Raw genomic sequence first — 207133 nt, 5'->3', positions numbered from 1 at the left:
AGGGGTGAAAAGGAACAGCTCTCCTTCCACTTGTGTCGCGGCAGCATTATGGTACTAACGGGGCTGGTTAAAAAACATCAGTAAAATAGCGCGCGCCTCAGCAACAAGTGTTTCACAACAAACACTTGTTGCTCCGCGCTCGCCAAGCGGGCTCCTTGTCTCCCCTTTCTATCCGAAAAGCTCACAAGGTGGCTGTGAGCTTTTCAATGCAAAATTCCGCTCAGTCAGAAACCGTAAAAACGACCAAATGGATTTGTGTTTCCAGTCGTGTCCCGACAAAATAAAGGCTGATGTTATTCACACATATTTACGTGAAGCCAGCCGAGTCACTATGACTCAGAGGTAAATACACTTCTGAGCATGCGCTGTTCTCTCCGTCACGCAGCTGACCGGCATTTCCATTTACTGATGGGGGATTTTTTCACGCTGCTTTTAACGATTGCTTTTAACTTGAAAGCTTTATCATATTGTAGCGGCGATCAAGTGCACGTTGGGTCTAATGGCACCAAAGGATTCTGGGATGCGGCCGGGCATGCGTGTTTCTTTTTGTTGAACCATGACTGAAGTGTCTAAGACCTGAAGTGACATCCATGCTGTTTGGCTGCTCAGAGGTGTGTTAAAAAAATGACTTGTGCTCGGTGGTGGATGGCGCATACAAAACCATTCACCGAGCCCGATTGTTCGTACATGGCGGCCGCCAATCAAATCAATAAATTAGCCGCGTCACAGAATAAGCCGCAGGGCTGTGAGCGCAGGAAAAAAGTAGCGGCTTGTAGTCCGGAAATTACGGTATATATATATATATATATATATATATATATATATATATATATATATATATATATATATATATATAATATAGCCACAGGGGTTGCAAGCCAGTTGCCTCTGTGCCGGTCCCAAGCCCGGATAAATAGAGAGAGTTGCGTCAGGAAGGGCATCCGGCGTAAAAATTGCCAAAATAACCATGCGAATCATCCACAACACTTTTGACATACCGGATCGGTCGAGGCCCGGGTTAACAACGACCACCACCGATGCTGTTAACCTACAGGGTGTCGGTGGAAATTTGACTACTGTTGGTCGAAGAAAGAGGGGAGGCAGAAGGGTCCGTGGCCAGAGAGAGAAGGGAAAAGGCAGGAACATAAGTTTGAGAATAGGGACTCTTAACGTTGGCACAATGACAGGGAAAGGCAGAGAGCTGGCAGACATGATGGAGAGAAGGAAGGTAGATGTACTGTGTGTGCAGGAGACAAGGTGGAAGGGCAGCAAGGCACGTAGTATTGGAGGAGGATACAAACTGTTCTATCATGGTGTTGATAGGAAGAGAAACGGGGTAGGAGTGATTCTGAAGGGGGAGTTTGTAAACAGTGTTCTAGAGGTGAAAAGAGTCTCAGACAGGATGATGAGCCTAAAGTTAGAAATTGAAGGGGTGATGGTGAATGTAGTCAGTGGGTATGCGCCACAGGTTGGCTGTGAGTTAGAAGTGAAGGAGAGATTCTGGAGTGAGTTGGATGAGGTCATAGAGGGTATCCCCAGAGGAGAGAGAGTTGTTATTGGAGCAGACTTTAATGGCCATGTTGGTGAGGGCAATAGAGGTGATGAGGAGGTGATGGGCAGGTTTGGTGTGAAGGAAAGGAATCTGGAGGGACAGATGGTGGTGGACTTTGCGAAGAGGATGGAAATGGCTGTAGTCAACACTTACTTCCAGAAGAGAGAGGAACATAGAGTGACATACAGAAGTGGAGGTAAGAGTACTCAGGTGGACTACATCCTGTGTAGACGAGGTCATTTGAGAGAGGTTAATGACTGCAAAGTGGTGGTAGGAGAGAGTGTAGCCAAACAGCACCGCATGTTGGTGTGTAAGATGACTCTGGAGGTCAGGAAGAAGAAGAGAGGGAAAACAGAAAAGAAGACCAAGTGGTGGAAGCTACAGAATGAAGAAACTTGTGAGGAATTTAGGCAGAAGTTGAGACAGGTCCTGGGTGGTCAGGATGAGCTTCCAGATGACTGGGAAACTACAGCAGAGATTATCAGGGAAACAGGTAGGAAAGTGCTAGGTGTGTCATCTGGAAAGAGGAAAGACGGTAAAGAGACTTGGTGGTGGAATGAGGAAGTACAGGAATGCGTCCAGAGGAAGAGGTTGGCTAAAAGGAAGTGGGATGTAGAAAGGACTGAGGAAGGTAGACAGGAGTACAAGGAAGCGCAGCGTAGAGTGAAGAGAGAGGTGGCAAAGGCCAAACAGAAAGCTTACGATGAGCTATATGACAGGTTAGACACAAAGGAAGGAGAAAAGGACTTGTTCAGGCTAGCCAGACAGAGAGACAGAGATGGGAAGGACGTGCAACAGATAAGGGTGATTAAGGACAGAGACGGAAAGGTGCTAACAACCCAGGAGAGTGTACAGAAAAGATGGAAGGAGTATTTTGAGGAGCTGATGAACGTGGAAAATGACAGGGAAAGAAGGGAGGAAGATGTGGTTGTTGTGGAGCAGGAAGTAGCAGAGATTGGAAAGGAGGAGGTTAGGAAGGCTCTGAAAAGGATGAAGAGCGGAAAGGCCGTTGGTCCTGATGACGTACCTGTGGAGGTATGGAAGTGCTTAGGAGAGACAGCAGTGGAATTTCTAACGAGTTTTTTCAATAGTATTCTAGAGAGTGAGAAGATGCCTGAGGAATGGAGGAGAAGCGTTCTGGTTCCGATCTTTAAGAACAAGGGTGACACGCAGAACTGCAGCAACTATAGAGGAATAAAGTTGATGAGCCACACAATGAAGCTGTGGGAAAGAGTAGTGGAAGCCAGGCTTAGGAAAGAGGTGGAGATTTGTGAGCAGCAGTATGGTTTCATGCCCCGTAAGAGCACCACTGATGCCATTTTTGCTTTGAGAATGTTGATGGAAAAGTACAGAGAAGGTCAGAAGGAGCTGCATTGTGTGTTCGTAGATTTAGAGAAGGCGTATGACAGGGTGCCGAGGGAGGAGCTGTGGTACTGTATGAGGTCGTCTGGAGTGGCAGAGAAGTATGTCAGAGTAGTTCAGGACATGTATGAGAGAAGTATGACGGTGGTGAGATGTGCTGTAGGTCAGACAGAGGAGTTCAAGGTGGAGGTGGGACTACACCAAGGATCAGCTTTGAGTCCTTTTTTGTTTGCTATGCTGATGGACAGGATGACAGACGAGGTAAGACAGGAATCTCCCTGGACAATGATGTTTGCGGATGACATTGTAAATTGCAGTGAGAGTAGAGAGCAGGTGGAGGAACAGCTAGAGAGGTGGAGGTTTGCTCTGGAAAGAAGAGGCATGAAGGTCAGTCGTAGTAAGACAGAATACATGTGTCTGAACGAGAGGGATCAAGGTAGAAGCGTTAGGTTACAGGGGGCTGAGGTGAAGAAGGTGCAGGAGTTTAAGTACTTGGGGTCAACAGTTCAGTGTGATGGGGAGTGTGGAAAAGAGGTGAAGAGGCGAGTGCAGGCAGGTTGGAGTGGGTGGAGGAAAGTGTCAGGAGTGTTGTGTGACAGAAGAGTGTCAGCAAGACTCAAAGGAAAGGTGTACAAGACAGTGGTGAGACCAGCTCTGCTCTATGGGTTAGAGACGGTAGCAGTGAGACAGAGACAAGGGGCTGAGATGGAGGTAGCAGAGATGAAGATGTTGAGGTTCTCCTTAGGAGTGACCAGGTTAGACAGGATAAGGAACGAGTACATCAGAGGGACGGCTCATGTTGCCTGTGTTAGCGACAAAGTCAGAGAAGCCAGACTGAGATGGTTTGGACACGTTCAGAGGAGGGATAGTGGATATATTGGTAGAAGGATGTTGGAGATGGAGCTGCCTGGCAGGAGGGCAAGAGGACGGCCAAAGAGGAGATACATGGATGTCTTAACAGAGGACATGAAGTTGGCTAATGTTAGGGTAGAAGATGTTCATGATAGAGCGAGGTGGAAAAGGATGATTCGCTGTGGCGACCCCTGATGGGAAAAGCCGAAAGAGAAAGAAGAAGATTCATTCATTCATTCATTCATTCATCTTCTTAACCGTTTTTCCCTTTTGGGGTCACGGGGTTGCCGGAGCCTATCCCGGCTACTTGGGCGTAGGCAAGGGATACCCTGGACTGGTCGCCAGTCTGTCGCAGGGTAGAATATCCTCAATCACACATCCATTCACTCTCACACTCACACCTATGGACAATTTCGAGTTGCCAATCAACCTATGAAGCATGTTTTTGGATGGTGGGAGGAAGCCGGAGATCCCGGAGAAAACCCACGCATGCACGGGGAGAACATGCAAACTCCACACAGAAAGGTCCCCCCACTGATGTTGTGTTTTTCACGTCCCCCAGCCGGGACTTGAACCGGGGGCCTTCTTGCTGTGAGGCAAGAGCGCTAACCACTGCGCCACCGTGCAGCCCAAGAAGAAGATATATATATATATATATATATATAAGAAGAAGATATATATATATATATATATATATATATATATATATATATATATATATATATATATATATATATATATAGTATAATATATTATGTATATATATACGCACTCACACACACTACATGTATATATATATATATATATATATATATATATATATATATATATATATATATATATATATATTTTATATATATATTTATATATACATATATGTATGTATATTTATATATACATATATGTATGTATGTATGTATGTATATATATATATATGTATATTTATATATACATATATGTATGTATATTTATATATACATATATGTATGTATGTATGTATGTATATATATATATATATATATGTATGTATATTTATATATACATATATGTATGTATATTTATATATACACTCACACACACTACATATATATATATATATATATATATATATATATATATATATATATATATATATATATATATATATATATATATATATGTATGTATATTTATATATACATATATGTATGTATATTTATATATACATATATGTATGTATATTTATATATACACTCACACACACTACATATATATATGTTTTGGCTTTTCCATAGTTCTTGGGTTTAGATATTTCTCAGTTATTTGACTTTCTGTTCCTATCCTGCTTTGCTGCTGTCACACCTGGGGTTAAGCTCCCAATCTTCCACAGCTGTTTTTGGTTTAGCTAATTGTTCCTAGGTGTATTAAAGACACTTTTTTTAATGCATGGTCTGTTTGTCTCAGCTTAGTTTTTTTTACTTGTGCAACACAATATATCATAAAAATGCTCCTGGTCTTCCAAAACTCAGTTCTGTTATTTGGACAAATTTCTTTTCAAACCTGTGTGTCTTTTTAAATGATTTAAACTTTTCATTTCACTTTTTATTTTGCTACATTTTTGTTCAACTATTGCCTCAGTATGTTATTTGAGGTTGTTGATTTAGCAGTTTAGGGGGCCCAAGCGAACAATAACATGGGGCCCTCTGGAGGAGTTATTATATTATTTTTTTTTTATAAAAAATATCCTTACCTATGGGGTTAAATGTCAAATAACTTCCATACTGGTCAATTTTTAGACAGTCAATAATCTTAAAGAATGTGAAAACTGAAATACATAAATTATTTTTACTTGGAAAAACATTGTGTGATAAATTCAATAATTTGTTAATCCCTCACTACCTAGTAGGAAAAAATGTGTTTTTCAGTTTTTTTTTTCTTTAATTTGTCAGGTTTACTAAAGACAAGGCTTTTTATTTTGTTTATTCTCTTCTTGTTTTCCCCATTTTTTTTTTTCTGTCTTTCAGCACTTTTGGAAGTATGGCAAAAAATATCTTGCTTTCTCAATAATGCACAAAGTTTTATAAAGAGCTGAAAGTTCCCCTAATTATTTCCATAGCAAAAACCCCATTTTGCCTATTATTATGTCAACTAAAAACCTCACTCCCAAGGGTACAAGTGTCCTCCTGATAGAGTATAATATTTTGATACGGCATTGGCTGATTTGGCTTGAAGTAAAACTCATTCAAATGGGACCAAAAGTGAACAGAGGTAGAAACAGAATCAAGATTCTTTGAATTATGGGCACTATTAATTTCCACTTATGCTAGATGAACAATTTAACAACGAAAAAAGGAAAAATTACCAGTTACTATACATGTATGTATGTATATATATATATATATATATATTTTTTTATTATTATTATTATTATTATTATTATTATTATTTTTATTTATTTATTTTTTTACAATATGCTTCATTTTTTAACAACCTCTGATTTAAAAATAAAAAGTAGGTCATCTCTTATTTTTTAGTCTAGCTTCAGGAATTTATTTTTTTGACCTAATTATAGGTACCAAATCATCAGCAAAACAATGTTGCTTTTAATTGTTCAACGCTAAAAGAATGATTTCATTATCAAGGATTGCCAGAAAGCCAAAAGATTTTTCCTTTGTTGTAGTTTTACTTGATTAGACGTAAAGTCCGTGCTCAGAGGAATAACTGCCTTTCACAATGAGAGCTCTATCAATTTTTCCCTGTCAGATAAACAGTATTCTGCTTTGAAGGACAATCAAGTCCAACCTAGAGTCTTCATGTCTGTCAAGCTGTTACTCACACAACAGCTGGCAGCATTCCATTATCAGCAGGTCTTTCTTTGGTCCATAACTTCTGGAAAATGCATCCTCCTCTTATTGAACTTCACTGCTGTTTTATCCTTCTGTCACATGCTCAATTAGTTTGCACCTGGAAATTACTACAGCTTTCCTTTTTTTTATTTTTTTATTTAATACAATAGCAAAGTCGACTTTATCCCATAAATATACAGCCAGACTCTTTCTGAAAGATCCAAATTTGTCCAGCATTATCTGTTTGTCCTTTTGCAGTAGGCTGCAGAAAAACACCCAAAATTTCCCAGAGGAGTTGACAGTATGCAAATGAGGGGTCAAGGTTGTACAAGTCAACGTTGTTTTGTATCTTGGCAGCTCTACTAGAAGATGAGTCACGTTTGTGTTTTCCTCTGGCTTCTGCCTTCTAGGAGATTGGTGAAACAAGCAAAAACACTTTTAGCTCATGTTCATACTTTTGCTCTTTTTTTCTGTTTGCATGGCAAAAAATTCAGTCGGCACAAATTTGACCAAGATTAAATGAAATGTATTTTACCTCAAGGCAGAAAGAACTCTAGAACTCTAGAAATATGATAGGAAACTAGTTAGAGTATCTTTACTAGTCCCATAAAGAGTATTTTTTTGTCTTTTTTTTTTTTTTAAATTAAATGTCATTGCCATAGTGTGAACAAGTGTGTTTGTCTTTGAACTATGAATTTGAAAATACTACTTTTGTTAATTTTAAGATACTGTTGACAGTTTTTGATTCTTTAGTTGTATTTTTTTAATGATAATGAAAATGCAAACATGCCTTAGATGTCTGTTGTCCATCAGTAAATTGAAAAAAGTACCACAGGAAATAACAGCAGCCTTATGTGCATGAATAGTGAAATGCATTACTGACACTTAAACTCTGTTGTGTGTTGTTGCAGCCCTAAAAGCGGTATTTTAATAATAGCTAGCACAAGAGAGAATAATCCCACTTGACTATTTATTAATGGGAAACCCATTCCTCAAGATAACAAATTCCTGGATTTAAAAATGAATTGTGACATTTGCCTGTTTGAGTTCTGTTTGATGTAGTTTTACTCGTTCGTGATCAGATGTTACCAATTCAAATACAGGAAGTTTTCCCCCCAAAGAGATCCGGAGAAGAAGCATTACCTTTTGTTAATGACCTGATTAGATAAACTATGTAGCCTTTAAGCAAGAAAAGAGTGTCTTTTAGACTGTTCCTCCATCTACTTTAGGACAGAAGAAGAGGCAGTAATCTGTCTCAATTGCAGTTACTGTAGGAAATCAAACACATATTCCTTTGATGTACGCATGAGAGTTATGTAGTTCTACAGATGGCCTATATAAAAAAGGCATAAAGGTGACATGTTATTTTGTCCCGCAGACATGCAAAACCTATTGTGGGTGTGGAAATACTGAGAGTAAGTAGAGCATAACTGATTTGAAAACACTCATCTCACGCATCATGAATCACAGAAAATGAAAAAACAAAAAGGCAGCCCTTCATACTCAGTTTAAAGGATTACAGTCTCTTTTAAAGAATTTTTACTGAGGGATCTAGACCTGTTCGGTTTGTAGAAATATGCAAGTAGTTTGGATGGAGATTTTTACCTCTACCTAGGAAATTCTATAAATATTTAAATACAACAGCAAACGTTGTCTCTGTTTTCACTTATACACTATCTTGTTACCTTCTGAGAGATGCCTTTGTTGTTTTTAACCAAGAACAAACTTGCTGGAGTCCCAATTAGCAATGAAGAATGGATGATTTTGGTGTTGCCTGTACATGTTATGCTATGTTTACACAGCCCTCGGCAATGTGCATTCAAGTGACTACTTCCGATAAGAAGTCTTTGTCAACGTGCATTTCGCGCTACCGTGTTCACGGGTCACTACGCAGGTTTCTACAACTGTTTTCGGGCTCTGTGTACAAACAACCATCCATTGAACGTGCGTTGAAAGTTACCCCAGCTCAAACTTTGAGCTATCAGGGACTCGGATTTGATAATGACGTATGGATGGTTTCAATTTCAATTTGTGGAAATACCACCCATTTTAAAATTGATCATGGAGGAAAGGTTAATAATTCCGGTTTGTGTCCAGCTTCTTTCATATGACACCAAATCTTTCATATATCGGTAAAGAGCTGAGAAAGAAAAAGCCTGTAGCAAGATCTGTGAGATTTGCACCACTTTGACATTTCGCACCAAGCCTCTTCCAACTTCAGTTGTCGGACCTGTGCTAATATAGGGTAGTGACAGTCCAGTGTGAACACCATATGCTAAACCGCGTTCATTATTGAACACGCATCACATGCCTGGTGTGAATGCAGTATTGGACATCCAGCTGATTCTGCTGGTATTCTTAACAATTTTTGGGGGGCATTGTCAATAATTTAACCAAAAAAGGGCCAAATCTCTAATGATTTTAAACCTTATTTAAGTTCCCTAAACGAACTTAACCCTTGTGCTATCCTAGGCACTTTAACATTGGGAGTGGGGTCATCTAGACCCCACAAGACGGTGCGCTGAACCTTTTTTCTTCAATGATTTGTGATCTTCACTGGTGTCCATGGATTACATGAAATCCTCTTCACCTTTATCCACCTTTGTCATGGTAGGGATAAAACATCAATGTAAGGGTGGGATCATAGGATAGCACAAGGGTTAAACTCAACATATTGATTAAAAAAAGATAATAAATCATCAGTTCTGACAGGACAACTGCTCAAATTGACTCAGATTTTTAACACGTTAACATACTTTATGCACATAGAAGAAAAGTAGACTTTTATACAATATCTCACTATATTTACATGACATACAATTCGCCATCAGTGCAATACATAGGAATGTTGCATATTTACTGAATGTTAAACTCTTTCCTTAATGAAAAAAAATATTTCCATAGATGAAGCTGGTAGAACTCATGTACAAATGAATATGTGCAACTTTTATATCAATAACAGCTTCACAGGAAATAAAAAATAAAAATCTCAGTAGATCCTTCTGGACAATCAAACACATTTGTGAGATTGTTTGTCTGAGTTTGTGATACTGTCTGTGTTTGAAAGAACTTTGGCAGTTTATCGGGAACAAAGTAATCAGAAAATATGAAAACAAAGTTTCAAACTGTCATGTTCACAGTGGTCATTCAGAAAGGCTGGAAGCTGAGAGAAGAAAGAAAAGAACATAACACAACGAAGACAAAACGCTCTGCTTTTTCTGCTAACATTGTTAGCACAGAACGCTGTTGTTGTTTTTGTAATGATTATAAAATTACAAAGACCTATGAAGGTTTACATAGCAGTCATCGCCATTTCAAAAAACATGGTCTATTTTCAGGTCGACTCGAAATACAAACGGTCTGAAGGCAAGGGGACAGGACCCTGCTCGGCGGTCATCATGGGAGAGACATGACACAGAGGACATGCACAACAGTGCAGAGAGGAAGAACACGAAGCCAGAAAAAACGGGTGCAAAATGAACGACTTTGCAACGATCAAAACGCCACACGATCAGAAAATGACTAACACCGGACAAAATAATCAAGCAAATTTCAAACATACAAACGTCACCATAATTCTTATTTGTTTAGTTCTTTTTTTTCCACTGGTTTGGCACTTTATTGGAACAAATCTCTGTTCAAAAAGACTAAATGTTGTACAAAAAGTATCATGTCTCATAAACATAACTGGTAGAATATAGTACTTAATAGTAAGCATACGGTAAGTAAACACTTGTACATACTGTAGTTTTAAAATGAACATTCCAACAGATGTTTTACGCACATGCACAAAAACAAACACAACTCTCACTCTTGCTGCTTCACCACTGTTGGGGTTCCTTTGCTTCTCTTTGGACAATCATTCTGCTCCTTCCAGCAAAACAGCTGCTGCTACTCTCAGCCCCATCATTTCTTCCAGACCCCATTTCAAAGACCATTCCTAAAACAGCCTTTCTGCTCCGTTTTTTGCTTATGACACCTCCTCTGCTGAGCGTGTGTCTGTCTTGAGGCGCACAAACTCTTTGGCCACTTCGTCGTGGGTCCTTTGAGAGAGTATCCTCATGATTGTGAGGCCCGTTTCATCCATAGAAATGCTCCTTACAAGAGGGTAGTCGGCCGAGCAGCTGCCTTTGTCCGCAAGCTCCTTGAGCTGGATGACCGTCATGCCAATGATGCGGTCTTCCCTGGCAAAGCAGTAGTCCTTTACCGAAACGTGTAGCTCGTAGACCTCTGGACCATGTTCGTTACTCAGAACACTGTGAAAAGATACATTAAGAAATAAGATGACACATTTGACACATTTATAATTTTAGGCTAGTACTTTTCAAGAAAAACACAACAGATACAGACACTCGCAAAAATGTATGCCCAACGGACTTTATTGCTCTTTGTTGTATAAGTCAGAGGAAAATCATTAGACGTTTATATCATAGAACACAGATTGCTCTTGGAGCCTGCCATTAGCTGTATTTGCCTCTGAATACAACCTGTCAGTAAATGAGTTCAGCTTGATAGCATTTCCCCAAAGGGAAGTCTCATCAATGTGTAAGGCTGTGATGAGGAAATGCAGTCATGTTCTGTAAAGGAGATGAATGTCATCTCTCCAAAGAGCCATTATTCTCACAGAAATGTTTCTTGGTTGTTTTCTAATTGTTTCCAGCAATATAATACCATCCTACAGTCAAAATGGGTTTGCACTTAAAGGACAACACTGCCTCTGGTTTGTGGCTTAGCTAAATTGACTTAACTCTATGAAAACAAAAATGAGGGGGATCAAAAGGTCAAGGCAGATGCTTGATTGTCTTTTTCCCCATAAAGACAGATTGTGCTTTTTAACAAGGAGCCATCCAGTTCCTGCTGGAGCAACATCCATATATTTTTTCTTCACTGCAGTTATTAGAAGATACATGATACTTACTACTGGAATAGCTCATTATACTTTGGTGACCAGTTGTTGTTCTTGGTCTTGGTGCTAAATTTGCGCTTCTTGTCCGCCAAGTGTGGACCAATGGCATTGACTTCAACAAAGGGACGGAACATGGCGTTGGTCTGCCAGCTGAGGTTGTTCACCCCGATCACTGTGAAATTCAGAAGACAAAAGGAAAAGTTAAGACCATAGAAAACAAAAACAAACGCCATCTGCTGGAATGCATTATTTATATTTACAATTATTGTTGAATTGTTTCAAATGGGAAACTATTAAGGCATCTGTAATAAAAACAAAGCATTGCATTCTTTAAAGAAAATTATTTTTTCATCAATGACAGAAAATGCCACAAACTCTTTGAAATACCATAACCCTTTGACGGTTTACACAATCAACATAATTCCAACAGATTATGAGGCTGAGAAAAGCAGTATTGTGAATTCGTTGGCATTATAATTGCATAAACGTTCAATGAGTTCCGATAATGCAAGCTAAAGCTCTGATTCAAAAGGGGTAATAGATTGGACTGCAATTAAAAACTTACCAGTATGTGAATTATTATTGATGATCACAAAGGAATGTGCTTCAGTGCATCCACAAATCAATTGATTTTATAGATATTGAACATTCGTATAAAAGCTACAAACAACAAAATCGAACTAAATTCTCAATTCTCTGTAATAATTGATTTTCCTTTAATAAAAACTATGCAAATAAGATTGCCATGGCAACCTAATTTCCAATCCCACAGTCTTGTTAGAGCGGGCACTGATTATAGATGTTTGCAGCTGTAATGCATATGGTGCTTCTCAGGGGAGGCGTAATAGATGTCATTACAGCTTCTGTGTGGGTGAAGAGATGAATCTATGCCATTAAAGATTAGAAGTTGTGCTCATCTAAATGAATATAACTCCAACATTTTCTTAAAGAAGTGAACTTTTATAAAAGCAAAAATTTGGTTTCAAAAACCCAATTAGTTGAAGCGGCACTCTTTTGTTGAGTTGTTTTAGTGTGAATGTTTGAGTTGAACATTAATATTTGATTTTAAAAAAGTGAATGTGGTTAATTTTCTGATTTAAAAAAAATTTGATTAATTATCTGAACCGGAAATGGTTGAAGTATATTGTGTGTTCCTGAGCCTATAAGGCGACACCTTGACTTTGACAAATTGGAAACTAAAGGCGACGGAGAATGCCAAATTTAATTGCACCACATCCAACAGTTAATTTGATATTTCAGTGCAGTCCATAAATTAACTCCTGGGATCTGTCTCCAATTTACAAATACAGCTGATCCATACTTTCTGTGTGAAGGACTTATACACACAAATGCTGCTGATTATGAGTTCAGCAGTTTTTCCAAACCTGGCTGTGTCTTTGCAGGGGAGCGATATGAGTAAAAGGAGGTCTGACTTTGGGAAAAAGCTCACCTTTCACGCTGACTTTGTGCTCTCCGGTGCCAGGGTGAGAGATGAGATTCACTTGCATTGACAACTCCCCCACTGATCCACTGGATGATTGAGCTGGACACACACCAAAACAGCAACAGGAGAATTGGAGAGGCATAATAAAAATCACAGAGAGCCCATGGAGAGGAAGCCAAGGAGAGACGCAGTGAAAATAAGAGGATGTAAGGAAACGATCCAAAATGTAGAAGCTTCACTTTATTTTTCTTTTACTGGAGTGATCCAAAAATGGATCCAAAAAGCTGTGTATGAATACATCTTTGTGTAACAGCAATAGAAGAGCACCTAGGACAAAACGAAGGCTGGTATTGTTGAATACGTGCCCATAGCTGTCGAGTAGTAGGCACAGTCTGGTTTTCTCTTCACCGTGACAACAAAAGAAAGAAAACATAATCTGTCTAGTTCGAAGGCTGTGAAAGAAGCAGATGGTAAGGCGGCTACACAAATAAAATAAAAAAAGCTGTGCTATGATGAAATGATCAAATTGATCATTTCAACAACACTGTGTAGCACTGAAACTAACTGCGGTTTTTCTTTGCAGTCATTCCACTTTAATCTTACTAGTAGAAAATTATACTAAAGCATTGCTGACCATGTGTCTCTGCTCCCTCTTATAGAAGTCCTGCCTGTTTCATCCAGCCAGTGAAGCTGGAACACTGAAAGGCAAGTGTCGGTGTGGTTGATGAAAAGACGTGTTGATCTGATAGCAAATCGATACCTGCCAAAAAAGCAGTGCCCAGTATGGCTGGTAATGAAGAAACAAGGGTGGAGATTTATTACAGTGGTACTCTTGGAAGGCTTGGACAGGGCAAAAATTCACTGCACCGCTAAGGCCTGCTCTAGTGGGAAATCAAGGGAGCAATCCCTACCGCATGTTTACCATAGCTATTATCTGATATAATATTATGGGTTAATGGGTTCTGCTTGGTTTCTGATGGGTCTCAGAAATGCAGATAAACAAACAGGCGGGCACAGTAAGATAAACAGTGTGCATCAGATGGAAAGGAGAACAAAGCACAGGTAGCAACGGTTGCTTTATGCTGAATAAGAGGACAGATAATGTAATAAAAAAAACCTAAGAGATAAGAAATCTGAGCAGTTGATATGAAATACTGTTGACTCCTGTTCGACTGTTAAAATATCATATTAGACTGAATTCATTCTAAGCTGATAATGGACAGAGCCTGCAGAGTATTTAGGCTCCACGGCTGCATAAAATACCTAACCAACCCATTAAGCACATATACGCTTCTGAGAGATTAAACTGGTGCAATCGGTGGTGTAAATATGCTGCTGTCAAAGCTCCTGGCTGAACGATTGATGAAAAAGCGTCCACTGTGCTACGACGAGCATCAGCACTTCAAGTACCTTTCCATTTCTAGATACTACATTAGTCCGGCTCCCATAAAGAGCAAGAAGATGGTGTGAAATTGGGGATGAGGATGGGGATGGGATGAGAGATGAAGAGTGGGAGGGACACACAGAGCAATCTGAAAATAGCACATAGAGAAATGCTGCATGTCTATGCCCATCTGCCAGTTAGTGACAGCGGCATGGCTGGTTGGCCTGCTGGCTGCCTGGCTGATGAGCTTTCTCCTGCAGCTTTTCTACTTTCCTGCTGCCTGCCTCTGTAGCGTTCTGCTAGACTGAGCACAGTAAAGCAACGAAGAGCTTTGAGCCTCGATGCCCCGCTGGCTGAATTCTCTCTTGGGTGTCTTTGGACACCTTAGGGTATTTCTGCCTTGTTACAGAGAAACAAGGGGGAGGAGGAAAAATGTTCTATATGAGACAGATGAACGAGACAACATGTCAAAGTGGGTCAGTGATGACAGAAAGAATGGGATGGAAGTGTCCGACAAAAAGTCCATAGATGTGTACGGTTGAGGACACAAAAGCAACAAACATTTAAGCCCTTAAGGGGATGTGGAAAAAGGTAATGTTAAATGTCTGATTTCATTTCTTTACAGTAAACGAGTCAAACCATCTAAGCTCTAAATGGGTTGCATACAACAGTAAAACATTTTTACGTAATTGCAACTAAGAATGGTAGGAATTAAAAAGAACTTGAATTGTTGCCAAAAAGTGAAACTTTGAAGGCTTGAAGATCTTCCAGAAAAGCTGCTGATGTGTTTTAGACAAACAGTCCAGTCGAAACATTGACAGTCAGTCAGTCCCAGTTTTTTCATTGTAGCTGGGGCCTTAAACACCACAACAGTAAGACTGTTTGTCCCTCCTGAAGATTTTACACACACACCGATGGCAGTGTGTACTCTGTTATTGGTTTACCATTCACTCAAAAGACAAAACACTGAATATGTGTTCGTTTGCATCACCAGAATGCAACATTTTCTCAGAATAAAAGTAGTCTGTCTCATAGAGAAAAATATAAATGTGGATTTTTGTTTCAACTATACCTTCTGCTTATTCACTTGGAAAAAGCTTGCGCCCAGCAAGAGATGTTGCATAATTTAAATCACAGCTTTGGAACGAGCACATTTAACGTGCAAGACAGAACAAATTAACTAGCTTAATGAATTGGATGATAAGGGTCAAATGAGCTTTAGCGCAGCATGGATTTCCTTGTGTAAGAAAACTCCAAGAAAAAGATGCCAAAATGACCAACTATTCAAACATTAGCTGCTATAAAGATTTTTTTGGTCAATTTTTTTTTTATTCTGAAAAATTGGTCTTTTTCTTGGCTCTCAAATTTAAATTATAACTACTCTTCCTAATGTTTCAAACCGTTTGTTACCCACAGCAGACAGCAGTTGAAATACAAACTCCTTAATCAAAAGCACAAAAAAAACACAGGGGCACATTAAACTGCTTTGTATTACGCAACTTATCTGAAAGTGACTGAATCGCTTCTTACCTTGAGAGGTTTGGGTGCATATATATTTCTTGATCAAGGCATCTGTAGGTTGAGTGTAAAGGCTGAGCGCATATTTGAGGGATTTCATATCAGGGCTCTTTTCAAGGAAGGTTTTCTTCAGCCCGTTTCCTCCAGCATGGAAGTATTGCTACACAAACAAGATATGATCAAATCAGTCAAGATGATCACAGCAAAATTCCAAAGTAAGTTATAGGCTGAAAATAAACTTGATGTGCACAGTTGGGTTTTATAGAAGCAGGAGGCCAGCAGTAGACAGCTGTAATAGCTACTGCTGACTCAAAATTACCATGCATTTGAATCTAAACCTACTGCATGGACGGTTAATGCTTGGGCCTACTAGCTGAGGACAGACGAGGCTTTGCCTTTTCTTTAAATGTTGTCACCACCCCCATGCACGGGAGGTGGGCGGCCACAAACGCAACTTATTAAGAGAAGAAGTAAACTGGGAAGCACTGTATGTGGTGACTTGGAGAGGAAGCCAATGCCTAAGTGTCGGAACACTTGCGGTGTTAGCATGTTCCAGGTTTAAAAGTCTGCCCACAACAGTCTTATACCTACAGGTACATGGTAGATTAAAAGACAGATTTGTTCTGTGCAAGCGTCAGGTTTCGTTGGGGCACATCCTCATCAGGCAGGTTGATGTAATCCATTAGAAAGTGTTTGCAAATATGTTTATACTGGTGTAAGGTCTGCACTATGCAGAGGCTCAACAAAGGAGGTTTCTCTGAAAATGACAGGGGCCTTCCTGAAATAAATACCCTACAGTCAGTTATAAATACACATCATAATCAAAGGTTTGCACTTTTTGCATCAAACAAGTTTTTCTTTAAACTATAGGGTTTAACTTTTTTTTTTTACAAAAGATTTTGTTTACACTAAATAAATACATATTATCTATTTTTTAAACTAATTGCATTGAAATCCTGTTTTAAATGTTTTATTTAGAATGCCAGATGGATAATGATCAAGGGGGTCAGTATATACAGCATGCATATTGGAGTATCTCCAACTGTTTTTTGATATTTTACTTAGGGGCCTTTTTAATTGTTCATGTGCTATAATGAATATTTTGTTTGTATTTTTTTTTCAAAGATGTCCTGGCATTTTAAATGATATAGAGATGAGAGTAATGTTTCATGCAGGAATTTTGTAATATCAGATCACTAAACTAAGCAGCAGATCTACCTCTAGCTATGAAACCCAATTCAAGCGTGTTTAGAATATCAGCCTGCTTCTAGTTGAATTTACAGCCACATGTATATCACAGCTCATCACATTCTCTATGGTTATGTCCTGTTTTTATTTGCACTCTTTACAATTAAAAACCTTTTTTTCTTCCTTGCTTATTTCTTGAATCTTCTTAGTAGTATGACATCATTTTAAAATGCTGGTCAGCTGGTCAAAAGCTACAGCGGACAAAACAGTTTTAACACTTGATCACGTATATATTCAGAAACTCATGTGTGTGGACACTCAGTTCTATAACTCCTTTGGGTCTGTGCATTTACCCCACTACCTTAAGTGCCCACTCAGATTAAAATTGTGTTTTTAGTGTTTTTAACATGCTATTGTGATGATGAATGAAAATTTAGAAAAAAATATTTTTCTAAAGAAAATTAAGCCTGAAATTGCATTTCTGCGGATTTCTTCGCTCAATTTGTTGTTAATCAGGAGCAGACAAAAAATAAAGATTGAAGTATAACTTCTTTTTGATGCAGAAAATAAGTTGGGTTGGCCTGAAGCTTGCTCTGCTCCATTCTGATGCATCCACTTCTAGACGACTAGATCCATTTACATTTTCGTTTTCCTTGTCTAAGCTGACATCTGGCTCAAAACTCTATGACTGGATATATAGCTCCAATATTGATCACTATTTTGGTTGTACTGGTAATATTAAATTGGGGTTGTGAGTGGCTGTAAGCTACAGGGACTGCGTGTAAATGGACAGCTCAGTTAGAGCTGATGGAACGAGGCGGTGGGGTTGCTCTGTGCCAACGGTCCCGCTCACAACCCAGGCGTATTTGTAATGAACTACTGTTGCTCTGCAGAAACTATGTTCCAGAAAACAACAGGTTTTTTCATTCGGGTTAAAAACGGATAAACAATGATCAGACCACCAGGAACACTTTTCAAACAAAAGATGATCTGAGTGGAACATAAAAGACTTTAGTCCAGCTACAACATATGTCCTTATGTGATCACTATTTACATTTCAGTATGTCTACAGTGTAAGTTTTTTCATTTTGATCATAAATCTAAAATACAAGCAGCATTTTTTCCTATTTTAAATAAAACTTCTTTCTGGTTTTAAGGACATGTGGCTTTTTAGATGTTGTATGATGCAGGTAACCTTTCTGTTTTTTATCACATATGTAAAAGCAGTATAACAATAGGTGAATGTTCTCATTTAAATAAAAAAAGAAAACTTTTCTTTTTTTTACCTGTCCAGTCCAACTGCTGAGCACACAGATGAGAGCTGAAAGCCTCTTGTGTTGGGCATATTTTACTGTTACAATAGGGGTTATGAAATGTTTGACACACTTTGTGTATATTTAAATAAACCCCTTTTGTAAGTTAGGCTAAACTTTATTGATCTTACTCATATCTGTAACAGTCTTTAGTTGGACCGGATGGAAAAGAAAAGAAGGGAAGAAGAGAGAGGGATACCGGCGGTGCTTAAAGAGGAGGGGGGATAGAACCGTGAAGCATCATAAAGCAACAAGTTGCTGGATGTTTACAATCATTAGAGAAATCATTACATAAAACTGACATTTTAGATGTCTGCCTGCCAACAGTTTCCACAGTGACGGTAAATCAATTAGTTTTTCTCGGCACTTCACAAAGCAAAGTCTCTTCTTAACTTTGCTGCAGAACTGAAGCTCATCCTCCATACTTTTATACATCAGTGACATTCAGCATCTAATGAATTCCTCAGATGTGGGATTGGCAAGAATCTGTTTTTTGTGCATTTTCCTTCACCTGTGCTGCTTTTCCAAAGTTGAATTTGTTTGTACCTTGATAGTGGGAAGCACTAGATCCATCGCGGCACACTGGCGTGGAGTCAGGCTTCTGGCTTCCTCTCGAATTACATGCTCCTAAAGGGTAATCAGAGAGTGAATCACTGCAAAGTAAAACAAAAATTCTCACAAGTAACTTTCCTATATTCTGAATCTAGAATGTTCTATAAGACTTGTGCTCTAAACCTAGAAATGCTGCGATCTTTAAATTCTGACTAAGCTGTGAAATTAATTTTAATCATAAAAATACATTCTTGTGACTTTCAAATTACGCTTTTCTGATCTCTTAATTTAGTTTAGTAAAGATCTGACTTTGCTGTTTTTCCAAGGCACTCCTCCTGCATGGTGCAGCAAAACACAAAGAATGTTTCATGATGTGGGATGCTGAAGGAACTCTGATTTTGTTTCTACTTTTTGTAGTCTGCAAAGTTCTGCAGGAGCTGAGCGTTGAGATTAAACTGAAGCAGAAGCTGTTATAATGGAGATGCAAACACTACTTATTATTTACAGGAAATACAATCAAAAGGTATTAATTTGCAAGTATTGTCGAAATTGTTCTTTTTTTTATTTATTTATTTTGTACGGGATGTTGTGAGTTGAAATTTGATACATTTATGAACGAGTATCACAAAATTTAGAATGCAGCAAACCTTTTTCCCATGACAATAAAAGTCATAAAAATATGTGAGTTCAGATTGATTTAATTATAATTATGAATTATAAATGGATGAAAAAGCTCCAAGCAACAAAGACAGGAACACGCCCATGTGCAAGCTGATAAACTGTACACAGATGTTGCCTTAAAGGACATCCGGCAGAGCAGCACACACAACACAGAGAGGTGAAACTCTTGTCCGTGTTTGTGCTGCAGAATTGTTGGAGCTCCGTTTGCACTCTCCCTATATGACTCATAGCTAAAATACCTCTCCAAGGTGCTGTAGCGTTAGTGAAACCATAATGTTGCCAATGAATCACTCCAGTGCCTCATTGCACAGAGCTCAGAGGATCAGCCTTCCTCTGCTCTCATCAGCAGTTTAAAACCTGGCCTGTCGGGTTTTACTGATTTATGATATACACTAAAAACCTAACATTATCTGATTTACATTATGTGTCTGAATGAAATGCTCTTCTTCTTCTTTATATTTTTTATTTTCAATATTCCATCATTGCTCCTAGCTTTATGTTGAATTGTAATTTCATTTAAGAGTTAAAAAGTGCAGCTTAATGATCTGATATGGATCTTCATTGTAATTTTTACACAAAGATAATCATTAATCTAAAAAAATATATATTTTAAAATGGAATTTTCAAATAGTGTCTTGTATAAGACCAAATGACTGTTAAAGCTGTGTTTGTAATTAAATTGACCCCACCCACATTCATTAATAGTCACCAACAGCTGACATTTAAATAGAACTAAGACTTTAGTCCAGGTTTAGCCCATTGTGCATACAGTGTGAGGTTTTTCCATTTTGATCATGAATCTAAAATCAGGCAGCATTATGATATCAATTTTTTATATAAGGGAGGGGGTGGGGGAGGCAGAAGACTTTGAAAGGGTGGCAAAATACCAGAGAGGAGAGGATGAAAAATATTTGTTTTTAATAGTTTCATTGGTATCATTGTTTGTTTTTTATTTAAAAATGTTTCCTTTGTTATTTTTGCAATTCTTTTTGATAAATTCTTAATCTTTGTCAATCTTGATAATAATATAAACTCAAAAATCGAGGGGGGGGCAGGTATGGGGCACAGTTTTTTGGTGAAGGGGGTGGCTGCCCCACCTTGCTCCCCTGTAGCTTCGCCCCTGGTCACCAAGACCTCAGCAAATTAATTGAAGCCTAAATACAGTCGTTATTTCAAAACCCTTTTCCAAAAGAAATGTTTTTTTCTGAATCAATTTAAATAGATCATTTTATAGGCTCAGATTAGTAAAGAATAGTTTCCTAAATCATTCAGCACTGTTCTAATCATTGTAGGTTTCTTTAAATATTTCTACAAATATGTCAAACTTTTTGAACAAATTAATATAAATGAAAAGTTTATGTAAAATGTTTAATATCATTTTACAACGAAAGCTAAGAACTGGAAAGCGCTAAAAGAAAGAAAGAAAAACCAGATCAGGGAAATGCTGAACTTTGTGCTGAAGAGCTGCATTTTAAAGCATATCTCATGTATCTCACAAATGATTGATAGTCCATGTAGCAGAGACTGCGAATCACACCTTCAGTTTGGACAGCTGACCCAGGTCCTTTGCAGCACTGAAGATCATCTGAGCTCCCTGTTGCTGTAAAAACAACATTTTTCTGTCAGCACAGAGAGTGAATATGACAAAGTTAAAGTACAAAGATTACAATTTTGAAATGGGAGTCCATGTGTCCTTAGAAGTAGAGATGCCATCCTGCTTCACTTCATGAGCAGTAATTAGTGTGTTAGGAGGGTGGGAGAGAAGGCTGAACAGATGCTGGGAACGATAGGAAGACAGGTGGACAAAAACAAGGAGGTGGAAGCCAAGCTGTCAAATGAGATGCATTTTTGGACGAGAGGAGGAATCGCAGTGTATAAAACTCACGCTCTGGTCGCTCAGTGGAGGCAGAACGATAGTTCTCTCGATGGTGTTGAGCACTATTTTCCACAGTTCTTTGAGAACTCGTTTCAGCACGGTCTTCTCACAGATCTTGGCAAATAACATCAAGCTGTGAAGCGGCAGAGAGGAGCAAGTGTGAGGTCAGAACTTGCAGCACACGTCTTAGACTCAGCAAACGCAGCTGAGGGCTTCATGCACTGACATCTCGATCGATAGAAAACAAAGGTGAAAACACCTGTGACTGGCTGCACGAATGCAGCAGCTTTATGCTTTAATCTAACCCCATTGTGCAACCAAGGTCTGAGATAGGAGGAAGGATTTTAAATTTCCATATCATTAAGAGGATTTCCTGTAATACCACAGTGGCCTAAATATAGCTTTGGCAAAAAGCTTCAAAACGAGATCAGCAAAAGCAAAACACTTTTAAGAATACTGTTCATAAAAACATAAATAAATATACTCTAAGGTTCCCTATGACGTTTATCATAAGACAGTAATTCACAAAAAAATTCACAAAAAACGTATTTTGGTTTCAGTGTTCCCCACTTTCTTTAGCTATTTTGTTAATAAATCGCTTAACTTAATCAGGTTTGTCTCGCTTATCCTTGAGTTAATTTGCCTTCCCCCACCCCTTCCTGTACTTTTCTTATGTTCATCTTTTTTTTACCCCTGAGTCTCATTGGGGCTTTTTTTGCTTCAGGTCACTTTGATTGTTTGTGCAGAATGCAACTACTGAATGAAGTCGGGCTGCTCGTGCCTGCAGTCCATGGCTGCACATGCCCCGCTTATACATGTAAACACTCTCTACATTGATCCTAAGAAAATTATTTCTTCTCTCTGCACTTCTTCTATTTCTGCAACATGAAGTTGCACAATGGATTTTTGGGAGAGAAATGTCCTCAGCCAACTGCCTTTAGACAGAACCTGCTGTTTTCCAGCATTATGCAGATACACACTTTTTATCGAGAAGATCCATAAGAGGCCGAAGGACCGACTCTGCATCCAAGGCGGCGTTGCTCCCTTTGGCTGTTCCTTTCATTTGAATGAGCTCCTGGTTCATCTGTTTCACGCAGTCCTCAATCACTGGTTTGAAACTGTATAATCCAACAAGAAGAATTTGAGTCCTGAGCACTGGAGCCTTGTTTAAAATGTGTCATATATGTCACTGTCAAATTATAATTGAAGCCACTGAACTGATAATAATACCTAAATGCAGTTCTAGACATCAAAACTCACCTGGAGCCAAACACTCCGCTGAGTTCATCCAGCACAGTGTTGAGTTTGTTCTGCAGCTCCTTCAGAAGATCGCTTGCCTCTGCATCCAGCTGCAAAAGACCACAAGCTCTTTGAATGTTTGCACTAACTGTGGAGAACTCTGTGTCTCTGAAGGATGCCTCAACTGCGGTGGCTATGCTGCTGGGGAGCACCAGGTACAGAAGAGCAGCAACGTGCTGTACAGGTGGCCTCCCCCTCATTCTGCTGCCCATCTGTGCCGAGCAACACTCTGAATACCAACGGACAGCTCACCTCAGAGCGCTGCAGTGATGACTGCATGCCGTGTCATTAGACATGGTGTCAGCAAAGTAGCAGACTGCCACAGGGATACTTGTGTGCACTTGCTGCAAAAGTAACAGTGAAGACAGAATGCTATCAGCCTAGGGTGCCTCTGAGAGTTAGCCTCACTTTTACCCCCTGTGTGTAGCAAAGTGGATTATAAGTGTACTGATCAACACTTTTGCAACTACATATATTCCTTGTTTGCTCTTCAACTAGATCTAATGGAATACTTCCCTAAACATGTCAGAAGGATTTGCTAAATTGGTGCATGACACGCATGTGTTTATGCATGTCAAAAAGTCTTTGTCTAGGGGTTTGCATGTGATGGATGTGCAGAAAGGTTTGTGTCTATTAAGCTTTTTAGGGAATACTCAGAAGATGTGTGGATGCAGTTGCAGCTGCATCTTTGTGTGCTGTGATGGTTGTGTGAGAAGAGGCACACATGCATGACGGACCACCACATTGGACCCGATAAGCTCAGCCATGACGCCGCTTGACTCACATTGGAATGGCGGATGGCTCAGCTGGCATGTGATGTGTGAACTGAACTTTTTATAGACACTGTTATTCTGCACACATGCCCCTGTCTGCAGCATGTTTTCAAAGTCAGGCATGTTTGAGTGCACATGCTCACATTTCTGTCATCTCTTTGGAAGCGATTGCCCACAGAGTTTTGAGTCGTTTTTCATAAAATTAAAGCAAACGGATAACAATTTTTTTAAGGTAATGATTAAGTCTGACCTCTTATCCTCAGGTTGGTCTCATGGACTGAGATTCTCATTATTTCTTTCCTCCCAAGACTACTATGACTTAATAGGAAATCTGGCAAATTCTATCAAACTCTGTTTAGCAAACCAAGCCACCTGTCATCTCCTGGGATGAGAAAATTGTACTCTATTGATTGCCAGCTCAGTTGCAATCCAGATCCGAATGTCTTCATTTAAATTCAAAGACACTGTTTTGGGTTGATAAATAACAGAGAATTTTGTGTCAGATTGAAGATAAAGTTTTGTGCCTCGGAATCTGTAACACAATGTCCTACATAAAGTGATGAGTCACCCCCTCCCTCATTTGCAGACCCTTATATGGAAGAACTGACAAAAGTCTACTAATTAAGCTTTGTACAGGAAATAAAACACAGTGTTTGGAATTCATGGAGCACCTGGCTCCTCCATGGTATCTGGTTTCACTCCGCTCTGACTGGCATCCAGAGTCCTCCAGAGTGTACACACTCTCCCCTGACAGCCTATCAGCTGGAGCCCAACTTTACTTCACTTTCCCTGTTTCAACAATTCAATATCTACTGGCTGGCAGGTTGTTTTGCCACAGGACAGTTGATCCAGAATGACTCACAGCACCCAGTAGGACATATTTCACAAAGAGGCATCGCTGATATGAAATGAGCAAACACGGTAAAATAGTTTGGTGGGGATTTAGGGAAAAAAGCTCAACAATACGTCCAGAAATTGGACTTTTATGAGGTTATTAACCATTTAAATTGACAATATCAAGATAACAACTTACAGTAAGTAGATTGGCTTTATTTGAGCCTATTGTTGCTAAAGAAAAATTGCCAAACATTCAGGAGGGAAACCACAGTAGTCCTGCACCCCAATTACCTTTATAAAAGACTTGGAATAATACCTCAAAATTTGCTGACAGTGAAAATTCTGAATGGGATTTTGAGGCAGGAAGCTGAAGAACCACACTGTCATTTTACCTCAGGAAACAATGGCTTGCAAATGATCTAGGTTTAGATACGCAAACATATAGGCAGCAGTGATGCATTAGCTGAGGTTACAGTTGGAGAGATGTGTAAGTGTTTGAGAAGCTCAGTAAACACGGTCTGAAAAATCCTGTCCGAAGTATTTGTGCGTGCAGCTTTGGGGATTGAGAGGGACGTGTAGTGGGCTGAATGAGCACACAACAGCCTGGATTATTGTTATATAAATACTAATTTAGTCATGGGTTGGAGGTAAAAATAAAGGTGTGATCCAGTAATTTTGAGGCTAACCCCCATTTAGAGCAGGGAAGCTGGAGTAGCCTGTCCAGAGGGCTGATGATAATTCATTTTCTGTATGCTCTGCGGCACATGCTGTTGGAAGGGGCGTGGGGTGAAAAGCAGGAGGGCATGAGGGGTGGTGAGCTGGCACAGTGAGGGAGGGGGGGCGTGCTTAGTTTTATCATTCAGGAATGGGTAAAAACGGGTGTTGCACACACCTTACAGAAGGACACAACCCCCTCCTCCTGGAAACAGAGAGAAAGACAACAGAAAAGAAAATGGGAGGGAGACAGAGGACAGCAACAAGAAGCAAATCACAAGACGACACAGGTGTTAGAAACCAGAGAGAAACATGCACCAAAGTTCAAAAAGCTGTGGGGAATTTATTTCATGTTAGACTGACAGAAAAAAAAAAAAGGTAAGGTTAACACTAACAAACACATTGGGAACAATAAAGAGGTGGGGGTAGAGGAGGTTGTGACAGAGAGGTAGGCTGAGCCAAACAGATTGAAATAATACAGAAAGTCTGCATTGGATCAATTCCCTTTCAAAGAGCCTTGAGGTAGCATATTTACCAGATTCAGAGCTTATTGTAGCATCTGTTGATAAAACACTTTGGCTTCATTCACACCAAGGCACAATCAGCCAATCTGGTCCAGCTAAAATGGAAGGTTTCAATTTGCTTCAAAGTAAACGTTGGTGGGATTCGCTACAGTAAAAATGAAGATTATCCAGTCAACAAAAGATAGAAACACATTAGGACTTTGTGTTCCAGGAAGAGGAAAAAAAAAAAAAAACACAACACGATTCCAGAGAACACAATCTTTAGATAAAAAAAAATAAAAAAATCAGTGAAAAATGTGCTGCAGTTAAGAGATCTGTATTTTCTATTTATAAGATGTGCAGAGACCAGCAAGTTGAATTTATCTTGCTACTTTTTTTCTTTCTGCAGGCAACAGTAGCAATCTTCTTCAATTAAGAGGGTGTGAGTGACTGGCCTTTCTTGTTGTTTAGCCTGATCAAAAAGAACAGAAATAAAACTTTGGCATTTTCTTCTCATTTGATTTGAGTTTGCTGGACTAACGTAGTGTGAAAACTCACTTAAGCTGCGTTCACACCGAATGTGATTTGTGAGTCATGAGCGTCCAGTTTTAATGTCAAGTCAATGTACAGATGCCATCAGATGTTCTGCGGTGCATTTTTGGTGTCGTGGTGCAATGTGCTGAGTTAGTTAAAAAAAACAAAGAACTTTGGAAACTAAAACCACACAGTAATTTGTCAAACTGGGTCATAGAGAGACGGAGGTATTGCTGAAAGCGGCGGTCATTCAGACGCAGCTTCTCCAGCCGGCATGAAGCGCACCATACGGGGCGAGTCCTGAATCCAGACATGAGACGTGTTTGCCAATGCTTTGGTAAAACTCTTCAAAATACATAAACCTGATCTCCCAACATCACCCATGTCTTCCATGCATTGTCAAGAAGATATAAAGTATATGCTTCCATGCATGTAATGAGGCGAAAGCTTTTGGAGGTAGCTCCTCCCACACACGTCTGGATTGTATTTTATTGAACACATTTTTGGATAAGTGTCCAGCAAAAAATTTGACGTGTGTCAAAAGAGAGGTGTTCGACACTAATCTGGTGTGAAAGCAGCATTATTGTGACCACAAATGGGCTATAATGTGCCAAGGAGAGAAAGTACACCAAAGTCAGAGAACAAACTGTTTTCCACTATGTGGGTCTAAATCCACCCACATTTTCTCACTTTGCTGTTCCAGTGGAAGAGAGCAGATTGATGCAATAGATCAAAAACACAGTACACTCAACACACACTAAATATATACACAAAACATGCACAAACCTGCTTGCCCCCCATTGATTCAAACATCTTTTCCAGCTGCACACGGAGCTGCTGAATGTTGTTAAGGATGATGCAGGGCTGTAAAAACAACAAGAAAAGAATACAACTTTACACTTCAGTGTGGCTGAAATGTGTTTATTATTTAATGGCAGCCTTTAAAAACCCAACACATCAGGCTTCCTGACAATATCTGGCAGGAGTTTGTGAGCTTCCATCAAACAGAGCACGAGACAAAACGTCAGAAAAATCGCAAGGATAACAACCACAAAACCCATCAGTTTTGACTTCCTGACACATCATTTATACAAAGAGAAGTCTCTGAGCAGCAGACGGCAGGGAGATGCCATGCACAACACAAGAGAGACGTGTCTGCATTGAATGTGGCAGCAGGCGTTATTGATTCTCAGTCCTGCAACAAATTTAAGTGGCAACAGACATTTATCACTAATTTTTTTTTGGAAGCTGTGGATCCTTTTCTCAAACATAATATGTGCATTATTTCCTTAAAGAACAGAAGAACACAACATCTGCCCATTCTTTCAACGGTCACAAATAAAACTACAGGCAGGATTGTGCACCTCAGAGATGGATGGTGTCTTTTCATTACCCAGAAAGGCAGCTTTGTCTTAGTCTGAATACGTTGCAGCATTCCTCTAGAATATGGAAGAGTGTTGTGCCTGATATTGGTGACAGATTGGTTTCATTCTCCAAAGCGTTTAAACCATAAATAATATTTATTAAAAGAGCTTGGAGAGTGTTAACTCCTACACCAATGAACATCTCACTCGTCCTGCACCACTGTGTAATAAAATCTTGAGGGCGTAATTCCGTGCTACCTACAGCCTTGGCATGTTAGATGCCCTTCTATTAGTCCATACATGTGCATAGGAATGTTTGTATCCAGAATCAATTAAGTGTTTGAAATCTGAGAAACATTAAAGCATCCCCCCAGGTATACAATTCTGAAACATAAAAACGTTAAGGAACATGGCTAAGTCTTTGGTCCACTATCATTTGTACTTAATTTTGATGCTTGGAGCCGCAGTAGATCCTTCCGATCGATCTTTTTCCTATGCTGATGGAATTTTAAAGCATGGAAGACTGTTTCTTTTTCTATTTGTGGAAGTTTATCAAGAGTGCAAGGTGCAGGATTTTTTGTGTCAATACATGAGAGGGTAAAACGTTTCCAAAAGCTTTTCATCAATTATTCAAGCAGCCCATCAGAAAACTACACCTTTGTTGGCACTTTAACTGGAATACCATCTGCATATTAGCTCCCACTTATCTGAGGTTAAGTCAAACATCTCCACAAAAACTGTTGAGTAAGAACTGCCCCTTTTCCTGGCTATTCCAGAAGGACACAGCTGTGCTCCCAGAGCAACTAAAATATATATTCCCCCAGTGTGTTTGCAGTCTGCCAATAGGGGCCTCCTACTAGGTAGGCATGTAACACTTCACTTGGTGACATTCTTACCAAATGTCTAACCTGCTCTGTGGCTCTATCCTTTTGAGAAGCTGCTCTGTTCAAACCTTCTCCTGGGTAACTGACCTATAAATTCCATCTCCAAGGAAACCCCCAGCCAATGACCTGTGAGGGAAGCTCATGTTTGTTGTATGTCTCTGAGATCTTATCCATTTGGTAATGGTAAATGGTAAATGGCGTATACTTGTATAGCGCCTTTCTTCCTACAAGGACAAAGCGCTTTACAGTCACAGACCCATTCACCCAGTCACTCACACATTCACACACTGGTGGCGGTTCCGCTGCCAAACACAGGCGCCCGCCTACCACCAGAGGCAAGGTGGGGTTCAGTGTCTTGCCCAAGGACACTTCGACTCATGGGCGTGCAAGGCGGGAATCGAACCTGCAATATTATGATCATGGGTCGACCGCCCTACCGCTGCACCACGGCCGCCCCAAATTTGTTTAGAACCCGCAGCTCATGACTGTGGGAGAGGGCCGGAACTGACAGTTAAATTGAAAGCCTCACTTTTAAACTCAGCTTCTCCATGACACACGGGTACAAAGTCCACATCACTGTAGATACTGCCCCGGTCCTTCACTTTTACCCTCCTTCCAGTGCTCTTTTTAAAAGAGAGATCACATAAATCTCTTCACTTAAAGCCTAAGTCATGTATCCTTATGGTGCTGCAAGTTTTTGGGTTGTCTAGGCTCGCAGAGGGATGTAGAGAGGAGCTGCAACATCTTACGGGAGCGCAGGTGTGTCTTGCAGTTCCCTTGAGGCTCATGTGTCGACCTCAAGGGACAACATGAGAATAGAAAGTTTAATTGTCCTGTGTGTGGTAAGTGTACCATGAAGTATTGTAAGGATAATATAAGTTTCATGAACTTAGGACAAATGAGTGACGCTGTTGTATGGTGCCCTTAGCCCCTTACTAGCAGTGTGTGAATGACGCCTACACAAACAAAGCTCTGATTGTCTAATTTCCTAATTTCTAACAGTCAAGCTGCACACAAGGAGTGCACACTTATCATTAGGGCTGAGTATTATTACCAATGATATCCAGAACTGATTTGATTCAATTCACCAGATCCTTGATTAATTCGATTCAATTCAAATTTGAACTTACACCGTTTATACATTTAGAGCTATTTGCATAGAAATACATTAATAATCTGAATGTGTTTGAAATTATTCTGTAAGTATATAAAGCTGTTCATTTAGTCAGTAATTTATGTTTAGGTCATGTTAAGAGCGTTCCTGTAGGAAATTCTATTATACGTTAGCTAGCTTGATACTTTACTGCTGTTAGTGTTAGGTCACCAGAAAAGAAAATACATAAAAGATCGATCTTTACAACTAGGGATCAATTATTGATCCATTAAGCTTGGATCGATTCAGATTGATTAATCGATTTTATCAACCCAGCCCTACTTATCATATGAACACCACTAACGGGCTCCAAGAAGCAGGATTTGGGGGGGTTGAAAAATTCTACTCCATACGACACACCTGCGTCTAACATGTTTCACCCTTGCCTATCCTTACGTGTTGTCTAAAAGGTTGCTGCGACCTGTCACCCGTAGCACGGTCGTTGAAAAATGTGCATGAAGATTTTTGCTCTCTGAATAAAACGCACCATCCCCTTTCTGTTTTGGAAGAAAATGGGTAAGATCACTTTTGTCTTTTGGTTAAATTATAAAAAGAGAATAAAGTGTTTGATCCCTTTTTAATGTTGATGGGAAAACTAAACAAGAAATACAATGCTGCAGCAAAAATGTGATTTGGGAGCAAGTGGGATCATGGAGGTTTTCACAGAGAAGCCAAAATATATAAGTGCGTCTGGGAAAATGGAAACATCTCATGTTCTCCCTGGATTATATGTAATGAGCCTGTCGATGCTATAAAGAAACATCTGCCTTCTCTGCTTCAACACTGTTATCTCTCACTTCAGCCATTATGACTACACTGGATAATTAGGCCACTCACAAAGCTGTAGGTTTAGACACTAAACAGCCCACAGAGAAAATATCAACGACTTGTCCCCATCCACTTGAACTATGGGAAAAATTATTGCATCTTTTTTAATGGAGACACTGCTCCGTGTTGCTGCAGAGTAGAGATTAAAAATGTGTCGAAAGTTTCTTCACTGTCTCCATGCCAACTGCTTCTGGAGGTGCTAATCAAAGTCAAAGTTTTTATCTGACAACTTCATTTAGGATTTGCATTATTGCAAAAAAAAAAAAAAAAGCACAACGTAACTTTTAAATTAAAATAATTTTAGGGGGCACTTACCACATTTTCCTTATTTAAATGCAAGGGAAAGTCCTTGGAAATGATTGCTGCGTACTGCAGAAGAACTTTATTGATAGTCTGTAAGGATTAAAAGACACTGTTATTGATGGCTCATTTATTAAGGATTATATTTGGTATTTTCAGTTAATTGGCAAAGAATCTAAACAGAATGGATGCACTTAGCAGTCAGTTCTGATCAACAGCAATCAGTTTAACTGTGAGTTATTACTGGAAACAGGAATTTTTGGGGTTCACTGGGCGGCTATCTCACAGAGCCTGACCTTTGCAAAGCGGCACATGAAGTGAGCCAGAGCCTGTGGGTTCGGGCACTCCAGCTTTTTGATGATCTCAAAGCTCTGGTTTAGCTGAGTGAACACATCCACTACTGAACAGGAGAAGAGGGCGTGCTCCGAGGTTTGCTGGAACTGTGAGAGAGGGAAATGGGTGAACAGATTTAGATGGAAGCAGACAGACGAGCAGAGAAGAAAAACAGACCGAAAAGCTCAGACATGAAGAGCTTTCTTATGGTTAGAACTGAACATTTGATCTGTTACAACTTCAATCACACACCACTGCTCTAGACCCCTCAAGCATGATGATCGGTTGGCTTATGTGGACACTCAGTGATGGCTGAGATGAACTAATAAACTGATGTGGAAGTCAGTCTGAATTGAATTCTCATCTGTGTGAGTGGCTACCCCCTTTAGGGGAGATTTGTCTGAGATGAAATCTCAAGGTAGCTGTTGGAGGTCTTTACTTTTTGCAACTTTAAGAATGAATGTTTCTTTTGCTTTGGAAAAAGCTCATTAAGTTAGCAGATAAATTACATTTCTATTTGGCTGTCTCCACTATAATCAAATAAAATGAAAGTGAATAAAATAAAAGCTAATAATGAATCATTGGTACTGAATGCTGCTAAAAGTATAGTGTAGAGATAACTTTGCAAACCTTTTACATAAAAGATTTATCAACTAGATAGTGCTGACTAACTGTTGGTGTTTCTTTGGGTTACAGGTTGTTCTGGTACATTGACACAACTAGTAATATTAGCAAAATGGTAATTCTAAAAGAGGAGTATGGTAAATTAAAATATGCATTAATGTAAAGCTATTTCTGCTAGCAGCTTCCATTCACTAAGTTTTTAACATTTAAAATTGTACTAAAACAGTCTAAATGGCTTTCAAATATGTTAACTAAATAATTCAGTAGTAGGACTTGTTAGCTATGTAGAAAATACATTTAATTGATTTTGTGTATTTAGCTTTCTCTCTAGATGCTTCAAGAATTACGGTTTTGTAATTCCACCTTGCTTTTTGGTTTGGTTGGACAGAAGTTGTGTAGGACTTATGGAACATTTATGAAAATGTCATGTAATTTTAGGGCTGTAATAAATGCTCAATAAAAATGTTTAATAAATAGCTAATTAAGGAAAAAAATGAAATATGCTTAGGAATCTTTATTTTCCACATAATTGAACTGAAGAAAAATGCTAAAAGTTTACACTTGAAAAATAATGAGGGCACCAAACAAGTGCAGGAACATGGAAATAAAAGGATGACAAAAAGCAAAAAGAAATGTGTTGAAATTTACAACTTTTAACAGGAGACAAAACTAGTAGAATTCTCCCGACCAATATTTTTTAGCTAAAATGTTTCAACTCCTACAAGAAAGAACAAGGAGTGAGGTCCACTGATGGCCAAATGAACTCATAGAAGTCCTCCCAAAAGTTCAACTGAAGCACTGACACTGTGGCAATTTCATAGCAGAAGTTAATATAGCATAGTTAGAATCTGATATTGTTTTTGTTCATTTATACTAATTATTTTAAGCACTTCCGCATATTAGAAAAGGACATTACATACTTGATAGTAGACTTCAGCTGTAGGAAACAGTAAAAAAAACAAACACTAACAATATATATATATTTTTATATTGTTTTTTATGCTATTGGAAGAAACCCCAGTAAAAACAAGTATAGTGCTTTGACAGATGGCTTTTAGAATACCTGAAGAAACAAATACAGAAAAAAATGTTTTAAAAAAGTGTTTAATTGGATTACATCTTCCTTAAGATGGTAATTTTGTGTTCCCCTGCATGGGACATTTTCCAAATAGAATAAATCTTTCCTCCCACTGGTTCATAAAGAACTCTGTGAACCACTGCTTTCAAACAGAGCATATAAATTGTTTATGACATGTTCAATCTGTCTTCACTTGTTTTAAAACCACAGCTCGGGGCAAATAAGGTGAACTTATAAAAAGCTTTCATTATTCCACTTAAACAGAAGGAGATTTAAGCTTTAGAAAAAACAAAAACCAGACACTTAGCGTTGGTTGAAAGGAGTAAGAACTATTCTTCAATAACAGGACAAAAAAGTATATATGTATGTATAAAATATGTTATGTAAATTAGATAGAGTGCTCCAGTGTGAAAATGGTGGTAAAACACATAAATTTATTTTTAGTTTTGTAAGCTTTTTTTTCCACAGCCCCTTCAGCTTTTTAGGCTCCAAAAATCCTGTTTTCTGTTTATGTTTCACATCAATTTTTTATTGAAACTGTAATTTGAATTCATGTCGTGTCATTTCTCAAGGTGAGAGTTGTTTTCTACTGAGCAAAATATTGTTCTCCTCTAGGACTAAATTGACTCTCAGCAGGCCAATCCCCTCTAGTAAGATGCTTCAAATGTGTGAACTAATATAAAATTGAATGCAATACTCACTCCATCTTTCTTGTCCCTTTCAAGAGCTCCATTGAGGAAGTCCATGGCAACGTCTTCATTCTCATCAAGCCACTGGATGACAAAAGGCTCAAACCATCTAAGGAATAGAAAAAAACATTTATGTACAGTTTTCTTGACATAATTTACAAAAATGAACAAAGTCAAAGGCCAGGGAGTTTGCTACTTAAACTAGGATTAGTTAGAGTTGGTGTTTTTTAAAGTTTAAATCCTGATTAAAGTAGGGGATAGAAGGAGAAGCAGGTGTCTACCTGGGAGTGGACAAAGTGCAAAAGTCTATTTGCTGTTGGACTAACAATTGTGTCCTTCAGTCTCTTATTTCATTGTTTATTTTAATGTCTGACTTTGTCCTCAATGAATGTCCCCTTAAAACTTGCTGACTACTCTCACTAAGGACATCCACCACATGAGGAAAGACCAATAAAGAAAAACATGGCGACTGGAAGGGTGAGACTGCACATGCGAGTGAGGGATCAGTGGAGCTGGAAACGGTGTTTGAGTGACAGCATTGAAGACGTGGAGGTCAAGTCATTACATTGATGGCCTGCTTGGGTGGTAAAGGGCACAGTGTTCCCTGATTGCTGTACATGTGTTTACATCACAGCTAAGTGTGACTTTGCATGCAACAAGATTTGTACTGTAAATGTGTCCCTTCATCAAACACACGCTCTTTTAAAAGCTCACTTTGAACACAGAGGAAGAGGAGTTTTACAGATTCAGTTTTTTTTCTCCTAGTTTATCAATACTTTGAAAACAGTTTATCAATGAGTGGTTTATGCTCATTTGAGCTTATTTTAGTTAATTTCCACCGTAAAAATGTTCAGAATTCACTCAGATTAGGAAACAATGGATATTTCATTCCTAATAATGATGTGCAATAACTCACAGACAGTTGAAATGCTCTTAAACAATGAGAAAAATAGAAAAATTATAGTGCTCATTAAATTAAATAAGAACAAAATACATGAAACTTTAGACAGGAGCAATTTGACTTTTTTCAAATTTCACACAATTGCATATATTTTCCTGATAAAGATACAGATGGAAGGCAAAAAAAAAAAAAAGAAAAAATGTATATTTGTGTTCCGGAACAACAATTTGCATGAATCCTTTATGTAAATCTGTGTTTAAATCTTTAAATCTCAGTGTTTTAGTGGGATGGCAGCGAGAAAAAACAAGAATCTTCCAGCTTTTTGCAAGTGCACAACTCAAACCGCTGCCTCAGCATTGTGCCACACTGGTATTTTTGTGATGTGCCATAGGTGACTTAGCCATCTGTTAAGCCACCATTAATGCTCAACATTATATAGAACGTTTGAAATAACATATGGTGCCATCCAGATGAGGACAACACAACTTACTGCTGCCAGCGCTTTCTACTGCTTAGATCGGTATCTAAATTAGGCTTGTCCTCCTTCCACTTGCTTTAATCTGCTTGTTTTCAGACATTAAATTCCTGTTTTAATCACCTACGTTACAACACTTTTTCTAATAAGCCAAGTCTCTACTATATTTATAATTTGGTTATGTGTCTGTGTGTACAAACTTACAAAGAATACTCAGGAGGAACCCCCTTGAAGGCCGGTAGGTCACGAACGTACTCGTTATGAAACCATTTGACCTTGAAGTGAAGATTCATGTATTCGGTGCTTTTGCATAGGCGGTGCTTGTCGTGCTCTGGAATGCAGATGACAGATATTAAGACAAAAATGCTCTGCTAAGGAGGTCACATTTACAGAAAAATTACTTTGAATAAAAAAACTCCAAGACAGGTTGGTTAATCATAAAAATGTTTTTTTTTCTATGAAACAGACAGCCTTTTAAATGACTCACAAGAACAAAAACAGACTTTAACTTGCTATAATAAGTAATAAGTGAACATAAAATATGGAACAGCAGTGTTGCCTCTAATACAGCCTTTTTGAAAATAAAAAATAAATTCAAAAAATGAAAAAGCAGTCTGCAACCAGTAAGGGTTGAAAAACACATCAATAAAACAAAATACCTTCATCCCTTTGTGCTATGTAGGTACTGACACACATTTATGTTTTCAGCAGCAAAATTACGCGCTCTAAATGTGTTATATTATATATTAAATCACATTGCCTAGTGCCGGAAAATCCCCAGCTCCACTCAGAACTGTTTCTTGGCTCAGAAAAAAAAACCTCAGGAACATTAAAAAGAGCTCAATAAGTCAAACTGTGGTTACTTTAGTGAAACTGATTTAAATCTAAATATGTCTCTATCTGCTTAAAGACAGGAAATGACTGCATTTTAAAACGACGATTAAAATTTGCAAAGTGTTATAAGAGAAAAATTCCGTATTGACACAGTAACAGGGAAAAAGAAATAAAGTGAATAATACGTAAATGTTGAAAAAAGAGGAACTGATATGAGAGAATGTTCAGCTGAAGTGCTGATGTAATGGCTACACCCTCATCAGGAGGCAATTTCAACAACAAAAAATCAAATAAAGAAGAGGGAGCCATGTCACAATATCACAGAGGATCTTTGGAAACTTTGTTTTAGCATGCAAGGGAAACGCTGCAATTTATCAGTGCAGCACAGAAAGAACAGGAAGCAGAGCAAAGACCACTGAGTAAGTTAGAACTAAATACACAGGAGACCAAATGCTCACAAAGGGGAGGGGCAAATGCTGTGATGGTCATGCTAACCGTGGCTGAACAGCCGTAAATGCATGTCCTGTGGGAGCTTAAGTAATAATTACAACGATTCCCATGAGTGACACAATAAAGAGAGCAGCTGCCCACCGAGTGACTCCGACTGGATTCTTTTTCGACCACATTTTAATCAGCTTATAAAAACCAAATGCTTCTGTGTGATGTTGTTCAAACAGAATGACAGGTTTGCAAAGGTGCTGCAGACTAATCAATGAATCAAAAACGAAAAACTCAAACTGATGGCGGTCAATAAATATTTAGCTGGACAGCATGTGTGTTCTGTCGTTCACTGGTTTGTATTTGGTTGATTTAAAGTCAAATTTTACTCTTCCATGCCCTTCATAGCATCCTAGTTGAAAAGGGTATAGCTAAATCTTCATTTTGCTGAAAATGGTCAAACAGGTGGAGAAAGCAAATGTGTCAGATGTTACACAACAGCCAATGAGACTGTTTTAGAGCTGGGTGTGAGGATTGTGCTCTTTCTCAGTTTCATCTCCTTGCTTAAGTTTACCCACTTCATATGATCTGTGCCATTATATCTTGTAATGTATGTAGCCTGTTCTTTTTTATCAATAGGTATTTTAATTTTCACTGTCTTATAATTGTATTTTTCTTGTCTATCCTTTTAATAGATATTTTCAATTATTGTTTTAATTGTTCTTTTTAGCTTTAAAGGTAGACAATTTTAACATCTGTCCAGGGACAACAAATGACAAATCGCGGCTGGGGTAATTCTGGCTCATTGCAGTGATGCTTTTAATGTGCACTGTCCCTGAGGAAAAAGAAAAAAAAAAAAGACAATTTAGTTAATTTACAAAGGGAACTATAAAACACATAACCACACGATTTGTAATGCCTTTACTTATGAGTTCCCTTTGTTGTAGAAATGCAAATGTTTGTCTGGTGTTTAGCATTACAACCACAAACATAAAAGAATCAAGTGTTTCAAAGTAAAATAATTTCTATTGATATTGTAATCTCTTTGATGTCGATTTCAATTACTATTTGTTTGAAAAAAAATGTATAAAAAGAAACCTAGTTCATTATTTCATCAATGAATCACTATTTGCAGAAATTGTTACAAAATACACAGTTTGCCTTCACTGAGGGCCAGCCGTTTCTGTTCTGCGTCACTAGAACTGTCAGAACTCAGTTTCCCACAATGCATTGTTTTTGAATTGTTATTTTTGAGTTTTGTTTTTTTTTTTTCAAATAAAAAGCAACCAGTTGTGCAAAAACTTTGGATGCTGTACATGTTCCAAAACATTTTTAATGCAATGTTACAAATCACCTTTTGACCATGTTTCTTGTGCTTTATTTTTTTTTTAAAAAAGCACTGAAAAAGTATTAAAAATGATATGTTCCTCCCTTCATTTCAGTTGCACTGGTCGAAATTGGATTTATAGAGCAATAACAGCAAATATTCGTTTTGACCTCGGAAAAAAAAGAGTTTCACTTATAAAATTATATGATGCTGTTTTTAAAGCCTGACTGGCCCATGGCAGCATCACGAAATGCAGCTGCCAGACTTTCCTCCTGCAGACCTGAGTCTAAAATCAGGCTGGCATTTTTGGTGCGGGCCATTTGGAATTTTATTTTACGCTTTGTGCAGGTAAAAAGGGGTTAGTACTTACAAAACAATATACGTCTGTTAGGTTTTTTTTGGCTTTCCCCCAGGAGGCTGGCAGCTGTTTTGTTTTTTTATAATTACTTTGCCAGCTTTAGATGACATACTCAGTTAGGGGAAGAAAAACATCACTGCCACATTCATTTGTTTTCTAAACTCTCTCCATCCTGCTGAAAGGGTTCTGAAAGAGCCTTTTAACCGCTGCTGTTGGTGAGAGTCAAGGCACACCACTGTAGGCAATGTGAAATCACTAACTAGACATTTTCTGGACTGTTCACCTAATGAGGCAACCTGTGGGCACGATGGCTGCATGTGGCTGTAAAAACACATGATGGCTTCCAAAATAGGATCTGAAAAGAGATTCAGTTTGTCTTTTTTTAACGTCTGCCGGTAATTGTGCATCCACCCATTTTGTTTAGGCTGCATTTGATCCAGCATACAACTAACCATGAAATCCATTTCTCTTTGGCCTACATCTAATTTTGGTTCAGCAGATGTTGCAGTTTTACGCAAATTAAACGTTGATAATGGAGAGGCCACATCCAAATAATTATCTAAACCACTTCACAGAAAATCTATGAAAGACAAGAACATTTTCCAACCCGTTTCCAACGTCCAGTACGTTTGCACATACATTCAAAGATTGCACATTCATCCATCCACAACGTTAAAGACGGTCTGAATCCACATAGCCTGGTTCCCTGGATGCTGTTCTTAATCCTGATAAGAGCCCTGGCCTAAACACTGATGAATAGCATAAAACCTGCTGCTCCACACTTCTATCAAGACTCAGGGAGAGATATTTACATGAACTCAATTTACAAAGTACCTGCATGATGCCTTCAAACACATTGTCACTTTCAGAAAAAAAGAGATTTCTGAGCCAACTTTGTTGTTGACTACAGCTTTTGTATAAAAAAGCTGCAAAGGAAATAATTAAATACATTAGAAGTACCTTCAGCACTTTGTTTATTCCATGAATTCTGGGATAAAAAAATTACAAACATGAAACGGTTACCTCATGGCTTCCAGCCCTGAACTATAAAACATCTGTTTTTAAGAGACCATAACTTTCAAGGCAGAGGTGTTCTCGATGACTGAAACTGCAAAGGTCTTACCTGAATTCATCTTTTCAGTTTATAACACAGAAGGACCTGGTTGTGTGCCTGCTATGAATGCTGATTCCACGTGGTTTCACAGGAGACATGCATCTGCAGCTGCTGCAGAGGATGTGCATGTCGGCACAGTGGAATCTACTGTGACAGTGCCGCCCTAATAAGTCAGTTGACATCTCAAAGCAGCTTCACATGAATGAAATGGACACACACAAACAGATTAACAATCTCATCATTCCCTTAGCAGGCGCCAGCTGCACAAACCCCATGAAAGTTTCCAAGAAAGTAAATGGAGCGAAAAAGGAAAAGTTTCTTTACTGTGTATATTCAGGTAATGTTTACATGTTTTCCTTCACAGAAAAATAAATAAAATGAAATCTTAAAACATAAGTGTTGTGTAGCTGCCTTTGCTTGATAAGGAGAAAGCTATCTTTTTAGCCCAGCTTTGTTTAGGAATGTGCACAACAGATTTTTCACTTCTTAAAAAATGAAGGAAAATGGGACAAAGCAATTGTTTATGTCTTGAAATAGGTCAGTATCGCTGGAAAGATGAATAAATGTCTGCATAATCAGAGCATATCTTATACTTAACATTTCCAGCAAAATATTAAATACAAAACTTAATCATATCATTCAAACTATGAAGGTGAGATCTTTTAGAGGATATTGTTCTTAGCTTAGCAGCTGTGCTTAAATTATTCAAATAACAATTTTACAAAATTCCCCCAAACTCTCCAACGCACATCTTTCTTAACTGCATGTCCTGCAGAGCTGTATAGAAATAGCTGATTTTTCATTTGCTAAATGTTAACTTAGTATTTTGTTTTAAACTGTAACAAATTACCTAAAACATATGCGTTAAACAGCATGGCAAAGGGAAACTTGATCACAAGGGGAAAAAGTTAATGAGGGCTGATCTGAAACGATATATTTTGATTTTCTGTAACCCTTGTGCTATCCTAGGCACTTCAACGTTGGGAATTGGGTCATCTAGACCCACTAGACAGTGCGCTGAACATTTTTTCTTCAATGATTTGTGAACCTCACTGGTGTCCATAGATTACATGAAATCTTTCCCCCTTTATCCACTTTTGTCATGGTGGGGAGAACACGTCAATGTAAGGGTGGGGTCATCTAAGATAGCACAAGGGTTAAAGTTACGAATTCATAAGTAAATATGATCAGAAGAAGCTAGCAATAAGTAGTTCCCAGATTTACACACAAAAACAAAGCATTTGACATCGTAAAGCTTGTGTTTCAAAAGTGCAATACAAATAAAGTTTGATTTGATTTCAAAAACAAAAAAAAGTCCATTGAGAAAGAAGAAAGAAACAAGAATTTCACCAGTTGAGGCTATAGAAAAAAAGATTTCCTTGTCTATCGGCTGCTCCCTTTTGGGGTTCTCCACAGAGAATCTTCTGTCTCCATCTAATTGTGCCCTCTGCATCCTCCTGACTTACACCAACCACCCTCATGTCCTCCATTACCAAATCATGAACCTCCTCTTTCATCTTTTTCATAGTCCTCTTTCCTGGCAGCTCCAACCTCAACATGCTTTTACCAACAAACACAATGACAGTTAAACTAATACGAGAAATTGAAAAACAGCAAAACGCAAGCATGCCAATAAAAGGGTAATGTACCAGACAAAATCACAACAACAAAAGACACAAAAGCATGAATGGGGGTGAAAACAGTGTTTTGCTTCTTAAAATCATACTTGTGCTTTTTAAAATAAAGATTTATCATGTGGTGTCAAGCTTATCGTCTGCATTTGAGTCTTACAGCCACCTTTCCTGATATGATCAGTTAAAAACACAAATGCGATCTTTCATGATCTGAGCAGATTGGATCACATGGCTGCCAGAGCCTATCCCTGCCACTTGTGGGCGAAGGCAGGGGACATCCTGGACAGGTCGCCAGTCTGTGGCAGGGTCACAAATCACACACCCCTACACACTCACATTCAATTTAGAGTAACCAATAACCTATGAAGCATGTTTTTGGACGGTGGGAGGAAGCTGGAGTCCCCGGAGAAAGCCCATGCATGCGCAGGGATTTTGATTTATGCAATTTTAACGTCCACAGAACTGCTGTTGGTGTCACATGAATCCCATCCCCCCTCTTCACAACTGCCACACACAAAAATCCAGAAGGGCTTAACGTACCATATAAGTATGTCTTAATGTGTGCATCTCTTGTAAACTTGCAGCACCACCGCTGACACTGAAATACGCTTTTTCTTTTCACATGTTTTTTTTATGCTCCACACATGATGAATTATGTAAAATATTGCAGAGAAGCAAAGCCGTGAAGTCAGCATGCAAATGAGAGCCCATCTCAACATGATGAAGTTCAGTAAAGGTGTTTAATCTTCAAATTTTTACCTGCCATAGATGGTACAGGACTTCTCCCCACGGTTTCCAGCTATACCCTCAGCATCTGTGCACCATTACCATCTTTAAATCATATTAAACTGATACATTTTAAGTGTGATGCATTGGTCTGACAGCCAAAACTATCTATCAGGTCTCCATTTAGTAACACCATATTTGAAAGGTAGTGATATGATTGATGCAACTGTTTAACAAATAAAGCGATTGGCTGAGAGGGCATTGATCAACCACTCTGCACATACTAATGATGTCTTGCTCATTGAATACCAAGCATGATAATTCTGTGGGATTTTCATCATTTATGTGAATCTGCTTGCACAAATAAGTCTTTTAAAAGTAGCGTGTTCTGTGATTAGTAGTGGGTGTGTCGTACACTTGCACTGGCTGAGCTCTTTTGTCATTCCCTGTTGGGTATGTACACGTTTTTGTCTTGTGCATGCTGTGAACTCTGTGGGCCGTCCTGAGGGAGGAGTCGGCTCAAGATCCCCGTTGAGAACATCATATTGTGTAAGCATCCCACAGGGATGGACAAAATTCACCAGAGACCTGCTGTCTGCCTCACTAACCTAAATACTGTGAAGAATACGATAAACTTTTGCTGCTGGCCACACCTTTTGCCTGCTACAGCAAGAATTCTGTGGATATTCCTTGAGCGGTCGAAGGTTAGAGGGATTTATTCATGATCGAGGACATTGGAGGACTGGAATGGCAGCCAAGGCCAGTATTGTGTTCTTAGTGACATAATCCATTCATCTTGGTTTCTGACCCAGTTCTGTCTCTTGTTTCTTCTAAGCTGAATCACAGAGGCCCACTGACACAGCTCTACTAGAGCACAGGAGCCTGCAGAGGCACCCGCTGCTGCTAATTTGACTCCAGGAAAACAAATATTTAAAATCAGACCACAACCAAAGGAAAAAAGTACCACTATTCTCCACGTCAGCTTTACAGTTTTTGCTTATAAAAGTGTTATTTTTGCATTAATGTGGTTAATGAAAAGTTACACCAAGATGAACTTTGACCAATTGACTTGGATTTGGTAGAGACGTATGGGTAGGGTCCTTTTCAATTCCCAGAAGTGCCAATAATTCAAAAATTGATCATGGAGAAGATATTATAGTTGCGATTTGTGCCCAGCTGGAGTCATATGAAACCAAGTCCGTCATTTATCAGAATAGAGCTGTGAAATAAAAAGCCTGAAGCAAGATTCGCTAGATTGGCACTGCTTCAACGTTTTGTACCAAGCCTCTTCCAACTGTAGGTACATAGGGTAGTGACAGTCCAGTGTGAACACAAAATTCTAAGAACACGTTCAAGAACACACGTTTAGTGTTTAGCGTGTCAAATGCCCAGTGTGTACATAACTTTACCCACACTCCACACATTAGGAATTTTTTTAATGAACACAGACCTCTCCCGAAACTTTTGAATGGCAGTTTATACAGTATTAAATAAATACGGTTCATTGTACCATCACATGGTTTCCATGGCCGATTCTTTTGTTGACATCCCACGAGAGAGCATAACCAAACGGTTAACAAACAAACATCCGATACCTGAATTAGAATTAGTCAGTGTCCCTCTCAGCAATTCTTCCTCCTATGTTTATTCAGATGTTCAACTTAAGTAACGTTAAGATCTTATTTGGGACAGAGATCACTCAAAAAGTTTTACCATCAATACAATCTTTTCTTGTAGTGAGACAAAAGATAGTCATAGCCACTGCTTCACTTGGTAAATATCCACATGATGTCTGAAAGAAATTACGGAAAAATATGAATGGCGGGGTGGATCTAGGTAAAGATGACTGGCCCTATAGGCTTGTTTGTGAAACCATTTTATAGATGTAGATTTTGTTTTTTGCTGTGTGATGTATTTCTACCACAAGGTAAACCATATTGTTTATGAGGCCTTGTTTGAGCCCTGCAGGCAGTGCAGATATGTCAGACATTGTTATCTAATAAATGCTTCATAAATTCCTCCTGTAAATTTTATATTCTCTGTCACTCCTAACAATTATCTTCTTTCATGGCTTTCTCTCTAGTTAAAAAAAAATCACACAAGGCTTAAAGCAGCATACTTGCAGAGCCCCTCTTTGTAGAAACTACAAATCTATAGAAGAGTGTGTCCTACAGCTGTGTTATATTAAAATGCATTCAAAGCATGCTGTGGAGTGCTCTTTTAACAGTCTGAATTTGAGTTAATAGACTGCTGAAGCACTGCTTCTTTAACGACATGCACTGCCAGTGAATTATATATGCCCTGTCATATGAAACAATGGTTTTAGAGCGTGCCAGCTTCCACACCTTTTGCAATGTTTAATTTCACACTATCTAGGAAAAATGACGTTTATTGTATATCTCTAAAGTACATTAACAAAGAAAATATTCAAAATAGGGAGTGTGTTGCCTACTCTTTAGCCATTAAAGCTCCTATGTGATTTCATCTGGATATATCCAGCATCCTGCACAGGATGGTAAAAGACCTAAGATACATTTTATCTCCTACAAAGTTCTTAACTTTTTATATTCTCTGAAAAGCAAAACACTCAATGACAGCAATGAGGATTCATAGAAAAGGGAATTTACTTTGAAGGTGTTCAAAGAAAAACTCGATAAATAATGAAAGGATTCCCTCTCTGCAGACTGACTCGTTGAAATGCAATGAAGTTCTGATTAAATGGCTCCAACCGCTGGATGACAAATACATTTTCTTCTCTAGAAGATGTTTGGTTTTGAATTGATTGTGTTCTTTCAAGTCATTTTTTTGTTTTCTTTTTTATGAATAAATGTGGAAAAATGTGATTACAACTGATATGATGCTGAGTTTTGTTCTTTCACAGACTTTGAGAGAAATCCAGGCTATGTGCTTTTGTGATCTCAGAAGCACTTTAGTGCTTGATGATGATGGTTTTACACAACATTTAACCTTTAATTAAAACTGTAGGTTAAGTGTTTATTGGGCTGAATAGAATTGATAGAATAATTTTATGGAACAACCATTGACTGTATATGAAAACTGGTGAGTGTTATCACCCTTAGAAAATGGCTTACTTCTGGCTACAACGAAATGATCACAATGTTGGTACATGATTAACCCTCGTGCTATCTTAGATGACCCCACCCAACCATTGACGTGTTCTCCCTACCATGACAAAGGTGGATAAAGGTGGAAAGATTTCATGTAATCCATGGACACCAGTGAAGATCACAAATCATTGTAAAAAAGGTTCAGAGCACTGTCTACTGGGTCTAGATGACCCAACTCCCAATGTTAAAGTGCCTAGGATAGCACAAGGGTTAAAAAGCAGTGATTGATCCAAGTGGGTCTAAGTCAATGTTTCTATGGCAACCCGTCTTGCCAATCGAAAGTGAGCTTGTTGAAAGTCCACTTTCAGGCTCAGGAGAATCTCTCATTCAAACATTTTGAAAGTTTAAGGTGGGGGCCAGCAGGCACACAGGCTTTTACTGGGGCATTTGAGTGGTAGTTCATGACTTAGATAATTAGCAATAAAGACTAAAAACATCATGAAAAAATAGGTTTATCAAGAACATGTTGAAAGCAAAAAAGGTTATTCTTGAGCCAGTGGGTACTTAAAATTTAGAATGCAAGGGAGGAAGGATCACTTAGTTCAGTTCTTCTACACAGTCAATGGGAACAATTTGAAAACGTATTGAAATACTGCATGAAATACACAATTTTACTTTGAGTTTTAACCTCTTTTTCACCAGGTTATTCATAAATTATCCGATTTTTGATGCTCAAACTTTCTTCAATTTACACTTCAAGGATTACAGAACATGTTTCTTCACAGAAGTAACTGATTGGTTGGCATTTCTTAGAAACACAGATACATGAAACACAGTTCACATCACATTACTGAAGGCTCATAAGGCTGAAGGCTCAGAATAACAGAGGAAATAACAAAAACAAATTTCTTCTTTTCTTTCAAAGTGGTTTAATATTTTTTAGAGGGAAACTAAAATCAGTCTTTAGTACAAGTGTTCACCACTGATGGGCTGAAAGACAAGGCCATCTCTTATTTTAAAAGCCACACACTGACTGCTCATCAGTTCTTGTATTTTTTTTTCTTTTTTATGCTTTTCATATTATTAATCAAAGTTTGTTTTTTTTGTTTTCTTCCTAGTCAGTCACTTATTGTTATATTAAGTATTCTATTTAAGTAGTTTTGATTTGATTTTAGTTTTTCTTCTCCTAAGGTAAGTAAAGTTTTAGGTCAAGACATCCTTTATTCCCATTGTGAATCTATATTTGAACTAATTTTGAAGCTCATCATGTTCCTTATTTTGATTTCTGTACCTAATAAAATGCACAACCTTTTGGACTGAATGCAGGATGTCTTTAAATGCATCACACTTCTCCAGCGACAATCTTGCGTTTGGCTGCATAACCCCTGCTGACCAACTCACTTCAGCTTCCCCTGGTCGTGAGGACCACAGGGGACTTCGACCTTCCTCCCACATCCCTGAGCCAAAGCTCCTGCTCTTTGCGTGAGATCTACACAGATCCTGCTTCTTCAATATCAACTACCTTAGCAGAAAAAGCAGATGCACTTTAGGTCTGTGGAGCCCGACATCACAGTTCAATCCAAGCCGAACTGTAATCCACTTTAGTGGGGAGACTCTCACCACACATGATTCTGACAACCAGAATTATTTATCCTAAATCCAAATGTGTTTGGATTTAGCCATTCAGTTTTATTAATGTTCTTTAGTCAAAACATTTTTCTGTTAAAACTTTTGAGACATTATTTTGCTAATTTAAAAAAAAAATCACCTATTTACTCACGAACACACTAATCTGCTCACAATGTTAATTAATTTTCCAATTTATAACTGCTGCTCTTTTAACCCTTGTGCTATCCTATGGGGTCACGATGACCATTGACGTGTTCTCCCTACCATGACAACGGTGGATAAAGGTGGAAAGAGTTCATGTAATCCATGGACACCAGTGAAGATCACAAATCATTGAAGAAAAAAGGTTCAGCGCACTGTCTAGTGGGTCTAGATGACCCAACTCCCAATGTTAAAGTGCCTAGGATAGCACAAGGGTTACTCTGGCAATCAATATATCATCAATAAATCTGATAACTCTGCATTGTTTTTTTAAGGTCCAATTAATCAATTATCATCACTGAGTCATTTTCCTTTCAGTTAGGAAAGTAATGCCAGTTCTAGACGAGTGTTTGAGATTAAGCAGATTACATTTAATAACATCTATCATTAATATTCTAGTAAACTGTGAGTTAATTTGACACATTTAAAAGCTTCTAGTCTGACTAATGATCCACTTGTTGAAGCAGCGATTTTACGTCCACAGAGATATTTTAGCTGATCTTAATGAACACTATCACCCCCTCAGTTTATCTCGGATTGAGATTTGATGAGCTAGCTCCATATCCACCGATGGCGGACACTTACTTTGACTCAAATGTAATTGTAAAGGTTATTTGCTGCTTCTAAGAAACACATTAGCTTCATTTGACAATGGTTGATAGTTTTTAGTTGTACTTTATACAGTTCTTTTTGAGCACATGTTTTTTTATGGCTATCGATGGGTCAATTATAAATGGAGTCCATCAGTTTATAAATGCCTCACTGTTCCTCATTCATTTCTCTCTTTGACTCCAACCTCTGCCTTTTCTGCCTTCCTTTCTCAGTTACAAGTTTCTTTGCTTCTTGCACACTCTGAGATCCCAACAAAAATGCTAAATTTTGCATCATCCATGCCAGCACCAGCACTGGCACCAAAGGCCTTGGAGCAGAGGCTTCATCAAAGACACGATTAAGTAATGCGTAAGCGCATGCGTTCACACAAATATTCAGACATGCACAAACACATTTCTCATGGCTTGCTTCTAGAACTTGAATTGTATAGTGCAGACAAACGTGCCTGCACGCACAGACACATATGGAGGAACACAGAGTGACAAACTAGGGCATTCTGGACCACCTCCTTCAGGGTGTCTCTGTCAGCCACTCTCCCAGTTTTGTGTGGCCTCTTATGTAAACAGGTCACTTTGAGTTACTTCCATTTGTCTGAATGGGAAAGACAAGAAGCACCCAGAACTGGCTTAGTATATCCTACATTGCCTCACCGCTCTACCTACATTCAAAATCACAAAAAACGGTCCATGACCCTCATGTGTATTACAAATGCAGCAATGGCTATATATGGTTTAATGTTTTGTTTTTTTAGCTTTTTCAGTTGTACTTTTATGTTCTAGTTTTCTCAATGAATACTCATTGTGTTTTGTGTTTTTGTAAATATGTCAGCCTGCACGTGTTCATTGCTGATGGCAAAATGCACAAGCCCAAGTCACCACCAGTTCATTAACAAGCTCCACTGTGGAGGCTGATCTGATCTTTCCATTTTCACAATCTGTTGGTTAGTTGAATTGAAAGCTTGCAAACATAGGGATGCTCTTTTTGTAGACATGTTTTGCTATTAATCCTTCCACACAGAAAACACTTTTGTTCTAGAACTTTAACATTTATTTTTATTGAAAAGATGTATTGCATTTGACAAAGAATTCTGTGTAGATTCTCTGGTATGTGTTTCGAAATAACTTACTTAACAGAATTATTGTTGTCCAGCATGTTTTTCCACTTATGTACAATGAAAAAAGATATAAAGTTGATCTAATTCTACTTTTAAACAACAACAAAAATATTATGAGGGTATACTTTCATTTTCAAATGACTGAAGCAGGTGTCTCGAAGACTTAAACAACTGAGGGGTTATGCAGAGCTGACTGCCCCCACTAACCAAACCTCAAAATCTGACAGCCAGTAAAACCGGTAAGAAAGGAGCAGCAGCTCAAAGAGCACCTCAGAGGAGCGAGGCAGCCATGTCCTCCTGCAGACACGCAAGAGGAGACAAAGCAGGCGAAGAGGGTTCAAGCCCGCAGAGCAAGGGAGAGTGAATGTGACCGAGTGCATTCATGATTCTTATTTCCTTTTGTAACACAGACACCCCTTGGGCGAATCACATAAGCATGCGTACACACATTACTTAAACTTACATTGACAGCAGTCAGTGACACCCTAGGTGGTCACATGCACTGCTGCTGCCCCGGCATACATATGCACAAACAGCAACAACTGCTGCTACGGTCTTCTTCATAACCCATTTGCCTCATGTATGTATTTAAGGAAATCAGAGAGAGAGAGCACTGAAGATTGGGCCAGGTTAGCTTTCATTGGTGTTTCCTCTTTACCCCCATGTCTAAGTCAAAGCCAGGAAATTCACGTCCTCCAATAAAGTTCACATTTTTATCTCCACCTACAGCTTGGCAAGTAGGAGTTTTAAAGCTGAAATAACATGAAATGCACATCAGCTACCCTGGAGCAGGAAGAACCTTGCTAGACTAGAAATTTGACAACTTGAGGCATCTTACGTGATTGTTTCCCAAGTTCAAATGCAATAAAAAATGGACAGACTCTATAGAAATGTTGTGGATTTTTCCCTTTTACCAAAGTTAAATATGAGAAAACAAATGTTCCTCTTCTTAGGCAAAATCTTATTGGATCAGTATCATCATTACAAAAAGGTAGACATTGTAATATTTCAACTATTTTGTGCATTTTGCTGCTTGAATGAACTTGGATTAAATGTTTTACAATCATCACAGAAGAATTGTGCAATCTTAAACTTGGAATCTTAAATATTAAAGAAATGTTTGCATAAGAAATTCACGGATGGTTAACAAATGAAGAGTCTTAAACCCAACATGAAGCTCATTTTACCTTTATCTTTTAGTTCCTGATAGTATAAAAGTTAAAAGAAATGAAACACGTCAGAGACTGTGGCACAAATGTAAATGCAAATGGCATTTCACTTTTTCACCAGTCCAGTTTTTTATTTTTGCAAACTAAATTAACATGACTTGCAGGAAAATTGTTTATTTTCTTCAGTATTTGTCTCCAATATTAGTCATAAGCGGCTGTAGTATCTACAAAGGAATAAAATGATGACCCTCAAAGAGGAAGCATTTTTGGCAGTCTAGAACTTGCTGTCTGCACCACGGCTGTCAAGTAAGGCTATAAAAGGTTCTCTACACAGACTGTAATTTTTATTCTATTTTATTTATTTTTTTGTGCGGCTGGGTAGCTCGGTTGGTAAGGTGAAACAATACCATGTAGGAATCCATGGTTTGATTCCCAGAGAGGAATCAACAATGGTACTGGGGGCAGTTACCATATCAATGGCGAGCAATTAACATCACCCAGTGAGGGCCTTTGGGCAAGACCTGTTGTCACTGGTAGGCACTCTACTGCCTACCAGCATGAGTGTGCGTGAATGATCCCGGTGATGGTCAGAGGGACCGTAGCTGCGAACTGGCAGCCACGCCTCTACCATCACCAAGTATGAATGAGGGGTGAATGAGTAATGGACACAATGGAAGCGCTTTGAGCGTCTTGAAAAGTGCAGATAAATCCAATCCATTATTATTATTATTTAAATTGTGTCAATATTTAATGAAACACACATCCGATATAATCATTTAATTGCAATGTTGCATTTGTGCAAATAAAACAGGAAACCTTTTTCTTTATGGTTATGATCTAATGGATTATAACAGTGAGTGGTAATGAATCCAGTTCAGTTGGATGTCTCTTGCCTGTTGTGTTGCTCCTTGAGACAACCTTGATTGTGACCTAGTGCGTAATAAAAACAACACAAACTGAATTTAAATGAAAGTGTCATTTAGGTAAACCATCACAGTGGTGTTTTAGCAACAGCGTGAAAAACACAGTGAATGTGTGGCTGGTAGGACAGCACAAGATCCAAAGAGCCATATTGTACTGCAGAGTTGATACATATGTGATGAATGTGTAACATGTTAGAGAGCACAGTATGTCTGTGAAAGGCTAAAAATAAAAACTGCTATTTTCTAGCACTTGATCCGTGAAACTCCAGAGAAGAAGCTCACGCCCAAGGCTGATGTCCTGCCGGGTCCTTGAGTACAAACAAACACAAACACATCGACACGGAGCAACTTTAACATCCATTTACCAAGCTAAGTCCCATTAACTCTGTTTTGCATTCCACCTCCGCTTCATATATCCTGCAGAGAATGATCCACAAGCTGCCAATCTCACAAACAGCCTGCAGGGGGCCGCCAATGCAGGCTGGGAGAACGCTGGACTGAAGTCAAGCCCCATGACACAAACAAAAACATCTGTCTCCTTGCCAGGAAAGTCAATCTAGGATTAAGGATTTAAGTCTCTGTTGCTTTTTTGGAAAAAATAGTCACTCACGTTGAACAAATAAATGCCATCAATAATCATCTTTCAGTTGAGGGACAACAAGATAAAGGAAAACAAACAAAGGGGTTTTGATATTTTACATTCAGTTTGAGGCTGGTTATCCTCAACAAATCACCATTTCTAGGATGATTGAAGAAAATCAAATAAAAGGAGACAAGTAACGTTCCATGAAAATGCTGTGGATCAACAAGCATAACTCATTTTCTAAGCAGCACTGCTCCCCTGTTGTCATGGCTTTCTGTTAGAAGCTGTTGAACGTCTCTGCATTGTTTCCAAATCACATGCTGAACTGCAAACTACTGCAAACTGCAAACTGTTCCCTCAGCAGACTCTTCATTGCAGATTTATTTTTCTGTTTTTCAAATTGCTTTTGAGAACCCTTGGACCACTGAGGCAATAAAATACGAAGCCAGGAAAATCAGAGCATCTCATCTGCTTACTACCATGCCTTTGATGAAGCTATTATCCTGATTAAAAGAAAGTCCTTCTCCTTTGCAGGCGCTGATGGAGCGAAGGCAGGAAATCTAGACAAGCAGTAGAGCTGACCACAGGCAGACAGAGCCAAGTAGCAGAGTACGCATACTCTGCAGAATCACACACTACTACTTTGAACTTGTTGCTCTGAAGTTTGAGATAAAAGAAAGGAAACTTATCCAGAATTTCTAATCAACATTCAGTCAGCTTAGATCATTTATCTTGCTCAATCCTTCCCAGCAGGATCACTCACCTTCCATTGCATACTTCATATCCTGGGCAAAGAGGTTCCACATGATCTCAGCGCTGATCTTGCCCACATTCACCTCCTGTGGAAACCTGGTGGGGTTGAAATGGATTCCAGTCAGACTCATTTCCGCATAATGATACACATGAGTGGACGGCGTGATGGCTGAGCCCAGCCTGGAACTCAACCAAATGACTTAAAAGATGTGGAATGAGATAAGGCCAGAGGAATCTTATAATCAATCTCCCTCACTACTCCGTAATCTGAACTGAAGTAAGATGCGAGCTTGAGGAGGAGAAAAATGTGGGAGGAAATGACAAAGTGGAGCACAAACATGAGAGGGAGGCAACTCATTTAGTGAGCAAACTGTTGTTTTGAACGCTGATAGATTTTCAGTCAGGGCTCGGACACGACTTGTCAGTGGTTTAATTATCCATATCTTCCATGGTGATAGGAGGACATTTATAAAAGACCTGCATCATTTAAACAGAAAGTTCTTTGTCTTTCATTGGAATTTGTTTGACCATTTCTATTTATTGTGCAATCAACCTTACTTTGGAAAGTTGTGCATGTCTTTGTCATTCATAAACCATATTTGCAAAAAATACAAACATCTTGGAGTAAACTGTTTTAGAGCTTTCGTATAATTTTGAAATAACTAACTATGGAAAGCTAAACCTCCCTACCCTGTTTTTATCTGTTTTGGCAGTTTTCTCATGATAAAGACATCTACTATTTCATAATCATGAAAAAACAGGTCTTTTCCCATGACAACAGACCAAGTCCCACATAGAAATTCAAGAAACAACCTAAAAGAAAAAAAAAAACTATTGTGGAGAGTTTGTGGTAACGTTTGTTGTTGAGAGTTGTTGGCCATGTTGCCTGGCATTAATTACAGCCTACAGTACAAAATAAAAGATCTCAACCAGATTATGTAACAGAGTAAAAAATGAAATTTGTTTTCTCATGATGACCAGATGGTAGATATCGTTATCCCGTGAAAATGGGCACAAAAAAGGCAACGTAGGCCATTTTTGGATTTTGTAATTTAAAAAAAGGCCGTGACTAGTTTTATTTTTGCTAACATTGAATTGGTTTAGTTTATTGTCAGGAATTTCCTGAGGCTTGAATCCCATGTTTATTTTCTCCCCAGAGAGCAGCAGATTGACAGCTCATTCCCTCAGGCTGTGCACCTGCTATTTAAAGGCAATGAGTCCAGTCATGGGTTTATTGTCAGAACACGAGGATTGTCGTCAATCTCAAACTTGACCAGGAGAAGGTAGAGACGTTGCGCATTAATATTGCAAATCCATCATTAGTCGGTGTTGGAGAGACAGCTGCAGGCATAATCTGAGTTTTAGTAAGCATCGTAAATCAACAGGAAAACGGTGAGAAGGAAAACAGGGAAAGTATTATGGGGAGACAGAAAAGGAAAAACACCATTCGTCTTGTGTCTTTAATGGTACTCTATTTACTTTCAGGTCCTGATTTTTGTCTCTAAAACTAATCATTACTAAGCTGAGTCCTTTTCCCCTGCCACATCATTTCAACATGCAGCCCTCATCTTATCTGTCTATAATTCAGCAGTCCCGCGTTGCCTTTTTATCAGACCACAATCTGGCTCAGCATGCTTAGCATTTGTCACTCCTCTGGCTGCTTCACGGCCTCTTTACACAACCTCATTCAACTTTCAGTCAACAAAGGTGCTTACTTAACTTTCCTTAATCAGACGATGCAATTTTCAATTTGTCAGAAGCTCAATAAAGTGAAACTCAACAAAGAGGTTTCTTTTTTTTCTTATCACAAAGACAACTCTGGCCTCTGTGGAATGCTGTTTCAACACCTATTTATGCAGATGTGTTTAATTAAAAAAAAAAGAAAAGATTTAGTTAAGTGAAGGATTACATACTGGTTAACGACTGGAGTGTAGGCTGTGCGGTCCTCATCGATTACTGACACCATGAGAGTGATGAGTTTTGGCCAGAAGTCCAAGTTTTTGATGGATGGGCCTTGCTCCTCTCTGGGAAGGTCTTGCTTTCGGCTCTGTGGGGACAGAAATTCAGGCGATGGAGTCAACGAAAATGTAGCTTTTGTTGGCGCATCTCCAAAAAAAAAAAAAAGATAACTTTAGGCATGTTTTAAAAGTTTTCATTTTTTGAAAAACATATGGATTTTAGGGTGTCACCTGATCTGTTTTGTATGGTGGCCGACAGGGCTCACACTTAAGAAAAACGCAACGGCATTATCTGAAGCACCAGATTACCCGCAACAAGACATAACCGCAGGAATAGTATTAACCTCAGCACAACGAAAAAGAGGACTTTTTTTTCCTAATAGCGGAAAAAAAAAATTAAGTTTCAAACTATTCGGTGCAACAGAGTTTTAGAATTCTGAGAAAAAAGCCAGATTTTTCTATGCCCTTTTTTTTCTTGCTCCATGGCCCTAATCCTCTTCCGTAAGCAAGTGTACGGGAAAAAAACTCGTAATTTTACGAGATTAAAGTAGAGGTGAGCATACAGTGCAGCAGCAAGTGAACGCCTTGCAGCAGCAGAGCAGACTGACTAAACTTAGTTGAACAGGTGAGCTGAATGATTATTGATAACGTTCCAAATGTTTGGAAGCTCATTTGTTTGATTTACGATTTATTAATGTTTTATTTATTGATGGGTGGTTTGCAGGATCTCTGCAGCCTGATGAAGCCATCGGTATCCCTGCAGCTGTCCACTTCAATCCTTTCTTCCTCCATTAAAGACAAGATCTCTACGTCTGTGTGATACCTTCGTCTGAGGAGCAGCACTTTTTGGGATTGTCAATGTTCTAATGTTAATATTACAGACCATTTTCATTCGTCTTTATTGTTTTATGTTGAAACGGAACGTTTCATCTGGAGGAGGGGGCGTATGTAACACTGTTTACTTCCGCATTGGTGTTCGGATGACGGGTTCATGACGTAAGGTGACAAATGACCTTCAGGTTATGTGAATGAAAAGGAAAATAAAGGCTGCAGCGGTTCTCTATACCCAAACGTGTCTCTGAGCTCCTTATTTTACATATGAAACTCTGCTTTACCGACACTGAAACCTGGAAAGACGGCTCCACTGATAATAATCTGCTTTTGAGTCGCCAAAAGGTTCAGAATCTCTGTTTTTTAAACCTATCTGGAAATAAAGTTTCACAAAAGGCTCCGCATATTTCATCTTCTAGCTTGGCTCAGATAAACGGAAAACTTTGGTGTTTTCAAGAGTTTGAAACAGAATTTTTTTTTCCGCCGGTAGGAAAAAAAAAAGTCCCCATTTCCGTTGTGCTGATGTTAATGCTATTGCTGTGGTTATGTCGTAGTGTTGCGGGTAATTTCGTTGTGCTTCGGGTAATGCCGTTGCGTTTTTTCTTTTGTATGTAGTGTGAGCCCTGTCGGTCACCGTAGTTTTGTGCTTATAAAACCAAATATGGTGGATATTTTGCATGTAACACAAACCACATGTACTGGCAGCCTGATGGAAAAAATACAGACTAGAGAATGAAATAACGGTTTGATGTAAATAAATGATCCCTGAAACGCAAAAAACATGTTTTATGCAATTTTGTAACAGACATACAAGTCCATGTATTTCATTTGAAATAGATGGTATTAATATTTACAGAGTGAGTGAAAAAAAAACACTGCTGTAACACTTAGAGTTGTTGTATAAGTCCTTGATTGTGTACCAAAGTACTGTATTGAAATTTTGAAATTAATCCATAAACCTCCAAATTGTCTTCCACACGATATACAAAATAATTTAAAAAACGAGAAAGTATTTCTAGTTTAAATGTTAGATTTTCTAAGTGTTTCTCTTCAAGAAATCAAGATATGGAAAAATCTAAAACAATCAAGTAAAGAAACCAATCACAAATCACCTTAAAAAATGGTTAGAAATAGAGATTACAACAAAAATCCAATCAGTAAACTTTGTTGCTTCATTCTAGCTACCCAATTTTAGAAATGAGACAAACCTGGCAGTGTCTGTGTTATTCTGAACTGAATGCTTCAATGTAAACAACAAGCACATATATATGCTATATTGCAGATATATGTACATGTTTAAATATACTTTTTTCATTTTAGTACTTTTTTATTGCTTTCTTCTAGGTACATAAAATGGGCAGAAAAATATGGGTTTTTTTGGTCCCTTTGTTCCCTTTCATTTTTCAGTTTCCCATTCAGTACAATGACTTGTTTTGTAGCTTGTGTAGGTTCTTTCATGTTGTTATATGGAAATGAAAATACGGTGGCACAGTGGTTAGCGCTTTTGCCTCACAGCAAGAAGGCCTCCGGTTCAAGTCCTGGCTGGGGGACGTGAAAAACTACATCAATGGGAAACCTTTCTGTGTGGAGTTTGCATGTTCTCCCCGTGCATGCGTGGGTTCTCTCCGGGGTCTCCGGCTTCCTCCCACTGTCCAAAAACATGCTTCATAGGTTAATTGAGTGTGTGAGTGAATGGGTGTTTGATTGTGGACATTCTACCCTGCGACAGACTGGCGATCTGTTCAGGGCGTCCCCTGCCTTCGCCAACAAGTGGCCGGGATAGGCTCCGGCAGCCCCGTGACCCCGAAAGGGAGAAACGGTTTGTGTTTTAAAAGTGCGCTTCATTTTTTTCAGGGAAAATCATTGGAAAAGGTGTTGAATCTAAAAGCTCTCACTCACACACAAAGCCGACAAACCAAGTTATTAGGCTTTGCTACACAGTTTATCTAGTTGTATACATTTTTATCAATTATATATTTTACTTTATCTGGCTGCTATTTTAAACAAAGGTTGTTGTTTTTTTCTTAATGGGTCTTGCTCATTGTTTTTTTTATTGTTGCTTTATAATGAATTCATGTTGTTTATTTGCAGTAAGCCGCAATAATTTATGAAGAAAAACCATCATTTATGCAGAATGAAGACTCTGTATATTGATGATCTCTCCTGATCTCATCTTTAGGTCAAGTATTTATGTTTAAGTAAAAAAAGAAAACCAGGCCATGAACCTTGTATGGTCATCCTCTTTATAATCTGTAGCACGTGGTAAATCCCTGCTATGATCAACCCGAACCAAATTGTTAAAGATCCAGAGGCAGAGGGCGTGCTCTGCTGCAGTATGTCCTGATGACTTGGCTTTGGAAAAGTGCTTCTGAAGTTAATCTCTCAAGAACAAGAAACACAGATGGGGTTTACAGCTGATTTTGCGATAGCAGATTATGTCAACACAAGGCTCTCCACTCACTAATCATTTGGGGTCTGGGGTTACAAAGGTTAAGTCTGTCATGTTGTTCGTAGACCTGAAAAGAGATTACTATGCATTTCATTGCACCGGCTCTAATGATTGAAGTCTCATAAATCCTAAATTGGCAACTTTTAAATTTTTTCATTATCCTCTGTTTTTCTCTCTTCAGTGTAGTGGAATATCCTGTGAGCATGATAACCTATTTTCATATGTACATCAAACCTCTCATTCAGATTTACAAAAATTGAAGAATGATGATTTAAGATTGACATTACCTGCTTTATATATACTTCAAGTTCCACTCCAAAAAAATGTGTTTTTGGCGTGTGTTTTTAACATGCTCTTATCGCATTTTTCTTATAATTAAGAACATAAATAAAGAATATTAAGAATAAAATTGCATTTTTAAATATTCAAATCTTGGTGAATCAGGAGCAGATGAAAAAATGTCGTTAGAAAAAGGTTGTAGTTGTGACCTAGGTGCTATGATTGGCGGGCCACAAGCTCCCTCCTCCACTCCATTCTGATGGATCCGCTTGCAGACAAATAGATCCATGTACGTCTTTGTCTACCTTGTCCAAACTGGCATCTAGCAAGCAGCGAGCTCGCCATTTTTGTTGTACCTGTAATGTTGTGAGGGGCTGTAAGTTTGTGGGACAGTGTGTAAACAAAGGCATGATAGGAAATGAGCACAGGCTTACTCCTCGCCAAAAGCCCACAACTCGGAGGCAAATTTCTGATGACCTTCATCATAATTCATCTGAATTATGTCCTAGAAAATGATTATGCCTAAAAACATAATAATCATAATTAAAAGACCACTGGAACACTTTTACAATAGATTAATATGATCGGAGTGGGACTTTAAAAGGTATAGGGTTTTGGTCAAAACTGTATAAGTTGGCCTAAAGGGACTTATGGCTTGTAGAAATAAAATAGTAACGTAACTCCACCCTCTGTGGAAAAATCAAGGGATTCTCACATTTGCCCTTACATGCACAAAGAAGCATTTTCAGTTAAAGTGAAGTCATGAATAATAAAGAGAATGTCTCTGCAGGAGGTGAGTATGCAAAGCTAGTGTGCATGTTTCTTAGTGCGTGTGCATAACCACATGCACACATGAAGGACACTGAAGGTTGCATCATCCTTAACTAATTAAATACAGCCTGCATCCCACTAAAAGGTAAGAGTTTCTTCACTCATTGGTATTCAGCTCAATGCAGCACAGATACATTGTCAAAGGTGATTGAGTAGCCTGTTGTGTTTATTAGCCAACAACACACCCGTGGGCTTCCTTTTCACTTGTTGCAGATATGCAGCACTGTGCAACGGTTCTGTCTAAATTTATTATCTGGTTGGGGTGGAGGGGGCAGCAATCTTTACGGTTGCACACAAACACTCAAGATGGTAGCCAGGGCTTTCTGTTTATTGTAGCACATTCAGTTCCAGCATGGGAGTCATCAGCATTAACATTGGAACTTCTCATCAATTTTCACAATGTGCCACATATTACTGACTATGATTGAAGGATGTTTCCAGGGAATATAATCAAATTCCCAGGAGTCTGAGGTGTGAGCTGTAGGCGGAACTGAAATGGCTTCAATGCATTTTAAATCACAGTCAATACAGGCTGGGTCTGCAGACAGTGTAAGGGTGCTTAAAAGTTTGTGAACCATTTGTGCCTATGTGGCGTTTATGCAGGCTGATACTTTGTGTCTCCCTTACTCAGACCATGAATGCACATTCAGAACAGCAGTCTGAATCAAACACATTAATTAAATGTCTTTATACAGTTAATCTGAAATTAAATGAATATTTTACTGAACATCCAAAGTTCCAGGAATGTAATTTCTTCTTTTTCTTTACATCAGATTTTCCTTTGGCACCAGATATCTGCTGTTGCTTTATGAAACGAATAAAAAGTGATTGTTTTTGTGAACACAAGAGAAAAATTCAGTTTTTATCTTATTATTACAAGATAAATATCATACGCTTACAAGAACTCCTGAACCAAGGAACTCACAAAATGAGCAGTTTAAAAGTACAGTAAATATTATTCTTATCTTGTGCACACAACAAAAGTGAGTAAAAGATTTTATCTTTGGTGGATATGATGAATGACGGAAAATGTTGTTTTTTTTTTGGTTGCACAAAGTAAACAATTTATGCATGCAATATAAAATAAAAATCCGAGGTACAATAAATGTATTATGAAACTATTATAGTTTTTAAATTTACGCAAAACATTTTTTGTTATATATTTAAAGATATTCTCACTTTTTTGAATAAACTGGGTTCTTTCTTTTTTTTTATTCTGAATTTTGTCATTAAATTTAAATTCCACAAATTATATAAACTTTAATCTATTATTGCATAGTTGCTAATTGCCCTGGATCATAATACTTCCACATCCCAGCTTTACAGTTGAGGTAATATGAGATTCCATGTTGTTGGAATACAGTATTTTCCTGTTTTTCATCTAACGCACATTTACATCACCAGAGTGGCCTTCTGGCTAATCCATAATTTCTTCAGCTTTACATCAAAATGCACATTGCTTAAAGTCATATTTCTGCAAATATGTCAAACATTTCAGAAGAGTTCACATCATTTTTTTTTTTTTGCCTACCTTAATGTTTTTAGTGAAAATTAAATTAAACGCATATTTGAAAAACAAAGGACATGTTATTTTGCAGGGAAAAGAGAAACTCCTTTGGGTTTTGGTTTCATTTTTCCCTCAAAACACTCCTGCATTTATATACATGTCAGGGCTTCCACTTCTGTTTTTTAAAGCCTTTAAAGTAGATAAACCAAAGAAAATTTTGGCTTGTTGTTTTTGCTCTCTTTTTTTCTGCTCTCTCCTTCCATCTTTCATGTTTGCCTTTATCTTGCTTTTCACAGTCCTCCCTTCGCTGCCAGGATTTAAGAAACAGTTAAGCTAAATTCCCCTTGCCGTGCACCCCCCCACACACACATTACGCCCAGGCAGAGAGCTTTGCTGTTATGCAATATGCCTCTTTGTGGCCGCGTTGCCTCCCTGGCCACTGTGTCAGCTCCTGTGTCACCACACTCAATCTCAGTTAAAGGCTGGAGAATTGGGGTCTGAGATGTATTCTGTGTGCTGCGGCACAAGCGACCTGCTGTGTGTAGGATTAAGACGTAGAGTCACAGTGAGGTTTGTTTGGAGGTTGACGTCTTCTTCCTCAGCATCCGTGCAGGAAACACTGATGAAGAGGCTGTCTGCTGTGAAACTGTGGTGAACGAGGATGTAATTAGCACAAGTGTCTATCGCACGGGTTTGGTAATTGCTTACAACCCCTCCGGCTGTTTAAACAAAGCAAGCCTTTTATTCAACTTTTGAGGAGATTGCACCCCATTACGACCCAAAAAGAAATTATCTGTTCCGTGTGGAAGGCATTCTCTTCGGGAAGCAAACCGGAATATTATCGCTTGAAGATTCCTGTTGAATGATTATTTACTCCGATGAGGCCAAAGGAAAGAAAAGTCCAGCACATAAAAATCTTTATGCACTTGGAGAAACTTAACAATGCTTTTAAAATATGTAAATGGCCTCTAACTGAGTTCTAAATAATAAAACAGTTCCTTCTGTCATCGCAGTAGTTTTAATAACCTTTTATAAGTAAGTAGCGAGCTGTAGGGAGTGTGAATTTGTATTTTGAAAGCCTCAATGTTTTTTGTCTCCGTAACTTTGAACAAATATCTGAAAAGGCCTGAAAGCAACTGATGATTTACGTAAATGTCAACTGAAATAGCCTCTCCTTCTTACAAGGTTGAAGTCTTTCACACGTTTCCAACATACACTTTGCACATTTTGTTGTCAGGTAAATGTCTGTCATAAAGTATATTATATATAGGCTATTGATTTCCAGCCATGCCAGAGATGCTTTATGTTTTCCCTGCATTGTGGGGAATAAATAAAGTGTACACTGCTGCTGAAAGAGAAGACGCGCTGTCAGCTCCATGTCAGGCTGGAGGTGTTGCAGGGCTCTCGTGCATCAAACTGTCATTGAACCAGTTTGGGGGCTCCCTGCTATGCCCCCTCATGCAGACAGCATACGGTAAAAGGCACTTGAATGCAGCACAAGGATGACTTACAAGGGCTAAACGGGATGACAGAAAAGAGTTTTGAAAGACACTTAATTAAGTTTTTATTCAGTTATTTCTTATGAAGTGTTTTTATTTTTCATCGAAAATGTCCATCCCAATAAGGCTTTTTGGATGCTTTGACAAAAAAAGTTAATTGATGCTTTAATTAAGCATCTAAAATGACTTGGGTGATGTCCCTGTTAATGCAAAGGGATAATTTACTGCGCTGAAAGGTCGCACTGACCTCAGCAAGAACGAACATTAATTTAAAATGCAGGATCTGATGAAAACATCAGTGACAGAGTGTGACACCACTGACAGCACGTCACTCACGGAAAAGACCAGAGAGACGTTTCTGACGGATGACTGCCAGCATCAAATGAAAAGGTCTGTAAAGTGCTTATAGAATAAATATGATGGTTTAAGTCTGCAAACTTACTTCTGATCCCAATAAACACATTTTCAATCTTGTTCTTATATTGCTTTCAATTACTTTATGGAAAATCTGAAGATGTGTCTTTTAATAAAGTATGAAAAAAATAATGTAAACTATTTACACAGTAATAAAAGTCAAAATAAATGTAATTTGAAATCATTTTTCATATTTTCACTAAAGTTATACAGTCCTTTTTATTGTTTTTGGAAAGAATCTTCATTTGAAGGAGCCAGCAGTTGGTTTTATTTATAGTTTTTCAAGCAAAGTAAGACACAAAAAGAGCCAACATGATGAAACAACAAACTAAAAATTAATATATGAGGAGACACAGTGTAGCATTGAGCTGAATTCTCTCAAATTTGTCCAATTTTCCTTTACCTTTTTCACACTTGCAGCTTGTTTCTTAGTTCATACTCTGCAGTATTTATAAGGTGAGGTGAGGCAAGTATTTGATCCTCATTTGCAAATGCAAACTTACATCATAGTCATTCTTCCTTAATTTATGCATGATTTCATTTAATTAAATTGTTAAAAGACACCTGTAAACCAGTTTAATTTTTCTGAAAAACACATCACTTTAGTTTTAACCTCCTTTTATTGACCATCCTTTAAAATAGTTTTGTTTTTTAGTTGATCATTTGAATTTTTTTTTTGGTCTTCGACATTCGTCCCTGATATTTCTTTTTCTTTGTGTTATGCGAGCAGCTTCATTTTGGGTACATACAAAGTTTGAACATCATAGGGCCTAAATTAGAGACTGGGCAACTTTAGCCTTGGAACACTTAGAGAAATTCTTCGGTTATCCATTGTTTTAAGTTTTTCATTTCCTATTGTAACCCTTGTGCTATCCTAGGGACTTTAACATTAGGAGTTGGGTCATCTAGACCCACTAAACGGTGCGCTGAACCTTTTTTCTTCAATGATATGTGATCACTGGTGTTCATGGATTACATGAAAGCTTTCCACCTTTATCCACCTTTGTCATGGTAGGGAGAACACGTCAATGCAAGGGTGGGGTCATCTAAGATAGCACAAGGGTTAATGGAACCTTGGCAAGCACGTATTCTTTTTAAATAACTTTGTACTTGAATGTATGATTGATTGATGAAATAGAACGAGTGCCCTGCTTGGATGCATCCACAGATCTGGGAAGTGAAATGACTGCATAAACTTGTAGAACTCTGTAAGCAACTCACATTCTACAAAATGTTGGAGTCAGTTACCTGATCGAGGAGCTGGTTGTACAGTTCATGACAGTTGTCAAAAATGTATCTGTATGTAGAGTCCAGACACGCTTTGACGCAGTCCTTCACCACCATGCTGGCTCTCGGTGGGCTCTGCAGCTCTTGAACCTGAAAATGAAAATTGCGTTATTAAATGTGTCAGCGTGCCTACAGGGTCACACTTTGTTCTTCTCCTCTCGAAGGTTTATCAAGGATAAAAATCATCGAGATAGTGCAAAGGGGAAAGAAATTCCATCCTAGATTGAATGGGATCAATTCATCGTTTTACATCGACTTTTTATTGTTCAGGTTTGCCCTCTTGGAACTTTTGCCCATTAGAAATATTCGAGAAGGGGGTTAATAGCTGCTGTGTGGTTGGATGCAGCAGACTACATACAGAAACCAGGACTTCTTTTTAATGAGCTGCTAAACTACAAAACCGTGCTCCAAAAATAGATACAGCACCAGCAAGAGGAAAGGGAAACTCTGAAACATATAAACATGCAGCATCCAGCAATGATTATGCAACAACATCAGTTTTAAAGTTTAAAATATTTACAAAAAGATGTCAAATTATTGTAGTAAAGAGGGCAGTCCGCTTACATGTATTATAAATTGATCTTAACTGAAGTGTAACCCAGTCTGACGTGTAGGTGCATGTGCAGGTCATCATACATGAACGCTGAAGCAGCAGCGTTTGAACGGCAGCGCATAATGTACACAAAGTAGAGCTCGGCATGAGTGCGGCACAGAGTGAAGGCTTTGGTGACTTAAAGTGACAGTTTTTCAATCCTTAGCTCAAAGCTGCCGTCTTAGTTATGGCTCACTGCTCACGCACACACATACACACACCCCATACAAAGCTTTTTTATAGCCAGAAACGAGTCAGCGTACTGTAAATGCTGTGAGGGGAGGAAAGGAGAGGAGACAGCAGTGGCAGTTTTTTCAACATCAGGATGTATCACAGAACATGGACCAACATGAGAAAACATCTACGCTTGATTTACACAAATGTGTAACAAGAAATTACCAGTTTACGCCAGAAAAGGGCTTTTTGAAACGCTCTGGTTTAGTCTTTAAATGCACAAAGCTTTATTGACAGTGACCAGCACTGACAGAGTATGAGTCACTCTCAAGAGAGTACGATACTGCTAACATGCAAACGCTCATCTGCCATGTTTCTCTGGAACAAAGTTTCACATGGTTTTGTTCAGGGGGGTTCGGTCGGTACATCACTGTACCTTCATCCTGAAGAAGGTGATGCTTGTCAGCAGATCAACAGTGGACTTGAGATCTTGGAGTCTTTCTGGGTTTCCTGCAGGGAAGTTATCCTGCAGCAAGAGAGAGAGAGAAGAAGAGAGCAAGATGAGGAGAGAGGACATCTCTTCATTTGTAGCCTTGAAACATCTCACATCTCTTTATTCCACGGCACATCACTCAAACCGAAACATGAAAACTGATTACTGAGCCGGCAATCATACCAAAATGATGCTCCGTCTAATCGTTTAGTGAACAAGGGAGGTCTGAGCTGATGAAAACCTCTATTTCAGGGCCATGAAGTCATCAGGCGAAGCAAAGCGGCGTGACGGAGAGCATATAAACCCCTGACAGTTCTGAGGAAAAGCATCACTACTCCATGTGCTCCTCCTGCCTCACTCTAATAAAATTTTGCTTGTTTTCGTTCTCTCCTTGATCCTCTAAATAAATGCAGTTGGAGGATTTAGGGACTGAGCCAAATCTGATAAGAAGCCTCCCCCAATCTTAATAACACAACAATGCAGAGATGTGAGCCTGCCATCTTTGGGAAGCGAGCTGCGTGGATGCTGTTACTAGGTTCATAAAAAAGATGAAACAAAAGATGTGAAACAGGAAAATGACGAGCCTGGTGCAAAAACAAAGAAATCCAGCGTTCTTGGCCTTCTAAAATCTCAGAGGCAGTGGGCAGTCTGCTGAGAAATTACACATTACTGCCTTTTTGCTCATGATTAATAGAAGAAGTCAAGCTTAAGGTGAAATGGAAACAAACCATGTTTGGCAGTGGATGTACAAAGGAGGAAATTTAGAATGAACTTTTTTTGCTTTAAACAAAAACATCCGTTTGCATCATTTCAGAGTTTCATCACAGCTGAAGAACCGTGCAGGACTTAACATTCTGAAGCCACTAAAGAGGCCAGAGCGTCTCCCCTCATCCGGTCTTTTCACAGTAACGGGAAAAGACAGAGAATTGAAATGCAACTCCAGGCTGCCTCCACTCTCCTCATCTGCCCACAATTGAATTTCACTCACGACTATTTCTCCATCAGCCGAGGGAGGAATTTATCCCACAACAGCCTCTCATGTATGAATCCTTCATTCACGACAGTTAGCATGTGCTTCCCCACATCCTTAAGTATTGCTGCCTGCTCGTTACCTCAAACCTGTTCATAAAGATTTGTCATTTTCTTCTCATTTAACGTTTAATTTGCTGATGATTAAAACAAATGTTTGACATTAAAAATCTCAATCAGCAACAGTTTTAGGAGGAAAGAATGAGCTGGAAACACTGAAACACAATTTCCAAAGAAAAAAAAGAGGGTAAAGTCTAAATGGCATAATACATCATCATAGTCATTATAAGTCCAAATGGAGGAAATAATAGTCAATCATAGCATTTGGGGCCAGATGTGTGAGCCTCTAAGTCATTTATAATTTCTTGGATTCGTTTAGAGGCAGCAGCAAGTCACTAACGTTCAGACTGCTCTGCAGCTGAACATTTTAACTTCTTCTGTTACATGTAAAAAATGAATTCAAGTAGAAAACCTTTGAAGCAAAGAAGAAATAATGTTCTCTTCTTATTATATTTAGATTAGTATTTCAAGTATGCCTGCATGTGGAGGAACTTAAATGCAAAACCAAAGACAGAAACTGAAAGGAAATGCATCACTTTTTCATTAAACATATATAATATATACTTCCTCTTCTAATTTCTCATCTTCTATATGTAACTGAATAACATTTCCATAAGCTTAAAGAAGGAAATATATATTTCAGGCAGGCATTCAACAAATTAAACAAAAAATCATATATGGTGAACTGAAACTCCTTTCATTCTGAGGTTTAAAAAATGTGGGTAATCATCGGAGGGTCTGGTAGTCCTTGAGTGACGTCATACTAATCAGCAAATTTATGCTTCTCTAGAAAAGACATTTCTAGTAGATTTATCTGAGAAAGACGAAACCACTGCAGAAACAGCTAAAACCACATTGACAGGATGTAGCTTTCATAATTGCATCACTGTTTCTCATTGATGGCTTAACTCACCGCTTAGCTGTAAAAATATTTGAGTTATAGTTTACACATGAAAACAGATAAATCTTTAAAAGTTTGCACTTCAACTTGTGTTTTCACAAGTCGGACGTAATGAGAAAGGCCCTACCCCTCCCTCATATTTACCCTTTTAATGTTGATTTGGTGGGAAATTTCTGCATGCACAGTCAGAGCCCCAACGCTGAATATTAAAAACAGACAGTAATTGAGAGCTAGTGAAGTATTGGTCATGAAATCCACAGTAAATATGATTGCAGGCTGATTCTGTAGCTGACAAACTCATAACTATGACTCATCTGAAGTTCAGCTTAAGTATTACTTAAATGTTTACTATTTTTGTGTTCTCCCAAGGGGCCAAAATAATGGAGATTAGAACTGAAAAAATCTGTCCTAAAAAAAATGCTCTGTCTTCATCAACAGAAAGGGACAGGTAAGACAAGTGTGGAAAAAGAAATTCCCACAAGCAGAGAAGAAAGCTCAGAAAATAAGGCATCTGTTTAGGGGCAGCTTCAGCGTTTCCTGGGAGAAATGACAAAAAAAGTCGGCTGGGAAACAAAGAGTGACGCTAATGAATTGTGAGCTCTTTGTTTTCTTAATTAAAAACACACTGAGTGTTAGGGGCCGCCCACAATGAAAGGATTTTAAAGTACTGACTGTTCATCATCAAAATATGAAAGTTACCATATTATAAGTACAATATTTAGTTCATACATGTTAAATACAACTGACCATAAACAATAGACACTCAATGGACACTTTATTAGGCACACCTGTCCAACTGCTCGTTAACACAAATTTCTAATCAGCCAATCATTTGGCAGTAACTGAATGAATTAATACATCTAGACATGGTCAAGACGATCTGCTACAGTTAAACTGAGCATCAGAATGGGGAAAAAGGGTGATTTAAAAGTGACTTTTAATGTGGCATGGCTATTGGTGCCAGACGGTCTGGTCTGAGTATTTCAGAAACTGCTGATCTACTGGGATTTTCACCCACAACCATCTCTAGGGTTTCCAGAGAATGGTCCAAACAACAGAAAATATCCAATGAGCGGCAGTTCGGTGGGTAGAAAAGTCTTGTTGAAGCCAGAGGTCAGAGAAGAATGGCCAGATTGGTTCCAGCTCACAGAAAGGCAACAGTAACACAAAAAACCTGTCGTTACAACCGTGGTCTGCACAGGAGCGTCTCTGAATGCACTTCACGTCCAACCTTGAGGCAGATGGGCTACAGCAGCAGAAGAACATCGGGTGCCACTCATATTAGCTAAGAACAGGAAAGTGAGGCTACAATTCACACAGGATCACTACAACTGGACAATAAGGGACAATGCCACGGCCTACCTGAGTATTGTTGCTGACCATGTCCATCCTTTTATGACTAGTGTACCAATATCCACTTCCAGCAGAATAAAATAGCACTGTGTCATAAAGCTGGAATCATCTCCGACTGGTTTCTTGAACATGACAATGAGTTCACTGGACAACAACGGCCTCCACAGTCGCCCAATCTCAACCCATTAGAGAACCTTTGGGATGTGGTGGATAGGAGATTGGCATCAAGTGGAGCCGGAAAATCTGCAGCAACTGCGTTAGGCTGTCATATCAATATGGACCAAACTCTCTGAGGAATATTTCCAGCACCTTGTTTATTCTATGCCACCAAGGATTAAGGCAGTTCTGAAGGCAAAAGGGGGTCTAACCCGTTACCAGCAAGGTGTACCTATATAAAGCGGCAGGTGAGTGTATTTTGTGTTTGACTGTTTTTCGATTTGTTTCTGAGGCAAACTGTTTCTTTTTTATTGATCTGTACAGGCTAAAAAAGGCAGAATTATGGCTGAAAAGGTGAGGGTCAAGCAGTGAGCGAGAGCAGCTAATCATGTGGAAAACAGGACATCAAAGCGGTCACACATTGACAGATGCTGAACCACCGACTGTTACAGGGTCTGCCTCTCGTCACACTGCAGCCGCCTTCTGCTAATTGGATAACTTTCAGTCTCTTCTGCTGGGTTCAGTGATCATTCGTTTCACAACAAACTGCATTAATGATTTCACATTTAGGTTTTTTAGGGAAAATCTAGCAAAAGCAATAAGTCTACTTTTATAGTTTCATTTTAGATGCAATCAAAAGATGCCAAGAGATTTCCCAAGAGAAGCAGAAGTATCTCTGTAGAAAGCAAAATCTCACAGACACAAACACATTTCTCCAAATCACAATACCTACCTGTGATTTTTCTTCTCCAATGACATTTCGTCATCTGCAGGATGTTGTTTTCACATTTTGAAGGACTAATAATGGAAGCGGTACATGATTGTGTCATTTTTGGGGGGTTTAATTGTTCTTTCTGTGTTGTTTTTTCCCCTTGTGTTTAGTGTTTGGTGTCAGGTTATGTATCATTGTTTGTCTTGTTGTTCTGTCCCCATCTGTAATCACAGCAGGATTTAGTTTTTGTCTACTCAGCTGTTTCTTGTTGCTTTGATTACCCTCAGTGTGTGTATAAACCCAGGTTCTCAGTTTCTCCAGGCCTGACCCTCTGCCAGGTCACACTATTGGGTCTTTGTTTAACCGGCAAAGTTTCCCTGAGATTAAATACCTCTTTCGTAAAAGAGTCAAACAGCAAACCCCAAACACCAAATACAGGAAAATACGAACTTGTAGAACAAATTTTGTATATCATGGACTCAAAAGCTTTCAAAGAAATTAACTTAGCTAATTTCCAGTCTGAGGAACAGCGAGCAATAAATGATAGTTTGAACAAAGAGAATAAAAGTCAGCCTTTCTCTGTGATAGTTAGGGAGGCAAAAGTCCAAGCCTTAAAAGGAAAATGTACCAATGATTCCTCCTTTAAATGACTGGGACAAGCCATCCCATCCCACAATGCATCTCACAGTGGTGTGTCACTGCTTTACAGTTACTGATGAAAGCCATGATAAATGGTGTCAACCGTCTGAATACATTGAGCTGAAGCAGTCACATGTCTATAATCCAGTACAGATAGAAAAGTTGCAGCGGCAAGATGCCTTTTGACTTTATATAAAAAATAAAAAAAATTGTTTATTTAAAAAAAAAAAAAAAAGGAATTTTAATCAGTCTCTTCACATGAAAGTCAGAGTCATCAATCAAACCATCTCTATGTTTTTGACCTCAAAGCTGGACTCTTATAAATTTAAGCCTTGGACGCCTGAATTAATTTCTAATTGTGAAAAGAATCACTTATGTTTTTATTTGAAAGAAATGCTCATTTTGGAGCAGTAAGTGGTTTGTTGCACATTTGCATCAATCAGCTTCAAGGAATTAAACCTGTTTTTGTCTTTTAGTTTTGCCAAATGTAGGTTTTGTGCTATTTTTTTAAGATCTGTTTCAGTTCCCATCATAAGGTCTTTTCCAACTGGTTCAAATACAAATACAGGTATGAGAAATATATATTTAAAAAGGCAGATTCTGTAAGAGTATTATTACATTTTGTATTCTTCATAGTGGAGCCAACTTTTAAAATAATCATGCAATTTGTTGTACAAGCTGCAAATTTGGTATGGATGTACCTTAGGATTCCCCTTATTTTAAAGCATGCTTCCTAAGAAAATCCAAGCTTTTAAATATATTTATATTACACATATAATGGTACTCTATAGGCACCCCAAGTTAAGACTCGATTTTGGGCATCAACAGCCCATTTTTGTCATAGCTAATATGTTTTTCTGAAAGAGAAGATCTTAAGGAACATTCATGCCGAATCTGCAGCTGAAATATCAATCTAACCGGCTCCACTATCAAGAATAAAATGTTCTTCACAGATGTAATGATTGGGTTCCAATAGATTCTGTGTTCTTTTCAGTCAGAGCAAAATTTTAATAAACCTCACTGGTTGAGATTTTATCCCTGTACTAAACGTTTTCCCGATGAAAATATTAAACAGAAGATGCTAGCTCTTGCCCATGACTGTATTTGGGATTGAAAATGTTCTTTTAGTAGTGTGGTGCAAAAATGTGCATTTTACCACAGTGCTTATATTTTATGCCAGTTTGTGTGTCTGTGAGATGCTTCATTGGCTGCATTGGGGGCTTGTGTTTCCAAACAGGAAAAAACTGTAATGTACTGCTGTGAGTACAGTATTGACAACAGCTATTCTTCATATACATTCTACTTCCACTGTTAAGGCAGACTGAGCGAGCACTGAAAACAACGAACTGCCCACTCTAACGCTAGTAAGTCCAATTTTAAGAACAAGGCCCACAACTCCCAGAGGTCCCTCCTGGACTGACATAAAACTGCTCAAACTAAACCAGTGGTCCGAATCCCTCGCAGCGGGCTCTGAATGCAAAGATTTCATGTTTGACCTCGAAAAACTCCCAAACCTCAGCAGGGACAGCCTTGCTCTACAAGGTGTCACCGTGTATCAGTGCTGCCGGAGAAAAGCTGAAAGAGAAGAAATGCACAAGAAGCAAAATGTGGAGCGGCAGGTGTGGGCCGGCTCGCTCTCTGCTGATTTAAGTCCCCTGTTTTACAAAAGCAAACTCGATCTCCCTCAGAATGTCATTGTGAGGAAATCCATACAGTGAGCAGGCGGAGCAGCCAGATCTGAATCTTATTAAGCTGAAATAGTGGCAGCTCTTCACTGTGGTTCTCCCTACAGAAGGGGGAATAGCTTAGACTGTGTGTGGAAGTGTGCATGAGCCACGGCTTTGACAGGAGAGCAGCAGGGCAGCGCTGGCAGGTGAAGCCAGTGTGATATTCTGAGTTTTCTAAGTGAACGTGTCACTGCCAGACAGCCAGGATCACCTTCACTTAACCCTTTCTCCTTCTCTGTCGACCACATGTACCTTTCATTCCTCCTCCTTACTTTTGTTAAACCTTTCCCCGTTTTATGCAAATCTCTTCTCTCTACATCTCTATTCACAAATCCCCCCTTATCACATTAATATTTGCCATTTTTTCCTGTCTCAAACTAATTTCCGTCTATCAACCATGCTATAAGCTCTCCTTTCTTTATCCCTTCTTGGGTCCATAGCTGCTTTGGGAGTCTGAAATCACTAGTGGCTTCACACATAGAGATGTGCCAAACAGGGTGGGAATAAAAGCAACTCTCCATCCTCTCAGCAACATGTTGTCTTTGGTGTCACGTCACAGGTGAGTGGGTCATCTTTCAGCTCGTGCTCACTGTGTCATGCCAAAAAAAGAAAGAGAGGAGCGGATATTTGTGCAGTCCTGTCTGTGCACCACTATGACGATCTGCACACTTTGTGCATGTATATGTGCACGCAACTGAAGGAAAGTATAGATCATACATCTCGCATGTGCATTTGAGTCAAGTTTCTGTGTATGTGTGTGTAGTTTCTAATAGGATTATCTTAGGAACAGGAAACTAAAATCTTACATTTCTTAATCCTGCATTGAATTAAAACATTGGTCCAATTTTCTTTTTGTTTCCTTTTTATTTACTTATATAAAGTTGTATTGTGTTGTGGTTTAAAAAGTTGTTTAAAGTCACACTCTTTTTTACTATGATTATGTCATTTTTAGCCTAAATCAAAAATCTGTGTCAATTTCTAGGACATTATTTCTGCTACAGCAGTAGTTCATTAGAAATTCACCTCTGAATTGTGGGCAGAACTTTAGGCGCAGAGTGCGTCCATCCCCATTTCCCATAATCCCTTATACTCTATACTCTCCCCTGTGAGGGGCTCTAGCTCATAGCCCCTCACAACCCCAACTTAACGTTGTTGGTGCAACAAAAATCGTAAGCAATATCGATGTTATCCAACCGTACAGTTTTGAGCCAGATGCAAGCTCAGACCAGAAAAAAATAAAGACGTACTTGGATCCATTTGTCTGCAAAGTGGATGTAGCTGAATGGAGCAGAGCATGGAGCTCCTTTAATAAAAAGTGCTATATAAATAAAGTGGATGGGGTTTTGTCCATGCATACTTTGAACAGGCAGCATGAGAAGCAGCTGGAACTGGAAGCAGTCCAGTGTGAAGCTGGATGACCCGAGTGCAGCCACAGCAGCAGCTCACGCGTTCATGTTTGGGCTGACCTGGATACTGTTTCACCTCAGCATTTTATGTGTCGGTGCACATAACATCAGAAAGCGCATGTCCTAGAAGGGACATGAACACATGCCACACAGACTCAGTTTACTGCAATAATATACGAAGATGGCAGCCGTGTGCATTCAAACAACATTCACAGCTCTGCAGTTACAATGTCGAGCACAAACTTCTTCATAAAACATAAGCAAGCGGGTAGAGAGGACGCCTACAACCGCCATTCAGTTACAATTACCAAATAAATATATGAGCCCGGGGCAAATATTCTGATCTAAATGGAGTGCCTTCTCATTGGAGTGTCAGACTGACTATTGGCCAGATATGGGAACCACGACTCAAACTATAACCCAATTAAACTTCTCCACCACAACAATCTCCCATAATAATATCAAAGAACTGGATCGATAGTGCTCTGCCTCTGAATGCTGAATCAATAACATTAAGAATGGCACTTATATCCCCGTTTTACTGCACTGGATTAACCAGTTGAGGTAACAATAAACACACAGTGCACTGTTTTTATTTTGACCTCCTGATAAAAGGTTTTGCCCTCCATTGCTAGTCTATGTGCACCATTGCATTTGTACATTGTTTCTTCTTTTAAAAGACGTTTCCTGCAAACATATTTAAAAGTTTTTCCTTACTGCGAAGTAGGGTCTAAGGGCAGGGATGCCCAGTTTAGTTTAGCCTGTTTATTTCAGTTTAGTATTTTCCTATAAAATTCTGTGTATTCAAGATCCTTTTGATTTTATTTTTACTTTATTTTATTACTGGTACGAAGTCCATTGAGATGACTGTTGTGTGATTTTAAAATTGAATTGAATTAAAAATCCATAAATCTTTTTTATAATTATATTTTGTATTCAAAATAAAAAAGAAACTTACAGCATAAATGAAAACAATTTAAAAATCAGCAGCATGCCTTTACTGTAAAAACTGAACATAAATTGTCCTCATTAATTTTTAAGAGTCGGTGCATTTAGTTGGGGGTAAAAATCCATGTCCAACTCTACAATGGTTTAAATATAAAATAACAATTATATTGCATATTCTTGGATCAAGAACAAAAAAATTGGTGGGAAACTTTTATTTCTAAGGCACCCTCCCAAGGCTGGTTTATTAGCTTTTATTTATATTTTATATTATGCTATTTTGAATCATAATTTGACGTCCTGGGTAAACGTAATGGTCGCAATCTCCTAAAAAAGAGCAGAAACATGTATTTAAACAGTTTATATTTTCTTTTTACTGAAAATTTAGTGTAGTTCAACGCTTTCTGTGTTTAAAAAGATAGCAAAACCAAAATTTAGTGTAGTTCAACGCTTTCTGTGTTTAAAAAGATAGCAAAACCACAATGTGCTTTTCTACTGTTGTATGCATTTTATTTTATAATCAAATGCTTTGGTCTCCCTTCACTGTCATCTCCAAAGACAAGAGAGACATACTCTTTCAGTTGTGAATACTACAAAAGACACCTGAATACAAATGTGTTATCTCATCACACATTGTCATTTTGGGGCATTTAATGCACCTTCTCTTAATCTGATGTCAAGAAAAATAAATACATTCTAGGGATCTAGTTTGTTTCCAACATACAGCACACATTCTATTTTGAAGTGTGGAGCATGCAGTCAAGAACAATATGTGAAGAGCAGCAAGCACGCACTAGGAGTGCAAGTCTATTACTGCCTCATGCTAGACGGAGTATAAGACTGCATGATATAAGCGGTGGTGAATCCACCTGGAGGCTTGCCTGTAATGAAAATCTGGCATGTAACACGCAACGAGTAAAGTGCAACTCCATAAAGAGATCAATAGTTACCTTTTGGGGATGCAAAATGTTCCGTAGAATGCTTTCTTTGTAGAAATATTTTCAAAAACCTTGCAAATTTTACTGATTTCTTTTTTAACTTGCTTCATGACAGAAGGGTAATGTGTAGTTGCAACAATGTTTTTATTTATACCAGTCAAAGTCCAAATGACCCATTATATAAACATACATCGCCTATAGTATTTTGCATAACTTCTATAATTTTAAGTACAACAACAATTCTAGGGGTGCCTCTGGAATGAGCGAGAACTGCTTCATTCAGGGCCTAAATCCTGGATTAGAAGTATGCTCAGCTTGGCTTTTTCAGATTTTTACATACCTTCAATTGAATTCATATCAGAAATCACACTTGGGAACCCAAACTCTCTCTGTCATAGTCTCTTCCTGCTCTTCTTCAGAGGTAGTGACTGTTTATTTGAGATCATGGGATAACAAAACATAAAGTCTAACAGCCAAAAGAGAAGATATTCTGTTTTCTTAAAGATAACCCCCCAGTCATTCCCTCCAAACTGTGGAAAAAGAGGGCTAAAATATGAATTACCAATCAACAGACATATTTTTTCTTAAAAAATCACTCTTTATTCTAAGCACTGAAGTAAAAGTGACCACATGCTAAGATGGTTGATGTGTTACGAATGAAGCAGGCAAAAATGGTCTTATTCATCACAAAATAAAGATAGTGTTTTTATGCACACACATTTATTTTGAAAAATTAAAAATTGAACAATTTTTTGCTGAATTATAAAATCAAGCCAAGAAAAATAAAAATAAAATGCATTAACAACTGTTGTTATTGTTATTGTTGTAATAACATATCTTATCACAACTATGCAGATGATACTCAGATCTATGTGTCACTGACAACAGGTGAATATGGGCCGGTGGATTCTCTCAACCACTGCCTCCAACAGATCAGCGCGTGGATGCAGAACAACTTTCTCCAGATAAACTCAAACAAGACCGAAGTTATTGTTTTTGGCCCACAGAAACAAAGAGAAATTGGCAGCAGCTACCTTCATTCTCTGTCTCTTAAACCCTCAAATCAAGTTAGAAATCTAGGGGTAATCATGGACTCTGACCTGAACTTTAACAGCCATATCAAGTCAGTAACATCAGCGGCATTTTACCACCTGAAAAACATTGCCAAAATCAAAAACATAATCTCAAAGCGAGACCTGGAGATACTTATCCATGCATTTGTCTCCAGTAGGTTAGACTACTGTAACGGCCTGCTCACCGGCCTGTCCAAACGAGCTGTAAAACAGCTTCAGTACATCCAGAATGCTGCTGCTCGAGTCCTGACCAAAACCAGGAAGTATGATCACATTAGTCCTGTGCTCAGGTCTTTGCACTGGCTCCCTGTACCTGAAAGAATAGACTTCAAAGCAGCTCTGCTTGTGTACAAGTCTCTCCATGGCCACGCACCAAAGTACATCTCTGACATGTTAGTGCCATATGAACCATCTCGTACTCTGAGGACCTCAGGGGCCGGCCTCCTGTTGATTCCCAGAGTCAGAACTAAACAAGGGGAATCAGCGTTTCAATATTCTGCAGCTAAAATCTGGAACAGCCTCCCTGAAGGCGTAAGACAGGCCTCTTCTGTGTTCATGTTCAAATCTAGACTTAAAACATTTCTGTTTAGCTGTGTATATGACTGAAAGGTCCTATCTGCACCTTTCTTTCCTTCCTTTCTTTTTAAATCTTTTTTTTTCTTCCTTTTCTTTTAAAGTAAATTTTATGTTGATTATTTCTATGATGTATTGTGATTTTAATGCATTTTTCTGCTTTGTGAAGCACCTTGAACTACTTTGTGTACGAATTGTGCTATACAAATAAACTTGCCTTGCCTTGCCTTGCCTTGTTCTGATGTTGCGCTATCACAATCTGAAACAGCACTAGAACCATGCTGAATTTTGCTGGATGAAACAACATCCTGTCTAAAAGAAAATCATGCATTTACCCATCAAAATAGAGGCGAAGGGAGAATGGCAGTAGCTAAACAACAGAAACACTGCTTCAAGGAGCCTCCTGATTAACCATAGATTGCATCTTTCCACATTGGCAGCACACATTTTTCTCTATACTACTCGCCTCTGTAACACAGTATCAGATCCCCCAAAAACTGCTTAACTTCATCAAATACCACCAGAATCCAGTTTTAAAAGTCTTGAACTTTTTTAGCTCCAAACCCTATAAAGTTTGAAAGCATCTTCTCCATGATCTGGACTTGAACTTGCAATGGGAACTTTGTCTCCTATTGTGGATCATCTAAACATCTATTTTAAACAAAACCAAAAAAAGATTCCCTTTATATATCTATTTTACGTCCAAAACTAGGCTTTACCTCCAGAGACTTTATATTGTAACAGCCTATACAGTATTCTGGGTTTGCGCATTTACCATTGCAATTATGGTAGTGGGACTGCAGGGAGCCTGTGTTTGACAATGCAAGAGAGACTCTCAATTAAGAGACCTTATAAGTAAACAGACGTTTGTCTCGGAGCGGCATTAATTCACTCAAGCCTTTTGACACCACCCGACACTAAACCCTGGGAGTCCGGCAACATTATATATTTTTTTGTTTTTTTGCAACAAGAGCTAGTTGGAAATAAGAACAACACAATGTTTTTCGGTGCATTTTGCAGTATATTGGCACTGTTGTTGGTTCAGAAAGAAAAATCAGTGTTTTCCATCAAAGTTCTTGAGGTATTTCTATTTCCCAGCGCATTTGTAATTTGAAAGAAAAACCCTTTTATTTATTTTTTTCTCAGTGACAGGCGCCACAGGGATATGTGATTTCACATACACTCACTCAAGCAACATGTAAACATACATACCCGATACTTGGAAAGGTCAATCCTCAGTGAGTTATGCAGCTGGTCCAGCAGCTTGACAAATTTTTCCCTCTGTTAAGATCAAAACGTAATAATTCAGTTTACAGTCAAAGCACTGCACCAAATAATTTATAACACCGTGTGGGTCTGTGGCAGTGCTTATGCTACAGTGAATAATTTCCACCTCCTGCAACAAACTTTAGCTTCATGGCTTCATTGCCAAACTCAAGTAGCTGTCTGAAAATATATGAGACCTGCAACATTAGCTTATTAAAAGTTTAAATTGAAAGCACTGGCAAACGTGTCTGATGGTTTTGATTTATTGTGCATGACTTTCTTCTGAAAAATATATTTCAGTGAGAGAGGTAGTGTTAAATCATGCACTTTCAGACCTAAAATAAGTCACAGATTCTCTCCAGCAGGATATGAATGTATATATATCACACCTTCAAACATTGTATTCCTCAGGTAAGAGCTGGTGGACTTACCCCAAAGTTGGAGGCAGCAAACCGGTCGGAGGCAGAGGCCGTGGTTGTTGTGCTTGTTGTCGTGTGAGCAAAGTAGGCGTTGATATTCGCAAGCAGGTTACTCATCACTGCTGGCACACTCGGACACATGTATTTGGCAGAGAGACAAGAGAAATGCCTGCAAAAGAGAGGAAAAGAGTGTTATCTAAGCTAACAAGAAATAGAGGACATCAGACTATTAGCAGACCCACATCAGATAAAGTCCAAAGGCATTCGGTTGAAAAAAATTACATTGCCAAAAGTAACTCTCTAAATCAACAGGTTTCTTGTGTAAATGATAAAGACGTGGTATTTCTTAATCTAAATCTCAAGACTGTCACTTTCTTAATCATTTACCTTCAGGCTCCAATAGGGGTTAAGACCTCAGCCTCGTTTAAGAAGTGAAAAAGTGTCTTCAATGGTTATAAATTATATCATAAATCAAAGCTGACCATCCAGCACTGCTGCTTCTGACATGTGGAAGTTTTTAAAGACCCATTACGATAAAAATCCCGTTTTATGTTTTTTTATCATGTTTTTGTGACAGCTTTCTGACGGAAGAGGACATGTATAAAGGAAATTAAATGTAAAATTGCAGTTTTGAGTTTTCCTTTATTTAAAGCATTTTTAATCAGTAGCAGACGAAAAAATGCTGTTGGAGAAGACGCAGGAAATATGCTGGGTGGGTCACAAGGTCCCTGCCCTGAGCTCTCAGCAACAGGGAAGGGAAAGAGGTGCAGAATTGCTCTACCCAAATGGTCCCGCCCACAACTCAGTGGCAAATTTGCAATGAACTACTGCCGCTCTGTAGAAACGGTGTCCAAGAAAACAACACAGCTTTTTTTTAATTTTAGCTAAAAACGGCATAATCATAATTAAAAGGCATCTGGGAATGCTTTAAAAATGGCTCAAAAGATGATTGGAATGGGACTTTAAGAGATGGAATGAGATTTTAATTCAAAGTATACTGCAGTGAAGGCTTTGAGTTAAAATCTCATCCCTTTCAGGAGAGAAACTTCACAGCACAGCTACTGGAAAAAAATGTTTCAATTTTTTTTTTTGGCCGTAACCCTTGTGCTATCCTAGGCACTTTAACGTTGGGAGTTGGGTCATCTAGACCCACTAGACAATGCTCTGAACAATTTTTCTTCAATGATTTGTGAACCTCACTGTTGTCCGTGGATTACATGAAACCTTTCCACCTTTATCCACCTTTGTCATGGTAGGGAGAACACGTCAATGTAAGGGTGGGGTCATCTAAGATAGCACAAGGGTCTGTTAAACTTTACTGGTCATCTTGGTCACAGCATGTCCGAGTGGGAACATTTCTGTGTGAAATGCTTGTTCAGCTAACAGTCATTAAGATTCCCAGGTATCAAACCTCCTGTGTGCTGATGAGCAGGTTGAAGTCCAGTTGGGGCTATTAAAGTGGCATGATGATGTCTGTATGAAGGAACTTTGACCACTAAAATGTCAGACTTGAAGACACTTTTTTTAAAGAGTAAAAAAAAAAAAGACTTTAGTAAGCATTGAGATACACGTAGTGCCATTTTAATTTACCCAAAGAGGATAACTCTGGCTCTCTTTGCATATCTGCAACAGTTCAGCCCTGCAATAATTAAGTCCTGAAGCCTGGGAGCTTTGGTTTAAACAGGAATCTCTGTGTAAGTAAAGAGCAGATCCCATTTACACTCTTCATCCCATGGCTTCCCAGCAGCACTTGAGGTTTACATAAAGTCTGGATGTCTCTTGCATTCACATTCCCAGAAGGATTGCCATGTAAACAGTACATAGCGTATAAAATTCGCAAATCTGTGTAATAATTTATTGATTTAAACAACAAAAAACACCTGATCAGCCAACAGTTTTTATGGAAAGGATTTAACAGCTCAAAGTTGGAAAATGACTTGAGCACCTTAAACCCAGCATTTATTTGAATGTTTTTGTTCCTCTTTTTTGTAAGTATTTCTTATCAATGGCATTCAACTGTTTTCTTTTTTTTCATTGTTTTACTATTTTATGTAAATTTGATGTCATAATTAATTTTTAAGTTTTATCTTGTGATTCTATATGGGTTTGTGCATCTATATGGGTTTACTGTCAAGCACTTTGTGATTTTTTTTTTCTTATTTAGTAAATATCTGTCAGAATTTTTGACAAGGAGCAGGAAAGTTGCTGTTCAACAAAGCTTGGCGGTTGCCTGGGAAACAGACGTTTGGTATCAAACGCCATCAAGGACAAACATGAGACATCGAAGGTAATATAAGCATGATTCAGTGAGATCTTATTTAAAGAGTCATTTCTTCATTAAGGCGCAGAGTTGTGTGAAGTAATGACTACGGATTTACTCCTCCCTCTAAATGGAGTCAATGCAGACACACACATGCACAGACATGTTCTCATTGGGAGGCCTATTTAATTACTCGGCTTTCAGCCTCCAAATTACCCAGAAGCACTTGCGGTTGGACAAGCAAAGAGAAGGATGCAAAGAAGGCATCCGCTGAATTCCCTTGGCTCTCTTAGATTTTTGAAGCCATTTTTGAAGAGGGAAAGCATTGTGAAAACAAATGTTTCCCCTCTCTGGCTTTTTCAACTAACGGATGGGATGTTCTACACATTCACTTATCATTTTACAGTTTTGGACAGCTGGGATGAATGAGTGAAAGATTATGAGAAATGAGGACAGAGAATCAGTGGTAGGAGGCGAGTGGGGGAAGGGAGCGGTGATGGAGTGCGATGAAGAAATACGAACACAAGGGAGGGGATGCTGGCAATTGTGGCGGAGGGCTCGGGAGGGAGAGTGAGTCCTCTTTGATTTATGCAGCCATCATGTCAGAAGTGACTGGGAGTTAGGGTTCTGTGATGGAAAAAAACTAAAAGGTAAGGCCTTTCATAAATTCCTGATGAAGCATAATAATTGCTGATATTAGAAATGCCAAGCTTAAACAAGGTTCAAGCCTAAAGCATTAACTCCACCCGATAAAGCTGGTAATAAGGCTACTTACGGCTTCGCTTGTCTGCGCCTAAAGAAGCCCACAATCCCTCATACGTTGTAATGTGCTGTCACAGTGAAACAATGACATGCCACCCATCAACTTCTCAAGTTTGCAGCCCCTAAATCTATTTTTCGTAAGCATTTTAATCTCGTAAAAACTTAAAATCTACTATGTCAGCTCAGTGAGGCTAAGCATGAGATGCATTTGAGGATCATAAGCATATCACTGTAAATTAAATGGCCAGGTTTCCAATGCACAGATTAAGAGACTTTTTCACAAAAGAACCAATGTGAGCTGAGCCAATCAATTTACTAACACAATCTGTGTGTAATTACTGTCTAATTTACTTAAGCAACAACTAATTGCATAGTCTGCTGCTGGGATTGCCCGACAAATGCTTCCAGCATTAAAAGAACTTTAAAGGTACAGTTTGAAAACTTGCGACAAATTTAAAACAACGTCTTAGAACAGCAGGACAATGTGATCGCTAATTAGTCATTGAACCATTGGTAAGCACTCAACCAAAGCTACAGGGAGAGATGCAGAGCTGCTGTTTTTACATTCTACAGAACTATCTGGGATGAATCTGGAAAAGATTACTCTTGTTTTTTTCTTGCTTCACACAGTAATCATGAGATTTTAGGCATATTCAGCTGCCCTGGTACCAACCGGCATTTTGTGGATTGCATACTGTTAGGTTGAACAGGACCCATGAACAAAATATGTGCTTTCCAGTTAAATTCTACCCAGGATTGATGTTTCAAGCAAAATCCAATAAACTGTGTAGATTGGTATATTTTCAAGATAAAACAATGAGACATTGAGTACTGATAAATGTAATTCATTTATTTGTTTTGGTTTACTTTGAGTTTTAATTCTGAGACATGTATTTTTGTTTTCTACTTCTTTTTGTTGTCTTGGGTATTCCATCTGTATTCACACTCATATAACCAGAGAGTTTGTCTGTGAATTTTCAGGTTTTCAAACATTGATCCTGATCAAAATGATGTATCAGCACTTTTTTCAATTAATTGTGACATCAGTACATTAAAATCTGGTTTTCTAACAAAAAATCACTTTATGGTATCTTTTCACTAAAATATGTATTAGTGTCAAAGAACGAACGTTATCCTTTAAAAATAAAAGGTTGAATCTAAAGCTTCTAAGGAGACGTTCAAACCAAAGTTGTACCAATAATGCACACGGCTGCATGTCCAAGTCTTGCTTCAACATTGCATGTAGGATGGTATTACATGACTGTGATCACTCCTTTTTTATATTTCATATAGGGTCTTTGCATGTCTTTTTAACCTGGATTTTAGCTAATTTTTTACTACTTTTATTTATTTATTTATTTAGTTAGTTAGTTATATGTATTTATTTATTTATTTATCCATTTTATCTTGTTTTATGAACTTGAACTAGATTTTTAATGCATTATTTTAATTTACCTTGTTTCAATGTTTTATTGTTTTTATCAATATGTTTACTATTTGATTCTCTTTTTTATTTCCAGTGCTTCCTCAGCTGGAACCTCTCTCTCTGGGTCGGCTGCTCTTCAGCTGGATGGGAAACTGCATCACCACTTAGCTGTGGTGGAGCGGTCCCCGCTTGTGATGCTGCATGTGGCTGTTCACAGAGAGGGAGGTTCCAATTATCAGCGTTTCCAACATCTTGCTTTCATGCCCAGCCTATTTCTCATTGCCTTTTCCCATCAGTTAGGGGGTGGGAGGTGTGAAAGGAGTGGGGGGCAAGGTACGGGGAGGGGGGCCCTACTTTTTAATTTTTGTGCTTGTTTGTTTTAATCGTCATGCTTGTTTTTATATTTTTTTGTGTTTTAATGTAAAGCACTTTGTTCTATATTTTTAGATGAAAATTGCTTTATAAATAAAGTTTTGATTTTATTTGATGTGTCTTTTTCTGAGTGTGGGTTTGAGGAAACAAATATTTATGGTTGTTGGGGGTTAGAGTGAACCAGAAAAGCAGCCAGAGAGGAAAACAGGGCTATTTATCTGTTCCCTTGATCAATGCAATCAAGGTAGGCTAGGTAGTTTTTTCTTTTTTTTCAGGACCCCAAAAACTAATCAATCAAATAGGGAAACTCAATAGTCTTCCAAGCTCCAATTTTGCTGAGGAGACATCTTTACAACTCTTCTTCTCCTCCGGCTTTACTCTGTCTCTCAGCTCACCTCGGCCAATGAGACAATGACAGATTGGGAAGGTGAAAGGCCATAGATCAGGGTGGTACATACGTCATAGCCTGATAGATGGACTCCACTCCGTATCTCATGGCGAATTCATCCACTATCTCCTGGGAGATGTCGTCAAAGTAGACCTTCCATGCATCCTCCCCTTTCACCTGCGGGATCTTCACCACGCCGTTGTTCTTTGTCTCAGTCAGGTAGTGGAACAGATTCTGTTGATGGACACCAGATTAGATGATGGGGTTATCATGGTCATAGCTGCCTGTATAAAAATCATGACTGGACTTGTGAATGAATTTGACTAATGCATTATGTAGGTTACCTCATGCAAACAGGTGTACTGGCCGTGAGGAGGAACCACGTTCTCTTCTCCTTTCATTTCAACACTGATCTTGAGTCTGATGGCACCAGATACTGCAGACTTGTCAGTTCTTTTATCTGTTGTACAAGACAAAGATGCAAAGCTGCTTTGACTTGAAATGACTTGAAATTAACTGAAAACCACTTTCCTGTCCTGCACAAACACCAATTTCTACTGAAAATCCTCAAATTCTATCATCTTTTCTAACTTCACTGTGCTGCCAAGTCCTTCCTTACAATGGAGAACAAAGGTTCTTAAAAATTTAAGTCTAGAGATTTATTGACAATGAAAAGAAAAAAAATCGAATACAGAAACAATCAAGCAGAAAAAGACATGTCTATTTTTTAGAAGATGATTTAAAACACTCTCAAAACTTAATTCTTTGTCCAAACTTTTTTTTATTTTATTTTTTTAGGAATGTTAAATTTGTAGCTTTTTTTTTCTAAGTGTAACATTAGGTTGTATGGTTGGCAAGAACTCACACAAACACACATCTGAGACTAACTGCACAGCTACAGTGCTCTCAGATTCACTGCATCTCTTCATCAAATGAGTGGAACGCTCCTCCAGAGATGGTTGGTCAAGTGAGAGACAAGTGAAAAACAATAGCATGACAGAGAAACAGAGAAATGAGCTACAATTGTGAATGCCCCAATCGAAGTGGAGCTGAAGAGGCTGATGGAGCAGAGTAGCTGGAGGGGAGGATACCCACACCAGCAGAGGCCTGTTTAAACATTCATTGTGGTCATTTAAAAGGCACAAAGCAGCAGTAGTGGGAAAGGATCACTATTAACGGAAATTGCTTCATTTTAGCCAAAGAGGCAAACAATGACAGCCCCCATCAGGAATAACACTTTATGTGCCTAAATCTGAAAGTGATCCTCAAGCATACAATCAGAAGAATAAAGAGACTACTTCCTTTAAAAACGACACAGCAGCAACAGGGTTTACATGGCAACAAGAAGGTAACAAACTTAAACTGAGAGGTTAAAAAGAAACATTTTTTGACTCGCATTTATTTTTCGTCACATTTTAAGTTTACCCTTTTTTCTTTATTCAGCAGTTTTTCTTAAAGTCCCACTCTGATGAAAATTGTATTTTTGGTGTTTCCCTTCTCATGATGGAGCACATACAAAAAGAAAATAAACCTAAAATTGCATTTCTATGTATTTCTTTATTCAATTCATTGTGAATTAGGAGCAGATAAGTGCTATTTGTAAAACAGTTTATTGTATGTAGTAAATACACTGGCAGGAGGCTCCATGCTCCGCTCAATTCTGATGTACCTCCTTTTTTTTTCCCCTTTTAGAGCTGACATCTGGCTTAAAACTGTACGGCTGGATAGATCCAAAAGGGCTCTTCATTTTTGTTGAACCAGCAATGTTAGCTTGGGGCTATGAGAGGCTGTAAGGTAGCGGGAGAGCGTGTTAACAAAGAGCTCTCAGCAACGGGGAGGTATAGGGTGCTGCTTCGTGCTAACAGTCCCGCCCACAACTCAGATGCAAATTCCTAACTAACTCCTACAGCTCTGCAGAAACGATGTCCTAGAAAACAACACAGGTTTGTTCTGTTTGGCTAAAAACAGCAAAATCATAATAAAGAACACCAGTGGGGAAGCTTTTAGAATAGCTCAAAACATAGTTGAATTGGGTCTTTAACTTGATGCTTTGCCCTGCAGCTTTTATTTTCAAATATAACATTTAATTTCACGGTAGGTAGACCAAATTAATATTAAAAGAGAAAATGGAAATGTTTCTACCTTTTCTCCATCATTTCATGTTTCAAAAACTAAATTGTTGGGTTTTCTCACAAAGAAGGCACGACTAAAGTGAGTTTTTAGGTTTGACATCCACCAATAAATGCAATGAGGTCATTTAGCATATTAAGTCTGTTTTAAAGAGTTGCGCCTAATATATTCCCAGCCACGATTTATGTCTGACGCAGAATGTCCTTTGAAACAATGTAAACATTTTGGATGATGCTGAGTCCTCATTCAAGTACAATATCAGCAACTTCTAAAATTAACTCAAAGATGTCTTAAGTCTCACAAGTCAAAAGATTCAGACTTAAGACATCCTCTAAACACAGGAAAACACCAGGAAATGACCCAGAGTGTAATCTATTTTCTATTTTTTGGTTGGGCAGCACTTTTTCGAAGTGGACTAAAATGTAAGCTTGTGTGAAGCATGTGTGTGATGATTGTTGGACTCGTTGGCCAGAAATCACGAGAGCGAGGCAATGCAACTTTAGAAAACAATCACGGAGGTCTTACGAGCCGAATTTCTTATTTCAAAAGTAGCTGTTTTAAAGTCCATTTCAACACCTTCTGCCTGCTGTTTTGCAGTGGTGCTGGCTGCTTGACGGTGCAGAAGAGTGTTCTCTCTTCTTCATGTGTAAATTGAAGATTGCTCAATAAATGGATTGTTTTGTGTTCAAGCAAATCCTTAAGGTTCATTTTATCTCAAAATGGTATGAAAGAAGAACCCTCAGATACACCCGTGAGGAGACCTGCTCTGTTAATTTCCCAAATGTCCAGCTTTAATTAAAAAAAATCTTTTTTTAAGTATCTAAAGAGCTGATAAAGATGTTGACAGCTGGATCTGTAACAGGGAAACAAATTAGAATGACATCATCATCATTTGGGTATCACCCTCATGAAATAGTGAATCACTGTGAGGCATCGGAAAACTTGACCTATTCACACATCTCAGATAAATTCAGAAACTCACCAAGATTGTACCAAACATCCATCTCTCCACTGAGCGTGCGAACCTCGATTATGGTCTGGCCCAGGAAGTCATCTGATTCCCGCTTGAAATGTTGCTTCACCCGTGACTTGATGTCATCGTCCTCGTCCCACACACGCACCTTTATGCGGTCGGTTGCATTGTGACATTCACTGCAGAATGAGCAGCAGCATTGACAGTAGAAAACTGGGTTCAGAACAAATACGAGTAAAACAATTTTTACATTCTTTTAAAATGAGAGCAGCGAAGTTCTACTTTAATGGTTGTGCTAGAAGCAGGAGAGGGAATGCATCACTAGAATGGTTTCTGCCTGACAGAAGAATCACAGTGTGCAAAAGCACCACCTTCATTTTGATCTGTTTTTATTTTATTTTTATTCCCCCAACAAAAGGATATGCTTGTTACAAACGAGATGAATGATTCACAGTTATTTGCTGCAATATGAGAGACTTCTGTGAAATGTCTGACTCTGCTCACTGAGCATAGACCAATGACGTTTCACAATAATGTCTTTTGTAAAGTGGCTGAAGCGTTCTAGATGGGGTCAGGAGGTTCAGCTCAGGAATTAAAACCAGCAGATTACATTTTGATCTAATCGGGTTTTGAATGTGACAGCCAGAGAAACACGATCTGTGGTATTTATTTTAACTAATCCCTTTGTGGAGGAAGCACTTGATGCACTAGAACAGGTCTCCCTGCCAAGCAAAAAGCAATGTATCGTTTTATTAATCTTCATCCCTGTAGTAATGGAAAACAGATTCATTACAGTCACCACAGGAGCCTCTTTACAGGTGCAGAGCCTCTTCTGCACACACAGACTTCAAAACCTCTGTGGCACGTGAGTAAAGTATTACTAATTTATGGACTTTTAACTCAGAGGAAGACAAACATTTCTAAAGAAAAAAAAGACATGTCAAACTAAAATAGTAATAGTTAGTGGTAACGTCATGGAAAGATAAGGAATGAAAAAAATAAAAAAGCAACTCTGACTTTGGTTTAAAACTACTGTGATCCTCTAATGCTACATTCACACTGGCCTATGTGACCCGCCTTCGATGAAAAGTCTTTCTCTTCTGCATTCAAAACTCTCGCATCCAGCGCATTCAAGAACACACACTTATCGTGTTCTTACCAAGTGTGTACGTGGCAGAACAGTTACTTCCATCTATAAACAGAAATTTACAGTTGAAAAGGGGAATAAATAAATAAAAAAAATGTAAAATCACCTAAGGATTGGTTGATGGCCAGATCTACACTTAAATGACATAGTCATTGTTTTTTGTGTTTTAACACACAGATCAAAAAAGAGAAAATATCAGGTCTACGACTGAAACTTTAAATGTAAAGTTTGATTATATTTCATCAGAAATGTCCACCAACTTGAGAGAACAAACCTTAAAGATCAGCTGAATCTCTGCTGCTGACAAAAACAATGTAACATCAGAAACTCCTGATAGAAAAATCACATTTTCATTTTTTTCTTTAGATTTAAGTTTTCAATTTCTCATGAACTAGGGCAGGCATTACAAACCTCTGCCAGACTTCATACAGCCTTTAATTAAATGTCAATGTTCAAAGTGTCTCTAGGAAACTTTCATAAATTTAAATGACTGTATTTTTCCATTACAGGGAAAAAGAAGCAACCTTTTCAAAGGGCTGTTTATTTTTATTAGCAACTATGTTTAAAATTATTAGAATTATAGATAATACAAAATAAAATAAAAACAGAAATGAGCAATTTTACAAGAGAAATTGCCATGGGAGCAGAAGAGAACAGTACATATGATGAAATAGTCTGTGATAAACGACCCCAGCAAAACACAGAAAAACAAGCATTGATACAACAATGCAGGTTTTCCTAAAGAAAATACATCAACAATGCAGTAGAGGTTTACAAAGAGCACTCACAATAGGAACTTCTCATTCCAAACAGGGTTAAGGTTGCCAAAGATGGTCTTGGTCCGGCGTTTGGTCTTGCCCACCTGGACCGTGACATAAGGATCACTGGAGCCAGTTTTATCCTTGGCCTGCAAACCTTGGGCACACAGGACTGCACACATACAGAGTGATACATCAGAGGAAAAGAGTGGAAAAGGTTTTCACTTCATAACATTCAAGTCGTTGACTTAACTAGCTTCCCAAAATAACAAAAGCACTTTTTTCAAGGTAATCAACTATAGGTGTGGGATGTGCAAAAGCACATGGCTCATGCTTTCTGCTCCAAAAACAAGCCTTTCAAAATCATCAAAAATCTGATTCCCTACATTTGATCCTGGACAAGCTGTTTACTATCTAGGATATAATGAGTTTACTGCAGATTGCACACGCTGCTGTGTGCTAGTCTCAGAACTCTATTTTTTCCTCTGAAACTGCAGCTGTTTTCTGTCACTTGATTGATACGGGCAACAATGCCACTCAGGAGCTCCACGACAGCGCCCCAGAGCTTTGTAACCATGTCAACAACTTGTTCATGTTTCATTTTTTTGACTTCAAAGCCTCACTTTGAGTTCATAGCCTTACTTAAGGCAAAACTTTTACCACAAGAGCATAAAGAAAGTGTGTGTATGTGCGTGTGTGTGTGTGTAGGGGGGTTATTTGATCTAAATATCGTAATTAAGTGAAGAAATTCATTGCTTACAGAATCACTTTTATTTGCTTCCATAGCCTGAACACTTTTCTTTGACCCACTTCTAACTGTTTATCTTCTTTATCTAACTTTTCTTTTGTGTGTATTTGAAAACCAAACCACATCAAATGTATTTATTTAGAATAACCTAGAGAGTGGGTGTGTGATTTAAAAAAAATCAAACAAACAATTTATGGGGCACGGATGTAGGCATGGGCAAGGAGGGGCATTGCCTTGCCCCCCCCCCAAATGCCAGGACTGGTAGCGTGGCCTTTCGCTTAACTCCTGCTCTGCATTCACAGTCCCAGCAGACACAACCTGTCAGCAGAGCTCAGCCACTGTTCAGAGTTTACATCTGCGGTTTATCGCTGAAATCACCCATTATTTCAACTCCTTTTTGTCCTCTATATAACGCTTTCTAAAAAGCAAAACTATGAGAAAGTTGTGAATTTGTGAGAAATGAGTTGAAATCTTTCAATATTAAAGTCACGTAATTAAAAGAAAAATGATAATTTTACAAGGAAAAAAGTCCCTTTTAAAAAAAACGAGAATGTTACATTTAGCATTTGAAAATGTTCCAACAAAGACAATCGAAAGTTGTCGGTTTATTTTATGTTGCAGACAATTCAGAGACATCATGCTGCTCATGAATGTCGCTCAATCCAATTTGCTTTTTTGGTAAATGCACAACATTATTTTCATGAAATCCCTACCTAATTTTCCAAAAAGCAAGACTTTTTCCATGTAAAATTACAACTTTTTAGATTGTGATGCTCAGTTTGGACTTTTTTCTCATAATTTTAAATATTTTAGATTTAATTTTACAGCTTTCTTCTTACATATTAATATATTTATTTTCTTTCATGGTGGCCCAATAGGTCGCATATAGCCAGTTTATAGTCGAAAATCTATTTTTAGGGGGCCATAACTAAACTTTAAAGAAAAGGTGATAGGGAAATCGAACCTCCTCAAGAATAGCAAATAAAACATCTTTCAACCTTGGCATTAAACACCCAGCAGCTATAGAAACCACAAACTGTTCAGGTTGTAAAGACCATTTAATGCTTCTTGTAGCTTTGATTTATTTCAGGTTGTTTATTTTTTTCTTCACCTGAACATATACATGCATTCCGTCTTTTATCTTTGCTGTCACCCAGTCCAAATGTAGATTACACCTTTGCTTGCTGCTACTACGTGTTCATGCTGAGTTAGTGCTCAGATCCAAACACAGCGGTGAGTCAGAATGGTCGGTGCACAAAAAGAAAGTCTGTAACATTTCACAGCACCATAAAGGGGAAAAAGGACACTGCCACATTAAATATACATAAGTGATGGTCTAAATTATTCAGAGGACATATATATCTTTCAGCTGAATGCTGACAGGAGTTGGTAGGCAGGAAAAATAGGTTTGGGGGTGTTTAGAGAGCACCAAGAGTACCACAAAACCAGACCCCACCCAACAAACAACTCGGTCTGTAGGATGTATTTGTAAGGCCCTGATGCCAAATTCTCTTTTTTCTCTCTTTGGCAGTGCCCCCACCCCCCTCTCCATTCCAATCATTTTGCTCCAGCTACTCTATTTGTCTCCCTCCCTCACTGTTGCAATTTTCCCCCTCTTTTTATTGACACTGCATGAAATGCAATGTGTCCAAAAAATGAGCAGGACTTGGCCATTTTTGCAGAGGAGGAAGACCAAAGGCAACACTCCAGACTAATTTAAAGATTTTGTGATTACGTAATTCTGTGTTTTGAATGTTCATTGTGTATTATCTTAAACATAACTATTATATGCTGAGTCTTCTATCATATCATAGGAATGCCAATGGTATCAGATTATGAGATATTACAATTATCTCTTCAAATAAGATGTTGTGCGGCAGAAAAATATTTAACAATGATGCTGCTGCTTATCTTGAGTTTGTTTGAGCAGCATCACCCCCTCAATTAGGTATTAATGTGAAAAGGGAGACAAAGGAAAAACCTGATTTTATCCAAAATCTCCCCAAGGGACTAAAATATTTAAACAAACCTGATTCTGATGCAGCCAAAAAGGGAAAAAAAAGGGAGAAAAAATGAATAAAGACTTCCCAAACTCCTGCCAATAAAGTTACGTAGCTGCTGCTGAGCAGAAAATTAAAGACATAAAGATCTCTGTCAGTTCCTTAAAATTCTTTTCAAGAATGATAGTAAAACATATAACTTTTTTATTGAATCTTTTAATACGCCACTTTTGAATTTTCCGCATAAAATGAGGTAATCTTAACAACCCTGCTCCTGCACAGCATGCCCCCTTTTCTGGTAAAGGAAATACAACAAAACATTATCAGGACTTCTATTTTACTCCAAATAAAGAAGTTAATGTGAAATTTATTCACGCAAAATGTCAGTAATTGATGCTTGCATGCACAACCTTCATTGAGATGTCAACAAATTATTCCCACATTAACATAAACATATCTATTTCCATTTTTACCTCTGATTAACTGTCCATTAAACATATTGGTTTGATGTTAAAGGTTAATAACTAAAGGGTTAGAGAGATTAATTACAAGCAAATACTAGTTAAAAAACGTGTTTGCCTTATTGCGTAATTAGATAATGGCAGTTTCCATGATTTGGAGTCATGGGTTGAAATTTGGCAGGTCAGGTTTCACATACAGCCGTTTATAATTAAGTACAAGCAGTTGTTACTTCTGTAGTGGCTCATGATCAATCTAAGAGAGATGTAAAAAAAATGTAGTAGTATCATCTAAAAATTCTATTATCCTCTATCTTTTTAAATGGCTGGTGTGAGTAATGTGCTTTCTGATATCATCAGACAGCAGGCCAACCTGTTATGCTGATTTTGGCAGACCACTTGGAGGTCCCCTCCAACACAGCCTGCTTGGCTGTCTTCAGGTGGGTGGCAAATTCCTCTTTGGAGATCTGGAACATTTCCTGAATCAGCTCAAACACTTCAGGTCGATTTTTCTCCCTTATCTTCATTCGCTCCTTCATTGCCATGATGATATTCTGGGTCTTGTCTTCTGCGCCATGCTTGGAGCTCTTCTCCACAGCCCCTGAGAAAACGGGTTAGAGATCATTTTGACAAAAGGCCATTTTAGTAATCTTTGATATGTGATATGAATTAGGGATGTTCAATTTTGCTGATTTTATGTATTTTGTTGGATATATGGTGAAAGGACCAGTTGGCCGATATTCAATCTTTAAACGTTGTATTTTCCCTTAAGGGGAGGATAACACCAAGTTTCTCTGCAGTCCTCCAAGTTTCTCTGCAGTTGGAGTCAATTATAAAGTGCTTTGTTGACTACCAAGTTGTGTAGTTACCATTGTTTAATATAAATTGTTATGACCCCACACATGACAACTACTTTACAACAATTGCAAACGTGTGTGTAACACTCCCACAACTCGGACACGCTGAACGTTGCTGGGGGGCGCAGTAGTCTTTAATAACAATTCTATGCGAATATCTACCAATAATATCACCGTGCCAACTATTTGTTGCATTCCTAATAAAAGAAAAAGTTTTAATGTTACGACTATTACATACATTCAACTCAATCTAGTATGAAAACTGTTATTATGTTTTTTTCTTACGTATATGTATAGGTTGGTGTAGTAAATGTGCCCCAAGGATAACTGTTCTTAAAATGAGCTACATAAGCATGTGGTGATGAGTTTGCAACACTCAACAAGTCATCAGATCCAGTATCACATTCACATTCCACAATATAGATATCACATAAATAGAGTTTTTTTTCCATATTAACATGGTTTTGTTAGCGTGTTTGAAACAAGGCCCTGCATGTAAAGGCTGCTTTCCCGTATCTGATCAAACCAGTTTATCAGCACTGTGTTAAAGAGTGCAGATTGAATTGTGATAAAGTTGAATCCGCTTTGAAACAATAAAACATTGTCATGCCCTCCCCCCCCAACGTTTTAAACCACAAAGTTTCCTAACAGCTGGAGTGTAGATAATCTGCTTAAAGCATGTGAGTTTCTGCCCAGAGGGTCGTCCTCGCACGTCACAAATTTTTTATCCATCTTAATTGTCAGGGTGGGCTTGACTGATAAAGCTGATTCAATGACGTAATGACTACCAGTGATACAAGAACAAAACTGAAGTGGGGATGTGGGGAAAAAAAAAAACAGAAAAGGACAGTCCCCGAGGCGGCTGCTGCGTGGATGCACTGTTTCTTACTTTGTAAGCAATCTGCATTGAGCAGGTCCTGGCACTTTTCATGGCATTTAACGCCGCACTCTGAGCAGCGCATGCCCTGGCGGGCAATGCCCCACAGGAGACCCTCACACTCATGGCAGTAGGTGGGAGCAGTTGCTGTCCAAACTTCAAAATTATGGGGTGTTGTAGATGAAATTGGGTAAATCAAGGCCTGGAGAGTCTTCTTAAAGACATGTAGTTTCTAAAGGAAAGGAAAGAAAAACATCAGTAATGAGGAAAAATTCCAAAGATGCTGTTGCCTTGGCTGAAGAAAGGAAAGGTCAAACATCCAAAGCAGCACAGTAGCAGTGAATAGGATTGATTTTTTTATCATTAATGTAGCTAATCCGGTAAAAAAACGCACCTTGAAACTGCTGTGAAGTTCCTGAGGCAGACACCCCTGAATTCCAATGAAAAAGGTTTTGCAAACAAAAAGTTTTTACACAGAAGGCAGAGAGAATCTGCTCAATTAAAAAGAAAAAAAAGCATCCTCCACTTCCTACTGCTGTGACCCACACAGCAAACTCCACACACAGCTGTTGGACAAGAGAAATAAAGACAAATCCAGAGAAAGGTTTGTCTGAGGTCTGTGTAGTATCAGGAGTCCAAGAGCAACTTTTTTGTCATTGTCCACGAGATTGCCAGTATCATTTAGTCTGTGAGTGTTTATTCTGAAAATCAAGTGGACGTCTGATTTACTTATTAACGGGAACTGATTTGTTTTGTCTGCCGGAGGACCATGATGCCCGGTTTATACTTCATAGCGACTGGCCATCGCCGTAACCGTATAGCATCCCTACCGCATTCGTGCAGTCTAGTTCATAAGATTGGCCGGTTTTGCTTGTGATGCAATGAACTTCTGAATGCCGTTTATACTTTTCAAGCCTGATAATGCGATTGACTCCAGACATTTTTAGTGATATGTAGGAATATTTGAGAACCTGTTTTTTAATATATGTAAAACTTAATTTTTCTTATGCAAAGTTTTACTGAAGATGCTTACATCTATACAAATAAGTTCCTATTTTGTTCTGTATTTTAAAAGCCAAACTATGATACTTTTTTTCAGTTAATGACTTGCCACCTGCTCCACGTCTTAATTCAATAAAACTGAAGTTGTAGTTGCATTTGAAAGTGAATATGCAGCGAAACTTTTTTTTTTTTTTAAATTGAGTCAGATGGCAATAATGTCTAACCCCTTCTCCATTGCATCTTTTAATCGCTCAAAATAAATAGAGGTTAAATGACGTAACATACACGAAATTGCACTACGGCTGTAAAATTCGCGCCACGAATGATGTCATCAGCCTGTGTCACATTTTACAGCGATGGGGCGTCCGATGGCGTTGCAACCAGTGCGACCTGAGTGATTGCAAATTGCTATGAAGTATAAACTGGGCCTAAGTCCACACTTGTGTTAAGGGCTGCAGTGCTATGTGTTTCTAGAACATGATGCAAAATTTCTGATGTCACACACACCCACTGCTGCTTAAGCCACACCCAGAGTCTCTGTGCCTCCACAGTTTGTAACAGCCTACCAAAGCTTTTATTAACAGCTTCCTCTGCTCACAGGTCTTTTTCACATTGAAAGATTTAGTGACTAAAAACCCTTTAAAGGCTGCCCACACTGATTGCTGTGTAACACAAGCCTTTCGCTATTGAATGCCTCTGCAACAGTCTAAGACCTGGAAAAAGGGGAAAGACTTGCCAGTTCCTGAGCACCAAATCAATGGATGCTGTAAATAACAGTTTAAAAAGTGAGCATTATCTTGACTGAGAGGCAGAGGGGGAGGATGGCTGGGAAAGAGAAGACCTGCTGCAGTTAAACAAACCTTCAAGTGGTACTTTTTCTCCACTTTACTCACCCCCTCCCCTGCTGTCCCTTTTTAAGTGCAGCTTTACACCTGAATGGAAGCTCTGTTCTTACGAAATAGTGCCGCACCGCCTCCTCTCACACACAAACACAGATTATTAGAGATGATTAAATGACAGGACAAAGCTATTGCGAAAGTTAACTGATACAGCGAGATGTGGCTAAACAGGGGAGGATCTCTGATGAAACCCAGAGGATGACAGAGATTCACCCTTTAATCTGAGCATGATGAGAAGAAGCAGATGCCAGAGATTTATCTACTATTTACACACAGCCTCCACTAGGGCAAAAACCCACAAGCCTGACACTTGCCAAATTCAAAGCTGAACTGCCTTAGAGACTGGAGGAGGTGACTGAAACAAATTGTCTAGGAGATGAAAAAATCCCAGGGCTGGCTCACTTGTTTCAATAAACTAAGCTGTTAAATATCTGTTGTTAACGTCTGTATTTCGCCGACATGTGAAGAGCTTCGAGCAGCAGTGTAAATATCTCTGTTTTCTCCAAGGTTTCCTTTGTTTCTTCACAGTGCAGCAGATGTGAAGAGAGAGCTGCATGTGTCAGTCTCATGTGTTACACTGAGAGGTAACCCTGGTGATTTAGCGCAAGGCGCTGCTAGCATTGACTGACAGCTGCAGCTTGTGCCCGAGAGCAACATGACAAGGAAGAATCTAATCTCTCCCACTGCTTTCAGCGCTCCTTTCCAATTTCACCACCTATTGTCCTTGTCTGCCATTTCATTGACAGCATCCTCCTCCTCATCCTCTCCAGCCTTCTGCCTTTAGCGCCTTTTTTCAACCTCGGCCCTGACCGGGACTGTTTCCCTGTTTTTCAAGTAAGGAAGGCCGGATATGGGTTTAAACTGAAAGCATCTACGAAATATTTATGTCCATTATTCACAGAAGCAGCCAGGATTCCTAGAGTAGATTTCGTCTGCGAGCATTTCAGAATCAACTGGCCACGATTCACTGTGCACAAGATGCCTGCTGATGTCTGGACTGACTTATTGCACCACATCATGTCTTATTTCTAGATGCCGGATGACTTCTGTCAGATCGCAGATTCCCCTCTTCTTTGCAAAAGTCAGTGCCTTGTCTCAGCAGGTAAACATGGCCTCTCTTTATGTTGACAGTCATGGTTAAAAGGCTGCAGTGCTCAAATCTCATGCAGCTCAGAACATTGAGCGGACACACAGGCAGTTATCCGGCCCACCCACTCTGTTCCTTCTGCTCTAAAAAGCTGATGCAGCGGAAACATGATGGAGGAAGAGAACATTGTAGGATTGGTCATTACGTTAGCTATAGGAAATATTTTTAATATCATTGGTTTTATATATTGTATAAAAAATTGAGATAAAAAAAAAGGAAATTTATGCTGCAGAGAAAAGGGGGATGGAAAAAAAAACTCCTAAAGTAGATTCAAACGTTTCTGTAGGGAGGGTACGCCGTTCAACATGGCTGCTTGAGCAATGCCATCGAGGGCAGGGGGTCAGGATGACAAATCACTTTCCACTCTGATCTCCCCCCTCCTTCTCTCTTAATTTCCATTCTTTTCTTATCCTTTCCACAGCTCCTCCACAATGAAACAACATTGTGTGGTGGGCAGGGCACTCTCAGCTCTCCCAGGGAAACACTCTGCTGGGCTTAATGCAGCAGATAAAAATCTGGCATCTGCTTGCCCTACATACAACCAGCACACCATCTACCGATTTTCTCAGAAGTCACTTCCTCTTAAACGGTTTTTAAACTCTAAACTTATAGATCAGACAATCAGACTGCTATCCCTAGACATCAAGCCCTTACTTGGCCGCAGGATAAACTCCCTAAAGTTGAACAAGAAACAGCTCTTTTCAAACACTCCGTAGCATCTTGCAGCATTTCGACAGTTTCTCCTTCTTCTGGGACAAGATTGTTCATCCCTGAAACGCATTTACTCACTACATGACTATTACAGAGCAATCAAGACGCTGTCCACTCAGTGCAGCTGTGCGTGTGGACCACAAGGAGCAAGTGCGAGTTGAGAGCACATCAGTGTGCACAAATCAGCACATAAATTGTCAGCCATACTGAATATGTAAAGCGCACATTTAAATCCAGTAATCTTGTGGGCTTAGGCAGCTGCTTGTTGCACATCAGCGGATATGAAATTGCATGCTTCTTTCTCATGCTGAGAAGTGTCTCTCTGTCTCTCCTGCTGTTGCATTCTGTCATGCCATCTTCCCTTTGGGAGGGAAGAATAGCAATCAATTAATGCAGTGAAAGCTTTGGAGGTCGACAGAAAATGCCTCACATCGTCGCCTGAGACTTTATGCCCTTTTGCCATGATGCACACCACTGAACACCTATTACCGTTAATTGTCAAAGTGAAATGTCCAGACCATTAATTCATTTTGCTTCAAATTATTTCACAGGAAAGGAGGAGAAAATCAGACAGAATAAAATGTGAAAATTATCATTGAAACTTTTTTTTTTGCAAACATCAAAAGTTTAACAGCGTTGTATTTTCAGTTTTTGAAATCTATATCTGGGGTGCAATCATAACCAGTCCTAAAAATAATACTCAATACATCACTGTTTTAAAATTGGTACAGCTATAAAGATATTAATATAATCCACATACAGGCCAGTTATATTGATTGTTTGTAAGTTAAAAAAGAAGCTTGTCTTCAAGTCTATCTGAATTCCTGACGATTACTATCCTAAATCTGGGCATCATTAAGTTTAATAGACAAAAGACTTTTAAAGCAAAGATATATAAAACCAAACAAATCTCTTTTACACTCACCAGCTCTTCGTTGTTGAGGGTGGAGCGGTTCACCAGAGCAAACGAGATGCCTGCCTTTCGAGCAGCGAGGGTCTGAGGGGAGAGGATGAAATAGCACAAAGTTAGTGACCCACTTCTCCAATTTGCACTTTTGTTAATCTGTGTTTTAGGGCATGGTCAAATCGAGTTAGTTGGTCTTCACTGATTTGGGTTGGTAATGCCAAAAAATGTATACCTACATTGTAGGTATATAAACTATACTACATATTTGGCTCTCACACTGCACTTTTGAGACCAGATCAAACCACCAGGTCAATATTTATACAACTGAGTTATTATTTATAATAATAATATTAAACTTTGAAGCACAGTATATAGATGAGCACCTGTATCGCCCTCAATGCCACCATCCTGCCTATAGGACAATTTTCGTTTCTTTCCTGAAGAAAATTACTCAGATTTGACCTGCACTTTTTTCTTTTTTCTTTAAATCTATAAGCATCTACAGAGTATTGAAAAGCACCAGAGTTCGCTGCCAACTGAGACCCACAGACAGACCAGACATGCGCCCACATCAATCATTTCTGTGTGGTTAAGGGGACGTAAACTCTGCTGGCGGCCATCAAAATCGGAGAAAAAGCCACATTTATCAATTGTTTTACAACCTTAGACCCACCTTCAGGGAAACAGAGCAGTTGACGCTAGCCTCTAAAACTGCTGTTATTTACAAAGATGTAGAGATACAGTAGCTATGGTGTTGTACTCCGCAGGGCATATTACTCTTTATTGGGAACTTAAGAAAATGTGTTGATTTTTAACACATTTTTGTCAAAAACCAATTAGACGCTGGCATTTTGGTAAAGATATCCATTAGCCATAAACGTAATGAAGGGTTGAAGAAAGAAAACACAAACTTACCAAGGCCTATGGTTTCCAAGAGTTCATGAATAGAAATTTCAAGAAAAAGAGAAACTGAATCAGACGAGGAGTGGGAATGTAAATGTTTAAAGCACAAACAGCAGATGAATAGAATTTATTGTCCATACTGAGCGCAAAAGTGTCTAGATTGCCATGCAGGACTGCTGATTTGGGCATAGAGCTCTGCAACGCCTCAGGTATGCATTAAGAGAGATTGTAAAGCTGCTGCATGGTTCGTTATTTACTCATGCACTGGAGGTGACTTAACTGCAGTCATGCTTGGAATTTCGTTTCAGTTCTGTTGGATGAAAGCCTTAATCATATTTTCTGCTGTCTGCTCTGCACGTTAGTTTGACATAAACAGAGAAACACAAGACACACACGTCCATGTATGGGTGAAGCCAGCTGTTTTGCACAAAGGACACACACACACACATCTATCCAGAAAGTAAAAAACTTACTCGTACATGAACCTGTACACTCCCACACAAAGGACTCTCACAAACATGACACACAGTGATACACACACGCAAATACAAAAATGAGCTTTTATTTTTTTAAATTTACTGAGTTTAGGTAAGCAGAGATTTAAAAAATCCCAGACTGAGGGAAATTACGGAACGAAGGAATGCAGACATGGACAGCTGACAATACTGGATCAGTCTTTACCACGACCCTCCTGTCTGTGCAGCCCAGCTATGGTAAAGATCCATGGAAGCCATGGAAAATGTAGGAGGGAACGTGACCTCTACATGAACCGTGAGTGTTGATGTAAGTTTATCAACATGCACCAGCACTGCTGAGGTTGCTGCGGGCAATACAATAAGATCCTGCATCCAGAGGTTATTTATCAGTGCTCTTTGAATCAATCATCTAGATTTTTGCTTGTTCTTATTTTTACATCCCGCCATAAAGTTGGGGGGACCCTGCTGTCCATTCCAATCAAAGGCTGCTGCTGCCCTGAAGCAATCGCACAGCACATGGAGGACATTGACAAAGGAGAGGCATGAGAGGGGACCAATTTGTTTGCTGACTACAGACTTCATCCCATGTGTAAAAGGCTTGCTCAGTGTCACTTTTACATGATTTAAGAGCCTCACACAGTTAAATCAGAAGTCAATGAAGTCTCAGATATATTTTTGGGTTGAGTTGTCAACATTTCAAGTCAAATACGGACAATTTTTGTTTTTTCTGCACCTGCCGCGCCACAAAGGCCAGAGCATCGAGCATCAGCTAGGGTGAAATCTGACAACTCACGGAAAAATATTACCCATAGCTATTATGGGTCCATGTAGAAATGGCAAATATACACGCAAAATCCAAGAAAAAAAAAGTTAAAAATCCTCAATACATACTTACCAAGACATTGTTGGTTATTATTTTATTGGGAGATATGGACAAATACAGCATCAACTCTTTTTGTTCATAGTGACATAAACATTCATTAGCATCTTTATTTATAACATCCAACTATCTGCATAAAATGCATGTAGTACAATCCTTAAATAAGGTCACAGAGAATGTTCGAGTTGGATTTTTTGTTGTTGTTGTTGATATTTAACCAAAAATAAAGGTTTGAATTGAAAAAGTGTTTAAGCTAAAACACATGAAGATGAAAACAAATAAACACAAGACAGACATATGTTACACATAACAAACAAACACATAGAGCAATAAACAAACATGAATATATTCCTGGCATTGCGACACTGTGTTGTCTGTGAGAAAGACTGACCATGTGGCACAGCGCTACAGAGGACTTCGCCACAACAGGCCTCTCTGTGGGATATTTTTCAACACATTATGTTGCAGTAAATCTAACTGTGAGAGAAATTATTGAATAAGCGCTTTAATATAAAACAGTTAAATAACTAGAACTCCCGAAGCTCTAAATAAAACATTTGTGTTTGCTTTATGAAACAATTACCGGTAGCTCTGTAAAAAGCATGTTTTACCAAATAAGGAACTGTCATTGAGTCACTATATTACTTTGAGGGGTCTTTCCTCAAAGAGCAAGATTCCACCATAGATGTACAACATGGGGTCTGTCCCATAGATTTAACATAAATCACACATAACCTTGTTGAAGCAGATGACTCACCAGGTCTCGGACAAAAGGCACTGTCCTCTTGCGGCGTAAATCTGGCATGCTGTCAATACCATAAAGAATGCTGCCAGCCCTGAAGAAGCAGACAGATTTAGAGTGTATTACAACCCAGTCTCATCCTAAAATGTGTAGTAGCTACATTTGTCCACATGGAAATACGTGACAGGTTCACAAAAACGGCCCGTAACTTGTGAGACACTTACGTTTCATTTTCCTATTCATTTTCTATTAGCCTTCTCAGGATCACGTGACTTCTGAGGTTTTGCCTGCCGTGAAAAAAAACATGGCGGATGCTCGTTCATTTTTCGGTAGAAAATCCCACAAAACAGGATTTTTTAAGGACTAATCTTTATTCTGACAACATTTCTAGTGAGAAATATACCATTTACTTTCAGAAGGCTTTTATAAAAATGCAGTTTTTAGTTATCTTTTTTCGCTCTGTGAAAACGTTTTTTTAGGGGCTCTAAATTGTGAAAAACAAACGTTTACACCTACGTTAGTCCACAGGGCGAAACGTCTTTATTTTACAACAGTGGTCCCAAGCCACCGGGCCTCGGGACACTTGGCACCGGTACCGATCCATCCGCGGGACACTAGGCCCGGTTCCGATCCATCCGCGGGACACTTGGCACCGGGCCGCGGGACACTAGGCATCGGTACCGATCCATCCGCGGCACACTTGGCACTGAGCGGCGGGACACTTGGCACCGGTACCGCGGGACACTAGGCACCGATCCATCGGCGGGACACTTGGCACCGGGCCGCGGGACACTAGGCACCGGTACCGATCCATCCGCGGCACACTTGGCACCGGTACCGATCCATCCGCGGGACACTTGGCACCGGGCCGCGGGACACTTGGCACCGGTACCGATCCATCCGCGGGACACTTGGCACCGGGCCACGGGACACTTGGCACCGGTACCGATCCATCCGTGGGACACTTGGCACCGGGCCGCGGGACACTAGGCACCGGTACCGATCCATCCGCGGGACACTTGGCACCGGGCCGCGGGACACTAGGCATCGGTACCGATCCATCCGCGGCACACTTGGCACCGGGCCGCGGGACACTAGGCACCGGTACCGATCCATCCGCGGGACACTTGGCACCGGGCCGCGGGACACTAGGCACCGGTACCGATCCATCCGCGGGACACTTGGCACCGGGCCGCGGGACACTAGGCATCGGTACCGATCCATCCGCGGCACACTTGGCACCGGGCCGCGGGACACTAGGCACCGGTACCGATCCATCCGCGGGACACTTGGCACCGGGCCGCGGGACACTAGGCACCGGTACCGATCCATCCGCGGGACACTTGGCACCGGGCCGCGGGACACCGGTATCGATCCATCCGCGGAACACTTGGCACCGGGCCACGGGACACTAGGCACCGGGCCGCGGGACACTTGGCACCGGTACCGATCCATCCGCGGGACACTTGGCACCGGGCCGCGGGACACTTGGCACCAGGCGATCCGCGGAAAATTTTTTGCACCGGGACGCACAGAAAGAAAAAATAATTTCCATTTTATTGTTTTATTTTTATTTTGAAATTTATTTTATTTTGAAAAGTGACCGGATAAAGTTGCACATGATTACACAGTGGATTTACGTTCATTATTATTATTACTTAAGAGAAAATACCCCCCCCGGTCCACGGTAAACGTGCCCCCCACCCCCACCGGTCTGCGGTAAACGTGTCTTGCGTTTTACCGGTCCGCGGTTGGGGACCACTGTTTTACAACACTTGCGCATTCTTTTCTCGTTCATTTCTGTGGGTCACGTGACTGACAGGTTTCCTAGCAGGAGCCAGGACCCAAAATATAGCGGACATCGCCTGGGTTTTTGATGTGAATTTATTATTATTGGCTTTATAAACACTTTGTTTTATATCACTCAACAAAATAGTATCAACGGAACATTTTTATGTTGCTATGGTGGTAGCTACGGACGCTACTGGCGAACCGGAAGGAAGCCACGGTTTTCTTTTTTTATTGAAAAAGACAATTGAGGTTAACGTTTGAGACAATTTACTGACTTTTGATTCGTTTTAATTGCTTTTACTGCGAGAAATGGACACTAAATTTATTAGTTTTATAGTAATGAGTTCTACTAAATGTTTTTATAGAAAATACCAAGACCAGTCAAAACCGGTGTCCTTTACACCGGCGTCCTAGCTACATTTTTTTTCTTCATACGATTTTTTCTTTGTCATATTTACAGATCCATCTCTAGGAAAAAGAAATTAAACTTTAGTGTAGCCACATGTCTTTTGAGTAATTTAAACAAAAAATATTTACACAAAGCAGGCTTGTTTCGTCAGTCCACGGGTTGGGCAACTAAATGGTGACACCCACTACCTATTTAAACCCCCTGGAGTTTTACATGCTTTGTGGATCGCGATGGAGCCGGTAGGGGACAAAGTCGATGACGCTTTATTTCTCGCAGACGCGCTTATAGAAGAATTCAAGGTGGGTTCGATTTCATTGAATTTTGTAAAAATGAAAAAAAAAACGTTTATTTATATAACCAGTGACATCGTGTATGTCTTTATAACTTTATTTTGTAGCGTAAACAGCCTGCAGCTGTACAACCGTCGGGAACAGGCCCAGTGACCTTTGTTAGGCACGAGGAGGACGAGTATGGAAATCCTTTGCCTAAACGTCGTAGAACAGGAGAGCGGCGGAAACCTGTTTCATCCAAAAGTGAGTAAACCTGGTCACATTGCTTGTTGCACTTTTAAAACAACAAAGGAAAGGGGATGGAATCAAGGGAAGTAGGAAGCTGCTGACAAGATGGCCACACAAGGTTTGGCATCAGGCACACACGTGGCTTTCGCGGTACAAGTCTAGATTTGTTTTTGTAATTTTGGCAGAACCAGAATAGAATTGGGGGGGGCTATTGATACCTCGATTTTTAAAAAGTACTCGGACACCATCCTTTTTGAAAAATTATATTTACATTAAATTAAAAAAACTCATTCAAACGCAATGCATTGTGGTCTAAACATGCCAATGTGGTGAGCATGGACGCACACTCGTTTTGGCAGACTTCCTAGGGGAGTTAAAGGGCACTGGCTTTTGGAATTTAGATTTGGAAAAAGTGGTTAGCTTATAGCACTTTAGGGTGAAAATGGTGAAACAATTTGGGCTACCATTCAGAGAACTAGACTAAGTGGCCCAACCCCCCTGGCGCTCCCGCTGCCCACAAGGCCAGTGACGGGGTGGGGGGACATCATCATCATCATCGTCATCATCATCGTCATCATCATCGTCATCGTCATCGTCATCAATAGCCAATCATGATAGAAGGGGATAAGGCTGTGTGAAACGCCTCCATTTACTCCCACTCTAATAACAAGACCCCACTAGTTCTAAATCCTTTTTAGTCGTACAATACAAATATGGAAAACCTACTTTCCACTGTCTTTGTAAAGGGTGAACTGGAATTTGGCGAGGGATTACTGGAATTTAGTGAAAGGCAAGTTCATTTCAGTGTCTTTTTATTTATTTTTTTATCATGGGGGTTTTCTGTATTATAAAACACATATAGATTGTTTTAGTCTCTATGATGCCTAACAGGCCAAGATGTTAGCAGGGTATTATCAAGGCTATCTATGCGTACACCATTCCAAGGACCACAATAATTACCTTTAATATGTTATTAAACTTGTCTCAATTAGGAAGTTCTGGATTTTGAGTAATGTGGCTAGAATTGAAAAACTGCTATAACTTTCTCCATAGTGCACTATCCAAAAATAAGCATTTGTTTCAGCTCTAGGATGCTAAGCAACCAGAACAGTGAAAGGCCTGTATGTCTGGCAGATAATTCTCTTTACTCGTGCTCTTATTTATTTCAGGAACTCCAACAATGGCTCAAAGTCCAACTGTAGACCAATTGTGCATGCCATCTACTAGTGGACAGCAGAGTGTGACAGAACCTTCTCACGATATAGGTAAGTTATTGATACAGTTGTCCTCAGAACTTTTTTTTTCTGAGAACAATTTAAAGTATATTAAAATGTAGTTGATCTACATAGTTTACCTCAATTTTTTTCTGTCTAAACAGTTGCTGCATGAATTCCCCTCAATCCATAACTGCTAAAAAACTATATAATGCAGGAATATCTAGTGGTTGGATGCTAAAATTCGGGCACCATGCTCACTACTTTTTTTTTTAAAGGCGAAGAAAGTCCTCAATTTCACAAAGTGAAAATCTAATTGATACAACCATTTTGCGACTGCCATTTATAAATCCATTGTGCTCTGAAGATGAAAACATTGTCACGTATTCATAGCCTTTTGGAGTTCTTAATCACGTGGAACACATTTTCAGAATCTACTTTTACATACTGTAACACCCCCCCTGTTTCTTCTTTTTCCTCAATAGGGTCCCTCATCAAAGAGGTTCAAGACCTTCTGGGCCCCGCTGAAGACCCAACTCCATCACACTGGACGGCTAGGAAAGCTTCGTCCTTGGAAAAGTGGACAGTGTTGAGACCTTTTATGGTCGATCAGATGTTGCAATCTGGGAAGCCAAAAGGGGGACAATGCCATCACTGTCGCTCTCAGGTTGCAGTAATAGTGTGTCACGACTGTTTGCCAAGACCACTTTATTGTGCGTCATGTGATTTGGCTGTACATGACAACAGAGTACTTCACAACCGATCAGCGACGGTGGAGGGATTTTATAGGCCACTCCCACCAACCACTTTCATCAAGGAAGAGGGAGGAAAACTTACTTTCCACGAAAGAGGTACTTTTTCTCATTAAAATCACATGGGCCTTTTAAATTTGTTAAATAAATCAAAACCACCCTCAATGCTTGTTTAAAAATCTTTTAAAAAAAAAAAAAAAAAAGATGCATTATTTTTTCCTTTGAGAAATAAAACACATTTGCAGATAATATTTTATGTTTTAACTAATATGAATTGTTTACTTTTACAAGCATGCCTTTTGCCTGTCGTCCTTCCCTGCTGTGACTGCTCTACTGGTCAAACAGAAGTTTCTGCAGGAAAACAAGTGATTCTGATTGGAATGAATGGTAATGTTCCTTTCTTCTTTTTTTCAAAATAATAGTCTTTCAAAGTTATACTGTAATAAAATGTGATTTATTTCTTTTAAAGGACGATACAACCTATCCCTGCCAAATGTTACCTGTTCCTGTGGAAAAACCTGGGATGTTGGCATTGGTGATTTGGTTGAAAGTGGATATTGGCCAGCCACAGTACATTTTGAGACTTTATATACAGTGGATTTGTTCACATCATATGAAGATCTTAAAATTACTGCACCAGGAATGTCAAGGCATGCTTTTGTCGGAATGCTTGAACAGCGCACTAAAGTCTTTGGTCGAGTAAGTTACATAATTGAGGCAACAACTGTGTTTTACATTGACTGTTGTATCTTTAACTTTTGTCTTTTTTTTGTTTTCTTTTCGTTTTGTTTTGAACCAGAGTGGAAAAATATGTGGCGACACCATGCAGAAATCTTTTCTGGAGTGGTCCTATGCCAAATTTGAAGTTGAGAGGCTGTCACTGGTGCATCACTTTAAGTGCCCAGCATGCACCCCCTCCATGTTGGCTGTTGCAGTGGATGGGAACCGCAAACTTTACCGCTTCAGAAGCCAACCAGGGTATGGGGTAAACATTTTCAATGTTATGTTGAATTTTCTATGGATGTAATTTTAACATGTTTTTTTTTTTTTTCCATTAGACCTGATGGATTTTTTGACGGTGTTTTTTTGGCGAAAGATACAGAGGTGGCCTCTTTTGTGGACTATATCCATGGTGCAACACGACATGTAAGGTCGACTTTTTTAAAAGTGTATTAAGTTTCTCAAAATATTCCATGCATCTTAATATACAACAATCAAATTTGTATATCTTTTGGTCATCTGTAATAGAATCCTGGAAAGGGAAGATGTGGAGGAGGCGAGTGGTTAGCAGCACGAGAGTCCTCTCACAAATCTGCCAGCAAAGTGGATGAGGAAGGTGTTGAGGTTGCTGTGTGCCGTCATGGGGTCTTGTTGAAAGGACTCAATATGTTCCGTGGAGAAATTTTTGCATATCCTCTCTTTCTCCAAAAAGAACTTGCTGCTCAGAATGTAGGGTTTTTCTGCTCCGATGTGGTGTGCAAATATTGGCCATATCTGCAGAAGGTTGTGCGCCACTGTCCTGAACTACAGGGGTTGTTGACAATGCATCCTTTCCTCTCAATCATGCATGCTAAAGCACATTCCTGGATGTGTGAGGTAATGATTGCCAACCTCTTTTGCACTATCACTCCAGATATTAAACTCAATGCTAACGGAAACAAATCACATTTGTTGCAGTTGCAGTGGGGAGGTCGAAACCAAGAGGGAGCAGGAATAACAATGGGGGAGGAGGTTGAGCAAGTGAACAGCTTCCTGTCTCGGGCAGCCATATGTTCTAAATACATGTCCAAAGCTGGTAAGTATATTATAAAAATGTATTGTTTTTTGTTATGCTGGGCTAATATATGTTGTGCTTGAAGTACGCACAGATATCCTTACGATACAGGCTATTGGATGGAACAAGCGGAAGGTGGAAAAGCTTGACCAGATTCTAGCAAAAAGATACATCAAGGTAAAAACTAGACATCCATTTTCCATGACTCTTAGACTTCTTTCATTCAAACACTGTTCAACAATGTTGCAATATTTTTGACAGACCGCACAAAGGATTTCTGAAGCATTGGCAGATCTTGATCAACTAACTAAAGAGCTGTCGATACAAGAAGACACTGTCCAGCAATGGGTGTCTGATGTAAAAAATTGGGCTGCAGGTACTGTGAAGCTTATTGGGGGGAAAAAATTATAGACAGACAGACACACAAAAATTGTTCTTTTTTTTTTTTAATTCCAATGACATTTATATTAGTAAACCTCCAAATGAATGCCTTTTTATAGAATTTTGGCCCAAGTCAAACTGTCAAAGCACCTTGTGTTCTTAAAATAATTTTAATTACTTCTACTTTTCTCCCCACAAGATTCAACTGGTCATAATGACCTTGAAAAAACCATTGAAGGACTGTATCTGAGCATCAAACAGAGGAAATATGAATTGTATCGCAAGGCTGGTGAGGGGAAAAAAATAAAAAGTTATTGAAAATGTCTGAAATACTCTTGTAAGATAAAGCTGGGTATGCATGAACTTTTTTTTTCCCTCTAGATGGCAACAAACGGCGTCATCTATTACGAAAGAAGATTGCTACAGAAAAGAGAGCCTTAGACGATGCCATCACAAAACGAAACACTGATTTGTCTGAAACAGAGAAATTACCTTCTTCTGATGTGCTTTTGGCTCATGAGAACTATTTCTGGCCTTGGGAATGTACGTTTTTTTTGTTTTGTTTTTTTTATTCAACAAAAAACTTTAATACCTAACTTTAGATGAATTTTAATGGGGATTTGAAATGACTGAAACTGTGCTGAATTTTAGGTCATGGTGACATGGTTAAGAAAAAGCAGCTTTTTGACAAGGTAATGCTGCTGACCAGGTTGAAAGAAGAGAAGGTCATTGTGGTTCGGGAAGTTAAGCAGCACTGGGAGTACCTAAGGAATGCGGTTGGGATGCTTGAAGAGCTTTCTTCTCAGATTTCTGAAGGGATCACTGAGCAAAGTTGGTAAAACATTCTTTTATAAATGAAAATATGGAAAGACACTTGATTTTAATTTGTCTTTTTGTCATCGTCAGGCAACACTGACGCCTTGACAGAGCAAGGACGAGAGGGGCTACTGTGTTTGCTGAAAAGAAGGTCGACAGAACTCCGTGCTCGACAGGATGCTGCACGCAAAATATACCAGAATGTTTTGGGATTGCAAGCATTGTGTTTAGATGACTCTTCCACAGATGAGGAAAACTTAGACAGTAGTTCCTCGGATGAAGATATTTGACACCGCCATGCCCACCCCACCCCCAAATGTCTCCAGAAGAACATAAGTAAACTGTGATAATTGACCAATAAATTCTCTTGAATGAAATTGGTGGATTTTTAATTTTGCACTACTCTTTTTACATTGCATAATTTAAAGGTATTATTAAACTAGTTCTGATATGGATATTATAGTATATGTATGTATATGTGTATACATATATGTAGGTATGTACAGTGAGGTCAATAAGTATTTGATCACCCTGTGATTTAGCAAGTTCTCCCCCTTAGGAAACATGGAGGGGTCTAAAATTTTTCCATTTCCACAGTGAGAGCCAGAATCTAAAGAAACATTCAGAAATCGCATACGATTTTTGTAAACAATTTATTTGTATATTACTGTTACAAATAAGTATTTGAGCACTTAATTATCAGAGATTTCTGACCAGCAAAGACTTGCAGTTCTGCTTTTAAATAGGGCAATTGCCAAGCAGCTTGGTGAGAAAAGGACAACTGTTGGAGCAATTGTCAGAAAATAGAAGAGGCTAATGATGACTGTCAATGTCCCTCGGACTGGGGCCCCTCGCAAGATCTCATCTCGTGGGGTATGGATGATGCGAAGGAAGGTGAAGAATCAGCCCAGGATTACACGGGAGGAGCTGGTCAATGACCTGAAGAGAGCTGGGACCACTGTTTCCAAGGCTATAAGTAATACATTGAAACGTCATGGTTTAAAATCATGTATCGCACGGAAGGTTCCCCTGCTGAAGGCAGCCCATGTCAACGCCCGTCTGAGGTCTGGCAATGACCATCTTGATGATCCAGACGAGTCATTGGAGAAAGTCTTGTGGTCTGAGACCAATATAGCACTTTTTGGTCTCAAATATATTCAGTGTGTTTGGAGGAGAAAGAAGAAGCATCATCCCAAGAACACCATACCTACAGTGAAGCACGGAGGTGGAAGCATCATGCTCTGAGGGTGTTTTTCTGCATAAGGGACAGGACGACTGCACTGTATTAAGGAGAGGATGAACAGGGCTCTGTGTTGTGAGATATTGGGCAAAAACCTCCTAACCTCTGTCAGAGCGTTGTAGATGGGTCGTGGCTGGGTCTTTCATCATGACAATGACCCGAAGCAAACAGCCAAGAAAACCAAGGAGTGGCTCCGTAAGAAGCATATCAAGGTAATGAAGTGGCCTAGCCAGTCTCCAGACCTAAATCCAATAGAGAATCTTTGGAGGGAGCTGAAACTCCGTGTTGCTCAGCGACAGCCCCGAACCCCGACAGATCTAAAGAAGATCTGTAGAGGAGTGGGCCAAAATCCCTAATGCAGTGTGTATTAACCTAGTGAAGAAATATATGAACCGTTTGACCTCTGTAATTGATTAACAACGGCTTCTGTACCAAATATCAAAGTTGTTTAACTCAAGTGATCAAAAACGTATTTGTCACAGACTTTTACAAAGAAATTGTACAACGTGATTTCTGAATGTTTCTTCAGATTCTGTCTCTCACTGTGGAAATGCACATATGATGAAAAATTTAGACACCTCCATGTTTTAAAATTGTGAGAACTTGCTGAATCACAGGGTGATCAAATACTTATTGACCTCACTGTATATAAGTATCAATGTTACTGTTTTTCTTGGAAAACAATGGATCACACATAGGATGTATGATCCATCCCCTTGGGTCCAACCTGAAGCTAAGTATCAGGAGCTGAACATACGTACATTATTTTTTGGGAGTAAATGGCAATATGCAATTTGAATTGATCTCAAGACCTCATCTCTCACATCCACATAAAATTTTGATCATACCGAAAACGTTTAACCCCTTAATATCCATTGATGCACATATGCATATCCATTCCAATATATTTAAATTTTTTCCGCAGGTGTAAATTAATGTAGATGTTAATAGGTAAACAATGTATGAAATTCATAAATTATATATTTTAATGTGACAGGCTCTGAAAGTTTTCAAAGCTAAAGTTTAATTCTATATCAAATGAAAGTATAAAAAGGGGCCTATGCTTTGTTCTTGTGCGCTTGCTTTGAAGAGGGGGAGGGGCGGCAATGACTGCGCGTGAGTAGTTAAAGGACTGGCTTGCCAAGAAGCTGATGCAAGACTACAAACGGTAAGAAATGAACATACATCGGGAAATCTAAACTATTTGAACTTTAAAATAAATACCAATAATCTATAATTTTTTCTGGTCATGCAAGCTTTACCTCTTAGCTAATATTTCAGCTAACCCACGCATGACACAAGTCAAGCAGAACTAACCCCCCCCCACGAACAATATTTTCAGTGACAGTTAACTTTAATGACGGTGTATTACTTTTGTAATTTAGAATTTTAGTTTATAAAATTAATACATCTCTAGACGGAGTCATACTGTTGAATGACATTAGCTAATCTGGCCCGGGTTCTGGCAGCACGCGGGTCGGTCGGTGCCAGCTAATGAAACTACCTCATATATCGATCGCAAGGGTGCTTCTTTGTTGGTCAGAACCTAAACAAAGACGTAGGCAGCAGGGTAAGACACGACAACTAGTTCTAACATAAAGAGAAGAATGTAATGAGAAATTGTTTTTCCGGTTTCGGAGTAGTAATGTTTTTGAAGTGCTGGTGGAACGGTTTGGCACCATTTTGGTAATATGTCATAACTGATAATTACTACAAACAAAGTAACTGCCCATTGATTGCTGATTGACAGTACTGCCACAACACAATATCTGGTTTCTGCTATATGTAAATGCTATGTACTTTTGGGATCTTTGTAGTACGTAGTTGTGAAAAATATAATTGTCAATAACCAATAACAACCTACCACAAACATGTGCTTGGTTGTTTAAATTTACAGCTAGTTGTGAATTTCAATGTGAACACTACAATTTATCTAAACACCTTCTCTTAAGTTTTACATTTTAAGTAAATCATTATATAGAACATCTTTCATTTTGACTAATTGTGGAACATACAAAATAAAGTCAATGTATATCTGAAGATAATTTCTATTTCTGTTTATTATTTACATATAGTAAAAGAGTGAAGCAATTGCAGTTTATTTTGACTTAAAAGACTTCATGTTAATTTTCCATTTAACAGGGGTACTAAATAAAGTTAAACTTGACCACATTTAACAATGACTTTATTTTTTCTATTGTCATATCAAATTTGATATGAAGAAGTGTATTCTACAATTCATGAATGAATATTTTGAATAAAATATGAAGTACTAAAGTTAAGACTAGGTCCTCTGTAGGTTTATGTTATTGAAAGCAAACACCCACGAAATTAATAGGTTACAAACAAACAATTAAATGGAATTTCTGCTGTGCCCCAATTTCAACACCTTAGATAGAAACAGCATGTCATTAAGTTTATTTGTTTATATGTTTTTTATGCTGGAAAATAATGCAAATCCAGTGGTTCGACTCCAGAACACAAATGTAAGTTTGTTTGACTAGTCGATCAAATGTATAGTATATACTATTGAACTTAAGTGGGTTTTTTAAATTCAATTTCAGTGTTAATTTTTTTCAAAACATATTTTCTATATATATTTTATATATATTCACAGGTCAAGATGCCACGAGGATCTACAACAAAACTTTGTGTCAGCTGCAAAGCTGTGATTGGTGTGGCAACTAAGACATGTAAAGTATGCCAAACAATCCAGCCAATGAGGCAAAGGCTTGCCAAAAAACTGGAGAAGTTTCAATCCAAAAAGGAGACTTGGTTGCAAAAACACAAGAAAAACAAAACCACCACACATGTTTTGGATGAGGCATCGGTTTTGGTACGTGTTTTATGTCTGCAATTGTATTTTATAATTTTAGTTATTACTGATGATGTAACAATTTTTTTAGGTGGAAAAGTTGAATACTTTGGGACAAAAAGCCGTTGTGTTTATTGCCAGACCTGGAAAGAAAACATCTACGTGGCATACACATGTCATTCACCCTAGGTGGCAATTAACCGATCAAGCTGGACAGTGTCTGGACCGCATGAAAGACCTATATGAGCTAATGATCAATGGTAAGTATTTCTGTCTGAAAATGTTTATAATTTCAGCCCAGTTTGTTCCTAGGATTAGTGCATTCAAATTTGTCATTATTTCTAGAGGTAGAAAAAATAATAACGTTTGACTAATCTAAAACACTTGGAGTATATAGTGATATATTTTTCACGGTTATTGTGCTGCTTTATTTGTCACTTTTGATTTGATTAACTTTAGTTTTTATAGTACCGGTATTATTTTATTCTGTAGAAGGAATTGTAGTACATTAAATCTATCCAATGTGTTGGAATAAATGTATATCTGATCTAAAAAAGTAAAACAAGTTGTAAAATTGTGATATGTTTAAATTTAGCAAATGTATTTCAAGACAAAAAAATTATATGCATAACAAGACAACTGCATTTAGATTATTTTATTTATTTTCCCCATTGAGGTTGGACGAGCCTTCAAATGCCCTCTGGTCCAGTCATCCAGCCTTCAACCTCACCAGCCATTCAACCTTCAACTGCACCATCCATCCAGCCTTCAGCCTCACCAGCCATTCAACCTTCAACTGCACCATCCATCCAGCCTTCAGCCTCACCAGCCATTCAACCTTCAACTGCACCATCCATCCAGCCTTCAGCCTCACCAGCCATTCAACCTTCAACTGCACCATCCATCCAGCCTTCAGCCTCACCAGCCATTCGACCTTCAACTGCACCATCCATCCAGCCTTCAACCAGTATGCAGATTCATAACATTTTAATAATATGGTGACGTAGTCTTCTGAAATACATGTTAAAACCACAACATATTGTAAGATGTTGAAATGGTGTCAAAAGAGCATTCTTTTTGTTTATTTAAATCACACTGGAAAAACTGTGGGCTTAAATGTTTGCATAATATTAATTGAAATCAACAATATAATTTACAGAAAATGTTCTTTATTTCTAGCAGGTGTTCCAGCAAAGAAAAAGAAAAAAAGAGATAACAAGAAAGATTCACCTGGAGGTAAATGGGTTATCTTTTATTTGCTATCAACAGCTTCAGATACAAACATAGACAATGTTATTGTATCTTCTAAATGACATGCTTAATGACCTTAGTCAACTATTTAAAATTGAGGTTACCTTTATGTGGACTTAACAGAGTTATGTGTTCCTCACAAGGATACTTAAAATGCTAGCAGCAAAAAATTGACAAACAGTGATAACAAAAAGACTAGAAAAAGAAAATAAAAAGCTAATGTTCTATTAACAAAAAAGAAATTGCTGCAACATATCTAAAATTATATTTTATATATATACATAAAATATAATTTCAGTTATGTTGCTGCAATTTCTTTTTTGTTAATAGAACATTAGCTTTTTTATATATATGTGTGTGTATATATATATATATATATATATATAAAATATACTTTCAGTTATGTTGCAGCAGATTAATTTAACTTTTTGATAGTTTGACTGTCAAATCTATATTAATATCATATATTTAATTGACATTATTTTTACATGTAACTTGTTCATGAAAAAATAAATGTGACATTCATAATCTACTTTTGCGAAGAAGGTCATGTTATCATTAGGATTTGTTAGTATGTTGTGTGAAATGTTTGCAAAATCACTCAAAAAGTGATTTACAGGTTTTGACTTAATTTTCAGCAACAGTTATAAATGACCTAAGGAAAAACTGTTGTGATCTGGCCATTTCTTTGTTTTTTTTGAACATATACAAATACTGTGTAGTAGCTTATAACCACAACTAAATGGTGAAGCTGTGCATGCTATAAGTGCTTCTAATTAGTGATGGAGAAAACAAAGCTTCCCAAAGCTCTAAATTCAACTGTTTCAAAAAAAAGTTTAGTGTTTGAGAAGCATTTGTCTCAATGAAAATCAGCTGGCCAGACTTCATTACTGCTTCAAAATAAGAAGGCAATAAGAAGACAGTGAACTGAGATAGTAATTAGTTATTTGATGCTATACAGCTTTAAAAAAAAATTTTTTATAATTTAGTTGTCACAGACTATGTGTCCATGTATAAAATACATTACAGCATTTAGTGTTTGCTTTTGCAAAACCACAGACAACATGAAGTTTCATTTGGAAATTCATCATACAAATGTTTTCCCAAACATTTTCCTACTGTTTACTTTCTTTGAAACCTTTATATTGTGCTTTTTATATTTTCAGAGTGCAGCCATGGGGGAGAAGATCAGTTTTACCCAGTGAAGCAGGTCTTGAAGACAAAAAAGCAGAAGGTTATTTTTATTTCTTATCTGAAGTAGAAATGTGTACTTTTCATCTGCCTTTCATATGAATGTATGAAATACAATTTACGGCATCACAATTCTTAAGTGTAATAATATGATGGCCTATGTTTAAAAAATCATTTTTTAAATTTACTTTTATCAGGGGAAATTAATGGAGTTTGTTGAATGGGAGCCATGTTCCATGTGGTATGTATAATTTTTTTTTGTTTATTTATAGATTGTATAAGAGGAGGCTGTGCATGATGTGGAGCCAGTGTAGTTATTAGCCTTGTAGCAGTGCTCTGGACCACCTGAAAACATTCATGTGATTTCCTATTTAAACATGTAGCTATTAAGTTACAAATAATACAGCATGATAAAATTAATGCATGGGAAATCATATCCCTTTTAGATTTTGATACAGTTGGACTCAATTTGACAATAGTTCTTATATGATTAAAAGACAAACACTGAACCAGAGACATGAGACAAGACTCTACACCAGGGGTGTCAAACTCATTTTCACTGAGGGCCACATCAGCAAAGTGGTTGTCCTCAAAGGGCCAGATATAATTTATACATGTAAGTAAATGTAATAAAAAATAAATTTAGCTACTCCTTAATGTGGAATAACTTATTATGTATTTAGTATAACTTTTTAAAATGACAATTTCAGTTGCATAGAAAACATATGTTTGCTTGTTACTCCAGCATAAATCTTTTTAAATTTGATTCTATCAGGTTAGGTTATATGGAAAGTGTTTAAGTCCTAATATATAGCCCAATCTGATATTTCAAGTCAGATTCCCCCTAGATATGAATAAATACACACCAATTTTTTATTTTTTATTTAAGAAATTTAAAACTTTTATGCTTTTGGGGGCCACTTAAAATGACAAGGCAGGCCACATTTGGCCCGCGGGCCTGGAGTTTGTCACATTTGCTCTAGAGACTCTAGAGACAGGGTCCAGGGTTGACCCAAGGTTCCTGACTAAAGAGTTAATTAACAAATTAGGCAAGGATACTTAATTGTCGCAGGGACATATTTTCAGGGGAACAAACAAGGACATAAACAATATATAATATACATATGACCATACAAATGTGTCAGTCAAATTAGAAAATGATAAATGAATTTGCAGTAACATAACTGTGAGCATGGTAGCATAAAGTACAAACTGGAGTTCACTGGAGCTTGTTGTCTTTTATTGTAATGTTGTCATTAACTGTTTTTATGTATTCATTGATTTATGTATTTTTTGCAGTGGGAAAACATGGTCTCCACAGTGGGTGGAAAAAAGGAACACCAAAAAATAAACCCCAAAGGCACCTCTGTTGATCAGATTGACCTTTTAAATTATTATTGTTGTTTGTGTTACTGCTTTCTAATTGTTGTTAATAAAAATGTTCAAATGAAAGGGTTTGATCTACATTTTTTATTGCTCAACATGCTCACATGTATGATATACCATAGAGGTAGGACACATTTGTTGTGAAATTCTAAACAAAAGTTTACAATAAAAAACATACAAAAAATTTGTCATATAACCAGATATCAGGTTTTTGTGTTGGATTGTCACAGCTATGGCAATTGCAAATGATCATACCTCAAGTTATAATGATACATACTTAATAGTAAATCATTTTTGGTATTTAGTATAATGAAATAAGAGCAAAGATGTAATGCATGGAGCTGTATTGTGCAACCTAAATAGATGAATGTATATTTGAGGTAAAAAAAAAAAAAAAAAACACACTGTTCTTCCAGGTCGTCATTTGCCTTTTTAGCTTCCCCCATTTATTAATTATACAGACGTATATTCTTTACAATTTCAAAGACAGATAAAAGAAATAGCATTTATAAAAGAAAAACCTTGGAATCATAAACATAAACCAAGTGGTAAACGTAGATTGTCAGTTTATTTCAGTAAAGCAATTAAAACGAATCAAAAGTCAGTATGAATAATCAAAATAGCGTTTTCCCCCAAAACAAAAAGTTACTTCCGAACGCAAGACTTATGGGTAGTACCGTTTTAGTGGGTTGAGTTGAGTTTGTGAAATCTAATTGCATTCCTCTTGTGAAAAGCTGTTTTCGAGTAAAAGTAATAATAATTTGACACAATAATAACCGCAAATTAACCGTGGCTTCCTTCCGGTTCGCCGGTAGCGTCCGTAGCTACCACCATAGCAACATAAAAATGTTCCGTCGATACTATTTTGTTGAGTTATATGAAGGAATGTACGTAGAAAAAATATATAGGTATCAAATACAATTGGAAGCTACATAATGTTGAAAACAACTGTATGATTCTCGCTAGAAAATGCATCAAAACAAAGTGTTTATAAAGCCAATAATAATAAATTCACATCAAAAACCCAGGCGATGTCCTGGCTCCTGCTAGGAAACCTGTCAGTCACGTGACCCACAGAAATGAACGAGAAAAGAATGCGCAAGTGTTGTAAAACAGTGGTCCCCAACCGCGGACCGGTAAAACGCAAGACACGTTTACCGCAGACCGGTGGGGGTGGGGGGCACGTTTACCGTGGACCGGGGGGGGGGGGGGGGGGGTATTTTCTCTTAAGTAATAATAATAACAATAATAATAATGAACGTAAATCCACTGTGTAATCATGTGCAACTTTATCCGGTCACTTTTCAAAATAAAATAAATTTCAAAATAAAAATAAAACAATAAAATGGAAATTATTTTTTCTTTCTGTGCGTCCCGGTGCAAAAATTTTCCGCGGACCGCCTGGTGCCAAGTGTCCCGCGGCCCGGTACCGGTCCACGGCCCGGTGCCTAGTGTCCCGCGGCCCGGTGCCAAGTGTCCCGCGGATGGATCGGTACCGGTGCTTAGTGTCCTGCGGCCCGGTGCCAAGTGTCCCGCGGATGGATCGGTACCGGTGCCAAGTGTCCCGCGGCCCGGTGCCAAGTGTCCCGTGGCCCGGTGCCAAGTGTCCCGCGGATGGATCGGTACCGGTGCCTAGTGTCCCGCGGCCCGGTGCCTAGTGTCCCGCGGATGGATCGGTACCGGTGCCAAGTGTCCCGCGGCCCGGTGCCAAGTGTCCCGCGGATGGATCGGTACCGGTGCTTAGTGTCCTGCGGCCCGGTGCCAAGTGTCCCGCGGATGGATCGGTACCGGTGCCAAGTGTCCCGCGGCCCGGTGCCAAGTGTCCCGTGGCCCGGTGCCAAGTGTCCCGCGGATGGATCGGTACCGGTGCCTAGTGTCCCGCGGCCCGGTGCCTAGTGTCCCGCGGATGGATCGGTACCGGTGCCAAGTGTCCCGCGGCCCGGTGCCAAGTGTCCCGTGGCCCGGTGCCAAGTGTCCCGCGGATGGATCGGTACCGGTGCCTAGTGTCCCGCGGCCCGGTGCCAAGTGTCCCGCGGATGGATCAGTACCGGTGCCTAGTGTCCCGTGGCCCGGTGCCAAGTGTCCCGCGGATGGATCGGTACCGGTGCCTAGTGTCCCGCAGCCGGGTGCCAAGTGTCCCGCGGCCCGGTGCCAAGTGTTCCGCGGATGGATCGGTACCGGTGCCAAGTGTCCCGAGGCCCGGTGCCAAGTGTCCCGAGGCCCGGTGGCTTGGGACCACTGTTGTAAAATAAAGACGTTTCGCCCTGTGGACTAACGTAGGTGTAAACGTTTGTTTTTCACAATTTAGAGCCCCTAAAAAAACGTTTTCACAGAGCGAAAAAAGATAACTAAAAACTGCATTTTTATAAAAGCCTTCTGAAAGTAAATGGTATATTTCTCACTAGAAATGTTGTCAGAATAAAGATTAGTCCTTAAAAAATCCTGTTTTGTGGGATTTTCTACCGAAAAATGAACGAGCATCCGCCATGTTTTTTTTCACGGCAGGCAAAACCTCAGAAGTCACGTGATCCTGAGAAGGCTAATAGAAAATGAATAGGAAAATGAAACGTAAGTGTCTCACAAGTTACGGGCCGTTTTTGTGAACCTGTCACGTATTTCCATGTGGACAAATGTAGCTACTACACATTTTAGGATGAGACTGGGTTGTGTATTAATATCATAATAATGCCATGCTGGGGCAGACATTACAACAGTGAAAGGGGGGGGCCTTGATTTACACGGCCAGCAAACACTGTGGATCATGCCTCCTTGTGAAAGTGTCTTACCCCCTTTATCTTACCTCGCATGGGGCAGACCTCCCACTGCTGCAATGTATGAAGGATGGGAGGCCCATTGCTGCTTCAACAGCGGGTCACTTTAAGGGAAGTTTTTCTCAGTCTGCACCTCACTTTAGCAGCTTTTTTTTTTTTTTTTTTTTTTTTTTGCTGCTTGCTTCATTAGACCTCTTTGTAACCGCAATTCCCTTCTATGCTTTACCACAAAGATAAAGCAGTCGTACTCTCCCTGGCGTCACCTCAACTATCACTCCAAGCTTCTTTAATGACCTCAGCCTGACATCGAGTTCCCATTGCTTCCACACAGATAAAGCTCCTCAACCTTTTCTGTCTGCTCTCTTAGCAACATTACTGGTTTGAACCTAAAAATACCCAAAGTGACAAGCTAAACAGGCCTTGGCCTTATTCCTAAGATCTGCTCTTACACATAATCTCTGTAGTCGTGGCATATGTTGAGGTACCAGAGGCTAAACAGGATTATGGCTGTTTTCTCTCATATGACACAACAAAACAGCTGGTGACATAGCTGCCATTTTTGCTTATCAGTGTCCTTTTAAAATTTCTCTATGCGGAAAGTGTCATACATGTGACAAAATATCAGGGCCATCTTCAAGGAAAAAAAATACTTTAGGCCTTCAAGAAATAATTTAAAGGTTTTTGAGAACAAATTCAAAAGCGTTTGGTGATGGAGGTGGCACTTCTGTTAGGTAGTAAGTCTACATCCTAGGATTCCTCAAAGTAATATTTGATAACAAGGACTTTTTCTGTGCTTAGGCAACAAGTTGGTTATTAGTTTGTTGGGCAACTTAGATTTTTAATTGGGTTCAAAAAGCGAAAAAAGCCTGAAAGTTTTAGCAGCATCTGTTTTCACAGCTGTTAATAGACATAAGATGAAGTGCTAGTTTATTTATCTGTGTTAAAGTCAAAGAAGAAATGCAAAGACTGTAAAGGTGGAACCTATAACGACTCAGGGCAGTTTGAATCTAAATAAAAACTTTTTCAATTACTTACATTGATTTGTTTAAAAAATCATCCATCAGAAATAAATATATAACGTCGAAACCAAATGTAAACTAAAAGAAAACAGCAATACACCTATGAATCATGTTTTTGTGACAGTGGGAGAACATGAAGAACAGTCAAATGTCTCAGCCAGGATTCAAACCAAAGCATTCTCTCTGTGAGATAAGAGTGATAACCACTACACCATTGTGCATCTAATGAAAGGAGTGACTTTGTTTTTGTTCCTTCTTCTTTTGTCAATATTTAAAAAAATAAACACTTCTATTTATTTTAACTAGTTTTTTTGGATGATTGTTAATAAGCAAATATAGTAAATCATGACAGAACCAAAGAACTAAAGAGTTCTGGTTAATATGTTAACAGTCAGAACAGGAAGTGAGAAGTCACTCACCCTCCACACTGCAAACCAAGCACTTTGGGATCCAAAATACTGCGGGGCTGCCAACAGAAAAAAACCACCATGTTAGGCTAAGAATGCCAGGTAAGTGCCATCAACAGACCTCCTCCCTTCCCCTCTATTCTTTCACAAACACGCACACATAAAGGGCAGGGAAGCAAAAAAGGGCATAAAAAGATAGTATGACTGTGTGCCCGGGAATGCACTGGACAGTTTAGGCTGAGATGAACAATCAGAGAGGAAGAGTCCAGCACAGAGAGACAGGAGAAGAACACCACAGGCAAAAAGACCAAATTATTCTGTAACAACCTAATTTGTGGACTCAGGACTGAGAGCTTTGTCGCTCTTGATGCTTCAGGCCAGATTTGCCTATTGTGCAGTTTTCCCTTCTCGAAAACTAGAGTACAAAAGGGATAACTAGCAGTAAGTGACCAAAAAAAAAATCCTTTCAGTTTTTCCTTCCACACACAACAGGTATACCACATTGCATCCCACAAACCACAAAACACACATGCACATGCAAAGGAATCACAACTGTCCAATGAGCAGATGATAAACAGTGACTCAACACCTGGGTATCCAAAGCGCTGGTGTCTGAAGGGAGAACACAATAAAAGGGAGCAACAATTAGAAAACAGTAGGCCAGTAAAAAATACACAGTGATATAGTTATACTGCTGGATGCAAGTATGGTGATTTGGAAAATGCAATAGAGACGCATCAACATTTGCCTCAGGAAGACAGCAGAAAACTGTAAATGAACAGCGGGTTGTTGTTAAGAAAAATGCTCTGAGCTACAGGTTGAAGATTGAGAAAATTACTCTTTGCACTTAAAAGCAGCGTGGAAAAAATAAAGGTTTCTGATTAACAATACCTGAGTTAGCAATTAGAACTGTGGGAACATGGGATGCCAGGCATTTATAGGAGACAACAACAGGCCACAACTGTAGAGTTACAATCACTCTGCTATTGATCCAAGGGGTAATATATAGCAGGATGAACACAAGCTAATGCAGTACTAGCAGAATGCAGCTGTTAATGGAAGAAATATGAAATAAATCATTAAAATGGCATATCAGGGCATCAAAATACATTCTAATCACATTAAAATATTGATATAATAGATTGACAACAGTACAATAAGTCTATGTATGTCTAGATGTTAAAAATAAATAAATAAATAAGAGAAACAGACAAATTGCACCCAGGGGTGTGCCAAGCTGCAAGCAGTACCATGGACAGCGGTAGGCTAAGCTCCTTTCAGCACAGCCATACAAGATAGAGCCATCTATTCCAGCAGCAAGTCTGCAGTAGTTCCAGATAAAGCAAGACCACAAAGATATAGGCTACAAGCTGCTGCTGGTATAAACCTCATTTCACAGGTACCTGAAATCTGTGGAACAAAAATGTAATTGATTGGTAGGAACCCTGTTTGTGTGTGTGTGTGTGGGGGTTCTGCCGTGAATCAGAGCAATGTTGAGGTGGCAGCAGTGGCAGTAAATCCTTTCAGTTTCAGAGACGATACACATGAGCAAACAGAACATAGATCAAGGCTATCTGAAGAAAAAGAAAAAAAGCTTGAACGAGGCTGATAGTGCCACCACGTCTGAACCTGCGCATCACAACCCTTGAGAAGAAGTGATCTCTGCACCGCCATATTACTACATAAAAACAAGACAGGCGGGGGGGGGGGTGCTTTTCAACAATGAAAAAAAAAACACTAGTGATGTCAACAAACTGATTTTACAGCTTTCAGGTGTCAGCATGGTGACAAAATCAATCACGATGTCAGATCAAAACTGTAGTTGTTTGAGGGCAAAAAAGGTTTGGTTCTCTGTTCCTGCAAAAACAGCAAATATCTAGCAGAAAGCAGAGCCCGAGAACACCTCTGCAGACCTTTGTTTTCTTTTTGAAGCTCTGGGAAGATGTTTAAGGTTAGAGAGGCAACCCACATGTTTGTGGCTATTTGATGTGCACCTACAGAACCCAGTAGAAAGAAAAGCAACGCTTTTTATAGCAATTTTTGTACACTGAAATTCAAAAAGGATTAAAGAGATCTAACAAAAATAATGAAACAAAATAAATGTATTGTGGCTAAAAAACAAAGGGAAAACAGTGAAAACAGCGAGAATTGTAGGTAAAGACAGTTTTAAGTTTAGACTTTAATAAAGAAGGGAACGAAACAGACTCCATCTGAATAGCATAGCAGATAAAAACTGCCTCACTATGTTTGTCAAACTCCAGGTTCTATCAGCTGATTGCTTCTTGCTGTCCAGCTGGATTTACCAGCTTTCCAGTAGTAACCGTGTGCACACTAGTTTACTGGGACACTAGTGCACAACAAAGTATTCACTACTCATCCAGTTTGGAACGATGTCAACTCGTGAACTAGTGTTCAGATATTAAGAGGGAAAGAACTGAACCTACACTAAAGCTTCTTTTGAGCTGTGCAGCAAAGTTTCCACCCAAACCAGCCTTGTAGTACACATTTGTAGCATTAAACATTGCATCATAGCCATGTTCTGTCTCTCGCTGTGTCCTGTCAAATGTCATTTTTGAATGGGTAAAAGACAAATATATATTTTTACATCAATTTCTCAAACATTTTCATGCTTTCTTCCCCTTTTTTTGTGGATCAATACTGATAATTTGATAATTGGCTAATGCCTCATTCAAAAATGAACAAATAATTTTAAATAGTTTTTGTTTTTGAGTGTGTATGTTTTGTGTGAATTTTCAGTTTCCTGTATACTTTTTTTGGCATTCGGCGCAGACAGCAAAGTAAGAATTTCATTGTGCAGGGAAACCTGTTTCTTACTGTGTCTATGACAATAAACCCTTTGAATCTTGAAATACTGACAATCCTGCAATACATAATTTACATTTGATGTTTGCCTAGGTGATATATTTGATGCATATGTAAACTTTCTTTCCAGAGAAGGAAACTGACTTAAGTTGCACTTCAGGCTTTCAGGGTCTGACCTGGTACATGAAAGACCTGAGCTGTGGCACATGAGAACAAAGAACGTTACTCCCTTTCTATGTTTACCTCCTTAACATAAGTGTCCTGTCAGATGTCATACAGATATTTTATTTCCTTTTATTTTTGTCTTTTGATGTCATTTATTAATGTTGACTTTCAGTTTGGGGACTAGATATTAGACATGGACTAATGATCAAAGACAATATCTCTTTTTTTTTACTAGTTAAGTTAGAGACTCAATTTTTAGTGAGGGACTGTAAAATCAAAATGCCTAAAAATGTTGATGAATGAATCCAAAAGTTAAATGTTTTTCCTTTTTTAACATCTCCAAAGTTTTTCTTTGCTTTCAAGCCTTTGAAAAAGGGGCATAGGAGTAAACTGGAATACTAGGAGAAATGTATTTTTACATTTCAATAAAAAAAACACACATTTTGATGCATTTAAAGTAACAAAAACTCATGTCTTCCATCTACTTTAACCAAACACTTCCACATGGCTTATTAAAAATATATATTACAATTCAGCATTACTTTTTTTAATTTAATGCTTTTAGCAGTGAACTATTATACCATTTGGATATTTTTAATAAAGTTTGTAATACAGATATTTTTGTGATATTCAGACGCATATCTATTGATTTTATCTTAAGGAACATACATTTTTTGTCTCATAACAGGGCAAAGTTATACTGCAATCAACCTCAAATCCCTGAACTAAAATAACTCCGTAAGAAAAATAAATATGTTAAAAATATATATTTCTACTGTATTTCATACTGCAGATGCGTAGTCAAAAATAATTAAGGTTTACAAATACAATTATCTACACACATGAACATATAGATCCAGTATCCATCTTTTGCAAGGAACTTACTTTGCCTCTCACAAAGTCTATCACCTTTATCAGTTGATTTATTGTGGGCCGATACGTTTCTTTGGAAGGATTAATCACCTTCAGTAGACTTCCATTTTTACAGCTCAGTCGCCTCATTGCTTTTGCCATTGCCCAACATAACCCATCTAATGAGAACCTCTAGAGTCTTTAGTCAATGCAATTTCTCATGTGGATTTTACACCAAACTTCCAGTATTTTACGCACACTAAAGTTGGGATGCAGCCTCGCAGTTGAGCTCATTCAGAGAGTGAAGACTCCTGTGATAGGTTCAAGAAATTTGATAATCATGAGTTTTGAATTATGAAGCCATCAAAATCTCATAAAATAGACATAAATAAGTTGCTGCTGTATTGTAAGTTACAGCTGGCTTTTATGTAAACTTTAAGTTTTACAGAGCAGTAGACTAAGATGGGAGATATATTCGTGTTCATGATAATCTCAAGCTCTTTGTGCTCATATAGCTGCACAACTAAATCCTACTTTCAGCTACATTATTTATTTATTCAAAGCAGCTTGCAGACCCACCTTTAGCAAAAAGAACTTTAAGTAGTTATTTCCTCTCTGAATCCATCTGAGTCTCACAGTGCTGAGAATGAACTCTGTTTTCAGTTTGCAAAACTCTCTGGAGATTCCTCCATATCGGTTGGAATATTGTAGGTCTGGACTTAAACCATACCATAAAAAAATCTATTTTTCAAGAGGTTGCTAAAGAGTTGCCAGCTAAAAGTGGACTACAGAGGCCAGCTAATAGCTTCTCATATTATTGTATGTACAAACCTGAGATCAAATATCGGCGGTGTCTGAATATACTGTGTATAAAGCTTGCAGTTTCCAGGCAAACTCTGAGTAAAGTGAGTACAAAAGGGAACAAAATTTAAATACACAGTTTGCCACAGAAGTGCATGGATGGATAGTTGGAGTCCACCCAGTAAAGGTTAGTTAGTTATTGTCAGCTAAAAAAGCTGTGCATTAAGGCAAACTCCAGGCCTCAAGGGCCTCCTTTTGCTGGTTTCCCAGAAACCATGCCTTATGTGCTTCTGATTACCATTAGCCAATAAGGAGAGTCAATGGGAGGTTGGTTGGAAAACATGTTGGGCACTAGCCCACGAGGCCTGGATTCTGATACCCCTGTATTAAAGGGAGGAGCCTAAAGCAGGTGATTAAGGAAATGGTGTATAAGGGAATGAGTTGGCAGATAAGAATGCTAAATTAGCAGCCACAAACGATCATTCAGATTCACATAAAGAACTTAGTAGGACAGAAATTAAAACATTTAGTTAAGAGAAAATATATTGCCATCAGCCAGGAGAGGTGGGAGAGGGAGAAGACAGGAAGGTGGTTTTACAACGTGAAGAGAACGGTTAGGGAGATGGAAGGTGGGGAATGAAATAGGAGGGAAGAGGTGGTGTCTAGATTAAAATCAGTAAGCACGTAAATGCAATTATTGTCAGGATATTGACACTGTGGAATATGTTGAAATGTAAACATTATGCAAGGCATAGGGACAAACTAAAAAAACAGGTTGATGAATTTAAAATTCCATGGAATATTTAGGACATTTTAAGAAACAACCAGAGTTATGTATATTTGATTCAACTTTTAAGGGAGACATGTCTGATGGGGCAAATAGAAATTGCCTTGAGTAGAACATACTGTATCAACTCTATTGACATAATAAAGCCTTCAACCCATACTCCAGACCAGTTGGTGGCGGTAATGCACCATTCTGTTGTTTGCCATAAAAATACACTAGAAGAAGAAAAAGTAGACACTGCATTAGGTGTGTCAGGTGAGTCCAAACTTAAGAAATTGCCTTTACTTGACAAATGAAACAGGTAGTGAAAGAGTTTGGCAAGTGCAGCAGGAGTAGTCCCTGTTTGCTGTGAATCTTTGCTAATGTTATCAATCTGGTTTAATCTGGATATGGTACATTGGTTTGGTGGTCTAACCAGAAAGATGAGGAAAGTAAAAATGTCTAGATGCATGTTGATTATTAAATTTTTAGGGCTGGACTGTCTTTTGCTAATGGAAATTTTAGCTGGTGTGCTAAATCTAGTCAATATTGCCTTTCTTTTTTCTTTAAGTTTTTAACATTTATTTATTTATTTGTCTTTGATCTACCTTTCTCTGTACCCCTTTCTAAAGTTCTGACTTTATTTCGTTTTAGTTTTGTTTAATCTTGGAGTATGAAATTCACATTGCCAAGACAATCCTGGCTTCTTTTGTTTTTTCACTTTTTCCATTTTTTTTATTAATAATGTAACTCTTTATGGTTACTTGGTCTTATTCACAGCCTTACCACCCTGGCCACACCCGATCTTCTGAAGTTGAGCAGGATTTGGCCTTATTATTCCTTGAATGGGAGTCTACCTGGTGCTGTAAATTACCACACCCACATGGGGGTGCTTTACAATGTGTGCATATGCTAGTTCCAAGTCTGGGTAAATGCAGATCAGGAAAGGCATCTGCTGTAAAGCTTAAACCAAATCCTGTGCAAATGGCATGAGTCACTGCGGGGATCCCAGAAAGTGGTATGCAAAAAAAAAAAAAAGAAATAGCATAATTTTCTTATTTTATTATTTCTTTTGTTTTTCTCACCTTGGACACATCCATTGCCAACAAGCCTACACATACTAGCACACATTCAGATTCCAGGGGCCTACTTGCTTTATATTCATTTTGGTTATTGTGAGTTATCCCAGATTGTGAAGGGAATAGTACTTTTAAGCACTTTAGTAAAAATGGCTTTGATTTTTGACGTATCAGCCTGCTGTCTGTCTTTGAGGTCTGCCAATAGTTCAATAGTTTACTTCAGTTCTCTCTAAGGTTCTGATTGATGGTTGTTGTTGTTGTTTTTTTTCTTTTGACTTTTTCATAGATTATTTCTGGCACAATTTTCTTCTGTAATGTCAAAAAGACCTTCAAAATAAACTGTGCTTCTTCAGGTTTCTTTGTATTTTTCCATCATGGATATTTCTCACATGCTGAATGAGACCTGTAAGGTCTGAGACATCAGTCTTTTTTATATTTCTTGGTGAATGTTATGACTTAAAGTTGAGTTTTCATTCCTGTGAAGAATGGAAGCTGGTTTTAATGTTTTTTGCTTTTAAAATGTCTTTCTCACTGTGAAATGTTGAACTCGTGTTTAGTCCCCTCCAGGCATGTGTGCAGTAAAAACTGCTTTTGTGAAAGCACTTCAGATACCCATTTCCTTTTGGCATTGCGTTACTACAAACCAGAATGCACCAGAACGGTAAACAGGTGGATGAGGCCAGGGGACATGTAGTGTAGTTTGTGCATTTTTGCTGTGTCTGCAGTGACACTTCCATGTTCCAACAAAAACATTTCCAAGACATTGTCATTCAACAGGACTCTTAAGATCATGATTCAGAGTTCACAGATGATTTTTTTTTAATTAACTAAAATAAATTGCTCTGTCTTCTCATGGAAAACGTATCGTCTTCTCAATCCCATAATGTAAAATTGATGTTTTAGCTGCAGAGGAAAACATACTCTGCTTTTCTTCCAGGAAACTTTTGAAATCCAAAAACATGCCTCCAGTATAGTTATTAACTATAAGCCTTGTTCACTGTTTACAGCACATGGAGTACTGTACCTACTGTATCTGAGCTTTTATGCTTTTAAAATGGCCTGCACAGCTTTTAACGATCAGTTTTTCGTATAATAAGCAGCTCCAGTCTACCTCATACTGTTTCACTTAGAAGTAAAGGCCACTTAGTTTTTGCTTCATTAAATAATATTTGTGTGATTTTTTTGTTTTGTTTTTTTAAGTCTGTAATTGGGGGTAGTTTTTCAATCGAGTGGTGTTTCCATATGACTTTTAAACCAAGCTACTAATAAAAAATAACTATTTTTCTAGTCAATTGATAATCCCCTAGATGCATTCAAAGAAGGTTTGAAACAGCTGTGTGTTTGTGCACCTCCATCCATAGGGTCTTTGATGAGGCAGAGTTTCTACAAGGAGAGGAGATGCATTTCTGCACTGGGAGAAAAGCCTCACTTAGTTGTGTGGATGTTTGTTTGAAGTCATTCAATTTGTTTCTCTGATAAAACTTTTTTCGAAGTTTAGCGGTCCAAAAACCAAAGCTGAACTCGGTCACACTGGTGGTGCCAGTTTCATCTGTTTGCGCGAAGGGGGGTCTAAGGGCAGGGATGCCAGTATAGCTTAGTCAGTTTGTTAGTTCATTTGAACTCTTTGTATTCATGATCCTTTTGAGTTCATGTTTTACTTCGAAGCCCATCGAGACGACTGTTGTTGTGATTTTGGGCTATACAAATAAAATTGAATAAAATTGAATTGAATTGAATTTACGCTACATGAACTGAGTGATGGGACGGATGTGGAGTATGAAAGCATGTGAAAGGGGGCTGAAAGATTTGAGTGTTTGAAGAAAGTTTAAAACCAGTCATGTGTTAACATAACATCCCTGAACTCTTCTCCTGAAAGCTGAGGCAGGTGTAGCACACTTCCACACATCTGCAACTGTAAAAAAATATTTGAAGTAAAGTTTAATGAATAAATAAGATGCATGTTATATCTAATGTACGGTTTCTTCACCACATAGCCAAGCCTCAGGTTTCTTGTATAGATACAGCCATGTTTTTATGCTTGTAGTCACTGTTTAGGCTCATGGGGTGTGTGTATCAATAGAAGGAAAGTGGAGGGCAAAAGGCAGGATGGTTATAGTTTTCATTTTTCATTTTGTTTGTTTTCTTATTTTTAACTGTAAAGTGCTTTAAGCTATGTGGCATGAAATTTTTTTATTTATTTATTTTTTTTACAAAAAAGCTTTAATTGATTATTAGCTTCTCAGAAACGGATATGTTTAATTTCTATAGCATTACAGTACTTTCATATATAAAATATATTCTCAAGTATAACACAAACTAATGTGTGGAATTTATTTTTATCTTTTAAGAAATGCTCTTGCAGGTCATTTCACCACAACACTTCTATTTATTTGCCTTGAATGTCTTTCATGGAGACTATTAAAGTCACGTTTTTTCTTCTTTTATGATATTCTGGATGAGTCCTCTTTGAGTTGGTCCTTAATTACAGCGATTTGAATAAAGCAATACGCAGGAACACCATTTTAATTTGATTATATATATATATATATATATATATAACACAGGAAACACAGTTTTCAACGAAGTAGGACTTGATGCTGCTTTGTAACATTTTCTAGCCTTGTTTACACATCTACCCTTCAGTTTTGTTTGACCACTTATTGATATACTGCCTTTTAAAAACTTTTAGCACACTTCACTTAGTTAAACATAGTTTAACCAGAATTAACTCTGGTAAGTAGCGAGTCAGCAGTCTTGCAGTATAGCCTTTATTTGCAGGAGGGAAAGAGATTTGCTTTTAAAACAGGTCTAGTAAGATTTAAGAATTGTTTTCTTCCACATGTACTTACCATGTTGAATCGGTTTTGTCTGCACTAATTTTTTCTCCGTGTAATAGTATAATTTGAGATACAATCCAAAAACCAGCAAAACTGACATCTGTTTTTGTGTACCCTATTATGTCCATTGGATGACTTAAAAATATATATATAATTCATTGTCAGCTAGTAATCATAACCCCACTAGGGTTCCACAGATTATGATCCCCGTCAAAAATCCATTCTCATAAATATTAACATCAACTTATTTAGCCAATGAAAGGTTGAGGATAACGGAAATGCAGATAAGTCAAAGGGGTACAGTGTAATTTTAGTGTATTGTGATCTAACAATTCCTTGAAGTTTAGCTGTGGGGGAAGAAACTTTCTCTGATCTTTCTAACAGTGACTCAGCCAGAAGTAGATGGAGTCACTTAATAAAAATACAACACTCAATTCTCTGCATCTGCATTTTGAGTATCCTTAAAAAGAAGTGCAATAAGTATAAAGAGGGTCTACCTCCTTTGCTCCCTCAGGAGCAAACAGCAAACTTCATGAGCCGCAGACCCCTATAAATATTCCAAGCAAGGCTGACCTGGTTACAGAATGCCCTTGGGAGTATGAATTAGCATCTGAATAATGACGCTGCTGTAGCCAGTTGAAGACTGGCATGGCAAAAGTGGCAGTACGGCGCAAACTCCCTCCGAAACTCCCAAACAGACTTACCACCAAGCTATAAGAGCACAGCTGTTAAGAGGAGCACACATCACCAACAGATGCAGGAAAAAAAGCTATACATCCAAGAAAAAGGAAATGGCACAAGCATACATTTATGGTTTTTACTGCCTTAGTAGAAAGATAAAAATTGAATGAAAACTATAAGAAATACACATTGCACATGGATTTCCTCTGTAGAAAGTGAAACATTATACATAAAGTGTTATGAGATTTCCCCGCTCTTTCTTTCATTCTTTCTTGTATTGCATCCAGCAACAGCTCATCATCATATCTGAGAGAACTATGATGTGTTTAGACTCTATTCAGTCTGTATTTCACTGATATGAAATAACAAACAAAACAATTCAAAAGGCAAAAATCATGTAAGGAACAAAAATAATACAAGATTTGACAGTAAATAAAAAGACTAAAATAAAAAAAAACAGATTTAACCTAACATAAGGTCTGTGTGTGCATTAGTGTGGATTATTACTAATCTGCAACTTCAGGTCAATTACTATTTACAAAAGATTATTTTAATTATAAATCCTCAATTTTTTTCTGTATGAAACGAGAAAGGCCAAACCATTACCGAGGAAAGCAACTGGGTTGTTATCTGTAATCGTAATAATTTTCCTTTACCTATTTTAATTGTCTGGAACTACAATGACAGATTACTGTCATGTTTCCTTTGGGGAGAATTCATTGTAGGGTTAGGAAGACCGTTACCTTTTACATTAAAAAAATGATGAGCTTTAAAAGCTCTTCCAAACTGATTTTTATTTGCCATTGGCAAGAGGCCTTTTTAACCTTTTTTTACACCAAAGCTTCAGTTCCAGTGTATACATTCTTTTGACTTCCTTAACTATTCAACGGTGTACACAATTGACGTAATTCCAGAGATTCTGAAGTGGAAAAAAGCACCTTATCGCCGTTATCACCGTTAAGGCAGTGCACTTATTGCTGCAGCCTCAGTCAACCCTGAACTGTTTGTCCGGGTTTGTACTGGAAATAATATGGTATGTCAGTGTAAAAGCTGTGCAAACGACAATAAATGAATTCTGATTCTGATTATCTAACACGATTCCGTAGTAATGTGTTGCATATCAGGGCAACACCGGACCTGGAAATCTACTCCTCTCTGAATTTAGTTAGGATAGTTAGGACCTAAATGACCTAAAAGACTAAAGGTTTTTTGCAAAAAATTAAAGTGTCACTGAGCAAGCCAACACTAAAAAAGGAAGCCATACCTCCTGCCAGAATCTGTTGCTCCAGTTCAGCCATCTGTTTTCTGTAGGCCCTCAGCGCAGCTTCCTTGAATGTGGGTCTGATGCGCTTCTTGGGTGGTGCTTCAACTGGCTTTTCCTCTGGTACATTTTTATTTTCATCCTCTTTCTTTTCTTCCACTTTTTCGGTCACCTCAATAGTCTCTTCTGATATTTCTTCTAACTCCTCTAACTCCTCCTGGAGCTCATCACCCTCTTCCATCTCCTCTGTCACATCATTGTCCTCAGTCTCATCCTGTTCTTCAACATCTACATATTCAACCATTGCATCATATTCTGCAGTGTCTTCAGTGAGCTGGGTTTCATAGTCCCCACTGTGCTCTTCATCATACTGCTCATCCAAACTGCAATCATACTCCAGAACATTTGCCTCTTTGATTTCTTTGTATTCAGCTGGGGCTTCGACATCTTGACAAGTCTCTTTATCCTGAGAATCATCATCGTCTTGAAATGTCTCAGTGTCATCAGATACATAGTCCTGAGAAATCTCACACTCTTGTGCAAGCATGTCTTCCTCTTCAGTCTCACTAGCATTAGTCCTGTTCTCCAGGTTAGCTAATACCTGCTCCATAACTTCAACATAGTGAGTCTCATTGTCAACTGGTTGTTCAGCTTCATCAACAATTTTATCTTCCTCCTTCTGATGGGGTACTGAATCAATGGGAATGTCTGCCTCTGCTTTATTACCGGAGTTGTTTGCAGTAGAAGTGGATAAAGTACGAAAGCGCCCCATAAATGTGGATGAAGAGTTTGCTGGTTCCTCAGCAGGAACAGGAGGAGTCTGTGAGCCAGACTTCCAAACTACCTCCAGAGCTGACTTGGCTCTCTGTAGAGTGGACCCAAAACCAAAACCAAATGACTTTTCAGTCAGGTCAATACTAAGTCTACTACTCCAAGATTTAGGAACTTCCTCCACCTTTTCTGTTCGTATCTCACTCTGACTGCGGTACATGCTAGAGGACTTGCTAGGGGCCTGGTGAAAGCTATGATTGACATCCAATTCAGGGAATTTTTCACTGGGACCTATTTTGGTGACATCCTTTGAAATATCTTTAGAGGCTACATTTGGTGTTACTGGAGTAGGTCCTGTTGGAGTTGCTTTAGGTGTCTCTTTAGGGGTCACTGTTGGGCTTTCTTTGGGTGGAATCTTTGAAACTTCTTTTGTGGGTTTTTTAGCCATCTCTGCAGTTACAACTTTAGATGACTCTTTTGTAGGTTCTTTGTTGACTTGTTTTGCAACTTCTTTTGGGACTTGTTTTGAAGCTTCTTTGGTAACTTCTTTAGCGGGAATTTTTTCACTTTCTTTAGGTGTAACATGTAGTGGCTCTTTAACTACAGATTTAGGAGATTCTTTAGGTGATTCTTTGGGAGTTGAGTCAGGGGTCAAAATAGGAGTGTCAACTGGTGTTATTTTAGGGCTCTCCTTTGGTGACTGTTTAGGACTTTGTCTTGGTGTCATTATAGGACTATCTTTCGGGACAGCTTTAGAAGTGACCTTTACTGCCTCGCTTGAACTCACTTTTGGTGCTATTTTAGACACTTCTTTAACACTGGTCTTTGTGGTTTCCTTGGGTAGGATTTTGGAAGTTTCTTTTAGAACTGCTCGAGGGCTTTCCTTCACAGCTGAAATTGGCATCTCTTTAGGTGACTCTTTAGGAGCTGGTTTGGCTACCACTTTAGATGAAATTTTAGCAGCAACCTTTGGACTTTCCTTTGGTAATAAATCTGTAGCTTCATCTTTGGAAGCAAGTTTACTTTGTTTCTGTGTCACTTTTGTGGATATCTTTGTGTTTTCCTTTGCAATTACCTTACAACCTTCTTTAGACTGCCGCATAGACGTTTTGACTGATTCCCTCTCTGTGATAGGAGGAATAATGTGGGTGGTTATGGGTGGTAGAGAAGATTCTCTGTCCAGCATCATGAATTCTTCATCGCCCTCAAACTGCAAATCAACCTCTTGACATTTGGTGATGTTTTCGGGAAAACCAGGAATGGTTGATGGGTCGAAAGGACTGCTAACCTCTATGGAAGCCTCTAAGCCAGAATCTGCTCCCTGCTCCAGATGATGCCAGTCTTTCCATGGTGATAGATCACCTTGTAAAGACACCTGGGAGCCACTATAGTGGCTTCTATCTCCAGACATGCAGACAAGTCCATTGCTAACTCCACTGTCAATAGTTTCTGTTGTCTCTGCCTCATTATGTTCATAAGTTTGATTATCAGGATGACTAGAGCTAGCATACCAAGAAGAAGCCATGTCCTCTTGTTTTCTCTGCCACAATTCCTGATCTGATGAGGATAATAAAGAAGAGCCATTTGCCCGTGTAAAATATTGACTTTCAGAAAAGTCTTCTGAGTATGACTGGCAAAGTTTTGAACAATCAGACTCTGAACGGCTAAGTTTTGGGGTTGAATAGTCACTCTGAGAAAGCCAACCTGGTGTCAAATCAGAGTAGTAAGCTTTTGCATGCTTCTCTGGGTCGAAGTAAGAGTCATCAGCATAGTGAACTGTGCCCGAGAAGGCTGCTTCATCTCCTGACCTGCCATGGTGGTCATGATGTCTCCTCTTCTCTGATTTACCTTTGTGAACAGGCTTTGAAATGACCATTGCATATTTGTTTCTACTTAATTCATCAAGTTCTTTATCACTGTCCATTGAGTCCCAGTCATCGCTTTCCACTACTTTATCCTTCCCTGAGACCTTTATATCCATGCTTTCATAGGTTTGTGAGACTGACATTGTTTTGTCTTTTCTCTCTTTTCCATCATGACTTAGGCTGTCAGTTGAAACTGTAATCCCTGTTCCTTTGAGTTTGTAGCATTTCTTCAGCACTACATCTCTGTCTTGGGTTGTAGCAAAAATGACAATAATTGGGCGTGGTTTTGCATTGGAACATTCTCTTTGCTGCCCTAACCTGTGAGCAAGCTCAATTTTTATTGTTTTGTGGGCATCTATGAAACCCATCTTGTCTTTCAGAATTTTATATACTAAACCCTCTGTTTTTTCTGACCTTTCTTCAGGTACATTAAGGAACCGTAAGGTTGAGTTATTAGCCTGATAGCTTATTTGTTTGATATAGTCATGAATATCACGTGTTTCCCTCCTGGACTGGACAAACCCTGAGCGAAGCTGTTCGATCTCACTTTGTACTACTTCTACACTACTGGATATCTCATCAATGGAACTCTTTAGGGCATTGACATGACCACGAAGCTCAGATAATTCTGTCTCTATTTGGCTGATCCCTTGAAGTTCCTTAAAAATCATTTCCATTACATCTTGTGTCTGACTGATGCAACCTGTTGAAGAAGACCCAGGCTCTAGAGTTGAACTCTTTTGCTGCCGTCCAGCACGGTCCAAAGATTTGCTGCGGATTCCAAGGGTTTTCCTCCAATTGCTCACCTCTGAGTCTGAGGAGACACATTCTTGGCTCTTTTTCCATTTCCTTAACTTGCGTAAAGCACCTAACCTAAGTGTGTGTAAACTTGAACGCTCCCCTCGTTCCCCCTCAGAACTGCCTTCAGATGGAGCCAGGCTGATGAGGCTCTTCCTGTTTCGTCTTACTGGCATAGTGTGCGATTTATGTTCATCCAGTCTCCTGATAGGTTTTGTCTCACTCAGGAAGTCAGAGTAGCTACTGTCGATGGAAAGGACCTCGGGAAATATACTGTCATTATTCAAAAATGGAGAGTTTCTTGGAAGTCCATTTGCGATCGCTACACGATAACTGAAAGTGGGCGATAAGGAAGAACAGTCGTTCTTTCCGTCGTCTTCTTCAAGTGATATGTTACGTGCCGAAGAGCATTTGGAGATCTTTTTAACTGTTGTCTTCAGAGTGGTAGACAAAGTCAGATTTTGTGCTTGCAAATCAGTGGACAGTTTGGGCTCTTTGTTTTCACTTCTTTCTTTCTTCTTTATTGGATTTCCCAATTTCTTTGTAAACATTCCTTTGCAAATCTTTTTAATATAGGATAATACAGTCTTGATTAGGGCAGTAACCATGGATGGGAATCCAGTGGACCGTTTTTCTCATTGGGCAAGAGAGAAAGCTGGCTGGTAATGCAGCGTTGATGAGCGTAGCACAATGAAGCTATGCCTGATGGCGATCCCCAATGCACTGTCATTAAAACCATAGACCTTGAAGAGACTCTTGAAATGTTCTTAATCCAGTGGTTTTCTTCCAGAATAGAAACATTGCTCTGTAAAAGAAAACAAAGCAGTTTTTAGCAGTTTGTCCAAAGAAATTATTTGGCATTTGTATTTCTACATATTTGTCAGTATGTCAATGCATTTAAACTTAAAGGGTAACATTAAAGGTCTTGTAGTTCGTCTTCTTCAAGATTTTTTAAACATAGTACACTTTAACCAGATAAACTTGGATCGACAGAAATCCTTAATGTTCTTTGCTTTTATTTCTAGAAGTAAGTTTATTATTTTCAAAACATTTTCTAAGCAAATTTTATAGTCACAGTTGTTGGGTTGCTTTAGGAAAGAAAGAGAAAACAAAGAAAGACTATGAAGTTGGTACAATTGAGTATATTTGCATTTGTCAGTCAAAGTCAATAGACCCAGAGTGTGCATTGATGTTAACAGCTTCTGAAGCACAAGTTTGCCAATTATTCTAATTGCTTAAGTGTTACAATACTGCCTTCTGTGTATCTATAGAGACCACAGAACACCACACTGTGCCATAGCAACACTTTGAAGCACTATTTTTGCTTTAAAAGGCTAAAGGTGACATTTCATACTTAAGAAAAACTTTCTATGATTAAAAACATCTGTTATAAAGATAATATATTCTTTACAATTTTATTTCTTTAGATTTGTATTGACTGAATTGTGTGGAAGTATTCTCTGATTGAAATGCTGAAGGAAATTACTTCCATTTTTGAACACTTGTATCCTCAATTAGTCTACTTTCTATGATTTTGCACTTGAGTTAACTATAAAATTGGATATCGAGAAAATTGTTGAAATGGAAAAAGACAGTTTTCTTTATGGTGAAGTGAGTTAAATGAGTGATGTTCTGCTGTACAAAGGACATGACAGCTGCTCCACATTAGTTCTGGGGTTTAAACCCTGATATTTCTAGAGACTCATGACCACTGATTAATGCTTATATCTGTTGAGCTGTGAAACAAAACACTACAGTTAGCATTTAGGGCTGGCCTTAGATTAGGGGCCAGGCATTAGCTACCAGAAACCTAATAATTTTCGAGCTACCACCATGATATGCAATGAACCCCACATATTGATGATTTGTTAAACTCATGGTCCAAATTTTTGCCAAAAACATAAGAAAACAGCTTAATATAATGGCCAGGTATTCTCTACCAGTTTTATTGTGTTCATCAGGATACGAAAATGGTACGAAAAAATACGAAAAAAAAAGTATTGAAATGTTTTAAATCTATCAGCAAAAGGAGCAAAATCTTTGCTTTATAAACATTTGAGTGTGATTTTATTCAATCAAGCAATGGTGCCTGAAAAGAGACTTTGGTTATTTATTTTCAGAATGTACACATTCCATATTCATATTACATTACATATCAAAATAGCTTTAACGGGTTCACAGAATTTTTAGTAGTAAACCGTTACTAAAAATTTTAGGGTCTCAAAAGAAATTGTGAATAATTCAAAACAATGCACTACGCTAGCATGTTTTTGCCAAACATTTAAGTTACTAACAGCCTGCCACTGCAATATATTTGTGATGCGTTTTTTGTAATGTGCAATACTGAGCTGACCACTATTACGGTTCATCATGAGATCTTGGATTTGAAATTGTTTGCAGGAGCAGACACTGAAACAGCAATTGCATAACGCACTGGGCTGCATAGTGGCAGTGCTCTGTCTAAATAAATCCCATTGAAGGAGTCCCAGTGTTTAATGAGTGTCGATCACCAACTAAGAGCTGTCTTTCTCTTACAAGGGCCAACTTCCTGGCATCTGCAAGTTAAGGTTTGACAAATGAAGTGTTCCCTTTTTTTTCTGGAGCCAGAATTTATTCACAAATGACTTACTAATGCCCGTGAGATATTGCCTGTATCATCCGATTAGAGTGTAATGATGCAAGAATTAGAAGAAAAGGATGACAAAAAACTAGATCACCTTGTCTCACTCGTTATCTTTTTTTATATGACAATGAAATCTGCATTATGACTTATGTGAAGACTGCAGAAAACTTGCAATGATGTCATTTAACCTATTATGGCAAGTAAACAAGATTAAAATAAGTGTTTTTTGTACTGTTTGTAATAAAGGCAAATGCAGTTTGAGTATTTTTTTATCCATAGAAAAAAAAACTGAACTTACAAGTCTTCATATTCTATTCCTAAAACAAATAAAGATTTCTCTTAAATGTTTTCAATTGTGATATGTTCAAAATTGTTTATGATAAATATAACCTAGCATCCCACATCTCTTGAAGGACTGAAAACATTTAATGTATGCTTCTGTTTTTCCATCTGTCAGAGCAATCAGAAGCAGGGAACAAGCTCCAACTGCTCCAAACTATATATATGATAACAAGTTTCTTCTTTATTGTGTCGAGAAATAATGTTTGAGCTATTCATACTACATTGAAAAGACAGTCCTCTCTTTGGCTACGTTCACACTGCAGGGCTTAATGCTCAATTCTGATTTTTTTTTTTTTTTTGCAAGGTCGTTCACATTTTCAATTAAATGCACATTTTTGTGATCTCCTGTGTGACTGTGGAATGACCCAGAAGTGACCCACATGCGCAGAAGAGTATTCAACGGGGAACGACGTCACTCGTTTGCGGAAGTAGCTAACGTTAACAATGGATGTCAACAACAGTGTCAACAGCAGAGCTCTTATTGCATTATTACATTTATTTTCACAAAGGAGCCAGCACAATTACAATCTTCTCATTTTAAGAAGGCATTGGAGCCAGGATCGTCTGTACCAACTGTTGTGGAATGGGGATGCGTATGTGTTGGGGCCGTGCGCGTGTGTTTGTGTGTGTGTGTGTAAGAGACAGGAGAGAGTGCGTGCAGCGAGGTAGAGAATGAGGGGTGCAGTGTTGGTGCGCATTCATGTTGTGTGTTGGGGAGGAAGGAGAACGGTAATGAAAGAAGGCTCCACCCAGAATAAATGCTATCGACTCTTTATTTTCTGGAGAATCCCGGAGAATCTAAGGATCCGAACACGGAAGTGAACCCCGGAGGAGGATCCACCTTGGGTCCCCCGCGCTTCTGACCACGGTCGGAAAGGGAGAAAAAAAAAGTAATTGCGGGGAAGGTTCAACACCACGCTTAGCCATTTCGATGAAAAGGTTTTTTAAAAACCGCCCGGTTGCGAGAAGAGCCCTCGAATTTGGCCTGAATAGAGCTTTCACCCCAAATATTAATCCAATCGGGGACATCGCTTCCCTTCCACTGACTGGTCTCAGCAGCATCGTCCGCCATGGTTAATGTTGATGTTCTAGTTCCCTCTTATTTCAACGCAGAATGATGACTTTTGTAGCGTATCAATGACGTAAGGGTCGGATACATGTGGCCTGGCCGGTCAGACGCCGGTCGCATTTCAAAAGATCGGATACGTATCGGATTCAGGGCCACATACCCAAGTGCCCTGGGTCGCATTTGAAAAGATCGGATCTGTGTCGTTCAGACTGTCATGAAAAGATCAGATACAGGTCACATATGGGCAAAAAAATCGGAATTGGGTCGTTTCAGCCTGCAGTGTGAACGTAGCCTTTCACTTTGAATTTGCTGACATCATGTGCACTGTTATGATCTAAATTATTTTTTCTAGCCTAATGTTAACCTAGTGTGTAGCCTAGTGTGAAAATCGGCTCCGCTTTTTTTTACATGTCAGAGTCGAGCCCATTGAACCGCATGGCTTACCTTTTAATTGTTACTATTCATCCAAAAATCAGGTGTGCTCTTTATGAGGTTTTTGTGCTCTGTCACAAAAATTAGTCAGAAAATAGGAAAATCAGGGGAATCCTCTTGTCCCGTGATTCTGCCCCTCCCATTTGTGAGTCAGACTTAAAAGACTTATAAAAAGAGTACAACCCTTCTACACCATGCATAAAGGAGATGCTTCTGTGGGTGCTCCATTACTATCTAGGGACCTATTTTACCCATTTTACCCAATGCATCTAATTAGTTAAGTAGTCTACTGCAAAAGGAATTCTACATCTCACAGCGTGTACAACTACGGCACTCCCCTTTAATGAAAATGAGTGTCACTTGGAGGCATGCTAACCTATTTCTCACAATAGTACATCTGGTACTCTCTGCTGGAAGAAAAAGAAGAACAGAAAAAGTAGCAAAATTGGAGGTTATTTCATTGTGAGAAAGTTTAATGTATATAAATATATATTCTTCTGGGTAACACTAGAACATTTTTTGTACAAACTGTTAGGATTAGATGCATATAGATGAGACATGATAGTCTGTTACGTCATGTGCACATGATTATGGATTATGGCCAAGTGTGCATTAGTGCACACGTAGGCGTGTGCATGCATGTGCATCTATGCACTGTGGTGCAAGACAGCACATGTGCCATGCATGTCTCTGTGCATGACTGCGTTCGAGCATGCGTGTGCTGCTCTGAGACAGGAGCCAATTATCCTACACTAGTGGGAGCTGAGCATTAGAGGGTGTGTGCATCCTCAGATCATATTGCCTTCACACCCATCCTCAGTAAGGCTGCATTCTGACATTTATACCCGGAGTAGTCCATCTCCACACCGAACAATACTCCTCCTGCAGCCCTTAAGGAATCCAACCTACATCAAAACAGACTCCCTCCTTTCATAAATCCAAATCTCACCGTTTTATATGGCCTGTCTGGCCGGCATCATGGCATTCAGTGAGAAACAGCAGCAATGCTCACATGCATTTATGTTACGTTATGCAGAGCAACATGGGGGGGGTGGAAAAAAGAGGAATGAGATGTGGTGTTTAATAAAATTTGGAACAATATTGTTCAAACTGTTTAGATTAGAACCAGAGAGATGCTACCATCTATCCATCTGAGCATCCTTCTCAAATAGCGCCTCATTAATCCACTGACAGGGCCACAGGGGAAGGGTTGGAAGCAACAAGAAGAGTCAAATATTCAAGCTCCCCACGTCATGCAAAACACGCATCCAGCGCCCTAACGGGCTGCGCTGCTGCACATACCTAGTGTTGCCAAATCCCCGTGCAGGACGCAAACCGTAGTGAGAGAAGCGAGCCGTGTGGAGCCGATCCCCGGGTTTCAACGAATGATCGGCGCAAGAGGAGCAGCGACGCTGGCTAAGGAGAGAGGGAGGGAGGGAGGGATGGAGAGAGAGTGGCTCGGTGCACAGCTGGCTGCTAATACCAGAGCTCACAGCATCTCTCCGCGCCCGTCCAACATCCTATCCCAAAGCCCTGCCTCCGCGTGGAGACGCGCGCACACCTCTGCTCCATGCCGCCGCTCCGGTCGGACCTCTCTCCTGAGGACGAAGCGAGGAGCTTCCTCTCAAAGCTGCCTTTTTTATGTGGCTTGCGGAGCCTCTTTTTCTGCAGACGGGCACGGGGTGTCCTGAAGGCAAAAGAAGCTGCTCGTGGTGACGCGGATGATGGGGTGGCAGAAAGCTCTGCTCCTCCTCCTCCTGGCTGCCCAGACTGAGCCTCTGCTTCCCGGCTGGAGGATCCGTCCCTCCCATGAACACACCTCCCACCCCACAAATGTGTGTGTGAGTTTGCGTATATATATGTGTGTGTTAATGAAACACAAACCCCCACATGCACACAGAACAAGAGTTTTGCTTAAAAGGAGTCTCTGACTGTACGTCAGGATTGCATGCCAATGTTGAAACCATGTACTCCTATGAAAACATAACAGTGATGTAATATGTTAATTGACCAGGCGTTTTGCCCATCACATTCATAGAGAACCAGCAGGCTGCTTTTAATTATTCACCTAAAATCTGAACAGATTTTACATTAAGTTTTGTTTACTTGTGTGTTCTTGTGTACACCTATTTAATTTACACTTGAATATCTTGCAAAAACTTCCCCTGCACTGTTCAGTACCCATGTATTAATCTCTGAGTCACAGTGGAAATTTTGGCTAAAGACGTTCTGGATCGGTTATAGGTTAGTGAAACAAAATTAACCAATATCAACCATGAATCGTATCACTAACCACAAATTATATGTATCGAATCCTGGTTAAGAAGAATTCCTATGCTTCTAGTTATGAGCATGCATGTAGGGTACCAAAAGTGAACTTTATTTTTTGTTCTGTCAAACACACATTTACACAGAAATCCAGCTGAGATCCCCACTGGTGTCAGTCACAAAGAAACTTCTAGTTATGTTTGTCTCCCAGCTAATACCCAATCAGATGCTGCACATTTGGAGGCTGGAATAGATGGGGTCCACTCATGTATTCAAATAACATCTCAGCTGAAAGCAAGTGGTTAAACAAAAAGAAAAAAAACTTGACCCAAATGGGCTCTCAACAAAGATGTTGGGTTAGCACAGTCAGTGTCATTTACATCTATGCTAGGTTTGCCAATGTATCCATGTACAACAGTTTGCTAATTAGGCTTTTAATTCAGCCTTGACAGAGGCATTTGACAGGGAAACGGTGGGTCACATGACAGAACACATCTTTTCACCAGCTCCCCCTGCCTTTATGGTGATTAAGTATTCAAATACAAGCCGTCTCTCGCTTGCTGCTGTGCTCCATGAGCCTGCCTTCCGTCCGTCAGTTTTATCCTTTCTCAGCTGTTATGTGTGTAAGGCTGTCTTCCAACAGCCTCTAATTGTCTGGCCTTCAAGCTGATTCCCTCTCCCTTCCCTTGCTCTGTCACATAGTGGGGAGAATGAATGTATGGAGATGTATGTGTGGCTGTGTGCGCAGGCGTATTCCAGAAGGTGTGGTGGTTGTAGAATCTAAAGTGGAGCATGGCTCCAATCGCCTCCCACTGGTCAAGTTGGAAACTGCAGCTCTGGGGCTTGTGCCAGTCTGACCCAAATGATCCCCGCCAATTAATGCTGCACGCCTGCGCTCAGACAAAGATAGCACAGTGAATTCTGATTTATTTTAGCGTTTGATATGATTCACTTTATTTCGAATGTTAATAGAGGTGGAGTGAATCAGCAAATTACTTGTTGGTAGTGGTGATGTATTACCATGCAGCTGTTCTCAAAATGAAAGCCAAATAAGGGAAACTCTTTGTTTTCCTCATTTTTCCAATGTCACATTCTTGTGTTTCTATTTTTCATTTTCCTTCCTTCCCAGGTTTTGTATGCAGTTTCACTCTCACAATTTCTGACACCTCTGGCAGCAGACCCTTACTCCTGCCTGTGCCTTTTCATTGCCAGGGGATATCTACAGCCAAGCCTCCAAAGGTCCTCTCTATCTCATTCGCCACTCTCTGCTCTCACAGGCCCTTACCTACCCAAGCTTGTGCAACACACATATTCATCTTTCTGTCACTGGTCATTAATACCCGTTACACACACATTGTTTTGCCTCTGAGCACAGGCTGTAAAAAATGGAAAAATGAAGAATCGCCTATGTACTTTTTGTCTCTCTGCTGAAAAAGACAAAAAAAAGGAACATGCAGGTGGGATGAACTGACTGCTCTAAATTGCAACCTCTGTGAACTGATCCAGGACTTTATCGACCCACTGTATGGGGTAAGCATCAAGCATTCTTAACCTCATACTAATCCTCATATAGCTTATAGATCATGACTTGACTTTAAAGTAATGGGACCAGACCAAACACCACAGTTTTCTGTCACTCCAAACTCTTCTACAGAATGTGACCCATGTTGGTCACCTTTCCAAATTTAGTATTTAATTTAAGGGAGTATGGAATTTGTCTTACTCTGATGTCTTACTGAATACACTGTTTTCTGTCAAACACACGACAGAATTTGATGAGGCCTCATACACTTCAAACCAAGTTGGGTTCACTTAGTAATCCTGAAATATTTTAACCGTTCTAAAGTCTGGTGGGCCTAAAGTGCAAGTCACACCAACAAATGTCTTAAAAATACATATTGTCTTAAAAATACATATTAAAGATCACAACGACAATTTAAAAAAGCAAAACAAATGATACAAATAACATGTCCTTTTTAGAAATAAAAACACAACTCCAAAAAAATTAAACAAAATAAAAAAGAAACATTTCGGAAAACAAGTCATTTCCAGATATTCAAACGAAATGTTGGAAAACATGAAACACAAAAAAAAGAAACTTGAAAAGGGTAGGTACTATGGGACATGGATGATGAAGTTTGATTTTTGTTGTTTGCGTTTTTTCAAATGGGTTTTTTGATTAGTATGGAGAATATTTAGCATAGCTTCATATCAAATAACTTAAATGATTTAAGTCATTAAGTTTAAATGATGGACAAACCTCATCATCCAATCAGTGATGTCCTGTAGTCCTTGTGCCTTTTCCGGTTTCTTTTTCTTTTTTTTTCTTTTTTTTTACATTTCTTTGATTTCTGGAGATTACTTTTTTTTTCCAAAATGTTTTTTTCTCTCTCTTTTTACGAAATTCAGAATGGGTACCATGGGACATCGCTGATTGGATGATGAGGTTTGTCCATCATTTTGACCATGATTTCAGCCAAAAGTTATTTGGCATAAAGTGATACTGAATATCTATACTAATCATACATATTTTATTAATATGCGGACATTGGTTTTCTGATATTTTTTTTTTATTTTTTTTCAAATGTCTACATCCAAATAGCAATGTGCCATAGTACCTTTACCTTTTCGGTTGTCTTATTGCGCTTTGTTTCTCAACACTTTATCATAATTTCTTAAAATGATATGGGTTTTTTTTTGTTTATATGTTTTTTTTTTAATTATTTGATTTTTTTGGAATTGTTTTGAATTCTGGAAGTTTGATTTGATTTCTAAAATGTAATGTTATTTTTAATTTGTTTTGCTGGTTTGTTTGTCATTGTGATCTTTAATGTTTTTGCCTTGAGTGATTCGTACATTTCGATTGCACTTTGGGGCCACTGTACACCATGGGATATTTCTGAAAATCACTCAAAAAAAAATGTTTTCAATTAAGATGCAAATGCAGTTTCCCCAGATTGAAGTTAGAACAATAACTCCATAAGGACAAAAATTAAGATGAAGTCTTTTTGAAATGTGCATTGCTCCTCCAGGACAGGTTGAAAAGGGCCGTAGATCTACTCCAAAACAAAATGCTCTCCTTTTGTCCATAATAGCATGTTTGACTCAACAGAGTGAGACTGCAGCTGCACAATCTGTTATACCACACCAGTTAACAGGCCAACTGAAGCCTGTGCTGCCAGCAACCATAAAAGCAGTGACACTTGTTCTCCTTCTGGCTATTGACAAGTCACCACATGGCATTAAACACATCCATAAACTGTCCTAGCTGCTCTGGCTCCTTATAGAAAACCTTTCTTACCTTTCCAGAGGGACTGCAATAGACATTTTGGTAGCTGTCATCAAGGTCAACAATTCCCACAGCACTTCTGTCTTGTGCCTAAGGCAGTTCAAGCAGGCTTTCCCCTGCCCAAGAAGGGGAGCTTCTGACAGTGAGGTGGCCCAGAGACGCATTTCGTTGTCAGTTATATGACATTGGTCTCAGAACCCTGCCGTGCACTACAAACAGACATCCAAAAACACTGTAGCTTTAAGCTTGTAGCTTTTGAGTGGAATGGTTGGCCTCTGCCTCAGCTCGTCCAAATGATCCGGCATCCCACAATTCCAAACACAGATAGTCAGGCTGATGATGCTTTTACCAGGTACTAGTCCATAAACCCTCTTTTAATATCTACCTACAGCTATGCAGAAACAACATTGGACCACACATAAACATTTGATTAATTAAAGGTCATGTTGATTTCCAATAAAACTAAGGACTTTGGTTTTTGTCTTCACACTTTCCTGACACCAATTCCTGACACAACCAATTATCAGTCGCAAAGCTTTTATTTTGTTTTGTTTTTTTTACAGCAAAATGTCCTTGCTGAGTTAACAGTCTGTTATTGTCCGGTCCAAAACAACATAACTTTTTTCCCCTCTTATTTGTATTTGTGTTAAGAACTAATTGCGTATTACTGGCTAAAGGCAATAATCTGACTGTGTAAAAAAAAAAAAAAGTACCATCTCAGTGATGAATTTTCATCATGAAGAAATAAACACTGAAGTGTCACTAATGGAGAAGGCAGATGGCCTTTATATGGCCCTTTAGTGTTTAAAATCTTAACATCGGTGCATAAAGACATGGCCATGAGCTGATGTAGAATCAAATCTAGCACATGACCATCCGCTTGAAGGAAAACAAATCTTTTCATTTATGTGGATAAGGGAGACAACATTAAAGTTGCATCTGTAGATAACACAGCTGTCTACAAACAGCTGGCATTTTTTTCATGTTGCCTTCAGGTTTATAGTGCAAGATTAACATTTGTGTGATATAAGGATCTACTGAAGCAGAGATGCATGGGCATCTCTGATTGGGTCTACTTAAGTAAAACAAGTGAATGTTTGGATTTAAAATGGTTTTGAGGTTTCAAGGTTTACTGGTGTCAGCAGAAAAACCTAAAAAAGTAAATAATCTTTTTATGAAGTCAATGGTTTATTTGTCGTGTAGGGAGTGTTTGCAGAGAAAGAAAAACCATGACCACAAACCGTTTGATATTTAATTTGACACAAAATTAGAAATAATATAAATGCATTTATGACTTTCAACACCTTGCAATTTATTCTAAGAAATTATATTATTTTAATGCTGAACTGTTTCGAATTTAAACAACAATTAAGAATGTTTATGCCACAGTCTCGAGTTTTAAAATTAAACTTGAAGACCCCCTCCAATGAAAATCATAATGCAAATCATAAATTAAAATGTACTTGTGGCATTTTTCTGATGGAGAACAAAAGCAAAGAAAAGTGAGCTTAAAATAGCATTTCTCCATATTTCTTTATTTAAATTGTTGTGAATCAGAGGCAGATGAAAAATGCCATTTGAAAATGCTTGTACCGTAGTTGTAATGTAGTTGCTACTATGGCAGGCCACAATCTTACTGTTTAGCTTCATTCGGGTGCATCCACTTTTGACAACTACATCCAAGTTCATCTTTGTTTTCCTCGTCCTCCAAATTGACTAAAACAGGTGTTGTTATTTATAGACATGGATATATACGTATCTTTTTAGCCACTCCAGCTTCTTTTTTTCCTCTAAGCTCAACGTTTACTTTCAATACAAAGGAGAATGTCGATTTAAAAATGGCATAAAATCAACTAAAGGACACATTGTAACTTTAAAAAGTTTTAGAAACATCTGGATGAAATCTCTTCAGCAAAGGAGGCATTGTCTACAAAAATTTGTAACACACGTCTCATTTTATTAAGATTTCAGCTTGGTTATGCAACAACTTCAATCTTTCCATGTCTTCTCATTATGAAAGGCTACAAGACTGTTTCTACTTTAATGTTTTAGTTCAAAGAATGTGTTTAAATAAATACCTTATCAGTATTTTGACTTTACACGTCTCAGATAATCAATATGCAGTCTGCCACATAGCAAAACTTTAATGTGTCATTTTATTTTAAGAATTACTCACTTGCAGTAATGAGTAAGGGATTATTACTAAAATGGGGAAAAAAAGTCACTCACATTTATAACAGAGAAAAAAAAAAGGAATACAATTTCCCAGGCCCTCTCAAAAGACTTGGGGGGGGTAATTTCATCTTGTCAGCACACGGCTCATTTGTTGTCTCTCTTTGTCTTTGTCTGGTCTAATATTACTGGCCCTGCTGGGTGGCTGAAATCCCTGGAGAACCCAATTAATGCTCTGCTTGTTTACAGGATTGCTCTAATAAGAACGTGCCACTTCTGCTGTAACATGCTGCAGTATTAAAAAAAGCAGAGCTGATTATATACAGGCTGGAAGCCTAACAAAGTTAGAATGTCTCAAAGTTTTGCCTCTGTGTTTGTCACATGTGACATGTCTCACGGCTTCTATAAGTGTGAGAACCTGAGGACATTTGACCTCAATCATTTTTTTGGGGCTAATAACTACAACTAGTATTAAGTAAGTGAGAATTTCACCTGTCCATCAGAGCTATAGTAGGGTAGACAAAACTATAATTTCTCAGGTACGTTTTAACAAATCTTCATTTTTGTAGATCTGTTGTTAAAATATTTTATACAGCACTTCTTAATCTGGAGAATTTTTCTGCAATACAGATTTTAGTACATTTTTAGTCTAGTTTATTCCAAATGAATATTACTCTTGATTCAACAGATGAAACTTAAACCATCTTCTTTTATGCTGTACCAATGTGCATTTTCAAAACTGTCTGGCTGGTTAAAACTAAAGTCATTAAATGACAAATAAAAGCTTAAAGCTCTCTGAGTGAGGACACACGCCAGAGAAATCAGAGGGAGTTGGGCTAAAGATAGCAGGTAAACACGTGATCTGTGAGGTTTGGCCTTACCTAAGCCAAAAGGTGAACTAGGGAAAAATAATGAAAACAACACAAAAATGTTATGGGGAGGACAAAAAAGAATCCCAATCAAACAACGGACCAAAAAATTCTTACAATAATTGTGCGATAGCATGTCAAATGGAATATGGCTGAGAATTATTTTTATTTCTTAATATAGAATTGTTGAGAAACCAGTTGAGGTCAACCTAAAACATGGTATTTACGTCATCGATGTATCCAATAATTAATTATTTTTATTTTGTTCAAACACAACACATTTACTTTTATTTCTATGGGTTTGATGAAGGGGGGGATGACACACTTATTTTCAATGTTCTTATTACTTACTGTTTAACTTATCAAAACCTTTTTTTATTTCACTCAAAACACTGTAATATGATGGGCAGAAATTTGAATGTCTCTTTCAAACCAAGTTAGACGTTGTGCCTTCCCTTTGCAAGTTTTCTTTTTTATTCTTGGCTGTATACATTTTCTTTTAAGCAAATTGTTGTTTGCCTGGAGTAAAAATGTATAACTCAAATATACGGTATATATAAAAAAAAGATTGGAATTTGAGCAGGCCATGCAACATAACTGAATTCCATGAAAGCTGCTGTACAACAGCATCTTTATTATGGCTTTCTGCATAATCCAGAATTCTGCTCTAGATTAGAGAGATATACTTATGCCAGGGGCGGAGCAAAGGGGGGAAGCTGCCCCCCCCAGCAAAAAGCTTGTTCCCCCCCAATTTTTGAGTCAACATTAGTGTCATTATTGACGAAGATTTATAAAATTCTCAATACAAGCTTCTTTAAGCAATGGTAAAGCACCTCAGAAAAAAAACCCTGCTGTTTTAATATTAATAACAGCAACATTCATTAATATCCTATTGGTATAGGCTTAAAATGTACAAGTTAACATTGCAGACAGGATCCACACCAGTGGCATGTCTCCCAGGATGCACTGCAAAATGTTGATGTTAATCAATGCTCTCATCCATCATCCATACCCACTTACTCCTGTTTGGGGTCACAGGGTTGCTGGAGCCTACCCAGCTAATGTCAGGCAAAAGCAGGATACATCCTGGACAATACGCCAATCCATCACAGGGTCACACAGAGACAGACAACCACACACACTAACATTCACAACTAGAGCACAATTTAGAAGCACAAATTTACCCATGAGATATGTTTTTGGACTGAGAGGAAGCTGGAGTGCCCAAACAAAACCCATGCATGCATGGGGAGAACATGCAAACTCCACTCACAGAGGGATTAATACCAGGGTCTTGTCTCTGTGAGGCATGAGTGCTTATCATTACACCAATGTGCAGCCTCTCAATGCTCCTATTATTTGACATGTTATACATATAGTTTCATATAGTTTATGCTTACATTGGTCAAAACGTATCATATATCCTCTATTAAAAATAGGAGAATATGACGACTGAATTTACCAGTGTTTGTTTTGTACCTGACTACTCTTTTTCTTTTATCCCTTCTGACCTAAAGATGAGATTTGTGATTCTCTGTCACTACCTGATTAATGTTCGGACTCTGAACAGGGCCACATAAAAACGCCCACAGCCTAAATTCCTGTATCGTCTGAGGAATTTGCTGAGAGTAGGTTCTGGTTGCATGTTTGACCTGTGAAGAGAAACCCATAGATGGAGCACTAGAGGACAAAGAAACAATGTCAAAGGTGCCATTATCATGTGACTCGCAGCTGGTTTCTGGTTGTCCATCATCTGGGTCCAGTGGTGTTCTTCCAGCTGGTCAGGTCATAGGATAGTGAGACAAATTCCCAAGGTCTCTTATGTCTGCCTACCATAGTAGGTGAACATAAGAGTCAAACAATAGTTATTGAACAGAAAAAGTTTGAAAAAAAGAACAAAGTAAAGAAAATATTATTTTCTAATCAACAGCTGCTACATACCCTAGAATACATAAAGACTGTCTGGATATAAACACAACACAATTGTACTGGATGGTTTTATTTAAGTTGATCCTAAAAAACACCTCCACACATATTAAGTAAGGGATGATGCTCAACGAGGGGTCCATTAGCAGAAATAAATGGACAGTGTGGAGGCGTGAACTGTCCAACATGGAGGAAAATCTTTTATAAAACACATTCATCCTGCATCAAGCAATAATGTAAGCAAGACAAAAAAGACAGACAACAAACTATTTAAAATGATAGTGCAACTTTGTCATTGATGGTAAAATCTGGCAATATTGGCATTTTCAATAATGTTACCCTTTGAAGGACAGAGATAGTTTCTACTGTTCTGCTGTTGGGATTATCTGTGGAATAACACACATCCACCTCTGTTCCAAGTATCCCGTTTCCCGTTACCAACTGGCAATTAGGCCAGTACAATAATATAGAAAACTCAGGCTATGTAACGGAAACTCATTTTTTTGGGTGTCCATTATTTCTTTTAATGGACACCATGCAGCCAGTTAGAATTAAATATTCGCCCAGACCATGACTGTTGACTAAGGGTGTTCCACAAAGTTAACCTCAACTGTTCTGAGGGAACGCTTCTTAACATCAGCTTCAAAAAAGAATTTAGTCAGCCACCAACTGTGCAAGTTATCCCACTTAAAAAGATGAGAGAAAATTTTTATCACAGGTACACCGCAATTATGAAAGACAAAATAAGAAAAGAAAATCAATTTGTCTGATTTTTAAATAATTTATTGGTGTATTATGGTTGAAAAAAAGGGATTTGGTCACCAACAAACAAACAAGATGTCTTCTCTCACAGACTTGTAACTTCTTCTGTTACTTCCTCTGCACATGTCAAATGTGGCCCGCCATGTCATTTTATGTGGCCCGTGAGAGCATAAAAGTTTTTAATTTCTTAAAATGAAAAATAGAAATTGGTGTGTATTTATTCATATCTTGGTGGAATCAGACTTAAAACATCTGATTGGGCAACTATACATTAGGACTCAAACACTGTCAATATAAGTCAGAATCAAATGTAAATGATTTATGCTAGTTTAACAAGCAAACATATGTTTTCTATGCAACTGTTATAACTCTAAAAAGTTATAGTAAATAAATAATGAGTTGTTTAACATTAAGGAGTAGTTATGTTTATCTTTCATTACATTTAGTTACATGTATAAGTTACATATCTGGTCCTTTGAGGACAACCACTATCCTGATGTGGCCCTTTTGTGAAAATGAGTTTGACACCCCTGTGTTAGAGGATCCTCTGTCCTCCACCCATTACCTGTATTAATGCCACCTGTTTGAACTCGTTATCTATATAAAAGACACCTGTCCACAACCTCAAACAGTCACACTCCACTTTGGCAAAGACCACAGAATTTTCTAAGGACACCAGAAACAAAATTGTTGACCTGCACCAGGCTGGAAAGACTGAATCTGCAATAGGTATGCAGCAGGAAAGTGTGTAAACAGAGGGATGAAGAGGAAATAGTGGGAAGTCTTACTCCTCGCCAACAGTCCTGCCCACAACTCAGAGGCAAATTTCTGATGAATTACTGCAACTCTGCAGAAACCATGTCTTAGAAAACAACACATTTTTTTTTTAATTTGGCCTAAAAATGGCACAATCATAATTAAAAGACCACAGGATTGTTTTAATAATAGATTAAACGATAATTATTGTTGGACTTTAAATGTCAGTTTTTTTCTATTGTGCAAATAAATAAAAAAAGGATATGTAAGCCAAATTAGTTTAATGCAACTTAGTCACATAAAACTGTTAAAAGGTTCAGCTTTGTTTCTAATGCAAATATGTGCCTTAAAACATTTTGCTGGTTGACATACTCAGAAGTAACCAGGTTTTACAACAAATGTCAGATTTTGTTTTACTTAACTTGTAAATAACCAAACAAGAAAGATGGATATTACCTCTGTATTAAAAAAATATATAGTTTTTTTGTTTCTTTATGGAGATAGATGAAGGCTGTTACCAGTATGGCACTGTGTGTTTATAGGTATTATTGAATCCTTTATAACAAATATTGATCACATGAAACTCTTACTTTTATAATAAAACAGATGTTATATGGAACTATCTGTTAAAAATTGTGTTAAGCTTCCAACCTGACTTTAAAACACTTAATATACTCTATGTCCTTTTAGAAAACGGCACAACTATATCTGTCTTCAAGCTTGCATATTTATAAATGCTCACCTTTTACCAATACTGCATTTTCCCATTTAATTTAATGGCAAGGTTGAATTTGTGACTAGATTTGTTTTGATGTGACCTATGCAAATGGACCTCAGGACAAGAAGAGGAAGTCAGAGAACTTGTGACCGGATGACCATAACTCACTTCTGGCTGCTGGTGAGTTATGCTCAGCTCATAAAAGAAAGACCATAACAACAAATTACAATTTTACGTCTAGCCATACAATGTAATGATTTGTTTATTTTATTATGTTTGGAGTGGCAGAATTACTCTGAGTGGCTGGAAGGTTTCAGTCTTTCGTTTTCAAGACCCGGTAGCCTAAAGGTGACAACCTGTTCATTTCTATTTCTATCATGAGATCATTATCTCACCTCTTACCCTGCAGCCGAACCAGAGTTCGTATTACACTTTTGATCCTATACACAATTGCGGTACAATACAATCTTCAAAAAAAATCCACAAAATGAGTAATAAAATCATGCATCTCTTAATCCCTATTAAAACAAAATTAGCCATTTACTTTATATATATACAAATATTTCACATCAGCTACACACCGTTTTAATTTTATTTTCACCTGCAGTAACTCTTTTAGAACCATCTTAGCAGAATTGCTCAGGTGTGAATGCACGATGGTTGAGCAGCAACAGAGTATGAAGCTGATTATCATTACAATTATGTCTGCAAGCTGCGCAAGCTCTTTACAGCACAGACTTTAAACCACAGTTGTTTCTGCACGGCACTTCCTTTCTACCATTTAGTCCCACAGCAGGCTGCTGACGACAGATAACAGCAACACAAAGCATGCTGGGAGATAAAAGCACCAAGAAACATCCTTGAGCTGTCTGGGAGCCTGTTTTTGCCGCACAAGACTGATGAATAAAGCAGGAAAACAAACAGACCTGTATATTTGTTGAACGTCGAGTGCAATACACTGAAGGTTGACATAAAAAACATGCAATTGCATTCAAATATCAAACATGTTTTGAATATTGCTCCATTCATAAAGAAATGTTGTTGTTTTTAGACAGACTGAGTCAAAAAATTGTAAATCAAAGAATCCAGAATAAATTTAGCTCATGAGTTGTTCGGGCTGGTAGAGGAGCACATTCCAGGGAAAAGATCATTGACCTGAAGATGTAAATGTTGCTGTCGTGGTCTGGTGGTGAAGCTAGAGTGGTTAGTTATAAAGTGTGCCTAACATATTTGGTTAAGTATTTTCTAAAAAAACAAAACAGCTTAATTAAAAGATACTGTGTTTGAATATGTGACATACTGTATGTATATGTTTTGTGCTAATTATTTACTTATTTTCCACTTCCAAAGGATGTACAAAAATTGGTGGAATTGTGTTAATGATGACATTAATCAAGCTAAATCTAAGAGTCATTATGCAGTACTTTTTTTTCCAAAAGTTCAGAAAAACAAGAACTTGTGGAATAAATAATGAAAACGTTTGCAGAAAGTAACACAACCATTCTTTCCAAACTTTACTGCTGATGTTTAAAAATTACTTAGGACTCTTACATTTTTATCACATTACTTTTTTCTGACCTTTTCAGCATAGTGGGGAAGCTTAAGAGAAAATGAGTTCAAGCTGAGTTGCACACCAAGTTGAGTCCTCCAATATCTCTAAATTTGAGAATGTTGTGCTGGCTCTTCAAAAAAAGCATTCTCTGCTGTTTGGGGTCTCTGCAAAAATGTGTGTTTTTTTTAATTGTCCACAAGCATGTCAAGTGGACTCCAGTAACAGCAGATGCACAGCTCCAACTGTACTCATGTCACCTCACAGAAGCTTCATGAAGGCGGAAGTATTGCTTCCCTCCAGCTCAAGCTAAGGTTTGCTGTAAGAGAACAGACTTGCCCAGTGGGAAGATGTACACTGCACTCTGTATTTTAGAGCCGCCCAGACATCAGCAATGCACAACTTAAAGTACTGTATGATAGAAGAGTGTTGCCTTCTGGATTGTACCTGGCTGGAATGAAGCTGTAAATGTCTCTGCATGTGTGTTTTATCGGAAAATATGGTTGCACTCGCTACAGTAAAATAATTATGTTTCCTGCTCAGTGATAAATGTTGCCAGACTTTGATTTACCTCCTTTTGGAGCTGCCCCTTATTGTATTCCCAACCTCTGTTGCCCATATATCTCTTTTCCCTCTCTCTTTCTCACACACACAAACACACACTCACATATAAAATGTTGAATTTCCCCAGAGAGCAATTATGGGGGAGTTTCACAGTATGCAGTTGTGTTATTAATCTCCTCATGGCATTGCTGTGACATAACAGCAGTGCCTGTGCTTATTTACAGAACAAGTCCTGGTCATTGAGTTTGACTGCATCGAATAATTACACAAACAAATATGCTGACATATCAAGTCTTACAAGCTCAACATGTGAGCTGGCTTGTTAGAGAGGCAAAGGAGAGTGAAGTGAGAACTCTGGAGTGGTTTGGTTAGCTGTCACTGTAACTCACATGTTGAGGCAATGCTTTAGAGGTATTTAATAAAGGAACATACAGGAGTGAATGAGTTGTGGTTGTAAAAAATATGGTTTGCTCCTTCTCTGGGTTGTTGATGCATGACTGTACAGGGAAAAAAACTCTGTCAATGAAATCTTTACATTCTGCAAAATATTAGAAACTACCATGATTGATAACAATTCAATCAATTCCCTTTGAATGGATTGCACTTTTGTCTCAGTTGGTACTTCTTCTTTTTTTTTTTTTTTTTTTTTTAAGGACTTTTAATAGCTTTTGATATTTATATTATTATAGATATTTATAATATTTATATGTATTTCTTTATATATATTTATAATAGAACAATTTTCAGCTATATATATGAATTAAGAAAAACATTTTGGTTAGCTGCAGTTGGCTATCCTCATGTCTTTGGCTTTCTGGCGCTAAATAGCCCTCCAATTGGTTCAGTACATTTTAGAAGTGCATTAATTTTACTGCCTGTAGCCTTCCCTGGTTTTCTTGTATCATCTTGCATTTGGCAAACAGCTACAGACCAATAAAGTTCTTTCTGCAGTGCTTTTAATTATCTAACGTGTGTGTTTTTCATTTGAAACCTTTTTCTTTGCTTTTTTTCTGTAGAAAATGTTGTTTCCATGCAGACAGTGACTTTAATTAAATTTTGTTTAAAAAAGGATGTGAAGGTTAAGAGTGATTTAGTTTTTTAAAAAAAGTACTGTAACCATGGTAAAAACCCATCAGTGTTCCAAGTTCAACAGCAAACTAGTTTTAGTAAGTGAGAATTTTGGATCATTTAAAGTTATTATTATTACCGTTAAAATTACAAAATATGAATTGTAATTTAAATTCTCCTAAAGTCTGTTTCTGAAGAAAAAAAACACACAGTTAAGTCTTGTTGAATAAGGTAAGACGGATACTGTTTAAAACGAAAAAAAAAGAATCTTTTTTTAGGGTTAAATATTTAATAAAATGAATACAAGTTGATGCATTTTTCTCTTGTTTGGATGTCAGTTGATTTTATTTTTCTTAGCTATCTATGTGGTGCTGCAAATCTGTTTTTCCCCCCATATTCATCTCTTTTTTTTTTAATGAAAAACTTTTGATTAATGAATTTCTTTTTCATCTTTTTGCTAAGCACAAGACTCTATGAGACGCCAAACCAAAGGGAACACAACCAAACCTTACTTCCATCCAATTTGAAGTGTTGTTTTTCACCTGGAACCCTATTTCATCATTCTCTGGCTGAGAAGCCTTGCCTCAAACGTGGTGGTGCTGATCATTATCAACAGTCAAGTTGAGCATAAAGTAGAAACCCTGGCAACTAGGGGTGATTTCCTTTTTCCATCTATCTATCCATCCTTCTTTTTTCCTGTGCAGGACTTTAAAAAAAAAAAACGTTTGTAATCGCCATAAAGAATCACACATGGAGAAAGTAATTGCAGTTAAGCGAATTTTCAAACTTATGGGTGAAAACATCAACAGCAATTCACAGACATTAGATATGTGAGATTCATAATTGTTTATTTCAAAAGAAGGAGCTAATAAGAAAATATGCAGCAAAAAGTTTTAATTTTTGTGTATTTCTTCTCCCAGCATTTTCATTGCACCACCTCTTAAAATGTGTTCTTTTTTTCCCTTAAAAAACAAGTGATCTGAAGCACTCACTCTGCTTCCCCCTTCTCAAAATAAAGTTAATTACTGGTTACAATCAGCATATTACCTCCTCTTGTTAACATATACTTATAATTAAAAGCTCTGTCTTAAAGCCTTTGTGGATTGTTGCAGAAATAGAACGAGTCAAACGCTGCTGAGATCAGAGGGGCACAATTAAAGCTCCTGCTGGAGCACTCACTTCCATCTCTCATCAGAGTTTGTGAAAGAGCAAAGCCAGACTCTGTATTATAATAAATCAATTGAAAGCTTCTTTGCATTTTAATTAAAAGCATTGATGCATGAGGCCACAACAAAATGTGTTATCAACCAAAGAAATTTGTAACCCTCATCGGAAGGAGAGGAATAAATTTCCTCTTCACTTTTTTAACACGTAAATTCAAACCCTAACACCACACTCAGCATTATTGTTGGAGCTACTATTTTTATAATTGTATTCAAAGTGCATTTCATCTTGAGGACTTACTCCTTCTGCTAACTTACTTGAACCATTCATCAAGGACGTTAAGCACAACTGCACTACTTAACAAAAATACAAGTTAGAATTTCATGAATAAATGAAATTAAATATATTTCTATGGAAGCCTGAATGTTGGAGTTATGAAAAAAATAGATAAAAAATCAATAAAATATTAATGGTTTGACTATAAAGAACTTGGGGAGCTAAATAAAAATAAAATCATAATTAAAAAGGAAAAAGTGGACAAGATACACATCCACAAGTTTTAAAATTCCAGTGTCATGTCTCATGCGATCCGTTTCCCACAGAATACTTGCATTAAAAAGAAAATGTCACCAACACCTTTGTTCGGGGCCCTTATTGAAACCAAATTGAACTGCATTCTGCATCTTCAGACATCTTTAGCTGTTAATGTTTTAGCATAAATAGATTTAAAAAAATGAAAAAACTTAACCCAAAAATATGTATATTAAAAAAACATGCATTCAATGATTTCAATGCTTTTGCCCTTAAGCAGTATTAGAACTTAAGAGAGGAATGATGGAAAATAATTCTTGAACGTTGCATGGGAAATGTCATCCTTTTTTTTTTTTTTTTGGTTAACATCTTAAGAGAAAAGAGACTGATTGACATCTCTTTGTCCAAAGCATGCTTTGAAGCCTTGCCCCACCTTTACTGTCACAGGGTGTCCTCTTGTTGAATAACTAATGAGGGTCCTTCATGTCTCCTATGATATTTTAAATGTTTAAAGGTGGAATTCTATGTCATTTTCCTATCATTTTCATGCACATAAAAGTGCTACTTCAGTTGCGTAACCGTTTCTCTTGTTACACATAATTATGAACTTATGAGTTCAGTATTAGAATGAATCGAGCATTTCCTCCATGCTGACACAACACATCACATTTTTCTTTTAGAAGTCTGCGGCCAGTTGAACACATTTGTGTGGTAAAACCATTGACTATATATGAGAACTGGACTTAGTGATCCCAACCCCCCAAAATCCCAAAGACCTCTATTAACAAATAAACAGCTATTACTCAGTCATTAAATTTGTCATAATAACCATTCTTGCATTCTTGCACTGATACTTTTGTTTTTTCTTGTGTCTATATGCTACTTTTCAAAATATATGCTTATACAATTGCCTTTCCAGCTTCTCTATTGTTGGTTAAAGCACACAGATCTGCATTAAATTTTCAGAGTGGGTAAAAAGGCTCCTCTATGGGAGAGCTGAATTTGAAAAACCAAATCTATATTCAGTCAGGAACTTCAGGAAGTCTCCCAAAAAACACCAGTGTGAGGCAAAAACAACTGAATCCACCCATCCTTTGTTTTGCCTGCATTTTTTGCACCCAATTCAGGGCTATGAAGGCTGCAGTATGAGAAGAGAAAGGTCAGTAGTCTATCAGGGTCGCACCGAAACCAATACGACAAACAGCAGTGCACAACTACACCACAACTCCTATCCAATGCTTTATTCAAGAAGATTTTGCAATGAGACAGTAATCACAACAGAGCAGCTTAAAGCACAACAGTTATACTTTTTCATGTTCAATTTGGTTTCAACATATTGAACAATATACTTAAACAATATTTAACAATAAACAATATACTAACAACATACTTTGATGGCAGTCTTTTTGTTTTGTTTTTTGTGCATTAAACTGGCTTAATTGATTTTTATCGGTGATTCGAGCATTAATCTGTGGTAATCAAATCAGTGCGTCATCTTGGTCACCTTCATTGCTTAAAACTCACTAATGTTTGTCTGAATATTCTTTATTTTTATAAACCCCAAAATAATGGCATGTAGTAGAAATGTCTTATCCATTCTGACGTTCACCGTAAATATGTTGACATTTTTGTGTTTTTATGTTTTAGTAAAAGAAGATTCAATGCTACTATTAAAACATTTGACAACAAACATTTTTTCACCGTCTAACATTACAACATAATGGCAAAACAAAAAGGACAAAATCTGACTCAATGTCATCCTTAAAGGAGTTGTGTTTACATCAGAAAAAAAAGAATAACTTTTAAAAAAAAATTAGAAAAATCTACAATGAGGACGTGTTTTTATGTGGTCTACTCGTACAAGTTGAAATCTTTACCTGCTTTACGTAATTCTATGTTTCTTTTATAAAGATTTAAAAAAATCTTCTGGTATTATGGTCTGTTTAAAAATGTTAAAAGCCTCGTCAGGAAGTATAAAACAGTTTCTATACATGATTATTTGTTCAAACCTCACTTGATAGCATTAACATAATTTTAACAGCTCAAAAGATTTGTTAAATATTACCACAATGTTGGATACTCTCAGTATTTAATATTAGCATGCCGTGAATCCAAACTGTGCATTTGGTTATTCACTCAGATGAGTTTGTAATCCTGGAATATAAAACTCTAAATTTGTCTTGAAAGTTCAGAAACGTACACATTTTCACTGCATCTGTTTTCTAGAAGCACAGCATGATTCCTCCTCATGTGTTTTGTACGATCAGGCTGTGAGAATAGCCAGACGCCATCAGAAAATGATGGCCTGCAGAGACTTGCAGCGTGGACTGAAAATCACCTGCTTTTAAAGGACAACTGCGCAAACATGGTTATTTACATGCATCCCCTTTGTACTGTGGAGTCCAAACAAACACACAACATCGTGTGTCCTCACAGCATTTTGACGACATTTTAAGCACCCCGGGATTAGTATGCAAAGTGGCTGTGGGTGTCAGCACGGGTTACGCTACTGGCTTTAACTCGGTTCTGTTACAAGTAAGAGAGATTGAGTGTTGGGGTTAAACGGCTCTTTGCAGGTCACAACCAGAACCAATTTATATTAACATGCACAAAATGAAGTGAGGAAATGAGTAACTGTGTGGTTGACAATCATTACTATGAGGGAATTTAAGAATCCTGTTTCCTCTGGGAATTTACAAGGACCTTATATTTTTAAATTACCGAACACAAAAAAGTTCAAAACATGAGCTTTTTTTGGCTACTTGTTTAGTTTACAACACTCAAGGTTTCTCATGTAACCTTGAGTGTTATTAACACGGTCACATGAAGATGCAAGAATAGGTTATGCCTGGGTACTGTGACAGTTTGTATGAAACAAAACATACATACCAGTGGGCTGGAATGGGTAGCTTATTTCTTGGCTCAAAATTTGAATTGATATAATTGTTTACCTTTTTTTATTCCTAGGCAATGCCAACTCTAGAGAACTAACTTGTCAGGTGCAAGGGGAAGCTTCTCAGTCACTTTTTAATGTCTTGATTGGTAAGGTAGAGATCATTTGATGTGGTGGTTTTCTGCATCTAAAATTGCCATAAACAGGTCACTCATTTATTGTTCACAGGGAGCAGCTCCCCTTCTGCTCCTGCATTGGCTGCCTTCGCCTCATTAACTCTACTATCCTTCAGTACCATAATTATTTATATTGCAGGTCTTTGTTTTCTTCTGGTACCAAGGTTATACAAACACTGCTTTTGATTACTAGTTCATTTATTTTTTTATCGACTGTGTAAAAATGGGAAATATAACGAACAAATCAGTTTTCTAAGAGTGCTTTTTTTGGCTTGTAAACATACCTATTAATATTATCAAATAATGCTCAAAAACCATGGCTGGCTATCAAAGCGATGATTAAAAAGTGGGTCTTGTGGTTTTGAAAGGGATGGCATGTATTTATCATTAAAAAAGACAGTTATGCACAAGTTGGTCTGCATGGTGTGAGTGCAAGCAGTATAGACACATGGATCTTGCTTGTATAATGTTATTGATGTTTGGGCATCAAGGTAAAGGTTTCCACAAGAGGTTGTAATCATCTTTGTGTATGTGTGTCTTTGTGTGTCTGCAAGGACTCTCAAGCATGGAGACAAAAGGAGCTGCGGCGCTCCTGGGCTTGGCAAATTTTGTAAATTTGCTGGGAAGATGCGTAATCGGAGCCCAGGGAGAGGACGTTCCTGGTTTATGACTAAACAGGGTTGTCCCAGAGGAGCGCCTTCCTACCGTGTACAGTGACAGCTGATGACATCATAGACGCTTTAGAGGTCACAATAAAGAGCAAGTGCAGCTGAAAGCAGGAGCGTTGAATTAACCAAGGATGGGGTGTGTGGGGGGGGTGAAAGTGGCTTTGACTTAGAAGAGCTGTCAAGTGTTGCCATTCCCTCACTTAAACCTTTTGCTGTACTGAATGCCAAGTCATTTCTGTCCCTGCTTTAATTGTATATTTTAGTGGCATACCATTTATCAGTGTTTATTACATGCAGCTTGAGCTGTATGCAAAAGGGTGCAATACAAGAGAAGCAATTGGGAGTTTCAGAGAAATACCACAAGCCCAAACCGACTGAGGAATGCATCCTGAAAGCATTTTCACAACCAATTTTACCTGCAGTGCTGTGGTGCTCCCTTTGGAAAAATAATATTTTGCAAGGAGGATCAAAGTAGGAAATGCTACTGTTAGCTTCTTATTTTGTGTGGACGATCTATATTTCATTCTCCTCTGAATTTAAATTAAGTGTGAAGAAAGAATAAAAGCCCCAGTATAGCATTGATGTGATGCTAAAGCATTTATAAAATGGCATTAAAAAACCTAATATTTAACCATGCGACTAAAGCAGAACTTTTATTATCTTAGGAATTATGAACAAATCCAACAAAATAAGAGTCTTCATTAAGGCAACTTTGCAATTTCTAATTTATCAGATCTTCCTGGTAAGTGAGTGCCAGAGTAAAGAAAGAGCTTAAGCATAATCTAGGTTGACATTCGCCCACTTCTTGTTTTCCTTAATGCATGAAGTGCTCACAGTATAAGGCATTATATAAGCTGGGAAACCCAGGGAACAAAGCAAATTACAATAAAAAAAATAGAGAAGGAAAGACTGAATCAGATTTGCTAAGAAGTTTTAGAAAAACTGCTAAGTAACTGCTAACAGTAACTGTTAATTGGACAGTCCTGTCACTACTGTATGATTCAGCTGCGTTTAGGTCAGCACAAAAAAAAAACGTGAATCAAATTTCTGAGATTTATTAAAGAAATGACTATAAAGTGGAGGAGAGGAAATCGAAAAATGTGTCTTTTTCTATGGCTTAAGCTTAATGATTACGAGTTAAAGTTCATTTTTGGGTGAAAAAAACAACAGACTATGTCTGATCGTTTTTCTTATCAATTTTACAGATCATTGCGTTCACCAAATCAATACTGACCAGAGCTAATATCGCACATTAATGACTAGATTTTATAAGCGCTGCTTTTAGTAGTACAATACTTTGTAATGTGTGATAATGTCTCCGTGAGGCAATGGGGGGTAGGTGGTAGAAACCTAGTAACAGCTGTAGATGGAAACCTGTAATCTGGTTTCTCCTGTAACCAGGTTGTCCCCTGAAACCAGGTTACTGAAGTTCCAGAAAGAAACACTGACTGTAAAGTTGTTCACTGAACATAATTTTGGGAGTCTCTGCCCTTCCTACCCCTGAAGTCTGAGATGTCGCCTAAAAAATTTAATAGCACTGTTTGGTAAGAATGCTGGCGAGCATGCATGTGTAAACACAGAATTTAGAAAGGATTCAGTGCAATCCTCTAGTGACGCTTGGAGATGTGATGAAGAAGGAAAGGAGGGCTCTTGTTGTGATGGGCTGTTGGCAGCTTGTGAAAAACTGTTTGATCCAGACAGAGCAGGAGAAGCCTAAATCCAGCAGTTTGGTAATCAGGATTTCTGGAAAAAGTGAACACTGAGCTGAAGCTCCACAAAGAACATCTCGATTGGTCATTTCTGTGGGGCTCCAGGTGGCTTGGCGGTGAATGAATAACAATGGTTACAGCGTCTTCAGTTAAACTGATGCTTTTGTCCAAAGAGGTCGGAGGACTAACACTGATGTGGTGAAGAAGAAAACTTTCAAAAAATGCCATAATTCCCAGTAGAGTAGAATCACTAATTTCTTACATCCAGTGGGACACCTCCTTCTGGGATTGACTTTAAAAGGAACGATGACCGGGGAAGGAAGGATGTCAGAAACCTTTCTAAATCAGCACAAGCCCTGAACATTTCACTGGGTCATGCTCCCTGGTCCAGCAGTTATCCTAGGATTAACAGACCCACAATCCCCTCAGTTCCTAATATCATAAATAGAGGATTATGATTTTTTATTGTACTATTAAGACTAACTGGCTCAAATAATATTTAAAAGAAAAAGCTACAAAATATGTTAAAACTAAGTTAGTTATGACTGAAGTGCTCTCAAAACATCTTTACTTGGTTAGCAAATGGAAAACATGCACACATCTGGAAGAACTCCTCACAATGTGGACAAACATGCAGGTGTCATTATTCATTGTTCTGTAGGTAGTATAATTAAATGTAACCCAAAATAATTTACTGGTTTTCTGGTTTTTACTCAAAAAAACAAAAAAAAACAAAATGTTTAATTTCTCTTCTACATTTCACAATACCAGCTTCTCAAGTTCACTGTATTTTTTATAAAGTAATACATTTTTTTAAAGATTTCTTTTTCAGTTTCAAATGTGACATTTTTGTCCCGTAAAATGTCTCATGAGATAGTATCTGTTGTTTAGCAGCATATGCTGCATTAAAAAAAAAAGGCTTGCTGTTTCACTTTAGGACAGTGCAGGCAGTGGAAAGAACAGTGCAGGGAAAAAAATTCATGCTGTGTAGATACATTTTTTAAATACAGCATATTGCACATGCATGAAAAGCATTTGGTTGCCATTAGGTCATATTAATGTTTATGTTACAATGTTGACAGGTTTACCTTCAGGCATGTCATACAGTTATATGTCAGCAGTAAATGAAGAGCGAGTCTCTGCTCGTCCTCACTCTGTCAGTCTCAGAGGAGAAGGTCAGAGGAGAGCCAGCAAAGTCCGGAAACACATCTGAGCATATATGAAAGGATTCTGGTTTATTCGTCCTCTCAAAGTTTCTATTGTCTTCTACCCTTTCCCCATACCCACCTAATCTGATGCACTGACATGTTTGTCTGCCAGTTTTGGAGACATTGATAATAAAATGTTGCTTTAACATGAAGCAGAAGATTCAGATAAGAACAACTCTGCCCTACATTAAAGCAATTTTTTTTTATCTCTGACTCGTTTACAGGGTTATCAGCTGCTCTTTGAGACTGTGTAACAGACAAGTTGGTCATAACAATTAATTTAAGGGGCATTTTCTACTGAAGGAGAAATTGGCTATGGTGGATTAAAAAAAAGACATTGTAAATAATAAAAAAATGTTGAAATGACTGCTGGGTCTTATGTATCTTTAGAAAATAGAAAAAGGAGGAAACTGATCATTTAAGCAATGATTGTAGTGTTGAAGGTAAAAGACTAAGCAGGAAATTTCACATTTTGCATTATTTCAACCCATTGAATTACTTTTGGACATACATTGGCCAAGCCCCTGACTTTAAATCTGGAACTTCATCAAAACCCCTTTTTGCATTTATTGTTCTACTTCTATTTATTATGTTTTTATTATATAAGTTCAAAATAAAGGAAGTGCATGGGAAATAAAGTAATAAGCAATAATTTAAACACAAATTCCCAATAATTCCAATTTAAAGCAAAGCATACATGCGTTTATTTTTATATTTATTGCCTAGTGTCGTCTTTATTCTCCATTGTAGGGTGTCAGTCAGCTCCGCAGCTGGTGGTCCCTGTTTTGAATGTTTAAAGCCTCAAGAAGATGATGCTGAGAGTCAAGCTAGGAGGCATTGGGTGCCTTTTTTATGAAGTCCTTGCTGTGACCCAATGCAGGGCAATTAACCAGCATAGAGGGTCTTCCACCAAGCAATTGACATAGTGGACTGGTTTTCCTGTTGAAAAAGTCTACTTAAATACATTTAGACAGAATATTTTCTGAAAAAAGATCAGACAAAGCTGTTAAATATATGTCAACCCCAAAACACCAAAAGCCTCATTTCCCAAGCAATTTTAATTCACTTCATTGCAAAAAGATTCCTAAAAGTGTGGGAGACAAGAAGGTCACTCAGTCGGGGTTAAAATCCGTGGTGAGGATTGTCACTGAGCCGCAGGCTTGTTCATGGTTAGAGGTGGCGTTTTCCTTCTTCATTACTGCCGCCTACGCTTCTTCAACTGGATGGAAGGAGATTTAAGGAGATTAGAGGTGATGTAACGCAGTGTGGCATCCTATCCTTGACAGCATCACCCGGGGTGTGGGCCAGAGATTCGATCACGCAAAAGCAAACACAAACATGCACACGGACTTCAGTAAACAACAGTGTCACAATGCAGGGACAGCAAGTATGCTAACTGTATTGAATATGCAGCAATTTCACAGCACTGTAACAACATGCTTGAATGAGATCAATCCCTTTGAGAAATATGTGCTTAGTACATTATAAATAATCAAATATGCAGAAATATAATACAGTTAATCTTTTAATGAATTTATACTTTTTTATCCATTTTTTTTCTATGTTAGGAAACAACTCGTAGAGAAGATATTAGCTTTAAATTGAGGCTTCTATGAGTTCAATATGTTAAATTATTCCTTTGCATTTTCCCATCAATAAGTTTGTCAGGAAAGTCAGGTTGACGATCGCAAGCAGAGCTTTTATTTTACAAATGCTTTTCCATTTTTTTTTTTTTTTTAAGAATAAATGCAATAAATTCAGTACATAGTTTTTAAGATTCAAACCAAAAACCTCACACACGTTAAGCTTAAAATCCTTTTCAATACATTGTTAAAACAGGGAATAAAGAAAAACCAGTACATTAAAAAAAAGAAAAGAAAAAACAGCTTAAGTTTCACATCTCATGGTGTCCTTCTACCGAGAGGCTCAATTCCAAACACCTGCAAAGGTTTCTGGGTTTTCAAAATGTTCTGTCAGTCTGGATTATAGAAGGCCATGCAAATATGAGGAAGATTACAAACTTGACAGCCCAGAAGATGATCACTGATACGCTGCGCAGGGAGGTTTGGACACAAGCAGTCATTTTTAATGAAGCCGGCTGTTTGCAGGATGTTGTGTCTGAATGTGTCACAAATTTAAATGAGCTGAAAAGCATGCTAATTCAAAGAAATCCAAGTTGTTATAAATCAACAGCAGATGGAAAAAAATGCAATTTGAAAAAGGTCAAATTTGTTGTGTAGAAAACACACTGGGCGGGCCACAAGCCCTCTGCTTTGAGCTCTCAGCGACAAGGAAGGGAAGGTAGGGAGGTTGCACCGCACCAACAGTCCTTATAGGCGAATTCCTAATGAAGTAGTGCCGCTCTACAGAAACTACTTCATGTAGAAAAACGAATAGGCTTTTGATTTTGGCTAAAATTGGCATACTCATAGTTAAAAATGAACACACACACACACACAATGGCAACGCCTTTAAATTGGCTTAAAAGATAATCAGAATGGGACTTTAAAGCAGAATATCAGGGCTGTCTCATCTGGACTATGATCATGAATCACCGTTGTCAAGTGGTGCAAATAGTTTTTCTAAATGAAAGAAAATGTTTAGAGTGATTACTAAAACAATCTGAAGCAAAGAGTCTCAATGCATAATATGGACTAGACAGTAGTTTAAAGTGAACCAGAAATAATAAGTTGGGTAAAAAGTTGGACAAAAACTTAGATTTTAAAGAAACATTAATCATGAAATAGTTGGCAAATCTATTTTTATTAATGTTGGTGCAGTTAGGGACTAAAGGCGCTTAGCAAGGAATGTTAGACAGTTTCATTCAGGCTTTTCTTTATTTCTGCTCTGCTTTGGACAGTAGTGACTCCAAACAAACTACTATGCCACTGCATTAAGCATTAGTGGAAAAAGCCAAACCAAAACGAGATTTTCTTTTTTTCCAATTTCCCTACTTCATAAAATTTGAAGAAATAGCCCAGTGAGAGAACACCCTCAGAAATGGCAGAGATGACCCTGAGCATTTACTTGAATGCTGCAAGAAAACTAAACATTTATTCAATGTGTGCATGGGTGCTACTTGCAGCCAATAAGTGGATTTGTGCAAAGATAATTGTGCGGATTTTTAAAGTGTTACTTGTGCTTCTTGAAGCACAGCTTTTCCCTCATGGGACACTTTTCATGTTGCATTTAAACTGTGGAGAGGAATACTCAATTTTTTACCATGCCAAACAATCTGCTGCCTAGTAAAAACCACAACTTTATTTCTTTTATTGCTAAATTGCCCAGACTTTAAACGTTGTCTCTGTCTGTTGTTGTTTTTTAGTGGTTAAACTTGAAGGTTGACTTTTAAAAAAAAGATACAAGAAAAAACACCAACCGTAAGCTTTTATCTTAAAGCATGATGAGGTCTGTAAACTACTTCTCGAATGTATCATCATTATGTGTCATGACAACATAAAATGTCACTAAACAAACAAGTATACAGTGCGTCTGTATACTCGTTTTTGCCTGGAGCCACCCATGTTTGTCTTGGTGAAAATCTCAGAGGAGTCTTCTGGCAAAAGAGCTAAATGTTTTTTTTCTGTTTTTACCCTGACTTCTCCATCTGTCAGAGCCTAGCGTTCCCAGCTGAGATGAACATTTTTTTCACTGAGTATATGGTAATGTTGGGGTTGAAAGGGAGAATAGTGAGGGCAGCAAACGGATCATTTTGATCCCTGACTTGTCCATGTGTCTGGGTGATCTGATCATCAGCATGTTTGTGTATAATCCTTGTTTTTGTGAAGAATATGGCACTGTTGCAACAAAATTAAAGCAGATTAAGATTCTTTTCTCAATTCTCATCATCACATCCATTTTTTTTTTTTTTTTGGCACAATCATATGTGTATTTAGTATTCCCAGTGCCCACACTTCCTCACTACCTCATTACCAACAAAACATTTATCAACCTTTTGGTGATTTGCAATTATTCAGATTCATGCTGTGGAATTGTCTTTTGCCAATTCTGGTTATGTATGGTTTTGTATTATTGGGGGTGTGATGGCAGCATACCCTGCCACACCCACAAACAACATGGCGGTAACCTCCCTTCAGCATTGCACACTTTCTTTTTAATTTTATTCTTAAATAAATGCACACATTTCTTTGAGTTAAAATATACATTTATTTATTTTCAATAATTTCTAGCACATGGACACTTGTTTAGTTTACTTATTTTGGTTTGTTTAATTAATGTCACCTGTTTTTGAGTTGCCAGTGCTGAGGGGGCTACTGGTCGCTACGGGTGTGGCTGAGGTTCTGCTCCTGGAGCTGTGCTGTGAGGACTGGCAAAGGAGGAGCTCAAGTCTTCACATCCTTTAAATACTCCAGCCAGGCAATTAGGAAGGCACCATCTACTGAAGCCTCCAGGGGAGAAACCAATGGACTTATTTAATGTTTATTTGCTTTGCTTCTGTTGTTCATTATTCATTTTGTTCCACTTTTGATGATTTTTCTCTTCCACTAAGAGGCCAAGTTTTGTGTTTAGTCTTGTCTTTATAGTCTTTATTAAATGTCTTTTGTAGTCATGTTAGTTCCCCCCCATGTTTCTCAAGTGGTCTGATCAGCCACTATATATGTTCCCCTGTTGTGTCTTTGGTTAGGTCAGTTTGTTTCTGTTACTTGGTCTGTTCAGTTGGTTAAGTTAAAGTTATTGCCTGAGTTAATTATGTTTCTGTTGACCTCTTTTAAGGGCCCAGTTTGTTTATCTTTTTACATTTTTTGAGAAAATTAAAATTTTCATTTTTGATAAACTTCTGTTGTCCTCTTTGGCCGCTCGATCCCTCACAGGGGGTGTCAATTATATTTGTCAGTCACAGATTCTGCAAGTTGTCCCACTTAAAAAGATGATAAAGGTCTGTAATGTCCCATTCATTTGAATGGGAAGGTGTGTCCAAACTTTTGGTCTGTACTGTAAATACATTTCAACTGTAACAGACAAAACGTAAAATAAAACAAATCTAGAATTTCAAATTGCATTGTTTTAAATAACTGATCCTCCTGGTAAAACTAAACACAAAAACCAAAAAGTCGCTGGGGAACACAGACTTTCAAGTCCCACCAAAGACTTTTTATGGGGTTGAAGTCCACACACTGGCTCAGCAAACTCAGAGCCTTGAAATGTGTTTTTGTTGTTGCTGTTTTTTTTTTGTTTTTGTTTTTTTTTTACATCGGCACTCACTCCTGGTGATGACGGTAGTATATTTGGGAAAATCATCATTCATTCTGGAAGGTCAGCCATAATTCTTAATCCACTGAAGGGAGGAGGTTTTTGACCAAAAACTCCCCATTCATGGCCCTATTCATCCTTCTCCTAAGAAAAGAATGTTTTACACCAATGCTTCTTTGGGCCTGGCTATGCTGGAGAGGTTACGTTCTGGCTGTTAAAGAGTATTGACAGCTGTCTTTTCTACTAAGTGGAGGATACAGGATCTACTTATAAAAACCGTTTTGTAAGGTGCTGCATTTTTACTTGTTCGTAGTAGCTAAATATTTTTATTTTGCATCATTACACAAAAAAGTTCTTTTAAAACAATTCAAAGTCATGTCCTTTTTTGTCTATTACTTGAAGTTTACCTTTGATAAACATTACAGACCTTGGCTATGCGTGATGCATGACGGGCAAACAAAATGACGGGTTGCACGATGGTGCAGTGGTTAGCGCTCTTGCCTCACAGCAAGAAGGCCCCTGGTTCAAGTCTCAGCTGGGGGACCTGAAACAGAACATCAATGGGGGACCTTTCTGTGTGGAGTTTGCATGTTCTCCCTGTGCATACGTGGGTTTTCTCCGGGGACTCCGGCTTCCTCCCACCGTCCAAAAACATGCTTCATAAGTTAATTGGTCACTCCAAATTGTCCATAGGTTTGAGTCTGCATGGGTGTGTGATATGTGTGACACTGCGACAGACTGGCAACCTGTCCAGGGTTCGCCCATAAGTGGCCGGGATGGGCTCCGGCAGCCCCGTGACCCCGAAAGGGACAAACGGAAGAAAATGAATGAATGAATGAATGAATGAATGAATGAAGAATAATGAATTGATCATTCTTGCTTTTCTTTTTCCTTTCTTGAACGAATGTGGGTCACAGAGACACGGAAGATACCGCTGAAAGCGGCTTTTGCGGCCGGACGGAGAGCAAATCGGTGTTTATGAATGACTTATGGCGTGAATAAGTATTCCGTTTGCACGAATTAATTATTTCGTTTGCACGAATTCATTGTTTCGAGGGAACGAAATTGTATTTTGAGGGAACGGAATATTATCTTGTGGAAACAAGATATTAATTTGTGGGAACAAGGTATTAATCGGTGGGAACGAAATATATTTTAGTTTTTTAATGTCAGGACACGGGCTCTGTACACGCCAGAGTGCGTATGAGTTTTCACATTTCCAAATGTAGCAGACTATTCGAGGAAATTATCTCTGGTGGGGATTAGTCCTGGCAGAATGAATGTGTCCTTAGTTCAGTAAAACAAACTACTTCATCCACTTTCATTTATATTTCTTTGAACCTCACAAAAACTGTACATCTTTTAAAATACATTTCTGACAAGACAAAAGCATGAGAAGAAACATTGCACATTTATTTTTGAAGTAGCTGAAGTCATATTAGATCTTTATGCTTGTCTGTTGGGAGCAATGCTGGTTGTTCATCCTGACAGCAGCTGGAAGGAAAGACTTGTTATATCTCTCTTTTGCACATTTAGGCTGCTGTCACTAAAAGGAGCTTTCCAGAACCTTCATGCATGAGGTGAGAGACATTGTTTTGAAGAAGTGACAGCTTGACTCGTATCTTTCTATCTTTCACCACCTCCTCTGGGTATTACTGGGTATTGCCAGAATAAAGCAACCCTTTTTTTATTTATTTTTTGAGACTCTTCTTTCTTTAGGAGCAGACAACGTAGCTCCAGTGGATCACACCATTAAATACTCCGCTAAAAGTTTTCTTCACCGTCTTTGCTTGCAAAATTTTACTGCCAGCTCTTTAGTCTCCCTCTGCATTGATCAGTAGGCAGTTCTATTGGCCCCAGTTCACAAATTCTCCGTATTGCATTTCAACTGTAAATGAGATGAGACTCACTTGGCAGAGCTGCCAAAGGTATTTTGGCAAGAGGAGCAGAGGAATCAGCATTGCATCCATTGGAAACCCCACAATCACAGACCTACAACTCCATGTTGAGAGATAGTCAAAGATAACCGCCCCTCTGTGCTTTGTTTCACAGAAATGTTCAGCCCTTCATAAAATCTACAAACATAGTTCTCATCGACAAAATCAAAGTGTGAAACTTTTCATCATTAAAACATTCCACATGACTTTTCTGTCTTAGCTCCTTGACCCTTTTTTCCAGGCCAAGTCAAATTCCTAAACTATGTATTTGAGCTTGATAAATAAGCAGATTCTACAGTGTCTCTTCTCAAGAAAAAATCAAAATGTCTTTGGGATGAAAAATAAATTCTGAGCCTAATCAGCTGACTCAGCTGTGTTCAAATCCTAATTAACAAAATACATCTGATTGAGGTCATCAGCAGCGAGTAGTGCAGGGCGAGCTGCAAACCAGGATCTTATGGACCAGAGTTGGGAAGCCTGGTCTAAAGGATTACCTCATTGTCTTTTAAGACTCACTCCAAAGAAAACTGTTTTTGGTGTTTTTAACATGTTCTTGTAGTATTTTTCTTAAGATGGAGGACATATATGAAGAAAATTAAACTTAAAACTGTGTTTCTGAGTATGTTTTTATTTAAATCATTGTGAATCAGGAGCAGATGTAATAATGCTAATTGAGAAAGCTTGTTGTTGTTATGTACAAACCACAATCGGTGGGCCATGAGCTCCCTGATCCACTCCATGCCGATGCATCCACTTGTAAACAAATAGATCCATGTACGTCTTTGTTTTTATCGTCTGAGCTGCATCAGGCTCAAAATTGTTCCGATGGATTTGTTTCATCGGTAATTTTGGGTAAAAACAAGAAAAAATCAACAACAAAAAAAGCATAATCAGAATTAAAAGACTACTGGGAACACTTTTACAATGGATCAATAGATGACCGGGGTGGGACTTTAATGAAATACTTGAAAGAATCCAGCTCTTCAGCAAGTTTTAAACAGTACATGCCAAGTCATAATCATAGAAAACAACTGATTTATTCTTTATCAAAAGAGTTTGTTATCTTAACGTAAAAGTAATGTGATCTTACTTTTTAGTAGTACCAGATCTGTATACTCTGGAAGGTGCAGGAAGAGATATAACAGATTTTAAAACAAAGCATTAAAGATAAAAGCTCTTCTGTCAACATCACATTCTCCTCAGAGGACATCATCACATTAAAGAGCAAGGTAAGGACCCAATTAATATTCTCATCACTCGAAGGAAGTTTGCCAAGTTACAGGGTTTCAAAGAAGAATCAATCCAAGCCTGCAGGTTTTCTGAGCTCAATCTTTAGCCCTATGACACAGAAAAAGTATTTAGCATAAAGGTTCTGACTTTACATCCTCTTCTACGCTGCTGAATGCAGGGTGGCCCAAAAGGGTCACAACACAACACATTAACTTACCACACAACGCATTAACTCACAACACAACACATTAACTCACAACACAACACATTAACTCACAACACAACACATTAACTCACAACACAACACATTAACCTACCACACAACGCATTAACTCACAACACAACACATTAACTTACCACACAACGCATTAACTCACAACACAACACATTAACTCACAACACAACACATTAACTCACAACACAACACATTAACTTACCACACAACGCATTAACTCACAACACAACGCATTAACTCACAACACAACACATTAACTCACAACACAACACATTAACCTACCACACAACGCATTAACTCACAACACAACACATTAACTTACCACACAACGCATTAACTCACAACACAACACATTAACTCACAACACAACAAATTAACTCACAACACAACACATTAACTCACAACACAACACATTAACCTACCACACAACGCATTAACTCACAACACAACACATTAACTTACCAGACAACGCATTAACTCACAACACAACACATTAACTCACAACACATTAACTCACAACACAACACATTAACTCACAACACATTAACTTACCACACAACACAATAACTTACAACACAACACAATAACTTACAACACAACACATTAACTCACAACACATCAACTCACAACACATTGACTCACAACACAACACATTAACACACAACGGAAGTAAAGCTGCAATGGAAGTGCTTTTATTCTGAAATTCCCACTGGGCTGAGCGGCTAACTAACAGAAAGTAACGTCACATTTAGCTGTGGGGGAAGCATGTTTTTTCCACAAGAGAAGCTAGCAGCAGTGTTGCCAGATCGGGCGGTTTTGGCGCTAAATTGCGGGTAAAGATGGCTTTGGGTGGGTTTGCATAATTTGGGCAGTTTTAAGGTCGGTTTGGCGGGTTTTTTTCCCTCAAGAATATATAATGGCGGACCATGTTAGGCCATGTGGCTGTTGGAGTTCTATGTACTGAAGCTCCGTGAACGGCAGAGACGCTTAATGGACCGGGCTCTGTCATATAACCTGTTGCCTGCCACGCCTCTTATAAATGGTGTTCTTTAAAGCCTGACGCTGCGGCTGAGTGTGAAAGGCTCTAACAGCAATTTTTAACGTTGTTAATACAAAACTTTTTTAGTGTTCATTTGCCAAAAGGATTTAAAATATATACAGTATTTATATATATATATATATATATATATATATATATATATATATATATATATATATATATTTAGCTCTCGCATAATATGGACTATTTTTACAGAAATGTTTACTAGTTTGCATCACCTTTGTTTGTATTTAACGTCATACTACTGCATCTCAATGCTGTATTGAGGTACAACACTTTGCCCAGCCAAATCTAAAAATCGGATAATCCCCTGCAATACTTTTATCTCATTTTTAACCGGGGTAACACCAGCTAACCTGCACTTTTTTTGTTGTTGTTGCCAACTTATGACTTCAAAAGTTCCAGCAAGTAAAGGAAGAGAGGAGAAACATCAATTCAGGAAGCATCACTTCTGTTTTCCCAAGATTTGCATTTCGAAGCACAGGTACAATTTAGAGACACATTTCTGTTCCACAAACAAATAAACTGCCCGTCTGCATTCGCATCTTATTTTTGCAAAGATTATAATGTTGTTATTACCCTTGTTTTACAAGTCACTGAGATTGTTTGGCCTCTAAAATTTGCAGCATTAAGACTTAATGAAATTTGTAATAAAATAGTACAATGGGATCCATAAAGTAAATCTAGCCCAAAGATATTTTGTAACGCTTGGGTAATTAACTAGAGCTAATAAAATTAACTTTAATAACGTGGCTGATAAAAGTTAAGACGATCCCTCTGTGGGTTTCTTTAAATGACAGTGAATGTACCATCTGACCTCAATGTTCAAAATGTTTGTTGACTTACTGTGTTTTTCTGTTTTTTTAGCTCAATAATGGTTAGATTATATAGTTTTTGGGTTAAACCTCAACATTTTGATCTCTGCAGCTTCCTGTTTCTCTCTCAGAGCCTCTGTCCATAAACCAACAACATGGTTATTTTCAGCGCAGTCATCTGCACAGCGTCTAACCTCATCTTAGATGGAAAACACATAAATATAAGTTATTACTTTAATTTTAGTTTCATTAATTTAATCAATTCAAACTCATAGAGGTTAGAACCTCCATTACAGTAATGGCCTGCAGTGTAATGGCACATAATGATAAAAGAAGCTTGCATATCTTTTTGAAACAATCAGATGCTCTGATTCTACTTCTACTACAAATTAGACCCATTGTCTTTAGTGCAGCAGCATGTTCTGCCTCTGGAATGCCTCACGAATGGTGCATATCAAGTGTGTCATCAATTTCTGGATAAAACCTGTTGTTTTCATAGCTGTATTAATGCCACAAATTACTACTGCACCATGATGGTCCCTGTTGCGCCTGGGCTTTGAGGATCTGGAATCCCCTCTAATGGCTCTTTCGTTTATCTTTCAGTTCCAGGAACTGAATTGTTTTGAAAAGCCACAACTACGGTTTTTGTTTACAGATTGGTGTTTTTTTGAGGCTAAAACAGCATGGTGCTATTGATAAGTGGACAAAATAGAGTAGACTTCCTATCAGCTCTGTTCTAAGGGAGTGCAGGGGTTGAGGCAAAGAGCTATAATCGATCATAGTGGAATAGGAGACAATAACTGTCTCTGATCAATAAACTCCCAGTGGATCGATCATCTTGGTCCCGTCAACCATCAGGCAAGCAACCTAACCCAATCCAAATTATAACAAACTGTGGAGATCCACAACCCCCTCAGTATGTTTAAGCACTTGGCTGTGCAGTGAAACTGTTGAGGAAGATTTGCAAAAAGGCACAGCTGCAAAACATACAAAAAGATATGACTCCAAATCAGAGATGGGACTTGAGCTTGGCCTTAAGTTGCATTGAGCTTCCCTTCCCCTGCATTTATTTCTCCACGTGAAGAGATATGGAAAAAATAGTGCCTTTAAATATAATAAATAGTAAATAGTCACCAGTCATCTATGTTAGCTCATAGCTGCCAGTGCACTAAAAATACATAGCATTGGCTTGATAACTTTAAAAGGTCATGTAAAAACAAAAAGTCAATACTTACATTTAAATGTAAACGTCTGTGCTTGAGAGTACACCTACGTGAAGAAATGCATTGCGTTGGTTAACCCCACCAGTGGAGGGATATGCAGTCTTACGTCACTACAGCTCCCCCTTAAAAAAACACTTTCTCACACAGCTGCAGCTTCAAATGCCCCTACGATTGGAGTAATAGGGAGGAGCCAGAGGGGAAGGGAAGCAATTCGGATTCGGCTTAAGTCTCAAATGCAGAGACTTGAGACTGGACCTCAAGGACTTGAAACTGGAATTGAGTCTAATACGGGGACTTTAAGAAAAAAACTTTTTGTTCCTATATTTTAGCTCCAAGAAATTCATTCAGCTCCAAAAATCAAAGCTATCCCTGCAAATGTTTTGCATAGGAAATGCAGAAACAACCCAACTACCGTACTTTGTTCACCACAAGTGGTTCACATGTATTTTAATGGCAAATTGTGAGAGTAAAATAGTCAATTTAACTATAAGTTTAAAGAATTGACTTGAAATTGCAGTTTAAGACTTGGGTTTGCACCAGGGACTTGAGACATTAATTGAACTAGCATGAAAAAAACTTTGACTTGACTAGAAAAAACTGACTTCCGAACATATTTGCTGCAAACTTAAAAGGAAATGTTTAGATGCTAATTTTATTTCTTGTTATACACTGGTGAAATCCATTAAGTTTACTCTTTTTATTTATTTATTTATTTTTATTAATGCTCTAGAAAGAGAAACTGTTGGAGATGTAAAATTAGGTTGAGACTGAAAATACTGTGCTGATTAACTTATTTGATCCTGTGACTTGTCTGTGGCCCAGATGAATAACTAATTAATTAAATTAAAGTAAGGTCCCAAATAGGCCTGCACAATATAACGCAAATTTATCGTTATCGCAAGATCAAGCTGTGCAATATGCATATCGCAAAACACAGCAAAAATTGCAATAAATGGTTACCTTAAATGTGCTAAAACAATCTTATGGCAGCTTAAATTATTTAACGAATCAAATAAATCCTTTTATGCATTTGACCAATCGGATAGACTCTTTAGCGTTGTTGACCAATCAGATGGAGCCCTTTATGTCAGATGTTCCATCCTATGTCAACGAGGGTCATTTGGAGTACAATTCTTAAACTGTTGCAATAAAATGGGAATGATGTTTTTGGTTGTTCCGCTATTTGTTTATATACCGCAAATTATATCATTATCGCAATATTAATCCCTCATATCGCATATCGCAAGTTTTTCTTCATATCGTGCAGCCCTAGTCCCAAAAGCTTTTTAGTTATATTGTAAGTCAGAATTATTTGAGGCACAACCTGTGAAATCCATTTTTATGTAAATGAAAGCCACTTGTACATCTTGTTACTAAACACCCATGATGGTAACCTTCATAAAATGGGGAAAATTTAAATATTTGGCTCTTCTCACTACAAACCTCTGGGAAGATGTTGTGTTCAAGCAAGCCAGAGTCACACCCACAACCAAGTGGAAATCCTTCCCAACGAGACAACAAAACCTTAAACAACGCTTAGATTTAGACATGAACAGAACAAAAGGCTGATTAAAAACAAGATTGAAAATATCTACATTTCTGTCTTGCAGTGGATTATGTTTTTAATCATGCAACAGAAACAATAACAAAGTATACTTTCCCTTTAGATTTGTTAAGAACAACATTTTACTAAATGTTTCCAGTTGGTGTTAATATTTTTTCACAAATGTGTGAAAAACAAATAAAGCTGTTTTATATTTATAACTGTGTGATTTTTTTACTGCTGCTATGACATAACACAAAATGTTTTCTCAGGTGTCAAACTCTAAATGGAGTTTTGTGTTTCTTCTGTTTCTTTTTGGGGGAGGTTTCTGCAACCCAAACAATGTTTCCCCCATCCACAAGTCATTTCCTTCTATCAATTTTACTTTGAGCTACTAAAACAGCTCAATTACTATGCAAAACGTAATTTAACAGAATTAATAACTATAGACTCTATTGAGCAAACGGTTGGAAAATTTGCATAGAAATAAGATCAGGACAGTCTACTACAGCATAGTAAGTGTACAGTGAAGTCAATTCTACACGGTCAGAGATAGGTGCCATTATCCAAAAATGGTCATTTCTTTCCAACCAACATCAAAGTGTTGATTTACCACCTGAAAGCGTGGTCAAGGACAAGGCTTGCAGAGCAAAAGTGAGACGTTCAACAGCGATAAAGTTATGATCACTGTTGTACATGGATGAAGCAGCATCGTGCTCCTGTTCTGCCAGGGAACTGATAGATTACACAAATGAGATAGAATAGTGAAGACGTACCTCATGATTTTTCAGCGAAGCCTCTAAGCATCCTCTTAACCAGTGGAACTTGCTTAAAACTTCAGACAAAATGAAAATATTAACTACTCCTTTTCATTATAGTGATGCGAATGGTGTCAGTTAACCTGTCAATCTGCAATCTTACTCTCACCTAAATCCATCAGTGTTGTAAGCGGAAACTAGGGTCCTTTGTTAGGTGTCTTGGGTCACCTTATAGGTTCATAGAAGGTCAAATTGGGATTGTCTGCATAAATCATTGTAAACTCCAGGTGAATCCTTTAATTTTTCGAGCAAATCAAATTTACTTAACTCTTAGTGTGTGGTTTTTGCATTAGTCTGTCATGATCGGACTACTAGGGAGACCCAGATGCTGGAACCCGGAAGAAACTCAGGAAGGCGTTGTATTTAACAGGATGTTTTAATTATAGAAGTCAGGGGACGTCGTGGATGCAGGAAACTGCTGTGGCGAGGTGGAGCGCCGAGGACGGCGTTCACAGTCCGTGACGTGGTGGAGCGCCGAGGGCGGCGTGACCGGCTTGAGGCGAGACGTGGACGCTGAGGACAGCGTAATCAGCTTGAGGCGAGGCGTGAACGCTGAGGACAGCGTAACCAGCTTGAGGCAAGGCGAGGACGTCGAGGATGATGTAATCAGCGTGGAGCGAGGAACCAGCGTGACCAATGGAGTGAAGACCTGAAGACGTGAGACAGACGGTAAGTACAAGCTAGGATTACTAAAGCGAGGGTAACTTAACTTGAGGCCAGGCGTGATCACCGGAGTGAGTATAACGGACTGGCGTAGTATGCTGGGATGGATCTCCTTAAGAAGGTCTGCCAGGTGATGAGATGATGCAGGTCAGCTGGTTCCAATGAAGGAGCAGGGAGGGGAGGAGTAGCAGCCGGAGGAACCGTGACAGTACCCCCCCCTCAACGACCGCCCCCAGGCGGTCCCGGACGACGATCAGGGTGGTCCCGAAAGAAATCGTCAATGAGGGTACGGTCCAGAATGAGGGAGCGGGAGATCCATGAGCGCTCCTCCGGACCGTAACCCTCCCAGTCCACCAGAAACTGGAAACCGCGCCCCCGGCGGCGGACGTCCAACACCTTGCTGGCGGTGTAGGCAGGAGCGCCGTCGATGACCCGGGCGGGCGGTGGGGAAGCGGACGGCGGGCACAAAGGACTCTCCTGGACAGGCTTAAGCTGCGAGACATGAAACGTGGGGTGCACCTTAAGCGCCGCCGGGAGCCGCAGCCGCACACAGGAGGGGTTTATGACCCTCTCGACGGGGTAAGGTCCAATGTAGCGTGGAGCCAGTTTACGGGAGGTGGCCTGGAGCGGTATGTCCCGTGAAGACAGCCAAACCCTCTGTCCCGGTTGGTAGGCGGGGCTCTCCACCCTGTGGCGATTAGCGATCCTGCAGTTCCTCTCTCTAGTGCGCAGGAGAGCGGCCCTGGCCTGAGTCCATATACGCTGGGCGCGTCGCAGGTGATGCTGAACCGACGGGACCGCCAAGTCCAGCTCCTGGGAGGGGAACAAGGGTGGAGAGTATCCGAGGGACGCTTCAAACGGGGACATACCGGTAGCAGCAGACGGATGGCTGTTGTGGGCGTACTCGATCCATGCCAGGAATGAAGACCAGTTGGAGGGGCTTTGGGCGGCCACACAACGGAGGGCGGCCTCGAGCTCCTGGTTTGCACGCTCCGCTTGCCCATTTGACTGGGGATGATGACCGGATGTGAGGCTAACCGTGGCACCCAGAGCAGAACAGAAAGCCCGCCAGACCTGGGATATGAACTGGGGCCCGCGGTCGGAGACAATATCACTGGGGATGCCGTGATGCCTGAATACCTCTCGAACCAAGACGTCAGCCATCTCGGTGGCCGTGGGCAGCTTGGGAAGGGGAATGAAATGGGCAGCCTTGGAAAAACGGTCGACAACTGTAAGAATAACGGTGTTATCCTGAGAGGCCGGCAACCCAGTGATGAAGTCCATGGCGAGATGGGACCAGGGCCGCTGCGGAACAGGTAAAGGATGGAGGAGACCAGCAGGCGGCGAGTTGGAAGACTTAGAGCGGGCGCAGACGTCGCAAGCCGCAACGAATTCCCTCACATCCCGAGCCATGGAAGGCCAGAAAAATCTACGTTGCACGAGCCTCAGGGTTCTATGAATGCCGCCATGGCAAGCAATACGCGACGTGTGCCCCCAAACCAGGACATCCGAGCGGAGGGAGGAGGGGACGTAAAGAGTTCCAGGGGGGGCCGGAGGATGGTCAGGTTCCTCTCCCTGAGCTTGGATGACCCTGCTCTCAATGTCCCATGTCAAATTACCCACAATACACGTGGGGGGGAATAATGGGAGAGCTGTCCTGGTCATCCCCTGAACAAAATAAACGTGAGAGGGCGTCTGGTTTAATGTTCCTGCTACCCGGCCGGTAGGTGATAGTGAAATCAAACCTGTCAAAAAAAAGGCACCAACGGGCCTGACGTGAATTAAGGCGTTTAGCTGTACGTAGGTAGGCGAGATTTTTATGATCCGTCCAAACGATGAACGGATGTTCAGCCCCCTCGAGCCAGTGACGCCATTCCTCCAGAGCGAGTTTAATGGCGAGGAGTTCGCGGTTACCGACGTCATAATTTCTCTCCGCCGTAGAAAGCTTCCTAGAGAAGAACGCACATGGTTTCAGTTTCCCCGAGCCAACCTCCCGTTGGGAAAGAATCGCTCCCACACCAGAATCGGAAGCGTCGACCTCGACAACGAACTGTCGGAGAGGATCAGGCTGTGAGAGAATGGGAGCGGAAGTAAAGAGGTGCTTAAGTCTAGTGAATGCGGATTGAGCTTCGGGGGTCCAGAGAAACGGTTTAGTAACGGAGGTGAGTTGAGTCAACGGAGCGGCAATGCTGCTATAGTTCCTTATGAAGCGACGGTAGAAATTTGCGAAGCCGAGGAACCTCTGAAGTTGTTTACGGGAAGTGGGAGGTTCCCAGCTGGTGACGGCCGCGATCTTGGCCGGATCGGGGCGAATGTTACCAGAGTCAATGATGAAACCCAGAAATGAAATGGTGGGTACATGAAACTCGCACTTTTCGGCTTTAACATATAGTCGGTTCTCTAAAAGCCGTGAGAGAACCTGGCGGACATGGTGGGTGTGTTCATCCAGATCGCGTGAATAAATAAGGATGTCGTCAAGGTAAACAAAGACGAAGCGGTTCAAAAAATCACGAAGAACATCGTTAACGAGATTCTGGAAGGTAGCAGGAGCGTTGGTGAGCCCAAAAGGCATCACCAAATACTCGAAATGACCGAGTGGGGTGTTAAAGGCGGTCTTCCACTCGTCCCCCTCCCTCATGCGAACCAAATAATAAGCGTTACGGAGGTCCAACTTGGAAAAGACTCGAGCGTCCTGAACAGAATGTAGAGCAGAGTCAATAAGCGGAAGGGAATATTTATTTTTAACAGTAATTTGATTGAGGTCGCGGTAATCAATGCATGGGCGCAAAGTTCTGTCCTTCTTCTGGACGAAGAAGAACCCCGCACCGACCGGAGAAGATGAGGGGCGAATATGACCAGCCGAGAGGGCTTCCTGGATATATTTTTCCATTGACAGTTTCTCAGGGCCTGATAAATTAAATAGCCTCCTCTTAGGCAGCGTAGCGCCTTTAACTAGTTCGATGGAACAGTCGTACGGCCTGTGGGGAGGAAGGGAACCAGCCCTGGTCTTACTGAAAACAGCCCCAAGATCGTGGTAGCACGGAGGAACCCTAGAAAGATCGATCTCCTCAGGATCTGGATCACAACGAGGAGAAACCGAGGGTATGGCGGAACGAAGACAATTAGCCATGCAGGTAGTGCTCCAGTTGGTAACGTGGAGATTAACCCAATCGAACTGGGGGTTGTGAGCGCGAAGCCAGGGGAACCCTAGAATGATGGGAGACTGGGGGGTCTTGGTAATGTAAAACTGAATGAGTTCGTGATGATTACCAGACGTGATGAGACGAACGGCCTTAGTACGGTGGGTTATGTGAGTGAGGACCTGACCACCCAATCCGGCCGCCCTGACAGGGATATCCAAAGGTTCTGTGGGAATGTTAAGCTCAGAAACAAGACAGTCATCAATGAAACTCTGCTCAGCTCCAGAGTCGATAAGGGCTCTACCTTCAAAAACACTAGAAGAAAAACTTAACTTGACAGGTAAATAAAGAAAAGGTCTCTCGGTAGAGAGAGAAGATTGACCCGCCCGTGGCCTGCCTTCTAACGGGGGGTTCGGGAGTTTAAACGAAGCTTACATTGATGAACGAGGTGACCGGTCTGGCCGCAATAGAAACACGCCCCCTCATCTCTTCGTCTCTGCCGCTCCTCAGGGGTGAGCTTAGAATGTCCAATCTGCATCGGTTCCTCTGTGGAGAGTCCGACAGAATCGTGAGACATAACATGAACATAGTTAGCAGCAGGGAATGGAGGAGAAGCACTGGTAAGGAGTCTCTTGTCTTGACGGGGGCGCTCAGCATGACGTTCACGGAGACGCACGTCGGACCGCAAGGCCGCGGTGACGAGCTCTTCAAAAGAGCTAGCCTCGGGTTGCGAACATAAATGGTCTTTAATCGAGTCATTAAGGGATTGGTAGAACACCCCTTTAAGGGCTATATCCGGCCAACCCGCCTCCACAGCTAGAATCCGAAAGTCTATTAGATGGTCACTCACGGATCTGTGGCGTTGTTTGAGGGCTAGCAGTCGGCGGGTGGCCTCCTCCTCCTTGCGGGGTTGGTCGAAAACCAGCCGGAACTCGCCTAAAAAGCATTCGAAAGGAACTTGAGAGATGGGATTAGCGGTCAGGTAAGCCTGAGCCCATTGAAGCGCTTTACCCCGGAGAGAGTTCACTATAAGGGTGATTTTGCTGTGGTCTGCATGATAGTGCCGAGGTGCCTGCTGGAAGATCAAACGACATTGCAGGAGGAATCCCCCGCAGGCTCCTACGTCACCCAGGAAAGGCTCAGGAAGGAGCCGGATGTTTTCGTGAGCTGCTTTGTCTGCAGCGGGGCCCGGGCTTCCGGTGGCGGAACCCGTGTTGCTGGCTGAGGCGTTAGTAGGTCCTCGGGAGGTTAAATCCGTCAGAGCCAGAGAAATACCGTCCAAGCGACGGAAAAGATCCTGCTGGGCGGCGGCCATCTGGTTGAGGGATTCGGCTTGCCGTCCCAGAGCGATGCCTTGGTGAGTGACGGCCAAGCGGAGTCCCTCCGGGTCAGCTGGGTCTGGGTAATGGCCAGTCCGTTCTGTCATGATCGGACTACTAGGGAGACCCAGATGCTGGAACCCGGAAGAAACTCAGGAAGGCGTTGTATTTAACAGGATGTTTTAATTATAGAAGTCAGGGGACGTCGTGGATGCAGGAAACTGCTGTGGCGAGGTGGAGCGCCGAGGACGGCGTTCACAGTCCGTGACGTGGTGGAGCGCCGAGGGCGGCGTGACCGGCTTGAGGCGAGACGTGGACGCTGAGGACAGCGTAATCAGCTTGAGGCGAGGCGTGAACGCTGAGGACAGCGTAACCAGCTTGAGGCAAGGCGAGGACGTCGAGGATGATGTAATCAGCGTGGAGCGAGGAACCAGCGTGACCAATGGAGTGAAGACCTGAAGACGTGAGACAGACGGTAAGTACAAGCTAGGATTACTAAAGCGAGGGTAACTTAACTTGAGGCCAGGCGTGATCACCGGAGTGAGTATAACGGACTGGCGTAGTATGCTGGGATGGATCTCCTTAAGAAGGTCTGCCAGGTGATGAGATGATGCAGGTCAGCTGGTTCCAATGAAGGAGCAGGGAGGGGAGGAGTAGCAGCCGGAGGAACCGTGACATAGTCAATGAACAAATCACTTCAAAGCCTCAAAAGAGCACTGAGGACTCCTGCCGGTCCCAAATACAAGACAGGATTGTGTTTTAGAATAAAAGCAAAGACTCAGTGCAAAGAAATAAACTTGGTACTACCTCTGGCACAAAAAGGCTAAAACAAGTTTAGCTAGTAAAAAAAAACAACAACAAAGATTGTCATTCACTTTTAGCCAGTAGAGAACTGAAACAGACAATTAAATGTGGAGGATCTTTTGACAATTAAAATGTGAAAATTATAGTTTGGAGAGTTTCTTTTTATTGTGGTTCTAAAGGCATAAAAAAGTGCTTTGAGGGTGTTTGTTGGCTTGAATCTTACAGTGGGGATATTTTATGAGTGGATTGCATTTAAAACAACCTAAACTTCTCAATTATTTTATTACAGTTACACAGCGTGTAATGGAGAATCACATGTATCCGCGTACTCTTTTATAGGGATTTGAAATATGGATAATCTGGAACATCATCCATGTTCCAGGAGTATGTTGGAACAAACTATTTTGCGAAGCATTTGAGTCGTGGACAAAAAAAGAAAACACACAAACAGTGCAAAACATTTCACTTCCACAATCAATCCTTCCAAACTCATTTAGCTGGGGATTGGTACACTTGCAAAATTTCAAATAATTAGAAATGATGAAATTAAAATGGTACATAATAACATGCAAATTAGCTCATGGATGTACCTGCACGTGCACAGGGGTTATGTAATAAAGAATACAACACAGTACTGTAGAGTCCTGTTGCAAAAGGATAGCACTGTAATGTGCCTGAATTTGTACTCCGAGCACATCTCCTTGCATCAGTCAATGTCTCTCAACCCCACTTTTTTCCTCCTACTGTTTTTAGTTTGCCTGAAAACATTTCTTCTAACAAATGTATACACATATATGTATTTATATAGGAACACACAGGAACCCTGAGGAATGGCTTCCCCATTGCCCCTGCACAAATGAAGCACCATGTCAGGTCTGATTATTGGCACTGCTTTCTTCAGGAGCTTACATTTCAGATTTACTTTTTCAGTTTTTTGTGACAGGGCAAACAACTACAGTTCTCACTTACACTTGTCAATCTCAACAGACTAATAAATTTGACTTTAATGATTAAATGTGCTCTGATTTTATGTGAATGTTTCATTAAAGATATCTCCTGGCTGTGCAGCATTGTCTGTTTAAATTAGTGATATCTGTCACATCATTACTTTCTGCACATTAGTTTATTAGTCTGCAAATAATAGCAAATGCATGATTGTAAACTGCAAAAGCAAGAGATCTTAAGTTATTTTTTTAATTATTGCAAGCCTTTCGTTGCAATTAGGGCAGCATCAAGCAGAAGAAAAAAGACGAGTGGGATGTTGCAGCAAGACATTAAATGGCATGTGGCAGGAAGAGTATATAAAAGTGAGAACTGCAAAGAATGCAGGAAATTTCTGTGCTCTGACCCAGGTACATGTGACAGTGGAGAGGCAAGCAGAAAGCGAGGAAGTCACGGAGTCTCTCCCAGAGGGAACGGTGAAGGAGGAGAATGGATTTACTGAGAGGAAGAAAAGGAGCTGGCTGCTTTGTGATTCATGGGAAGTGTTACTGCTTCAGAAAGGTGTCTCTTCCTATCACAGTTCAGACTCTGCATGGTGAACTACATACATACCCTTCTGACTTTATTCAGCTCTCCCTTATAATCGTCCTTATGTTACCACCTTTTAGAAACAAAGAAATTGGGGACAGACTTCAAACCAGAGGTCTCCCTGCAAGACTATATAAGACTCAAACCTGGAAGGTAGAGCATTCTTCCTCATTTCCAAATAAAAGGCTGGGGATGTTCTTCAGTGACATTGAAAAATACCACTGGATGCCACAGCAGTGAGCAGCAGATGCAGCAAAAGATGGAAATTTTAACCTTCAGAAAATACCTCATCTTCACGGGCAAACCAAAAGAATTCAAATCCTTTTCACAAAGTGAAAAATAATAAAAAATCCTTGCACAGTAATTCAGAGGAGATCAATCTTGAGACTCACAGCTAGAATTCAATGAATTTATTTCTGCAAATAGCGCAATAAAAGTTTTGAGTGGATCATTAAAATAAACATTTGACGTAATGTGTAAATATGACATAAATTCAATGACATTTTGCTTAAAGAAAAGTAAATGTAGGGTCACTCCCATTATATCACTTATCATTTCATTAAAACATACTTAAAGTTCGATATTTGCAAGTTAACTGATTTTTCCATCTCAAAACTAAAAAGGTGAAAAATTTGCATTCAGATTGAATGTTTTTGTCTTTGGAATAAAAATGAAACAAAAATAAACTTCTGTATAAATCTGCCCTGCATGCAGTGTATTTTCCACTTTAAACTAAAGTCACCAATAAAATGCATTAGGAAAAAGGTTCTGCAGCAGTGGCGTTTGATAGGCTCTGTCACATTCTAGTGGCTTTACAAGTAAAACATGAGCACAAATTACAAGACCAGCAAAATTTACATGGCCAGACTATAATCTAGAACTACAATTGTCCCAGTTTATGGTTTTTATTTATTATAAACCAGTAAACCATTATTCAATAGTGGTGCTCAGAAGCTGTGTGGCGGATGCAGGAGGATGAACAAGCAGGCTCAAATACCGTATTTTCTGCACTTCAAAGCATTTTTTTTTCAAAGATGACAGTCTGCCTTATAATATGGAGCGCCTTGTATATTTAGATTAATTCTGGTGGTGTTTATTGATGTTGAAGCAAGTGAAAAGTGCATGGCACTCTGTCTATATGTTTTGTCTTTTTTTTTTTAAACATGGTGGGGTGTTACCATGTTGGCCTGTTGTAAATATGCCAACACGGCTAACACATAGAGACGTCTAACACTGTTTTTTTTTGTTTTTTTTTTACATGTTTCTAACAAGATTGGGAGTTTCCAAGCTGACATTTGTAATATATTGTGGGCTATCAGTCCATTTTTTTAACACGTGGCAAGCAAGGTTGAGTTACAGGTATTGCACATACGCTAGCATGAGTAACATGTAGCGTGTTAAAAACATGTTCTTTAGAGTTTATGTGAGTTCAGTTAATTATGTCTGACTGATTGACTTATCTCTGACTCTTTTCACGTTCAGTGCACCTTATATATGTCATAAGTTTGAAAATAGACCATTCATTGCGATTTATAATCGGGTGTGCCCTATAGTGCAGAAACTAATAGGGTAGATGTCTTTTAATAATGAAATGACTTAAACCATTTCATCTAAATGGTTTACATTTTGCCTATGTCTCTGTTGAACTCTGTTGGAGTTCTTCTTGTGCTCTCCAGATTGGACTCTCATGTCTCACAATGCAGGTTTTAACTTATGCCACAATCTTTATGCAGTTTTCCTGTCTGGATTAAAAGCACCTGAAAGTAGGATTGGACACTCGCTCCACTGAATTTTAATGTTGGCACCTAAGAATTGCCAACTTGGACAACTTCAGTATTTGAGAACCGTTGTATACCAAATATAGTACACTTGCTGTGGGCATTGGGGGGCTGTATTCCAGCACTCATTTTTAGGCTACATGATGCTTTATAGGAAGGACATGTTTTGTGGGTGTGTTATGACCTGCTCCTCACACTGGACATTTGGTACCTAGTTCAATATTTGCCCAGATTCATTAGTCATAGTTTGCCAAGGTTATAGAGTTTTCTTCCCTATTTGCTGTTGTGAAAGTTGCCAACGTTTCACCTTCACTTTTTGTTAGGGTCCAGATCTTGTATTCTCTTTGAGAATTGCATCACTTAGTTTGAAGCTGTCCTCCATTCCCTTTTCTGTCTTGTTTTTCTTTATGCATGTCATGCTTCTCAGTCCTTGAGATTTCCTTCTTGTCCAGCAGGCTTTAAGCCATGTCTGCTGAAAACTGAAAGTAAAAGAAATATATGGTCAGATGTTTATCCAGCTAATCATCACAACCATTCAGCTAGGAAAAAGGTAGCCTGCCTCCTCATACTCCAGCAGCACCTCAGATAGTAATCATGTCTGCTTGTTGAACACAGAGTAATAAAGTCGGTGGTGGACAGGGAGTTTCTTTTCAGCCCTGAGACCCTGAAGGGTGCAGATATGTGTCCTGATCCTTTGGTTTATCTGTCACTGCTTTGAACCAGAAAATTTCTGATTTTATCTTTGACTTGTTTTTATGTCGTAGTATTTGAGTAATCCTCCATACCCTAGCACAGAAACTGGAAGAAGACAGAAAATAATAAAATAATGAGTATTTGAGTATTTACCAGTAAAGGTATGTACTGTGCCATAGGTTTGTAGACCCTGCGACTCTCTCACTGTAAGTTAAACCGTGTAAAGGAGACAAGTTCCTGATACATGGTCATTTTTATTTTTTTATTTTGTCTTCTGTTTAAATGCTGTCTTAGATCTAAGTCTTTTAAATAAAACACATAGAAAAAGCGCACCAGGTTTTAAGGCACTGGCACGTTAACACATACAGTAAAACATGCGTGCTAGTATGTGTTTTAAAAAAGGCAGTGGGAGCAAATCTAAGTTGGTTGTGATTATTTTTTTATTTTTTTCAGTCATCAATTAGCATCCGAAAGTCCATCAAAGTCCTTATCTTCTGTATCTGAAATGAACAGCTAGGCTAAATTTTTATCAAAGACGCCAGGTTCCCTTTCGCGTTAGCCCCAGCATCTACATTCCATTCACAAAGTGTGGCGTAACTCCCTCTCACCCTTCCGCGGGTGGTTTCAGTATTATATTTTCAGTTTATAGTGTGTTTTTATACATTCTAATTATTAGCACTATACTTCCGGTGCCGTGCATACCTCTGTTGTGCGTCCATTGAGTATGAGACTTTTCTAGTATTTCTTTTCTCCTGCTACTGCTTTTGCGTGTAAGCATAGTTATGTGTTTAAGGATTTATGATGTGGTGGGTAGATGTACCTAAATTTCCCCGTTTTGCATTTACCTCCAATAAATGTAAACATATACATCCTTTTTAATGAAAAGTAATAAGATCTATTGTAAAGTAGCTCCACTGAAGACAAAAAACATTTCCATGTCCCACTTTGGATGCATGTACAAATCTCTATCTCTCTGTTACCGTGCATAAAGAAGGCAAAAAAGGGCCACCTCTTTTTGGTTAGAATTCTATGAGCTACATCAACCATGTTATGTGTGGCCAGAGAACACACAGGCAGACCAGTATTTTTCACTTTACAGGAAATATACAAACAAACAAAAATAACTGAAGTGGAAAGTATCATGGTTACAAATGTGTGGTTTCAGAACATAATAATGTGACTTAATTACACTAATCTAACATATTTTGATAAACCATTCAGCAACAATAAGCATGTGTGTATAAAAAGTCTTTCATTTTTTTTTAGAGCCGTTTCATGTTTCAGCTGTTTTCATCCCATAACCACATGTCCAACTGTGATGTGTTGCATATTGACGAGACGAGGACCAATATTTGACTCGTATCTGAGAGGTAATTCTGTTGTGCTTTCTTAATCTCTGTACACCCAAAACAAATTAAGTCATTTTCTCTTTGGGTAAACTGCTGTGCTGTGTATTGTGTTCACAAAGCTGTGCTGGTATCCATTAATGTCCCATCTAAATGCACGTTTTATTGCATTATATTACATGATATTGGATTAGTCTGAGTTAAATTAGATAAGATTAAATGAAACCTCCCTTAGCTCCATGACCTAAACAGGAATATCATGTCATGATAGCAAGAACAGAAATGTTCTTACAAAGTAGTTTGTTCAGGAAGTCTATGTCAGTTTCTGTGCATTGGAGTTTCTTCAAAATAAGTACCTGTGACTTTTACACAAGCAAAAAGTGTAAAATTGACAAAGGTAAATAGAGCTTCTGCTCCTGGCAACTGAATAAGATTTACACACATGTTTCTGATATAAAGAGAAGATTTGACAAGAGAAAAGCAAAGTGTGTGTACCGGTAGTTTCTAGGAAAATGCATGGTGTCCATCTGTTGGCAACAAGAATGCCACAAACGACTGGATGCAGTATCTACCCATTAACTGTCAATGAACTGAGCTTCCAGCATATCATTTCCACTCCCCCAAGTGTCACAAGAACAATTCAAGTGGAGTAAACCTCAATATGCCAGTTATCTTCCTTCTGTCACAGAGGTCTGTTGATGAGACTCCTAATGCATCAGACACACTCGCATCAGATCAAAATAAAAGTAAAAGCAATCCAAACAAAAGCATGGAATAGACACTGATAGAATAATAAAATATGACCATCACCCGATGATGTCTTAAAAGTGCAAACAAATACATAATAGAGAATAAAGACAAAGATGTTTAAACCAGTTAGCAACAGGAAACAAAAAGTAACTAAAATAAAACTGGGAACCACCCTATCAAAATAAAAGGGGAAGACACAAGAGGGGACAGGAGATTTTGCTCTTTTCTCACATTTGGAAACAAGTTACATTTGTTGCACTAAAGTATAAATCTAGATAATAGTTGAGTTAAGAGGCAGCCAGATATCTACAGTCGATATGGTTATGATTATACTCTGTATGGATTAAGCCTTTATATTCAAACCACGTCTGATGGTATCTCACATGCAGGGCTGATTTATTAATACCTAAAAATGCTCTCTGAATTAATTGAATGTTTTCCAATAGCATGTGTCCTTGAAATATAAATGGATATTTAACATGTTCACTTCCAGTTGAGTGATGAAAATTAATTTGGAAAAAAAAAGCACATAGATATTTCTTTCTTTAAAAAAAAAACATCTGCAGTATTTGGAGTAAACAATTAGAATTGAAAAACCTTTGTCGACATTGAAAGTTGTTTCTTTTCCCTTAATACATTTTTATTTAGAAGGCTAATGTTTCGGTGACCTATGACTTTGGTGGTGGCCTGCTGCTGTGCCATGCCCCTACTGCTGTGCCATGCAGCTGCATGCATTCTTGTACCCTCCTCCCAGGCTGCTCCTGGATGCGGTTGTTCCTCTGCCCTTTGGGTGTTTGTGCCTGCAGGGGTTGAGCTGGCTGGATCACTTTCTGAGATTTGATCTTGTATACTGCACACCAACAGCAGTCGCAAGAGATTTTTTATTCTGAAGGGGCTGCAGTCTTGAGCAGGAGAAGATTCGGTGAGTGAGATCAACACAGTTCCTTGGGTTTTGATTGTTGTGCTGCTTCGGTCTGATGTAAATATTAAAACATTACTACACCCTCTACCTCTTACATATTTTTGTTTAAAAAAACATAAACAAAAAAAACCACACCATATTCTCAACTTCACACATAGAAGACAACATTTCCCCTCCTTTGTTTGTGCTAGTTTATGTCTCTTATTGGCCTGCTGATGGTCAAAATCACACTCATTTGCATAGGTAGAAAAACTCATTTTAAAAAATAGATTAAATTGCATATATATTTGGTTAAGAACAGCTATGCTGTCACTCAGTTCTACTAACTATAAATGCAGTAGAGAAAATAAAAAACAGACTAAAAAAATCAAATTAGTTTTTTTGTTGAATAACTGTACCCAGTATTCATTTTAGGACAGAAATGTATACTGTATTTAGGTTTTGTTTCAATAAAAATGTTTTTGCATTCAAATCACATCTGACCACACTAACTTGCAATGATTGTGATTGGAATATTAGTAAAGTCTGCTCCTAACTTACTCTTTCAAATTTGATTTATTTATTCATCAGCTTTAACTGCTTTAATGTCTGCAACATCTGACTTTATCCCGTTCTCTGGCATGTTAGTCAGATGTTCAAATATACCTCAGCTGGCCTTACTTAATGTGGGTGACCAAAGTACTTACCAATCTACTTTAATCTGTGAGCCACACTGTTAGAGGAGCTCATACCGACCATATCTTCCATCATCTCTCATTTTTTCAATCTCTGCCCACCTTTTAAGTGAAGGGCAGAAATGTTGTTTGACGGATAAATGAGGAACCAAGCCTTTTGACTCACCTTTCTTTACTTCTAAGAAGAAGCACAAAGCCTTGTAAATCTGCACACATCGATCTGCCTGTTCACCTCCCACTCCATGCTCTTCAGGCTCAAAACAAAACCTGACTGCTTTGGAAATATTAAAGAAGTTTATCTCAAACATATGGTCCCACTGTTTTCCAACTGAAACCTACAGCCTCATTCTTAAACTGATTCTCCTCCCAGCAGTCACCAACTGTACCATGGTAATCCGTGGTTTGTTTTGTTTTTTTGTTTTTGAATTTTTTTTGTAGTCGAGCAGGAAACTAGGAAATATACAAACACTTGATTGAGTCAGATTTGCACATGTAAGCAACAGATAGGGTCATTCTTGACCTATTTCAAATATTAAACAGTGAACTACCCTAATTAACAACACCTTTCTGAAACTTTATAATTTTTCTTTCAAATTGTCTAAATTAACTAACCCTGACTTTTATAATTATTTCCTAGCTCATAGATTACAATATATTTTAAAATGGCTAAAACCCAGCAGATCACTCATGGAAAGATGTAAAACACTCACTATGTGAAGAGATTAAACTTTTAGATCTTCCTTTTATTAGCAGCTCCATCAAGCGGTACACTTACTTTAAAAGTAGTAATGTCAAAACCACGTAAACAGCCTGGTGGGATTTCCTTAAGATGAATAACTCTTCCCTCACACCGAGCAATCTGACACCCATTTGGAACAATCCTGACATCCTGATAAGCAAGAAAAAGCTGAACTTTTCAACCTGGAAGGCTAACGGAATTACACATCTTGAACATACAATTCAAGATAATACATGTGTATCTTTTGAAAACCTAAAAGGACAGTATTGATTAAGTAATACAATTTTTCTTAGAATATCAGCGACTGAAATCCGTAATAAGAGCAAGGTTTAATCCAAGTCATATAAACTTGACACTCCCTGATACAGTGAATACATTTCTGAAACTAACATCATACAAAATTATGTCTAAAATATATTTATTTATTAATAAGTAATATTGGAAACCAAGTCACATTGCCAACAGAGAAGTGGGATTCAGACTTGGGTATTAATACAGACGACTCTTTTTGGTCACAGAATTGCTCAAACACATTTGGACTAACCAGAAGTCTGAATCTGCAACTGATTCAGTTTAAAACTCTTCATAGAACTCACTACACAGGACAAAGGATGTTCAAGATGGGTCTCAGAGAATCAGACATTTGTGGGTTTTGTAACAGCAATACCCCAGATCATTATTTGCACGCACTGTGGCTTTGCACGTCGGTCTCCTGGTTTTGGCAGGTGTGTAGATTTGTCAACCTGGTTCGACATCCCTATCACAGCCTCGCCATCTCTTTGTGTACTTGGTGATATGAGCGCCATCAGTATGGAGGAAAGATCGAAATCCGTCATCTTTGCCCTTTGCATTTAAAAAACAGTCTTAGCTATTTGGAAGAGTAAAAACAACATCAGTTATAATGAATACCAGAACCTACTTTTGGATCATGTCAGCTTAGAGTTAACATCCGCAGTGAACAAAAACAATACAGAAGAACTTCAGTCTCTCTGGTCCCCTGTAATTAGCATCGTCACCTAGTGGGGAGGGGTGGCCCATGTGCTCCTTTCCGGGGCCTGTGGGTGGGGGTGTGGTGGTCTGGTCTGGATTCTCCCGAGCCCGCTTTCAGTGGAAAAATGCTCAAATTTTCGATTTGAGAGAGAAAATTTGTAGACTTGAACCAACACGGACCAATCACGGCTTACTAAGGACTTCTGGTTCCAACATGGTGACAGACATATTGCAGAAAAATGGCAACTGAATTGGGTCTGTCTAGTTATATTATACAGTGAATGTATAATGTATTAAGTAAGTAGTTGAGAGTACTTCCTAGGTTTAAAGCTCCAGTGGTAAGAGTAGTGGTTGTGATGGTTAATGGGGTAATTATTTAAGGTGTTTGTGTATTTTTCAAATGTTTTCTCATTTTTGTTTTTCAGATTTTTTTTAATGGAGCCTGATACTGTGTGATAGTGGATTTTTCATTCAAAAACTACTACAGACCTTTATACATAATTGTTTTTTTAGAATAACCATACCTTTAATAATATGAAATAGGCTACACAAGCTCATGATCCATTCAAGTTTAAATTTGTGTCCAAACTGAATTTATTTTAGACATTTTTGACCCAAACATTCCAGTTAATATTCAACAAGGCTTGACGTTATTTGATAAATAACTTGATGGCTGTTGGACCAGAACTTTCCACAGATATTGGGTCAAACGCTGAAAGGTTATTGGACAGGTTGCCACTTATTCCACACCGATTTCGCAATTTTACCCTAAGGGAAATTTATATTTAACCATTGTTCTTGTCTGTGATAGATGAAAGAAACTAAGAAAGCAGGTTTGCTTAAAACAAGGACAACAGGAAAAACAAGAGCATATAATCTGACATGTGATGGTCTCAGCTGAGGTTTGAATCACTAACCCATCTGAATTGAGGTAACTTTTCTGCCCACTTACTAAAACACATATTCCAAGACTGAAAGAAAGAAAAAAAATCACAGTGAACATGTCTTTGTGGCTTGACTTGTTTTTCTCATTATTTTTTCATCTTTGCAGCCAAAGACAGAAAGGGGGGAGTTGCAGGTGAAGACTTATTTGAAAATCATGAACTCTATTCAGCTTTCTTTATTCCTTAACTCAAGGAAAAGGTCATGCCACAAGAGATAATTTTTTTTATGTGACTCAAATGACAGGAGATCACATTTCAAAAGCAGAAAGTGAAGAACTGAAAGACGATGATTTCAGGGAAACTTCACTGTGCTAATTTGTATAATTAAATAAGATAGGAATATAAGCAAATACAGAGACAAATGCTTTCCATGGGACTGTGTTGTACATTTATGCATCTTAGGTTAAGTTTTTTTTTTATTTTTTATGTGAAGTTCTTTGATGTTGTTCTGTCTTCCTCCACAACCACTTCTCATGACTTTTGGAGCCATTAGAAAATGTTATAAGAACAACATAAATGCAATACCACAGTTTTATGAGCAAAACGTCATGCCATAATTGTAGTTTGTTGATGCACAAACTTGAAAACTGCACATTGAACATTAAAGATTCATATAAAAGCAAATATAACTTCATGAGAACATTTCAGGGATTTTCTTTCAATAAAGAGAAACCATTTTACAAAGAGCTTCAGTTAATATTTCTTCATGAAACATCAAAGTACTTTGATATTACGTTTTCTGCAAGGCAGAGAAGAAATGACAGAACGATGCTGCCATCTGCTGGACTGAATAACGTATTGCTTATACCATGCTATTATTAAGCCTTTTATAGCAAACAATATCCATATATGATAATATATTACCTTTGGTACAGAAAAAGAACATTTTTTTAAATGAAACATTAGGAATTTTCCTGAGCTCTTTTCCTATCCAGTAGTAAGACAACTTGATCTCTGAGGCACCAGTTTTTGCTCCGTGTGGGTGACGCCCATTTCATGACGTCAACCTAGAACTGGCTTCTAGTTTAGATTCTAAACTTTTCCAAAGATGGATGGGCAGATTATGCATACAAAAGAAAGCGTATTAGCCGATCACCGCTAGCTCCACAGAGAAAGTGGGTGGGTGGGTGCTGGTAGTGCAGACTCTTCCTGGAAGGGGCTGTTCTCACTGGTCTATGTCGGCTAGTGAAAACCTGCTTGTTTTTTTGGGGTTGGGAAGGGCTGGTGCTCACTGATTTTTAGAAAAAGACTCAGAAATGTGTTTGGGGTTTCTTTGTGTATGGTATGAACATTATAATACACTTAAAAGCTCAAAACATTGAGTTTGCATTATATAAGGATTAGGGTTTAAAAATTCATGCTTTTGCTGGACTGTTGCCACCGTTTTAACAAAACTTTGAGTTTTCTTCAGCACTCATCCTTTTAAAAATATATTTTTTAATGCATCAAAGCCTATTTAGTTAAATGCGCTCAAAGCTATGTCTTTCAGTCACTGCCTTAAAGAATTAGTAACTTGTGTAATAATAATTGAGAGATTTAACTTAAAAACAAAGAGACATATGAAGTGAAACTTAAAAACCTTCAACAACCTCATACCATTATTTGATTTAAAATAATTAACTATCATTATGTTTTTTTTCTTTAACCACAAAGCTGTGCATGAAATAAAGACACAAAAAATTGCAGCTTGATGTGTTTGCATACAACACTTCCCAATGCATTCTTCTTCTGTTATCATCTAAATTTTTGTTTTAAAGGGCAAGTTATAATTATACTTAAAGCGAATTATCTTAAACCACTGTATATGTTTTAAGTATATATATATTTATTAAATGTTATAGTACTTCGTTTTCATTTTTAAAATGCAAACAAAAAAGCATTTAAAAATTTTTACGGTAAAACCTACTGTTTATAAGCAAGTTGACGTTTTTTTAAACTTCCTAAAAAAGGTAGTTTTGTTTTCCAAAATTATCAAGATTTTTTTGCTTAAAGATGAAATCAAAGAAGCATAAAAAAATCAAAGCAAAAGAAACACACTTTGACATTGTGACATTCTAAATATTGGGAATCTGACCTTTTGTCCAAACAATATTAAGATCCCAACCACATACTTTATTTCAATACAATTCAGGTGTTTTGGTTGGATCAAAATGTCTAAAAATAAATCCCAGTCACTTCCAAAAAGTATTTTTAAGTCTACCTTTTTAATATTACTTTGTATTACTTTTTGGTTAATAATTAGTAGAATTTTCTAAAACAAAAAAAACAGAAAGCAAAACCAAATACACCATTAAAAAAAAGAGTGGCTTGGTTAACAATGTGTCTAGAATCCAGATCTCAAAACGTATGTGATGCTTTGAATTACTTTGATTGACACAATCAAATACCATGCTGTGTTTCAACACCTCTTTTTCCTTATGTTACCCCTCACAGTCTACACTTGTCAAAACTGCCATGTTAAATTTATCTCTGCTTTGTATGTATTAAATGTTTTATAAAAAATAAATAAATAAATAAAAGTAGTTGCTCAATCAACCTGCAATCTTTTGTCTTTTTTTTCTTTTTTCTTTTTATTTCCAAAAGCAGCAAACAAGGAAAATGTGTCTTATCTGGGTTTGAACTGTAGGTGGCAGTACCAGCCTTTGCCTTGTGTTTTGAATAGTCTGACATAAATTATGGTTCATACAGTTAACACATATTCATGCTGCTCTGTTGAGCTAAATCCTTTTGAAAATGTTCACCTGTGTCATGAGCGCATTAAAAATTTTGTCTTTGAGGCTCCTGTCACTCCCCTCTATGGAATTTCTTCTGACAGAAATGATCAGCATTTAACAAACATATCAGTCCAAGCATCCTAAATCTCAAACGTTATATACCCAGTACAAAATAACATGGAGTAACCATTTGAAAAATGAAGCTTTATTATTGTCTGCTCATATCTTTAGGACTCTGAAACCCTCTGTTTTTTTCACACTCCTGAAGATGGAGAGGTGTTGTTCATTTAGCAGAAGGAATGTGCAGTGGACTGCTGCTTCATGCTTAGGAGGTATGGATTTAGATTTATATGAACAGAAAAAATCATAAGTGTTATTCTTACATTCGTACAACGCATGACTTATGAATCCTCACAGCCAAAAATATTTACCAAACCACCATAAGTCATTTCTAGAGCATGCAGTGAATATGCTACTGCTTATGCTGGCGTTGATTTAGGCTAAACTCTTACTTACTTTATTGTTTCTTGCCCCACCTTGCCTCTGGTTAATGCCAGTGTTTGGCAGAGGAGCTGCCATCAGTGTGGGAATGTGTGTGTGAATGGGACTGTGACTGTAAAGGACTTTGGGCCTTCAAAGAAGGTAGAAAAGCGCTATGCAAGTACCGGTACACGCCATTTACACTTTTTCCTTCTGCACAGATTTCTTCTGTCTACCCTCGTTCCCGTTTAATAATGTGCTGTGTGTGACATGTTTATGCATCTTTCTTTTCGTATGGCAGATGTTCCAGTGTTTTGTATCTGTCTCGTAAACTGAAACTTAAATTTTGTTGAATGAGATGGTGGATAAAAGTGTGAAACTGTACAGTTCTTTTTTGCGTGTGCATTTCTATTGAAAAAAATAAACTACACATAGTTGTGTCCCTAGAATGTGTTCCTTTACTACCTGAAACAAAAGGAACATTCATCCCTTTTTTTTTTTAAGTAATCTCCAGGCTCAGTCTGCTAGAAAAACAGAAGCATTCTGAACTGATTTGTACCACTCTTGTCTGTGTAAACTTAGTTGTAATATTATTTGTAATCAAGCTTTAAAAAATCATGGAAAGCTCTTAGGGAGGCATGTTTTTATTTTATTTTTATTGTTATTTTTTGGTGTCTTTGTGTTTCTAACCTCCATCTATCCATCCATCTTCAGAACCCGTTGTATCCCTTTCGGGGTCATGGGGCTGCTGGAGCTAGCCCAGCTACTGTAAGAGGAGGCCGTGGTACAGCCTGGTCAGGTCGCCAGTCTGTTGCAGGGCCACTCATTCGCACACTCTCACATGCACAAGAAGCAGCAATTTAGAGTTTCTAATTAAATGACGCATCTTTTTGGACTGTAAGAGGAAGCTAGAGTTCCTAGAGAAAACCCACACATGCACGGTGAGAACATGCAGAATTTCTAACATCCACTTTCAAAAACGGCACCTTTACATAAACACATCCTCCTCGTCTTTCACACTTACAGTTCAGGTGTTTAGACACTGAGTGGAGCTATATGTTCATGCCTGAAGTCCCTATGTAGACAAGTGAGGGGCCTTAATGCTGATCTAAACCCACATTTTACCCTAGCAGGGAGCTGCTGTCCGTGTGCCCCCATGGAGCTGTGCCTTCACTCTATTTCTCTGCTGTTTGATATTAGCATTGGTGTGTTTGTGTCCAACTTAGTAAGGCTCACATCAGACTGGCGGAGAGGGAATCAAACTCCTGAACCTGCACAACTTCTTTTCAATTGGTTGACCCAAAACATAAGATCCAGGCAGAATTATGCAGCAAATTATGTGTGTGTAGGTAGAGCGGGGTTCACTCAAAATGAATTCCCATGCTGAAAATAATTAAATAAATCATTATTATCTAAAACAGTAACCATAAATCAGCAGAGCATTGCAAAAAAAATATTAATACATTTGATTTAAAAGGCATTTTTGAGCAGAGTGAAGAAGATGGAGCAAAGCAGACTTGTTTACTTGGCTTGATCACATAGCCATATAGTCATATAGGAGCTTCCTAATTGCTGAGTAATCGTCTGTTTGTAATCATTTGCCGTGTGCAGTCCGAGGTTAGCAAGCAAATACTTTAATCAGGTTTATATCAAACAGTAGCCTGTAAAAACATGACATTTATAACAGAGTGCAATAAAGCTGTGTAAGCCAATCAATACGCACACACAAAATAATATACACACAGGCACGCAAACAAGCACAGTGCATGATTTAATGTCAGCCTCTCTGCATGGAGCCAGGCCAAGCACTAACAAAGCACACCTCAACTCATCCTGCACACTCTTTCTGACTCTCTTTGTCTGTTTTTTTTAGTCCTTGTATGAAATTGGTTGCACAAAAAATGCTTAAATTCAGAATTGACATGAATTGATTCTTTTTAAATTTTTTGCATGAACTTTTCAGTGAGTTTTGTTCCCTTTTTGATTGTGAAATAATTTATATTACATCCAACATCTTCACTCCACAATCCAATATCTTTTCCACCACCAGCAGACCTAATCGCTCATTGTCTATGCACTGCTTCAGTATACTCAACATATATGCTTTTATTTTATTAACTTGCCTGGCACTGGGACTGTGTGTATTATCAATCAATCGAATGTTTGAGCACATTTGTCAAACAGAAGTTTCTTTCATGTCATTAACTTTCTCTGCTGGTTATTGGATCAGCAAACACAGCGCAGTGTGCAGATTCTGCTCAAGAACAGCCATAAAATCGTGTGCTTAGCCTTCTGCACTGATGATGACTCAACCTATCAGGTATAACAAGGCACTGTAAAGTTCTCTGCTCTTAAATCAGTTTTATGGTGGTAAAACATTGGCTGTACTGCTTTTTTCTGCTTCTTCTTTGTCTGCAAAGATGCCCTCATAGCTGCATGAAAAGAGGTTTTTCTTTGTCAAGACAAAACAGGGAGTTGCTGTTGTTTTTGTGTGTCTTATCTCGCAATATTTTAAGTTGACATGCCACCAGCAAAAGTATATAACTTATTGAACACTGTGAATGCAGTAAAGTTAAAAAATTCAGCTTCTGTCATTCCTGACTACAGCAATGTTGAGTCTTTAATGTGGGACTGCTCAAAAACGTAAGAACGCACTTGCTTTCTGTTATTGTTTTTGTTAATTTATTTCTAGACAACCTTTTGGGAGGAAACATGATCATTCTATGTTTAAAATGTCTGTTTTTAGATTGAAATTTGTATGGAAAATGAACATATTAACACTTATAATGTTTTGTGACCGTATGTTTTAATTATTTTGTTTCACAAATCAATTTAGAGCAGTTAAGTTTGGAAAAATGACACAGCCTTAAATCCTCTATGACATTTAAGGATAAATCTGACTTTGCAGTGTTGAGGAAGAGGATGTTTGAGTCTATTCAAACGTTTTTGCTCTAGTTTACTTTTTCTGACCATCTGAAACAAATATAATATATATTATTTTCTGTGTTTAGTCTTTATCTGATGGTGTTTTTTATTACATTTGTTTTTTATTTTTTAAAGTTTTTAATTAGATTCATTTTAAAATGCTCCAGAAACCCCCAAATTTTACTCCAGACTCTAAAGATGTACACATCTTCCTTTTGGAATACAAACGTTTTTGTCAATTCCTACAAATTTAATCAAATGTAGTGAAACACATCAGTTTTGTTGGTTTCACTCATTTTTATTAGTATATGTTCTCCTTAGCAAATCTTCCTGGGGATATATCTTTTTACCTTTTTTTATTTTAATTCTCTTTTATTTGATTGGCTTTCAATCTGAAATCAATCACCCTTTGAATATTTTTATTAATAGTTACATATTATTTGTTCCTGTTTTGTGTTGTGTGAAAGCTACTATTTTTACCGTTTTGATATAATAAACAAATTTTCGTTAAATTAAAAAGTATTATTTATTTTAGCTTCTAAAATTTATACTTTAATACGTAAATTGTATTAATTGTATTTTGGGACGAAATGAATCAAAATAGCTTTGTTATGAGTGACTATAATGAAAAAGCTTGTGTTCTTTTCATTTTTGCCCAATAAAATGAATAATTTCTAAGGTCACCATGTTTCCTTTAAACATTTATATATCACTTAATTATGTTGCACATAAGTATTCCAGCAACCAAAGAACCACTAAAGAAATACATTTGATGGATCACATCAATGGGAGATTATTTATAAAACTTTGGGTTTGTCTTTTTGTATTATTAGTATTATTTTAATTAAAGAGAAGAAATCAAGTGAATGAAACCATTTTCTTAATAAATCAGAAATGGTGTTGTCAACCTCTCCAAATCTTGAGACTGCATTATTGACCTTTATCTGGAAAAAACAACTTTCATCTGCCTTTTGGCTCTATGCTTTTGTGTCCCCTCCGTTTTGCTGGGACACTGTTGATTGCAGACAGATTTTCTCGTAAAGATAAATTAATGGAGGGAAAAATTAAAAGAGAGAAAAAGAAAATGCCTCCTGGTGTAAATGCTGTAATTTGCCTCTCAGCTGGTAGAGTCAGCTTTGACAACAGCTAAACAGCTCCCAGGCACAAAAACAATCAATACAGATTCTCTGCTTTATCCAAAGCCCACCTGCTCTCTACTCTGAGTCCCACACAGGGAGGCAACCCCCACCTCCACCAGCACAACCTCACTTTATGAGCAAACACGAAGACGCACAAGCACATTTGCAAAAACCCGCAGACTATCTGCAGCACGTCCCAGGTTTTCCTGGAACTTGTTCAGAAGAAATCAGAAAAAAACGGGCTGTGTCCTCCATTTTCAGACAGATTTCTTCACATCAACAAGGCTGATGAGAGCGCAGTAAGCCGCATGTGTTCCCATCCTTACTTCCTCACACCGTTCCTGCAGTTTCTGAGTACGTATTTTCAGGACCCCAGCGAACCAGACACCCAGATTCCTCGCTCATGCTCAGGCTGTACACTTTGACTCCTCTTTTTCATATTGCCACGTTGTTGATGCACCCATGTTCAAACTCAAGGTCCATTTGATGCATGAGGTGCAGGTTTAACTGATTACATCAAACTCCAGTGTGGTAAAAGAGCACAAAGGTGTCAATCTGGGCCTTGTGATGGGAGATCAGTGGAACAGTAATGCAATGGTAGTGAGTTATTAAATGAATAAAGAGGCAGAGCTGCCGAAGAGTATTGATTTTTCACAGCTCCCTAAGGCTCTGAGGGCTTTCAAGGCAGGAGAACGACACACACACTGGCATGGACACACATGTATGCACACATACATACAGACACATATACAGACAGAAAGAGAAAGGTTTAGGAGTGAAAGGATAATGGCCCCAGCAGTTGTAGTCTCCTTTAAAATCCAGTTTGGGCTCTCAAGGTTTCCCACTGGACACCGATCACCTGATGAAAGGACTCATTCAGAACCGGTCGGTTTTTTTCTTTCTCTTTTACTGTAATGCACTCAACATTTTCTACAAAGCTGTAGCCACACTCGCACAAATGCTGCAGCCTGTGTGGCTTGTCACAGCCTCCCTTACCACCTGAGGCCTTGGAGAGGAGGGGGGGAAAGTTAAAACCTCTTAAGCAGAACGGGTTTGACAAAAGCTGCACTGTCCCGCACAGCCTCATCTGACTAAACCGACAAACTCGCCCTGTAAGTGTTTCCATACCAGGAGAAACTTTACTCTGAAAATCAACACATTGCTTGCTAATTCTTAGAATGCACATTTATTAGCATTTTATCTGAGCAGGAATCAATACGTTACATAATCCGAACACACACACGGCTAAAGTGAAGTGCTTCATTCAGCCACATTACAAATGCACAAAACTCTGCTTTATTGCAATATTCATCGGAGTCAATAGGGGTGGGTCAGCATCCATCTGTTACCCCGACGTGATGCCAAGACTGGACAAAAGGGGAAAAAAAAGACAACTGACCTCACACTTCTACAGCGGCAGGGCTGCAACCTCCCTATACTGTACCCCTTCCACATTGCTCAGATATTCTTGCCAAAGCCCAACAATCCCTCCTTCCACATCTACAGACATTCAAAGTGCTTCAGCCTTTGTAATGAGTCCTAAAGGGCCTCTTGAGTGCAGCAGCATGAAAAAGATGTTGCCTATTGCCGGCGTCTGGTCTCTATTAGCTGCTCGAGCTCTGTCTTATTGATGAAAACATTTTCTCCATAATAGAACTCTTTCTTCTGTGCCAGTCAAGATATGTACACAAATCTCTCAACAGCACCTGTGTCTTTAGATATAAACACAATAGTGTGAATTCACTGACAGAAATCTTTCTGAGACCTTATAATAGGCGAGTTCTTGAAAATTGGTCATCTTTGTAGAGAAGAAAAGTTCTGCAGGAAGGAAGGTGACGGGCCTTTTGTTTTCTCCAACTGATGTGCTTTTAGAGACAAAAAAAACTAACAGTTGGGCCCAATTTTAGCAAACCAAGAAGGTAATAACTGATGAAATAAGCTTTTGGCACTTTGAAACTGTTTGTCTTTAAGTCATTCTTTTTCAACCCTTAAAGTCCCACTTCAATCACCTTTTAATCATTTTTTTAATTATTCCCAACAGTATTTTATTCATGATTATGACGGTTTTCAACCAAAATACAAAACCTGTGTTGTTTTCTAAGACATAGTTTCTCTGCAGAGTGGCAGGAGTTCATCAGAAATTTGCCTCCAAGTTGCAGGCAGGACTGTTGGTGGAGAGTAAGCCTTTCCCAACTTCCCATTATCCATCTGTTTACTAACTTACAACCCCAACCTTTTATTACCGGTGCAACAAAAATGGCAAGCAATATTGATCCATCGTCTACAAGCAGATGCATCAGAATGGAGTGGTGCAGGCAGCTTGTGGATTGCTGTAGTAACTTGCACGTCACACTTACAATTTTTTGTAAGTGGTAGACAGAAAACCCGTATTTTTCTGTCTACTCCTGATTTACAATGATTTGAATAAAGTAATGTTCAGAAATGCAATTTTAAGCTCAACTTTCTGTACATGTCCTCCATCGTGAGGAAAATGCCACAAGAACATGTTAAAAACACCAAAAAAACATGGTCTTGATGCCATTTACTGTTTGCGGCATTTAAATTATGGCATCTGCATTCAAGCTCTGACTATTAGCACAGTTTGATAGATTTTTTGGTGCAAAGTGTGAGCTTGCTCTGCAAAAACTCAATGTTTTTAGGTTCCTCTCCTATCTCGACCAATGTCTCTCTATCTAAAGTGGAACTGAGAAGACAGACGTGTTTCTGATGTGCTGAGTTTAATTAAGGAAAACCATCGCCGGTTTCACAGACATCTAAGGCTAAATAAAAAGTCATAGCTGACCACGAGACATTCATATAAGTACACAGCTATCATTTACAACCATCTTATTGAGGTCAGCAACACAGGAGTGTTTTCTTTCAACAATAAAAGTTTTACTGTCAATAGACAAAATCCACATGAAACATAAAATATCTGTAGCCAAAGAACCGAGCAGTTGTTCACGCATGTAAGAGATGCAGCAAAACTGGAAATCTTCCAGCCAGACAGATGCAAATCAGTGCAGAGGGGATGTGGGCTGAACAAACAGAAGACAAATAGCGGAAAGGCCAGACAAAAATCCCACTTGCACTCAGCTGTGATGGCTGGGCACATTCCCACCATGCAGACTGCAGGGAAATCAATAGTTTTCTTCACCACAAACAGATGAATTTCTCCGGTGCAGACTTTTGTTGCTGAAAGATTCAACATTTTTACTGGAAGAAGAATGACCTGTTAAACCTTTAATCGTGAGTGATGAACAACAGCAGCGCATTTACTTTAGCTCTAAGCACAGATGGGGCCGTCTGTCTCCCCATTAATCTGTGGAAAGTTTTGCAGAGGTGCACATTAAAAGTCTTCTTTTAGTATCATATATAGTGACATTTATCAAAATATTTCAATAAATTCATAAAATTTAAATTATGATATGTAGCTAGTGGCACATCTAACCACAGAATGGGTATGGGGGTTAAAAAAGGAACATATTTATAGTACATCTATTTCAGTGGTAGAACAGATTCATTCTATCACATCTACATGACATTACAGATCTGCTGAATACAGTAAGCAAAGAGAGGCTGTTTATCAACAGGCTAAATACTTCTGACACTGATTACCAGTGATTAAAAATGATCAACTGATCATTTGTTCGTATTGTATCTGAAATAATATTTGTTGTTTAAAGATTTTAGTCTAATACGGGTCCCACTGGCCCATTTGGTCACCATGGGGAGCCTTCAGCCGTCGGCTCCCAACTCTGGAACTCTCTCCCCCAAGACCTCCGTAACATTGACTCCTTTTCCATTTTTAAATCTTGACTCAATTCCTAACTGTTTAAATGTGGTTTTCCAGATCACAATTTTTCATCTTCTGTTATCTGATTTTATTAATTATCTCAACTTATTTATAGTGCTTATAACATCTTGTGATTTTATTGTGTTTTACTTTTGAATCTGTACAGCGTCCTTGAGTGTTTTGAAAGGCACTTTTAAATAAGATGCATTATTATTATTAATACTTATACATGCAGTCGAAAAATCAGTAAACTGTTGTTAGTAGTGTCAGCAAGTGGATGTGAATCGAATACAAAATTTAAAAAAATATATATCTCACAACTTTTATTTGTTTAATTATAAGTTTTGTCTTCAATGAATTAGTAAGTAACTTCTGAAATGAAACTGTACAAAAGAAGACGCACAAAAAAAGAACCGGATCAATTCTTTCACGCTTTTTCTATAAAACATAATCAGGTAAGCTTTTTCATTTTTTTTACTACTCTGTTACTCCTAATTAATGTTGACATTTATTTGATAAAAGAGATGAAAACATTTTGATGTTTCACTTGAATGAACACATAAAAATGATTCCAGCACTTTTTTGGTGTGATTGAGCTTCCTGTTAACTGGATATTTCAGTTAGAAGTCAGACTGAACGTTGCGGGTTGAGATGTGCTTAGAGCTGAATAAAGATGTTTTTAAAGTGATGTGCTGGGAAACAGCTCAGCCTTTTTCTGATTGTGCAAGGGGGTGCTGTGTGTGTCTGTAGAATAAGCCAGTTTATGTCAGTATCTTAGGGTCATGGAGCTGAAGCGTTTTGTGATTTTTTTGTGCCAATATTTTAGCGTAGGCGAGTAGTGAGTGTAAAAGTAAAGTAATGCTGGATTTAAAGTTTATGCAGACAAAGACGGGAAGACAGTGCAGAGATCTTAACGGTGGTAATTAGATGATTAAAAGTGAGACATGCAGCTTCATTTGAAGCTCCATCTAATAGATATACAGAGGGGAAACAGGGATGTTATGCAGTTTCATAATCTCCTAAGACAATGCATCCCAGTATTACTATAACATATATTTATAAAGAAGTTAAATGAAAATAAAAGCAATGAGGTTGAATCTCACACCTCATTCCTTGGAAGTGGCATGATAAAAAATGAGTCAATTAACAAGATGTCACTTTAAAATAAATACTAAGAACTAGATGGAGGGAAAAAATACAACAAAGAACAGCATAAATACAAAAAAGATTATAAAATAGGAAGTTTAAAAACAAAAGGTCTACTTAAACAAATCTGAAAAGATTTGGGCAGCTAATCAAGTAAAATTTTTAAATTTTGCACAAAAAAAGAAGGAATTTTTAAACGGTTCCAGTTTAAAAACACGACTGGACCATTTGAATTCTCCAGACGTGGTTTTAAAGTAATTCCAGCCTTATGGTACTTTCAGAGAGAAAGAACTGGTTTTATTTGAGCTACGTGCTGCACGTGAAAATAGCTAGATTTAATCACAGCTTTGAGTATCAGTTTTCATTTTGATCCAATTATTTTTTTCTTTTTTTTTACACTTTATTTAAAGATTTTCAATTTTTTATAGAAACACACATACAAAAGCAACTTTAGAACTGTACAGTTGTAGAAGGAAAAAAAACAAGTATATACAAACATATGTACATATACATGCCTAGACAAATAAAAGTAAAATAAGACCTGCCAACCAGTGGTATGTGAAACCCAACTTGCATATAGATTTCCCTAGGCAGATTTTTATAAAACAGATGACAGCAACAAAAACAACAAAAAATAAATAAGAGTCAGTTCAAATAAACCAAAATGAATATAAACGTTACGACAAATGTGGGTCAAACATGAACCCTATATATATATCACATAAATACACAAACATACTCTTATAGGAAAAAATAAAAAACACAAATACCTAAGCTTCAGCTCCCTCCAAAATCACTGATATGTTCTTTGAAACCCTTTGCCTCATGTAAATGGCAAACCCTCAATATATGTAATGAAAGGTGCCCACATTTTATGATATTTGCCCGTTGAGCCCTGTTTTATTTTGTTTTTTTATTTTCAAAGACATTTAAGCATTGGAACCTTCAAGATAGCCTAAGATGGCTTTACAGAAGACCTGGTGAAAATTTTACACAGAACATATCCTTTTTTATTTTTTATCTCAAGTGATATTAAAGTTGGTCAGAAAAAATGTGTTCCAAGTATTTCTGCCTCTTGTCTGTTTTTTCAGTTGCTCGCCATGTCCAGCTTGTGTTACTTTGTTGTTGAGATCATAATTACAGACAACAGAGCGAGTTGTATCCACAGGTGCTGTGTATCTAAAAACACAGATGAATTAATGCAGTTAGAGTGGGCTTCTGCAGCACTGTCTCCTGCTCAAATGTAACCCAACATGCCTTTAATGCAAAGAGGAGCTGTGAGGAGTGCCAGCCCGCAATGAGCTGATTCAATCCTCCTCTCCTGCCTGTTTTAACACAAGATCCTTTAATGCAGCCTTAACAACATTTGAGGAGTATTTTTAAACGAAATGAAATTGCAGAGGCGCCACCTTGGTCTGCTCCGGTGTGGCGTTGGATACAGTTCCTGCAGTCAGGCGTGCTCAGAGAGGCTGCTAGAATTCAAACTCCTCTTAATGAAGATGGGGTATTGCTATTTCCCCACTATAGGATTACATTGTCATGCAGCACTATAATGCAACAGAGTCCTTCATGCAGGTGGGAGGGGGGAGTGTCATGGTATGTGCCAGAAAAGAACCACCCCAAGCATTCTTCATGGATTCATTTAATTATTAAGGTAAAGCAGAAGGTAAATATTTAAAAGTATGTTAATTAAGTCCCTTCTGCAACCTCTTCATTCCACTGCGCATAGATTGTGCAACGCTTGTGCCCTTTAGAAGTGTGTGTGCACGCATCTAGATGTTTGTGACTTTGTGTTTTTGCCCCTGAATGTTTGATATGAC

General features: G+C 38.6%; 2 protein-coding genes and 1 long non-coding RNA gene across 7 annotated transcripts; 2 read left to right on the top strand and 1 right to left on the bottom strand.

Annotated features, from left to right (window-relative positions):
* Positions 1-9327: 9327 nt before the first annotated feature.
* On the bottom strand, positions 9328-140271 carry unc13c (unc-13 homolog C (C. elegans)). 4 transcript variants are annotated; one of them, XM_020700036.3, is made up of 33 exons: positions 139762-140271; positions 130563-134798; positions 119884-119906; positions 119307-119353; positions 99575-99653; positions 96577-96648; positions 91905-92124; positions 90532-90759; positions 86983-87124; positions 85057-85226; positions 82289-82404; positions 82015-82178; positions 76749-76905; positions 76264-76332; positions 63483-63572; positions 62242-62370; positions 53139-53272; positions 51236-51321; positions 34947-35073; positions 33379-33475; positions 30939-31082; positions 30658-30735; positions 26900-26977; positions 25255-25281; positions 22714-22802; positions 22434-22571; positions 21463-21586; positions 21115-21177; positions 18891-18971; positions 15856-16003; positions 12948-13040; positions 11510-11669; positions 9328-10847 (listed from the first exon to the last, which is right to left on the bottom strand). In XM_020700036.3, the coding sequence occupies exons 2-33, from the start codon at positions 134599-134601 to the stop codon at positions 10562-10564; spliced, it is 7698 nt and encodes a 2565-aa protein (XP_020555695.2). In that variant the 5' UTR covers positions 134602-134798; positions 139762-140271; the 3' UTR covers positions 9328-10561. The 4 variants fall into 4 exon arrangements, with proteins under 4 accessions (XP_020555695.2, XP_020555698.2, XP_020555703.2 ...); XM_020700039.3 differs by having other exon boundaries at positions 96577-96630; XM_020700044.3 differs by lacking the exon at positions 25255-25281.
* Positions 101843-107591, top strand: LOC111947162 (uncharacterized). Of its 2 annotated transcripts, XM_023953613.2 has the most exons (16): positions 101843-102058; positions 102157-102292; positions 103447-103542; positions 103977-104342; positions 104535-104630; positions 104713-104942; positions 105043-105221; positions 105302-105389; positions 105492-105839; positions 105921-106038; positions 106103-106194; positions 106279-106393; positions 106598-106687; positions 106780-106941; positions 107050-107229; positions 107305-107591. In XM_023953613.2, the coding sequence occupies exons 1-16, from the start codon at positions 101990-101992 to the stop codon at positions 107502-107504; spliced, it is 2565 nt and encodes an 854-aa protein (XP_023809381.1). In that variant the 5' UTR covers positions 101843-101989; the 3' UTR covers positions 107505-107591. The 2 variants fall into 2 exon arrangements, with proteins under 2 accessions (XP_023809381.1, XP_023809382.1); XM_023953614.2 differs by lacking the exons at positions 101843-102058; positions 102157-102292 and adding an exon at positions 102938-103067.
* On the top strand, positions 112096-115163 carry LOC144991210 (uncharacterized). Its single transcript, XR_013655176.1, has 5 exons — positions 112096-112236; positions 112449-112505; positions 113687-113754; positions 113909-113952; positions 115011-115163. It is a non-coding gene; the product is annotated as an uncharacterized LOC144991210 (long non-coding RNA).
* Positions 140272-207133: the final 66862 nt, after the last annotated feature.

Source organism: Oryzias latipes, chromosome 3 (genome assembly GCF_053564925.1).
Source record: "Oryzias latipes strain Hd-rR chromosome 3, Olatipes_Hd-rR_3.1".
Classification (NCBI taxonomy): Eukaryota; Metazoa; Chordata; class Actinopteri; order Beloniformes; family Adrianichthyidae; genus Oryzias; species Oryzias latipes.
Note: the sequence above shows the minus strand (reverse complement) of the source record. Positions and strands in the feature narration are given on the sequence as shown.

Coding starts and splice junctions, on each gene's coding strand:
- LOC111947162 (XM_023953613.2), top strand. CDS start 101,990: ATGGAGCCGGTAGGGGACAAAGTCGATGACGCTTTATTTCTCGCAGAC. Junction 102,293..103,446: donor GAAACCTGTTTCATCCAAAA/GTGAGTAAACCT, acceptor TATTTATTTCAG/GAACTCCAACAATGGCTCAA. Junction 104,943..105,042: donor GCACTAAAGTCTTTGGTCGA/GTAAGTTACATA, acceptor GTTTTGAACCAG/AGTGGAAAAATATGTGGCGA.
- unc13c (XM_020700036.3), bottom strand. CDS start 134,601: ATGGTTACTGCCCTAATCAAGACTGTATTATCCTATATTAAAAAGATT. Junction 30,736..30,938: donor TCATGTGCCGCTTTGCAAAG/GTCAGGCTCTGT, acceptor TAATCCTTACAG/ACTATCAATAAAGTTCTTCT. Junction 25,282..26,899: donor AATCAATGGGGGGCAAGCAG/GTTTGTGCATGT, acceptor CTCTGTTTCCAG/GAGGAGGGGGTTGTGTCCTT.